General features: G+C 35.9%; 13 protein-coding genes and 1 long non-coding RNA gene across 16 annotated transcripts; 9 read left to right on the top strand and 5 right to left on the bottom strand.

Moving 5' to 3' along the window:
* The first annotated feature begins 5,658 nt into the window (after positions 1-5,658).
* Positions 5,659-8,754, top strand: LOC106715528 (transient receptor potential channel pyrexia). Its single transcript, XM_014508830.2, has one exon. It carries the CDS (start codon positions 5,680-5,682, stop codon positions 8,599-8,601), a length of 2,922 nt encoding a protein of 973 aa, XP_014364316.2. The 5' UTR covers positions 5,659-5,679; the 3' UTR covers positions 8,602-8,754.
* Positions 8,755-9,303: 549 nt separating this feature from the next.
* LOC106715523 (protein unc-79 homolog) lies at positions 9,304-34,970 on the top strand. The gene is made up of 57 exons (XM_045682294.1): positions 9,304-9,382; positions 9,759-9,874; positions 12,025-12,144; positions 12,227-12,388; positions 12,703-12,873; positions 13,001-13,093; positions 13,195-13,380; positions 13,792-13,951; positions 14,151-14,223; positions 18,959-19,041; positions 19,229-19,360; positions 19,581-19,706; positions 19,781-19,902; positions 20,086-20,275; positions 20,396-20,495; positions 20,571-20,726; positions 21,041-21,143; positions 21,231-21,376; positions 21,587-21,692; positions 21,845-21,957; positions 22,217-22,411; positions 24,002-24,082; positions 24,827-24,964; positions 25,182-25,334; positions 25,459-25,595; positions 25,798-25,980; positions 26,090-26,246; positions 26,376-26,577; positions 26,680-26,871; positions 27,124-27,246; positions 28,170-28,302; positions 28,412-28,543; positions 28,623-28,728; positions 28,844-29,014; positions 29,099-29,351; positions 29,441-29,528; positions 29,610-29,715; positions 29,792-29,878; positions 29,964-30,040; positions 30,174-30,277; positions 30,405-30,494; positions 30,648-30,774; positions 30,851-30,945; positions 31,019-31,133; positions 31,239-31,363; positions 31,532-31,675; positions 31,753-31,891; positions 31,971-32,125; positions 32,219-32,346; positions 32,428-32,640; positions 32,707-32,935; positions 33,013-33,176; positions 33,333-33,511; positions 33,656-33,800; positions 33,885-34,178; positions 34,343-34,465; positions 34,580-34,970. The coding sequence occupies exons 2-57, from the start codon at positions 9,820-9,822 to the stop codon at positions 34,796-34,798; spliced, it is 7,899 nt and encodes a 2,632-aa protein (XP_045538250.1). The 5' UTR covers positions 9,304-9,382; positions 9,759-9,819; the 3' UTR covers positions 34,799-34,970.
* Positions 34,971-42,996: 8,026 nt separating this feature from the next.
* LOC106710075 lies at positions 42,997-43,986 on the bottom strand. The gene has a single exon (XM_014502052.2). The coding sequence runs from the start codon at positions 43,984-43,986 to the stop codon at positions 42,997-42,999; it is 990 nt and encodes a 329-aa protein (XP_014357538.2).
* Positions 43,987-46,584: 2,598 nt separating this feature from the next.
* LOC123721939 lies at positions 46,585-68,744 on the top strand. The gene is made up of 3 exons (XR_006756333.1): positions 46,585-46,650; positions 47,222-47,337; positions 68,672-68,744. It is a non-coding gene; the product is annotated as an uncharacterized LOC123721939 (long non-coding RNA).
* A 1,766-nt stretch (positions 68,745-70,510) lies between these two features.
* LOC106715549 (mucin-4) lies at positions 70,511-74,936 on the top strand. The gene is made up of 4 exons (XM_014508860.2): positions 70,511-70,651; positions 70,803-70,971; positions 71,086-71,201; positions 71,321-74,936. The coding sequence occupies exons 1-4, from the start codon at positions 70,511-70,513 to the stop codon at positions 74,834-74,836; spliced, it is 3,942 nt and encodes a 1,313-aa protein (XP_014364346.2). The 3' UTR covers positions 74,837-74,936.
* Positions 74,937-75,735: 799 nt separating this feature from the next.
* Positions 75,736-80,728, bottom strand: LOC106715533 (ribosome biogenesis protein NOP53). Its single transcript, XM_014508835.2, has 8 exons — positions 80,542-80,728; positions 80,106-80,268; positions 79,219-79,432; positions 78,108-78,289; positions 77,647-77,766; positions 77,333-77,565; positions 76,481-76,677; positions 75,736-75,964 (listed from the first exon to the last, which is right to left on the bottom strand). Exons 1-8 carry the CDS (start codon positions 80,661-80,663, stop codon positions 75,768-75,770), a joined length of 1,428 nt encoding a protein of 475 aa, XP_014364321.2. The 5' UTR covers positions 80,664-80,728; the 3' UTR covers positions 75,736-75,767.
* A 355-nt stretch (positions 80,729-81,083) lies between these two features.
* On the bottom strand, positions 81,084-87,744 carry LOC106715550 (uncharacterized protein CG45076). 3 transcript variants are annotated; one of them, XM_014508863.2, is made up of 6 exons: positions 87,649-87,744; positions 87,445-87,494; positions 85,950-86,449; positions 83,925-84,128; positions 83,358-83,457; positions 81,084-81,178 (listed from the first exon to the last, which is right to left on the bottom strand). In XM_014508863.2, the coding sequence occupies exons 2-6, from the start codon at positions 87,476-87,478 to the stop codon at positions 81,102-81,104; spliced, it is 915 nt and encodes a 304-aa protein (XP_014364349.2). In that variant the 5' UTR covers positions 87,479-87,494; positions 87,649-87,744; the 3' UTR covers positions 81,084-81,101. The 3 variants fall into 3 exon arrangements, with proteins under 3 accessions (XP_014364349.2, XP_045538131.1, XP_014364348.2); XM_045682175.1 differs by lacking the exon at positions 81,084-81,178 and adding an exon at positions 81,567-81,931; XM_014508862.2 differs by lacking the exon at positions 81,084-81,178 and having other exon boundaries at positions 83,178-83,457.
* A 4,397-nt stretch (positions 87,745-92,141) lies between these two features.
* Positions 92,142-96,284, bottom strand: LOC106715530 (gamma-taxilin). The gene is made up of 7 exons (XM_045682158.1): positions 96,110-96,284; positions 95,340-95,675; positions 95,053-95,250; positions 94,465-94,749; positions 93,950-94,123; positions 92,989-93,132; positions 92,142-92,890 (listed from the first exon to the last, which is right to left on the bottom strand). The coding sequence occupies exons 1-7, from the start codon at positions 96,173-96,175 to the stop codon at positions 92,321-92,323; spliced, it is 1,773 nt and encodes a 590-aa protein (XP_045538114.1). The 5' UTR covers positions 96,176-96,284; the 3' UTR covers positions 92,142-92,320.
* A 958-nt stretch (positions 96,285-97,242) lies between these two features.
* Positions 97,243-107,176, top strand: LOC123721941 (predicted GPI-anchored protein 58). The gene is made up of 3 exons (XM_045682293.1): positions 97,243-97,336; positions 106,681-106,837; positions 106,926-107,176. Exons 2-3 carry the CDS (start codon positions 106,681-106,683, stop codon positions 107,174-107,176), a joined length of 408 nt encoding a protein of 135 aa, XP_045538249.1. The 5' UTR covers positions 97,243-97,336.
* A 2,388-nt stretch (positions 107,177-109,564) lies between these two features.
* LOC106715536 lies at positions 109,565-111,706 on the top strand. The gene is made up of 7 exons (XM_045682245.1): positions 109,565-109,755; positions 109,923-110,057; positions 110,129-110,248; positions 110,334-110,616; positions 110,728-110,866; positions 111,379-111,518; positions 111,621-111,706. Exons 1-7 carry the CDS (start codon positions 109,655-109,657, stop codon positions 111,696-111,698), a joined length of 996 nt encoding a protein of 331 aa, XP_045538201.1. The 5' UTR covers positions 109,565-109,654; the 3' UTR covers positions 111,699-111,706.
* A 4,497-nt stretch (positions 111,707-116,203) lies between these two features.
* On the top strand, positions 116,204-118,516 carry LOC106715535 (protein jagunal). The gene is made up of 4 exons (XM_014508837.2): positions 116,204-116,458; positions 116,762-116,903; positions 117,434-117,664; positions 118,385-118,516. The coding sequence occupies exons 1-4, from the start codon at positions 116,370-116,372 to the stop codon at positions 118,514-118,516; spliced, it is 594 nt and encodes a 197-aa protein (XP_014364323.2). The 5' UTR covers positions 116,204-116,369.
* A 2,055-nt stretch (positions 118,517-120,571) lies between these two features.
* Positions 120,572-125,534, bottom strand: LOC106715524 (transcription factor LBX2). Its single transcript, XM_045682234.1, has 3 exons — positions 125,077-125,534; positions 121,340-121,515; positions 120,572-121,041 (listed from the first exon to the last, which is right to left on the bottom strand). Exons 1-3 carry the CDS (start codon positions 125,495-125,497, stop codon positions 120,910-120,912), a joined length of 729 nt encoding a protein of 242 aa, XP_045538190.1. The 5' UTR covers positions 125,498-125,534; the 3' UTR covers positions 120,572-120,909.
* Positions 125,535-131,940: 6,406 nt separating this feature from the next.
* LOC123721940 lies at positions 131,941-132,870 on the top strand. The gene has a single exon (XM_045682292.1). The coding sequence runs from the start codon at positions 131,941-131,943 to the stop codon at positions 132,868-132,870; it is 930 nt and encodes a 309-aa protein (XP_045538248.1).
* Positions 132,871-141,661: 8,791 nt separating this feature from the next.
* On the top strand, positions 141,662-201,200 carry LOC106715531. The gene is made up of 4 exons (XM_014508832.2): positions 141,662-142,074; positions 148,552-149,462; positions 156,251-156,492; positions 200,276-201,200. The coding sequence occupies exons 2-4, from the start codon at positions 148,703-148,705 to the stop codon at positions 200,708-200,710; spliced, it is 1,437 nt and encodes a 478-aa protein (XP_014364318.2). The 5' UTR covers positions 141,662-142,074; positions 148,552-148,702; the 3' UTR covers positions 200,711-201,200.
* The last annotated feature ends 20,683 nt before the right edge of the window (positions 201,201-221,883 follow it).

Genomic DNA, 221,883 nt, shown 5'->3' with positions numbered 1-221,883 from the left:
CTATGGAATAAAACTATTTCGTTCGAAGGCGTTCAAATGTTTAACAACTGTCAGACGAGATAAAGAATTGTAATAGTATTAATGTTTTCAAAAATAAACTTAAATCATATATCATCGCTGAACTGTAATAATCTCTCAATATTTTCTACATATATAACTTTGTCAAGTTAGATTCTCTTCTATAATTGTGTTAAGGTTTATTTTGCTTTATATTCATCCTGTATTCTGTATCTATATTACGTATTAACCCGCAAGCCTGTATGATATACATATTTATTTTTCGGGTATATCAATAATTGTTCAGCATAGTTTAATAACATTTAAAAACTTCACAAAACATTTGTTTATAGCAAACACTTTAAACTTACACCTTCCTTATAACGCACAGAAAAACTATAACTATTACTTTAAATAAGTGCAATTACTCATAACTATTTTTTTTAATAAAATTACGAGTACGGATTTACAGAAGTTGTTTACGCACGGCGGTACGGTTCCGAACATATCTACTCCTTTTTTTTTTTTTATGAGAAATAAAGATCTTTAAACCTAAACCTAATGGTAGTCATAAAAATTAATTAAATTAAAAGAAATTTACATCATCTGATTAAATGATGTACTCATCGAACAACGTCATCAGAAGTCATGTCGTCATAACAAGAACAATGTTTACATTTCCGTGCATGTGACTGTACAACCAACTTAATGGATATCTGCAATAATTAACAACTGATATAGGAGAACGGTAGGTCTTGTTTCTAACAAACATTTTACGTATAATTTAGATATATTTTGTAGTACAGAAAATATAAAACAAAACAACAAAAGTGTGAGTCATTGTCACTATCAGTGGCTGCAATGAACTCCCCTCGAAGATATACTATGATCGCCATGAATAGTACGAAGAAAAGTATATAGATTAACCTTAAATTAAGTTGAAATCTAAATTTTTTTCATTATTTTGCATAATAATATGCATTATTATGCATAAATTTCATATAAAACAAACGGCCATGCCAATAAAGTATTTACTACTTAATCACGATAATTATGTGTTAATCAAATGTACACTTAGCTAATCCATTTCCTTTTCTTTTTTTTGAATTGCAGTTGTTTCTTTACTAAGTATCAATGTTATCATAAGTCATAAGATCATTGGTTTAAGTATGTATCAATTCACTAATCACTCAGCGTTCCGGCCGACGCCATGATGTATTATCAAGCCGGCGTATCAACAACACTCAAGCTTAATGTCAAAATTAAGTATTGAATTAAATAATTGAAAAATGTTGTATGTCGAAACTAACCCGAATAATAATAATAATAATATCATGTAGCATCGAATCTTATCCCTATTCTTTCGTTTAAAGAAAAGTTCTGAAGGGGTCTTTCCTGTTACTGAGTGAGGAGTAGAGTTATACATCATAAAATACTAATATAATGTTTCTCTTATTTTCGTGTCTCTTTTCGCTTACACTTATTCTAAGGTACTTTAAGATATCCCTATTTTGAAGCTCGACTTCCCCATTCATTTGCGGCCAATATGGAACAGTACTAAAAGTTTAATGTTGCAATCTTCACAAAAAGTTTTAAACTCTTCATTTACAAACTGCTGTGATTGAATGTGGATAACCCAGTCGACTAAAGAGTTCCTTCAGGATGCTAATAATTTGTGAACCTGTTATGGTCCTGGTCACAGCTGGGCACAGATAAGCAAAAGTTAACTTCGTTAATCTTTAATTCGTTAAATAAAAATGTAACTTCGTTAATCGTTAAAGCCGTTAATTAATAAAAATTTAACGTAAGTTAAAGTTGACAGTTAAAGTTAATTTTTTTTTTATATTATAAGGGACAATCAGGCAAATGGCCATATGAATAATCTCCGAATCGCATGGACCGATTTTGTCGAGACTATCAATAGAACCTAGGCTATATTTTTTGCGCTTACGAAATCACGGGCGAACGCTAAACCTATCTATAGTTTAGTTATATTTTAAATTCAAATAAAACTTAGACGATTGGGCCGATGTACTACTGCCTGTACAATACACATGACAGCGTGCACTAGTTACACACACTTGTATACTACACTGACAATGATGGACAAATTACCTTTTCAGTCATTTTTTTTATCGACATTCCGACGTCACGGAATTAGAGTTAACTAAATTTAGACAACACAAATTTTCTATTAAACTGTGAGACCTGGTGATATTCAAAAGAAAATAATCAAAACTTTTGTGCAGTATTTACATGTATCTGTTACTATTTGCACCCGTATATTCATTTGCTCATGCTCCCACAATTCAACATTTAATTTTACGTATAATTTGGTAATATATATATATATTTTTTTTTTTGCTAAGGACCCACGAACAGACTTTAGTATTAACTACTTTTTTATTTATTAACATAGGTTTATCAATAAAACTTCTTAACATCAGAGGGAACTTATTGTAACATTGATAAATAAACTATATAACCAATCCAGTGATACATCTCAACGCATCAAACTATACAACTGAGATGCCTTCGATAACTTCTAGCATCTAATGATATATCGTCGGATCTAATGTTATATGTTAAATAAAGTTAAATTGCTCTCAGTGTACAGAGTGTACGTCACATGACCACGACATAACGAAAACAACCGATTGCGGGTGATGTCTTCTATCTTTCTTATCACCTATAAAATCGTTATAGTCAATTAGTAAGAATATGTTTTGACTTATTTTCAACGACATTCGATTTATTTTAAAACAATCTTTCAATATACGCAAAAATCATAATTACACTAACACAATTATTCTATCTCTTTCTTCATTTTTTCTCGTTTTAGCGTATACTTTTTTTGTTGTAAACAAACAAATTATCTTCGCTATTGTAATAATGTACCTCTCTTTTTAGCAGTCGTTGCAATATCAGCTGCATCCTACTGAAAATGTTCGATTTAAATCTAAAATCTAAAATACCTTCAATTTAATGAAAGTTCTTTTGTTTTTACTAATACTTCTTATTTAAAAGAAGTCCGAGACACATTAAATTCAATCTAATGAATTTCATTTTGTACAATGTAATAAAATAGTTTAGAATATCTCTAATTTAATAGAAACCCAAATTATAAATGTATACTTTTCAATACTCCGAAGGTACCTTATTAGGTTTACCTATTTACGCATTCATATATCCAATTTAATGGATATCCAAAATAGACGAAGATATATCTCCAATTTAATGGAAATCCAGAGCACTACATATCTGTATTATCTATATGTATAAAAGAAAGTCGCATCAGTTACACCATTCACAACTCAAGAACGGCTGAATCGATTTGACTGAAAATTGGTGGGCAGGCAGCTCAGAACCAGGAAACGGACATAGGATTATTTTTACCCCGTTTTCTATCCCTTCATTCCGCGCGGACAAAGTCGCGGGTAAAAGCTAGTTTTAGTTAAAATGATAGCCGATTTTCAAAATACGGCCTGTACCTGTCATTTTACGTGAAATACTTAGTTGCAGTTAATAGATAATAGACCCATATTTCGTATGACACTGTCTTAGATCCTAGAACGGTTCGTTGAAGAAGATTCACAAATACCTTTGCCAGAAATATAATTATTTCTGAACAAAATAAATATGTCAGTTGATACTTATTGTAGCATTTGATGTGTCTCGTTACAGAGAATATTTGATGACCAAATAGTGAGTAGATTAATATAACAGATTTAAAACATCTTTACAAATAAATCAGGCCACCCGTTGACCCCGCCTTTTATTGACGTTCCTTACACTTATGAAGATTGATATTGTAAGTACTCGAAGGTATAATAATTTACAATAATTTCAATCGCTTTTTTTACAATTAATTTTTTTACAGTTAGCTGTAATAATTTGTAAATATTATTGACAATTAATATTTTTGTGAACTAAACTTTAATAGACAAATATTCCTACTCATCATAATAAATAGATAACGACGGCGGAAGTGATATCGCATGCTTGCAATATATCATCATTACTATTTTACACGTATACAACTTATAAAATCGGATAATACTGTAAACTAATGTTCCCCGTAGTCATCTTTCTTCTATTATGAAATCTATAATAATTGTACTCTACTTTTAGGCATAAAATTAGATATCTTGATTGCAATGTTTTAATTTACACACAAGTATTTTATTACTTAGGGCGCAAAATACGGACATAGTTACCAATTTTCTATTTTGTTTTTTTTTTTTTTTTTTTTTTCACCTCGTCGCCATTTGTAGGACCATAGGGTCCCTAAAGATGATTAAGGACAGACACTGGCTCACCACTACCACACTGGAGCTCAGGCGCACGTCCGCTTCGTACCGCGTTCGTCACTCAACTACTCAGGGACAGCTGTCCCCTCCAGTGTGGTACATGAGACAGTGAATTGTATCTATTCCATAGACACAAACACTACACCCACCATCTTAGGACAAAGGCATGAACATTTTGATATGTTTTTAAACACACCATGAGACACAGAGACCTAACGGCAGGATGTGATGATGCGACAACGCTAATCTTATTTAGCGACGTCGTTACTTTGACTTGCACTCTGTCACTGCTCAACGCCAGAGGTCCCAGGTAGCATCGTAGCATAATCGTACCCCCACTAAGAACCCTTTCGACTAGCTGTAGCAGTTTTAGCTTTACGCATCCTGAGCGAGATTTCTACGGAGTCCTCTTTTTTTACCATGCCTGCGGGGGTTAACAAGGTTATGTAAGACACTAATTCGAAAACATGTGGCGCCATTGTCGGCGGCGCGCCCTTCCCTAACGTCAGTCCTTAAGAAAGGAAGGTCGTGACTATTTCTTTGAGCACTGATGTACCATCACCGCGAGCGCGACTGCCAAAGCAACAGTTGCGCAGATAATCATTTAGTGGAAAGTCTTACCTTGTAAACCATTTTTTTTTTTGGGAAAATCTATTTATTTATTTATGTAGAAAAAAAAAAAGATCTTCAAAAAGTTTAAACCAAAGTTTCTTTGCATATTGCATTTTAACTGCTAATTTGAAAATTGACTTATCAAGATGATTAACTCAGATATTATAAATTCCTTTAATTATTCGGTCAATGTAGAATTGTGTTGTAACACAGTGCGATGTGGTCACATCACCGTGTAAACAAGTATAATCCTGAGAGCTGAGACACGAGATGACCATTGTTAAATGACCGTTTACATTGCTATTGCTAGGATCCAGTCACACGGCACATTGACATAATGTATCAAACATTTTATACATACTCGTATGTAGCATGACACGAATTGTGCATGCAATATAATATGCATTTTCCGCGAAGAAACTTCGGACAAAATGTAATTTTAAAATTCAATAAGTCTGAGAGATAACTGACAATTTCTACACACTAATTAGTTACGGTTACACTTGAGGTTTAACATCAACATACTTTAGTGACTAATGTCTATGTTCTTTCTCTGAGAGCACGATATAAATATCCCGATATCAAAAAATGTCACAGTCCTAACGTATTAAAAATTGTGAATATCGGATCAAAACGTTCGTATTGATCATCCACGTATGAATGCACCTTAACAACGAAAAGGTGCGCGCGATTCATTCTTTCCGTCGCAATTGGCGGACAATAGCAGTAGCGCTCAGTGAAGCGTCGACCGCCCGCCCGCATGCCCACAGCGCGCAGCTTGCTCTCGCGGCGCTGGCTCCGCACCCGCCGCGCCCCGCATGCTTCGGAGCCCGAGCCTGGACCCGGGACCATGGAGCGCCGCCAGCGCGTCGCCCGCGCCCTCTCCTCCCCGGCGCGCGCGCAGCAGCCGCCCGCAGATGAAGAGTCCCTCGAACGCGCCTTCCCCTCCACCGGCCACCTCGAGTACGTTCTGGCCGGCTCCTCACCGCCCGCCGAGAGCGCCCCCAACATGTACGATAGCTTCGAGGAGCCTCCCCTGGACCTAACTGCGCACATATGCGGCGACTCGTTGCGTCAGAGCGCACATGAGCAGATGCGCGCCGTCGGCGGCCGACTGCGACTCCTGGATGAGCTCGAGTCGGGCGTCATCACACCGGAAACCGCCCTTGACACCTTCACCAATGCCACTGAAGCCGAAAGAAACGTTTGTCTGTTCTGGGCGGCGTTCCTCAAGCAGGACCAGCTGCTGCCGGCGCTAATGGAGACGGGAGCGGATCCGCTATACTTCGACGCTCTGGGGCTCTCCTCGCTACACGCGGCGGCGTTCAGCGGGTCTTCAGAGTGCGCCAACTATCTGCTATCGTGCGGGGCTGATCCCAATTACATGCCCCGCTGCTTCGCACCGCTCCATTGTGCCGCGTTCGGGAATTCAGTGCAAGTGGCTAATTTACTAATCAGTCGCGGGGCGTCCGTCCACGCGGCCGTCAAGTACGTCAATTGTGAAGGAGGTTTGCTGCACTGCGCCGTGCGCGCCAACTCCGTCGAGTGCCTCAAGCTCTTTATTTCGCACGGAATAGACGTCAATTTAATAGAACCTGGCGGCACGAACGCGATTCATCTCGCCGCGGACCTGGGCATGATACAATGTCTTGTCATACTCTTGGACACTCCCGGGGCCGACCCTAATGTCCGGACCAGAGTCGGAGATAGAGAATCAACGGCGTTACATTTAGCGGCCGACGGCGGGTTCGCAGATTGTGTCGACTTACTTCTTTCTAAAGGTGCCGATGCGAGTTTAAAAAATCATCGTGGCTTCACGGCTCTGCATTTGGCCGCGCGCTCAGCGAGCTTGGAGTGTGTTGAGTCATTGTTGCGAAAAGGTAACGCTGAGCCTAACGCTATGGACTTCGACAAGAGATCGCCTCTCCATGCCGCAATAGGCAAGTCCGACAGTGCCTGTGATATTATTGAAACTCTAATAAGTTGGGGAGCGAATGTCAACCAGAAAGATGAGTACGGTTTCACACCTCTACATCTGGCCGCTCTAGACGGCCTATCTGCGTGTGTCGAAACTTTAATTTACCACGGTGCCGACGTTACGACCAGATCGAAAAAGGGTAATTCTGCACTCAATGTAATTGCCCGCAAGACCCCAGCCTCGCTAGCTATGGTAACAAGGAAACTAGATTGCGCTATCACGCTGCATCATTCACAGACAAGCAATAGAGAAGTAGAATTGGAACTCGACTTTCGCAGCATACTCCAGCACTGCTACCCCCGAGAAATAAGCTACCTTAACACCTTTGTAGATGAGGGACAGAAGGAGGTGCTGCTCCATCCATTGTGCTCGGCATTCCTTTACATTAAATGGGAGAAGATTCGCAAGTACTACGTGGCGCGTCTGTTCCTGAGTTTTATATTTGTTTTGTGTCTCACTTTATACGTCTTGACTGCGTTGGCTCACAACTGCTATAACGGCAGCAAAGATATGGAAGAGACTATTCAAGAACAAGAGCTTTGTCAAAAACAATCGATTCTTGGGGACTTATTGAGGAAAAACCCGTTCGTAATCGAAATGCAATGGTGGGTGCTAGCGGGAATAACCATTTTCGAGATTTTCAGAAAGGTTTACGGCATAGCTGGCTATTCCACTGTCAAACAATACCTGATGCAGTCTGAGAACATAATAGAATGGTTCGTCATCGTGAGCGTATTTCTCATTTCGTATATTTATACCAACATAACTTACACGTGGCAAAATCACGTCGGTGCGTTTGCGGTGCTCGCCGGGTGGACCAACCTTATGATGATGATCGGCCAACTGCCAGTGTTCGGTACTTACGTGGCCATGTACCAAAAAGTCCAAAAAGAATTTGCCAAACTTTTGATGGCCTACTCTTGTATATTGATCGGATTTACAATCAGTTTTTGCGTCATATTTCCGGATTCCTCGTCATTTGCTAATCCATTTATGGGCTTTATCACCGTTCTAACTATGATGATTGGAGAATTAAACCTAGATTTACTGCTTAACGAACCTGATGGTAATGATCCACCTGTATTATTGGAATTTTCGGCTCAAATTACATACGTGTTGTTTCTTATGTTTGTGACGGTTGTTTTGATGAATCTGCTGGTCGGTATAGCTGTACACGATATACAAGGACTGAGGAAAACCGCCGGATTGTCCAAGCTCGTGCGGCAAACGAAACTAATATCATATATGGAATTGGCATTATTCAACGGATACTTGCCGAAATGTCTTCTAAAAATTTTACATTCATCAGCATTAGTTTCCCCGCAAGCTTACAGAGTAGTACTGAGTGTAAAACCTTTAAATCCGAGCGAGAAAAGATTACCCAGAGATATAATGATGGCCGCTTACGATATAGCAAAAATGAGGAAGCAGTACGGTCATACAATATCTTCGAATGGGTCTACTACAGGGACATATTCTTGCTTTAAAAAGTATGAGAATAATAACGACTCGAGTTACAGGGAGTACGGATACTCCGGCTTAGGCAGCCTTCAAGCGAGGCTGGATGAGACCTCGGAGAATGTGCGGCAGCTGACGCAGGAGGTGAGGGAGCTGAAGAAGTTGATTAGCGCGCAGCAGCTGGTCATCCAGCAGGCGCTGGCGGGCACAGCGCGGGACGGTGCGGGACGGCCGTTGATCACGTAATGCTCAGGACCGTTTAGTTTCAATGCCAGCGGCGCGTGAGTCAATAAACTATAGCGACAAGCGGCGGGCAAGCGGTGTAATAATCTCTCGTTACGTGGTACCGTGGGCGGATGAGAACTTAAAATTTTTTGAAGTGTTGTTTATTTTATTTTTATTATTGTATATAAAAAATAGGACGTCGTGTTAAATTTAGAGTTATTTCATTAAAATTGTAGACATACATTTCGTAAATAATCAGAAAAAAAATACATCGTCCAACGTGTGACTGTGATTGTGTGTACTCGTATTGTAATTGGTAGTTGAGCACATTTGTGATATAGATTATCATGACAATAAAGCATTTTCTAGTAATTTCTTTTTTTTTATTCCTTAGAAAATTTTACATTTTTATTCTTTAGATTCGATTTCTATTACAACATCGATATCATGAAAACGAGATTTGATCCGTCGAATGGACATCCCCATTTGATCTTGATTTCCGATTTGTTTTGTTTTGACAGTTGACAGTTATCCTTTCACACAAGTATAGAAAAGAAAAACAGATTGCGCGCGCAGAAATGAAATTGTACGAGATCAATAGAACGAAGAGACGAGAAAATCTAGATTTAGGTCTCATCTCTTTCTCCCAGACAGTGTCTGTGTAGGATTTTAGTCTACCCGGGGCTATATTTATATTATCGATTGGGGTCCCAGCCGTTTTAGTACGTGAGAGCGACGGACATTCAAATGCAGGGCAGCTTCAGGATACAGTTGATAAATATGGGTACTCGTGCCGCTGCATGTAAGCAAAATTTATTTTAAAATATTGCTTTATTGCCATAATAATCTAATTACATCGCTGCCATAGTATATAGGAAAGCGTTATTTATTTTTTTGAGATCTTTTAAATCGCAATGTCTTTTCTAAATTTAAAAAAATCTCACAAAGTTTTCCTGTATTTTGTTTATTTATAATTGTTTGTATTTTTATATAAATTTCATAGAAAAATATTTCGTAATTTGAACAAAACATTGTCGAGTTTGAATTACTATTTATTTTGAAATTGTGAGACGACATTGTATTTAATTAAAAATATTTAAATTAACCTATTCAATGAAATGCACCTTTCCTATTACTAAGGCGGGCTTGCATGCACATTTACTACATTTCTTTTTCAGAGGATCATAAGGCCCTGTTTCCGACCGGCCTCATTCTTAGTGAAAGCTTTTTTTGTGTGTAATGCAGTCCATGCAGTTCGATATGCAGCTTCTCATGGAGCCGCTGAACCAGAAAGGTGAGCTCGTGGGTACGGGCCATGTTTGTTGTTGCAGTCCGCACACATCTGTCTTCTTCCACGCTTTGACTGTCCATCTGTCTGTTAGTTCCATCCTGTTGCATCTAGTTCTGTAAACCGTTCTCAGTACTGGTGTGTGTGATGTTCCCCCAATCAATGTGTTCACTCTGATGTCTGTGTTATACCTCTTTTGTTATGTTAATTTATTATTTTAACAGATTGTTTTCCATATAGGTCAAATTTACAATAGAATCAATTTATCAACTGAGATATAGAAATACTGAATTGATAAAATATTTCTGCATTGAAGTTTTGGTGTTGTACATCTATAAACTACCCTATGTTAATCTTGTGTTGAATACTTGCACGGAAACCCACTTTTACCATATTTTCTGTCCTTATATGTTCCTCTATATGTGTACTCCAGTATATGTTTAGTGTCTTCATGCCATATGTGGTGGTTTATTTTGATATATACAACATTTTCAAAATTGGGATCCATGTAAATGTAATAAATTTATAATCATATAAACTAAAAAAAAATCAAGTATGAAATATTTATTTTTAAACAAAAGGAAACTGTACATAAACTATGTATTTAAAATTTTTCCTTCATACAGAAGTAAAAAATTAAAATAAAAAATAATTTATTGTCATCCAAAAATACAATAAATTATCCAGGATCCTCGCACTAGGCGCAGCCTGTATCACGAGGAGCCAGCTCAATGACTTAACAAGAAACATCGTTATATGTCAACACATGGGCATTAAACAATATTAAAATAGTTAGGAGTAAAGTAAACTACACAAGAAAATATAATAATATTATTAGTTGTAACAATGGACTTATATTTTATCTTTGAATATATAAAAATATTTTTTTTCCTTCAGATTGACATTGGTTGAGTGTAATCAAAAACTCTTTTATATTAAATTTAAACTATCTCAGACAGAAACAAGACTGTTTTATTAGACAACTGGCGGAATAGGTATATTTTTGATCAATTATCATAAACTCATATTTGAAATATGTTGACATATAATTTAATAAATAAGGATGTAATAAATGATAGTTTGATATATATGTGGTTTATATACATTTGTATATTATATATTATGTTTGTCTTTGGCTCACCTTTCTTTCAGGACTTGAGCAGCTGTTTGCTATCATACAAGCAAAAAATATGCACATCTTATTTCAACTAAGCACATACCTGTTTTTAGTTTTATACTTTTTCATATGGCATGTTTTTTTGTACAATTAAAATAAAGAGATTTTAATAATTATTATTTTGTGTTGTAAATATAGAATGTAATAAGATTATGCATTTTGTTTTTATTTTGCATATAGGTGTCTTTTTGTGCTTATGCATGCTAAGGTTAAATAAAGAAAATTTTTGTTATGTCTTTTGTTTTATTTCAACATCATTTTATTTTAAATATCTTTAAAGTAAACGTTTTTCAAGGTAATTAGTGAATTCTTTTTATTTTATTTCAAACTACATCTAAACTAGCACCCACCAAAATGTAGTGGTTTGAATTGGAACTAGGTGCTCTTTCTTTAAGACACGTGCTCAAAATAAAAGAGCCTTGATATTGTAATTATTAATTCTATAACTGCACCTTCTTTGACGAATAATTATGCACGATATATATATTTTTTTCAACATCTATAAAGAGAAGTTACTTGAACAAAATAATACAAACCACTAAAATGCACCATTACATACATTGCTCTTTAAAAGTGCCAGGCGTTTTTACAACAATTAGTAGAGATTTGATGTATTAAAATGAAAGGTACTAAGGGAGAATTATTTGTTGATATATCTTATTCAGTGTCTGGTAATGTGCACTTATACGAGTGGTAGTTGGAAACATGCTTTGTTCGTCTATAGTCGATGTTACTGGAATTATTGTCTATAATCCGAAGGAAACATAGCATACCTTTCGGTGGCTCTAGTCTAATGAAACAAATGTTAATAGTATAAAGGCGTAGGCGAAGCTTACGAGCATGATTCGTAGATATGTATAAATGTAATAGGCAAAGGTGTGTCAAATTTATGTCACAAATTTGTAATCCTTACTATGACAACTTGTTTCCTTCTACTATATTATGTTGCTTGTTATTGTGAGTGTTGATGTGCCGACAGTCACGGCGAAGATCCGGAGTCTGTACGACTTCCAGCTGCGGCTAATGCACAACATCCCGCCCCTGCCCTCCGGCATCGACATCGCCAATACCGTCAAGTACTTCTCTCAGACGTTACTTAGTAAGTTATCTAAGCAATCTGTCTTTGTTTATTAGTGAAAGAACTGTAATTGGAAGGATAAGTTTACAATTTTTTTGTGTAGGCGTTCTTAAAGATGTCCCACGCTCGCCTCTCGAAATGATCCGCGATGCGGACAGCGATGCCGAGCGCATGGCTCTCTACCCCAACTTGGACTACAAGGGACTGTTCAATGCCATCTCACAACTAGTCGACTCCGCCCCACACATACAGTATGGCATACAGGGTATGTACATACAAATTATAAACACTAGTTTTATCAGACAAGCAGCTGGGCACGTAAAGTTATTCACGCAATATAATCCACATATATTCGCTAGCCTTTAAGGAGTAACGGTCTATTCTTGAATGGTCCTAAGACGTTTTGACTTCAAAATACTACTAAAGCTGGATTCCGCAAGTTGTGGTCCAAGTACCAAATTACACTAAAGCTATATAACCAATAAATAATAACGATCAAGATCTGCGAGAGAGAAGCAAATTGTTCTAAACAAATCTAACCTAACATAACCTAACACTCGTGAAATATCTCGCTCGTAGCGTTTGGGCAAGCGGTACTGCAATGCCTTGGCTGCCTGCTGCCGTTCCTGGAATACGACATGATCGACAACCTACCCTACATGGTGGCGTACTGCGTGGCCGTGTTCCCCGCCTGCCTGCATCAGGAGATACTGCATCTGTTGTGCTATTACATACTGCCATTCACTATCAGTAAGTTAATCGATTCTGAGTACGGTAGTTACTCTCATAATTAAGAAAAGCGGGTTTTAAACAATAAGAAAACACCTGATATTATTTGATATATCAAATATTTATTTGTGGTAAATTTTCAATGTAGCGCGAAGATATTCCGGTATGGAGGAGGAGAGCCAGGCGTCTCAGTCAGTCGGCGCAATCATTATGATGGTGTTCCAGCACTCCAATAATCCAGGTATCATCCGAATTTTCTAAAACTCAATAATTCTAAGGTCCAAAAAGATAGAAATATAAAACGTAAAAGTGTAAATGTGGGCACATTATTGTTGTGTCCAGCGCACCACTGCCAGCTGCTGGAGTGCCTGATGTCGATGAAGCAGCAGACGGTGCGCGACGTGCTATGCGTGGTGGCGCACGGCACGTGGGGCGCTCGTCTATCTGCCGCCAAGCTGCTCTTCTACTACTGGCCGCCCTTCGACGCCAATCTCTTCGACCGCAAGGGCCTGCTCTGCAAGTTTTCTAGTCAGTATGCAGCCAAGTGGACCACAATTACAACCTCCTAGCGACTGCCATCAGTTGACACGTCTCCACTGTCGGGGCTCGAGTCTACCTTATGTTTGGGGTGACTAGGACTAGGCCTTAGTCAACGATGCTGACCAAATGGATTGCTTGATTAAACACATTTGCGACTTATAATTCTTGCTAGAAACTGTATTTAACCTTATAATTCTAGGAGCTCCTAAAATATTCATTGTATGTCAAATACAGTAAGTAAAATAGGCTTTGAAGTTTTTTTAAAAAAATACTTTACTTAGAAACTAGCAGCCTAAGCTACTTAGTTTTGTGGATTGATCAAATTGATCAAATAAAAACATGAACTTAGCTTGCCGTTAGCTTTTTACGCCTTGCAATGGAGTGGTGACTGGTTTGCAGACGATCTGGTGCCGTTCTTGTGTCAACGCGACATGTGCCCCAACGCGGGCAGCGCGGAGGCAGCCAAGGTGTGCTACGACCACTGCATCAGCGTCACCTTCGCCTCTGACACGCCGCCGCCGCTCTACCTCTGCATTGAATGCGCTAACGAAATACACAGGTCATACACATCATACCTGATACCCAAGACATGTCTTACAAGATGTACGTCATTAAGCTAAATTAGTATGACAAATTTACAATAACGCACACCTTTAACGACTTTGTTTTACGTAGAAAAAGGTGCCACGAAAATACAAAGCTTACTGGCTGAGATTTTTGAACACAAAAGTTAATTATAAACTTTAAAATTTTTACAGAGAACACCCTAACCAACGATTCTTTGACATCCTTCATCCTCAGCAACAGGTGTCTATGGTCTGCGAGAATAAGGTATTCACAGAATTTAGTCAGTATTTGTTGTATTTAGCTGGTCATGATGATTCTGTCTTGTATTTAAATAAAATAAAATAAAATAAAATAAGCCTTTATTGCTGATAATAGAAAGTTTTACAAGAGTGTTTTTATCTATAATATTACATTACGATGAATTAAATAAAATTAACAAACTATGAAACTAAAAACTAAAATAAATTTAAAATTACAGTTATGTTAAAATTAAAACTTATAAATACAGATGCAAAATTTGAAACTAATGTTAAAATATAACTAAGATATAATATGTCTGTAATCTACACATCGGCAAGCGGATACTACCGTTTTTATGTATCAGCGTGTCTTTCGACAAAGGCCTCCTCTAACACTTTCCACTTCTCTCTTTCTTTTGCGAGACGGGTCCAATTTGGGCCCGCTACTTTTTTAAACTCATCTTCCCATCGTTTTACTTTCCTACCCCTGCTCCTTTTATTCCCTCTTGGATACCATTCAGTAACAATTTTTGTCCACTTTTCCTTCTTTTCCCGTAGCATATGGCCTGTCCATCTCCATTTTAATTTTCTTGTAGTTTTAACAGTGTTTTTAAATTTCGTTATGTTCTTTATTTGATCCAGTGGTATTTTATCTTTCCTTTTTATTCCTACTACGCTCCGTTCTATTCCATTTTGACAAATTGCTATTTTATTTTGTAGTTGTTCTGTTAGTGCCCATGTTTGGCAGCCATACGTCAGACACGGTAATATACAAACGTTAAATACTCTTCTCTTCGCACTCATTGGCATATCTTTGTTTTTCATGATTTCACTCAGCGACCAAAATTTCTTCCAAGTGTTGGCAACCCTTCTGTCTATTTCTTTTTGCATTGTATTTTCAGTCGAAATCAGTTGTCCTAAATATACATATTCTTTTACTTTTTCTATTTCTACGTTATTTACTTTGATAACATAACTATGTGTGGTGTTACTCATGACTTTAGTTTTAGAGGTATTCATTGTAAGGCCTGCTACTGCACTTTGATCAGATAATTGTTGCAACATTTTTTGTAGGGTGTTAGGACATTCTGAAAATAAAACAAGATCATCTGCAAAGCGGAGATGATTAAGGTTTTCTCCATTGATATTGAGTCCGTATGCAGACCATTCTAGTTTTCTGAATATCATTTCTAATACCGCTGAGAATAGTTTAGGAGATATAGGGTCCCCTTGCCGAACTCCTCTTTGGATCGAAAATTCTTCGCCTAAAGACTCCATTCTAACTCTTGCCGTGCTCCTTGCGTATATGTTTTTGATTATCCTTATGTATTTTGCCTGAACTCCTTGAACTTCTAGTGCATTCCAAATGTATTCATGTTCTAATGTGTCGAATGCTTTATTGAAATCAACAAAACCTAAGTAACACACTTTGTTGTATTCCTTGTATTTTTGAAGAATTTGCCTTAGCACGTGTATATGGTCGACAGTGGAAAAGTGACTGCGAAATCCGGCCTGCTCTTTAGGTTGGTTATCGTCAAGAGCTTTAGCAATTCGTGATAATATGATTTTTGAAAATACCTTATAAATGTTGGTCATTAAACTAATTGGCCTGTAATTCCCGATATCTCCTTTATTGCCCTTTTTGTGTAGTAGTACAATGATTGATTTTGTCCAGTCGTCAGGTACAGTCTCTAGCGTTATAATTTCATTAAAAATATCTGTAAGTCGTCCGGCAATTACTGGTACTGTTACTTTCAGAATTTCGTTAGTAATTTGGTCTAATCCCGGTGCTTTGTCTAGTTTTTGACTTTGAATTGCTTTTATAGTTTCTTCTTTTAATATTTTTGGTATATGTTCTTCTTCTTCCCTTGTGAGGCTGTGTTCCGTTGTTATTGAAATAGGATTTTGAGTCTTATATAAATTCTTGTAGTAATCAGTGGCGACTTTTAATATTTCTAATCTACTAGTAGTGAATGTTCCACTGTTTGTGTTTGCGCTCGGCATCCATTCTTTTTTGTTATCTAATTCCTTAAACGCCTTTCTTACACCTCCTGTTCTTATTATGTGGCTTTTCAAAGTATTTGTTCGTTTTATTTTCCTGTCCTTCCTCAGCTGTTCGTTTATTTTTTTACTTAACTCTGCTATCTCCTTCCGTACTTCTCTGTTCTTTTTACCTTGTATAAGATTTTTTCTCTTCTCTAGTAATTCTTTTGCTTCTGTTGAAATACTCTTTTTTCTAACTGAGGCCGTCTTAATTGGCGTTTTTAGTATATTAATTAAGTTATTATATTTTTCTTGCATTGACATGCTAGGTTTTATATTTTCTGTTAGATCGTTTTGCAGACTTAGAAGAAGAGTGTCATTATTATTTCCATGGAAGACGGCGGGCTGGCACTTGTTATAAAACTTCCTACTCCTCATATTCTTTTCGACAGTTAGTGTGGCCCGAACCATCTTGTGATCCGTATTGAAATTTAGACTATTGATGACTGAGATATCTTTGAATACATTTTTATTGTTTGACAAAATAAAATCAATTTCATTACTGTAAATTCCATTTGGGGATGTCCATGTCCATTTTTTTCTACTCTTCTTTTTATAAAAACTATTTAAGATGCTTAGTTTGTTTTCTAAGGCAAAGCTTACCAATCTTGATCCATTCTTACTTCTCCTTCCTACGCCATGTTTTCCTATTATGTATTCTTCGCCCATCCTCCTTGTTCCAATCTGTCCATTGAAATCTCCCATTACTATAACATTTTTGTAAGAGCTTTCAATTGTTAGTTTTAGTTCTCGATAAAATTGTTCTATGTTTTTAATGTCTTCTTTCTTATCTGATTCTGTAGGCGAATATGCTTGAATTACGGACCATGCTTCGAATTTTTGTTTATTTGTGGGAAGTTTTATATTAAGTATTGCTATTCTTTCCGATATTCCTTTTATCTCTATTATGTGTTTTGAAAGTTTTTTCTTGATAATAAATCCCACTCCATACAATCCTGGAGTTTCGCCCTTGTGATATAAAATATAGTTGCCGTAGTCTATTATTTTTTCTCCCAGTCTTCTCATTTCGCTTATTCCAAGGATGTCGCATTTTATATGTTCGATGGCTTCTTCTAATTCGGTAAGTTTTTCAGGGGTTCTCAGTGATCGTGTATTGAGAGTTGCTATATATATATTTGATGATTGCTTTTCAGCTGCTCTATCTTCTGTGTTAAGAGGGTGTTGGTCATTAGCCCCCACGAGGACCAGTCGGCTTGGGGGAGGTTTTTGTTTTTCTATTAAATTAAATTTTATAATATTGTCGCTTAGTCTCGTTTTCCGTTTGTCGATGTTTAATTGTTATTGATTTTTTGTTACTGATGAATTAGAAAAGGAATGGGATCTAGCTCTCATCATATCAAAAGCGTTTGTTCTGTTTGTTTTGATAGAGGATAACGCCTGTTGCTTATTCGGATGACTAATATGAGGAGATGGCGAAATAGAGGTTTCTCTTTTCCTTTTTTCTTTATTTGTATTGTTGCTGTCTTTTACTATTAACTTATCATATTTTAGATATGCAATTTTTCCTTTGTTTCGCTCTGCTACTAGTTCTTCTTGTAGCGCTTTCCTCCTCTCTAAAACATCCTTTGAATAATCTTCGTTTATGTATATATTTTTCAATTTCTTTTTGTTCTTTACAATTTCGTTCTTTTTCCAGTTGCTTGTAAATGAACAGAGTACTGGCCTCGGTTTCTTAGTTTGTCTCAGTTTGTTCCCGATCCGATGTATTTTATTTATATCCCGTGACTCTACATCAATATTTAAATCACTTTTAAAATTATTAATTATATCTTCCAATAGTTCTTGGTTTGACTTCTCTTTCTCCTCTACTCCATAAACAATAATATTGTTATTTCTTTTGTCTCTATTTAAAGACTCTAATTCTTTTTCTAACTTTTCTACTTTAAGTCGTAAAATCTTGTTTTCTTCTATAATGGGAATTAACTTTTCTTCCATTTGATTCATTACATTTTTTGTTATTGAGTCCTTTAATTCTGCGTTTTGGTTCTGCATTTCAATTTTCATTTTGTCAAATAAAATTTGAAATTGTCCTTCCATTTTATTTTATTTTTATTAATTGGAACAATCGCAATAACCAGGTGGCAAGTATCTGTTATTAGAGATGTACTTATGTTGAGCCACAATCGTTTAAAACTCCGAGTGATCACTCTTCTCTAAGTACGTAAAACGAAACTTGTCAGTGACAGCTTAGTATCTACAATGTTTATATTCTTGAAATCGCCCTTGACTTAAAATGTTCCATTTTTTCACTTTATGAAATTTGCATCTATATTTTCAGCAGGCGCTATAATATTTTTTTTCGAAGTGGGTATTTTTCAGTTCTTATTAATTTTAACTTTTAATTTGTAAACAAACACTTAATAGTCTTCGGAAATAACAGTTTTAAGCACTTATAAGTTCCATTAGTTCTAGTTAAACACTTTTATTTGTGATTTAGATGATAATTGTTAAATTACACAATGTTCCACAGGATAACACTGAAGATGTTTCAAAGTTGTTTATAACTTGTTGCACAGTATTGTTTCTTTAGATAAAACATTGTCACTCGACAAACACAGTCTTATTTGTCTATTAATTACACTTTTTCACTGTAATTATCACTTAGCGATTTTATAATGCTTAATTTTTACACAGGATTTGTTTACACCGCGACTGACAGCTGTCAACTTCTTGTATTTAATTGATATTTATGTTAGAACTGCCGGTCAACGGACAAGTCTGCGTACTCCATCTGCTTCTCCAACGAGTGTGCCAGTTACAATGGGAACCATCCCATCAGGTAAATATCAGAAAACATTTTTTTAACAGTATATATCTATGCTAGCTATCGCTAGTTCAGATAACGTTAAAGTTATTATCGTAGTTCTTAATTGTGCGTTCAAAATACGAAGTTTTTCCATCGGTGAGCTACCAAAAATGTGTAATTTGGAAGGGTTTCTGTTTGTAAATTGAAAGTGTGCATATAGATACTGCCAGCAATGCCACGGCAATCGACACAACAGCCGGCGCGGCGGCGACCACGTGACACACGCGCGTCTGCCGCCCGCCTGGCACATGGACTCCGACATGCAGACCAACCTCGTGGAGGCCATCATCAGGCGAGTACACATTAAAGAAGGAAAAACTATCTGGTTCCAGTTACCATTGATTGACCAGTTATCGACTTATTCGATCCCTAATCTCGCTAAAGTCGTCATCTTTTTCATTTGATTTCCTTTCATTTCTGATCTCAAGATTTTCTTCTCATTTTCCTGCTTAAAGGTTATAACCAAATATAGTTTTTATCTTCTACTGATTTCGAAGTATCATGTCCCATAGCCTGCTTAAGGAAGCGAAGCCGATCAACATGGAGGACCCCGACAGTGGCAGCGAGCAGCTGGGGCCGCCGCTGTGCGTGCAGCTACCGGATCCTATCTCCGTAGAAGACCGACAGCTGCTAGGCAGGTGAGAAATAGCTCCGCAGAAGACCACGCCGTAATACTTGTGTCACTTATGTCATCGACTTCCTCGTGTTGTAGATATGGTGTGTGGCTGATGGTGGGGCTGTGCACGCCCAACCCAGATACGCCGGAGGAGATCCTCGGCAGGCTGCTGTCCGTACTGTTCCACTGGTTCCACGTCACCTCCTTCTCTTATACCGGTACCTACTTACATCTTATGAAATCTTCCTTATGCTAATTTCACACAAGGGCAGCGCAATAAGGGGTAAGCGTGCATTCAAACGAGCAGCACTGTAGTAGTCTGCCTGACTGCTCTGCCCTTGTCTATTATGCAGTCGTGCGCTAGGAATGTAGAAGCCGATACATGTTCGTCCTCATGTCAGGTGAGATAGCGAACACGGTAGAGAAGTTGAAACTGGAGCACGTGTGCGGGTGGGTGCGCTTGGTGGCGGAGAGCCACGCGCGAGTGTTGCTGCACTGCCTGCTTCCGCACCCGCCGCCGCACGCGCGCCACGCCGGGCATTGGGACACGCTCGCCTCCAAGACGCAGCACCTCAAGGAGGGGCTCAACAGGTGCGACAATACAGGAACACACCGCCACGAACATTCACCTACACTACAGATATGCACGCTAACGAAAGTACACGCATACCAGTCAGAGCGTAATCAACATAAAATGACGTTTTTTTACAGATTATATTGCTTGATTCCATATGGCATCATCACCCAGTCCATCTGGGATTCCATAATGCCAGCTTGGATGGAAGCTATCTGTACAGACGTACCGGAAAAAGTAAGACATTACATAAAATGTATGCTAATAAAACTAACATATTAACAACAGCAGTAAAAATGTCGTAACTGTTAGGAGCTGATGGAACTAAAGGTTCCCGTGGGAAAGATCCTGGAGGCGGATGGCGGCATGGGGTGTTTGGAGGAACGCAACCTGTACAGCTTTGCGTCGCAGCGCGTGGGCTCGCAGCCGCGACCAGAGGCCGTGCTGCCGGTCCTCGACTGGTTCCAGGTACCCTAGATAAGTCTTCCAGGTTCTGACCGTAGGTTCAAAGCTGGTTAAGATATCGTTAGACCATAAAGAGATATCCGTGTAACAAGTTTGCTTATTTTTGTAAGTCTTTAAAATTATGCAAAGTAAAATTTGTAACATGAACGGAGTTATTTAGCAGAAACATCATAAAAGTCTACATATTTCACTTTAATTCTCGAGTGATCTATTTTTCTTAAGTTTCCTTTAGCAAGAACTGCCTGAAAATTTGTTTGAAACATCAATATAACTTCAGGTTGTTGGGGATGTTACTGATTGTGTTGTATTAATTGCAGACCATATCACTCCTGGATGTGAAAATACCATTGTCCCAGTTGTTTGATCTGTTCAGCCATTGTGTCATCAACATGCCTGAAAACTTGGTCAAAGCTCCTTCAGGTATAAATATCTAGATATATTGAAATTATTTAACTACACATTACTATTAGTTTACTTATATACATCTATTGAAATCAAATTTTTCAGAGAGCGTGAAGTCAAAAGATACAGAGACGAACGGCTCGTCCGAAGGTACGGACAAGGAGAAGGAGAAAGACAAGGACAAAGAGGAGGAGATCAAGCCTCAGAACTTGACGTGCTGCATCCTAATGCTAGACATATTACTGAAGCAGGTGAACTAAGATCATCTGTACACGGACAGCTTCAAGTAGCCGATGGTGCATGAAGCTTTTACTCCACATTACTGTAGCTGTTTACAGCCCTCATTTTACTCGGTGCTTTTATCGCGTTCATATCTTTACTTTCAGTTCTTTTTCTCTTTAGTTTTTGTGTAATATTTGTGCAAAGTAATGCAATAAAGTAAGGTAAGCGTTGTCTTCCAGCTGGAGCTGCAGCAGAGCCGTATCAACATCCAGAACGTGAGCAGCGAAGCCACGCGCCTTCTGCGTCTCATGCTCAAAGCAAACCAGGCCAACACCATAGAGCATGGTGAGGGAACACCTGACATTACATTTATAGACATTTTAAAATAGATTACACTTGACGGTGATATGCTTCGTTTCATTTGATGATCCTAGATTTTTGCAGACCAATTTATCTTTGAAATTGTTGTGGTGTGAATATTGCGATGTGTGATACAGCCCAGTGCCTGGCGGGCGGCGCGTGCTCCTACTGCTCGGCGGCGGCGCTCTGCCAGCAGCTGGGCGTGCGACTCGTGCGCGCTCTCGTGCCACACACGACCAGGCACAATGAGGTGGGTACACCGCAACACAAGTGTGTCATGTGATTTGCATTGCACTTACAGGTCCCGACACATGGGTAAGCGGGTAGGGAAAAGATTATTGTTGTCCCCTTACGCTGCAAATTGACAAATACATTAAATGACATTGTCAGCCATGTTAGACATGTGCAAATATAAATTCACAATTTCATTAAATTCCATTATAATTCTAGTACATAAGTACAGTGCTACACAAGTGTATAGGATCTTAACATCTTTATGCAATATCCAGCCATCGATAGAGGAGACTTGGTGTGAGACTCAAATGAAGAAGAACCAGTCTGAAGAGGAGAGGAGCAAGTCCGGAGGCACGCCCGCCGCGTCTGTGGATGGGTTGATGTCTATAGCCGGTGCTCACGCGCACGCGCACGCGCACGTGCTCGGCGACAAGAGCTCAGTGGGCGGAGTCCTAGTCCACATGCCGCATGTGAGTACTGCCCCATATCTACTATATTTAAACGTCATCGTTTGATTTGGCGGGAGCCATTATACTTTCTAGAATTTTCCAGTTTTTAAAGCAAGCTTGTAAATAAGCGTTTCAATTTTCTTTATACTTTAATGTCTGCATGTTACCAGCGATTGTTACCATATTTCAAGTGTATTTTTAAATAACTTTCATGGAATTTAGTATGGGAACAATCTACCATCTCTGATTTGTTCCTTTGAACATTATAAAAAATGAAATAAATGATGAAATAGAGATAAATAAAATAATAACGAGGCTTGTAAGCAAATCAAAGAAAAAAATGCAAAAAAATCCACGTACTAAGTGACGTACCCAGTTATTGGCCACTGGAAGCTTACGAGTCTCTACTTAAATATTTAGACTGTGTCTAGAATAGCAAATTGTATACTGGTAATTTACTTATCCGAGCAGAGAAAAGAACTAAGATAGCAAAATAAAAATCCTATGAAATAATTTGCAAACACATGAAATTTAAATTAAAATAAATAAATTTGGGAGCTCTTAATTCCCTCTACAAAAAGTTTAACAGACTTTCATTTTAGTTCTTTACTCAGAAAGCAATTTTCAATATCCTCTCTACAAATTACGTAGTTTATTTTCGGCATCCAATTTCCCGCCAAATCTCACGAGCACGTCAAATTAACTTCCCTTAGTATTTTTTTTCCTAGTTTAAAGCAGGCAAAAGTCTTTGCCTAACCACCGATACAGCTTCAGGATAAAATTAAAAATGTTGCCATTAATTAATTACATTTGATGAAGAGAGTTTAATTTGCAATTAATATTTATGTCAACTAATTAAAAAAAAATTGTTTACACGTCTCTTAATTTTTTTTTGTAACTTTTTAGCTGTTTATATTTTTTCACTTTTTTTAAACGCCGCTTTTAGCTCTTTGACTTATATATTCAATTGCTCTTGGACTATAAAATTGTCTAATATCGTATAAATAACATGGTTTTTATTAAAGCGATTTGTTTTGATTATTATTATTATTTATTATTTACTTACAATACAATAATAACCTAAAATAGAACTATGTCCCACAAAATTATATAAAACTAGCTGTCGCCCACGACTCCGTCCGCGCGCAGTTAATAAGCTTATATGACACGTTCATAGATTTACCATAGCAGCGCCATCTATTGGTTACTTACTCAACCCAGTCGAAAGGTATCGACATCTGTTAGAATCATTTGGAGTTAACAGATAATTGTGACTGTCAAATAATAACAGACAAATAATTAGCAATAAATTAAAATTGCGACTATAATTTGAGATTTAAACTATCCTATTTCTCAAGTTGTATCGAACTGCACATGATGTGCGAATTTTATTATAATCGGTTAAGTGGTTTAGGAGTCCATTGAGGACAAACATTGTGACACGAGATTTATATATATTATGATATAAATATTATGATTTTCCGTTTGTTTTTTCTTCTCCCTTCATTTGATTGTTTGAATGAAAATTATAGTAGGATTTTTTCCATCATTTATGTTATATCCTGATGTGTGTATTTGGGGTAGGCATGAACTTAAATAATAGATGTATAGTTTGTTCATTTCATGCAACTGTCTCTCATAAGCGACGTCGGTTCGGACGGCACTCTCACTAAGTCGTCAGGTGAATCGCAAGTATGTCTGTTTGTCTTACCTTTTCCTCGCTTATTTCATGTGTCTCTTGGTTTTATTTTTTGCGTGTCTGTGTGTTTTTTATATAGTGATCAATGTATTCCTTTTTATAAAATGACGAGGAAACGTGAAATGATTAAAGCTTGGGTATTAAATGGACGGGACTGTTTTTGTTGTGTTCATTTCACGTTTTCTTAATACAAATAAAAAAATGACTAATTCAAGTAAAATGAATGTAAAATAAAATAAGATATAAGAAGGCATGTTGCTTCTTAAAAGGCTCATAAAGTTTTGGCTCAATTGTTTTAAACTTTATTTTTGGAACAAGAACATTTCAAGGCAATTTCTAGGTAAGTAAACCTTTCTTGAGCGAAAATTGCAAACGAAATATTTATTAAATTAATGAATAATATTATTTAACATCTAGTAATTTTTGTGTACCTTGATGGCAAGCTATTGGAGTTGCTAAAGGCTTTGCAAAAACTGAATCGTTTCCCAAATTAGTGATACAGCAGTAAAGCCTTAAATCTCAATTTTACTACCCCCTTCCTACCATGGATATACATAACAAAGTATACTACCAGTTATTTAATTTGGCACATCGGAAATAAGAGCGAGATATAAATATAAAAGATCGGTCAGTGCGATAGAAAAAACGCAACCAAACTTGGCCGAATATCTCGCTCTCTTTTCCGATATGTCAAATGTAATAGCGGGTTACTATGAAATCTGTGTTGGACTGCGCAGATAATGACGGCAACAGTGGAGACGATAACTGAACAATTGGATATGGCGGCCAGTCTCCCGCCCGCCGAGCGCCCGCCGCTCGCCACCGCCCACACCGTTACCCTCACCGACACAGATGTTGCCACCGCCACCGCTGACGTAATCAAATTATATGTTTCTAACTCTCGTCGTCTAAGCGAGACTTAAGTGACCGTTGTATTCTTCTGTAACTCGTGATTTTCTAAGTAAAGATGTAATAACAAAAGAAGGAGACATAGGTCTCGTTCGTTTTTATCTTACATCAAAATGTTATCTTAAAGAACAATAAAAAATGAATAGTAACAATGTATCTCTAGCCCTCCTTCTGCATGTACAGATATCTACTCCCAATTTGCTCGGCGATCACGAGGCGACAGGCGAGTCGGTGGAGGAGGACATGACCAACTTCTGGCCCACTTCCGCCGGCAAGTTCCACTTCTGTATCGACGAGTTGCCACAGGAATTACAGTACATACACCAGCTGCTGCAGGTCTCCACTTTTTTTAAAGAATAAGTCTTAAGAAAAATGTAACACGGTCCTTCGAGCCAAGGTTAATATAATTGAAAGCATTTTGTAATCTACAATTTTTTACGTATTTTGCATTGTTTTAAAGGAACTAAAAAACACATCGCGGCCGGACATCCTTTATCACCTACTGCAGTGCCTGCAGGTGCTGGTCCTCAACACTGACGCGCTGGCCGAGCACCGGGGCTTTCTGATATGGTGCCAGGAGAACCTGCTCATTGACAAGTACGTATAACAATTAAATAGAAACCGATAATATTGCTATATAAAGCTACTGTGACATTCCAGAACAGGATCATAGGTAGGTATTTTAATGCAGACAGTATGCAATCTTCCTTCTACCCTGGGAAATAAGTACTGCTAGACATAGCACTGAAATTGTTGTTGTTCAACTTGTTGAATATGTCGTTGTTGTTGTTACGTACAGCCTGTGGAATGTATGCGACGCGTCTCAGTCACATATCAGCTCGGTGGCGGTGCCCATCTTGCTGCACTGCGTGACGCTGGCGGGCGGCGCCGACGTGCTCTGCGCGCTCGTGCGGGACAGCTTCCACCAGCCGGACCCCAAGAAACGGTTCACTGCTGTCGAGAGGGTCATACTCATCATTAGGTAACGTCCACCATTACTGCGACGTCCTTGAATAGGAGAAATGACAAAGAGAACGAATTGGTTGAAGCTTTGCAGACAAAATTATGTCTCAGTAGCAAGTCGGTGACAGGTTCATGGACGGGTCGCCGGTACGCAGCAGCCTGCCTCTGCAGACTGCGCTGGCGACCGCCTTCTGCTACCTCATCACCAGCATGGACGACATCTGCGTGTACGTCGCCCAGCGCGCCACACTCTACATCGGCACCATACACGACAGCGCCATCGAGGTTAACCGACACTGTTGAAATGATGCATACATTGCTATTCATACACTCGAGGCGTCGCGGCGTCGCTTCTTTTTTGTCGCTTATTTTGTCAAAAGAAAATTCAGTAGTTTTAATTTCGACGGTTATTAGTTGCTGCTGTACTGTCTGGAGACACAGTTCGACCTCGTGATAGTGGACCGGCCGACGGTGCTGCAGGCGGTGTACCAGCTGCACAACACGCTCAGCGACCGTCGCATCCTCACCTGGGACTTCTTCCTTAACCGCTTCGAGACGCTGCTGCTCGAGGCCCAGATCAATTCCAACAAGACTCTTGATTTTGCCAACTTACGAGGTTAGTTTACAGCTGAAGGGCACCCGATTGATGAACATCATCGTCCAAGAGTCTCGGATGTGAGATAGATAGATTAAAGCTATGATTTCCCCGGTGTATCAGAGGTGGTGGGGGGCGACACGTCATCGGAGTGGCTGGTGCACAAGGTGCGGCGCGCGCACGAGGCGCTGAGCGTGTCTGCGCGCGCGGCGCACGTGCACACGCTGAGCGGCTCGCTGTCCGCCAAGTGGCCCTACAAGCGCACCGTGTCCGCGCCCGCCGCCGTGCCGCCGCCGCCGCACGACGTCCGCCTCGGTAACCGCTGCCCGCCAAGTGGCCACACACGTCATACTCTCTGCGAGGCATTGCTCAATATCAACCATTAACAACTCTAATATCCAACATTGAAATCCACATGAATTATAGAATACTTAATAATCGACCAAGTCTTAAAAATTTTGTTTTTATTCTGATTTTATTTAATTTTTTAATTAAATCATTTGTTTTGTTGTTTAAACGGCTCTATCGACTTCAATAGACAGATAAAAAAATAATTTATGTACGCAGAGCGCGAGAAAGTGTACTCGCGCCAGTACTCGGCGCCGCTGCTAAAACGTAAAACCTCGCGGTTCGGCCTCGGGCAGCTGCTGGCGCCGCAGCCGCTCGCCGCCCGCAACAACAATATTCACGGTTTGTCCCTAGATCTATATCTGTAGTGTCCACACCTAACACAATTATCCTCTTCAAACCTAATCTACAGTGTTGAAGACAGTTCTCTAAATGTCCTTGAATCCCAATAATTCTGTGATCTTGAATTCCATTTGTCTACCAGACGTTATCGTATCCACAATAAAATGTCTAGATTGCACCACTGCTACTTGCACCTAACAAATTGGCTGCACTGCACGCTTCCATAACCCACCTTTTGCTGATAATTGCTTAGCCATGTATTTTATGAATACGCTAAAATGTCCTATTCATAGATTCTAGAATATAATGATTCAAGTATTCAAATCTTTGACGGTTCTTTAAATATAATCAATTGTGTTGAAAGCCGTTTGTAAGATTTATCTGTTAATATACCTATTGTTTTATTTTCTTTAGTTCTTATTGTTCAGTTTTTATTAATTTATGATATTCAATTGTAGAAAACAAATCGTCAAATGCAAATTAGTAGTGGTCCAAGCACGGACCCTTGCGGTACTCCAACAAGTCCAAAGTTTATTAAATACAAAATTAGCTATTTGTTCAATAAAATAAGTCAAGATTGATGTAACTAAAACTACCGTTATTTTATTATTACAAGGTTACGTCTTAAATTTTGTCGATATTTGAAAAATGTGTCTGTCACTTTGTCGAATGCCTTTACTAAGAACGTAAATTTTAATATTACTAATAATATCTTGTTTATAATTTGAGATTTGAAGTCTGTAATTCTTGGCGCATAAAGAGGTCATAAAGACGGTTTCAATATTTACTCAACAAAATTATTAATATCTGAGTATTGTAAAAAAAAATCAATCATACACCATCTGAAAAATATAAACTTAATGTCTTTACATTTTGTACGTCGTAAGGTGATATGTTTTTGACTGATATTGACATATTTGCAGAAGGTTTCCACACGTTGTCGGGGCGTTCGCCTGACGAGGCGCTGCCGATCTTTCTGCCGAAAGTGGACATCGATGAGACCGATAAAGAGACAACCAACCTACTTGTCTTTCTTCTAATGCAATTCTTGTCGAGGTAATATTTTATTCTATTCAGTGGATAACATCGTAGACCAGAGCAAGCACTGTAACCTCACAGACGTGAAAACGAAATTATGTAAAGAGTATTGTAATGTTTGTACTAGATCAGACCAGGCGCACCCGAGTGAGGACAAGGCGACGCAGCGCGCGCAAGACCTCGTGCTGAAGCACCTCTTCCAACTGCTGGGATACAACTGCAACGAGAAGTATTTCCACGTGTCGCCGCACGCCATGAGGTATGTCTGCATCTCATTGCATTTGTGCTCTTGTTTCTTCGCAAGCTATCAAGCCATGCATATGATTTTTTTTCGGCAGGAAATCTTCCATGTTCAACGCGTTTATGGCCAACCTGCCGCAGGTGCTGGACCAGAATCATGTGATGGGTGGTAGCATCGCTGAACCAACGTTGCTCGTGCTGCAGGTTTTCATCCCATTTTCTAGCTAATATTTAGAGCAAAAGGGCAGCCATGAAAAATAAATTGTCTTTTCGAAGAAATTTCTAAGCAACGGAGTCATAAAACTTCTGTCACTTCCAGTACTGCTGCAGCCCGGCATCGGGCAGCGCGGGCGGCGCGGGCGGGGGGGCGGGCGCTGTGGGCGGGGCTGCGGGCGCGGTGGGCGGGGCCGCGCACTCGCACACGCTGGCCGCGCTCGAGCCGCACGTGCGCCGCAACTGGCTGCTCGCGCTCATCGTGGTGCTTTACAAGGTGCAGCACTTGCTATTTCATCGATGCAGTCTGTACAGCGACGGACTTCACCAGACTTAACGATACTATCCGGTCCTTGTCCAGTACCACTACAGCGGCGGCGCGCTGTGCGGGCTGGCGGTGGGGCTGGTGCGCGCGGTGCTGAACTCCGTGGAGGCGCAGTACCACCAGTGCAAGCGCATCCCGCCCATGCTGCTGCTGCCGCATCTCCACCACGCGCCCCCCGCCCCGCCCCCGCCTCCGCCACCCCCTGCGCACCACACGCCCCCGCAGCCCGCACACCCCGCACACCCCGCACACCCCCCACATCCCACGCAGACACCGCGGAACACCAGAGGTACAGTCGACGCGAGGAGAGCATACATCTATTACTATTACTCTTTGATTCTGACTTTTATCTCTAAAGTGTACTATCGTGTTCCTCAGAAGCCAGTCAGCCGTCTCTGAAGACGGAGGAGGGCAACGCGAGCCAGAAGTCGCCTTCCCATTGGTCCGATCCGCCCGAACCTGCCAAGTACGTCATCTTCCTCTAGCCGCGTTGCCGGTCTCCGGTCTTCAGGTCCGGCGATCCTCACCTCGGTGGTCTGTGGTGCAGGTACCAGCAGTGGAGCGTGGAGCAGGAGTCGTCTGAGAGCGAGCTGATCGCCATCCCCGAGACCAGCGACAAGTCCGACACCACAGTGCACGGCAGCACCGCGCCGGTAGCCACCGCCTCGACACCAGTCATCCAGTTTAATCTTTTCGTTTTCAGTAATGTTTATTTTGTGCGCATGTCAGGGGTCATTCGACGAGCCGTCGCACTGCGAGGACCCGCCGCGCATCGACGTACATTCCGTATGTGTGCAGCCGCCGCACACTAAGCCGGTCAGTCTAACTTAATGAGGGTCGGAAATCATAGACTGAAAGAACCTCTGTAACTTGATGTACCTATAAAACTAACGTATTACAGCCGGTAAGCGGGACACGATCGGGACACCATCTCTCCACTAGCTCCTCTGTCTCCATCGGCAGTGATTCTTCCAACTTGTAAGTATCGTTCTGCCGAATTAACAAAAAGAGAAATGACTTGTCCTTTACAAAAGTTTTCTAAAACGACTGCAGTAAAATTATACGATTGCAAGAACTTATTATTAAGTATAATTAAAAGTGTTTTGTTAAGAAAATCGACGCCGATGAGCGGCCAATCTGTGGAAGTGTGGCCCGACCAGTACAGCCAGACCTCTCCGCGAGCCAACGTGCTCGGCAAGCAGAAGAGAGTCGTTGGTAAGTCAGATCTATTGTTAAACTGATATATCCCAATTTTCAGAGCTATTTAATAATGGCCTATAATTATAATTTTAATCTGGTAGTTTGAAATTGAGATTATAAACACGTTCAGATATTTTCCCAGCAGGCAGCAGCACATCTCCGGACACTGCGCCCTCGTCTAACGGCGACGCCCTCGGCCCCGCCCCACACCATCATCATCTGCGCAGCCCAGGTAACCTACATTCTGCCCAAATAATTTCAATTTCACCATAACACACTACAGAGAAACGAATGTATTCGAAAAAAATCAGGAAATTGAGGAAATTTCCTTCGACCATCATTAAAAAGTAGTAAAAAATGAGTGAGAAGTACATTATATGCGCAGGTCTGGCGTACGCGTCACCCGAGTCACCGCTCTCAAAGATGGAGGTGGCGTGGCATGCGCCGCCTCACCCCCGCCCCCACCACCCCCACCACACGCAACAACCCTTCCACATCCCGCCGCAGGAGAGGTCTGCGCACTACTTACTGCCACGCAACATATTTATACAAAAGTTGCACATCTCAAATAAATCGTTCTCCCTGCAGGTTGCTGCCGATCGGCCCGAAGCCGAATAAGGAACAGTATCCCGTTTTCAATGCACTTGTAGACAGAGTGCGCGAGGCACTCAGCTTGCCTCATGGTGAGTTTGTTGAAGCACACTATCATTTTGCCATACGAGACTGATTGTCTGACGAGTGTTAGTTTATTTGCAGACGACTCGACGGACAGAACGGACTCGAGCCGGTCCGAGAACGAGCCCACTCCCACGCCCACGCCCACCGGACGCCCGCAGGACTTGGCCAAGAAGCTGTCGTCCGATAGCACCAGGTTATTTTTCGGCTTTAGTTCGCTCGTATGCTGACGAGTGTCATGTTAACTAGAGTCAGGACCGTATTGTACGTGTGACACGTTAAACGGTGATCGTATTTACAGTCGCTCGCCGCGCCGGCTGGCCCGGCAGGTCGCTCAGCTGGGCTCGCCGCCGCACGCGCCCGCGCCCCAACACCAGGCCCAGCCCCAGCACACGCCGCGTTCCTCCGCTCGCCCCCACCCCACCGGTACACACTTTTACAAAGAGTTAAGGAAGCCTCAACAGTGGTTCCGATCGTTCCCACGCTTTTGTTCAAATACATATGCGGATATGTAGTTATTTTGGCGAAATCTGTGGTATGGTAGATTCAAAAGACCGTGTATAAAACTGTGTTCGTTCGTTTGCATCGCCCCAGAGAGTCGTCCAGCGGGCGCGTGGTGGGGTGAGGAGAGCCGCGCGGGGAGGAGAGCCGCACACGCCGCCCCGCGCACCGCCCCGCCCGCCGCCCCGCCCTCCCGCTCGCCCGCGCCGCGCCCCGACGCCGCGCTCCGTCACCGCTGTAAGTGCCGCCGCCGCTACTCTCCGTACGTTGTATGTCGATGTGTAGACTACAGCGGCCCGCTGCGGCTCCCGCAGGCGCGGAGTGCGGCAGCGTCGTGGAGCAGTACAGCGACGAGGAGTTGGGACTGTGCGTCATCGCGCTCGGCACCTTCATCCACCGCGAGCCCGCCTCCGCCGCGCCCATGCTGCCCGCGCTGCTCTACTGCATCAGCAGGTGCCGTCCTCTTTGTATATGTTGTCGTGTGGTCATATCGTTGCATGTTATCCTCGTGTTCGTCTCTCTGTGTGCGCAGCGTGGCGCAGCAGGGCAACTACTCGTGGCAGACAGACAGCAACGTGCGGCTGCCGGGCAGCGCCATGCTGGTCGCGCAGCAGTTCCTGCGCTGCGTGCTGCACCAGCTCGCGCCCAACAACGTCTTCCTGCAGATCTTCCTGCAGCGCACGCCCGGTACTCGCCCTCTTATGCTGACGTACACGTCGTTATCGCGCAAGTATGCTTTAAAAAATGTTTCGTTTTAACCCATCACCTGTGTCGTTTCAGAGAAGCAACGTATAACGTTCTTCAAGAGTATAGCGCAGGCCTTCGTGGACTTCAACGAGCTGTACCCGTGCGGGCCGCTGCAGCTGCTGCTCGAACACCTCAACTCCAAGAAGTCCCTTCCGATTGACGTAACTTAAATTATATACCATAGGCGTTATTACCATTTGACATATTCTATCAGTATATTAAGCCTTATTTCCACTGAGCAGCAAATGCCGACGTTAGCGGGCAACATCGCGATGTACTTGGAGTGCCTGGCGCCCGAGGCGCTGGGCCCGGCGGCGGCGTGCGGCGCGCTGCTGGCCGCGCTGGACCAGCTGCTGCGCGGTGTGGCGCTGCAGCTGGCGCAGCTGGACGACGCGCTGCCGCTGCTGCGAGCCTCCGCCGCCGCACTTCGCGTGCCCCAGGCTCACCAGCACAAGGTATTCCCTATCGGCCACTTCCCCTCACTCGCCCTGTGCCGCGGTGACCGTCGTCCTCCTCCGCAGAGCATCCTGGAGCCGATCTCCAAGATCCTGAGCTACGCGGTGCAGAACTTCGTGGTGCGGCTGCCGCTGGCGTGCGAGGTGGCGGCGGCGTGCGTGCGCGCGTTCGGCCGCGACCGTGACAAGCTGCTGCTGTGTCGTGTGCTCGTCTTCGAGCTGGTGCAAGCGCTGCGCACCAAGACCACCGTGCCCGACGACAACCTTTTTATGCTAATACAGTTCGTGCTGCAAGGTATGTCGCTGCACAATTTCTTGTAAGGATAATATGGATGATTAGTGGCGTCACATTAATCCGGCTCTTGTTGCCAGGTCGCGGATGCACGTTGCTGCTGCCACCGGCGCTGGGCGGGGTGTGGACAGCGGGCGCCGGAGACGCGCGCGAGCTGGCGGCCGGCGCGGTGGACTGCATGCGCCCGCACCTGCCCGACCTGCTCGACTTACTGCACGACCCACACCTTCTCAATAAAATCAAGGTCTCCCATCCCTCTGTATGTTTAGTCAGACGCCAACTTAAATACCCTATATTTATCCGTAAGGATTCCTTTGTTCGATCGTACACATCTTTCACTTGCGATTTCGATTAAGTCGTTGATTTGGCGGTCTCAACACCGCAGGGTTCGGTTTCGAAGTCTATCGTGAACCGCAACCTGATCTGCCTGAACGAAGACACGCTGGGTGCGATCGTGAAGGGCGGCATCGCGCAGTACGTGGCGGCCGAGCTGGCCGCGGAGCAGGGCCGGGCGCGGCAGGAGCGCGGGCAGCCCGCCGCGAGGCACCACCTGCCCTGGCTCAACGCCGCCCTGCCCGGGTCAGTTGAGGAACAGCGAAGCCAATCTTTTATACCTTTTTACTCTACATACTCTTTATAATACGAGCTCGGTGGTATTGGATGCAATGTGCGAACTTATTCCAACTCTGTTTACACAGATTTTATATGGTATTGTATGTGTAGATCTCGCGAGGTGGGGGAGTGTGTGGGGCGCGTGCGGCAGTTGTCGTGGCTGGTGATGGGCGCGCTGTGCAACTCGCGCTCCGGCCAGCCGCTGCAGCAGCCCGTGCCGCAGGACGCAACCTGCCACATCACCGACCACATACAGGTTACATACATAGCTGATCCGACTGACATTTGCTATAGTAGTCAGTGGAGAAATGATTGTGTTATTTGAATGTATTGTTTGCAGACGATAATGTCGTCTTACGTGGAGCAGGGGCGCGGGGGCGGGGGCGGGGGCGGAGGCTCGGGGGCAGGTTCCGGGGCGGGGGCGGGGTCTCAGCGCATGAGCGCGCTGTTCCACGCGTTCGTGCTGTGCCACCTGTGGACGCTGTACCTGGAGGAGCTGGCGGGGGGCAGTACGACTGGCGGGGCGGGGGCGGGGGCGGGGGGCGAGGCGCAGCACACCGCGCACTGCCTGCTGCTCGACTTCTGGTGCAAGCTGCTGCCTAGCGTGTTGCAGCTCTCCGCTCACTGCAACATTGTAACTTCTACTCATTATCTATACATATAAATAATATAGGAATGTCATATTTTGTCCACATATTTGCGTTGCTAATGACAAAAAAACCATACAAAATAACGAAATGTTTGGAACGCATTTAGTAGTCCAAAAGTCATATGTGAATGAAGCGGTCGATGTCACAGCTCGCCGAGACAGTGAACCTGCACTTCCTGAGCCTGCTGGAGTCGCTGCTGGACTGCAACTCCACCGTCCTCAACAGACTGCTGCCAATGTGGACGCCGGTGCTGCACTCGCCCACATTCGAAGTCAGTTATATTTTGATCGTGCATCACTTTTGAAGTTGTCAATAATTGAAATTTAAAAGATTGGTTACAATTATGCCAGTTATATTTTACCGGAAAACTTATGGCATGTTGTAGTTACCGCGGCACCTGGCGGAGCGCGTGGTGGCGTGTCAGGAGGCGCGGCCGGACCCGGTGCGGCAGGACGCGGGGGGCGCGGGGGTCAAGTCGGGGGGCGCGGCAGGGGGTGCGCGGCGCTGCGCGGGGGGCTGCCCGCGGGCACACCGGCGCCTGCACCGCCTCATGGCCAAAATGGCGCAGCTCGAATTACAGCCCAATTCATTCTATTTCATATAAAATGTATTATGATCAGTGTATTCCTCGTTCTTGAGTAACGACCTACCGTACTCAGAGTCGTTTATTGATTACTGAGGGTATCCCGAATGTAGATTTAATATTGGAAATTTATACTAAAGAACTGCTTAAGTAAAAATTAGACGACTTCGAATGCGGCAGTTACTGCCAAGCAGTCCCATACATTCATTTATATTCTATCCATTTATTATTCTTCTACGTTTTTTTTAGTCCTGAAGAGTTTATTTTTTCTACGATTTTTTATCTAGTTTTGGTTTCAAAAAACTTCAAACCTCTAACTCTAATCCTTAAATTAAAACGAATTCATTTGTCACATTCATTTGTTATTCACAATTGTAGAATGCATATTCTAATCTACAAACATAATATTATCTATTTTTCGTTAGTAAATTGGTAATTTTCTTGACCAATCGGTTTATTTCCGAACCTAATGTAATCATATACTATAGGCTACCTTTTACTTACTGTAAAATGAAATTTGCGATCAATAAAGAAGAAATCTATATTACAAAATCTAAAGAACTTTATGAATATTATTGTTTTTAATACCAAATATTATCTCGATGTTGTCAAATAATTGAATTTATGTCGTTGTAATATTATTAAATGTTAGATGTAAGATTATTTAATAAATATTTTGTGTGAATAAAATATTGTGTTTTATTTAATACTAATCTTGAAATATTAAAAACAGTATACTGAAAACTATGTAATTCAAATAACAAAAACTATTTACATATTATTTATAATAATAATTCATCAAAATTCTACTATTTCTACATTACGTTAAAACGTATCACTATTATCACTATTTTTTACGTAACTTATACTTTTAAATTAAATGTGCCATGTTCTTTGCGGCCAGTATTCCAACTCTAGTTTTGCGAACTTTGTCTACCGAAAGAGGTCGAATACATAAAACTTCACTAAACCATTGCAGTGTTTTTTTACTTTTTTATGGAAAGTGTCATATAAATAAGAGACAAGAATTACAAAACATTTTGAACCAGTAATAATAAAAAAACAATGAATTCATAGATAAAGTGTTGCAAGTTCGACAGACATTGAATTGATTGACTCATGGCGAGACATTCGCGCTACAATATATCGCAAATTAATAATGGACCATTCTCATCAGTTATGAAACAATAAACACAAAGAATTACATGCGTCATCTATAGCTTGCATCTAAAGCTATCAATAATTTATTTGCAATTAAATCTAAGAACGAAAGTTAGCTTACGAAACATTATCGGTCACGATTTTCTTAGGTTACGTTGACTGTAACTGATGGTCTGCCTACACCATAACTACTATCTAGATGTCATATATAAGGAGACAAAGCTAAATTTGTTTTTTTTTTCATTTCAATTTAAAGGATATACATTTATCCGTAAAAATATTTTAATCTTTTACTCAGCAATTTAAAACACGTTATCAAATAGATTTCTTACTTACTTTATCGATATATAAAAACATTAAAACATTGCCCATCACTATTATAACATTCCCACATACGTCGCGCGAAATATTAAAAAGCATGTTTTTGTGTAGCGAAATGAGATCAGTTCCCTTGTTAGTTACAAGTTTATTGTTTATATCTAATGCACGCGAATCCGCGTCACTCGAGATTTAGGGGACCTGATAAACGTCGAGTTTCACTTTTCTTGATGTAACCTGCGGAAATACGGAATACGATGTTTGATAATTTATTTATCGATCAAAATATAAATATATTCGATTAGTGAACTAGCAGACAAACAGCTTTAAAAATGCTGTTTATAAAGAATACTTTTTGATATGTTCCAAAGTGTGCACTGTAAGGCTCTATTTAAAGGCAAGCATTTTTGTTGTAATTAGACTTCATTGAATGTTGTAACAAATTAAACTTTATACAGACCCTTACAGTAAATTTAGTATTTAATAAAATTAATATAGCCAAGAAAATGGTAACACTTTTTTTCCATAATTTTGGATAGTGTTCGACTAAAGGCCGGAAAATCTGTAGTTTCTCTAGTATTGTTACGTCGTAGGATAGCTGTCCCCATTGCTCGTTTGACCCTATCTCTTATAAAAAAAAATACTTATAAGGACGAATTGTTACTTAGTTGATTTCATTTAATAGCAACTTATTATATGCATAAAGTAGCAAATGCAACAGACAATTGTTGCAGATGTAACAATATTATGACGAGACAACAATTGGGATGAGCAGATCACGCAATACCTTTTATATTAAAACGGGGTCGACATATACAATAACCACGATCTATACAATTGTTATTCAATCATTTTAGTTACCGATAGTGTTACAAAATGTCTCCGTTTGTCTTCTACTTGTATTGTTAACTGAAAACATCTGCAGGAATTTCAAAATTCATTCCATATATGAAAATAAACTATAATGTCTTTTGTTCCGATTCGTGTCAATAGAGATAGCAATCGGTTTAATTTCAGTGTTGAATGGAATGCCTGAGGGAGCCATTGCTTAGAACTTTTATCGTTGAAAATTTAACATAAAGGAATATAATATAATGTATGTACGAGGTAAATTCTGAATATGTTGTTAAACTAAATCGATGGCTCCTACGAATAAGGGCCAATGTGCAAATTGACAACTTTTCAGGAGAGGCTCTCAAAGTTTTAACCATTTATAAGAAAACAGGCCAAAGAGGCTTTTACTTCAGGAAAAAATAATATTTAAACATGAAAATGTGTAATTTGTTTAGTGCATGTTGTTAACTAAGAGGTAGCTTTTAACACAAAAAAGTACAAAACAACAATTTGTTATTTATAATAATATATTTAATTCAGTCTTAGATCCGCATCCTCATATGGCTTTACCCGCCTAAACACTCGGCTTTCATGTTCCTAACAAAAACTTCCCACATTAAACTTGATGACTGTTCGCTTTCACGACATACCTATCTCACAAACATCTCACAAACACGTACAATGATGGTATTCGAAGACGTGGCTTTTGCAGCTGAAAGTTGAAACGAACTTCCTCATGCGTCTACGTGATACCTCAAGAAAGTGCATCTGAAAACGTAAGCTTGTAAAGTAAAAGTTCGTCATTAGAACAGATCTATATATATATAAAAGAAAGTCGTGTTGGTTACACTATTTATTACTCAAGATCCGTCGAACTGATATAGCTGAAAATTGATGGGGAGGTAGCTTAGAACTAGGAGACGTACATAGGAACATTTTTATCTTGTGTGCATTTTTTTTATTCCGCGCAGACGAAGTCACGGGTAAAAGCTAGTTGAGAATAAAATGAGACAGGAATTCATGTGTGTGTAAAAACACAAGCGAAAGCGGGTGCCAAAAGTGCACGTTAAAATTAAAAAGAAATACAACCCCGCTTCATTTATCCAACCCCTTTTATGGCCTTAATACAGTATCTATTGTTAGTAAAATTATAGAATACCAAAGCACCATACATGTTAGTTACCTATCACCTATCTATTTATCGCTTCCGCAGATCATTTACAACTCATTCTCAGACATCGTGGCAGTCTGAAAACGAGTGCGAAAATATCTCACGTACCATCAAATTATGTAATTATTTTTTTTATTTATAACATCTTACTAATATAACAAATGCTAAAGTTTAGATGAATGGATGTTTGTTTGAAGATATCTCCGGAACGGCTCAACGGGTCTTGATGTAATTTGGCACTTTGTAGAACATAGTATAGAAAAACACCTAGGGTACTTGTTACGTTTTTTTAGCACAGGGTCACGGGCGATAGCTAGTATTTATAAGTCTACAATTATAATTGTATCGTTTGTGACATTTTTGTCCTATCCCTGTACTTATTAAGTCAATAGTCGCTCTCTTTACTTAGCTTTTAAGTTTAAATGTAGGTAATGGACCCGTGAGATCAATATGTAACATAAAAGTAATAGATTGTTAGATTCATGTGAACACTATTTCAATATATCTGCATAACATCTTCCGTTCTTAAATTAATTATGTTCATTAGTACCGCTGCGGGACTTTCTTCGAGCGCCAAAACAAACTGACCTATTGTCCGGCGGCCGCTATAAAACAACTCTATCGCACCATCTCACCCGCAAGTGTGCAAGTACAACATTGTACTGGGGTGACCATGCTACGCGGATAAGAAAAGATCTTTACTGAGAAAGATAGACTGGAGAGACCGCTTTACCTTCAAAATTCCAATCGGTAATTTCTGAAATCCACAATAATAGTGTTCGAAATTGGTTTCTAAATTAAAATTAGGACTTTAACCAGACCATGTAAAGGTTCATTTAGACATAAGCCGGAACTGAAGTTGGGACTGTCAGAGGATGACGTCAGTAGCGGTATAACGCTCTCATGTATTTCCATACGTTTGTCTCGCTCTAAAGCGACTGCCGACTGTTGTTCGTACGATTCCGGCTTATGTCTAAATGAACCTTTACATACTCAATCAAAGGTTTTCCAAATGCAATTCAACGATTTTTATTTCCCATTATCTTACTAATATTATAAATGCTAATGTATCTCCAGAACGGCTGCGCCATAGATATTTTATTTTATTTTATTTTATTTTATTTAATATTCGGACAACTTACAGCTAACTTATAATTTAATTTTGATATAAATATAAACTTAAGGCTAATTAAAAGTTGTCACAGATGGGTGTAAATGCAGGTAATGAAATTCACTTCTTGTTGTCTTTTTTTAAGCTAATCCACAAAGTCCCTTGAACTCTCAGTCATGCACTGAAGAAACGGTCATTAAAAAATTGTTTGATTTTAAATGCTGACATGTTAAATATATCAATATGATCAGAGATTGCATTATAACATTTGCACGCTCGTACTAAATAACTGTTCTCCCTATACCTATTCTTAACTCGCGGTGTATATAATAAGTTGTGTTCACGGGGGCGAAGCCCACACTTGGGAACAATGATGCCTACTTGTTCGAGGAGTTCAGGGCAATCGACCACGCCGTTTACAATACCGCTGAGAAAAGCTAAGTCTGCCACGCGCCTTCTCTCTTCTAGCGGTAACAGATGAAATTTCTTACAACGAGAGTAATAATTGTAAACAAATGTTCCAGCACGGTATTGTATGAACCGAAGAAACCGTCTTTGTACGTTTTCTATGCGGTTTTTGTAGGTGTGATAGCAAGGGTTCCAGACTTGAGAGGCGTACTCCAGGTGGCTACGTACGTATGCACAATATAATATTTTGAAGGTCTTAATAGTTTGAAATTCAGATGACATTCTCAAGACGAAACCTAATGATTTTGAAGCTTTATTAATAATAGTGTTTATATGAGTATCAAATAGAAGTTTTGCGTCAAAAATGACACCAAGGTCTGTTGTATTAGTTAAGGTGCGGAGTGTAGTACTCTCCAGTTGATAATTGCCCACAATAGGATCTGGTTTTCGCGTGAAAGTACAGACGAAACATTTAGAAACATTTAAGTCTAGTTTGTTGAGGAAACAGTATTCTTGGAATCGATTTAAATCATCTTGAAGGTTCAGTGTATCTTGGTTGGTTTTTATGGGGCAGAGAATTTTCATGTCATCCGCGTACAATAGAATTTTTGAGTATTGGAAACAATCCGAAATATCATAAATAAATAATGTAAAAAGAAGAGGTGCGAGTAGTGAACCTTGAGGTACCCCAGACGGTATGCTCATATTGGCGGATGTGAACCCGTTGAGCACTACCGTTTGGCACCTATTCTGCACATATGACGAAAACCATCTGAAGAGATTGCCTCTAATACCTACCTGCTGGAGCTTTTGTAGCAGGATTATATGGTCTATCCTGTCGAAACATTTACTGTAGTCGGTGTAAATAACATCTACCTGCGAGGGTTCAGACATATGTTCGGATAGAAACTCACCACAGAGTATGAGGTTCGATGTTGTGGACCTACCCCTAAGAAAACCGTGCTGTTCTAAGCTAAAAGTGTGTTTCAAAGTGAAGTATAATTGTTTGTGTATTATTTTTTCCAGAACCTTGGCAAAAATACATAATTTCGAGATTGGCCTGTAATTTGTAATGTCATTTTTCGGTCCTTTCTTATGTATTGGTGTTATGTAAGCAGACTTCCATATAGAAGGCATTACTCCTTCATTAAGTGAACGCCTGTATAACATACTAAGTGGAATTGTTAAGCTTTTCGCACAGTTATAGATAAAGATAGGGGGTATGCCGTCTGGGCCTGCTGATTTATTTAGGTCTAAGGTTTTAAACAGTTTTTCGACTTCGGTATCTAGTACTTCTACGGTGCCTATGTCCGCGCTGAAATCCGGTAAATTAGGCTCATATGAGGAAGAGGCTGGGGTTTGCGTAGCGGAAGGCTGCAAGAAGGAAGAGTGAAAGTACTCGGCGAACAAATTACAAATCTCATCTACTTTACTTGCATGTCGGTGCCCGAATTTCAGTTGCGAGGGATAGGAGTTGGCTTGCTTTTTAGATTTAATGTAAGACCAAAAGGCCTTTGGATTTTTTTGTATGTTGTTTTCAATACAACTTATATATTTACGAAACATATCCTCTTCCATTTCAACAGCTCGCTTCTTTAAAATATTATAAGAATTTGAGTCACTGATGTTCTTATATAATTTGTATTTTTTTAGGTGTTTGGTTTTCTCTTTCAGTAGTTTGATTAATGATGGTTTATACCATGGAGGATACTTACGCATAGGAAAGACGTTTTTAGATGGAATATAAGTGTTACGCAATTCATTTAAGGTTCGGTAAAGGAAACTGACTGAGTCGTCTAGGCATTTGTTGTGGATCTCTTTTTGCCAGTTTATTTTATTTAATTCCGCTGATATGGATTGGTAGTCTCCTTTATGGTATAGATATTTAACATAAGGCAATGAAGGGAGTGACTGTGATCGTTCAAACTCTGTAACTATATGTAAGGCTTTGTGATGAGGGTCCTCCGTCACTAATGGACTAGAGCAGTGTGTTACTAATAAATTATCCGTTGAGAATACTAAATCTAAAATTCTATTATTGACTAAATTATTTAAACTTTCGTGAGACATCATAATTAATTAATTAAGAAACGGCTTAACTCACGTTTGATCGTCCGGTGACGGCACCGACTAGTTTCGAACCCATCGGGGGTCCATCTTCAGGGCGAGTGTTTAATCCGAAGACTTCGCGGTCGCGTCGCGTCTCGCACTGGTCTTCTATTATTGACATTTAAAATGGAGTTGTATTGAAACATATTACATAAAGTGAGATTGTCAAATAAATCAAATTGATAGGATCCTTGAATATTTCGAGGTTCATAAGATACACCATCATCCGAGAGTACCCACGTGAGATTTGGCAAGTTAAAGTCGCCTATCACAACAAATCTATCCGACGGCCGAGCTAATATAATATCGGTTAAGGTAGATGCAAATAACGTTGTTTGAAGTGCAAGCGAGTTCCCTAAGTTTTGATGACACATATAAACAACACAGATATGCAAGTTGTAGTGTGACTGTGAAGAAAATTTGCGTAATGAGAGTGATAGCCACAAGTCCTCGGCCTGAGAGCACCAGTCATCGCGGCCTTCGGCAACGAGATCCCGCCGCGCTGCGATTAGGACGCCCCCTCCGAGGGTCTGCTCCCTCGCCTGATAATTTCTATCACGCCTCCACACCAAATATCGGTCGTCGAATAGCTCGCTGTTGTTAATACCATCAATTAACCATGTCTCAGTGAGACATACTATATCATAGTCACATAGACAAATATTTCTATAGAAATCTCCCGTTTTTGTACGTAAGCCGCGTACATTTTGATAGTAGATTTTTATCGAATACATCTTGATCTAAGGAGTTTTAGCGGCTGAGTGGTAACTAGAATACGTTTTGTGGCAGAAAAAATATATGAACTTAAATTATTGTTGTAACGCGCGTGTGAGAGGCGATTTAAAGATGAGCAATCATGTTTAGCGGTGGAAGCAATGTGTAGATTATTGTAAATATGTGATAATAGCGTGTAATAAATAATTTGATACCGAGCGAAATACGAGCGCGCGGGTACTTCATGCGCCCATTGCGCGCGGTACGAGTGAAATAATGTGACAGGGGTTCTCAAACTTTGCGTGCAAGTGTTATAATACTTACAGGAATGAAGAAGGCAAAGTATACATATTTGATAGGATAAATGTACGCATTCGGAGGTGACAATACTAATCAATTGCACAGTTTTTTTAGGTCGGCTTCGGTTTTGATGGCTATAATTGGTGAGGTCGGGTTTCTCCGCATAAAGATTTTTGATCCCTTCACCCAAGTAAAAGCAAAATTTTTTTCCTTTGCTAGCGCCTTTGCCTTATTGAGCAGGATTTTGTTGTCAACAGTGAGGTGATCATTAATGAATATCCTCGTACCGCCTTGAAGGCCCAGGTCGGCTGCTGTGATTGTGAGTTTTCTGGCTGCCGCAACGAAATCGTCTTTTTGGTATCGGTTATGAACCGATACCACAATTGACTTGATCGTGTTATTGCCGCGAGATGGCACTCTTGTGATGTAGTTGATCTGGTCTTTTGTAATAGGGCATTGAATGAGGTTGCCTATTTTAGTAACTAATGAGAATAAATTCTCCGAGTTAGTCATTGGAACCCCTTTTATTTCCATATTGTTCATGCGGGCTCTTTGATCTTGTTCTCGAGCTATAGTTCTAAGATCACTCACTTGCTGCTTCAGGATAGATATGTCGTCTTTGGACTTCTTGAGCTCTTGCACTTCTTTGTCCAAAGCACTAACTTTGCCTGTCAGTGTATCCACCGAATACTGAACAAAATCCATTGACGCCTTTACATCGGCGATGTCAGACTTCAATAACTTCAGGTCAGCAATATCGGCCTTTAAGCTTTTAAGATCTGTTTGTATTAATTTCACTGTTTCAATCATCGACGGGAGTGGGGCCAACTGGATCCTCAGGCACTTCAAATCCTCCATCACCTTCTCAAGATCGACTGGGAAGGGGGCTTTGGACGACCCCGAACGCGGGCTGGAACTTCCGGCAACTTTACAGGTAGCACACCTCCATGTGTTGAGCCTGTCACCGAGTTTTCGGTACCCGTTCTCCGTTATACCCGCGCAAGGGAAATCGAAGTGCCCCTGACAGGAGCTGCATTGCGCACCCTCTCTAAATTCTAATTTGCATCTAGTGCACACGAACATCGTGAAAAAATAAAAATAAAATGAAAGTTTAGGAACCGGTGGTAATTGGCGTTGCGCGGGGTAGGGATAGGCGACTCCGCTAGCACGCGTATGCACTGTTTGACAACACGAGTGTGACTGATATATAACATAACATAGATATATAACATAACTGATATAACATAGATATATAACATAATCTGAAAAAACACATGGACTACTAATTAAGTTTATCATAATCTGGTGCGTTCGGAGTCGCGGGCGACAACTACAACTTATACAAACATTAATATTTATCTTTAAGAAGCTTGTCCACTTTATAATTAAATGTAACATGGTGTTATTAGTTATACGTAACTGGGGGCCTGTGATCGGCGGGTATCAGCGACCCGATCTGCCCGCTATCGGCACGATGACGCCTGTTGCCGTTGATGTAAACGCATTGCCACAACATTCACAAAAACAACAATTTAATATCTTACAACTGAAGTGAGAAGATTGATGTGAAAGGGTTCTAATTGATAACACCAAAAACCGTTATCTGATTCAATGTTTTAGGTTACATACACCTTTGTTTAAGTAAGTTTATTATCGGGAGCAACACAAGTAACAATTACTTCATCGGTACAAATTATCTTCCCCCATTGCCTAAAAATAAATTTCAAGCTTATAAATATAAAAATAACGATACTTTCAACCCCTCACAACATATTTTTCGCGTTAAAAAGTAGCCTTTGTCCTTTCCCCATGTTATCTGTTTTTTTTTAATTTCATTTAAATCGGTTCAGTAGTTTTAGCCTGAAAGCGAGACAGACAGGCAGAGTTCCTGTCATATTTATTAGTAACTAGCTTTTACCCGCGACTTTGTCCGCGCGGAATAAAAAAAATGCACACAAGATAAAAAGTTCCTATGTCCGACTCCTAGTTCTAAGCTACCTCCCCATCAATTTTCAGCTAAATCAGTTCGACCGATCTTGAGTTTTAAATAGTGTAACTAACACGACTTTCTTTTATATATATAGAAGTATAGGCATTTATAAGGATTAAGGGAAAAGATCGGATTTGATCAAAGTTGTATAGAGTTAAAAATGTCAGTGGCAATCATGTGGTTTTAAATAATATTTTTACTACAATTCTATTGAACCTTTAAATTTCTATAGAATTTAGAACGCAACATCGCAAATACGTTAAGCATTTAATAATAGGATCGCGGATGTTACGAGTAAAATACTTGGCTAATAAATTAATTACATAACAATTAACTTTAATAAACTAGTCACAAAAAGCGCCATGTTGACATGACAGTGTGCGACCGCGCTCTATCTGCGCCTGTGTGAGAACTGACGGACAACAAAGCTGACGTACACATATAAAACAATGAAGAAATTATATAAGGGGCTATATTTAATAAATAAATTGACTATAAATGTATTTTTAAACAAATATGACAAAGATATCCTTTTAACCTAGCCATTATTACCGCGGTATTCTAAAAACTACCTACTACTGTTACTGTTACTGTTATCCAAATATTTATTTCAGTAATCGTTACACAACATTCTTTTAAGATCTGATATTAAGAATCAGGGCAGAATAACTTATTTTATATGTTAAACAAGTACAGTCAAACCTGGATAAGCAAGAATCCAAGAGACCGAGATATTTATCTCGCTCATAGAAATTTCTCGCTTATAAAGGTTTCTCGCTTATCCAGGTTTTACTGTACTTAGTCATGCAGTGATGCAGCGCCGTCTCTTCTCTCAATTGTTGTCAAAGTATTAAAAGCCCTTGATTACTCTATTTAAAATGTTTGAAGTCGGAATATTGCACTGCAATGTCGGTATTGTCGGCTTAAATTCAGACAGAGGTATTGAAGTAAATAATCACATGCTTTCTGTATGTTCCCTTTTATTATTGTAATAATAATATAATTACATAAAGTGCTTATTTATGCTACAGAGAATAATTATAAAAGCGAAAGTTCAGATGTATGGATGTTTGTTAGAAGGTATCTCTAGAATGGTTAATGTGATCTTTCTGAAATTCGGAAATGTAGAACATAGTCTGGAAAAACTCATAGGCTAAGTTTTTTTTTTTTTTTTTTTTTAGTTTTTAATTTCGGAGTCTCGGGCGACATCTAGTCAGACCAACATCATTGTTGATTACTGAAAAAAATATATGTCTTTTAATAAAAAAACAAACTATAAGAATATTATATTTCGGCTAAGAAATGTATTGAAAAATAAAATTTTCTTTGATTAAATATCAGAATATCAGAGAAAGGGGTTGAAAGTATCGTTATTTTTATATTTAGAAACTTGAAATTTATTTTTAGGGAATGGGGGACGATAATTTGTAGATATTTCATGCAAGTCGTGGGCAAAGCTAGTCTTCAATATTCATTCGTTATTTCTTAGTGCCATATAGTTTCGAAGACTTAAACATACAGTGTACTATATATAGCATCTTCCGTTCCCATCGTCCATCTATATCGAATGTAAAAAAAGCAACGCATTAACCTTGACATAATCACCCCTTTCGCTAGCTTTCTACGCGGGCACCTCCGTGCCCCCCTCGCGGACTTACCGAGCCCCAGCGAACGTCTGCCGCCGTCGCTCCACCGGCTCAGTGCACGCCGGCTCACCAAACAGACTGCATCTATCCTCTAATCCTAAAACTACACCGGTATATATTGTAATTATTATTCAAAATTGTTATTTTTCAATTTACTGTAACTAGAATTAAATTTACGTTTCATTGAAAAAAACAATTTTGTTTTTTTTTCAAGTGCTTTCAAACTGTAGCGTATTGTTTTTTTTAGTTGTTGTGGTTTTTTATACTATTTAATTTATTTTTTTAAAAGGCTTCAGAGTAATATAAATGTGATAACATCCTTGAGTTTTACATGTAGAGTTCAGATCTATCTGCAATCCGATTTGTTTGTTTTTAATTGTCTAAACATATTTTTTTCACATCAAATGTTTGGGCTAACATTTTAGACAATGCTTTTGTCAAATATTCGAAACAATGTTTCAATGAAAAAATCTTAGCTTAATTGTGCGCAATTTTTGCGTAACTCGGAGACTGGGTACGTGAGAAGGCATTGTGTCTGTAAGAACTTAGGCAGATCCAAAGAAGGCTTTTTACTGATTACAAGTTATGCATCTCTTATACAACTTATAGGAACTTCGTTTTTAATAACATCTCGTATGTTTTCTTCGTAGGCAATTAATCTTTTTTTCATTTTGTATTTCAGTTAATAGCTTTATTTTTAAATGATAACAGTTTGAAAGTACTTTAGAAAAGTGATCTTGTGAAGTGTTTGGGACGGACTTTCGACAAGTGGTTACCAGGACTCGACAAATACTTTTGGTGAGTATATATTTTTAATTGGTTTCATTTCTTATCATTTTACTTCATATTACTACGACGCGACGTTCAAGAACAGCGAAAAAATTAAAGAAGCGAAATAACTTAAGAAGTTATTTCTATAAATATTTTGTTATCTACCAAAACAAAAATATATTTTATCTGCATTTAATGCAGATAAAATAATCTAAAATTACCATCGGTTATTTAACATTAACATTCTTAAAATTTTTATAATTCAAAAAAACTAGTCACAATTACTTTTGAAATAACAGCAATGATGTAGTAATTTACATATAATTTATTCTAAATATGTAGTCAACTTTTTCCTTAGTTATTAACATTTTAAATAGGATAAACAACATTAAATACAACAAAACAATCTAGGAATTATCTTAAATGGAGTGTGGAATGAACTTTTATCGTCTTTTAGCATCAGCGAGGAGCGACCTTGACATGTTTATAAAATCCTCTGCGTGTGCATTCACTCTAAGTATCATCGGTTATAGTAAACAGCTATTCTTATACTTTATAAATTTGCTTAAAAATATTATATGCTACTTATTAATACCTTTAATTATATACATAATTAGTAACAAAAAATAACAATGATATCTTTTAAATAAAATTAATGTTGACTATTTTGGTTTAAATTAACACCAACAACTAATACTTCTTTAGAGATATGTACGCAGAAATATTTAAATCCAAGCATTACTTAAGTTATACAGCATTCAATTAATCTTTTATTAAGAAAAGTAAGTTGCGCGTAATGTTCATACAAAAGAGTTGAACGCGCTGTCGCGTGCGATCATAAGCACGTAACGCTTTTACTCTCGCGTATATTACAAAAAAAAAATACAAATTAATTACATCAAATGAACGTAAAAGTACTGGAATTCTACGCGGATTAACTGTGAGTTACGTTATCTACGATGTGAGTGAACTGTAACATGAATCGAGGTATCGTAAAATGGGCTAAATTGAAGTCACGGGAACAAAAACGAAATTAGATCTAATTTTCACACCATGATATTGAATGTTTTTTTTGTTGGTAAATCAACTATTTAAATATTACACGGTGTAAAGGCTTTTCTTGTTTTGTTTCTATTCACCCCGTTTTAGTTTTACACTGGGAAACTTTTGTCTTTCGTTGTTTATTTTATTTTTTGGGCGGCGCTATGCCGCCCTCTCGTTCCCCTAACATGCTGTGCGTCAGGGACTTTAGGGTTCTAACATTCTTTATTTCTTTATTAAATTTATCAATCAAAATACAATCAAATCTTACATACTATTATCACTGTTTTACTACGCTAATATCACAGTTCATATTACTAATATTATAAATGCGAATGTTTAGACGGATGGATGTTTGTTTGAAGATATCTCCGGAATAACTCAACGGATCTTGATGAAATTTGGCACAGATGTAGAACACATAAGCTACTTATTACGTTTTTTTTAATTCCGCTCGGACGGAATGGCGCTATAGCTAACAACTAGTATTAAATATAATTAAAATAAAACAGATGGGAAATAAAAGACAGTAAACAAATATTGAAAATATTTCTTAAAAAAGATCAATATTTCTTTACGTAATTAATAATTAATATATAGGCAAATTGTACAAGGTTATTGTGGTAGGTTATGTACGTAGGAATCAGTTAACAATACAATGGTTTAGAGTGATGACAAAAAACGAAAGGGACGCGTAGTAAAACTGACAATAGCGGACAATTACACGTAACTAGTAATTACACGCGTCTACGTCCGTAACAAATGACGCATTATGCTTGTGACGTACACACCGATAGTTAGGAGAAAGATAAGTAAGGTATTTAAAGTTATAACGTAAAATATATTTAAAAATGTCACGATGTTAAAAATGCTTTTTTTCCTTTTAGGTTATGTTAATAATACACATTTTTTATTTATTATTTTCCTTCTAAGAAGAGTCTTTTCTTACTGCAACAATTTAAAGTTTACGTAAGCTACACTAAGAGGCTTAGTTATTGTTAACTCTCAGTGCGTTAGTTAGCTAGTAAATGTTAGAATAAATAATAAACCTAATAAACATATCCTCCAAAGCTTGAACTTAATTCATCTTTATACTCGTATAAAGAATTGTGTTCTATATTCCTGTTTATCCAATAAGTACATTCGTAAAGGTGCTAATGATGTGCGTGAGCGCAGATCGCGGGACGCATCAGCGCCATCTATTGAAAACAGTTTGCAGTGTTACACACGTCACTGAGTTCATTTATATGTATGGTACAAGTAATAAACTGTTGATTAAAGTCATGTGGTAGGAAAAAAATGATTAATTTTTAATTTCGAATAAAGGACATCTTAACAGAACGGGAAAAAGATTTATTACAAGAAAATGTACACTGAGAGAAATCACTAACGTACAAAAAAGACGTATACTTGTACCATAATTATTTTTTTTAAATAACAAATGCATTAATTGTAATTTTCGATATGAAATTTTTCATGGTCACATACAAAAGGTTATGAAAGCTTTTATGATGAACGTATTAAGCAATCGCTTTCCGCTCGATGTTTGCTCTGTGTACAGATGTTTTGCAATAATTGTGTTTATTTAGTTCCATTATGCAGTAGCTGTGACCTTTAGGGAAATTGGTCGGATTACCTGCGCTGCGGGCGTTCGCGTAATGATCATTAGATCTTTGTATTGCAACGAATCATTGTAACACTATTGAATGAATTGAGGACTACAGTTGCAAATAATTAGATCCTACGCTATTCAAATTAATATATTGAGAAGTTTAAATATAATTGTTGAAGTTGAATACGGTCATTATCCTATTACTTGTAGAAATTGCAACCATTTTATTTTACTACATTTGCTAACCTTTGCTATTGTGTTTGTTCTGAAATTTTTGTTTGAAATTTACGACTAAAAATTTAACATTTCCAAACTTAATTCCCAATTAGTAACAAGGTCACTTGTATTCGCTTGCCATATTTTTTTTTCTTCCGCAAAAAAATTTATCAATTGCTGATGAAACTGTTACGAGTTTTGCAGTTTGTGTGTCCTTTGAGCACTATTTTAAATTCACGATTCCCATTTAAGGCTAAGGAAATTGTCTTGTTTTGTTTATAAAATCAAGAACTGTGTTACAAAGGACGCGATTATTGATAATTCACAAAAGGTATTATCCTCTTGTTGTTTACGATCCAAATTTGTTAAGTAGAACTTTTTGTTTTTTATTGAAAATATGTCAAAGTTATTGTTTCAAAAATTTAACACATGATTTATTTCATTTGATCTCGAATTAATGTGTATTAGAGTCTACTATAGAAATTATATCCAGCACATACACTTTTACATCAATTTTAAATCTTCATACATCTAATTTCAAGTTAAATACATCAAAAAATAACATAACACAACATATTGATGGGTAACACGCATACACAAACAAGCTACATAACCTAAGACAAATTACAAAATAACATGTTACAAAAATAAACCAAACCATTTGTGCATACGTGTAAACGCAGAGTATAAACCCGGAGCTTGGCTTACACGATGTATTACTTAATTTGACATCTTTGAGGAATGTGAGATTGTTTTATATCGATTACTTATTGATAGGAAAGCTTAGAGAAGCTCTGTTACTGAAAACAAGGTTCTATAATGAAAATTCAATTGAGATCTTATCCTAAAAAAGGTATGAAAGATAACGAAATTGTCAAATAAAATAAATTACTAAAAAGTTAAATTGTATGGATGTAAAACTTTTTTTGTATGTGTAAAAAGCTGATCGAAAAGATTTCTAGAATATTTTGAAAAACTCATCTGTTCTTGCATTAAGTAAATATTTACACAACAAATAAAAAACAAAGCAATTTAATTCGGTCAATAAACGATGAACAGTAATATTATATCTGGTTGTCTTAATTCCCTGACCTTACAATGAAAATCTACATTAACACAGTAAAGAGTAACTTGCCACAGAGATTGCATCGAATTAAAAAATTATGATATTACTCTAGTTATAAATATAACATAAGAACATCGGTATTCTTTTTCAAGATCTAAAATTGATGCTTCATTATCATTTCCAATTTCAACATAAGTGTATTTAATCTATCTATCTATATATAAAAGAAAGTCGTGTTAGTTACACTATTTATAACTCAAGAACGGCTTAATCGATTTGACTGAAAATTGGTGGGCAAGTAGCTTAGAACCAGGAAACGGGCATAATATAATTTTTACCCCGTTTTCTATTTTTTATTCCGCGCGGACGGAGTCACAAGTAAAAGCTAGTTTTACATAACGAAATACTTAATAAATGGTCCAAATGACACTTGTTACATAAAGCCATATTACAAAGTGAGGAAATTACAAATCATTATGAAGTATTATAGAGTAAAATGACACCAATAATTTAGTGATATAAATATTAAACATTATTTTTTTAATCTGTGATTAAAAGCCGGAACTATTTGTCACGTCTCTGACTAATATTACAGTTATGATATATTCGCAGGCATAAGTCGTGAATTAGAACCTTTCGAAGCTCAGAACATGTAGTAGAAAGTACAACGATGAAATTCGCGAAAGGTCAACGAAAATTACTCTAATATTACATTTGTCTACGCTAGAACATAGCTTATGTCAGTACTAATAAAGTTTATTTTCATTCGATTAGCATAATATCATTATAATTTAATTTTAGTGCATAGTAAATAGTATTTTTATTTCTAGAGATTATACTTGAATGTTGAAGAATAATTTTTATTAAATTATTTTTAACACTACTTCGTAAACTCTCTGTGGCAACATTAATCTGTGTAATTAACTAACCACAATATAACCTGATAATGTTTCAAAGGACATCCGCTTAAATTACATTCACCGCGTCGTTGATACGTTTTGGATGCATCTGTCATTTGATGATGGATTTACAATCTTTGTCTAAATAAGTATCCAGATAGAGACTAGTGAGAAATAGTGTTATACTTCTGTAAGGCTTTTTAGTTTAACTATTTAACGCAAGGTTGTACAATTATTTTCTTAATACAGACACAGATGACGTATTGAATAGGAGTTTATAAAAAATATTTATAAGACTGGCAGTAAGGACGACACGACTGTTGTACAAAGGTCCATTACAATATGTCATGTAATGGTCGAGCACCGTAATGCGTCCAGCGAACCTTCAGCCTAATTCGAGCAAATATCACGGCTGGCGCAAGGATGCGTACTTTCAAAAACTTTGATGTTAATCTTACTAATATTACAAAGGCGAATGTTTAGATGGATGGATGTTTATTTGAAGGTATCTCCGGAACGGCTGTAAGATGTAAAACATAGTCTGGAAGAATACATAGGCTACATATAAAATTAACTTTGTTATAAAGTGAATCAAATTTATGTTATAATTTAATAGGACAATTTATATATATTTCGAGTAACTTATAACGAAAATCATTTTTTTAAATATTTGTCTGTCTGTCTGTCTACAAATCCGTGTTTGTTCCGGGTAACCTCAAAATGGCTGGACCTATTTTGACGAAATTTTTACTTGAAGGTAGCTAATATAAGCATGTGTTACTTAGGCTTTTCTTAATTCTACGCTGACGAAGTCTCAGGCATTAATCAATAATAATAATGATTAAAAAAAATATTAAACAATTTAGACATCTGTTTAATTATAACCTTGGCTCCTTTTTATGTTTCCTTGCTTTAAAGGAACTAATGACTTCCCTTATATATTAAAAGTATATACAATTTTTATGAGTTAAACACTTTACAATTGCACAATTGCAATCAATTTTTAAATACCATTTAAACCTGATTATTTTGAAATGAAGATCTTGTTACCTAAAGTTTCTTAACTATCTTGTTATTTTATGTTTTGCAGCACATTTACGGATGCATTACAGTACTTATACGAATTTTAATTTTAACAGGTTTTATAAAGTTACTCAACATTATTTCTTTAGGGCCGAAGGTTATTACTAAGTTTTCAATATAAGGACAATCTTTTGAAACAAACTCATTTCAATTTTGTTCTAACGTTTTATATTAGTAATAAAGATTCCTAAATAAAGTTGGTGATCATGTTTAGTGCACATGTACATACAATATATCATAGCGAATTTGCGTAACTTATAACGAAAAACAATTTTTTGTCTGTCTGTCAGTGTGTTGGCAAGTCCGCCTGTGTTCCAATATTTTTGGAAGGTAGCTTTTGTATGCGAGAATTGTACAACTTTATTTTTATTCCACGCTGACGAGTGGTGCTTGCCACACAGCAAGGCCCATCGTACAACTTTAATCGTTCGAAGGTCCTAGTTGGCAACGCAAGTCAACGTAAAACTTTAGTCGCCAAAACTAGTCGCTTGCTACCTGTTTGTTTAGATCCTCGTGAGAAAAGTCGCTACAATTTACAAAATGGCGAAGCTAATATATACAGTTGACATGTAGAAAATATACCTATATCGGATAGACGTCTCCGACGAATCAACGTTGTGTGTACGGAGCGCACGCAACGCTATACTCGCGACGCAAGTATACTAATTTCGAAAATTTTCGTTACCTTGTGTACGAAGGAGCCGTACCTATACAATAAGACTTATGACACAATGCAAGACAGTTTATTTTTATTACAGATGTAAAAATGTTCATAACCTAAATACAAATCAATTTGAAGACGACAAACGACGACGACTCATAAAATTTGAAGACGTTCAAAATTATTGTATATTACATTTATAAATATATATTTATACATGTATTTCATCAGTCAAAACGTTAACTTATTTGTATAATAGTTATTTTATCTTCAAATCAAACGATTCCCATAAAAAAATAAACGTGTACGATGTTACGTCACGCTTCAGATATTATTTTAAAGCATGCGATAATGATCTGTGATAGTTTCGCAGAGAGACGATACTCCGCTGCGGTTCCCACCAGATATCATCTGTCTTAAGTATGCTGGCTGTAACACATTCTGTACTTACATATTTAGGACACTATCGTTATAATATAAAACAAAATTATAATAACTAGCTGTATGAAATTGGTCCTTGCGTTTATCCATACATATTAGTCCATAAATATTCGCGTATACTTCTTTCAGATAAATGTTGTTGTACAACAGCTGTAACTAAGTATTAAAATGATTAGATTTTATAAATAATGATCCTCTAAGAGCGATGTAAACTCGCATGACTTGTAATCTACAGGTCTTGGGTTCGAATCCTGCCATGTACTATTGTGCTTTTCGATTTTCGAGTACATAAGTAAATTTTCCGACATTTTTACTGTGAAGGAAAACATTGTGATGTAACCTACACATATCTGAGAAGCAATGTGAATAAAGTATGTGTGAAGTCAACCAACCCGCACTGGCCCAGCGTGGTAGACTAAGGTCTAGTCACCCCAAATTTAGGGTAGGCTCTCTGAGCCCGTACATTGAGCTTGATGATGACTCTCTCAGATCATTTTTATGATAAACAAGTACTATTATAATATTGCTTAATATGATGTCCGAGAATTCACAAACGTAATGTCACAATACATCTTTTCGTAGTGCGAGTGTAGAAAGCCGTGCTCTTCAAATGCACGTCGCATGCAAATTGCACACTGATCACACGCGGTCTCTCACAATTAGATTCAGCACATCAACTAAAATATAAGCAAAAAGTTTATAAGGACGCCTTTACTAATATAAAAATAGACCTTTACAAAATGGCACAACAAATCCAATTTCATTTCTTCTCATGATAATAAAATATTCCAGTAAACAGACGCAATCATACTTCAATATATTATTAGGAAGCAAATAAAGATGGCGCTACTGTGTTTAAGTTAAGAATTCACAAAGCTCTACACAAAAGGCAATAACACTAAAAGTTGACAACGCGTTAGGCAACGCCATTGTCGACGTGTTCCAGTTCAGTAAGCGATCGTTTATGTCAGCACTAGATCATACATAAAGGAAATTTATTGGTAAATCCGTTCTCATTCAAACATAGTATTTTATGCCTTTGAATAACTTTGTGTAGCGCTCCTAACGGACTGAAAGTACATCAACAAATCTAATGCAAATGCAATTTTATTAGTAACTAGCTTTTACCCGCGACTCCATCCGCGCGGAATAAAAAATAGAAAACGGGGCAAAAATTATCCTATGTCCGTTTCCTGGTTCTAAGCTACCTGCCCACCAATTTTCAGTCAAATCAATTCGACCGAACTTGAGTTATAAATAGTGTAACTAACACGACTTACTTTTATATATATATAGATTCTTTTTTTGATATTTACAAGTACATTTACCACGTCCAAATATCGAATCTGGACTCACGAGAGTGAGAACTGATTAACCTTGGCTCACAGACATTATGTTTAATCGTCGCCTAACTTTTCCCTTGAGGCTATTATTACTAATTTTGTTTTAATTCCTACTTGCTCTAGACATGTTGACATTTATATTGCAAAGAACTAATTATAAATTTATTATTTTACAAACATTTAAAGTGTACGTATTGCACATAATTTTTAAAATCACGACATTCAAAAAAACATTTAACATTAACTGTTCTATATTTATTAGTATTTGGTATCCCCCTATGTTTTGTAAAGATATCCCGCCATTTAGAAACATTGACAATTTATATAAAAACACATATTATGTACTGCATAAAAACTTAATTGTAAATAAATAAAATATATAAGGAAAACATCATGATGCAACCTGCATATATCTGAGAAGAAATCCAAAGATATGTTTGAAGTCAACCAACTCGCACTGTGCCAGCGTGGTTGAATATGACCTCCTCAATGTGGACGTATAATGAGCTGATGATGATGACTTAATATTTAAATGTTGAAATATTGTGTCAAAAATATGTCCAAAATTTTAATTGTCTAAGAAGGGAATTTCGGTAAACATTGTTACGTTGTCTTTATGTTGCGGTGAATTACACAATAAAGTAGTGTTTCTGCACCACATCGTTGATAGTGGGTATTTATATAACAAGCGAGACAATAGAGGCATGGGAAATGTTCAGTCGTCGGAACGAGAAAAGTAGATTTACTATAAATTTTTATTACCCCGCCTTTACAATGTCACATCGCCTTATTGCGTTCACAACAAAACAAATATTAAATTACAATGCGGGGAAGTAATTAACCCAATTTCATATTATAACAATTACATATTTCAAAATATTATTTCATCTTTTATACGGAAATATTTTTTTAAATATTTGAATTGTATTAAATTTAATTAAATTCATTTTTTTTTTCGTTTTGTGTCACTCGGTTATGTTCGATCTAGAAAATGCTTTCTCACAACATACTTGTGTAACTAATTGTAGAAAAGTTTATATCTAAATATATAACAAATACTTATTTATTTAGTAACATAAGATAGATACACATATTGGAAAAATAATACATTAGTTTTTTTTTAGTTTTTCATTAGTTATATTACTTATATTGCACATTATTCATATTTCCTTACTAACATTATAAATGCGAACGTTTAGATGGTTGGATGTTTGTTTGAAGTTATATATGTTTGAAGTTATATATAGCTTCATCAAGATCCTCCTTCCGTTGAGCCGTTCCGGAGATCTTGATAAAATTTGATACAAATGTAGAACATAGTGTGGAAGAACTAGTAGTCGTGAGCGACAACTAGTTATTTAATAATTGTTACTTACGAATTAAAAAGAATTAAAACAATTGGAACACACTTTATGACCAAAATATTAAATATTGTAAATTTAAATAATACAAGAAATATAGATAATTGCGTATTGTAAATAATTCCAATGCAACCATTTATAGTGGTAGTTATTTAACGAGATCAAAGGTCTATCAATTAATTAGTTGGAAATGACTGCGTTCAACACGTCAGCTGTGAGGACATTTAACATCCGTCTCAGAAACATTGCAAAACTACTTTTACATCCTTAAAATGTCATGTACATACAGCATAACTACAAAATAAGTAATTATATATAACAGACCAGAGAATAACAGACCATCGCTTTTTATATTTTAGACTGTAAAAATGTAACTCAAAAGGAACTGATAATTTTCACGTAATATTATACCATAGATAAAGGTGGCAACATTCGTCTTTGATAAAATTAACACGTGACAACATAACAATAATTTACTTTCATCATCATCGGAACCTTTTCTATGACATTTATCCTATCTTGATGTGTCAACGTTGACAGGCTATGAAGTTATTGTCGCACGTATTAGGTTCAAATCGTGAAACATCTTCAAATTAGGCAACATTTTTTTTTTTAAACAATGACTTGCAAATGCACGACTTATACACTGCAACATAAGTATTAAATAAAGTTCTTACGTCTCACATAGAATACAAGAAAGACTATGTTACAGGATAAATTGATTTTTAATGGTGGTTGATTATATCAACTTAGTTACATCTTTGGGTCCTTCAAGAAAAGAGGGGTTTAAAGTTCGCAATGCATCCTTCCGTCGGCGTTGGATGAACTAATATTCGACGATCCGAACCTCGATTCTCTCCTTCTTCTAAATTATATTTTAAAAAAAAACATTAAATTAAATCTACTATAATGTACTCTGTATGAAACATCAACAAAAATCTTATTTTGGTATATTTGTTGTAATCTTTTATATGTGTCGTTTTAATATCTCAGAATCGAATTACATCCATTAGTTGTAACCCTGATATTTAATGGGTTATTGAAAATATTTTAAAGTGTCAATAACAATTATAATACTTCCAAAAAGAAAGGACGTCCAGCCCTGACATATGCAGTTTGAGAACTTACTCAATGATGGCCTTCTTTAGCTTTTACTTTGTCAATAAAAATCTTCCGTTAGTTGTAAAAAATATTACTTCATGGTTAATATAAATAGAGAAAGTTTGTGGAAAACACACTTCAACAACTGAAATTGTGTCATGTAAATAATTATACATATTTACTTTAATTTTATTTACAGACTTTTCTTAAATAATATAGAATAAAATAAAATAATATAAATATAGTAATTAGCAATTAATATAAAATTAACCTGACAATTAATCTGACTACGAAATTCTAGTGTAACATTCGAGCTATGAGTACTTCCTATTCATTTCACTGTCACAATTAGATGACATAATTGTTGTAATAAAGAACCAAAATGAAAGTACATACGAGTATTAGCTAATAAAAAGAATTGCGAACTGATTTATTGTTGATGAGACATCACGCGATATTTGTCATTAGTACAGTTATGAAGTTGACTTTTGCGTGTTACATTGACGTTATCTACAACCGTCATAGTTTGGTATGCGGGTGTTGCGTTTATTATTTAAGTTCTTTTTTCAAATTAAAATGACCAGATGATCAGAACATTCACCTGTTGAGAAGAAATACGCTTAGTTGATTACTTTTAAGTTAATTAAAAAGTTTCTTACAGACTCGTTAATTGCGCGCTAAGAGAGATCCTTGGTGTAGGTTCGTGAGTTAAAAGTCACTAGACTAGCGACGCTCTTCCATCTGTAAATATATCGTAAGTTCTACACCGGAAGTTACCGTTAATTTTTGAATTTCGAAACTTTTTTAACGGTTACTGTCGTCTTACAATCTTTATTCAAAAATCACTATTTAAAGTTGATTTCTATATCATAGAACAAAGATTAAAAGAACTGAATGCAATAAAGGATACAGTCATTGTATTGTCGGCTCTAATTAGTGTAGAACAGAACAATGTCATATCTGTATTCGATTTCGTACTTGACACAAAATTTGACTGCAATTAAAATAATATAATCAAGAGTCTGGAACATTCCATTGTCACTCCCCACTCCTCGCCCGTGTCAGAGGTCCGCCGCTCGCCGTGGGAGAAATTACCAAATACATCTTTTGTTGCCAAACTCTTGTGTATTTTACGATCAATGTAAAATACAAACAGTTAATTAGAAGGTATTTAATTATTTATTGTTCACTTAAACCAAATTATCATAAAACGTAGAATACAATATTTACTCTGAAAGTAATTATAATGTAAATCTAGATTAAAGACGATTTGAATATTTAATTTTATAATTAATTAACGTTGTTTCAAATATGTAGTTGCCACGATTGGATCAAAATATTGTCTTTTATAAGTAAGTTAAAAATTATAAGTGAAACTGTGATATGTAAATGAGTTTTGATAATATAAATTATCAGATTTTATTTTATTTGTGTACTAATACTTCAGTCTTACTATCCTGAAGCCATTAGGTGCATTATCGCATCCTTGACATCTCATTCTAAGATACAAAAGCTGCTGCGTCTCTACATTTCAATCACACGAATATGACCTTTAAACTAAAGTGATCATCGTTACATTTTAATATCACGACGTATGCAAAAAGGTTAATATATTTTTATTTTTATTGTGTATGATTTTTTAAACTAATGTGACCAAATGTGCAATTACCTCGGGATATTCCCATTCCCAGTTATGTAACTTTGCTGTAAGATTAAGTTCTTAATTACCGAAATACATCTTGTATATAATGTTTAATTTTATTGTAGCAATGAACTTTATATCAGTAACTGAAAGAAATCTTATTCCAATATGTTTATTGTTATTCAGTCGTTTTTATTGACGATATAATACTAAAAGGATGATGATAATCTTACTTTATACTAAATACTTTCTTAATTATATGCGAAAGTTTGGATGTTTGGATGGATGGATATTTGTTAGAAGGTATCTCCAAAACAACTTAGATAACGGATCTCGGTGAAATTTGGCATCGAAGTAGAATATAATCTGGATGAACACATAGGCTACTAACGATTTTTGACACCAGAATTTCTGTATAAAACATATCGTCATTCCTGTCATTACCTTTGTCTAAATAAAGATAACAATAAGTTTTAAGCCGGGATTTTGGTCTTAGAAACCCACAATTAGGGCAGTATCGTGAGAAATATACTTCAAACAGGTTCTAAATAAAAAGAAATCGAGAGTGTAACAAAACAAAAGCTACAAGAGGTAGACAGTGATTTGTCGTACATTATTTTTATAAGTAGAGAGATGATATTAAATGGCTCAGTCCGTCTCGTTACGTAAAAGTGACTCTCTCAATTGGAAAGGATACAATAGTGCACCGGCTCATCTATACTATTGGAAGTGGTCCAAGTGTTAAACAAAAGCGATTTGAATAAATGAAAATTTCTACAACCTGTTTTCTGTCTAAATCTGGAACGTTTTTAACAAGCTATTTAATATATCTTATTATTTAGTCTAAAAGCTTAAAAATTGTTATATGAGTCCACGAAATTTCTGACTTTTATTCTTTTAATAATTAAAACAAAAATATTAATAAAATATTACAAATTTGATGCCAAAACGAAGTACATGGATGCTGCAGCTGCCATGAACAAAAACGCTATTCTTATGTCTTGGACCACAATCCAAACGTAACATCGTGACCCACGGCCGATGTCCCGCGGAACATAATTTATACCATTTGACTTTCCGTACTCATTTGTTCCGTAATAAAGCAACAGCAAATCAATCCGCTTCTCATAAATCACTTCGCTTTTAAATAATGATTATCGTTTATTCTGACATAATGATGGATAGATAAAAATATTTGGCATCATTTCTTAGCAACAACTCTGTTTATCAAATATATTTTTTAACCGATAGACGCCGACATTTTTAACTGACACGAGTATAAGGGTTTTTTAAGTTAAACGACTAAACCTATTTTGACCAATAAATTCATGTGCTTCCCACATGTGTCAAAATAGTCAGTTGGGTTTTTTTAATTATTTATTAAAACATTTTTTTAAATATTACAATGAAACTTTGAACGTACTTATTCTGAATATAGCTTAATGTTTAAAGACATAGAAATTTGTTCGGTTTTAATTCATAAAAAATCAACACAATCATTACATAGTTAGACAGACAGACAGACAGAGCTCCTCCTGTATTGTGTTCGTACTTTCACCTAAAGTGTAGTACTGATCCATCTGATAAGATGCGGACAAATAAACTTATGTCTTCCTAGCTGTCGCCCGCGACTACGTCAGCGTGGAATTAAAAAATAACGTAATAAGTAGTCTATATGTTTTTCCAGACTATGCTCTACCTCTATGCCAAATTTCATTAAGATCCGTTGAGCTGTTCCGGAGATACCTTCAAACAAACATTTATCCATCCATCCAAACATACGCATTTATAATATTAGTAGTAGATAGTAAATAAAGAACATTAAAAGTGTATAAAAATTGAGTCATCAATGACGTAATTCAAATAGAACGTGAGTGATAAAACAAATACGTGATGAGAAACAAATGCACTTTAGATTTGTTTTTGGCTCTATAATTTGGTGGCTTTTGTCTTATTTGATTTTCGTGAAGTGGTCGGAGAGTATTATTTTTACAAAGTACTTAAGAACAAAACAATTACCACTGATTTTAATGTAGGGTAACTACAGCTAACTACATCATGTAACAATTGTAGAGTTTATTTGCGTATGTGTTAAATTTTTGTTGTTTGGAAGATATATTTTCTACCAAACTAGAAATAGCCTAAAGAAAGTCTTAAACCTTTAATGTTTATATTAAACTAACACTATAGGTGATCTGTATTTTGTCATAGACTGAATTAAATTTATGAGGTGTGAAACCTTGAACTACTAACAAACATCTAGACATGTTTGTTCAACTATTGTACATAGCTCCAGCGTATCAAGTTAGTAATCTAAATTTGATATTAACGAGCCAAACATTAAGTGTCGTAACAATGGCTGAAGATGATCGAAAGCAAGGCTACGAGGGCATGGGGGCAGCAACACGGGGGCATTGCTCTGCGGGGGACACGTGACTGCGGTGGCACTGGCTGTCTCACGATCTTCACAAATATGTTGACGGATGTAAGGTCACTACTGATGAAAGTCAAAGAATCTTAAAACTTGACATTAGATGGATCAATTAATCGCTTTTGATTGCTGAATAAAATGTTATTGCACTCGATTCCCGAACTACTCATAGAAAAAGTAGAGCAATATAATTTTAGGTGATAATATGTTCAAATTGCCTATTACTATTACGAAAATATTCCTACTATCCGACTTCATTTTCTCAACCCAACTGTAAGAATAAATAATTATTTAGCTCTCAAGTTGACCTTACCAAGGTTAAAACAAAAGAAGAATTAAAAGAACTTGTTTTTTTTAATTTGAATGTTTTTCTGTATGTAATGCAACCGCCTCGTTAGCAGCTAATCAAAATAAAATGTTCTTAATTGAAAATTAAATGGTCACGCACTATTTAGAGACGGTCAGGCGTCGGAGCAGGATGCTCAGCGATCGCTTATCAAGCACAGAGGAGCGTGAAACGAGATCGATTCCAGCGGCCTTTCATTGTTTATTTACAATCGCGGATTGCGGCAACACTACACAACACAACCGACACCAGACGTCTTGTGAAGGCTGCAAGTTCATTTTGTTAATAGACTAAGGGTACAGTTATAATTTTAATTACTACACTATACGAAATTACCAAACAAACCATCCTAAAGATTTAACAATAATAGAACATATATTTTCAGCCAGCCCAATATATATAAAATAGAATTCTTTCGCAATTTCAAAGCAAACATTAAACCAATGCTTGCTATTTAGAAAAACTCAACCAAAATTTGATGAGTATATCTGAAGATAAACGTATTTTACGAACGCAAATAGTTGACGTATCCGTTGTTTACGTAATATAGAGATAAAGTTAAAACGCACATAACAATGCAAATTGTATAATTACCGCAATGAAAACGGATAATTACCAGTTTAAATATTTAATTCGTGAGATAAACTTTGCTCGGTATTTTACACACGTTATACGATTTTTAATTAATGCTACAATTATTTAAAAACTAAATCAATATCTTTATAGTATTAGACAGCTAGCTTACATATAAGTAAAATAACTCATGTTCAATTATACAGTTGGAAAATTACGTCGAAAATAAGAAATCCATTCTAACCTATAAATATGGCGGGAGAGTTTACTTTGTGATATCATCAGCGGATGCCACAAGCGTACATTCAGAGATACATTGACAATGCCCTTTAAATTTCCACTTCCTAGTTCAAACGTAGTTGGCATCGTACCAATAAGGTCCTTGCATTTCGTATTTCTCAAGAACTTTCCCTTTTACTATATTTGGATCGTGTGTAAAATATATTAACCTGATGCAACAAGATACAAGATTGAAAATGTCTATCTAATCCAATCTAAATTAATTAAATATGAAAAAATATATAATTTGACTTTTTTACAACTAAACCAGAAGAAAAGTAAATGATTTATTACAGCCAGTACTTTTTATATTTAACTATTTTCATCGCATGTTTTATTGATAATGTTTATTTATAATGGTGTATGGTACAAGCGACAAGCGATACGAAATATTATGTGTATTGTTGTTCGATTGCTTAATTGCGTGAATACACAATTGATAGTACGAATACGTTATACTTAATCTAAAACTATTTTATTATATTTTGTTTTTTCGCTGTAAAAAAATTATTCATTTTTCAGTTCATATGGTGAATTAAATACCAATGTAAAGATCACTATAATAATAGAAAAACAAAGCTTTTAAATAGTTTTTGTACTAAAACGAACATTTAAAATAATGAAAACAATTTTCGGATCAATCTAAAGCATTGAATATTGATTTCGTTAAATTTAATTTAATTTATATTTTCCCCGCTTATGTCGTTTCACTTGCACCACATTCTAAACTTTCACTGGCATGCGCGTTGCAATGAGATCGCTTTAGAATTCGTGTAACATTCGTATAATTACCTCACATGAGGTAACAACAGGTAACAGTGACACCTTGTTAATTACAATATGATCAATCGTATGCGTACACAACGAATTAATTTATTAATTTATCACAAAAGCGATACAATACTAGCTTTTGTCCGCGACTTCCGCTTAAAAAACTTAGCCTATGTGAGCCAGGCGAGATCCGTTGAGTCGTTTTGGTGATACGTAGTATTAAACACCCGTCCATCCATCCGATCTTTCGTATTTATAATATTTTATTTAAGTTTTAGGTTAAGTTTTTATTATTTTTGTCACAGCCGCACAAAATAATTTCATGGTTACTGTGCCTTAGTGTAAATTTTTCATATTAAGAGGCTCCCTTAGTTACCATTAGCCGTCACTGAGTACGGCAGAAATACAAAAAAATAGGTTTACATTTTCATTTTTATTCCCAGAACATATCAAACTGACTTTCAAATACAGTAGTGCCTTCGCCATCAATAGGATGAAAAATTAATTCATGCAAAATACATTCGAAACAATCGCCCACGGCTATAAACATAGATCACTTTCTACAGGTCAGCTGACTTAAGTACAGAGAATCGCAGCTCGCGGCTGTCGAAAGCTTGAACTTAGGTCACTGAGGTCACGCGGCAGACTTAAAGCTTTACTTAGAGAGCTTTTCCCTGTCACCGCACGTTGTTCGTAATTTAAACAGATTGTGTCTACTGTATATCCTTGTATATTATGTTACTGGATCATTGCCGTATTATCTGGTGATACTTTTGTTCAACAAAACTCAAACACTCTTTACACTTTCTATGATTACAATTGGTTAACGAGCGTGTTAGTTATAGTAAATTTACTTACGAAATTTGTACTCTGTCTTCTTCGTGAGTTATCCAGCCGTAAGACTGTTGTGTTTTAGCAGGAACTTGTTTTTATCTAGAAAGATTTCTTAATATTATTATAGTTAAACGCTTGAACATCTACCTTAAGTTACTTGTAATACAGTTTAAGAGTTTATCAGTAAGGTTGTAGTAGCAATTTGTTAAAATGATCTATGCCAATCTCGTATTCTTCATTGTGCGATGCCCGCGGCTTCGCGCCCTCCATTGTACGGAGGTTATTACACGCCTTGTAACGGCATCATCATCATCACAAAAGCTAATCTATAATAACACAAAAATATTCAACAATAATATTATTCTTTACAGATAATATGAAATTTAAAAATATAATATTTTTAATAAACATAAATAAAATTAGAAAACTGATCAGTAAAAACATTGAACTAAGTTTCTCAAAACTAAGACAACCAGAATAGCGATCTTTATTTGACCTTGCAAGGCCATTTCTATCTCGCTCACTAGTGGCCAGTGACTAGCGGCCGGACTGGACATTGTTTGGCCACACTGGAGCTAATCCTCCTTGCGCAATTCCACGCAACGCAATACCAACTGTACACCTTGCACATTTTGTTAATTCATACTATCATTTTTGGAGATAATAAGTACGTATACTTACTTGCATAATTTATGGCACAGTGATTAATTGATTCCAGCTTACAATAAAGAATAAATAGTAAATTTATTAGACAAAAAACACATCACAAAAAATGCAGAATACTTAAGAGTATTGCTATTTTAATAGATTTAATGGTAATTAGCGGACAATATTAATGCTCACAACGATACTAACAGTTTCTTTTACAAAATATTAAACCACCTTCGTTACAAAGTCACGTTCAAGCTTTAAATCTCTTTGTCAATTACGTGTGTTAACTAAGAAAATAACAACAAAAATGTCAGATTCCCATAATTAAAATGGCGTAAGGCACATCCCGTGGAAGGGCGAGGGGGGCAAGGTCAAGAGAAGGGCCACAATTGATGGTAATCATCCGTAACGTTGTTTATAGTCTCGTGTCTCTACGACTCACTACATACAGAATACATATAGGTAGAATTGATTAAGAATTCCTTCAGTGATACCACCAAAAAACTGATACTTAGCTACACAAAATACAAATTACAGTTATTTATTTATTAGTTATTTATTTGATATGTATATTTATTATCCAATTATAATACAATCATGTACACTTAATGTCAAAGTTATTAGTCATGTTAACGTATCATAAGTTAAAATTGCACACCCATCAGATGTGTCAACATGTTTTGTTTGAAACTGTAGGTGTCATTGACATCATCTTGTGTACACGAAATGTCAAAACAATTGAGAAGTTTTAACATACTTTATAGTATCTTTAGCAATGAATATGGTGATTACATTTGCACAAAATCTCAGAAATTAAAACTACTATTTAAAGACATAAAAGCTGTCGCCCGCGACTAAGTCCGCGCGGAATTTAAAAAAAAATCGTAAGCCTATGTGTTCTCCCAAACTATTATCTACTATCTATGCCAAATATCGTCGAGATCCATTGAGCCGCCTGGAGGTACGTTCAAACAAACATCCATCCATCTAACCAGCAAGACATTCGCATTTATAATATCAGTAAGATTAATATATACTAGCCTATGTGTTCTTCCCGGCTCTGTTCTACATGTATGCCAAATTTCAGCTAGATCAATGCAGCCGTTCTGGAGATACCTTCTAACAAACATCCATCTATCTATCCATCTATACATTCCCATTTATAATATTAGTAAGATTTGTCATTGACAACTTTTATAGTTTTATTATTTAGTTTTTTTTTTTCTAGATATAATACTTAATCCTGTACGAGATATTTTAAACCTTTTAAAAGTAAAACAAGGAAATAACTGCAAAGGTAAACATAGCCGGAAACTTTGTGCCTGTCGTGATCAACTCGTATATCACAATAATGACTTTCTCAGCTCAGATAATCACAGACGTGCTCTCGTTTACACGACCCAATGCGTGATTTGAAACTCTTGTGTTTAAATAACACAAGACACATGTTTTTCAATATGGAATATTTGTTAAAACATTTTTAAAGAATTAAATTTATCTTATATATATAAAAGAAAGTCGTGTTAGTTACACTATTTATAACTCAAGAACGGCTGAATCGATTTGAGTGAAAATTGGTGGGCAGGTAGCTTAGAACCAGGAAACGGACATAGGATAATTTTTACCACGATTTCTATTTTTTATTCCGCGCGGACGGAGTCGCGGGTAAAAGCTAGTTTATTATAACTACAGAGTTTCATTGAATGAAAAAAATTAGTATGCACAAATTATTAAAAAAAATTATGCAAATATTACAAGCGATACTATCATGTTAAGTTGATAACTAGACAGATAAAATGTTAAAAACATAGTGTCAAAAACATAGTTAAGCACCCGTTTTTATTTTAGTTTATTAGAAAATCAAGTTATGAATACAACGTGTCTATCGCAAGCACTAAGGACATAAGAATCCGTGTCGTAACGGATCAATCGGACGCTATGGGTGGTCGCTGTGTCTCTAATAATAAACGCAAGCGATTTAAAATTCATCAAATGATTCCAAGTTGAACAATTTCTCTTCATTTTTACTCTATGGCAATCCAATGTTGGATTCTTAAAATTATTTCAGAAAATTCAGCTCAAATTAACCAATAATTTTAATTAGTTATCAAAATGTTAAGTACCGAAATTATCACCAGGAGTAAACGTTAACAAAGATATTAATGTTTTGCTACAAAGAATGTGTTTAGAATTTCAAATTAAAAAAAAAAACTGTACGTATCCGCTACTAGCCTATACCTTGGACTACAAGCCTTCTATCAGATTTGCATGTAATTATTCAGTAGCTCACAGAGTTTTATTGCGCTCGAACTTTCCTCTCCGCTCTCTGACATTGTTAATTAAAGACGTGCCGCATTATTCAATCCTCTGCCAACTTCCTTGTTAGATAATGCACGAGCTGCCAATTAAGATTGGAATTGTTTAATGCAATTGGCCACTTTGAATACGTCCCTGTTTGAAATAGAGTCACTTTTTCTGTCAATACTACTTGATTACGAAATATTTGAGCACATCGTACATAAAGCCTATGAAAGCTCTAAGTTAAAATTTATTGCAATGATGTCACATCCGTATTCGCTAACATCCTCCCACGGTTAGCTCTCCTTGCATCTAGATAAGTAAGTCACGCGTAAGCTCGTGACGACTGCAGTCAACGAATTACACTCGTGTGGACACGCCTTTACCACTCATAATTATGATCAATCACGAGTTTTGCGTACAATGTTAAAACTTTTATATCATAAGATTCATTATTATAATGGACGAATGGGACATTGCACGAATGGGACGATGAAGTACCCCGACCACACAGAAGACAAGCGTGAAATGGAAGTAATTCCGCGTTTCGTCTGATGAGTGTGTTACGGAATTCTAATTTTAGTCCTCTTTTAAAGCCTGTAGTAATGACGACAATATGTCCGCGACATTCGTTGTTAAGTTGTTTATCACTTTGTGATCACTGATACTTCGTAAATTATTTGAAATGTATTAATGATTTTGTTTTTTTCAGAGATGCCGTGGTGGTGTGAGAGTGTATGGAAGATGAAGATGGTACCCCGGACTGCGGTACTATTTGCCCTGTTGACTTTAAGTGAGTACATATTCACTTGATTACTTTCTAGTCCAAACATAATTCATCGATATTTACTACAAGTGAAAAAAAGAAGTGATGAACACATATCTTTACTTTGACAGAATTGAACATCCAAAAATATTTAATTTAAGCTTACGCTATGTATAAGCTTTTCCGGAGTAGCCTAATATTTAAAACTATATTACCATAACAACACACTAGCTGTCGACCGCGACACCATCGGCGCCGTATTAAAAAAACTTAATAAGTAGCCTATGTGTTCTTCCAGATTGTGTTTGTGCCAAAGTTCCGGAGATATCTTCAAACAAACATCCATCCATCTAAACATTCGCATTTATAATATTAGTAAGATGTAGAGTGATTACGCAGTAACATATGACAACCAATAACACAAACACATATTGTAACTAGTACAATAAATAAGCATAATCTAATTATGAAATATCTTAAATTACGAACATTCAGTAAATAAAACGAGATTCGCAATTGGTCATTAATGCAGGTCGTAATCATTAGAATTGGAAGCATTTACTGACATTTGTGCTGTAATCGACTTGTTTTACTATAATTATATCTTTACGTACGAATTCTAAGTAACAACCTGATTGAATTTATCATTATTCATAGTTTTTGTTAATAAACATGTTTCAAAGAACGATATATTCAACAGAAATAGAGATTACAGCTGTTTATTTTGCGTAAATTTTAAACGCAGATAGCTTTTTATGTTAAAATTGCTGAAATTTGGCATAGACGTATAACATAATCTGGAAGAACACATAGGCCACTAATTACTTAAGTTTTTTTTAATTCCGCGCGAACGGAGTCGCGGGCGAGAGCTAGTAAGATATAGTTATATAACATATCTGCACATAACTGTTGCATCGAAAGGAAGAGGTTTCACATCTGCGGTTACCTTCTGCACATTACCGGCAAAGCTTTACCGAACATGGCGGTATAAATTGCATTCCATATTTTCTATTGCCACCTACTTTTTATATATACCTATTAAATTATACAACATCTTTCAAATACATATGTGATATCTTTCAAGAAAAAATGAAAGCATTGTTTATATAGTACAGAAACATTCATATCTCAATGTAAGAAATTGTTGAAGGAATATAATAAAATTAATAAATTAAGAGGCAATAAAATGAGCTCTATATTACATATATTTGTTTGTTCTTAGAACCATACAGTAATTACCCTTGTACTAACGATACTTAGTTGTTTTGCCGCAGTTTACAAGGTCAAATAATATTATTGGATCAACGTGAATCTGTTCTATGCTATTAAAATACGATTTCAACAAGATCCATCTTCATATTTCTGTCGAAATTCCCTTCTCGTTTCTTTGGAGTTACTCAAAAAAAACTCATTGTAATGTAATTTGGTATTGCACTAACGTACACAAATCTCGTGGGAATAATTGTTTTAAAATGTTTCTTTGTTTACTAACATCATATATTGACCAATGGTCTAATGAATGGATACTTTTTACTCCTCATGAATTATATTAAATTTGATTCGAAATATTATGAATACTTAAGTAATTAATTAAGAAACGGCTTAACTCACGTGTGATCGTCCGGTGACGGCACAGACTAGTTTCGGACCCATCGGGGGTCCATCTTCAGGGCGAGTGTTTATTCCGAGGACTTCGCGGTCGCGTCGCGTCTCTCACTGATTTCTGACGCGTTTCTTAATTAATTAATTATGATGTCTCACAAAAGTTTAAACAATTTAATTATTATGAATACTTTCAAAGAGAGTTTAAGTTCAATCTACTTCAATAAAATCTTACTAAATAACAATTGTGACCGACGTGTGTTTTCTATTTCAGTAACAATTCAACCTTGCGACAGCGCGCGGCGATCTGCTCAACGGAGAAGAGTGAGTTTTGGTTACTTTCAAACTTATTTAGTTTCTTATAAGAAATTATCAATACAGCATTTATGTAAAGTTACACTGTCTATGGTCTACTTTTTAACGTGAGGTCAAAGTTTAATATTAAGTTATAATTATATATTCTTTCGTACTCTAGGACTCCCGCCTGGAAGTATCTGCGCCGGCTCCGAGCGCGGAAAGCCTGCAGGCGCTAGCGCAGGCGGTGGGCGCGGCGGGCTTTGAAGCCTACACTGAGGGCAAGGCGCTCGTCAAACGCCTCATACCAGCTCAGACGCAGCCCGATCTCGATGTTGTTGAACATCAAGGTTGAAACTATTATAGTTATTATTTGAACACTACTTAACGAACTGCTTTAGTAAACTAAGAAGTGAATTTTTTTTTTTCTTTTTTTAAGCTAAAGTAACAAATGAACTTTCCAGGAATCATAGGCCGCGCCGGTGTAGACTTTCCGGCGTTCCCGAGCATTCCCAACACAGGATTCAACTGTAAGAACGTGCCCACTGGATACTATGCCGACCTGGAAACCGATTGCCAGGTATACATAACGCTACTTACGAACCATTTTTACTAAAATAAACAGACCTCTTGTTGTTTATAAGCCACATGAATTACCCATTAAAAAAACTTCTAAATAATGTAATCCGTACATTCCAGGTATTTCACATCTGCGACACATCACGCAAGATTTCGTTCCTATGTCCTAACGGTACCATCTTCAGCCAGTCGCACCTGATCTGTGACTGGTGGTTCAAGGTGGACTGCGCCTCCGCTCCCGCCCTCTACGAGTCCAGCGCAGAGTACTACTCCAACGAGCAGAAGAAGACGCAGAGGGTGACTCCTACTCCGATCAAAGTCCCTGACCTGCAGCACATCGGCGAGTCCAGCATCAGGCCTGAACCAAAACGCGCACCTATTGTTCCAAATACTACTGAAAAACAGCTGAGAAATCAAAAATATCAAGCTGAAATCCCACCTAGCGGCTTTAAAGCATCCAGAAGATTCCAAACTCTGTTCCCAGAACCTAATCCCACTCAGAAAACTCAAGGCACTACACCATTCAAAAACAAACAAAAGAATTTGGTTCAGCTCATAGCTAATAACTTTGGTAATGTTCCAAAAAGGACGACCGTCCCCATATTTGAGTATTCTACTAGACGCAATTTCATAGGTTTAAATGAAATGCAGGTCGCCGCAGAAACGGCTTCGTTCGCTCGCAATCAGAACCGCCAGTACTTACAGGACTACAACAAGACTTACCGTCCTTACCCGGTTTATACACCAAACCTAACGTCCGCACCGGAAAAAACGAAAGCTAATTCAAGTCTAACTACTTTGTATAATTTAAGAGATAAGTATTTACCAGAAACGACACAAAAACCAACAACAAAACCAGTAACTTCCGCTCCATATAGCAAAAGCTACACCGAAATAAATTATAATCAAGAACCTTATACGAGACCCGGCATTTCTTCCTTGAAAGACTTCCTTGAAAAAGAAAAAAATAAAACATTAGCTAAAACGACAACAACTGAAAAGTTCGTTGAGGTTTCTTCTACCACAAACAAACCGAACATCATATCAGAAGATAAAAAAGTCACTATTGAAACCAAGAGCAGTTTTGAGTCTGTTACCAAAATACCAGACGTGACGCGTGAAGATGATGATTCTATTGAATCATCGTCATCAGATAGAGTAAACTCATATACTACAAATTTCGTTCCAGAAACAACCGAACCGTCATATCAAGAACGTAGAGAAAGGTTGATTAGTAAACTTAACTTCGAAGCGTTTGGGCCAACAGAACCAACATTCAAAGCGACCCTGACAGAGAAATACTACGGCAATTTGCCGAATAGACCAGGACTCATTGTACCACCATCACTGACACCTAAAACTCTTCACTCTCTCGCTATTTACTACGCAACTGGACTGGACAATTTAGCAACAACAGCAACACCCGAAGATGAAGAAAATACTACCACAACATTTGATGAATACGACACTGTAGAAGACGGGCTGCCAGCTTTGTTTAGTCAGCACACTGTTAACAAATATAGTAGCCTATTTGGACATGGAAATAATAATGTCGATCTACGAGAAAATATGAAACTTGACCCTAATAGTACTTATAACGAACTAGTGGATGATCTATCTACACAAATGAGTCAGAACCCACTGGCCGCGTCGCCACAAATTAGAGAACTAGCACAGGTTTTTACACACGCTCTATCTGCATATCTTCAAGACCCAGTACAATTTAGAAAGGTCCTATCAGACATAAGGCCGACGCCGCCTAACTTTAGGGATATGTTGACAACGGATGAACTGTTATATAACACTGAACCTACAACTACTATAAATGAAGATGACCAAGAAATACTTGGATTTTCCGATGAACACAAAGAAAATGCTCCGTCGGTTTCATTAAGGCAAGGAAAGGCTATTAAAACAAGCGCTGAACTTACTACTATAAACTACCCAACAACCACACCGACCCCAACCACTACAGACATTGTAACGACTCCATCTACGACTACCACAATCAGGACTCCCTTCAAATGCTGCGGTAGAATATCAGCGTCATACACAACTGCCGCGCCATCGAAAGAACCTTTTACAACATCGAGTCCATTTACAAATACTGCCGCTGTTCAAATTAATACATTATCAAACAAGCTAGAAGAGAATATTGTTTCTACGACGGAGAGCAACGATAAGATACGGGTATTCGGTGGATTCCAAAACAATCAATATCAGGACAACGGCAAAAATACAGAATCGTTTGACGATTACGCTGAAATAACAAAGTTACCTTCGGCTTGGGGAATCGACGCTACTTTAGCACCCGCTACAAAAGGCAATATTTTTGAAAGCAAAAGAATTAAATATACCAGCATATTTGCTGAAACCACGCCTGTATACTTTACTGAAACCGAAAGTTTTGAATTGGACAACGAGGAAGAACTGCAACGAGCTCACAGTCAATCTTTCATTACACCACAAGGTAACAATGTTAGACAGGGAAAACAAATCAATTACGATGAAACAAAAGGCAATGTGAAAAAACCATCCGAAAACTTGGAGGCACCGACGCCATCTAGCATAGAGACTACTACATTCCTAACAACTACGGATCCTACAACAACTTTGAAAGAACAACCGGAATCCTTACCAACCATATCTTCCATTTCAAACATATTCACTTCTCCAGACAGCGACAAAACTACCTACCAGTTACCTACAACCTATGAAAATTGGCAAAGCACAATTATGCTCGATCCTATAACTCTAAATGATGGTCTAAGCGTAACTGGCGGCGACCGCAACGACTCTGATCATGAACAGCAAACTAGTTCCTGGTCATTGACTACAGTTACAACTCAGGAACCTGAATATACAGAAACAACTGAGCCCTCAACAGTCGCTAGCGGTCTAGCAACGCTCAGCGGGAGAACACAAGAGAGATATGGTAGACTTCTAAAAGATTCTACCACTAACACTCCTCAAGAAATAACAACAGACACCGTTATAGAACAAGCAAAGGAAATCATGGGAGGCATGAATGCGACGACAACGGAGAAACTAATGAACGTTATGATGAAAACAAAATCAAAAACAGTCAAGAGACTTATTTTACTGTTGATCCAAACATGTGACGATGACCACAACTCAACCGCTGAAGCATCTAAGAGGGCTTTACTTGAGGCTTTAATGGCCGTTTCTCAAAAAGATATGGAAGAAGTGGCCAAAGAACAAGCGGCGACAGAGTCTCCCAGTACGACGCCTGAATATGATTACGTGAAAACCACAGTATTCAGAAGACGAATGGACAGTTACCCAGAAAACATCGAAAGTGATAGAAGAGGCAAAAGTCTAAGGTTTGATGCTAGTGATATTAATTCTTTATCGCATTCTACAACTATTGAAAGCTTTAAAACTGGTGAAACTGAAATACCGACTACGCCAATCCCGACTACAGTAGGTGTTCGTAAAAGTATCAAAAAGACTGCTACAAAGACAATATCAGAAAATGTCAATTATCCATCAGTTAACTGGCCATCAGCTCAAGCTAGAGTTGCTTCACAACCTGTAAATTTAAAAGGCACATCGGATACAAGAGCACTAGAATTGTTAAGATCGCTTTACACTATCGCCGCTAGATGGGGTTGAAAACAGAACAAATTTAATGAAGGTTATGACTACTTTTTAATTTAAGGTTTGTTTTTTTCTCTCTAATTTCTTGCCTTAAACTGATGGACAATTAGTGTTAAGATTTGTCTCGTTTATTTAAGTAGATAATGAGCTTGAATTTGCTCATCTTAAAAAATAGCATTTTATCTTTGATAGTTATACTCAAAACACATGTAAAAACTGAAAACACAAAAAGTAGCCAATAATTGAGTTTTAAATATAATTTTGTTTAGAAAGAAAACAGTATTGCAAAATATCGAGAAAGTATTATAGAAATAATTTAACTTTGCCTTTCTGAAATTGTTAATTTTTAAATAGAAATTGCAAAATTCAAATGGAAATATTTTTGGAATCATTTACTAAAAATATGAGCGGGAATATTCGTTTAAAATAATTTTAAGGCGTCTTTGTATTTTTTGTTTTAAAATAAAAATAAAACAAATATGTATATTATAATAAACGTTGTAATTTTAGCAGATATTTTTTAGGTTAAGTCTTGCATAGAGAAAGTATAAAATCAGTTAGAAACAACGTTTAATTTTTTGTTTAAATCCAATTAAGTACATATTAAAGTTAATTTATTATAATTTTGTTGTAATTAAGCGATTCTTATTATAATTTAAATATTTTTACATTTACTTCTCACATTTGAGTTACCTACTATTTAGTCTGTTAAATAAAACTTATTGTTTCACTGCCAATTACTTTATACTGTGTAAATTAATTTAGATATAATTAAGATTTAATTAAGAATAGTTACGTAATTAGGTCAGATTTTATAATAAACTTTTTTTATAAAATATCGTTTTTTTTTTTATTTAAATAATTTCAAATTAGGAAAAATTTATGAATTAGTAAATAAAACAAATAAACAATTATAACTTTATTTATTATTTATATATCTGAGCTGTCATTTAGTGACAACTGCCTTCTTTGTTGTTTTCTTCACCATCTTTTTCTTCAGATAGTTTTCAACATCCTGGTCGGTGACCTTGTGTCCTGGCTTGAAGTAAGCCTTCAATCTCTTCCTCTTAGTCATCATCAGCTTGGATGCTGCGAGAGCACCACGTTGTTGTAACGACTCAAAACGATCACGGAGAAGATTAACTGAAAATATTTTAATAAATTAAAGAATATTAAAAAAATGAAACAAAATAACCTTAAAATTAATGCGAGTCTAATTAAAGTTGTTACAACTTTTACCATAAAAAAAAATTAATACGATTTGTAATAACGTCATCTATCTAAAGTCTATACAAAATATGAAATGACAAGAAAGTCATAAAATTGCAGTATAACAATTATAATTTTTATTAACAACATAATCGTGGATTTCTGAGCCCAAAGTCCCCGTTTAAAACATATCATTATGTTAGTTATACAGAGATTTTTATCTCAGAAATCAACAGTAAGTGAATTAATTATTAACATTATAAATGCAAAAGTTTAAACTAATGGATAGATATTTGTTTGTAGGTATCTCTGGAATGACTTAACGGACCTAGATGAAATTTGGCAGAGATATAGGACTTAGTTTTTTTTTAAAAAAATTCAATTTAGAAACATTAATTATCACATTCAGACTTCTATAACAGTGTGGGTTCATGATGAGTGAAGTGTTACCAGTGGAGGAGATGTTCCTGAGGTCTCCGGAGAGCTGTGCAGGCTCCACCAGGTCAGGTTGTGGTGCGGGAGTCCTGTGAGCGCTGAGTGCTGGCGGGGCGGTGGCGGCGAGCAGGGCGCGGCGAGCTGCGCGCTTCACACGCAGCGCTTCTTCACGCTTCTCTTTACCTGATATCAATGTTTGTAGCTTCCGTAGCCTATGATATAGGAAATTTTAATTAAATTTAAACTAAAATAATTTAAAAGTATGTGGAAAGACAAGTAAATTATATATTTATCTGCCACATTCAAAGTTATCAATTGATCATCGGGAGACTATAAGTTTTAATTTCTTACATTAATACTACACTAAGGAGGATTCAATGACACTTCAATGGAAAGAAAATCAAATACATTTTGACTTAAACATATGTTAAGCTTTTTTTACCAAACCTCATTTTCACCAAACCATGGTTATTGAAACATCATTATGCAAAATGCAATCTTTATCAATAAAAAGTACTTAAACAGAAAGCAGCGATCAAAGGGTTAAAATACTTGTTTAACTAAATAGTGTTTAAGAGTATTTCTTGAGTAGTATAGTATAAAGTTACTAGCTGTCGCCCGCGACTCCGTCCGCGCGGTTAAAAAAAAAAAATAATTTTATGAAAAACAGATGTTGGCCGATTTTCAGACCTACTGAATATGCTCTCAAAATTTCATGAGAATCGGTCAAGCCGTTTCGGAGGAGTTCAAGTTCGAACCCCGTGACACGAGAATTTTATATATAAGATATTTGTCTATCCGTATAGATTTCAACATAAGTTAGACAACATGGAAGATATTTTTTAAGTGTAATATGTGTAAACTTACTTGTAAATATCAGTGATCTTCTTCTTGTCAATCTTCTCCCTCTTCAATCTCTCCCTCTCTGCTATCCTCTCCTTCTGTTTCCTCCTCGCCTTGTGGTCTTTCTTCTTGTTTTTAACGGGAGGATTGATCGCCTTGTACTCATTGTCTGTGTCATTATCCGAGGGTGTAGAGGGTGAGTTTGCAGGGTTGTGTGGCTTCGGCAACCCCTCACTCATTTCCTCACGCCATTGATTCTGTAAACATTATTTATATTATATTATATAAAAATTATCTCCATCCTTTTAAGATATGTGATAGTTAAATATGAGACGGACCTCTTTCTCATGTGGTGTGAGTCTACTGAACAAGCTGGTGGTAACGCGGTGCAGATGCGCCTCCTTCTTCATCAGCTTCTCCTCGTGTTGTACCACCTGCTGCAGCAAATCTTGATGCTCCTAAACAGAAACAATGTTAATACATATTTATATATTTTCAAGTCTACACAACAACACAAATTAATATAAAATGAATAAGCGAGAAACCCTGTACAAGCGAGAGTTGTTATCCAGTCCTGACGGATGACTTCCATAAGCAAGAAAAATATCTCAGTCCGTTGGAATTTCGCTTATCCAGGTTTGACTGCAGTGATATATACAAAACTCTATTAATATGAACCATATGACATTTATTAATAATAAAAACGATAATACTTCTCGTTGAAGCTTGAAAGTTAAAGAGGTTTTTAATTTAATAAGATTTAAATATAATCAATAATAAAACTGTATTTATATATTACCTGATATGAAGGGTTGTAGCTGACACCAGGATGCGGAGTGACAACAGCGGGCCTGGTGACCAGAGTCTTGGGAGGTGCTGGCTTAGGACGTAAACGTTGCTCAGGTAAAACATTGTGTAACTGAGCCTCCGTTGATATGAAGTCATCGCATAAAGTAGACGGAATGCCTTTAACCTCCGGCACTAATAATTGCAAAGATATAAAATTATAATTACGCTACATAGATTGTTTATACCTGAATATGCTGATCAATAAATTAGGAAAGTCATGAATCTAATCATGAGATCATTTCAAACTCATGACACTAATTTTTATCTAAGTATTTTATCTTCTCAGAACTCATTTGCCATATTATATTCATTAAAACTTTAATTTTTAACCAACTTCAAAAGGAGGTTATATTTTTATGTGTGTTACCGCATAAAGCCGCATTCACATTTGCCTGACGTGTCGTGTCGTGATGCTTTCTGTCGTGATGGCTACTGTTCACATCTATGTGACGCGTTATGACGAATTTTTAATCAGTTCCGTTATAGCTCTCGGAGAGTTTACACATTCGCAATGTTTTTTCATGAATCATCCGATTCGGATTCAGATTATGAAGAAGATATGCAGTTATTGGCACTGGCAACACTTCTAATAAAACAAAAAAAGAGAAGAAGATATTGGATACATCCAGTAAATACAAAAAGATAGTTTAGTTTTAATAGATTGATCCTTATATTGTTTACATTTTGTATCATAAATCGCTTTATATTGTCGTACGTACTCGATCAGCTCGTCGTCCATACCTTCTGACGCGTCACAACACGACACGTGCGCGTGCACACTAGTCCGACCCGCTGTGTCGTGTCGCTGCGCCGTCCCCCGCACCTCACCCAACTGACGCGGACCGGGATCGCTACTGACGCGACACGACACAAGTCATCACGACACACTGCGTCAGAGAAGTGTGCACGCAACCATATTAATTGTATGAGACCGATACCTTTCTGACGCTTCACGACACAACACGTCAGGCAAATGTGAACGCGGCTTAACTCCGCCCCTGATGCTCCGATTTTTATAAAAAAAATTACAACGAATGTATTAACAAAGTACAAATACTTACCATCCTCACCCCATATATTTTTATCAAATGTGTTTCTTATTTCTTTTATCCTTCTCTTCTTATCTCTTACAATTCTTCTATTCTTACGAGCTAACTCAACTTTCTTCAAATAAGCTCCCTTTTCAAATTGTTTCTTTAGAGATAGTTTACTCAAAGCTGTTGGTTTTGTGCCCACTGGATTGACATGGTTGCGTTTGGCATTCGGATCTTGGACCTAAGACAAAATCATTTATGATATTATGCTTAAAGTTGTTCTAGTAGTAATGTAAGTGTTTTAGTAAAAAAGTATATTAAGCCTAATTAAGTTAAAATAACAAATGTCACAGACATGACAGTATTTCAGAAGTGGAAGGTCATGGTAATTTTGCATTTTAATAATCTTCTATCTATATACAGTCAAAATCTGTTATAACAACATCGAAGGGACTACTCATATTGAGTCGTAAAAACCAATAGTTGTAACAACCAGTGACAGGTATTAATAGGAAAGATATGTAATAACATTCAGCCAGGACCTTTGATTTTGGTCAATTTAACCGGTATGTTGTTCTAAACGATGTCGCCATAAACGGTTTTGACTGTATATAAAAGAAAGTCGTGTTAGTTACACTATTTATAACTCAAGAACGGCTGAATCGATTTGACTGAAAATTGGTGGGGAGGTAGCATAGAACCAGGAAACGGACATAGGATAATTTTTACCTCGTTTTCTATTTTTTATTCCGCGCGGACGGAGTCGCGGGTAAAAGCTAGTTTTAGTATATAGTAAGTGTAGTATGTAGTATGTACTCTAGATATTTCTTTACATAATGGCAAGTAATAGACTTGTAGATTATATTCCACCAGCCATATAACATTAAAACTGTTTAATTTCAAAGTAAATTAACCTTAGAAGTAGGAAGTAAGACTTCATAACATTTAGGTGTCTGCGGGAGGAGAGCTCTTTTTTTCTGTTTTAGTGTCAGCGGCTTCACATCAACCACCTCAGGCTTCTCCTCACCCACTGTGTCCACCACAAACAGTTCTGAGTCTTTTTTGGTTTCAAATTTACTGAAAATAAAAATTCATATTCTCTATTCTGGTATTAATTCCACAACGAATTAGCTGATCTAGATAAATATAATTTTATTCCTGCTTCCATAATTAATTTCCTGCTTTACCTTCTTGTATTAAAATTGACATTGAAGATTGCAAGATATTTAATATATTCACTTTTTAGCAACATTATTAGCGACTCTATTTTACTAACTTTACTAAGAATTTTAAGTGATCGAAATTACAGCAACTTATTTTGTAACCACAACCAAATAAACATAACCTTACCCAAGCCTTTCTTCTAAGCGCTGATCTTCCAGAAAGTCCTCAACATCCTTGATATCACAGTGCTTACGCCAGGCTTTCTTATTCTTTTTGGAGACATGCTTTTTCTTTTTAATGAGAGACATATTAAAAAATATAAATTCTAATTATACCTAAAGCACGCCCGACGTACACACGTCAACGTAAAAAGACTCGTATGGTCTTTGCTTGTCAACGTCAACATTACGTTTGACATTGGTCAACAGATGTGTTAATGTCAAATAAAAGCAATAGCTTTCGACTTTCTGCCACATTTATTTAGAGTTATTGTGGTTTTAGGAAGCAGTTGGTGTTTACCTAACATTAATTGTTGTAGTTAATCACAAGTTTATTATTGAATTCAGCGAGTATTGAATCCAAAATTAGTGTATGTATGAAGTAAAAGTAACGCAACATTTGAGGGGTTCAAAAGAATGGAATGGTTTTTTATTAATTAACAAAAATAAAATAACAGAATTATTAAAAAATGTACTTAAAAATATGTAACAAAATTAATGGCATTGTACAGGTGGTAAAGTGATTTTTTATTTTTCATCGCAGTCTTCCTCTTCGTCTTCTTCTTCTTCTTCCTCTGCCTCCGCTGGTTCGTCTTTAGCTAACTCTGGAAAGAAAACTTTCTTCACAGGCTATGTTTGTGTTATCGTGTATGAGCAAAGACAACTGGTCTATAGATGATATGTTTATGTCTGTTAACTGTTTTGTTAAAGTTCAAATCTACAAAAATACGTGGTTCGCTATCGTGTTAATTCAATATCTCCTTAATATATCTATCAAAATCGTAGTTAAAATTACTTCCCATACTGTACAAACCTATTACGTAACTCTTTAATAAAACAAAGATGATTATATTTACTAAAAGAAAATTAACGATTGTTTTCAAACGAAAAAAATGTATAACAATCAAAAATTAAATTATTTATTGTTAGTCATATTTGTTACTAATTTCATATACGTAACATTGGACATTTATTTAATTACTTTCGTTGGTTTGATGTTCACCTAGATATAAAACATTTGAGTCATTAAGATGCCTTATATGAACTCAATGTTCCTAATCTATGTATATCTGAATTCGTGTCTAATAATTGAACATAACTTGATATTGGTAATTTCGTTAATACCGGATACGATTTAACGGGTATAAGTTTAGACGGTCGAATGTGAAAGTTTACGGAATTATTAGAATTTATTTGTTTTAATTTAGAGAACGAAGATAAATCAAGAATCAGGGGTTTCTGTGCTTTGTTTAATATTTGTGGCGGTTCATTTTTGTGCCATTTAACTTCATATAAAGGTAGATAAATTGGCTTTTCGCTGGCCGGTTCTGACTGAAGCTCCAGTGATGCTGACGTCTCTGAAATAGAAAGCACTCGCTTAACGAATCGTATTGATTCGTACATTGGCGAGGACACACCTTCAACTCTTGTTTTTATTTCTTTACATGTTTATACAGTAAGGGAAAAATTAAAAAAATCTTAAACATAATGCATGCACAGCTTAATAGATCTGGCGAAATTTCAAGAGCTGGAGACTATCACAATTCTTTATGAACGGTATTTTTTGTGCAATCATTTTGTCTTTTTATCTTTTTTTTCCTATTTTTTGTACCGCTAATCAGAAGATCACTATTTTACGTTAACCTCATTAAAAAACTGAACTCCTAACGAAAATAGTAGATTCAAATTATACTTAGTACTTGTAGTTTTTGCCACCGAAACCAGAACAAAACATGCGTTAGTGCGATTCATTCATGCTAGATGATAGTGTTGTCGTACTAAAGTATCAAATATGTGCGGCATAACTATAATTCCTGGTAGTTATCTACCAATATCTACTGTTTAATTGGTATTTAAAATAAAAATAATATTAATCTTAGCTTTCTCTATGATTATATGGTTAAGGCATTGTAGATAAAAAATTAAGTTGTCTGAGAAATCATAGAGAATAGCAGAAATCTGGCCACAATTATTTGGGTGAGGAAGTTAGTCAAGTCAATAATTTAAGTGGGATGTCAAATGAGTCGGAAGGCCAAAAGTCAACAGTCAACATCAGTCACGTTTAAACAAAACAAAAGTAGTGTAAAAACAATAACAATTTTATTTTCGAAAATATTATTCCTTTTTACTTTTACTGAACACATTCGATTATGTGACATCACACTTAATCTTGCCAGTTACTTTTATATCCTTACTTCGTTCTTTTCCAAACTTTTTTGTTGTATAAAAATGGAAAACGCTAAATAATCATAATAAATATTGTTTTGTATCGTAAATCAAGAACTTGAGAAACATTTTCTATTCTAGCAACACTAAAAACCTTATTTACAATTTGTGAAAAAACTTAAAACTAGAGCCAGTATTACAATTGACGTAAAGTTTATGTAAAAGTATAAAAAGCTAAATTTACTTGTATTAAATAGGTCAATCTTTACTTTTCAATTATAATACTAGCCTTCAAAATATTTGAAATTTAGTAGTATTGTATTTATTTTTTGATTAATTAAATTAAAATATTTGATTCTGGCAACTCTAAAACAAAAACGTCATGTTCAAAATTACACCGAAACATCGGTTATTTTTTATATTGTTTAACAAAATTAATTAAAAATAAATTATGTAATATTTGATATCGGTCTAAAAAATATCTATAAAATGAACACAATACGCTAAATCTCAAATATGTTTACCTAAGACGTGTTTGTTACTGGTGTTGGTAGTCGGACTGGTGGTAATAGTCCTGTCCCTGTTCGGGCGCGGCTCTTTGCTCCTCATGGCTCGTACCTTCGTGCGAGGCGTCCTGCTGCTTGCCGGAGGCCAGGCCAGCCGCTGCGGCCTTCGCCGCCGCCGCTGCTGCGTTAGCTTGCGCTTGTTGTGCCGCAGCCTACGAAATTAAAAAAAGTAAAAAAACCATAGACGTTAATTGTTTTTTAAGGCCTAAACTGGTGAATATTATTAAGGTGTGACCGAAAGATAAATACTAAAAATATAAGTTGCAAGAAAGAAGGAAGAGAAACATGTTTATAAATTTACTTAAACACTTTATTCAGACTTTTGATTTACGATTTACGCAGATCTTGACGAGGACGAAGTTGTTTTTTTTATCTTCTAAAAGACCAAGGATATTCTTATATCTTCTAATACGTAAATCTTGACATCCTTCGTTTCCTGTTTATGAAAACGTTGCCTATTAAATTAAAAGTATGTTACATAATATGAAAACTCGCCAGCGGGTACATTATTAAAAGGCCGGGTTTCCAAGGATAATTTAACACCTAAGAATTCGTTTATTGGGCGCTTGAATTCGTATAGTGACCATTGTGTGGTGTGAACTTGCCACGTGTTTGTTACCTGTGCCTTCCTGGCGGCGGCCTGAGTGGCCTCGAAGTCGATGCGCACTCCATGCAGCTGTTCCTGCAGCGTGTGCAGCCGCTGCCGCGCCGCGCCCACCATGGCGGTCTGCGCGCCGAGCTCGCCCGCCGCCTGCGACGCCGCCTCGTTCGCGTTCTCCGACGTCGCCTGCGCCGCGTTCAGCGCCGCTTGGATCACGTTCACCTATACAAACATTAATATTACTTAATATATGATCAAATACAGCTAAACAGTAGAATGCTCCTGCCACAATAGTAACACCGACATAATCAATAGTTTGGTCCCTTAATTATTTTCGTCGACTTTTTTGCTATCTATCCTATTAAAATGTGAAAACTGAATCCTTGAATAGATATGCTCAATCAAAATAGAAATCAGCTCCCCCCCCATTCTTCCCCCTCATTTGTGTCAAGTTCACAAGTGCTCTATTAACAGTACTTATTTGACAATCAGCTGTGTATCAACTAGACAGGCTAGTGACACAACTGGAGCATGACGAGTGGCGAGGAAAAGTGTTACGTCACGAGACGACAACGCATGCACCGACAATAGATTCTTTACAAATAAACATCGATGTTATCAAGATAATTTCATTTTTATTATTAGAAATATATGTAGTCTTTTTAGATCTATTGGTCTTTATACAACTATGCGCGTAGGTAATTTGTATTATCTTGCATCTTGTCCTTTGACCCGTGCTTCGTGTAATTGTAATAAAACTTTGTCAGCTGTCAAATGATAATTATGACAGTTTTAATTTACATACATTCTTGGACCATATGGTCTAGTTTAACTTTGTATTATATTAAACCATATCTAAGTATTTCATTGTAAACTATTATTGTCGTTATTAAGACAACGATTTGTTTGTCAATACACTATATAAGTATCAATAATTTCATCAGATACGAATCTTTTTCAAGATCTTTCTCAACTCGGTTTCGTAAAACTACGAGGCGAGCAGTTTTTCCGCAGCTTCGGTCAATACCTGTAGCAACAGCCCGGCTGATTGCGAATTGATTATCTATTGTCCAAAATGAGAACGTTCAAAAAAACTAATTATAATTTTTTTGATATCAGTCACGCTTCTATAAATCTTGACCTGCTTTATAGCAAACGAATAAAACCTATGACATATTTTATGAAATTCAAGGATTCAGAGTAATTGTTTTTTTTTATTCGATAACTTAACAAAAGAATTATATTTTTGGACACTATTATATAAACATTATTAATAATTGATACGACATTTAAGAAAACTCTAGTGACGTATTAAATCATATGTTAAACTAGCTGTCGCCTGCGTATCTGTCCGTGCAGCTTTAAATTAAACTTATTAAGTAATCCAAGTGTTCTTCCAGACTATGTTCTACATTTAAGCCAAATTTCATCCAGATCTGTTGAGTCGTTCTGGAGATAGCTTCATCCGTCCGTCGCATTTATAATCTTATAAAGAAGTAAGATGTTATATATAGGATTTAAAATCTTTTAACTATTACAATTTTAAAGTTTTTGATAACAGTTATTCAAATTATTTGTGTATTATGACTTAACTGTATAATTTTAGTTTCAGTACAAGTCAAGTAAATTCCTTGCGAAGTTTACATAAATTATTGACTTTCAAGAAAATTTTATTTTTTACTTTGTTACGGTGCGACGCCACGTTTTACGCAATCCCATCGAACTGTCCTACGCAATATTGATGGTTAGTTTGGCGCGAATTTTTTGACTACACTTTTTCTATTTGAAGTCTATCGTTTTTTAAATTAGGTCTCGCAACCATTTGGCCGAATTTAAGAGGCACTACGATAAAACTAAAAAACAGCAGAAAATTGTAACATACTTTTGTGTCCGCGTTTAAAAAAGTATAAATTCAAAGGCTGTACTTGGGAGAGGAAAAGTAAAGATACCATCGTATTTATGCGTATGAAGAAAACATTCATTAAAACCATAAGATTACTGAAATACTTTAACTTCTAAAATTCTAAAAAAGAAATCAGGTACCTGGTGCATGGCTTGTTGCGCCGCTTGAGCAGCAGCTTGCGCGGCGCGCTTTGCCTGCTGCAGCTGCATCTCCTCGCCCTGCAAACCGACCTTCGCGTCCCGCACTTGCTGCTCCAGGCCGGACAGGATGACCTGCTTGCCGGCGAGCGCTGCCTGTGCCGTCGCACTCGCCTGAGCCGCTGACTGAGCTAAAGTGTTCTTTGCTACATAAGCCGCTTGATAAGCTGCCGCGACCTGGTTTCCGAGCGCTGTTTTCGCTTGATTAGCGGAGCCAACAGCTATAGTTCTGAGACCACTGCCGCTGCTGTAGCCCTTCTTAGCTGTGCCCCCGGCGGCCGCGGCCTGCACATCAGAGATGTACGCATCGTAGTGGCTCGCGGCTTCCGCTGGGTCCTGGCCTTTGGCGGACTGTGCTGAGTTGTCGTAGTCGTAGTTATATTCTGACGCCTGTGCAGACGAATCTCTATTCGCCGGCGCTGATGATGCGATGGAAAGGGTGCCTGTGTGATTAAACAGTTTGTTAGACCAACATTTTTGAAGTTTTCATCAAACTTTTAACATTTGGAATATGATAATCATACATACACGACAGGGGTTAAGTACTCGTACTTAACTTGTAATTTGCAGGTCCAGGGTTCGAAAATCGCCATGTACTAATGTGTTTTTCGAGTTTTCATTTACATATGTAACCCATAACAAATTAATTACCTACCTATTTTGAATTTCTATTTCAAGTTACGTATGCATTAACTGTGGTAAAACGGTTACGTTTAACTTAACATAACTTATCGTTTGATTTAACATTGCCAATCACGCGAATATGTTCGATCAAACAAAAAAATATTACGTTTCATAGAATCCTAACTTCCGTTTGTAGCGTAACGTACGTGTTAGTTCCGAATTACGTATTCGTATGACTTGTCTACCATTGCAAATTACCTCAAATTATTTATAAAAAAATACTTTCATGAGATGAAGGATACTATTTGGAGCTAATGTTACGATTTTCAGAAAATGCTTATAAATTAGCTATTCATTAAACACAAAACTTTATTATATCTTGAAAGCTGCAACGGGTTTGAAAACCACAGTGAGATGAGATTCAATCATTTGTCAGTTAAAAGCTTGTTCTTTTGACGGAAAACGAGCTAAGATCTTTTTTAAGCATCCACTTTTAACAATAATTCAACCCTATTAAATCATTTATGTAATTGACAAGTTAAAAAATGTTTTTTTACTCTTGTTCAATTAATTATCAGTTACATTTTGTGGGAAGAATCTTGTAATAAATTAAATGATTAATTATTCATGAAATTAAAAGCCAAAATTTAATATTAAATATTTCATTTAAATGTAAGACTATCGGAGTAAAAATATTTACCTATGAAAATTATTTTAAAGAAGTATTCTAAGAAAATCGATTTTGATTAAATCGTTTTTAAAACCCATCGTCTTATTTCATAAAAAAAATATTAAAATCCTACTTAGTACTCACCCACGCAAAACAAAACTGCTTGGAAAACCTTCATATTGCCGCCAGTCCAACTGAAATCACGTCAATTAAACATTAAACACTGAAATTTCCCAAAATAATATAAATTTAATCGAATCACAAATCGATAACAAAATCATCGATATTTATATACATGACTAAATGGGCGGGAAAATTAAAAAAGCAAAATCACTCTATGGTCCTAACCTGCCAGTACGTTCACAAATTGTTTAATATTTTTTGTTTTAGGTTCGGGGTGTGGTGGCGCCCCTGTGCCTACTCTGAAGCAATGTACCACTGTAACGATCAGCTCTTGTATTTATAGCTACTGTCCAAATCGCGGTGAACGCTGCCCAGTGATTGTGCACAACTTCACTACGAAAAGGAAAACAATAGATTCTTCTGTTACGTCCAGTCACGAAATAGGATGAATAATGTTACAATTTATTATTTTGATATTTTTCGGATTCTGAAAGATCTTTCATCAGCCTTTTAAAATCACGTTTACTGTATAGCAAATTTCCGGTAGTTTGTAGCAACGTCAATCTAAATACATAAAAGAATTCTATGAGAAACGCTACAGAGTATGCTAAAGGTTTTGAAAGATCTTGGTTAAACGAAGTGTAATTTAAACGTAAGTAAATTAGACTTGGATTCTATAATATGTGTGCCTTATTAAATGAACGAATTACTATTCTTTTATAAAGTTTCTCCTTCAATATTTAGAGGGCAGCTGTAATATATGGAATATACACAGAAGTACCAGAAGTAATTACCAAACTATCTGCTGAGACTCTCAAAACCATCGTTTTGAGCCTGTTTTCATGTCCTCTACTTTCATATTTTATTTTAAAAGTAAAAGGTTAACAAAGCGTTAGATTTAGTGGTCCAAAGTCACCGTAATAAGCAACATGATCGATTACAAAAGTCTGCAACAATTAGCTAACAGCTCCATTCAGTACAATACGTTACCACAACGACCGAAATATTCGAATCAATTGATCTAAAGAGTATCGATCTTGTAATTTAACTTTTTTCTAAAGTTAAGATGATTATCACAAAACATACTCGTAAAAAGGAAATAATAGAAAGAGATAATATTTGCGCATTCAAACTCTTACGTGAGTAAATCAGCTCTACCGGTTCAAAAGTTCAGATCACATAAACGTGAACCGTTGAGCTGCTACTCAATAATTAAATTAAAAGCACACAGCTCATCACGATAGATGTGTGAGCCGATGAGTTGCGAGATGACGATGACTGATGATCCTATGCAGGTACAAAACAAATTGACCTGCGGTGCGAGTCGGTTCACTGATCTGATTCATACATGTGAGCCGTATGTTGATCTGCAGTTCACCAATTTTAGTTGAGTTACCCTTGACTATTGATACTAGGCGTTATGTATATCTTGCATAAGGAAAGTACAGGTACAGCATCTTGCTAAGGGAAATCTTCTCGCACTTATTTGTACTGAAGGGTGAAGGGTGAATACTGAGGTTAGACAGTGTAATTTCCCGCAACATAAAACGGAAACAAACATGCAGCCGTAAAATCATTTAATATTTTATGTTAGTTCATAACATGTATGCGTGTGACACGCAACTATCAATCTGTTTATTTATTAATACCAATTTGTACTTCATTTTATAGCTCATTGATAAATTACATTTTTAACGTAATTGTGAAATAAAATTTTCTTTAATAGAATACACTTCAACTTTATTTGGCATAGTGGTCGTCTGCGACTTTGTCAGCGTGGAATTTAAAAAAATAGTCTATAATATGCCCGCGTGAATCAGCTATATTCCCGTCCAAGTCCCGTGAAAAACCATTCCGTTAACCGTTTCATAAATTACCCGGAGCAAGCGGGGGCTTACGGACAGACATACAGACGGACAGACATTAATTTAAAGAAATTGTTCGATCTTATCATCAACGCAAATACATCATGTGTAGGAAATTGTTTTCTTCTGTTTCTGTTACGTACAAACACTCCAATTTTATTAATATGTTTATATGTTAGTTGTAATAACTGTATCATCAAAATCTTTACATTCGTCTTTAAAATATATTGTAATTGAAGTTTAAATTTAAACAACCAAACAATTGTTACAACAATAAAATTTTATTACGTATTTTCGCGCCTTCCAAGTAACATAGATTTTATATTATTTTTTTACTGATTGGCGACGAAGACACGGGAGGCAATAATGTACAGCCACGATAATGCACGACGATGCATAAAAAAACAACTAAGCCGTGAAATTTTTTATAAATTATTTGTTGAATAAGATTTATTTATTTACTATTGTAATTTGATTCAGTCAATATACACTGTGTCGATATTTAGGTTGGCAGTATTGTGTTTGTTTCTTTTTTTTTCAGCAGGGTCAAGGTCTTTGTGCCGTACAAACACGCCTACAAGCCAAACGAACTAGATTTACTACACTAGGTATGACTTCCTTACTCCACCTAAAATTTGATCATCAGGTATGTTAATATTTAATTTATTTAATTTTTTGTTAAGCGTTTGCTAGAAGACTAGAATATGCAGGAGATACGATTATATAACATGATCTTTAAAGTTATATAACTTCAAACTTTCGCGGTTTTTACTAATATACTGTTCGTAAGAAACGGGATTCTTACCACGATTAGGCTGTTTGAGCTCCCGATATTTCGGCACAGTTGCATGCGCCATGTTCACGGGTTGACTAACAGCCTAATCGTGGTAAGAATCCCGTTTCTTACGAACAGTGATCTTTAAAGTGTCTGTTGTTTCTGTAACTATGTGAATATAGGTGCCTTATGACCTCACTAGATGTACGGAACTTATTTGAGTAAATTAATTTTTAATTTAGTGAAATACATGAATGAAACTGAGCATTTTACAAACCATACTTAAATCCTACTTGTTTTTATTTAAATTAAATGTCAATGAGAATTGTGATCTAAGATCCGCCTTTGTGTTTACACCGTGACGGATTATGAAAAGATGAAAAATCAGCTGCAAACGAAATTATTGGAGCTGTAGAAAGGATTGAAAGGTTTCGTGTCGTAAATCATGCACAAAGAGAGAAAAGAAATCGAACAGATAGTTCACGGAAGTTGCAATAAATTTCATTTTTCTCGATTTAATCTACATAGCTGCCGCATAGAGAAATAAAGACGTCGAACAGACTACTGAAACGTACAGATTTAAATTAAAATTGACAAGATCCCAATAAAAATTTAGGTTATAATGTACCGAAATTGTTAGCAGTAGATTTTGTAATGGGCTAAAATATGGTAAGGTTATATTTTACAATATGTAAATTGTTGAACCGATATAATTTAAATCTTTTGATCTTATAACTTGAAAGATTTAATTGGCCACATTTTACATTCCAAAACATTAAGTAAGCGCCAATAGTAAAAGGACACACGAACGGAATTTGTAACAATTCTAAACTCTTTTAAGAAGAATCTGGGAGTTGCTTGGAAGAGAATATTAGAAGTTTTTTTCATATTTATATCTTCAATAGAAAAATCTGAATGTGAACCAGTTTTTCCAGACTAAAATCGATGGTCACGTTACGAAGAAATCGTGTTAAATCGAAACACGATCAACTTACAATACCATTCAAACATTTAATAAGCGATGTCTGGTTATTATAAGAATTAGTTTAATATTTCATTGTACTTAATGGATTATTTATGGATGAAAGAATAAATTCAATTCCGAAGTTCTGACGTCTTGATATTCAAACTTTAGTCTCTTTAACTAACTTTTAAAAACAAAAAACGCAAACCATTCAAATGTCAGGCCAGGAAAATATTAAATGCTTTTGTATCTAATCCATTTATAGTACATACTGGTATTTTTGGCAATATTATTATTTTTTTTAAATTAAGGGATGCGGATATGTTTTATACAAGTTTTCGCTGTGGGAATCTGCTGTTATCTCAATTCAACATCTTTGATCGCTTAGCAGTTCGTTACTTAAATTGCATAAAGTGCAATAAGACAGACTAAAAAAACTTTTTTCCGCAACATCGTTAGTCACCGGTTCGCAAGCGTCACGTGATAGTGTTAGCCAACTTTCTTTGCAACATAACTACAAAAATATAACACACCACAACTATGACACTATGGAGCCGAACATTAGTCCAAGTGTGTGGACAAGTGCTTTATGGTATGGGTAACAATCGAAAATCGGGTCTATGTCTCGGGAAAACTTTATGGTCGAGAAAAAAATTATTTTTATGCTGTGATTATTGATTGAATTTGAATTTACCTAATAAAAAAGGTAATTTAAATGTCATCGCTTTTTCATCAGTAATTATCTAATCAGGTAATTTAAAGTATTATTAATAAATAAAAAAATAAAACTTAATAAGGAAATGAAAGTCTAGATTCTCAGCCTAACCCTATTTCGGTTTTATGCATCAGTGACAATGTCTAGTTTTGTTACATTTTTCTTTTATTTCAGTAGACATTTTGTAGAATTTTCTTATCCGGTTTTTTTTTGTTTATCTAACATTATAAATGCGAAGATTTAGATGGATGGATGATTACTGAACGGACCTTGGTGAAATATGGCTACTTTTTAAGTTTTTTTATAATTCCGCGCGGACGGAATCGCGGGCTGTAATTTTATAATGTGAAAAAAAAAAAACAAAAAGCACAATTCATTATTTTTTTTAAATCATTTCACAACATAATCTTGTCCACATTCGATTTTAAGTAAAAAAAACACTTCACTGGTATGAATAAGTCACTGTTAGGCCTCGTAGGAACATACTTCATTTAAAACACACCACAATGAATATTAAAAAAGTTAACTTTTCTCATATAAAATGATGTAGAAAATACTATATACAGTTTGACACAGAGTTAGCCTTCATTTGATATACATTTCACCTCTTCTATATGTGCAATCTCATCGTTTGAACTTAACGTAACTTGGTTCACATTTTTTGCTTCTCCGGGAACTTCTTTATCATTACAAACTTCTTCATTTACTTCTGTTACTTCTGCTACATCTGTAGGAATTTTATCTTCCAATTTGTCATTAGAATTTATTAATACTGCACTTTTTTCATTAATTTCTTCCTCATTGTTTATTTCTTTCATTTCTACGTTATTAATAGCTTGTAATAAATTCACTGTTTCATCTATTTTCTCTTCTATATGTTCATTTGCATCTACATTAGTTTTATTCTCATCCGTAGTTTCTTTGGGGGCGCTTGAATCGCTTTCTTCTTTAGTATCAATTTTTTCAGCGGCCATTTTTTGCGCCTGTTTCTCCGCTTTACTCTTTTTCGATTTGGATTTCTTTTGCTTTTCAGATTTTAGTTTCTCTTTGACGGGCTCGTTTTTGGCCGTTGTTAAAACGTCTAATTGAGTTTGTAACTGAGCTAAGCTCTGTCTAAGTTGTTCACAATTCGCCGCCATCGCTTCCATCTGAAAATAACAAACGTATTATACAATTTGAACGGACAAAATTCTTCCTGTACATTTTTTTATACTAAATTCGACTAAATCCGTCTTCACTGAAATACCTTGTTGTTGTTGGGCGTGTTGGTGGGCGTGGGCGCAGGTGTGGGCGCCGGAGAAGGCGTGGGCGGCGAGGCGGTGGGCGCAGGCAGCGGAGGACGCTCTATGTTGTGCTCCTTCAGCGTGTTGAGCAGTGCTGTGCGCTCCGCCTTCAACAAACACAAGATATTACTACTATATCTATACAAATTAATGAAATTGGAGTAAAAAGATATTGAAAAATCATATTTCGTACACATGATATTTGCTTTGGTAATACACAATATTTAAGACTTTTATCTATCTGTATGTTTAGAGTAATTTTTGTAACTTCTGGACCAACATTGACTGGCCTTCGACGGGAAAATAGCTGATGCAAGCGGGCATATTATAGGCCACTTTTTCAGCACTGAAGAAGTCGCGGGAGACCGCTAGTATATAAATAACGAGAAACGACCAACATTTAAGGTCAAGTGCATTACTTGACCAAAATGATCTAATAATTCACAATTAAATTATTCAAACTTGCGTGAGACATTATCATTAACTTATATAGGAACAGCTAAAACACTCACGTATGTATATCCGGTGTCGGCACCGACTAGTGAGCGACGGGCCGTGTCCGCGAAATAATACCAGTCCCACTCACCCTGATGAAGGGCCCCCGATGGGCTCGAAACTAGTCGGTGCCGACTCCGGATATAAATATACGTGAGTGTTTTAGCCGTTCCTTTATAAGTTAACCATTCACAACTACAAAAAGTCAATTTTTTGTAGGGTCAATATGTGGCATTCATAAGACATGACTCTGGTACTGGTTCTTCCTCCATGAACGGTCCGCAGTGTCTGATACACAAGTGCTAGACAAGTGCAGCATGTTCAGTATGCAGATTGTGCAGTATGCAGTGTGCAGTATACAGTATGCAGTGTGTGCAGTGTGCAGTGTGTGCTGTGTGCAGTATGCAGTGTGTGCAGTGTGCAGTATACCTGCAGCGTGCGGCAGAGACCCTGCATGCGATGCAGCTGCCTGGTGCTGGCGGCGGCGCGCTCCTCGCTGGCCTGCCGCTCCCCGCACATGTCCAGCAGCGCTGTCTGAGATGTCTCCCAACGCTTCTTCCACGACAGCGACTCCTTCTCTAACTTCTGAATCTTCTTAGACATCTGGAAGACAATTTTTTTTGTATATACAGACTTGAGGCTGACCTCGGAGTTTATGTTAACAGGTGACAAGGCCTTAATCAACCACATTGACTCACTGCAGATTGATTCTGCACATATATTTGAATTTAATTCACAGATTTTTACATGGTGCCTTATAATATTTTGCTTCACTGAGTTTTTTTAAATATTTCAACTGAAATAAAATTGATACTTAATGCCAAACTTAAGAGCTATAATTGATACTAAAAGCGCCTCTTACTATGCTTTTCCTATTCTTAATCTACACTAAGGAATGTCTTCAGTGATACTTAACATTTTAGAAACAAATAAACTTAGAATACCTTGTCCATTTGTTCCTTGAAGCCACCAAAAAGTTGATTACTCTTCACCAATGCTGTCTGGAACTCATCATACTTGTCCGTGTACACCGCCAGCTGACCTTTGAGCGCAGTCTCATTGGTCTGCATCTCCATAACCTTGGCACGGTACTGTGCCAATGTCATCTTCATCTGCTCAATCTCCGCTAAAAGTCTTTCCTTCTCTGCTTGATGTTCTAAAGATGCCTTCTGTAGTTTTGCCTCCGATAGTTCAGATTCTAATCCCATTTGTTTCGTCATTTTTGTTATCTGAAAACATAGTTAAATAATTTAGGGAAAGAAATGAGGTGAAAATGTTGATTTTGTTCTAGATTTTGGACAGTCGTTCCGGAGATTACCCGGAACAAACACTGTGGACAGACAAAAATTTCAAATGGGTATTTTCGTGTTCACCAACACAAAACATTCTAGAGATATAATTGTTTTTTATTACGTACAGACACATCAATTTAATTAACTGTATAGATAGATGGTTAAAAGAAATGTGAGTATATAAAAAAAATCATCACCACCAACTTGTTCCCTTTATTCTCCATTTGCTTAACATAATACCTGTTGTTCCCGTATCTGGTGCTGCTGCATTAGACTCTTGAACTTCTCTGTCATATTGATATTGTCATCTCGGAGCTTGGCACTCTTCTCATTGTTCTGCTGCAAAAGTGCTGTGATCTCAGACAGCGTGTTCTGAAACTTGGCCTGTGTCTCCTTACGTCTTTCCTCTTCTTCTCTTATTTTTAAAAGAGATTCTTCCTGTAAAAAACAATTGTTAGAATTTTTTTATGTCAAATACTGTATGCTTTTTAATTTACAATTTTTTTTTGTTAAAAATCTATGAATACCTTAATAGCTTTGTTCTGTTTCTGTAATTCTCGGCAAAGATTCTCTAGTTTAGACTTGACAAGTACAGTCTTATTGTACTCATGCTGTAGTTGTTCCTTCTCTTTCAGCAGCAAAGCATATCTTTTATCTGATTGTTTTATATAGAACTGCATCTTCTTATTATCATCAGCCGCCTGTGAGTACTTTTTACAAACTAGAGAGAACTTTTCTTCTAATGTTGGAACTGAATTTAGAGATTTCATGAATTGTTCAACATTTTTGTCATCTTTTTTTGACCTGTCTTCCTTCTTTGACTTTTTTGGCGGTTCCTGAGGAGGTGGGGTTGGTAATTTCTCCTAAAATGTAATAAATACTTCACAAGAATGGATACTCACTTCTTGTTGTTGCTTGCCTCTTACATTTTGTTGTATTATTTCTACAATATCAATGTTTAAATTCTATCCAATAAGAATAAACGACGGAAATAAATAAGTACCCTTTGGTTTACCATAAAAGAAGAAAACGTTTGAATTGTACTATGTAACATAAATACCTTACTCTCTTAAAATTGGCAAACAGCCAAAATTGTTTCCAGTTAACTATTTTACAAAGTTTTCACTTTTTTTCTTATATGACCAACTGTAGGAAATTATGTTATGTATTCATTACTTGAATAGTTATAGGCTTTAGTATTTTACGCATTAATTTATAAAAAGAAATAACTATTTTTTGAACTCAGTCGACATACGATATAGGCTATTTATAAAACTCAGGTGAACTAATAACTTACACAGTCGCCTATATTATTTTCTGATACTGTATTGTCTTTCGGAGATTCCTCAGCTACTACTTCCATTTTAATATATTTGAATTTTCTGCCGATTTAGAAACAAAACGATATATTAACAACCAACAAAAATTAAATCAACAACGAATGGAGAATTGACGGATGAGCGATGGAATGGAATGAATGAACAAATAGGAATGAATGACATGGTTGCCACTTGCTAATAGAATATACTTAATTATCACCACTGGATTTAAAAATCTATTAAAATATAATAAAAGTCGATGTTGATAGAAAAATGTAAAAGTTATTGTAAAACAACTGTCGTTTGGAAATAATTATATTTTACCATTTCAACATCAAGAGAATTAGTTCAGAGCTATCATAAAAGTCAAAAACTTTTCAGCGTTTACAGGTCTAAGACCACATTACTGGTACTAATAATAATTATTAAACTACATCGTATTTTCCACACTTTCAAACTGTAACCAATAATAGCTGTTTTCCGATTTTCGAACGAAAAATCTAGTTCGAACTAGTTTACAGCAGAATTAAAATATTACTTAGATCTGTTATTTTCTACCTAAACGGTAGATTTTTATAGCAAAGAAAAAACACTTTATCAAACAAAGGCCAACTGCATTAAAAATAAGTTATCCTTAACACTTTCTATAATCCCTACATATAAATCACGGCTTAAATCAAATGTGTAGATACCGTCTAATTCCAGATGCGTCGGGGCCTTTCATGGTAATTAGTTTAACGGGTTATATTTGTGGTCGCGGCTGAAACTAATCGGTCCTTCCATCAAGGTACAAGTGAGTTAAGCCGTGCCTTTAACCTAGTGTAATATACGTCTTGCGAATTTTTTAATAACTAAATTACTTTCCAAACAACAATTTATATTTTCTCTCTTCCCCAAGGGTGTGCAGTACAGACCTCACTATTCCTACATTTTACACTTGGATTTAGTTTTTCAGATTACCAACATTTCTTTACTTAGTAACATCTCACTAATATAATTAGTAAAGTAATTTCATACATTATTCATGTATATGATAATTTTCCGTCTCAAAATCCAAATAACTTTAACACATTTCTGGTAGTTTCCTAACTTTTTGTTATTGCAACATTGATGCTGCCAGTCAAATATCTCTTTGTCTCTTTTACACATTCATTCATTTTCATTCTAATCCCATATTGTATCGAAAAGAGGACGACAATTTTGTGGTGAGTTCTTACAGTTTTATTTTTTGTAAATTTTACTAAAAACTTCCTATTTTTCACCAATTTTGCGTTAATAGCAAAACTACTGTAAAATATCACCGTTCGAAACTAATCTGATGAAATAAAATGCAAAAAAAAGATAATTGCCGGCCGGGACCGTACGTTGCGAGCCGTTACTTTTCAAGATTCTCAGGTCATTGCGCTCTGGAATCCTTCAACTTTTAAAATTTATAGGCATATGCAATTATTGCGTATTTGAATATATGTTGTTCCTTTATAAATTTATCGGATTTTTTTCCTAAATTTAACAAAGACAATCGTTACTTTGCCGCATGATTGATCTGTCTGACGTACGATACACCACATTTACAGTTACAATAAACCGCAAATAATTGTTAATTTTCGCAATGTTTGCTCATATTGTTGTACTTCATCGCTAATGATAGGAAAAAGGGAACTAAAAACATGTCTGTTTTATAATTTTCGTAACTCACATTGTGCTTCTATAAATAACATTATTGGGCTGTAGTCACATTTGGCGATATTTTTGAAATAAGAATTCAATCAATTGAAATAAAAAACGAAAATAAATTGTATCAGATTTACTTTTACAGATGACTTTACGTTTTATTTGTCAGTAAATTTGTGTGAAATATAATCTACAAATTGATTTAAGTAAATGTGTGGCTAGTGTTTTTTATTTTATTATAAATTGATTCCTTGTTTATATTCATACACATTATTTATATCTCCATCTCTTGATCATAATTCTGATTAAAATTTTGAATGAGCAACGCAATTTAAAACACTGCATTTTGTTAAGTAAAAGATTTACTGTGTTCTTTGTGTATAGTGTATTGGAATTTATAGATATCTTGTTTGTGGTTTCAAATTATTATATAGTGCTAATAATTCTATTTTAACTTTTCCCTAAGACTTGTATGATTTTAGCGAGAACATTACATATTACATTACATAAAAAACCTAATGGTTTTCTTTTAGCAAAACATATATGTTTTTTCAATATTGAGATGAAGTTAGGTCATTTTTTAACTAAGATAAAACCAAAATAAATCTTGTATTTAATTAACCTTAATTTATTTGCCCATAAAACTTGTTTCAAAATATTCAAAGCTATAAAACCCACACAATGCACCAAATTTGCAAAACGTAATTGCACATTCATTGTTCTGGGGCTAACTGGAATATGTACAGTTACCTTGTTTGAATAATTATATTCAGTTTATAAAAGCAATAAATTACATGTACATGCTACTCTTGTACTTCTATTCCTTACTATCTCATTGATTTTGTATTAGATAAAGTAAAAATAAGCGTTAGAGATTTTCTTTATGAATTACGCACCAAATAATCCATCTCTGGTCCATATGACTATTTAACAAATAATTCTCTAAGGTTGACAATTACAGTTCCTCTTGTGTTGCATATGTTAATGGGTGTTGATGATCACCTCATTGTTTTTGCTGCATTTTTACCTCTTTTCTTATTATTTTAGGACTTGTAAAAGATCAATCATAATTGATGTTTATTTTTATTGCATATTCAAATAAAGCCACTGTTAAATACCACATGTTATATAAATATCTACTACATATTAATTACACCATCCATGGGGTGGCTATTTTAACTAGGGTACTTGAGTTTTGAAGCATTATTGTAGGCCTGTATGCTTGATTTCTAAAATAGGAAACTTGTTGAGATATTTGTTTCCTTTTATGTTTGTGGTTTTGTTATTTGTTTACAATGCAAATTAATGTTTATTTAGATGGCTATGCTCAAATGACTAACTTATTACTACAATAAATTGCTTTCGGGGTCACCTCATATTTAAAATAAATTTTTCAACAATGTATTATTAACAGAGGTTGTGGTACATAAACATTGTTGATTATATAAGGCAAATATATAAACAAATTCATTAGGTAACCTCATTAATTAAATTTGTTTTTTTTTTTTCGGAATCAAGGGACTAAAGTTTTAAAATTTCTTTACCTACAACCAACCTACATACACTAAGGTTGGCAATGCATCTGTGGTTCTTCTGGTGTGGTAAATCATAGAATGTGAGACGATCCTCTACTAAAAAAAAAATCTACTAGTTTGTCTGTATTACTATTTCTTTTATTCATTCAACTAAGCAAAGTCAGGGCAGTTTGTTGGGATAAAAAAAGTATACTGATTCATGTCATTTATCTTGTTATTATGTGACTAGTTCATATTATTGTGTTTTTTTTCTCATTATGTAGAGGTCACTGGCCGTTTATATAAACTAAAGATGACGTTGCCATTTACAGTTAAATGTTTTGCGTTAATTGTAGCTTTATAATGTATGTCTCATTATTCACACATAGCAGTTGACCGTGACTTAGTCCGCGCGGAATTAAAAAAACCAATTTCATCAAAACTATCATCATCATCAGTGTTTGTCTGCTCACTGCTGGAACTCTGGCTCTAACGGTCAGATGGCTATGGATGTTTCTAGAAAATTAAATGCTCAATATTCGATTTTGGCTAAATATTTGTCAAACGCCTTGTATGACTAGCTACATAGGTATGTACGAACGTTTGTAAACTTATACGGCTGGCGAAACGAGAAAGGATCTCGATTTACAACCTACGCACTATACTAACTTACGTAAGTTATCGAGGTAGGTAGCGGTTCTGTTACCTTATAACGCATGTTTGAATTCTGGATCTATATTTAGACATATAAATCCAATTTATAAAAAAAACAAAAAAATTAGTACAGGGATGGCAAACCTTTTACGTAATTGATTTATATCAACTTGCCATTTTTTCTATTGAATCGTGTAATGAGATCGTAGAAGTGCCAACATTCTGTAGCTTAATCCTCACTTATAATACCAACTTACACTTCTTTCCTGATACAACACTGAACACACAAATTTTGTGATCAAGTGAAATGTCCAAAATATTACCATTGGTTCTTCATCCCTGTTCTTCTAGGCACTAACTTATCTTTCTTCGAATTAAAAAAGTTACGAGCAAGTAATGACTCATTTTCATTTTAATTCGTTATTGATACTAAATCGATTTATCTTACCCCTATGTCTTGCAGAAGTGTCTGATTGCATTTTTAATTAAATGGCTTCGTTAACGAAGGTTATGATAATGTCGTTACGAGGAAGTCAATGATCTTTTTTTGGGCAAATGTTTACCTTTTTGGATTACATATACTGAACTTGAAAAAATCACTAGCACTAAATAATATTCTGCTGATATTAATCTTGCTAATATTATAAATGCGAATGTTTAGATGGATGGATGGATATATGGATGTATGGATGGATGTTTGTTTGAAGGTATCTCCAGAACGCCTCAACAGATCTGGGTGAAAGGCATGCATATAGAACATAGACTGGAAGAACACATAGGCTACTTATTAAGTTTTTTTTTTAATTCCGTGCAGACGGAGTCGCGTGTGACAGCTAGTGAATCATAAAACACGTTATATTTACTTTTAAATAATTAACTAAACTTAGGTAGTTTATTTCCGGCCAGCAATATCATCATTTGCCATACAAAGCTATGAGTTGGTCACAAATGGTTACTTGGCTGATAGTGCGTCGTTGTGCCTTGTTTATATCAATCCAGTGACCATATACAGTATTGTAGTGTCTATTTCCGCTCTGAAGTCTAGATTTTATCGTATGCCCTAGACTTAGGTACCCTTTGTTGGATTTCCGGACCTTGATTGATACTGAGGTCGTTATGACATAAATTGCTTATCGAAAGAGTTTTTATACCAGTTGATTTTATTTGACTTGTGTGATCTCTGAATGGTTTTTTTATATTATGATAGCGTTCATTTTTTATGTCATTCTACAGAATATAATTTAACTAATTATTGCAAGTTCAATGGAGTATAATTCAATAGAAATTATTAATGTTATCAAAACTCTTGTTGTGAGATCCCACGCTTTAAACCGGATGCGATTCTTACAATTTCTCTTATCGACCCTTTAACAGAATTGTTAAACCTGTCTATTTTGCTAGATTGTGTGAATGTATTAGTCCATGTTTTCTAATTACACTAAGATATGTCAAAATTAATAGAAAATATAGTTCTTGCAAACATAATATTGTTCGAAGTGATGCCAACGAACTCGTAATACAATATATTAACAGAACGCCTGCAAACTATGTAAAAAAATCAATTAAAAAAAGTATGCAATTTGTAAATTGTCTTCCACTGAGCGATGGCATAACAAAGAACTAATCAACTTAGAAATGTCTAGACTCTAGACTGAATTGTTTTGCGGTTTGGTACCTACCGGAAACTCGTTATCCTTTGAGTCACGGCCCGCGGCCAGCTCACTGCCGTCATTACTTAGTTAAACATGTCTTTATATTTTGCAGATAACGTTATCAATCTTGATATTGTCTTTGATTATTAAATGATTCAATACTCACGTCATAATAGGATTATTCATGTGGTTAATACAAGAGTCGTCTTTGTAGCATATACCTAGCTGTCGCCCCCGACTCCGTCCGTGCGGTATTAATTTAAAATAAACTTAATTAGTAACCTATGTGTTCTTTCATACTATGTTCTACATTTTGCTAAATTTCATCGAGATCCGTTGAGCCGTTCTGGTGATATCTTAGAACATCCATCCATACATTAATAATATTAGTAAAGTTCACATTCTAGAACAGAAATTACTGTAAACTTAGCGTAGTAGTCGCTTAATATAATACTCTCTTATCGAAAAGATTAATTTCATTTGTTTCATAGATACTTTTAATAGTAAAGTATGTTAACGGTGTTCCCTGAAAATGTATTTGGAACAATTCCAGCTGTGAAATTACTCTCACCAATTTCCGAATTGGCAACCCTACTGTTTTGTAATGTTTAGTAAATTTATTTCTTGGAAAATAAAAAGAAAAGTGACGCTCTCAACTTACATACGTTGTCTGGTATACAAGAATTATTCCTCTTACTCGTGTTTTAATATAATAATGAAGAGCAATGTACTAAGTTTTGTCAGCTGCCAGGGCAATACACCTATGTATTGGCGACATCGTATTTGCTAACGCTGTTTCACCCCTTGTTCAATCAACCCTTACAAAATAATTGCGAGGACATATTGTGGTTTTTCCAACAACCCGCAATTTGTATGTCATATGTAGTCAGTCCTTATGTAATGATAGGCCTTTATCCCGAGGGAAATATTAATAACTATGCTAAAAAACTATGGAAAATTGGAAAATTTTGAATTGTTAGTTGCCACACAACAATCCCTACCATGTTTTTAATGTATCTGTTTGACGTAAAAGTAAAGGCTTCATGCGTTTATGTATTACTTTGATATACATAACAATATTTCATATGATACTTGGTCAAGTTACCAAATTAACATAAGTTTAACGAGTTACATTCAATTAACTTTCTTAAGGAATGTTAGTGTTTTATGGCAAATTCTTGTTTTTAATGTCATCTTTACTTCATAAATAATGATATCTTGTAACCTGGAAGTTACGTTCAACGTTGTCAAGTTGGCACAATCCCAATACTAATTACTTATGCTAGAGTCGATCTAGAGCAAAGGTAATTTATTTTTCTGTCGTTACACTTTGTAACTGCCGCAAAATGCCACATTATTTCCGGTCACGGCTATCGTCTTCCACTTAAAACCAATGTTATCATTTTTAATTAACACTGTGAGAACAAGATCACGGGAAAAACCATTAAATGACAGTTATTGAAGCCGTGAATAAAAGCGGTTTGTAATTACATCAAAAGACTTGATACTTGTGTCTTTTAAAATGGTATAAAGTATTAACAGATGGCAACTCAAGGGCAGTTCTCTACTTCTTGTCAGATATATAACTGACTAACAGTCGCCCGCGACTCCGAGTGGAATTATAAAAAAACTTAATAAGTAGCCTATGTGCAAAATGTCATCCAGATCCGTTGAGCCAGCCGTTCTGGAGATCAAACAAATATCCATCCATCCATCGAAATATTCGCATTTAACTTAACTTTTGTCTGTTCTTTTTTTTGTCTGTAGTCTTCCTATAATTGATAGCAAAGTTTTCAATCTTTAATATTTTTTCCTTGTATTATTTCTTATTAAAAGCCTTTTAACATTACTGATCCCATATAAATCTCAACTTAGATACGATATAAATACAATATGATGAAGCATGTCTATTGTTAGTATATTTTGGTGTCATACAATTGATGTGGCGTCAAAGGCAGTGTCGCCAGACATTGGTATTGTTTCAATAGACTTGTGATTCAACTATGTCGACGCATCCTGTTATATGTATCACATAAAATTATACACGTGTTAGTTACTAATGAAATGTTAACGAACATAGTTTCTAATAAATGCAATAGAGTTAAAACGCGATGGCAATTTTCAGGATGGGTTTTTACGTAGAAATACATAAGTTAGATTAAAAGTAAGCCATACAAAAATCGCGTTCCCCCTCCCCATGTGGTCACCCTATGGGAACGGTCAATGCTCTTGTCATGGTGAAATCGATGTTTTTATGCACATTGTCGGCTTAGGCATCGTTTCATATGTGCTCTATCGTTAACAAATATTTAAAAACGGTACATAATTCGCGGTAAAATAGGGGAATGCTCTGTCACAGTTAAATTTAGGTGTTCGACTCAATCTAATTTTTTTGATCGTATTATTTTTGAAGAAGACTTAGAATTACTAATCTCTGACAACTAACTAATCTAACTAGTATTATAAATGTATGTATGGATAGAAGTATGTTATGTTTGTTCAAAGGATCTGGATGAAATTTGCCACATGTAGAAAATTTTCTAAAAGAAAACATAGGATACAAATTAAATTTATTTTTTAATTCCGCGCGGACGGAGTCGCGGGATACAGCTAGTCAAGGTTATAAAAGGAATATACTTTGCTTAGGTATAACAGAGATGTTTGTTTTATACTGTAACATAGATATAATGAGTTGAATGATCTCGTCCCTGATTGTAATGCTATGTAGATAATATGACGTCTGTCACATTTATATTGACGCGACGATGTTTATAAATTAAATATCGATTCATCGCTAATATTACTTGTTTTGTGTTGAAGTCACAATACGTAATATAGTTTACTTGTGCCTCAGCTTATTGCATTAGAGACAAATTATAAAATTATTCACAATACGACTACTATGGAAACGACTCAATTTAGATATCTCGAATTGAATATGATGCGAAAATAATTCTACTAACTTTTCAACTAGCAAGTATCTTAATTTATCGAACCATTTCGACTGTTGTTTTGAAGTAAAACTTTGTAAAATATATATTCAATTTATCTGACTCGTATATACAGTACAGTTTTGTTGTAACAAAGATAATTGACCCAGTTTGCTATCTCAATCGATGTAGCGTACATGAAATTTACGATTAGGACCCCCTTACTCCCTTGTGGGGGTGTTTGAGGGGGAGAATTGCCTCCTAAGAGGTTAGATATGGATTTTGAACCTATATTAATATTCTAGTCATGACCATCCAACTTTTAGTATAGCCTAATGCTTATAGAAGAAAAACGGCCAACGTACTGTAAAAAAAAATCTCTTATTTTTTTTGTTAATAAAAGGAAACGCTGACATTTATTTTTACATATGTACGTACAAATTTTTTTACTGTTTTTGTTACCGTTTTGGGCTGAATACAATGTCTGCCATCAATAAATGTTTCGCAGTTTTTCTCTTAACATTCTAAAGTATGCATGCCATATGTTTTTCACTTATATTTTCTAGGATTTACGTGGTGGAGGGGGTCAGGAGAGTATTGAATGGGGGGTTTTATTTCCTATCAGCAGTAATGCCGATTGCTTTTTTGTTTGCTTAATGATGATGTGGGCGTATCAAAATTACTAAATCGTTTATGCTCACTTATTCATGAATCAGATTGTAATGATGATGGCAAAGTTGTCAGTGATAGCTCAGTGGTTGGATGTCTGGCTTGTGATCTAAAGGTCTGGAGATTGTACTCACAGTAAAAATTGCTTATTCGAATTTATTTCAAGAATTACTTGGTGAGCCGAAGCTTGGTGTAATTTTTATTAATAATTAGTTGTCGCCCGCGACTCCGTCCACACGAAATTTAAAAAAAAAACAATAAATAGCCTATATGTTCTTCCAGACTATGTTCTACATCTGAGTCAAATTCCATCAAGATCCGTTAGTCATTCCGGAGATACTTTCAAACAAATATCCATCCATCTAAACATTCGCATTTATAATATTAGTAAGATGTAGTTAATCTCGTTTTGTTTTTTTAATTGTCTTGATTCTGAAGTTGGTTATAAAAGTTATATTTGTCTTTTGTTAACTTAACTATACGAAGTAATTTTTCAAAATATCGAATACTGTTATTTTGTTTTACAATTTTGTTATGTTAGGAATTAATAATTTTTTTATTAATTAACTATACAATGGCAAGATATTTATATTGTATAGACTCTGCGTGTGTTGGAGAAGAGTCATTGAACTGTTTGCGTGCAAATTTTGATTAATCATTTATTATTAGCGTTAACTTTTAACTAATCACAACTCGGCGAAGACTGTCTAGATCAATTCGTAATGTGTCTAGGTTCCGGGTTCAATAATACTTTGCAAGTCTAATCTATGGCCAGAGTAATTGTAGTTGACTGAAGATATTTATGTGTAATATAAATATTTATTACATACAACGCAACATATACAGTATGACTAGCTGTTGCCCGCGACTGCTTTCGCGCAGAGTTTAAAAAATATATAAGTAGCCTATGTGTCTAGACTATGATCTATGCCAAATTTCAATACCTTCAAACAAACATCCAGACATTCGCATTTATAACATTAGTAAGATTTGTCGGGCAACTAACTGAAACAAACTAAAATATTAGCAAAAGATAAGATAGGCGGCGGTGTAATTGATTTTTCAAATCGTTGATATCAAACGACCCGATTGGCAAATGTCATCATATGCGAATAAGCGTTTCCGTACCCCTTTTCCATTTACTATATTGAAAATGATAAGATTGTTTTTATTTTTGATCGTTAAAAGTTTATTTTGAACCTTCACATGTTTATTTGATTTATGATGTACTAACAGGAATTGTAATGAGTCAGTGAGACGCAAGTAAACACTTTCGATGAGTGTACGTATGTTAGTGATGAAGTGGGAAAATATGTATATTGTTATAACATAACGTTTATAACTTACTGTTTATTCTTAAAAGTTCTTTTAATCTCTTTAAGGAATCTGCGGATTTGTATCAGTACGAGGAGGTTACAGAATCTAAACGTATTCAATGTATTTTTAACAAATGTTCCAGATGAAAATGACTTCCACACCGTTCAGCGTTGGCCTATCTGATGACACTCGAGTGTCGAGCCGCGTCCTGCGCCCTCCCGGCGGCGGACACACCGACATCTTCGGCTCGGAGCCCGAGCCTCTGCGCTTGGGCCGTCGCCCTGGACCTAACGCTACAGGTATGCTACAAGGGACAGTTAGAATTTACCCCCTACAATAAAGCGACCTGGAGGGACCTGGGTGGTTTAAATGCGGATGTTTTATTAGTTCCAGCGCCTCCCAAAGTAGAGGAAGCAGCGGTGCCGGCCGCCGTCGCCAGCGCTCCCAATCAGAACGGCAACTGCGCACCGCCCGAGACTCCCGCCGTCACCCCCACGGAGCCCCCCGCGCCCGCCGCGACCACCGCACCCGCCGCCGAGCCCGCCAAGGCCGACGCCCCCCGACCGGCGGCCGCCAACCCGGAGCCCCCGCGGCGCGTGCGCGTGCCCCCCGGCGGGTTCTCCTCGGGCCTGTGGTAACTCGGACACGCCGAGCCGTCGCGTGTAGATAACAACATCGCTGGGACCAGGTGTGTACATTAGTTAGGGTATTTTCAGTGCGGGGACGCTAACTGTCAAACTCTACGGTAGTTTGTCGACATTAAGTCGGATTATGTTTCGTCTGTTGGAATGAAGTTAAGTTTGATGTTTGTCGGAGAAGGGGCGCGGTTTGGGAGCGATGTTGTCGTAAGAGTTAATGTTCTCATTTTGTGTTAGAGTCGACAGGAAAGCGGACGTTGTAAGGATAAGTTTCGCCGGTCCCGAGCCAGTTTTCTCAGCGTGATTTTGCTTTAACCCAGTATAGAGTTGGTTATTTTATTCCTCGCAAAGGCAATTCGTTTTTAATATTTACTCTCGATGTCTTTAAGTACTTTTTATCGCATACTATATAGGTTTTATTTTTTATTTTAATACCGATTGATGGTCACAGCTTGTGTGGTATGGCGAAGCGAGCCAAAACTCTAGACTTATTAGGTTTATTGTCACATTTCTAATTATTATTAAGGCCAAAAATGTTGGTATTCAATGTGTGATATTTGATGTCGTCTTCACGTAGTGCATTTATCAAATTTCGTACAAATTTGACTAATATTGAATATTGTTAGGATCAAAGATTTTACGTGTGTTTGACGCATCGAGAACACTTGAACTATTTTAGCACTAAATTGTTAAGTGAAGCCTGCACTTTATAAGAGCTTTGTATCGGACTGAGTGCGTCTGAACTTGGATGTACTTAAAAATATAATTGTCGCAAAGTGTTAGCAGTTGTGTTTTATAAATGATTTTTGTATAACTTCGCCGGCAAATTACGCGATGTATAATTATTAATAATATTTTTATATGAACTAAAATAAAATACATTCAATTTTATTCGTGTCGTTTAATTTTACTACCTGTCCTCATCTTAAGTATTAATGTAGAAAAATATTAAATCAGTTTACCTTTAGAAAATTAACTTTCAGTAAATCTTCTATTTTGTGGCGTAGTTTGTGGACCGTGATAAATTCATAAGGTTTTATATGATTACATCTACTTATCAAATAACCCCACACGAGAAATAATATAAAGAATGACGAAATGTACAATTACAAGTGTACTTTCAGTGGATATCACAAAAAGGGGGTAAAGTATAGGAGGTCTAAACCTTGCCTTCACAAGGCTGGTAAGTTTCATGGTGACCAAGCTTCGGTAAGTACCTACTATCGTAATGCGTGTTTCACGATAATGCCGTCTCGCTGTTCTTGAAAAAGACAGGCAGCAATAGTATTAGTATCCAAATAAATATGTCATTTGAAATTCACGGTTAAGCACTGCAGGACTAAATAAGATCTCTGTTGATGGATACATCGTTGCTTGGAAATTAAGACTAGTTCAGTTACTGACAAAGAAATCTATCTATTATTAGTTGAAATCCTCACCACCAGCGTCAGCGCCAAAATCGCGAAAGTCAAATATGCTCATAATACGATGGAGGTCAACGTAGTAGAGTCATTTTTTCTTATCTCTAAGACATTATGGTACAAAGAATGACACAATGAGGTCAAAGACAATATTGACTGGCCAATCACAACAGTGTAAAAAAAGTAATTAGTTCTGTCTTTGGCGGTCAAAAGGTTAATGTCACTGTCGTGATTTTGACACTTCCAAATTGTCATCGACAATGAAAAACATTCCGCTAAAATGAAAATACCAAAAATGCAGTCGACTATAACTTCAGATTACATCAACCGTTTGTTAACTCAACCATTGCTTTAAAAAAAGGTGAGTAAATTTGATTTTTAAATTCTGATACACTGAAAATGTGAAAACTACAGGCGTTTTTAATTGAAATAAGTGTAACTTCATTAAATTCAAATATAAACTAAACCACAACAAAGGTATTTAAGTATACGCGTCACTAACACGTACTGAGCAGATTTAAAAATTAATTGTTAAAAATCAGAGAGATTCAGAGAATCTTGTAACTTATAATGTACAAGCTGTCGCCCGCGACTCCGTCCGCGCGGAATTAAAAAATAACTTAATAAGTAGCCTATGTGTTCTTGCAGACTATATTCTACATCTGTGCCGAATTTCATCAAGATCTATTGAGCTGTTCCGGAGATACCTTCAAACAACCATCCATCTAAACATTCGCATTTATGATATTAGTAAGATTTATTGTCAAAAGCAGAAATTCTTCATTATTTTCCTCGTAGATCCCTTGAGAATTGTACTTGTTTCGATGAACACATTATTCCCTGCTGTTACAGTTCTCATTCTAATTGTTAACTCTTAACTTTATTTTCTACAATCTTAAATTCCATCCTGTGGACCCGTGGACCGTGGATTCGTGGACCTTAACGGGTTTACATCTGGGTGTGGGATTCACTGGTCTAAAGTAAACAACGTAGGAAATGTTACCGTGATGAATAGATACTGTGATCACCAACGGGTCAGAGGCATAGCCGACGCGAGATGGAGGGCGGGCGGCAGTCGCGGCTGCTTGGCCGGCTGCTGGGCCGTCTGCGCGGAGACCACCACCGCCTGGACCACAACTACTCGCTCACCTCCACCGCGTGAGTTATACCATGAGAATAAACAAGAAGAATTCGCCCAGTGATGTAATACTTTACTCATTTCGTTGGTTTGTGTGCTTAAGCATCTTAAGGAATAAAATACCGACGAGTTCATGCCCGGTAATGTCATTTAGAAACTACTGAATTCTTTTAATCTAATAATCTAGATGTAGCACGGACAGCGCGGGCTTCGCGAGCGCCAACGAGGAGGAGGAGGTGGAGGCGTCACCTCTGAGCCCCGTCGCCACCTCCTCCTGCGGTCCAGCGGACGAGGAGCAATTCGCCGCCAACATCGACCTCAGGTTAGTTGCCGCGAGTCAATCCCGATTACGTAAGATGACGTGTACGTGGAGTGACGTGTATCTTCTGCTAGGTATGGTGGACAATATTTGACGCCGGAGCAGCTGCCTGAATTCTGCAACCAGCTCCATCATCTAGTGGAAGTCATCAGAAACATACAGTCATACGCTAAAGTGACGGGGGAATACCCAAGGTATGTTCTGTGATAATTGAATACGGTGGAAGTAGTTTTTAAGGTTTGAAGTATATCGGTTACCTGTATGGTGGTGCGTCTACAGCGAGCTAGAGAAGCGTCTGGAGCAGGAGGCGCGCGAGGTGGCTGCGCTGGCGTGCGAGGCGCGCCAGGCACGCGAGGTGGTGGCGCGCACGCGCACGCAGCGCCGCGCACTGCACGCGCTCAAGAAGCAGCTGACCGCGCACCTCGCCACGCTGCGCCACACCGAGATCCGCGAGCTGGAGGGCGCCGTGCGAGTCTCCGACCGCAAGCTCTACAAGAGCTGGGAGGCGCTCAAGGACTCCACAGACCCTGCCGCTTTCGAGCCACTGCTTGAAGAAATCAAGGTCTCACATAAACTAGAGAATATTTTCCTTGACGAAATTAGACGTTTACATGTTTATCTTTGCTGGTATTAATTTTGTTTTTAAAATGATATCCGTGGTTGTTGTCTGCAGAGTAAGCAGACTGCGTTGGAGTGCCTGGTGCGTCTCATCAACAACCGTAGAGCCGGCATCTCCCGCGCCGCGCTCGCCCCGCACCCCCTGCCGCACCCCCTGCCACACCCCCTGCCCGCGCCCCCGCGCGACGACGATGGTAATATCACCATACCATAGACCTGTCATAGACTTCATAATGCCATAGACAAAAATTTAGTTCACGGCATACGGCATCTAGTACATGGCACCGAAAGTACAAGGCGATGAAATAATCTAATACTCTTTTTACAATGATTTGGTATTTCCAATCTTAAATCAAACATTTTAGATACGTAGTTGCTGATTTCTTTTACATTCTTCGACTCGGGCTCGGTCAGATTTTCACAAATTTGTAACAAAGAAACGTATGCGTAGATGTATGGCTGTAGAAGAAGCGAGAGAGGTGTGCCAGGGCCCTGCCAAATACAAATCCGTTTCCTCCGCCTACCCCACTGGGTTATGGGCGTGAGTACTTGTTTATTTTATTAACATACGTAAATTACGATATACCGAATTGATGTAAAGTTTTAAATCAGTAACGTGGATTAAATTATTTGTAGAATTCATACGATTTCAAAATAATTTCTGCATAAAATTGTTTTATATGATAACAATTATACGACATTGTAGAATCAGCGACGTGCAATGCACGAAAGAGACACGATATCGGACGTCGCGCGACGCACAAGCGGAGGAAGCGAGACAGCACGAGGGAGCCGCGCTCCGTCCCGCTCTCCGGCGAGACCAGCCGCCATGGCGCCACTGTCACGGTACACAGATTAAAAAATAACATTCACAAATACAGTTCTTAAATTATTTTTGTGGCTCTGCTGCTATGGAAATAAATTTTATATTCAATTTAAATATTGTAGGTAACAGTGGGACAACCGACGTCAGAGCTAACGACCCGCGCCAGTGTTCGAGACATATTATTTTTCACCAGCAGCTAAAACCTATCTCACCATATTAGATAAAAAACTGTAAGAATATAAAATATACAGTTAATTATTTGATGCGTTTTATTGAAGTTTTAATATATTTGAAGCCTTTTTACGAGAAATATTCTTTTTAGATACCGGCACAGTCAATAAGGAATACATTTTTTATTTTATAAAAAAAATCGCGAAAATGACATATTAAACCTTTGACAGATGATAGAGATTCCAAGCGCAGGCGCCATCTACTTGGAGCTTTCAAATTTTCTGCCTATATTAATACACACCTTGAGTTTCTATTTCTGATCCTCGTGTATAATTATGTCGTTATCTCTGTTTTATCAAAAAGAACGTGAGAGATGGCAATATGTTTCTGAACAAGTAAAACACTTGCGGAAACTCGAGTTTAGAATAGCATAAAACAAACAAAGATGGTCAAAAGATTTTATTATACAAATATTACATTAAATACGTGAGCCGTGAGACGGGCCGCATGCTGTGCCTAGAGTAGTGAGCACGACGCGTAGGGCTTAGGGCTTCTTCTCCTCCACCGCCACAGTCTCGGGGCTCGGCGAGGGCGCAGGCTCCGACGCCGCTGACTTCACCTATGTAATTTTTAATTACCACTAAAAATGTTAAAACGCTAACGTGTCGAGGTATTTAGGATCACATACCATTTTTAATATTGTCTCACTTATTTTGTAATTATATTTGAATTTTGTGTAAGATCACTTGAGACTGATAATTTAACAAATATATGTGTCTATTATAAGAAAACATGTTTAGTGTATATGGCCATCCAAACTCTATAGAGGCTCACATTTTCGAAAGCGATGTAAGCAAAATAAAATGTTAATTATTGGTGTAACATAACCCAAAGCTACAAACAAGCCTTCATAATGTTTGAATATATCGGTATACCTCGGGTGCTGGGGGCGCGGGCTCCACCGCGGCGGGGGAGGGCGCGGGCGCTGCCACATCCTTCTTTTCCTCATCTGGCGTTGGCGCTGAACTGCTCAGCTGTTACCAACATTATCACATAAATCGTCACATTATAATACACGACGATCATAAAAAAATATACGATTTCTCAAATCAGATCTATTGTATGGAAAAGTATAAATAGCTACTTTAATGTCACTGTAATAAAATACATTTAAAATAAAACGATATTAGGAATTAGAAATGCTGTTTAATAAATTTTACTCGTCAAAAAATAATCGTTAAACGAAATCAAAAGTTTAATAATCCAAAACAAATTGAAATAAAAATCTTACATCTTTAAAAAATAATTGCAATTCAATTAATTATTGAAAAAATTACCTGTACAGCGACGAAGGCGAACAAAGCGATAATTACAAATAACTTCATGTTTCTGCACTGAATGGTTACCGCGAGATGTCAGACAATAAATGTTCGCGCTAGGACCGCGGTCTTTTATGACCGTGCACCGGAAGACGTATCAAAACAATTTCTGAACGACAATCGATAATGACGCCTGTTTATAAAACATAGCCGCCGCTGAAACAATTAAAAACGTTATCGTTCTATGGCTTGTTTCAGATTTGTCGCGCCACGAGTAGGCACAGAATGTTTACTGTGACGTCATGATCTCATAACCTGTGTTCGGGAAGAATACAAATTATGTCATAACTGCTTCATTGTACATTCCTTAAATCTAAGTGTCAACAACCTTTGTCCCTTGCATTGATATCCAGGCAGAAATTTGATTTTGACCGTACATTTTTTATATTAAAATCAAATGAGCAAGCGGCCACCTGAATTCGCCAAAATAACAAAGAGAATACTGCCCATTGACATGCGCAATTGCAGATGCAATGTCTAACTTTAGTCAACGGTGGAGAGGACGCATAGAAAGACGATATTTCTCCTCTCCAGCACTGCTTCCGCTTCACACCTGTCTTCTGTGTGGTCGTGGTATTTCATCAGTCGACCCGGCCCATTCGTGCACCTAACAAATATTGTTGTTGCAGGATCTACCACTGTTAAATCTATATATATAAAAGAAAGTCGTGTTAGTTACACTATTTATAACTCAAGAACGGCTGAATCGATTTGACTGAAAATTGGTGGGCAGGTAGCTTAGAACCAGGAAAAGGACAGGATAGTTTTTACCCCGTTTTCTATTTTTTATTCCGCGCGGACGGAGTCGCGGGTAAAAGCTAGTGTTATATAATTTTCCCGACCATCAATCTATCCCTAGTAATGAAACCCTTGAAACTTATTTTTACAAAATAAAAACATTCAATTACACAAGAAAATGTATTTGTAAATGTTAACATAGGTTTAAAACCTTGTTAAACATAATTCAAAAGTGCGTAGTATAGTAATTATAAGTAATGCATTCGACATAGCCTTTACAAGTACACCGTGAAACGTGAAAACGTACCGACCCACAATGTACTTAAATACATATGTATTTTAATAATTGTTTTATATTATATACAATATTAGATATTTATAAATAAAAAAATAAAAACAATTTTTACGGTATTTTCGTAACTAGCTGTCGCCTACAACTTCGTGTGCTATAAATTAAAAAAAAATCGACTTGTCTATGCGTGATTCCAGCCAGCCTTCGTTTCAGAAGATCCCTGGGATTGACTTAAGACCCGGCTGGGTGTAGTATATTACATAAGAAATAATGTTAAGGAATGACAAGTCGAACAAAATGTAGCTATAGGGGTTCGTCGAAACCAGTTGAATTTTGAAAGGAAACGTTTAGGAATATCTGGTTTAGTTTTTACAAAGTGCATGGCTTCTTTATTTTTGTAATTTAAAAGTTTTATGTTATGTGGAATAGATTCAGAAATCAGATCTCTATGGCCATATAGAGGGTATTTAAAAAAATCATGTTAAATAAAAAAAATTAAGACGTAATGAATTTATGATTATTTAAGATGCATAAAATTACATCGATCGGAAACCATCTAATTGCGAACGAGAAAACAATTAAAAACATTCAACCCGTAAGAAATTCATTATCAAAGTGGAAAAATTACGCATTTCTCATTTCATAACATTGATTTATGTTTCTCTTTGCATTTTTATTACAAGAACGTGTAAAGTTGACGTAAACTAAAAAAATAAATAGTTCACTCAACTACTTGAGGCACTATCATCATTATCATCAGCCCACTATACGCGCACTGAGAGGCTCGGAACTTACCCTAAGTTATAGAGAATGTATGATAGATTAAATTAAATTAAAATTTGTACTTGTTTTTATTTAACACAAATGGGCATTTTTAGAGCCGAACGTTATTGTCTACAAAAATGTTTGGCATGTTGTGCAATGACGCAAATATCCAGCAAATCTTCCCGATGTATTTGTACTCGCGAGTGTTCATCTGAGTGCTTACAGTCTAAACAGATGCAGTATAGCAATTGTTATCTCTACCATTATCCTTAAAAAAAAAAACAGTTTCAATATTTCACATGATCGCGTGCCGGCATTCGAAACTCCAGTAAGCATGCTTATTTTCCAGTCTATGTTCATTTGCAATGGTCGTTTATGTTACTTTTATCTCGTCATGCATTTTATGCTTTTTTACATTAATCAGTATGAATTGATTCTTTTAAAAAATGAATTTTTCAAAGTAAATATAAATCAAGACACTTGTGGTAAGAATTCCGTTTCACGAACTTTATGTTATTAAAAACCATGAGAGTTTAAAATTGTATACCTTCTTAAGATAAATCAGCAATTAAAATTACTTAGATGCAATTTATTTAAATATTATTGGATGCGCAAGGGGGAGGACCGCATAATGTGGTATTGGGCAACCTATGTCAAGCCAGTGGCAGTGGGAAGACGAAGGCTGATAACGAAGATGATATAAACACAGTGCAAGCTTCGGTGGAGCAGTGAATAAGCACTGCACTGATTAACCTACGGTGAAACATTCGATGAAACGTACCTAATTTCTACGACATTATTTCTTAATTGTAAGATATATTATCTACAAAATATATCTCGGTAAAAAGCAATTGGTCGAAATATTTTTGGTGATTTAAGATAATTTTCCGCAATATAAAATTACATTGAAATACATAAAATTAATAAAAGGCTTAAATAGTTTGAGACATTCTTGTCTTCATTTTTAACAGCACTGGGAAATTTCTGAACGAAGCTAAATTTTTGAACGCGTCAATTTCGTGACGTTGGCATTCTGTTATTCCGAAAATAATGTTGCCATGACATGAATATTACCCTGTTTTAAGTACTGAAGAAAGTAAAAATATTAATTACGTTCAAATTTTACCAAAACTTGCAGTTCCAGTTTCAGAGCTAACAGCCGTTTTAAGGTTTTCCTTCGTGTTTAGGTTCTAAAAATGGCATACAGCAATAAATGGTGATAAGATAGATAGATACATTAAGTTAAAGTTAATAAACTATAAATTTCGGTGAACTTTGTGGTTTTCAAAAAATTTAATTAAGAAGACTTTTAATTGTTGAGCATTTGGCAAATTAGTTTTTCGTAATGGCAACATTTGGCTGACATTTTGCCAGCTCGGTTCGATTTCGTTTGGCAGATGTAATTTAATGATGTATTGATTCAAATTTAATGAAATATTGAGGTGTATGAATGAAGTAACCTGTGTTTATCATAACATATTCGAGTTTATTTTTGTATTGAACGTTAAGTGCGTTTACGATAAAATATGGCATCTCGCGGAGGTATAATGGTAACAGGAACGAACGGAGCTGATTTCGAACATCGGGAAAAAATAGCGATACAGTATCAATTAAGGTGAGCATTAGAATTATATATATGTAGTCGGAGCTGTTATAGAAATACTCGTCGCTGTGGTAATGTGACAACGACATCGCATTCAGAGTTCCGTCAAAGTATTTTTAGACTTAAGCAAAAGGTGGGACCTTTCGCGCCACTAGTTTGAATCGATGTATTAGTTATTCATTAGAAAAATGTCATTTAATTTTATTATATACTCTTTTTTATCAATTATAAACAATGAAATTATTCAAAACATAGTTTCAAATTGATTTTGATTGACAATAAGTTTATTTGATTTTTTTCAACTTTCTATTTCAGTGCACTAAATAAATCAAGACTTAAGTACTGCGTGTTCTTCCATCATGTGCTGTTCATTGTGATGGTGGCCAAGCTCTCCGCTGACATACTTGACAAACTTGATATCTTCATACTGGAAATCGAAGAGTTGCAAATACCACCGGTTTGGACTATTTTTATTTAGCTTCCAGCATATTGTTACCTTTCTTATTCACTTCACTTTAAAGAAACTACAAACAATAATATGGTACATACAAATATGTCTTATGACAAAGTAATACTGCACAAATAATAGTATTCAATTAGTTGAATAGAACTGTATTTTTAAACTCCAAAATGGCTGCATGAATCTGGATGAAATTTGGTATTTATGTAGAACACTGTCTAGAACAGGGATTCCCAAAGTGGTTGATATAAAACTTAAAGCATTGCTAATTCTCACGCTGACTTCTATTGACCTAAGTTAGAATGAATAATTATAATTGATCTTAGAAGTAGGTAATTTGGCCATGAGGGGTCTTTGGTAACAGTTCATTTTGGAATAGAGGTCACTTGTACAAAATAGTTTGAGAATTCTTGTTCTAGAACACAAGGTTACATAACAAGTTTTTTTTAAAATTCCGCATGAACAATGTTGCAGGCAAATGCTATTAACTTGTATATTACCTCTTATATCTAAATATTTGTTTGCAGCCCCTCTGGTGGGAATACATCTGGTGCCTGTCTTTACTCCTCTCTTTCCTTGCCCTGGCAGCAATAAAACGAAACAACATAACAAATTTACGAAGATATATGTATGGCATAGTTTTCTTAGGTTTTGGTCCATTGTTATATTGCCTTATTTACTATTGCGGAGATGTTTGGAGATACTTGACTAAAGATGAGGATGAGGACATCTCAGAAATAGATATTGAGTTATGGCAGGTTGGTACAAACTTTATCTTTTATATATTAAATTCTCATATCACAATATTAGTTATCGTACTCCTTCCGAGATGAATTGACTGTTTTCTATGAATTTTTTTATGCATATTTAGTATGTTTGAGGTTCGGTTATTATCTATTTTTCCCACCCCTTAAGAAATTATATGGTAAAAGAAGGTTTGCCAGGTTGTATAGTTATGTCTAAAATTTTGTTACATTTAAAATTTTAATAAAGTAAATTGTTTGACTTTTATGGTGGTTGAAATTAAAAGAATATTTTAAAAAATGTAGTTGAATAAATTTTTTAAAGTTGTTAGTTTTAAATGACAATCTGAGATTTAGTTCAAACTAGATAACAAATAAAAAGTGAGCGCCATCTATCGAAAATAACCACATCTTAATCCATGAACTATGAAGTTTATTTTATTTCCAGAATAATATCATAGATGTCACTGTTTTGCATTTTTTTTTTATTTTTTATTTTTTTAATGTTATCTTATACTAGCTTTTACCCGCGACTCTGTCCGCGCAGAATAAAAAAAATGTACACAAGATAAAAAAGTTCCTATGTCCGTCTCCTAGTTCTAAGCTACTTCCCCATCAATTTTCAGCTAAATCAGTTCGACCGATCTTGAGTTATAAATAGTGTAACTAACAGACTTTCTTTTATATATATATAGATGTTATTACTTGTCTTAATATTTGTTTTGTTATTTTTAGGGTTACCCGTATGGCTTGCTGTGGTATGCATTTATATTTCTAGCGTCTCAAGTTCATTTCTTCCAATTATATTTTTGTACGTCTCTGCTGAAGGCATGGCGGGCGCGGGGCGCGCTCAGGAAAGCTGATTAAATTTAATTAAAGTTTTTTTTAAATCCATGGAGTTGTCACTATTGTTTATTGTTAATATTTGTTGATTTTAGATTATTTTATGGACAAATTGTTACAATGTATAACTAGACAGTTTATTTTATTTAAGAAAAAAGTGACAAATACTAATGGGCTCAGAGTAATTAATTTTGATGTTTATATCCTGTTTGTAACCGATCGTTTGTGACTTCTGTTAGTTTATAATCTGACTAGGAGTCAAATTGTGTTATATGTATGAAATAATTTTACAATATGCCTAGAAAAATAATGGAAGTCCACAGTCAGTTGATATTTTGTACAATATATTTATTTTTAGTATCTCTATCGACTCCAAATTTTTTAAAAGGGGTGCATTGTAAATATCATAATCAACATATTAAAAAAAAAGAGATATTTAACTTGTTTAATTTATAATTTAATTTTGTTTGTGTCAGTTTGTCTATTTGTATGTAACATATTTTGAGATCTTAAGTAAAAATAAATTTTCAAACAACATTTATCGTAAATATGTGAAAATGAATTTGTAAACTTAATTGATTTATGATTTTCTGAAGAACTATATTTTTTTTACTGCCATTTAAATGTACAATTTTCATTTGTATTTATAATAAAAGTTTACATAAATTCGTGTCATCTTTAAATATATATATTTTGATATATTTTATTAATCATTAAAACGATGTTTTAGTAAAGTGGCTGCATGCAACATATACCTTTGCCTTTTAGCACAAAAAAATCCAAATGTCAATTTTATTTTAAAAACTTAATCTCCCGCCATTTCCATTATCGCTTTGAACATAAATTAGTTAACTGGATAATTAGTCTCTATTTTGTCAAAAATAATGAAAGAGATTAAAATATATGTCATATTTTAATTTAAAAAAAACTGGTCTAGCCTACAATATAGAGTCAAACAAAGATATCTGTCACAGTTAGAGACGCTGCTAACAGTTCTGTCAGAAAATATGACAATGGCACAATAAAAAAACATGACATGAAATCTACAGTACGAAAATGACCATGACACTTGACATTGACTGAGGGGCGCTAGTGAGCTATTATGATATAGTTTGACATAAGCCCACCGGCCACTGGGTCAGATATACTTGTCAGTCTATATTAAAAGATAGTTGTAAAATATCCATTAAGTTACGTTGTCTGCGTTGACGGCTCTTATATTTGTTTTTGGAGTTTTCGCCCATGTGGTTGTTTGTTTTATTGAATAAATATATTTTGAATTTATAAATTTTTTATTTAATTAAATTTTATCAAAAATTTTATACGTCTTTTTCGAAGAACGACACGCTTAAATTTTGACCAGCAAAATAGGATGACTATAATTATTTAACTTATCAACAAAATATTCGTATAGATTATAAATATATTTTCCGATACTATCTTTATGAGGATAATATTAAATTATCTTGGTTTACTTATATAGATTTAGTTCAATTTTACAATTAGGTTCATCCCCAAAAATCTTAATAAATAACACAATATCGCGGGTGTTGCGATAACGTCTTTCAGATATACTTAGACGTCATATGACTCAATCAATCATAGCAAGCGAAGCAATTAATCTGAGATAATGATATAAATGGCGACTCTTATCATACAACGTACATTTGAAATCCAGTAAATACATAATTAAAATTCCTTAAGTAATTTTGGCATTTTTGTAATCATAGATATTAATTACTAGCTGTTGCCCGTAACTTCGTCTGCGCCAGAGAAAAAAAAATATGTGTTCTTCTAGACATGATATACATCTATGCCAAAAAACATCCATCCATACATTTAAACATTTGAATTTATAATATTAGTAAGATAAAAGATAATTTTCAGCCGCAGTTCTTTTAACTTTTATTTTATTTCTAGTTATAAAGTAAAAGTTTTTACATCGCGTAATAATTTTATTTTAACAATGAAATCAAATTTTTAGTTTAAAAAACTGTAACAACGTCTAAGAATAAAATAAACAGGTATATTTATAACATTAAAAATTTATTAAGTTTTTTTACTTTTTTATTTTCCGTGATTGTACTGTGTTGAGATGTAAAAACAACATTGTCTTTATATACATATATATTTTCTTTAAAAAAACAAATTCATAGGAGTCTTTGATCTTTATAAATGGAAAGGCGATTGCTTGGAAATGACAGCTTTTGCTTCGTTTCGATTTAAACGTGCTTGTTGATGTTTTGTGACAGTTATTTCTATCTCTATAATTAGTTTGAATCTATTCCACCGTTACAAACCACTACCAATGGCACTGATGCCAATATGGCGAAAACCAAATAGGCACAAAATACTACGTCTTATAGCCAGTCCATTTATAGAGGTCAGTATTAGGAGTGTGTGAGAGCCATCTAGTGTCAGTCTTGTTCATCGGCGATGGTGACTTCGTCGTCGGATGCGTCCTCTGCGGAAGGCGGGCTGCCGCTGTCCGCGGCGTCTGGTGCACAGCGACGCCACTTCGCGCGTCGGTTTTGAAACCAAGTTTTCACCTGAAAATAATAAATCTAATATATAAAATTCTCGTGTCACAGTTTTCGTTGCCATACTCCTCCGAAACGGCTTGACCGATTCTCATGAAATTTTGTGAGCATATTCAGTAGGTCTGAGAATCGGCCAACATCTATTTTTTATTTTATTTTTTTAACTGCGCGCGGACGTAGTCGCGGGCGACAACTAGTAATATATATGTTTCTTTAGGCTTTTATTACTTGTACATAATAAAAACTTTTTAATACATCTATGTGAATACCAGTTACATGGTTTTAGTCTGCGTACAAAGCAACTGACCTGTCTATCACTAAGTCTAAGTGATGCGGCGAGCGCCCGTCTCTCGTCGGGGCTGAGGTATTTGCTGGCACCGAACCTGCGCTCAAGGGCGGCGGTCTGAGCGGCGCTGAACCGCACCTGCCCGCCCTTGCGCCGCCCGCCCACACCCCACCATGGGCTGCAGCAACCGGGCGCCACTAAAGACAAAGACGATGTCAAATCGTTAAGGGTACCGAAGTACCTGACGTGAGTTCGAATCCTATTCTTCGACTAATTAATATAAACATATTAAAAAAACTTTAAATAATAATAAACATATTAAAATTTTAGTAATCTTACTAATATTATAAATGCGAATGTTTAAATGGATGGATGTTTGTTAGAAGGTACGGCAGAACGGCTCAACGAATCTTGATGAAATTTGGTATAGATGTAGAGCACAGCACACACAGACTAATAAGCTTTTTTTAATTCCGCGCAGACGGAGTCAAGGGCGACAGCTAGTAAAATATAAATAATAAAAAAAACCAGTGGGTTAACGAGTGCTTTTACAGTAATGTTTTTTATGGTAAATGAAAAGCATTTTTTATAAATGATTCGACCCACGGATAAGGAATTGATTATAGTACTAGAAGGACGCGAGTATTAGAAATCCGTGTTAGGTTTTAACTTGTATCACCATAAAATCATAAACATTATCAGTATCTAGAATTGGGATGGCCTAATTGACTTGTTCACAACATTATATGTTATCTGGTAATCAATTGATAACATATTACGAGCACTTGTATCACCAAAAATTACTTTAATTTCTTATCAACGGATCTACGATTGCTTGTTAGTGTTATGGTATACAATAATTATGAAATTGATTCATTTATTACTTTTATATTTATTAAATAGCTGTCGCCCACAACTCTTTGCGCGCGGAATTAAAAAAACGTAATAAGTAGTCTATGTGTTATTCCAGACTACGTTCTATGTCTATGCCGTTCCGGAGGTACTTTCAAACAAACATCTATCTATCTGAACATTCGCATTTATAATGTAGTAAAAGTGAGATAATATTATGCACATTCACATATGAAAACTTATTATAGAAAATGAACAGTTATTAAAAGCTCTGTAACCGAAAGCTTTCGTAATCCAATACTTTAGTAAACAATATCGATGATTAGCAAATTAAGACTATTTATAACTTCTTCTATCTTCTATTACTTTAAAGTAAATCTTACTAAGATCCTATACAAAAATTTAGTTCGACCACGTAACCATACAACGGGTGTGCGGATGAATTTAGATGAAGTTAGAAACTGGAACAGAATTTATCCCGAAAACATGTGCAATTCCGTGGGTTTGGAATAACTACAACGCACGAGACTCAGTTTTTCTTTAATTCTACGCAGACGGAGTCGTGTCATGTGATCAATGTAATTGATTTTATTGCCATCTAACTTAACGCCACTTATTAAGACAGCTACGATTAAGTGATAACATACTTAGGTTATAAATTAAGTTAGATAATATTGATTGAGGGAGTTAATCAGGTATCGTATTTATGTAAAGCTTTAACTGCTATTGTTTACTTGTGTTTTTTATTTTGTAATGTTTACTTATGGGACACCAATTCCGTATATGGTACAGAAGTTCGGTATGGTACGAGTACAATTCGGTACGAGAGAATGTTACTGATATTTGACCGCCTCTAGCCAATTTTATATGTCCATTTGATATATCTAATTTTATGTTTTTATAACTTTACATTGAAAACAAAAATATAGAAACGAATTTTATATTTTTGAGAAATATTGTACTCAACGAGTACGAGTAAATTAAATTTAAATGTGTAATTGAAGGTATTTCAATGTGTATTGTATAGGTTTTGAAACTACTAGTCGTCTATTCGATCAGTATAGCCAAATCGCCACAAAAACAGCGACTTTTCTCAAGATCATTTTAATAAACAGTTTACAAGCTACTGTCTTTGGTGATGACAGATAGAAATGTCGGCAACGCGCGCTGTGTACGAACTTTTTAGCGATTAAAATCGCCAGTTTTTGAAGATGTACGTTGCGTTGTGTACATACGTAGGGCATAAATATACTATCAGTTTTATATCGACGATATGTTGTATACAAATATCAATATTAGTTACACTTTGCTAATCTCTTTATCTATTTTTTAAGTAAATAGCGAAAAGAATTTTGTTTTTTTTTTTTTATTCGATAGCACTATCTTGAACGACGAATGGATTACCTAATATTAAACGAAATTAAATTAGGTACTGGGTTTGATATTTCCGGAAACCAATAAAAAAAAAAAATAAGTACTAGTAAATAAATAAATTTATAAAGATTTGTTAATGATCTCCCTTTTTCATCTTTTGGCTGAAAACCAGCTCGACGCTGTATCCTGACCGGTGTTGGTGAGCTGGAGGAAGGAAGGACGTGACGATCTCTTCCGGCGATGGGAGGAGAGGTTGGCGGACACCTCGGTGAGCAGGCGACTCGTCGAGGCTGTCCGCCCCGTCCTGCGCCAGTGGGTGGAGGCGAAGCACCGGGAGCCGACTTACTTCCTGACGCAACTTCTCACAGGGCACGGCTGTTTTGGCCGTTACCTGTGTGAAGTTGTGGGAATTGAGTCGGATCCCGGTTGCCGACATTGCGCGACCGGCGCCGTGGACACGGTCGAGCATACGCTCGCCGTGAGCATGGCCTGGGACGCTCAACGCGCCACAATCACTGGCGCAATAGAACGCGATCTGTCGCTGCCGGCCGTTGTTAGATCGATGGCCGACAGCGAGCAGAGCTGGGCCGCCGTCGCCTCGTTTGCACGCGAGGTGATGGCGGCCAAGAGAGAAGCCCTGCGGGAACGGGAACGCGCCAGCGAAACGCTGCCGCCCCGCAGGGCCCCAGCGAGGGGCCGCCGGCGTACGAGGTACGCCGCGGCCCTTCAACCAATTTGAGGTGGCCACGCGCGGCAGGCCGGGGGGCCTGCTGCGCCGAATGTGGCGGATGCCCTCTCTCCTGTGTTCCGAGGGAGGGCATCATAGGGTGGTGGGAGGGGGTGTTAAAAACAGCCCCTCCCTACACGTGTCGAGCCCCTACCAAGGGGCTCCCCTAGCCGGGTCGTGGATAAACTAACGTAGATGCCACGGCCCGGTCAGGCGAAGGAGAACACCGCGGGGTTTAGTGGGTATTCCGGTCGCCTTCGGCGGCCGGCGAGTCCCACACGAAACCGTCCCTGCTGCCCCCGCAGCACGGACGGCGAAGTGCGTAAATGCATTCCCCGCGTCAACAAAAAAAAAAAACCGGTGTTGGTGAAGCTGAGCCACCCCCTTTTTGCCATCACAGAACATTGAAAATATCTATGTTTTAAATTTTTGTTAATTTCTATGGCAATAAAAAGTTTATAATAAGAATAAAAATAATAATTATTATATGTAAGATTTATTCACAATAGTCTCTAGGAAGTTAAAGTAGGTAGATTAACCTCAGGAAAAAAAAATTACGGTAAGTCTTTATAAAAAGATAATAATATTATCTATATGCAGTGTCATCAATATCAAGCTTTTACATATCACAGAACATGACAAATAATAACTTAAATGATAATATTACAAAAATATAGCAGACAATGATGAATAGAATGTTTGAAGTTCTGTTGACAATTGACGGCTGTACATAAAAAAAAACGTTTAAAGCAATTCTTCACGTATTACTACGCAATGTATTTTGAAAGAATAAGGTTGTTGGTACCTCTATCGAATCCATAGGTGTGTCGTATGCTGTAGGGGTGTGCTATCAGTCTGGTGGCTGCGAGCTGGCTTCGAAATAGGTGTTCCGTTATTGCAGGCTCGCTGTAGTAGCTGGGCGGAGGCCGTGACTCCACCGAGTAGCTGTCTTTGACCCGGTGCGTCCACGGCAGACCCGCCTTCATCGGCAGCGGGTACAGTGGATATGTGCTCCTTCTCACTTCCACATTTAAGCTCACTTTTGACAATTCTATATCTGTCTTAACGACTTCTGAAAGCCGAGTCGTCACTTCGTCTATGGGTTGCGCTTTACTTGTACATGTGAGAGGCTCTTTAGGCTCGTTGCTCAAGTTTCTGTGAGGCTTCTTCGAGTCCTTGAGGATATCCTCGATGAGAAATGATTTCCTATGCTTGCAGGCGCACATGTCGACGGCTTGGCCGGTACTGCCGAAATCATTATCAGTGTTATCGTTACGAACGTAATTGATGTGTACAACACGCCTAATCGTCCGCCGATAGCGAAGCACTTTGCTGCATACTTTTTAAGGGCATATTGACAGGGACGAGATTAGCACTGGTTGGACAGACCGCTGATATCGACGGCAATCTGATCCCCCGGCGATGATGTTATTAATTTCCCAATGTACACTCCAAGTGCATCCAACTTGAATTTTTATCAAATGTAGTGAAATAAGGGGCATAGTTAACTTGTAACACGTATCATTAACTCGCTTACGAGTTTACTTTCGTAAAAAATCTTAGTGGTATTTAATGTTTAGATTATTTATTTCCACTTGACTCTGTAGACAAATTCTTCATTGACTACTAACATAGTTTTCATTGCTCCTGTTATGTTTATCAGATGTTGAATTAAAGAGAAAAGAGTCGGGCGCATTGCTCAGCGGCGCAATAACATCATCATCAAAGCGAAGCTTCGCCCGCACACCCAAACTTGTCACAGGCTACTTATCCTGCAGACAGAGCTATGCGAAAAAAAGTTCGGAAATGCATTTCAAAATAAAACTGCATCGAAAAATTTACTTGTTTATTATTAAAATTATTATAATAACAGAGAATGTAATAAGAAATATACTACAATTTTTTTTAATATGTTTTTAATATTTATTAACACAAATGATGCTATATTTAAGATACAAAAAAATATGTATCCTTACTTATTTAAAAAAAACGTGAAGAAAGAAATAATTATTATAATTTTCCCGTTTAGTATTTTTCTAACTTTATTACTGATTTGCCTATGTCTGTACTTATTTAGTCTGTACCCTGACCAGACCTGTGTCTACTCCAATGGATTCCTCTTCACAAACAAAGGGGTGAATTTGCAAGCGCACCTTCTCTCTCCGCTGTGGTCTCCATTATATCGTATATTTTCCTGGAAAAATAAGATTTAGTAATGCAAGTAATTAATATCTTACAATCTAATGTAGAAAGTGATAGAGATATTTTTTTGGTTCATTATACACATGTCATATATTTTTCTTTAATTAGTTATTTTCTTAATTTTTTTTAATGGAGACCTTTCTATTTTAATACTCATTGATGCTAGCAGTTTCTTTTGTTAAAAGTTTAACAGTTTTAAACGTTTAAAACCCATGAAAGATATAAAAAGATGTGATGTTTATGTAATACTAGCTTTTACCCGCGACTCCGTCCGCGCGGAATAAAAAATAGAAAACGGGGTAAAAATTATCCTTTGTCCGTTTCCTGGTTCTAAGCTACCTGCCCACCAATTTTCAGTCAAATCGATTCAGCCGTTCTTGAGTTATAAATAGTGTAACTAACACAACTTTCTTTTATATATATAGACTGCAGTTTAATACAATTTTGACAGTTCCCGTTTTTGAAAACTACTGGTCACTATAGCGGAGCCCTCTTTGCCTCGTAATTAATGGGTAGAGTTTTTCTACCTTTTGTTACGGAAGGGCGGCTAATTGTCTCAAATTAATTGGACCCGCCGTATTTTTAAACCCTTTATTCCCTTTGTCTCTACGATTGAGTCGAACGCGGTTTCTGCGCAGGCTCGAGTAGCTTTTATTCCTGTGACAACAAGAGGCGATATACCGTGGACTGTCTGACAATAGAGACGGTTCCTGTGTTGTTCGCTGTACGATTTGCGTTTAAAAGAGTTCCCAAATTGTCGAGTCACGAACGATTTGTGAATTCGGCGTTAATTGATAATTTATAGTTCTGTCTGTTTGTTTGTTTTGTGGGGAACAGATTGTTCCGATTTTTACAATTGTTCTCTGATCTCTTAATTAAGAGGAAGACAACTTTAATGAGAATTTTATGTTTGTATTCTATACAAAATGTATATGTTCTAAAATACATTTAATCAACCAATTATGTAACATAGTTCATGTATTATTCATATTTATTTAAATTAAATAAGTTATTCGACAGTGGGCACAAGGTTCTTACGACTATGACAAATCAAGTGAGCTAGAATCCGCCGCCGCCGCCGCCGCGACGGTCGGGCGCACCCTGTGCATTCGCCATCAAGCCTCTATTTGCATATAATAATTTATCATCAAACCGGAACGCCGAGCTTTAGATTATCTACATGTTACAGAATCAATTAATCTATCCATTTATTACACTAACATAACACCGTGTAATCGATCCGTAACTTCCTCGTGCACGACGGTGAATGTAACCTGTTCGCTATCCATTAATCACTGAGAGGACGTGGCTTACAAATTGTCGCATATTAACGCGGCTTTGTACGCTGAAATACAAACAGTATCGTTGTGTGGGAAAGGGATTTCGCAGTCATGAATCAGTGGCGAGCTGAATCGATATAGATAATGGCCGATTACTTAGAGTGAGTTGACAGCCCTACTGTATATAGGGATGATACTATAATAGTTTTAAATGTCGATAACCTAAAAATAACTGTCACAATGATATCAAAAATTTTCATAATATAGGTTGTACATAATAAAATATTTGGGCTTAGATTGTAACCGCAGATTTTCGTCGTACAAAAATCTAATCACAAATATCACGTGCCCTACATATTTTTCTTCGCGGTACTATGCGCAGGCTCTGCTCTAGCCATGGTCGTTGATACGAACACTAGTAGTATCTTAAAAAAGGTATTCAATCGTTTTACAACAAATTGTTCTCACCATAAACAGCATCATAATTCTGGTCAATTAAATTAATTGCTTACCATAATCAGAAGTGGAAAAACTATTTGTTCTCAATCCCTTTATGTTGTTAAACCATTATAACACAAAGATACGTGTAGTAATGTATTATCTTCATACAAAGTATTATCTACATACAGACATAAATATGTGAATTGAGAATTATTGTTAGGTTGTCGGTTGCGATTTTATCTTAATATTAGTAAAAGAATTATCTGTAATTAATAACATAGTGGACGTGTATCATAACCAAAAGTTGCTTTTTCATAATTGTTAAAAACCATTTGGTTTGGTTAGTTAAACTTGGCGTTTTAACACTATTAATTAATACAACAATGATGTGTGGTCTGTGTAATTAATGGCGGTAATATATTCATAAACGGACACAAATAAAATACTAATTAACATTAGAGTCAATAAAAAAATTATTACATCTCTTAAGAGTGTTATTTTTAATTATTTACTTGCACATTTATTATTACAAATATTTTTGTATGATTAAATTATTACAAATAGCTAAAAAAATAACTTTTTATGATAATGATCACGATAACGCAGACATATCAAATGTTCGTCGCGTTATCGATATAATTGATTGTACAATTTGTGTACGTCACTATTGATATCTTACTAAGCGGGGTATTGATTTTAGGTCTATTTTTATTTGACATGGGCCCACCTGGACGAGAACCGGATTATAACAAACAGACATTATTTAACAATGTATTTCCATTCCAATTACAGTCAAAACCGTTTATAGCGACATCGTTTAGAACAACATACCGGTTAAATTGACCAAAATCAAAGGTCCTGGCTGAATGTTATTACATATCTTTCCTATTAATATCTGTCACCGGTTGTTACAACTATCGGTTTTTACGACTCAATATGAGTAGTCCCTTCGATGTCGTTATAACAGATTTTGACTGTATATAAATTAATCATTTATATGAATGTTGTAAAATGTAGCTTTTGTTTCTTTTTATTTCTGACTAGCTTTTACCCGCGACTTTGTCCGCGCGGAATAAAAAAAATGCACACAAGATAAAAAAGTTCCTATGTCCGTCTCCTAGTTCTAAGCTACCACCCCATCAATTTTCAGCTAAATCAGTTCGACCGATCTTGAGTTATAAATAGTGTAACTAACACGACTTTCTTTTATGTATATAGATAGATAGATTCTATTTTAATTCTTTCCATATAGTTGTAGAACTCATTTGAACAGAAATTGAATTATGCTATGTTCTAACCAGAGCTGAGGGTTATGTATTTAAGGGATACGAAGTTCTGTATGCATTCAAACGAGAACCAAACATATTAGTGGTGAGCTATAGAGGATTGTCGATTTTAAAACAAGTGTGATTCCTTTTGATTCTATAATTATCAATGTTTTATCACCACATGTCTTTGTCTATCGTCATAATAATACACATAAATCCTTAGGAAGGAATTTAACCAGTTTTATTAGCATTAACTGGCTTATTATGGAGAGGACGAGGTCTCGGGACGATGGAAGGGAAGGCGAGGGATTCATAAAATCGTTAATGGCTTATTTTTATTCGAGGTTCGAGTTGACGCTTCAATAAAACTAGGCTCATGCCGCGGTCTGCAGCGCCATGGGGCTATAAAACTGTTAGTGCACTAAACACTTGCGTTTGATATCAACTTCCTTATTAACTACGTAACTAATATAATTGTAATTACTTAAGGTTTGTTGATGTACTTCTTAATCAAAAAGGTTCTTAAGTGGATTTATATGTTGAATTGAATCAAACGCATTACACTATGAAGTATTATGTAAGATTATTTTTTCCGAGTTAAAAAAGCAATTAATTGTTGGCTGAAAAAGTACTACGTGTTGTTGACCAAAATAAATCTAAAATTTTGTGTAAAAATATTATAGATAATTTGAGTATTATAAAAGAAAAGAGAAACCATATTTTAGTGAAACAGGTCACAATATTTTGTTACTTTATGAATATGCAAACGGGCGGTGAAACTTCACGCTAATCAATCCGCCGTCATTTAAATAATGACCGCAATCAAATGTCAAAGGAATCAATATGGAGGATGGTTTATAGCTTATTTTATAGTCAATTAAATACGTTTGAAAGGCAATGATTCGTTTTAGCATTAAATCTCAACTCGCTATAAATTGATATCAAAAAGTCATTAAAAGGCAAAGCTTGAGGGACTTACTGTAGTACTCAGAGTCTAATTTACCAGGGAGACTCTTAACTTAGATTTTTAATATAACAATGAATACCAGTTAACAACTTTGAGTGCTGCAAAGAGATCCAATGATAGATATGTCTTGAAAGTAAAACCGCCTTGTCATTTTTATTTTACGTTAATAATATTTCAGTATTTGCTAATCCCGATACGTTTTTAGACAGTCCTTTTGAATACATCAAACAGAATGCTATGCAATCAGTTTGAAATTAGTACCGTAGATTCTAACATCTGTATTTATTTCTTATTTATCAGCTATTTATAAATTAAGACATTATCAACTGCAGTTTTGTGACCAAACATAAATTTGAATAAAACTTAATAAAATCTTGATAATTTATTTAATAAAAAGACGAACGTAACTGTATCAAATAAAATCTTAACATAATTTAATGTCTAATGCATATTTAAACAAACTTATGTTAATCACTCAATCAGAATTCAGATCGGCGCGGGCGCAGGCGCGGTAACAAGTCCTAATGGTTTCCGATCAGCGACAGTTAATGTGCTATCCATCAAGCTATAAACAAAACACTCCTAACTCCGAACCATCGGCTCCGACTGATCTCAAGCACATGAGGCTTTTAAATACCTTAATTTTAAAACAAAAAAATGATCAGAAATCTTAGAACGATTATAATATAACGGGTTCTCTAGCATTTGTTTCTTCTTATTAAAAATATTAGAGTTTTTTTTTTAATTTAAATTTTATAAGCTCTTATTATATACTAAAGGAATGGAAAGGGATCTTTCTTATGTAAATTAACATTTTTTAATCTTTGTTTAATAAACAATTACTGACTGTTGGTTTCTGACATAAAAAATTCAATATAAAACATATCAACTTCCCTGTCATTATTTTAAAAAAACAGAGGTAATAATATATTTTAAACGGAGATTTTCGTCTCAGAAACCCACGATGAAAAACCCATTAATAGAACTTTACATTACTTTTTTATATTGGGGATATTGTCTTTTATCAAAATTTAAACTGATTTTTTAATCTGTAATATTTTTTTAATAAGATAGATATTTTTTAGAGTTGTTAGTCTTTTTCAATCAATACCCTCCGGCGCGTAATCGAAGTTCATGTCGCTCCGCGTATTTAATTATAAAGTATTGTATTATGTCGATATTATAGTTTCAAAGTTTCAACAAATTGTGGTGCATAGTTCGCGTAACACATTGTGCTATAAATAAATAGTGAATATCTTTTTAATAAGTTAAAAACTAATTGTTAAAAATTCACCGATCGACGCGTGGGCATTGCTAAGCGCGCGCGCAAGCAACTCTCGCGGTTCCGTCCACTGCATAACCGTGAAATTCGCATCCACTGGTATTCCGAACTATATGCCGTGACTGTGACTCAGTGTTAATTGGTTGTAGTCCGTTTGCAATAAATACAAAGATTTTTTGCTTACGTTAACTCGTACTTACAAAAGTGCTCGCCTGAAATACTAAACACTATGAAGTGCGCGGGATGTTTGAAAACTACGAAAGAAGCTAACATTACAAAATGTACTTCGATTACTTGTGAAAAATGTTTTTGCACTTTGTGTGTTCCGCTGGCTAATTCAGCTGAGAAGAAAAAAACTTGGAAATGCCCCGATTGCAGCGTGCTACCAAAAACCGGCTCCGAGTTAGCTGAGTTTACAAATGAGCTACGAAATCTGACAAAGGAAATATCCTCTCTTAAATTACAACTAGAAGATGTGACCAAGTCTATTTGTTTCTGCCATTCTCGCCTGGACGAAATTGTCGCCTCACTTAAAACCACTGACAAACGGTTAAAAGTATTAGAACAACGAGATTATGAATTAACCAATCTCAAAGCTACCGTCGCTCGTTTGGAGGATGATTTACATAATCAAAGACAGACTTTCGCGAATAACGAAATAGAAATTATCGGAATACCTGAAGCCCAGAATGTAACCTTACAGCATTCCGTAAAGATCGTTGCTCAAAAACTCGGCGTGGAACTGAAGGATGATGACGTGGACTATATCATGCGTGCAGGGCCTCGTCGCCCTGCTCCCGTCACCGAAAGGCCCGACGAAGCTCAAGGGATGTGTCGCCCGGTGGTCGTACGTCTGCTGCGGCGGTATAAGCGAGATGAACTAGTTCAGGCCTCGAAGTCGCGTCGCAACCTGAGTACCACCGACCTACAGATACCCGGTGTCGCACGTAAGATATATCTTAATGAAAGGCTTACCAAGGAAAATCGGCAATTATTTCGCGAAGCCAGGACGAGATCTAAAAAAGGAGGCTACGCATTTTGTTGGTGTAACAATGGCGCAATTTATGTCAGAGAGAAGGAAAAAAAGCCTGCTGTACGTATACGTAGTTCCAAGGACCTGGATCAAATCTTCCGGCCTGCGGCTTCAACGGCGGAGTAATATAATTATATATGTCGTAATTTACATTCTATTCATTGTTCTTACGGTTATAAGTGTTTATTTGGATTCTCCTAGACCTGGGTTAATACATTGTTATGTAAAGACAACTTATTATGGTAAATTCAAATATCACTTACTATGTAGAAAGGTTTGTTTTCAACCTGTAGCATTTTTAATTGCTAGCTGTAAGAGTCAGTGTCTTATTATGCTTCGTGTCAAAATGTTATGCTGTTCCATATTTTATTATGTTTATCACATCTATACTCCATATTCACGTACAATAGACTATATAATCATGTCGTCTAATAAATTAATAGTATTAAATCATTTAATATTTGTTACAAGTAATTGGCTAGTATATATTACAACTTTAACTATTATATTTCAGGATCTTCATTATCAATCCTATTTATATTTCACTTGTAAGTACTATTTAAAACATTCACTTACAATTAATTTGCGCAGCTTTCTCAAAACACACACGTATGTTTCTTTTAATACACAGTTGTGGATAATTTTAGTATTAAATTCAATCAAATCCTAGAAGAATTGGTAGATAATTTGGACTCATTAAAGGTTGACTGCCGTGTTGTTCATGAAATTGAATCATGTAAAGAATGTTTTACATCAAGCCATAATTTCAAACTACTTGCCCTTAACATTAGAAGCATACAAAAAAACTTTGATACGTTTCTCATTGCACTTACACGTTCGGATTTAAGTTTCGATGTACTCATCCTGACAGAATGCTGGCTAAACGAGACTGTGATTGTCCCACAAATACCAGGATACACTTCTTTCAAAACAGAACGTAATATTAATCAAAACAGTGGAGTTGTAGTCTACGTTAGTGATGTCTGGAACCCGTCAATTATAGAGCCAACCATCAACGATGCTAATTGTCTAGCTGTTAATATACAAAATACAGCCACCATATTCGCCATTTACCGCTCTCCGTCATGTCATAACATTGATAATTTTCTATCTTCCATTGAGAGTTATGTTAAAAATAACAGTGGTATACCTTTGATCCTAGCTGGCGACCTAAACATAGATATATTGGATAAAACTAGTTCTCGAGTCCTAGAATATCAATGCTTCCTAGCTGAGCACGGATTTATTCCAGCCATTACCAGATCTACCAGAGGGTCATCGTGTCTCGACCACATATACTTCACTAACTTTCATCGTAACCTAACCCCAGTAGGTATTGTCTGCCAATCTGATATTACTGATCATTTCCCTGTTATGATTGGGTTGAGCCTTAATAAATATAACCTTAGGCGACCAAACCGGACTGTGCTTAAAAGAGACTTTACTGGCATACGTAATGACCTTTCAGAGAGAGACTGGAGTGATGTCACAACTAATACTAACGTAAATGAAGCTGTTAAAAAGTTCTCGGATGTTTTAGTTGCTACTTTAAAAAGGCATACGTGTGAAGTCCGTTTGAGTAGAACGCAATATAACCTCAAGCCCTGGATTACTTCAGGACTCATGCGTTGCATGAGACATCGAGACCGCCTTCATCATCGTGCAAAGCTAGAACCAGACAATATGATCCTGCAAATCTCTTATAAAAGGTACCACAATTTTCTTGTTAGTCTCTTGCGTAAAATACGATTACAACATGAAAGGAATGAAATTAATGAAAACAAACATAATCCGAAGAAGCTATGGCGGTCAATTAAAACAATGTGCGGCATCACTCACAAAAGGCACGATCCCACTGAATTGTTAGCAGACAACACAAATACCACCCGTATGCGCCTCGACCAACACAATGTTTACTTCTCCACCCTTGGTCATCGTCTAGCAAATCAGATTTTATCAGATATCAATATGACGGAAACGGATCTTGCTAAAAAAGTCCAACCCAAAACAACACCGCCAAATTCATTTTACATGTACCCTACAGATTGCGAAGAAGTGAACTCATTAATCTTGTCTCTTCAAAGTGGAAAAGCTACAGGCATTGATGGCTGGTCAAACCTCTTAATAAAACACGTTAAGGATGCTATCTTAATGCCATTAACTTTTATCCTTAATTTGAGCATGACACGTGGCACTTTCCCCTCTCTCTGGAAACTAGCTGCTGTAATCCCTGTTTATAAAAGTGGTCCCAAGACACAGATTGAGAATTACAGGCCAATCTCCTTGCTAAGTTCTTTTTCGAAATTGCTTGAAAAACTTGTTAACAACCGTTTGGCTAACTATCTGAGATCCCAAAATGTTATTGCTCCGAGACAATTTGGTTTTCAAAAGGGTAGGAGCACTGAAGATGCAGTTTCCCTTCTAATTTCCACCGTTTCTTCAAAACTTGGTGACAAAAAATGTTGTGTTGCTGTCTTTTTAGACTTGGCCAAGGCTTTCGACACAGTGTCTGCTCCTATCCTTTTACAAAAACTATTTAATATTGGTGTAAGAGGCATTGCCCTTGACTGGTTCAGAAGCTACCTTTCAGACCGCATGCAATGTGTTAGGATTGGCCAAGTCATGAGCAGCCCGCAGTCCATCAGTTTTGGGGTCCCGCAGGGCAGTATTATAGGTCCTACGCTGTTCACCATTTACATAAATGATATCCATGATTTATCAATAGGTAATGCAGATATTATATGCTACGCGGATGATACTGCAATCATATTTGATGGTTTGACTTGGCAAGAAGCTCTTCAAAATTCTCAGCTAGGTATGTCTCGAGTTAGTGTCTGGCTCCAAAATAACCTCTTGACCCTTAATGTAAAAAAGACCAACTATATCTGCTTCCACAAAACAGCAGCTTCTGCACCCGATCAAAGTACTGTTATTAAATTACATCATTCTCTTTGTAACACCGTCGTCTGCGACTGCGAATCCTTGAGAAGAACAAGTGTAGTAAAATATCTGGGAGTCCTCATAGACGAAAAATTGACTTTTAAAGACCACATTGAATCGCTTACCTCTCGGGTGCAAAGAGTAATTGGTATCATGAGAAAATTACGAGATGTGACCAGCTTAGATATTTTAAAAAGCATATACTTTGCGTTGTGCCAATCTCTTCTGACTTATTGCATATCTTGCTGGGGCGCTGCGAGTGCCACCACTATGATTCGAATTGAAAGAGCTCAACGTTCCGTCTTAAAAGTCATGATGCAAAAACCTTATCGGTACCCCACGACGGATCTATACAGAGATTCTGGCACTCTTACCGTAAGGCAATTATACATATACAAAACTGTGATGATGGTGCATAAAAGTGTGCTTGGATCCGCTGAACACAAAAGTAGGCTGTCTCGCAGAGTCTACCTTTTACCCGTGCCATCAGTTAAATGCTACTTTGCACAACGCACGGGCTCCTTTATGAAATTTCATATTTATAACTCGGTAGTAAAGCGTTGCGATTTATTAAAGAAATCGTTGCCACAAGCCAAATCCACCTTACTGAAGTGGCTGCTTACCTTAGATTATAAAGATACTGAGTACCTTTTGAAGATACAATCCTAGATCCTTTAATATATTTATATCTTATCTATTTATAAATCCGTACCATACATACATATTTATAGTATCTATATTAATTTTATTTTGTTATTTTTCCATTTACTTAAATTTATTTATTTATTTTTCAATTGTATACTGGAGTAACTTATAATTGTTAAATGCTAAAATGCCGTGAATGAGGGTTTTTGTTACTTTGTGTTCTGAATATTGTATTTCTTTATTGAATATCGGTGCCCACGATACAGGCTATGCCTAGTGTGGGCATCACAAGATTACCCTAAATACCATAAATGTAACTTAATATTCCAGATTAATTATGTGTAATTTTATGTTAGTATAAGGTTATTGTTTTTTGGTTTAATCTTTTTTGTGTTAATAAACTTTCTTCTTTCTTCTTTCTTTCTTCTTTCTTTCTTTCTTTCTTTTTCTTGTTGGCTTTCTTTCCACTCTGAATGATCCCTAATGTTGTTTTGATTCCGACAAATTTTTATTAACTAAATAACATCGGTCTGCTACCTGCGTTCAACAATTATGTCGCTTGTTTTTTTTTTTAAACAAGCCTATCCATGAGAAGAGGTTTTGTCTGATGTCTATGTTTGTCTATACCAATAACAATAATTTTAATCACAAACTTTCGATTGTCATAAAACAGAAATGAAATTAAAATAAATAAAAAATGGTATTCAATTTATGTTAAACTAGCAGCTGACCGTGACTTCGTCTGCTCGGACTAAAATAAATAATTTAAAAAGTAACCTTAAAATATAGCCGCGTATCAGCTACTTTCACATTGAAATCCCGGCAAAATCGGGCCAGTCGTTTCGGATATTACCCGAAACAAACGTGGGCTTGCTGACAGACAGACATACGGATTTTTAAAACTATATTTTCGTTATAAGCAACACAAGTACATACATAAACTCGAATTTTAATGATATATGTATTTAACTTAAACTTGGCTCACGAGGTTACCGCCATGTGGAGTATGAAATCGACTACTATTATTCCGATACTCCTATCTGTGAATAGATTGATAGCGAAGAACTTCGATCAACATCTAAAGAAGCTCTCTCTAAAGTCAGTTGGATTAAGTGCAGTACAAAAGGCAGTTATTTTAGAAACCGCACGCATAGTGAGGAAGTTCCTGTCTCTGTAGCCCTCACCACTGATTGCTTGAGTCATGGGATACCGCAGCCGGTGGTATACTATTTTTAATATATTTTGATATTTTTTTTAATGTACTATATAGATAGGAAGTTAATAAATTAATATTAAACATATTAGTGTATATTTTACAATCAACTAAGCACTTAATGACATATCTATGTTTGTACTAAGATGTTGTTATTAATTTTCAATATCTCTTATCACCTCTAATGTATTGATATACGTTACATGTGTTGTTTGATAAAACTTTATGTTGCAATTTATTTTATATTTTCAACAACATTTAACGTTTAATTTAATCTCGTTTAAGTGAAAACTTTTATAGTTTTTATCTATTAACTAATACCGTCGCTAATTGATATTAATTTAGTTGTAATCAGGTAAAGATCGATTAACTTATGTGGACCGGTAAAAGAGGCGCTGCTGGCGTAGTTAGAATATACATAAGTATAGAAAATAATATAAAAGAAAAACATGACAAGAGCTAAAGTACTACAATGATATTGATGGGGTGGCGCTAGTGTGCCAACACAATTTAGTTTGACTTATGCCCACCGGGTAAGAAAACTTTTTCGGACTATAATAGACATTGTTTAAATGTTAGTTCGTTACAATTATTAATTATTAAATATTGTTTTATATTAATAGAATAACGTAGGTACCTTTAGTATCAAAATTATAAAGCATAACTTGTCCTTTTTTTCAATTTTGTAGTTAAAAAATTTCTTTCTATAGTTGTGAGCTCTGAAATGTTTTTATTTATCTCACTGGATGGCTTAATATAATTATTATTTAAGCTTCACGGTAAAAATAACTCAACAAATCCGATCTTTTAATAGTTTAATAGCCTCCAAAGTCCTCGTCAGCACAAAAAATGCTTACACGTGATGAAGATGTTTGTACTGTTTTTTCATCAACATTTTTTCTCGTCCCACCCGAAGCGATTAACAGAATGGTCTTTTTAATTACTCACTTTTAATAGTCTGTTAAAAAAAGGTTACCTAAATCATTTTTTTTTGTACTACACTGTTGCATCGTTGACCCATTTTTGTGGCCTAATTTGACAGGACTCTTTGATAACTTTTTTTAAATATGGACACCCAATTAAGAATAATTATTTATAATTTGAATGTAATTTGGTATTATTTGAGATTCGAATTAAAAACGTTAATATAATCAATATAACAGTTTGGCACAGTCTTAGCAGTTGCCTTTAAAATTCCTACAAGTCATATTAAAATTAGAAAATAAAATATTCTTATGATAAACTAATGTTTGAAATAATGTTATGCGTGACAGGACTTCTGGGAACTATCCGGAGTTAACAAACGGCTCAATAAAACTGACAATAAACGTTATGATGACTTACTTAATAGCGCCGGTCACCCGCATATCATTATCAGAACAGGGGTACTGCGAAGCATATAAAAATTATATTCAAATCATTTGAAACAACGCGTCACTTTAGAGCCTAAAGTTTATTCAGAACAAAATTTTAAACTTATTTGGAATGCTTAAAAACTTTGGCTTAAATATTTAAACGCTCAGATTTTTAAGAACACCAATATTTAGGTAATAAAGATGTTTTTGAACTTCAAATGTGCGATTTTTCGGTTGTAAAATTTCGTAGGCAATAGACTACTAATTTCATTAGAGACAGCTGTGTTTTCTCTGTTATTATCTCACACATACACATAAGTCATACAAACCTCACAATATGTGCTATGTGTAGACATTTCGTATGCAATTTGTAAGCAAAGTAAGAAGCGCGCGTAGCATATTGCTACGACGTAGATGTTATTGTTACAGCTAATTCGTCGTTAATATTTTCAACATAATTTTAATGAAAATATTACACATTTTTACAAAGAGACCTCTTTGAAATACATATTTTAGTTTAGAGGAATTTAACAGTAAATATAAAAGATTAATCAAATAATAGTTATCACCTTTAATTACTTGATCCATTATTTTAGCATTTTTATTAAATGTTATTTGATAAAGATGTACAGTTAATTAAAAAAGCCTAATTAATGTTGAACAAAAATATTTACATAGTTAAGTTGCTCAAATAGAAGGTTAATTGAGACGCATCGCATCGCATCGCCGCGTCTATGCATGCACAATAATATGCCCATCGTTACGCACACAAACTACCTTTATTGCCCATCCACTACGTTATGGTGCAATCAACTAATTTATAATACGACATAGATTATGTACGAATGATGATACCAGAAAAGAGTTTTAATGCAATATCTTGTTCTCTTTGAAGTGACTTGATTTTTGTATTCTTAATAATATAACCGTCTCAAGAGTTAAATTGGTTCATAGATGTATAATTCTTGCAATTATTTATTTGGAATCTAATTATAATGTTAGTTATTTATCATTACATTTAAAAGTAAATCATTCTATACAATATAAAAGCAGAAAAATACAATTATAAACATAAGATAAAAATTATCTAAAGCTTTTATCGCAAGATTTAATTTAGTAAATGGCTTTTGAATTAATATGCTATATGTGTTAATCCGTTAAATTGATGTTATCATTATTTATTATCTAATAACATTTTTATCGTAGTACATAATTGTGGATAAGTTTATTATAACAGTAATCATGCATTAAAATCGTGTAGTGCCGTACGTAATTGTTACAGATAATACAAATTAATTTAAGTCAGCATGTCATAGAATATTAACTGTAAGTAAATAACAAGAATCCACGAAGGATTTATTTTGAAGGATTTATTTGAGAAATGTAAATTTATAAATTGTCAAGCTTGTACATTTAAAATGTAATAGATAAAACTATACAAAAAACAAAGATATAGTGTTCATTAATCATTATCATTAATCATTACTCATTAGTCTGGTATATGTCTAATATATGTTTATTTGTCATAAAAATGTATACGTAATTACATTTAAGTATTTTAATATTCAGATATCCAATATTAATACTCTAGAAGTCTATCAATTAATAATTAAATTATATCAATTAAAGTCCATTAAATCGTTGCACCATTTCATCCCGTGTGTGTAGTAGGAGCGTGCAACAGGCGAGGCGGGCGAGTGTGCGTGCGGTGCCCGTGTGTGCGTGGCTGAGCGCTGACGTGATTTCCTGCGCTGAGTTATTGCCACTGCCACTGTGCCGGCGCTAAACGCCTCGGACGATTGAACTTTGTCATGTAGTGCTTTTGTATTTCTTGTTTTAATAGCTTTTATTGAATTTTTAGCACAAGTGTACGTAGTTTTTTTACATAAGTTTTTGTCTATCCGTTCATGATATAATTTTGTCGTACAGTAGAAAAAAAAGAAATAAAAAACGACCTTTTGGAACGTAATTTAAATAACTAATTTGAAGCTTTTGAATAATCCTATAGAGTTATAGAGGTTGCAATATTTATTTTTGAATCGTATATCCATGAAGTTTAAGAAGACGATGTTAGTAAAAAAAAATTATATTTTTGCTTGCATAGTATTAGTTGTTGTTAGTCATTCAATTATTTATAATTTTTAATTGATTCTTCTTTATTATATTTCATCAAAAACATATACATCATGATCAAATGTAATTACAGATAAATTTAATTTGTTTTTTATCTGCGCCTCTATAGTGTTTATTTAGATCGTATATTTTATTATCATAAGCCATTTTTGAATGATAATTGAATGAATTTTAATCTTTTTAATCTAAAATATATTAAATGATTGTCACGGGATTATATTTTTCTGCATTATCTATAAAATAGTTATTTGTTAGTAACTCTAAAGTATTGCAAATATTCCGGGCTATAGTTATACTATTCTGATGATCATGTAAACATATATCATATGAAATAATAAATTTGCCTAAAACCAAGATTTATTTGGTCTTATTTATTAGTACACAATTTCAAGCTGCACATCCTTACATTTTCTTTTAAGTAAGTTTTACTCCTAAATATTGTTTTACATAGAACGTTTTTTGTTTATTTTATTAGATACGATGAGTCATTGAATGAGTATGTTGACGTTTGGATTGAATGCGTAGTCCTTTAAATAATCGCTTCTTAATTCAACGTAAATAATTAACTAAACCGCTGTGCAAAGGTCAGTTCGCTAGCTCCCAGCGAGGGGGTGGAGAAGGCAACAACTCATAAAATTAAGCGATTTGGATGTGAGTTAGTCTAACTGCGAGGATCGCCGCGGCAACAGCTCTCTGTCCACACTCACACTTACACACAACTCATACACAACGCAACACAGGCGCACAGCCGTGTCCGTACGCGCCACCGCCGCACACCCACACAGCGCTGGCGTCAGTACGGCCCGCGTTCCGTCGCACGACAATCGCTCCACAAGCGTCTCCCGCCCGCCGCCCGCAGCCATTGTTCCCGCCACAATGCGTTGACACTCGAGCTCGGAAGTGGCCCATTCACGAATCGTTCCGAAACACTGATTGTTTTCGTTTTATTTAATCTTTATTCGAGTTATTTAATCTGTGTGTTAAAGTGTTTTTTTTTAACGTGAACGTGCGAGTGATTTATGTCACGGATATTGGACTTGTTCGGTGAGTATTGCGAAATTTTGATTGAGTTACGATTTGAAGATTGATTAAAGATTAGTGTTGACAGATTGCAATTATCTAGTAAAATGTTTTGATAATTTTAACTTGATTTAAGTCACGTTTTTATTTTAAAAAAATAATACCATGTTTACAAACAAAACTTGGATGAACTTTAAATAAATTTATGGTGTCATTTTATTTTAGGAAGATTAGGATTATAAAAAAATGTATTAATGATGTTCGACTACCTCAATTAACATGTGATATTTTTGTGTCAGAAATTTTGATAATGTGTGTCGAAATGACAGTGACAACGCCATGAATATGCGTGTCATTGCGTTATCGCGGTGTTACATGCATTGTTTAATCACTTTATTATGTACACATCACTCTGTTGCACTGACAAGCCTTTTGTAACAGGCCCTAGCTTGACTAATGCTCGTCTGTTTGTTTGTAATTTCATATTAAAATGTATAAATCATATCTCCACTCCACTAGTACTATTTCTACTAACCCTAGTCATCTAAGTTTTAAGTTTTTTTTGTAATTTACTAACCAAATATGGATCTATGTTGTCCGAAAATAAAGAATTTGATTTGATTTGATATCTGTTACATCATTAACCGGTAATACTATTTTAATAATTATATTTATTATGGTTATGAATATGAATTTCCGATAATTTATTTCGATTCGAAATCCAATTGGATTTTATAAATAAAATTTATTTTTCTGAATCTTACGTAAACAAAAGATTCTTTTACTAGTCAATAATATCAATAGGAATCGCTCGCAAGTTTGTTCGTTTGAAAATTTGAAAGAGCTTATACGCTATTCCAGAATTAAATTTGCTCCGATATGTATCCAGATCCGTTCATCCGTTGTGGAGTTATGTTGCGACAAACATTCAAATTCTTGAATTTATAATTTAAGTAAGACATAAGATACAAGGTTAACCATTGAATAAAATAATAGAATAAGAGCAATGAGTAGCATTTCTTAATTAGTTTAATTGCACAGGTGAAGAACTAGATTTCGTTGGTGATTCTTAAAGAATGACCTAGTTGGCATTGCCTCATCGCCTCGAGGATTTGTCTTGAATTCATTATACATAAGTTAATTGCTGTTTTAATACTATTAATTCATAATAACGCAACGGAACATTTAAAATTATCCACGTTTAAAAAACCTTAAAGTGTCTAAGTTGGTTAAAATGTGAGTTTTTTTTTAGTATAAAAATTTTAATTCTCAAAACAAAGTATATTTTCGTCTCGTTATTCTTATTAGAATAAGGGAGTTGACAACATATTGTTTTTAAAGTTGTTTTAGTAGTAGAAATTCTCGTTAATAAGGTTGTTTTTATGAAATCAGACACGGTAGCCCCGTGATTAGAAATTTGAGACGGGGTCGAGTAAGGGATCATTGACTTGACAGTTATTCAAACTACGAGCCAACAAATTGTTACTTTCAATAAAGCTTTACTAAATAGACCACTTTCTAGAAACTCAGCTGCTTAATGGTTATTTAAACAATCCTTTAATAACCACTTAACATCTCTGAGTACCAATTAAACAATTAACAAATAAGTTTTTAAAGTTTCTTGTCGTTGGAATGGGATTATTTTATCAAAACGGATAAAGTAATCGACCATTAAATTCTCAATCTATTGTATTATTAAGTGTATTTTCTGTTTCTATCTTGTTTTTTTTTTACATTTAAACTTACTAATATTATAAATGCGAAAGTTTAGATGAACGTTCGAACGTTCCTCCGGAACGGTTCAACGGATCTTGATGAAAATTGACACAGATGTAGAACATAGTCTGGAGGAACATATAGGCTTATTAACGTCTTTTTAAATCCTTGCTGACGGAGTCGCAGGCCACAGCTAGTAACTAACGAGTGATTAACTTTCGTGTGAAAAGCTTTCCAACCATTAAACAATAATTCAATACGATTCAATAGTTTAGAGACACAACATTATACAGAAAATATTATTTAGTATAAGGACAGGGAAATAATAATATAGAAATATTATTAAAAAAAGGTTTTACAGATAAACTCTCGCAAAATGTCCCTGTAATATCATATACGTAAGTATGTTTATCATAGTAAATATGTATGTACATGCGGCTTAAGAGATCGATTAGTTACATTATACTGGTTGTAATTGTATTAAGGTATAACCGCGTAGTGAGACTGTACTCGAATTAATTGCCGACCACAGAGCTGTGACGTCAGATAACACTGCAGATGTGGGGTTGACTGGCCACGTCTACTTCTGTAGAAGGTTTGTAGAATAAGTCGAGTAAATCAAAATTTTTGGTAATCGATCGTTTTATGTTCATTACAGTACGATTAACTGATGATACTTTTTAATGATTATGGACTTAATAGCTGTCGACCGCGACTTCGTCCGCGTGGAATTAAAAAAAACTTATAAGTAGCCTATATGTTCTTCTAGACTATGTTCTATATATGCGCCATATTTCATCAAGATCCGTTCAGCCGTTTCGGAAATACCTTCAAAAAACATCCATCCATCTAAACATTAGCATTTATAATAATAGTAAGATAAATTTTAAACTTAATATTTAAATGCACAATTATAATGTTATACGATTTTATAATTACGGTATTACCCCGTTTGTATCAATATGAGAAGTTGTAAATAGATCATTATGTTCGTAGATACAACACGCGCGTTACCTTTTAGGTTATCTGTGACAAATGTCAACCTTAACTGACAGCCAACATTATAATCTTAAATTGAATCTACACAACACAGTTAACAATTATTATAAACAACTAACACGTATTTTACAATGCATCTATTAAGCCTAATTGCAAAACAACATGAGCTTGACCTTTTATACTTATGCTATTACACGAGTATGAACATTGCTGTAATGTAAATAAGATTGGTTATTGAATATCAATCAGTTGATCACATCTCTGAGATCGGTACTGATGACGTCAGTATTTGTCAAACTGATTTCGCTGCAATATTGTGGAATGCAGGCTCTGGGTATGTTTGATAATATTTAGTTTGATTGGAGGTCCAGGAAGTCTTCATTTCTTTGGAATTTTTTAGTTACTGGTTGAAATAATCTTTTTTAATAGAAATAACTGCTTTTTCTAAAAGTAAGAAAGAATTAGCGAATGATTTGTTAGGTTTAAAAATAAAATATCATAAACCATGGTAGTCATTTTTATTTTTAATGTATATGCAACAATTAAATTGCCTCTGGGTCGGTAATATTATGTTTTAATTTCTTTCAATAAAAAGTACATTGCAAGCTAAAGTGGTTTCACGAATTTCTGTTTGTCGAATCGCGTCCAATGTTTTTAACATCCGTATGATGTTTTCTAAGTGGGCAGTATCCGGCATTCGGTCGCTATTCCCAGCTCACTGACAACATTAACCGTTCACAATATTAAACAAAATCAAAGAAGATTAAAAACGTAAATTAATTCAGGAAATGTAACTATTAACGCGGCCATTTGCTTTGAGAGTCGTTCTGTCAGGCGGCCATGTTGGATTCGCGAGTGCCATGTAACTTCCGACGGTCTCTATTAAAATTATAATAAAACCGTGATATTTTTGCTTTTCGATTCTTCATATTAAGGAAATTGATACCTATTGTATATGGTAAAGGGTTCAGTTTATCTCAGGTTTAGTGCAGGGGCGGCAGTAACAAAGTTGTTAGCGGTATCAAAGGGCCCACACACGTCGACGTCAACGGCGGGACTTCCGCAACTCATTTCTGTCGACGTATTATATCGATTAATAACATAATCTTTTGAATCGCCGACATATAATTGTTTTAAATTGATCTGTAGACATCGATCATTTTCATTATGACTTCAATTCTTATGCACATGTAGTATTGTGGCTGTTAATATTATTTGCTTTTTAGCATTTAAATATTTTATGGCTTTGTCATATTTTATTTATTAGATATAAATTACTGTTATATATTTTATCTTAACATAGATTAGATAGCTTTATTATTATAGTAAACTATTATACAGCGACTAATTACGAATTTCCCCAAATACAAATATCAATCTACATCTTATTACAAAGTTACTCGCAAAATGGAAAGTAACAGTTTTTATAACTGTTAGTGTCTCAATAAAAGGTCTGACAAAGAGTTTTATTTAGCCATGATGTGACTGAGTGGTCGGCTCGAGCCCCAACGATGTTGTCGCTTCGCTTCTGCTTGTTTCAATTCTTTATAGGGCTGCCTCTGCATTTTTATTCATAATTTGCTTTATTGGTGAAGATTGATGTCGAAGAAGTCGATATCGTCATTGAGTTATAAAGTATTCAGGTTGTCTAAGTAATCAGATATAAAATATGTTTACCGCGCAAATAGTAACAAATATAATGAAAAAAATCCCTCGAACTTATATCTTTTCATTTCTCCAATTAAAAAAAACTTTAATGTGACACCACATGGTTATGGCGCAAGCTTACTACTGCCCTAATCTTCTTCTTAAAGTGGCCATTTTCGTTCAAAGGTTGGCATTCATTAAGGAAACTTGGAGTCTCGAAACCGTTGGCGTAGGTTCTTAAGACAGAATGTTCTACTTCGGTCTACACCAAAACCAATGAAAGATTACTTTTACCCATGATTTGTCTCTGCTTCTCATTAAAAAAAAAAACAAGTTTATGATTTTTAGAAAGAAATATTTGACAAAGTAAGCATGGCGCAACCTTAAATCGGCTCCCCAATAAAAATCAATCAGCGGTCACTGATGAAAGTATGAGCAAATGTCGAGCCCCGCCGTGCTCTGTGTGCGTGTGTTAGTTTGCGTGTATGTGTGTTTACGTGTGTGTGACTAAGCGCACGGGGGTAGATAGCGCACGGTGGTTTTGCTCAGGTGCGGGGTGCTGTTTTGATTATTTGAAGGGTTACTAGTGGAGACTAATTTCGTTACAAAAAAAGTAACTACTAGTATCTTTAAACTTAGAAAATTTATAACGAGATAAGAGATTTACGAGGAATACTTAATATTTTTATTTTTTAAATAAATATTCCCATAAATTTAGACTGTGGCCTCGTTAAAATTTGTCATTTTTTTGTCCCGAAATTGCAATACAATGTGTGAGTTCCCGTGAATTTCTGACATCAAAAGCTCTGTATAAAATATATGTATCTTCATCCCTGTCTTTCGTCTTTAATAAAACAGAGATAACAATGTGTTTTAAACGGGGATTTTGGTGTCAGAAAGCCACGGTTAGTATGATAGTTGTGTTGTAGCAACGTTTAACAATTGTTTTAGTGTATGCAGCTACTGTTTGTGAACGAACGCAATGTAAATTTAATTACGTTGGATAAATGCATCAGTAAATGTTTGCACAACCACAGTGTGCAGGATTTGAACGTTACATTACACGAACATGTCATATAGTTGCATAATGATTGGTACTGCCCAAGCTTTTTGTATTCAATATTACATATAACAAGTATTGAACAAGTATTATAGAAGAAATCCATGGTTAGAGATTATTTCATTATAAAGTCTGACAATCAGCGTCTAAGTTGCTATGCACTAACGAACACATAGCCTTTTATCAACAAATTTAGAACCACTTATTCGAAATTTCACTTACAAATAAAATTTGAAGGTCTAAGTTAGTCAAGTAAAGTTCTAAGTTAAGTTCTTTTTTTCCTTTCAAATGCACCATGCAATAGAAATAGAACAGTCTGACTGATATACAAACTTGTCTAACATGATCGTCTTAATAAGAAGCCTTTCATGTTTGCTGTTACTCGTTAATATCAAATTAGAATAGAGACATGAGATGAGATGAGAGCCGCACTGCAATATGATGCGGAAACGATGCGAAATTGCGGAATGCACTTTAAATACAGAGAGATCTACTCCATCCAGACTACAAGCGCCATGGGTTTGAATGAATTGCGGACAGTCTGAACATGTTGGCTATACAATAAATAAAACTGGAGTATCTGTATGTAATTTAAAAAAAATATATAATCACATACATGATGTATATGCGTTCCGTATTACAAAAATCTCATTTTTTTTATATGTCTGTCCGCATCAAAGCAGAAACGGTTGGATCTTTTTTGACGGGAATTTGAACGAATTCGGCGTTGTCGAAGTCGCAGGCAACCACTAGTTGTGAATAAAAATATTTAGAGATCTGTAGCATGTAGTATAAATTATATTTATGACCTGCCAGTATTTGTTATATCAAATATACGTAGAATATTGATCGTAAGCTTCATTTATTTCAAAGGCTGGATACGTAAGGTAATAGCATATACTTAGATTGCTAAACAATGTCCAAATTTATAATTTTAAAATTTTAACAGTTTTATTGAGCTTCATAAATTTGAGAACCTCGATTAATGCTGTCCGCACTAGTCATAATCAGCATAGTCACCCATTACTACCGCGTTCACTCACTCAATGAGACTCAAATCGTCGGTCTGTTTGTTACAGGAAGCCGAGAACATCGGCGCGGACTTCAAAGCCGCGCCTACATCAAACAACCTCTCGCCATCGCATCGCCGAGTGCCTATTGAGCGCTAATACAATCATAAAAACAAACATGAATGACTATTTCCGTACGAATCGCGGCTGAGGAGCACACATGAGCGCGGAAAACGAACCGGACTCCACAGAGGAAAAGCAGCACGAGACCGGAGGAGAAGCGATGCAAACTGTGGTCTCTACATACGTCGCACCGAATCTCAACGGCAAGGGGGACAGTCTGATCGATGTTAACTATCACAATGAATACTCTTTAGACTATCAATATGGGGAGAAGATCGACAGTCCCGAGGACCAAGACGAGAAGATAGAGGTCGACGATGATAAAGGAGAATTAGTTATAGCAGATGAAGACGAAACGAAATCAGATCTCGAATCGGAAGATAGAGTAAACGAACAAGCGGCAAGCAAGGAGTGTGAAAGTAGCAACCAAAGAGAGGAAAGTTTGCCGTCATGGCATCCACATGTGTACGGGAAGCCACCGAAGAAGCCGACGCCGCATACTATAGAGTATATATTAGGATTACCAAACAAAAAAAGCATACACGAGGAACAGAAAAAGTCCTCCATCGGTCAGCTGATAAGCGTAAAAAGAAACTTGGAGACGAACAAGCAGTTCGTGTGTCAGGAGCAGAGTGCAGAGAACAGAGTTGTACAGGTGCTGGAGGGTCGGGGACGCGCTTGTACTAGTGCGCACCGGCACCGGTTGCAAGAGCAGCTGTTGCAACGCGCGCGGACGGAGCAGTGCAGTGACAGTGCAGTGCAGTACGCCGGCAAAGCCGAGGAACCTCTTAACTTATCAGTGCCAAAGTCAAAGGATTCGCCAGTATGGAGCGTGGACGAGGATAAAGTCGCCAAAGGTATTGTGCATAATTTATCTGTTCGTTTACTTCTCTTGTGAAAACTAAGTCGATGAAAACAACACAAAGACTCGACTTTTAAGACAAAACGACTCAACTTAACTATTTATTAAATAATATTTCAAATACACATTTGCGTGAAAAACGACGTTTGAGACAAATGATTGGCCATAAAACAGACGGCCGTTTGAAACATAAACAATATATCTTGCGGCTATCGTTCTTCCCAAATTCAAAACATCGATATAACCATCAAAAATCCCACACGCGCGCAAAAATAAACAACCGATTCCTCGAAGTTCGCAACGGGGTGGCTTCCGAAATATGTCCTGAAGGAAATGGTTCCATTCTCTCTTTGACACGTTCCAAATGATATCTTATTTCCTTTCGATGAAATTCAATTTTCAATTTGGCATTTACAAACATAAACTCGTTTAGTTGCGAAAAAGCTAACGGGCTATAAACCGGCAAAGTTGTAAATCAGAGTCAATTAGACGAAAGAGTTGCGGCCGCGTCGTGTTTATATTTAGCGGGGTAATAATATTAATACAAGTCGATGAGGCCGTGTGTTTGGGAATCGTTTACGTCGAGTAATTGGGACTTTACGGGCGACTCCACAGCTGGTGATTTCGTCTTTAAAATTAATGGCCGATTGTGTAAACTATTGATTTTAATACGTTTCAAACGTAACGGTCGTATTAAGTTTTATTAATAGTTTAACTACAATGTAGAAGAAAATAAACACACGCTAAATTGTATCTCGCTGACTTTATGGTGATAGTTTTGCTTTTATTGCACGATTGTGTCAATCAAATGTTCAAACAATTTATTATATTTCAGATTTTTTCTATTGAATATTTCATTTTATTAACTCCGAAAACATGTTTATAATGTTGGGTAGCGGTCACTTTACTATATCGTCGAATTTAGGTAGTTTCTCGCTCGTTTGCCATCTTATGATATAAAAAAATTATAGCTTACAATTTGATTAATTGATTCAATTAATTGCACAGTATGGGAGTCATAGGGGTAAACAACGTCTAATACTACAATACCTACATACGTAATAAACACGTCAGTCTATTTCAAATTCCTGTAGAATTTACATTTACATTACTATACAGTTCTTTGCTACTTCAATCTATATCGACGTCTGACATATTCCTTAATGACCGCATTCACATTCTACCTCCGGGCACATTACACTCTGAGTAATGATCAACATATAGCTATTAGTCAATCGACGTAATTACATTTCTGAGTATCTGTGACCGTCTCGTCTCCATTCCAGCGCAGCGTCCCCATTGCCGATGCTTAGTGCAACTAATAGAGATCGTCCGCACGCGTCTCGGATTTATCATCTGCTAACACACTGATGAGCCAATTTAGATCTTAATCGGTCGTGATATGGTCATGAGCAAGGCAGTCCTCGCGGTAATAAGGTATCCGTGATAACTAGGGTGAATACACAATTTTAGAATGGTGTATCATACTAACAGTATAAATCCGAATGTGTAGATGGATGTTTGTCTGAAGGTATCTCCGAAACGGCTCAACGGATCTTGACGAAATTTGACACAGATGTAGAACATAATCCGGAAAAAGACATAGGCTACTTTTTACTTTTTTTTTAAAATTCCTTGTGGACGGAGTCGCGGGTGACAGCTTGTTAGAAATATTTCACAATACGAATTTTTTGGTAGTTAAAATTAAATTTGAATAATTTCATTTATCTCGGACTGAAACTCAACGAAAATATCGTAAAAATAAAATGTGCAAATTCCACTTTATCAAAGTCCTTTTCTTACAATTTTTTATTACTTAAAGTAAAGAAAATTTCAAAACATAGTAAACTAAATTTATGCTTTGTCTATGGAACAATTAGGACAGTCCTATAAATTGTCGCTGTGTTGTCACCCGCGCGTCGCAGCTGTGCACGTCCGCTAGGGCTGGCGATGTATTTTTAGCTATCGAATTTATTTGTATGAATACGAGTGCAGTGCCTGTGGTAGTACTGCAAGTGGTGGCTTATTGCGTCAATAGATCGCGAGCTGATGCCTTGCTGTAGGGCTGTCGCCATACAATTTTTTATTTAATTTAAACGCTTTGTTAGAAATTTGGATTCTGGGATGTTACAATTTATAATATGAGCAAATATTTTAAAACTCACTGTGCCATAAGCTTTGTTATATATGGATGGAAAAACAAAAGTGTAAAAATTCAATAAAAGCAAAAAAGTTTGACTAGTTTATTGTATACTGTTTACTGGTAAATTTGGGAAATTATAGTAAAGCACTAGCATATTCGGATATTAAATATATGTAGTTTTGATATACTCGTATATAGAGCGCTGGCGACCCTAGCCTTCGACAACGTTTGCTCTCCCTATCATCTGTCCTCAGTCCGTCATCTGCCTTATTGAGATTATACTCTGCGCCAACTTTAGAGACGCATACCTCGCACCATAACGTCTTTGCTGTCTTAAATAGCTTTGACAAAGTTGCATTAAATACTACTTTATTTGCTTCTTAAATCGTCTGTTAATTCATGGAAAATTTGAGGATTTTTTTCGACAATTCCTATAAAGAAATCATTCTGTTTTTTGAGATAATTCTAAGTAAAATTAAGCTTTTTATTTTGAATATGGGAACACTTTACATTATTATTATTAAATAAAATATTAAATTAAATAAATACATTTTTATTATTTTTTATTTTTTTTTTTATTACTTTTAAGCGTTTTTCGCGAATACCAAGTATGGAGCTAACAAATTGTCGAAACTTCATTTGCACTTGTCTCCTCTGTCAGATCTATATATGCTAAATCGTCTGGAATTTAATACAATCAGGTATTAAAGTATGATGGGGGTGTAAAGTGCTTTGTTTATTAATTGTTCTCACCTGGCATCTGGAATAGGGCAAGTGCCAAGCAATTGACAACTGGCAACGATTGGCAAGTGGCAGGCGCGGGCAACTAATGAGGGCGTTTGGCCGAGACACGGCTCGCTAATTCCATACAAATTGCTTTGTCTGCTTTGCTTTATTGATATTGACACTGCGATTACTGATAAATTTGGCAAAGATATTATAAGCTAAGGGCAAAGCGCTATTCAGACCTCATTCAGTCTACACAATATGATCACTCTTGTCTTTTCTTTTGTAATATTGAATCATATACATATCTGTGTTTTTATTTAGAGAGCTTCCATCTGAGCAAATAAACCATATTTTAACTAAAAAAACGGAACCAAACGTGGTCTTAAAAGCATCTTGTCGTCACATTCGATCGTTAATTGAGGGGCAACTCAAAACCGCAATAAAAGTGAGTGGAACAAAGACATTGCAGACGTTCTAATCGTGCGTTAGCGCATTGATTTACAACTCCTGCCGAGCCTGCGACGAGCGAGATTAATGCCCGCGCGCCCGCGCCCCGGGGACCTAAGCCGCAATTAAATCTAAATCGGCACTTATTCAACTAATATTAGACGGCCTGTTGGCTTAATGCTCGGGGCATGAACTTACAAATAAAAAGAAATGGGAATGAATCACCAAACATACTCTGCGTAATAGCTTTAGATTTAAAACAATTTATTTAAATTACGTAGTTTATCTAGTTAAAATACAGAAATGTGTAGAAAATATTGGGTTCTATGTAGTAAAATTTACCTTCATCTAACTGACATTGTCCTGGCAAACTTTTTAGAAATAAATATTTATTCGACATGTGCTATGGTTTCAATGAACCATAAAATAGGAGACAACAAAAAATAAATTATTTAAATAAGTATTTAAAATTGTGTCACTCAGTTTGATGCATTTTTTATACTTTTTTTTTGTTTTTTTTTTAATCTGTTTTTTTTTGGATTTTTTATACTTAAAATATATAACTTTCGCGTTGAGATTTAAACAGTATAGCTTAAAATTTAGCTTACATAAGCTTTCCCATTTTTTGTTGAATATAACAATAATATATCACTTTGATTGATTCATAGAACCTACATGTTGTTTACGTGTTGAAAAAATACTGTTTTAGCTAGCTGATATCGTCACGTACACTTTCCCTTTTTATGAAACATCACAAGCAATATTAATCCGTGACTCAAGATACATGTTTGTCTTGTTGTCATAAACAACAGATAAGTTTAATTACGCTAGCTTTATTTATTATCATACGTTTTAGCATTATTTACTACATTTAATAAAGTTACGTATACTTGTATTATTAAATGAAATTTATTCTAAGTAATAAATAACTATTAGAATAATATTGAAATGATTAGAAGTCTTTGCCAAACTTGCGCGTTAGTGTAGACCACTATATGTAACGAAATTAAATATTTCGTTTTAATTAGTAATCAATAAATACTTCATAAATGGTGTGATAGAAACGACAGAGGATTGTTAAAAGTCCGAAGATTTAAATGGCGCCCTTTTTTAATATACAATCGTAATTTCATCGACTTAAACAATCTTACCAATATGATAAATGTGAATGTTTAGATGTATGGATGTTTGTTTGAACGTATCTCCGGACCGGCTGAACGGATCTTGATGATATTTGGCATAGATGTACAACACAGTCTAGAAGAACACATAGACTACTAATAAAGTTTTTTTAAAATTCCGCGCGGACAGATTCACGGGCGACAGCTAGTAATACAATAAAATAAATCGACCATTGTAATTATAAACGAAACACAACTGGTGTAAACGAAATGTATGTGTTAAATCTTCATTAATTTAAATACATGAGACGTGTAATGGCTGCCATCGGTCAATCGGCTCAGAATTACTCAATATTTTGTTTGGTGCGATGCGTTAACGGCGCGGTAAATCGCCTGTCAGTAAAGTATCGCTTTGATGCCGCGAACATAACTCACGGCCCGCACGGCTGTGGCCACCTTTATGTTTCACGGGATAATGCTACGATGACTACGATTGAGGAAACCAACGTATATCCTATTGCTACTGATATTATTCTTACAAGAGGCTAAATATATCACTATTTTATATTAAGCTAATGCACTGTAATTTCAATATAGATTCATGACTTTAGGATCTTTGAAAATTACTTATTATTAGTGATGCTTTATTAGATTTGTTGACACAAAGTAAAATACAGAATAGGATAAATTGAATGATGAATTAATGAACAGGACTATCCGCATTTGTAACAATATTGTTGCTAGCCTAATAAATAGAGAGCAGTTGTTGTCGCGAACGATGTTTGTAGAGGCGCGATTCATTACGTTCCGCGTCGTGCGAGACGTGAGCTTGTTTGACTTGCTGCCCACATTACAAGCTTCGTAATGGGCCACGCTTTTTAGCGCGTGCTTACGTTTTTATTAAGCTCTATATGAAGAGTTTTATAACAATGATATTGTTAAAGATGACAGAGGACTATCGAGTTATAACTTGTGACAATAAGTAGGCTAAGTTAAAGTGTTCCCTTTTTCTTTCCATACTTACCCAATGAAGCATGTTAAATCAACAGTATATTTCCTGCAAAATGGCAAGATAAACATTCACGCCGTGAAGATTCCGCTCACTAAACCTAAAACATCCGCCGCTAATCTCGCCAGCTGGTGTGCGTTCCGCCGATCCATCCCGCTGCACTGGCGTACCGGCAGCTGTCCCGCCTCCACCGTGGCTGATTACGACATGATCTTGTTAATATCGCTATAACATAGTATCGCACCTATCGTGGTCTATCATTATACTTCTGTATTATAGAATACTTGAGACGTTATTTTTATAACATAAGAGGGCAAACGAGTTGCGAGAACACCGACGTCAACAACGACAACAACGAGAACAACGACGCCCATGGACATCTACAATACCAGAAGAACTTCCTTCTATTGTCCTAAAAAAACTGTCATCGTACCCGTATCTCCGGTGAAACCGAAATTGTTAAGTAGTTGTTGATATAGGTGTTTGGTCACCGAACGGTTTATTTAATGGTGATTGTTGTGTCAATGAAAGCAAAGAAACAATTATTTAAATTGATTACAAAGGAGTTTGATAGCATCATTGTAACTGCCGCTGAGATCTGTGACACGCACGCCATTGTAATTAATACCGGGTGTTACGAGCACGCAGCACATTTACTACTATTGTATGGCAGAACCAGAGGGCACTGTAATAAGCGGAGCGGACGTGGAGTTTGAAATACTGTACTTGAGAAATTTATATTCCAACCTGTGATCAAATATGACGATTATTTCTACAACACACGATATATCAAACGTCTTAGATTTTAAAGCCAATGAAGTTTAAGAAGATAGGTACATATAGTTACATCGAAATGTTACCAACAAGATGTTTTAATTAATTACGCCATACCATCTCCAATGGACAATTCATTTAAATTCATAATGCAATACAGCATATATATTTAATAGTAAAAAGTTTTTATTGCAGCGGGTTGAATGTGTCCTCAACCTTACTCAAAAATAAAAGTGCACGCATCAAAGTGATTGCGCTGTTCTCACGTGTAGGCTGTGATTGTTCTCGCTAGCAATTACCACTTATTATACAATGCAACAGCTCGGTGACAGCTCGAGAACAGCTTGACAATCGTTTAGCAATAGCTCATCATCCTTCATCACCAATCACGTAGAAAATTAAGTAAAGAAAACGATATCTCTCAACCTCTTCCAATTAAAAATACTTGGATATAATTATAGTTAACCTATCTGTTTATTTCATTAATTTATAATATAAAAGAGAAAGTGTAATTAGAAATATGCAAAACTTTGAAAATATAATTACAGTATATTTTTCAGATCCTTCCAAGTTGATCAAGAGAAAGAAATCGACGGAAGACGTTCGGTCCCCCTTGGGCGGGGAGGGGTCTATAACCAGCGAGGAGGGGGAAGAGACGGGCGCGGGGAGGCGGAAGAAGGCCAGGACAACATTCACCGGCCGCCAGATCTTCGAGCTGGAGAAGTTGTTCGAAGTCAAGAAGTACCTCTCCTCCGGCGAGAGAGCGGACATGGCCAAGCTGCTTAATGTAACGGAAACACAGGTATGTATTTATTTCTTACAAATACGTATGGAATATTATATGTTTTAATGCAAGTATTATATGTCATCAGTGTCACGGTAACGTGTTACGCTAAAAGATAAATAATACAGACATCTTTCCAAACACAAATTTATTAATAAATTTGTCATTCAGTATATGAGTCTTGATAGTTTTAAAGCCGGTGTGTACAGCTGCGCGGCAGTTTACAGCCATTCGACATCACTAATTACTTAATGGGTCATCACCTCGCGGTCGCGCCTTCCCCGAAATCTACGACGGAATTAAACGCTTTCGCCGTTCGCCGTAACCCACACGTCGTCTGTTATTCTTCACATGAGCGGCACAAGCGATAAGAGAAAGCGGTGTTGTTTTATTTGCTAATGGTCGCCCGCGACTTCGTCAGCGCAGGATTAAGAAAAAAGTAGTGTGCATATTCATATAACCGTTTTTGAGATTATCCTGAACTAATGCGGCCTTGCGGACAGATTGACAGACGAAATATTTTTTTTATATTACATAGATACACTCCAATTTTATTAATAGGCATGTATAGATTTTCTGATCTAAAGGAACTGAGAAAATTATTATTAGTAACGAAGGTAATGTTTTGACTCAAAAATTATAGTATCATGTTTAGAGTATAATTAATTTTACTTTAAAAATCTCTTTACACAATTAGATTTGGTTCCTGGAATTATTAAAAAAAACGCTCTTTCTCACAACTTAGACGGGAATTATGTCCTAAAGCGAGATAATTATACTATCAGCAAGGTGGCGGAGTGCGGGGTGCGGGGTGAATGGTGTGAGGGGCGGCGAGCGTCCCCCGCGACGTGACGTGACGTGACGGAGCACATATGGTGGCACTAATTAAAACTGAGCCTCTTTACAATACCCGACACGTCCGCTCCTTTACGTTATTAAATTAGACTAGTTAGTTGGTAAAACGTTACAGGTGGTCAGTCGGGTAGAGTGTCATTAAATGAGTTTCATGTATAACATAAACTTGTCTAATCAATTAAATTAAAATATATTATAAAAGACTGCTTTAGTATAAAGGACTGTAGACTGTTTTTCTATTGTTAAATCAACAAGTCGGTTAGTTATTGTGAAATTGCCATAAGTTTTTTTTTATAAACTGTCTTTTCCTCAGATCATATGTTGTGTCGTCCCCGTGTCGTGTGATCTAAATGGAACTTTTGATCTGTTTGTTGAACAGTAGTTTATTCTTAGTACCTATCTAAACATACTAATTGTTTCACGCCTCACGTATTAATCAGTATTATTTATGAATAAACCGAGTGAAATATTACCCTAATACTGTAAAATATAGATTTTAGGGGGTGTAAAAGAATTTCATGTTTGTCTCAGCTAAGTTTATTTACTAATAAATATTATTTCACTTGTGTATTGTTTAACTTAAACTTCATCTTTGAGAACCAATGTTGGCCAATTGAGTTTACAAACGTTTTCAGACTTCAACAGTAAAAACTTATCAAACATTTACCAAAAAAATAATTACAAAATATAATTTCATTAACAAGACCATTATCTCCAAATCGCTTGTATCTTAAAAAGTAAAAAACAGCGTCCACTTAAGCTGATGACGTCAGTAATTTGTCTCGCAGTGACTCAGCGCTACCGAGAAATGATATGGTACTCGATTTGATTTCCAGTGTAGTGTTCCATGAGAAAGTCGTCACAAAGATGAATAAGTAATATTGAGTTAAATTGCGAACTAATACAACTCACGCCCCTAACCTAGAGGACTAGGCAGAGACCACGGACTTACATTTAACGCGCTTCTGGCACACTTCTACTTCTGTTGTAAATATCATGTCTTTCTGAATTGACGAAACTTAATTTGTTCCACTAGATCTTTCGTTCCTTAACATCACATAACGTTGTTCGTTATAAAAAAACGTTTATTGGTTATCTGAGAGTCCTTAACCGTCTGGCGTTACATTGGGTGTTTTAATGAGACAAAAAATAGCCGTCAGCAAAAACTACTGGGACGTGTTGCAAGGGGAGATCCATCTTCACACTTATAACTTACGATATGTTCAACTTTTGCGCTCAATAGGATAGGGAAGTTTAAGAGCTCGGATTCATTATAATATTAGATAATATTTTATAGTCAAGTTAAATGTTTGTAACGTCTAGTAAGTTCTTCGATTAGTTGATACAATTTTGCTATACTAGATTTTATGCAAGTTAAATATAAATATTAAAGAGTTAAACGTATTCGACTCAAAGCTCCGAAGCAACGTACGTATTCCAGTGCGCTTACCACTGAGCTTATGGATATTTATTTATTATTATGCATATTAACGTTCAGTGTGATCGGGCCCCATGGCCGTGTGAAGTGGCGGCTTTCCGCACTAATTGACGGCCCACTTATGACAAACTATACGCATCCAGCCAACTAAATATTCACTGTGTAGCCTAGACAATAGAGTACTTTATTCCGTGAGCAATAACAATACGGGTGTTTTGTTGTGATTGAAAGTCACGTTGAGAATTTTTTTCACTGGTATACAGGAGGTTGTTAATGTTATTATTTTGTTCGTGTAAAATTGTGCGGCCTAACTATTTTGTTCGAACAAATACATTAATATTATTTTTCTTGTACAATTAAAAAAATAACTCCTAAAACTACATGTTCACATTCAATATGACAAAATTTTGAACCAATTCTAACAGTATTATCAGTAAGGCTTCAGTTATCTCACCGTCTATTTTGTAAAAAATAAATAAAATAAAAAATATTTCATTTCCAAAATTTTATTTATTTAAAAAAGTAATGTTTTTTATTACATTAATTTGATAAGAATAATTATCAAAACTAAAATTTTAGAACATACTGTATATGTGTGTTCGCACCATATGTCATCCGTCGGTTTTTGCTGTCCCCTGCCGCGCCTGCGCATCCCGAAAGCGAATTAAAAACAGAATCCCCCGGGCCCGCAGCCTTTCGGCCCTCCGTACTTTTAGTCGAGAGAAACTTCTGATGCTGTTTTGTGAACGGTAGCCATTAGCAGTAAACATTAGCTTATATTTTTTTTAACTTTCGTGAGATATTACTATAAACAACTTAAAGTTCTGAAAGTCTGAGACTCATTGTTTGTCACACTTGAGACCCAATAAATAGGGCTCTGCTTCGATATATGCCGACGGAATTTGACAAACATTTGCAGCATGATATATTGTCAAACAAGGATATCTGGCCCGGTAAAAGCGCCGCTAACGTTTAGTTCTGACAGAAAATATGTAAAACTTACACTTGCGTAGACAATGACATAAAAGGAAAAATATAACATGACAGCTACATTATAAGAAAGAACCTTATAACCACAGGTGGGCACAGTTAATCAAAAAGTTAACTTCGTTAATCGTTAATTCGTTAATTAAAAAATTAACTTCGTTAATCGTTAAAGCGTTAAATTCTCAAAAATTTAACGCAAGTTAAAGTTAATCGTTAACAGTTAACCATACCAAAATTATACATACTAATTTCGCTCTTATTGTGACGACACTTGTTTTAAATAGTTATTTGACTATACATTCTATAACACATTAGTATTAGAGACAAGTATGAATGCATTATAGTATATTACATTACGAATGCAGAAAGCCTGTCATTGCAAAGAGTTCCGACAAATGTCTACCCGAGCCGAGGCGCAGCCGAAGGTGAGGGTTGACATTTGGAACAAGTTCTAATGACGGTTCGCACGTGTACTATACTAACTATTTTTAATGCAGTTGCGAAAAAATGAAGCAATTTAATAGAATAATAAAAACACAATAAACTCATCCAACTAAAATGTTTGAAAAATGGCGCCAATCGTAAAAGAATACAAACAGAGTTTTTTTTTTGTTTTCTTTACACATTCTGGGTAGGCAAAGGGAACTATGCCCAAACGGCCAAGTCTTCAGTGGATTATTTTTATTGATATGACATGAAAATGAAATTTAATAAGATGAAATTAAATGAAACCTTACCTAATTCATTGAATAAAATCATTAAATCTGATATTGTAACAAATTAGGAGCTTCTTTTTAGAAATATTTGCATGAATCATAAAAACTTCAATGATTTTTTTTTTCAAAAATTCGTGGTTGGTTTTTTTCTTTTTAAAAGACATATTTTGACAGTTGGGAAAGAGAACGCACGAGTTTGGAAAAGCTAAAGAAAAAGCTCGATTAAAAAAGTGTTTTAATACAGTTGCTCAAAAAGGGATTGGAGGGTATTGCAGGGACGAAGAGCGTTCGGAATGTGGGCTATTACATACTCTTGCTTTTATATACTCGTAATGAAATATACTATTTCGAACCTTCTTTTGATTTTGTCCCGTTGGTCACGTCTTTCCCGGACTTCAATTATCAACTCGTTCGTTCACCATTCGCCCAACATAGCTGAACTTACGAGCGTGGCGTGGCGCGTAATTTAAACAAAATGACAGCACGTCTCCAAGTTTCAAATTTCTCCAAATTTAACAATTAACGGACTTTTATTAACGGAAGTTGAGTTTAACGGAAGTTAACAAAAGCGTTAACACTTTTTGAAGTTAACTTAAAAGTTAATCCGTTAAGCAAAATGTTAACTTCGTTAATTAACGATTAACGGATTAACGAGTTAATGCCCAGCTCTGCTTATAACATTTTGAAATTGTCAGGAGGGCGCTAGTGTGCTATCATAATTTAGTTTGACTTGCACACTGGGTCAGATAATATTTTCTGTCTATAGTTATTGTTTTAATATTGTTCTATTGTCAAATGAATTTTAACATATTTAACCAATAGATGTGCAATAGAATTATTAACGTTTTTAGAATAAAAATTAGTACAAAGCGACGAAAAACACTCATGAATAATATAACATTTTCTAACTCTATTCTCTTGGTTACACGTTATCATAATTAACGGTGCAAATTAACTCACCCCAGCTTTGCTTTCAACCGATTTAACAAGCGTATTTCATAGATAAATTATAACGTACACTCAGCGACACAGATTTTGCATCATTTCACAAAACTGCAAACTAAAATGGAGCTTACCTGTATCAGATAAGGTTTATAATTAAATGTTGCAATAAGGAACAATCGTGTATACAAGTATGTCTATAATCCAACTAACATAAATAGACGCGCTTCGAGCATCGCGCTTTTCGAAATTACACTTATTTTGATGTAATTGATTTTCTATTGTGTGCCTTTTGCGGTACACATAAGGTTCACACTTGAATGGCTGTACGGTTGTGAATATTGAATTTGTAATGGAACGAGTGAACACAGCTTTGTTCAGGGTTACCAAGTAGCTGAATTGGCTTCAAGCCTGTAATGTGAGGAAAGCAAACTGTTCTGTTAAGTTGATAGACGACTTGAACACAATCTCATAAACTTTAAGTTTGATTTAAAAATATGGTTTGAATGGATGGGCTACCGATTAATTAGTTCAACGGGAAACAACCATTTAAAATAAACATTTTTAAATTTCTTTTTGTATTATAATCAGAGATAGCATTTGATAGGAGTCTTTCTGAATGATATGAAAATGTTTACTTTGGAAGAAATCTCATCAAAGCTCCATACATATTAATCATTATAATCTTGGGATAAAAAAAAAGAAAATGAGTTTCATTTTGTCAAAGCTATCGACTATCGAGTGTATCAGATTGATACGACGATGTTAATAGCGTCCCAGCCTCCCAGCCGGCCGGCGGCGGCCATTAATGTTTGACGGATGACGGACATCAAACGCGCCGCCTCATTAGACGCAGAATACCGCGATCTCGCTTCGCACACTCAGTTTGAGAGATTTTGGTATTTTTATTACTATACATTGCAAAATATTAAGACAGATTGAGTATCATTCGGTACATTTGTATACAATTTGAATTAATTTTTTTTTTACAATACAAAGAGACAAGTTTAAAGTTAAATGTTGTATTAATTTAAATCCAGAATTTAGATAGATTTGCTTTTAGCAAGATTGAAGCTTTTTTTAACTATTACAAATTAATTAATATAAATATGTACTAGATATAAAGCAGTGAAGTAATAACATGAAGTACAAAAAACAAACTATAAAACGTTGTATCCAAACGAAGTAGCGTTGAACGGGAAACAAGAACAAGTCGCATCTCAGGCAGCTATTAACCAAACATAATTAATTTAAATTATCATCTCCCCGGAGCATCGAAAAAACCTCCCGCGGGGAAGACGAAAAAAGACGTTTTAATTTTAGGAAGCCATCCGGGTACCTTAATAAATCCCCTTTTGATTTACTCCCTATTATTTTAGCCGTATTCTACCACTAGATGGCATCACTAACCACGGGATGTGGTTTTTTACAAGGGCCCCATTTTATTGTATAGAGGATTAAGAGAGACGTCTCTAATGACTTTGTCCAACAACCGGTTCTTTGAATAAATAATGTTAATCGTTTTAATGAATCTTAATGATTTGTTTAACTAATACGAAAATAAATCAAACGTAAAGTTTCCGACTTTTTTAATAACGTCTTGATATATTATTGTGGTTTACTTTCTGACAGATTGTTACAGGATGTTTGATATTATAGTTATTGTTTTCAAACATAACATTGTGACGAAAATCTTGATCTATTAGTGACTGAATCAACATAACTTTCCCTTTTTAGATGTAAAAGGGATTTCATACGGATTAGACATTTCTGATATTTTTGTTTGTCAGTTCTAACCATTAGCGAAAACTAAGTGTTTGTGGTATATCTCAATACAACGCTATTGAAGCATTACTCCGTATTCAGAAAAAACATAAATATTTACGTTAAATCATCGGATCTATACGACATTTATCTTTAATTCTACCATCCATGGAATGCGACTGAATAGTCATAATAAATTAAAAAAAAACTGGCCGCTTAAATGGTTATTAATTAAAAAGCTAAAAGAGAAACGCAGAGAGGCTGGCAGCGACCCAGGTCGGCGGGACCAGTGCATCTCCCGTTGCCCCTCTCCCCTATCCCCGGGGAAGATTTATTAAAGTCAAAACTCGGCCCACCGTCTAATTGCTTCTATTTGCTAACGAATTGAAAAGCGTTTTCATTTTTATCGAAAAATAGAACAACTATCAAAATTATACAGAAATCTTCACTGATTTAAAAATTCCTAGACCTACCAGGTACATAGTTCTAACTTAATTAATTGTACTATATTAAACGTTTAAAGTCAAACCTGGATAAGCGAGAAGCCTCTACAACCGAAGAGTTATTGTCCGGTCCCGATGGGCGACCTCCATAAGCGAGAAACTCTGGTTATAGAAACCTCTATAAGCGAGAATTATATCACGGTCTCTTGGACTCTTGCTTATCCAGGTTCGATTATAATATACATTTCTGGTTAAAGTTAAACCAAGTCACAACTATACGATATAACTTTAACATATTTTCCAGACGTTTAACTTTCCTAATATCCTTTTTATTTTCCGCTTGATAAAGTCGAATAAGCTTTAATTTCCTTCTCAAACTCCCGACGGATGATGAAAGAGGGGGGACGTGAGGTAAAGAGTGGGGGGAGGAGCACGAATCACACAAATAAACAATCAAATAAAATCACGAAGAACACTCATCGACTACTTATGCTAATGCAAACTTAACAATGCACATTGTCAAATTAATGTATACCCTTATTTCTTTTGCCGTAAAGCTTAATTTCCCTTGAATTAGAGTTAGTGAATGGTATAGTATTGTTGTTAGTTTAAGCGCTTAGTGGCGTGTTAGTGTTGGGCGAGCGTTTGTCGATGTTTACGTTAGTAATTACTGCGTAATGGTGCGGCGCGAACGCTTTGAAATGTTCCTCGAAAACGTTTGATGCTTTAATTGGTCCGTGAAGATGGACTAATAGCTTGTCTTGTTTATTATCTGTACTGATGTGCGAGGGAAGAGGAAATCAACTGATCGTGCTTTAATTGATATGTAAATGAGAACAGTTTAGTCTGTTGAATTAAGACATTGCTTTTTTTACAATCAAAGAAGTGTACTACATCGATATAATTTAATTTTCTTTCACTTAAACGTTGAATTAAAGATTTTTACGCAGAAGGTGTAAGAAATAAACATTTTATCGATATTGGCACAGCTCTAGCAATTTCAAAAACATACCACCTTTCATTTCGGAATCTCGTAAACCATATTCAGAACATTGCCTCGTTGCCAAACGAGACAAAACATCGCTACAGTCGGCGACAAAAAGAGACAAAACACAACAAGATGATGTACGCTTTTATGAACAGTATAATGGCTTAAATTGGTCCTTTAATAAGGAACGGCCGATGTCATAAAATGTCTCGAGTGGAGCTGTCACTTGGAGACGCATTTCTTAACGACTCTTTTATTTGGATTCAACAGGCCAAATAACATTGACCCCCGATACCTTCGACTTTCCACTTTCCTTGTTAATATTCTGTTTACAGTGGCAATCGGTAAATGCCTAATTATGTTTGTCGTGTCGGGACTATAAAACAATAATGCCTTTGACTGGAATTTGAAATTCAATGAGGCGGCGCACGTTCGGGTACAGTCCTGCTCGGAAGCGTTAGGTTTTTTTAAATTTATATTTACTTTAAATGAACTTTGTATAAACCATCGTCGTATTTCTAATTAACTTTACTCTCTTTTTTACCCTCTGAAAATATTATTGTCGATCATTATTTATGCTCCAAATGAAACGTTTAACAAATCATTTTCATTATTTTTTATTTAATCCGTTATTTATTTAGTATCTAGTATTACATAACGATATCCAACCATATAATAAGATTTTGAACTATTGAAAGAACCAAAGTACTTGGTTGTGTTTTAAAGGAAAAAGGAGAACACTCTTTCTGTGGTTAGTAAATGGCTAGAAATCCTTACTAATATTATAAATGCCTCTGTCTGACTGTTGCGCTTTCACGCCAAAACTACTGAACACATTTAAATCAAATTTGGTAGACAGATAGTCTAGAGCCTGAAATAGGACATAGACTACTTTTTAACGCGAAAAAAGCGTTATAAGAGATTGAAAGGTTTGATGAAAAGTTGAATGGAAATATCGTCATTTTTATACCTAGAATACTGAAACTTGTATTTAAGTTGTTAATTTGTTATATATAAACATGACATTCAAAGTTTGTAAAAGTTTTATACTCAAGGGTGTGAAATAACAATAGGGAATAGGGGATGAAAGTTTATATTTGAATATGTGATTGTTTTGTTAGTTTAATGTTTTGTTGTAATGTTTTATAAGTTTAAGTACATGAAGTCGCGGGCACAGCTAGTAAAAAAGAATCGCATACGATGTAAATAAATTTATTAAAACGAATAGTGAATGCACACTGTTAATATACCTAACCACTACATATTAGTGAATTCCCTAGATGCAAAGTCCCTTATGTAAAGTTCAAAATTGCTAAAAGATATTTTTGCCAAAATAGATCAAATATAATTTATTTCGGTGGCAATAAATCTGAGCTTCAAACAACACGACGATCTCCGATATAAATAGGAATGGCTATAACTGTGCGCAGAAATTTGCATCCTTTGACAACTGTGTAGCAATTTTCCAGCAGACTGTACCTAAATAGAGACCTAGCCCATTTCGCGCCAATTATATCTTGTGTCAGATACACCCGGCAAACACGATCAACTAACCCCCGATATAAATTTAAACTCTCTACGCTTGCGATACGGTTGATTTTCCTTTGAGATTAATCCTCTCTACGGAATTGATACAAACCGAGCGTTTGTTGTTGTTGCCATAGAGAATAAGCTCTGAATTGTAGCTGTTAGGGTTGTAAATTGATTAAGGGCAGATCAAAGAGCAAGGTTCATGTCGTTATATGACGTACTCCACAATAATACGCCGATGTTCGGAAATGAGCGTTAAGGGGAAGCTGGGCAGCTATTGTTTTTATTGATAAACTTAGGCCAAATAAGTTTATAACTTTATCTGTTACTTTTAATATTAAAAAGCCATCAAGAGTGTCGATTTTTTATGAGCACTAAGTAGCTATGCGTTCAATGTTGTTAGGTCATGTTCTTGAACTTTAACATAAAGAAAAATAAACGCATTTAGACACTTACCACTAAACAACACAAGGCACACAAGATAATAAATATTTGAAAACTTTTGTGCCAGATTTATTTTATTTCCTTTTGACTTATCTTATTTACAGTACTTTAACAGATTACGTGTTTCTTTTTAATAATTTACTAAATAACGATGCCTTAACACCAATATCACGATGACAAATACGAATCTACATCAAGCGTTTAACGCGTTGTGCAGCTATTGGTCGCGCAGGACAGCGCGGGACAACGCGCGTCTACGTAGGGCTGCACACTGCTCTAATTAGCTTTTTAGTCGTTAGTTCTTAATATAAAGTTAATTGCGAATGAAGGAATAGATAATGATTACAGTTTTAAAATTTGATCAGTCCGGACCAGTACTAGACAGTACCTGCCGCCCCTTTAGGTGGGTACTTATGGTATCTAGATATCACTGGATTGTCGATGTTTAGGCGGCAGCCCTGCAGTGAGAGCCGGAGGGCTGCGTCCGGGCATCTTGTCCATGATTAACCCGCGCGTCTATTTCAACCGGCTAATTTACATCGTTGCCGGATAATTCCCCCGGTATCAAAGAATCGCTGCGGCCCGCGATTTATGCCTTGCTTTCATACTAAATGCCTTTCTTTGCAACATTAACGGCCACCGATGCTCATTATAGACATGTTTGGGTTATTCATTTGTAAAACAATATATTACATCTACTTTGATATGGTGGGTTCATTTATCTTTGCTTTAAAATACAACTTAGTAGCACGTAGAAATCGTTGGATAGTGTTTCGTTTGTAGGTATATCATACCCAGTTAAATATGTTTTTATAAAAAAAATTAAGATAAAGATTGGTAATTTTAAGAAACAAACGGTAGCGGTTATTGACAAGGGATACAAATCTCATTATCGTCTGTTCATCGTTGGTACAGTCGCCAACACAAATGTTACATTTTATTTATTAAAGGAATACACACATAGAAGACTAATATATTTTTTTACTAAACTAGCGAAAATATCTTTCTATTGGCACGTACTATAGTGCTCGTACATACTTTTGCAATTTGCCTATTTACGTGCGTATCTATGAATGTACAGTACAGTACAATTTATTTGTAACAAGTCGCTTCTCTCATCGATTGTACTAAATATCTCTCGCTGCGTATAATTTTCGATGATCCGGCTGACGTAGCATCAGTAGCGTTAGGTTAGGGTAACAATACCGCTGAAGGTTAATTAGACGGAGTCCCCGGCGCTACCCCTGCCCTTACCCCTCACCTCCCTATCGCCCTATCGCTCTGCCGTCGTCTCCGCTGCAATTTCGAAATTTAGTCAGCCCCGTAACAATAATGAACACTTTGTTACACTTTAAATACCTTTATTACAGTAACTTTTACGTAGGAGAATGTGGTATATGATTCACAGACCGTCGGTGGCTCAGAGGTTAAACACCTAACTTGCAATCTGCAGGTCCTGTGTTCGAAACCCGCTATGTACCAATGTGTTATTCGATTTTAGATTTAAATTTGTACATTTATCCGACATTTTTACGGTAAAAGAAAACATGGTTATGCAATTTGCAGATATCTGAGAAGAATACAAAATATATGTGTGAAGTGAATTCGCACTTGGCCAGTGTGATTGACTACGGCATTTGTTTTTGGTGTCGGAGGGGGTGGGGAGGAAATCTTCTAGGCTGGTTTTACAGTCACGCCGCTAGACGCGCCGTTGGACAGCGCGCTGTTGGACAGCGCGCGTTTGAACAGCGGTGCACCAAAAACGACATCAGTACGGCGCGTTTCGCTGCTGTGAGACAGTCGTGTACAAACAGATACAAAATGAACGGCAATGCGGTTAGAGTACTGGCTATTTACTTTTTATGGAAAAAAAGGCAACAAAAACGTCGAAGAACAGTAGGTGTTGATCCTTATAACGCTACAAGGTTACTGAGAGGCGAACACGTAACATCTTTCTCTGATTTACGAGAAAATAGTTATAAATTTTATAAATATTTTGTACACAACAGTACCTAACGGCACGTCTCAACGGCGTGAGACTAAAACGCACAATGGCCGTAGAAGCGCACGAGCGGCGCGCGCTTCGACCGCGCCGCGCGAATAGGACGCGTTCAACGAACGGCGCTGCTCAAGCGCGCGAATTTGAAACGCTACTAATACCCCAATACATATCCGAGCGCGCGCGCTCCGACGGCGCTGCCGAAACGCGTGACTGTAAAACCAGCCCTAAAGATACCCTGCCTTTACCCCTAAATAGACAGGGTTATGTGCGATTTGACCCAGTGACTTTGACTTTGACTCGGTGACCAAACTTAAGTGCAATAAAAGAAGGTCCGGGATCTTCAAACAACGCACTGGAGATTGACTACAACCTAGTCACCCCTAACTTAGGGTAGGCTCCGAGTTCCTCAGTGGAGACGTATAGTGAGCTGATGATGATGATGTAATTACATAATGTATTTAAATAGTGAAATTGTTTGTCAAAGTACTTTAAAATTACAAATTAAGAAGGATCAATTTACTCCATTAGATGCCATATTACGATAGTAAGTCAGTAGAGTACCTACTTATTTAATAACTACAAAGACTAGCTTCCCTCATGTCTAAACTGGGCAGTTAATGTAGCATTATTAAAACTATTTTATTATTGCGGCACAATAAAACAGAGTAATTTGTTATTTTGTCTTAATTAACTTAACAAGAAAGTGTAATTATAGTTATTTTGTCAACACGTAAAACGATTAAATTTACAGATAACCGGAAGATTACAAAATCGAATACATTTTAAACCGTTTCACATTTTATATCGCTTTAGTTAAAAGGTATAAAAGTCATCCGGTATATAACCGCAGAGACAGAGCGGGTCCGCGCCGGTGTGTAGTAACTTGTGCACCGGAAGTGCACAATTACCGTCCGCGCACCGACTTTCGAGACATAACTTATGTCCACACAAGTTTTGAACATCCATACAGGAAACATCTAGCGTGTCTGTAACAAAACATTATACCCGCTAGGTTAAAAATAACATGTACAACATAAAGAGTGTGGCATTTATTATTGTACATAAGATTTTAAGTCCTTTGTAATAGGTCGTGCGCTGACCGCGGACTCGAATGAGATACGCTTCAGCGAAATAGTCTGCGTATTTACAGTAAACCATAGCGTTAACAATGTGCAATTTAATGTTGCTAATTGGCCTGTTTGCGTTGTTAAGTATATTATTTTACTTATCATTGTTTTCAGTTAATTTTACTAATATTATAAATGCGAAAGTAAAGATTGATGTTTGTTTGAAGGTATCTCCGTAACGGTTCAATGGATCATGATGAAATTTAACTCAGATCTAGAACATAGTGTGGAAGAACATTTAGGCTTTTTATGTTTTTTTTCAATTCAGCGCGGATCGAGTCGCGGGCGATAGCTAGTAAATAAAACTAGATTTTTGTGTTTTATAAAAATACCTTTAAATTTCCGTGCGAAACCTGAAAATGTTTCTTTAATGCATCCTGGCAAGGGAATGCTATAAATATGAAGTAGTCGGGCACGGTAACGGCAGTATCCACAACCGTCCCCAATTGGGTCAATATACTGAATAACTTAAGACCTGTCAGCATTCGGCACACGGAATTGTACACCAATTGAAGTTCCAAAATTAGCAATGACGTTTCAAGAAGCTTATAAATATTTTCAACGGTATTCATTTATATAAAAAAAGAAAAAAACTTTAATACGTTAAATTTATTTAAGTACCTACTTCTAAGCTGTGTACTTGTGTAACGCTTACTACACAATTAGAGTTAGATGCGACAGACGACAGTGCCCCCTGGCGGCAGACAGGAAGCGCTGAGTCAGCAACAAAGCAGGAGACAGCGAGGCGTCAGACGTGCCCTATCGTCGCGTCATCGGCGGTGGGCAGGACTAATTGCGTTACGATTGGGACCCTCCAATTAATGGGCCTTTAAAAATTCAAAAGATCCCAGCTTAACAATATTCTAAGAGGTGTACCTACAGGGGGGGGGGGGAAGCTTAAAGCAGGGAGCGCTTTGTGTGGAGACGGGCTCAGAGATTACAGATAATGCCTTCTCTACAGTTACCCTACAGTATTTTATTGGATAGTTTAAAAATTTACATTATAGTGTTCAATCGTCTAAGCATTCTTTTTATCTCATTTGTTTGTGGTAGGGTTGTGCTGTTGTATCACAGTCAAAGGATTTTAATTTTCCCTCGAATTCTGTCGAATTAATTAAAAACAAACAACAAATCCAAATATAAAATGGGTAAATCCAAACGCAGTAATTCCACAACACCGCGTCGCCTAATCGCTTTCGTCGAAAGCTCGTATCAATAAAGCTTCCATGAACACGACACCTAATGAAGGGGTGTCGAAAGCGCGGGCTTGAGCTTTCATTAGAAAAGTAAAGCCGTCGCTATTACGAGGAAAATAACTATTAGCGGTGGACACTTTCTGTCACAGAAAATCGAGCTTGAAAATGCCGTGGTGGCATGTCCGTGGCACACCGAGAGCGAGGCAATAAAGATGCTATAAGTTATTTCAACGACCTATTCATAGGTTATTCATTTTATACGCTAATGTTGTATATACTTCAGTTTAGAAAACTTCTCCAGTCATTTTCTCTTTCGGACATAATTTTTAGAATAAATAAAAGAATATTTTTTTGTTTAATTAAGAATTCATATAATGTCCATATCATTTCAACTATAGAAATAATATAATTTATGTAAATTACAACATTATCTTACTCTTAGTAATACACGTATTTTAAATGTTAATGTTTAGATGGATGTTTGTTTGAAGGTATCTTTGGAACGGTTGAACGGATTTTCATGAAATTTCTCATAGATGTGGAACATGGTGTGGAAGAACACATAGGCTATTAAGTTTTTTCTATAAATCTAGGAACAACAATTACAATCATTTTTTAAAACGTAAGAAACAATTCTAGTTCAAAAGCTCCTTAGGTATATACAATATATATTTTATCGCCGTCAATGTGTCACCAGCTTACTTAATGTGTGCGAGTGAAATAAAGCTCGGGAATAACTCTCATGAAATTCTTGTAAAGTAATTTTTCAGCGGCGAGATTGTGTCGTCACGTCGCGGGGATCTAAAATACCTTTCGCCGAAATAGTCCGAGCTCTGCTGCCATGTCTTTGATACAGGGATTATTAGCGCCATGCTCACATTTGATTTGTGTCACCACTGTTTTTATGTCACAACAACGGTTCTGTTATTTCAAACTCTTTCATGTCACGTTATATGAAACGCTTTGTAGATGTTTTGTTGATCTTAATTACGTTGTTTAGACAAGTTGTATAGATATATTACTATCGCAGGTTTTTCAAATTATAACTGTGACGAGTGAATATCTAAATATAGTTTATTTCTTTATTTGTGAGATTACGGTGGTTAAAACTTTAACAGAGTCAGCTAAATAGTGGATCTTATGGTGACCATTTTCTGTACCGTATTAAATCCTATTTGGGAAGTTAATTTTGCTGTACATAATAAGGAAATGTTATGTGAAACATCAGAGTTAATTACATAAGATATTGCTGCTGTTTGTAGTATGTGAGCTCCGCGGCTGGCTGCGTGGCTGCTCTGATTGACATGCGGTCGCTGCTTCCGATCGGATGTCTGTTAGTGAACGTTCATGTCCACTAAACAATTACCCTAATATATTAGGTCCTTACATATGAAATTGGCGTTTTGTATGGGAGGAACAAAAAGTCGAATATTTTTTAATATAATATATTTAATTAATCAAAGTATGAACCATTATTTTCTATGCACTTTTGCCATCTCATAGGTAGTTCATTGATCCCTTTACTAAAAAAACCAGTCGGACGGGAATCAATAAAATCTTTGAAGGCGATTTGGACTGCCCCATCGGAGTTGAATTTTTTCCCTTGCAAGAAGTTATCCAAATTTCGAAAAAAATGGTAATCTGTTGGAGCAAGGTCCGGGGAGTACGGAGGATGTCTTAGACTTTCCAATTGAAGCTCTTCTAATTTAGTAGCCGTCTGTTGCGCAGTGTGTGGTCTAGCGTTGTCGTGAAGCAGCAGTGGCGTGGAGCGATTGACCAGCCTAGGTTGTTTAGCCGCTAGCTTTTCCATCATAGTTTGCAATTGCTGACAATAGACATCAGTCGTAATAGTCTGGCCAGATTTGAGAAAACTGTAATGAACAATACCGGCACTAGTCCACCAAACGCTTACAAGTAACTTTTTTGGGGTTAATTTTCGCTTGGGGCAGGATTTGGCTGGCTGGCCAGGATCCAACCATTGTGCTGAGCGCTTCTGATTATCGTAAAGAACCCATTTTTCATCACAGGTAATGATTCGGTTTAAAATACCTTCATTATTGTGCCGGTTTAGTAATGTAACGCAACAGTCGACGCGCGTTTGCCGGTTTGCTTCAGTCAATTCGTGAGGTACCCACCTTTCAAGCTTTTTAATCTTCCCAATTTGCTTCAAGTGAATTAAAACAGTTTTATCACTAACATCGCAGCCTGCAGCTAACTCGGACGTGGTTTGCGATGGATCCGCTTCCACAATAGCCTTCAACTCTTCATTATCAACTTGAGTCTCAGGCCGTCCACGGGGCTTGTTCTGCAGATCGAAATTTCCAGAACGAAAACGTTGGAACCAAAAACGAACTGTGTTTTCTTTTGCAACACGACCGCCATACACATCATTCACCCTTCGAGTCGTTTCCGCAGCACTAGTGCCACGGCGGAACTCGTACTCGTAAATAATGCGATATTTTAAGTTTTCCATTTTGTAAAATGAGTGACGCAAAAAGAAAAAAAACAGAAGAAAAAAAACAAATGAATGACGGTCATCGAACCACAGATACATGAGTCTATAGCTGTACAAATTTGAATTTGGAATTCCTTACCAAAGAGGAGAAATTCGTGATTAAAGTGGCCAGTACGAAAAACGCCAATTTCATATGTAAGGACCTAATATATCTATGTATGATTATATATAACGTACATATAAAACATATATAACCATAGGTGTCATAGTAAGCTTTGCCAGTCTATGTTAGTCTTTAAAAATTAATTTATAACAGTAATGTACTTAATTAGTTAATATTCACTTTGTTTTGTACTCTTCCAGAGATCTACGCACTGCACTGACTCATATTACGCAATAAAAAATCTTTAAATTAAGTAAAACACAAGCTTTTGTTTGTGATATTCTATAGGTATAGATCTGATGGTACAGTTGTTAACTAATTCCCTGCATAAGAAGTTTTATTAGAATAGGAAGTAGGTTTAAGATTCTACTGTGACGTCAGATTTCAAGTCAAATCGTATCGTTAAGCTTGAGTACATATAAATCGATTAACATAATAGGGATTATCTTAGTATATTATATAGGTATATGTTTATCTTATGTAGGTATTTGGTTGCGGTGAGCGTTAGTTACGGAGTCAATATGTCGGTGATTGAGTGGTCAGGTCGCAGCCGCGGCGATGGCTGCGGTTAGCCGGCACATACAAGCATACATATATGAATACTATGTCACTACATGTGTACAGCTGCTACTACGTCTAGCGTGTAGATACGACTAAAAACTATATCTTATGGACTCCTATGCTAAACTTTTTATTTTATAAGTTCGTCCTTTCATTTTAAACTATCTTTTGGAGGCTTTTAATATTACTCATTCGTTCTTTCTAGCTTTAACTTTAATAAATTATTGGTTAAAAAAAACAATGTATAGTGGTTTTAAATGGCTAAATTCAGTTTGTAAGTTTTACAAGAGGTTTCCATTAAATCGTTTCGAGGGCGACGTGGGCTCGCCAAGGCGCGGACAATTAAAAGGCGATGCAAAGTGGTGCCTAATTGCTGGCCTCGTACTGTGGCTGCCGGTGCGACGCGACCGTACACTCGTTAGCAACAAAACTATCTCCAACTTGGCACAATCACTTCTCACTGTTTTATTTTTTATTTTTAGCTTTTAAGTAGATAATTTAAATAGAGAAATGAATACAGAATGGAGAGCAAACTTTTTGAGAAAATATTATTTATTATGCGTAAAAAAGAGAAAAATCCCAGAAGGTACAAAGAATTTTTTATCGATTTTTAGTAGGTACCAAAACCTTCTACTTCTTTTTAATTGATCACACCTTAATTGCTAGATACTATAAACGAATAAAAGTTTGATTGAATACGTTAAAAGTGTTTTATATCGTTGCTCATAATGATTAAAAATCATTCCGGTGGCGCCCTCTCTGTCCATTTTATTGCGTTTTATCTTAATAGCTACATATCGCTTGATTGTTGGAACTTATTACCAAAATTGACAAATTGACAAAACAAATTGTAAGTTCACGGCCGAAATCAACATTCGATCGCGAACCATATTTGGTTCCGCGGTGTTTTTAATTAATTTGGTTCAAATTAAACCCATAGTAACGCTATAGCAATTGAAAAACATGATCTATTGTTTAGAGGGCAATATATTTTTTTTATAAACTGTAATATATAGGTACCTTAATTAAAAAATATTCGGAGAGCTCTCAAGGATTGAACATTCATTGATAAGTGAAACAGTTCCGATGGCAGTTGTTAAAAATTATAATTAACAAGTTTAAATAATTCATTAACCGTAGGTTTCTGAGACCATAAACACTGTTTAAAACATTTTGGTCTCAGAAGCCAATGTTTTTATCTTTACGATAAAAGTGGCTGTAAAAGTTTTTAAATACTAAGTACCTATATTGTAAAAACTTTTCAGAACTAATCGATCGCAAATTTAAATAAAACATTTTTAATGGATAATTTATTTTATTTTATTCAGTTAATCGTTTTATTTTTATGAAATGTTCCGCTCGGTATTGCTTTTAGATGTTGTAAACGCGGTAATGCAAAGGTTCTTATAGTTGGTCGTTGCACGGTGGGACGAGTACAAAACTGCGGGAATACAATAATTGAGGCAGTTCTGCTAAAGGAAGGAAGCACAGTACCTTGTCTCTTTTCACCGGTCTTCTCCTGCTCCTGGACACCTCCAGCACGAACCCGCACTCACTTTAAAGACTTTTCGAATAAAAAGTTGCGGAGCGGCACACGCACAACGACGACGATTTCAGCCATTATGTATTTTCAAAAACGTGCGATTGCGGGGCGCGTCCTTCTCGCTCACCTGTACTGTGCGGGAAAAGGACGGGAAAGGATGCAACGACCAAACGCAAAAACGGCGTAACCATTCCCCCGGGCTTGAAGGAACGCCTTCAAAAAATTTAGATGAAAATAACGCGATATCTAACTTCTAACTAAGTACCTACATTACTAATACGACTAATAACTAAGATTAATGAAAAAACGAATGTAATTTAAGCGCGCTACTGTTTAGGTAACGGACAAAGACGAACAACGGGACGCAAGTACGATCCAGTCGTAGTCCTAACCCGGGCGACGCGAGTGACTCTTGTGGAGTCGGGAAAAACTTCCTCTATGACACCTAATGGCCAATGTAGCGGTGGGGTATTATCAGTTATGATAATTACGACTGAACCCACAACGACTGGATCCACCGGCGTACTCCACTTACGACGCGATTGCAACGTATGGAGGTAATCCCTTCTCCAGCGCTTCCAGAACGATTGAATTAATTTATCTAATAAGTTGTGCCTAGCCACAATAGTAAGGCTTTCATCTATTTCTTCCGCTGGCAAATACCGTAAAGGTGAGAGATTTAAAAAATGCGCCGGAGTCAAAGCAAGGGGTTCCGAAGGATCACTAGAGAGCGTTGAACATAAAGGACGAGTATTTATTACCGATTCAATTTGAGCAAGCACAGTGCTTAACTCTTCAAACGAAAGAGTGGTGTCACGCGACAGACAGTCGGCGGGATTGTCTGTACCCGAAATATGATATAAATTATGCGGCGCTAAATTATTTTGTATTTTCGTAACTCTGTTGGCTACAAAGGTATTCCATCGGTGAGGCGAGGAATGTACCCAGCAGAGAGCGACAGTTGAGTCCGAAAATGCGAATATGTTACGAAAAATCACGCGACTTTGACATGCGTCTACCACCTTTTTAATCAGTTGAGTTAATAAAAGAATAGCACAGAGTTCAAGACGAGCGAGTGAGACAACCTTTTTTGGAGAAACCTTCGATTTAGCTGTTATCAAATTGATTGTATTAGAGTCCCTATTTTGAACGTGAAAATAAATTACTCCCCCGTACGCTTTCTCGCTGGCGTCTGCGAATGCTAAAATAGTAATTACACTATCAGCGACGATACCAAGGTGACGGGGAATTTTTATATCACCTAACAAAGGAAGTTCTCTTAAACGTGTCCATATTTTAACTATATCTTCAGGCGGAGTGTCATCCCAATCACAGTTACACAGCCAAAGCTGCTTGATAATTAATTTTACGTACAAAACGACAGGTGCGACAAATCCCATGACGTCCCATATTTTAGCGACACACGACAATATCGAACGTTTAGTACAAGTTTTTATGGGAGTATTAATTTTTATGCTGAAATAATCGGACGTGGGAGACCAACACAAACCGAGTATCTTATGTTGATCTGACTCGTCAAATTCTTTTACTTCCGGTAGACGGTGCGATGGCGGAATCGAATCTAAAACCACTTGTGAATTACTGGACCATTTGACCAATTCAAATTGTCCCGCTTTCATGAGACTTATCAACTCCGAAGCGGTAGAAATGCCCAACTCTTCAGATGGGACCGAGTAAACGAAGTCATCCATATATAGGCTTGTATCGATGACTTCCCTAGCCTGAGGGAACGAAGCGCCTTCGTCGGCCGCCAGCTGCTTAATAGTGCGCAGCGCATGAAATGGGCTAGATTTGAGACCGAATACTACACGATTAAATTCATAAACTTGTAAAGGTTCTTGCGGCGAAAAACGATACAAAATGCGTTGAAAACGCCTGTCAGATTCTCTAATACCGATGCTTAGAAACATCTGACGAATATCAGCGGAAAGAGCGATCGAAAATAAACGAAAATTATTAATTATGTTAAACAAACTACCTTGAAGATTTTCACCTCTATATAATAGGTCATTAAGAGAAAAACCAGTGCTGGTTTTACAACTACCATCGAGAACTACACGTAACTTCGTTGTGACCTTATCTTCACGGATCACACCGTGGTGCGGAATAAAATACGAACCTTGTGAAGAATTACAATTTTTAGGCGAAATATAATCCTTTTCTAAGTATTCGCGTATTACATTGTCATATGCGATCTTTAATTGTGGAGAAGCCTGCATCTTTCTCTCTAGGCAATAAAACCGTCGCTCACTTGCCTGACGCGAGTTACCGAGACAGCTGACGTCAACCTTGAAAGGCAAAGCCACCACGTAACGACCGTCACTAGCTCGCGAGGTAGTACTCGAGTAAAACTCCTCACACAATTTATCATCGGGACTAAGTACTGGAGGGACGTCGACTTCCTCCAGTTCCCAGAATTTCCGTATAACGGAGTCTAATGGATCTGCGGTGCAGCAATACGAAACGGACTCGTGACTATCTACGCGGACCGGAGCGTCACCAACAATGACGTACCCGAGGACCGTTTTTAACGCGAGCGGTGAGACATGCGGAGGTTGTCCTTGAACCTTATTCGATAAAAGAAGATGCGGAAAAATAGAGGCACCGATCAACATTTGAATCGGGCCCGAGCAATAGTAGGTATCGTCTGCTAGCGGAAGATCTTTAAAATTCGACAATAACGAAGGATCGACTGTTGCGGTCGGTAGCCGTTCTGTTATTTTATCAACAACCAACGAATCAATATTATAAAAAATGTTGTGATCGAAACGAGAATGGAATTTAAGTTTTACGGAACCTTGAATGGCTTTACTCGAACCTCCTATCCCCTTAACCACTGAACAAGCGGGTCTTATGGTTGTGTTTAAACCTAAAATTTGACAACAAGAACGAGTAATAAAATTGCTTTGAGAAGCGCTGTCTAACAATGCGCGAACGCAATGTTCTTTACCACGAGAATCTACAATGATAATACGCGCGGTTGCTAGTAATACCGTGGTAGGGCCACGAATATCGCTGCGAGTAATACTGCGACTATTCGACAGCGCACAAAGCGTGACGTCATCGGTGCCTGCGGAGCGAGCGGGGAGCGTATTCGACTCGCTTGCAAGAGCGGGACGTGCGGCCGCGGCGGCCGTGAGTCGTGTGTTCTGTTGTGCGGCCGTCTGAGCGTTTCTCGCGGCAGCGGGTTCGATTCCGAAGCACAATAAAGTATGATGTTTAGCGTTACATTTTTTACATGAAGATGTCGAGGCACAAGCGGAAACACGATGACCAGAACTTAAACAATTTATGCATAAATTTTTCGACTTGACGAATTTAAAGCGTTCATTCGGTTTGTAGTTATTAAATACCTTACATTTATAAATGTAGTCGTGATTACAATTGCACAAAGTACATGCGGACGACTCGGAACTAGTATAAGCGTGCATAGTCAATGGTTTACGATCAAATAGTTTTCTGTTGTTGTTAGCAACCTTTGCCACGGGTGAGGTGCGTTCCAAAACCTTAATATGTTCGCGAATAAAAGAAACCAAGCTTGAAAATTTTGGAATTTCACAACTCTGACTATGACAATGGTTGGATTCAAATGCACGCGCCGTATCAGTATCTAGTTTTTTAAGTGCGATATGCAAGAAAATTAAATCGGAGAGGTCATCGACCTTTATGTTTTTTAAAGCGGCTACTGACGAAGCGAATTTGTCTAAGAATGATTCTAAACTATTAGGGGTTGCAGAAGTAATGGATTTAAAATCAAATAATTGATCCAGGTATGAAGTGGCCGAGAGACGCTTATCTTCATACTTACGAGTTAACAAATCGAAGATTAATAAATAGTTATCAGCTGAAGGCGTGATCCCCGAGCATATGGAGCGTGCCCTGCCAGTTAATTTGCCTAATAAGTAATAAAGCTTCTCTGAATCCGATAACGACACATTATTGTGTACGACGTTTTGAAAACTTGCAATGAACAAAGGCCAATTTTTTATGTCGCCATCGAACTCAGGAATCTCCATTGGAGGCAATTTCGGAGGTCTAGGTTGACATGTGGGTCCGACATGAACACTAGTGTGAGTGTATTGCGATTGCAATTTTTTGGCAGCTCGTTTCACACTTCCTAATAGAATTTCGAACGAGGAAAGCGGTTGATAATCAACAACGTAATTAGGATTTGCCTTCAACTCTAAGGTAGCTATTTTATCCAGCACATTTTCAAAATCATCACGCAGTGAATCAACAGTTTCAAACTCGCACAAAAACGAATCTGCATCAAATGATTTTGAATCAATATCTTTAACGCGATCAAAAATATTTTGCATGCGGGAGAATATCCTATCTCTTTTAGCATATTGCAATTGCAAACTGGTATCGGCCGGTGCCATTTTTATAGAAAAATAGATGTAAGCAAATGTTTAAAAATGAAACAATTTAAGCGAAAACAATAAGAAGCGACGGAGAAACGAAATACCAAGTACCGGTACGAGCAAGCAATGTCAACGACAAATATTTAATTTTAATTATTCTATTCAATTTAATTATTCTATAATCGCGGTACGAAATATACGAATACCGCCAACTAACGCGGCGAGCGGGCGGCGCGGGGCTTGTAATAACTTACCCGGCCGGTGTGCGAATAATAATTTAAACGAAACGAAAACAATATATACGAAACATACGCGGGATGAACTACTTATTGTACACTTAATACGATTTAATGAACACAATTTTAATTACAACGACTTGACATTAGATATATACTTATAAGCAAGTATAATATTATTACGTAATTTCAAACGACAAAATGGCGGGTTAGTGTAATTTAATTTACACGACTTTAAGAGACAAATATTAAGTACTTGAATGAGTTTAAAATGCGGGTTATGCGAACTTAATCAATATGTAAGCGAACTAAATCGATATGTTAGCGAATTAACTAAGATATAGCGGGATGAACGAAAATTTATACAAGTAGGTAGGTAACCGCGCGAACCGATGCCACGGGTGTACGAACTACTTTGTACGCGGTTTTAATACGAAACGAAACGAAACGAAAACGAATTTAGATAATGGCTAGCGCAAATTTTAACAAATAATCCGGCTCGAAGGACCAAAATGTAAACGCGGTAATGCAAAGGTTCTTATAGTTGGTCGTTGCACGGTGGGACGAGTACAAAACTGCGGGAATACAATAATTGAGGCAGTTCTGCTAAAGGAAGGAAGCACAGTACCTTGTCTCTTTTCACCGGTCTTCTCCTGCTCCTGGACACCTCCAGCACGAACCCGCACTCACTTTAAAGACTTTTCGAATAAAAAGTTGCGGAGCGGCACACGCACAACGACGACGATTTCAGCCATTATGTATTTTCAAAAACGTGCGATTGCGGGGCGCGTCCTTCTCGCTCACCTGTACTGTGCGGGAAAAGGACGGGAAAGGATGCAACGACCAAACGCAAAAACGGCGTAACCAGATGTTAAATAAATAAATTTATTTTTCCTTTTTGTTTATGTCGATCGTTTTACTGTGTTAGTGAATTATTTATTATTTTATTGATTGTCCATTAAACATATATTTAAATGTTTTAATGGCGGTGTTTACAGTCCAATTAAGAAACGAAAGAAAACGAAATTGATTTCGTATGCGGAGATATACACTTTTAGTGCAGGAAACACTCGCACGAGGTTTAACAGCTTAGTAATAAGACAAGTCTTATTCAGTAGCCCACACTATCATTGGATATTTTATTACATATTTTTTATTCAATAACTTATAACAAAATTAGTAATTCAACTATTCATGTACAGTCAAACCTGGATAAGTAACAAACCTCTTTAGAGCGAGAGACGTACAGGCGAGAAAAATATCGTGGTCCCTTGAATCACGCGTATTAAGGTTCGACTGTAATATTTATTGATAAAAGTAAATAGTGCGACACTTGTGTAGTGCAGTGTACGTGTAAGGACAATCAATTAGTGTGCACGAGGGGATTTTTATGCAAATGTGTTCGCCGGTGGTCCGGACGCTCCCCGCGACCCCCGCGCTAAGCGATACCTTGCAAGCCTTATCTCGACATCGCAACCTTATCTCGAATACAGACTATTTTTTTCTCATATTATCACGACACATTTTTAGTACATAGTAAGCACTTAAAGCAATTAAAATAATTCGCACATAGAATTATCATTGCGACTGAATAGGGGTTTTTACTATAGCACAATGTTTACAGTTTTGTAATACATTTTACTAAGGATTTATTACTCTATCGGATTTGGGCTTTGACACAGTAATTTTAATTTATTTCATCAGAATATTATTGTATTTCTAACGCCACCGCGTTAGTTACAAGATTACAAATCCAATAAGATTTGTTACATTAATAGTCTATACATTATATTTAAATAACATATTACGATAAAGTAGAAACACTATAAATGGACAGGCTATATGATGTTATATTTTGTTCCTATTTGATTTTCACCATTTTGGCGCTGACCGTTGCGGTTTATAGAGGTGGTGATATTCGGAACTATTTATAGAAAACGAATATAGAAAATCTGCCATTTCCAAGCAATGACTTATCTATTAATAGAGATCAGTGAGGTAGAATGTTTCGCGAGCCGTACTAAAGTACCGCTTTTTGCTGATCTGTAGACTCTATTCATAGTATTTTTAATTCTCTGTTTGTTATCGGGAAAAAAATTATCGAATAAATATCTATAATGGGAAAGAGGAATGACAAATTCATCCTACCACAATCTTAACTGGAACTTAAGTACTTTAATTTTTAAAGATAACTTAGTGTTTCTTTTCTCTAGACAGTTACTTTGTTTGCAGTTAAAATAAATTTCTTATTGTGCTGAAATCACATACCGCAGGTTTATTTAAACACGGCTTCCATTTGGCAATGTTGTAGAATGTACCTACTATGTTCATGTTCCCGACGAGTTCGCATTGCCCAGACAAATGCTATCGGCATCCCAAGCATTGCGGTTAATTAACGTCTACTGCTACAGTTACAACCTCAAAATGTTACCACTTAAGTAACTTTTTTTAGGTTTCTATTATTGCGCGGTATCATATAGGTACCAATAATAATTGTGAAACTATTTTTGAACTTGGTACCGTCGAAATTTTTTTTTATTTGAATTTTACGTTTATGATCGTACTAGCTGACGTCAGCGACTCTGTTCGCGCGGAATTAAAAAAAACTTAATTAGTAGCCTATGTGGTGTTCCAGCCAATGTTCTACAGATATGCCAAATTATAACGAGATCACTCTAGCAGTTCTGGAGATACCTTGTAATTAACATCCATCCATCTAAACATTCGCATTTCGCAACATTAGTAAGAACTAAGATTTTAAGTAGAAAGAACATTTTTTATCTTTGAATGATGACTAACTTTTCCTACACAATATTTATTTAAATCTCATTATCAAAGCGATATACCACAATGCGCGTGCGCTGCGCCGGCGCACTTGATACCACGTCCCTCCCACTTGGTCCTCTGCCAAATTATTGCGTAGGGCCGGACGGTGGGAGGGCGCTGTGGTCGCGCGGCCAATGGCGTCCGTCTGCCCACACGCACGCGCACGCGCAAGTGTTTAGCTTGGCGCCACCTCACCACCGCTCGCTGGTCACCGCTCACTTTAGGACATATGGACATACGAGTGTTTCCGGGCTCATTTCCAACGATTCAAAAACGAAAGTTATCAACCAAAAATTGCTTTTGTTTTAGTTAATTAATCTCGATTTTATGAAAACTACTCGAAACAGCTTGGAACGGTTACAGCGCACGGTTAAATGAGCCGTAACATGATGTCCAAATATAATAAGTAAAAAACAATCTCAAACAAAATGCACTGAAAAGTAACCTAAAAAAACCAATTTCAAACAAAATGCATTCAAAAGTAACATAAAAAAACAATTTCAAACAAAATTCACTAAAAAGAAACAAAATAATGTCATGAAAACTCTCTAAACTCTAGTAGTTGCTCTCGTTGCGCTCTCTAATAGTAGGGGCTCAGTTTTACGCAACTCCACGACAAGCGCGTATTTTGCGTGTCTCTAAACTCTAAAGAAAGTTCTCTTCTTTCTTGTAACATGTCTATATTGTATAATTATTGTTATTTCGCAGTCGGTGTCGGCCGAAGTAAATAGGTGACATTTTATATTTGAGATGTATTAGACATACTTACGTTTATGTCCCTACTTAGGCCGAAACCGACTCCAAAATAACAATAATTATACAATATAGACATGTTACAAGAAAGAAGAGAACTTTCTTTAGAGTTTAGAGACACGCAAAATACGCGCTTGTCGTGGAGTTGCGTAAAACTGAGCCCCTACTATTAGAGAGCGCAACGAGAGCAACTACTAGAGTTTAGAGAGTTTTCATGACATTATTTTGTTTCTTTTTAGTGAATTTTGTTTGAAATTGTTTTTTTATGTTACTTTTGAATGCATTTTGTTTGAAATTGGTTTTTTTAGGTTACTTTTCAGTGCATTTTGTTTGAGATTGTTTTTTTTTGAAGTCGGCTATTTTTTTTTCTTAAAATTTTTGTTTTATTTCACAATTTTTAGTGAATTTGAAGTTCAATTACAAATTTCGTTAATACGTATAAAGACATAAATAAGACAAATAAAGAAAAGGACTTTCCTATTTGATATGTGTGTATTTCAATTCAAAAACTAATTTAGAATGCAGCAGATAACCACTTATCCTTTAAACAATGAAATAATTATCAAAATCGGTATACAAATTGAAAATTACCGAACTAATACATCGTAGCGTACCTTTAATTTGGTCCAGCCGCGCGCCGCACTAGCATTTTTCGAATGCGCGTAGTTTTTAATAATTTAATATCTTCCAAACTATTGATCAGAATTACATAGTTTAAAGGCTAATGTAATCTGCATTTAATACTCTTGCCATAAAACATATTTATTTGGATAAGGATTCATATCGAATATAATATAATAGTGCCGTAAGCTTACGGCGCTGTTTTTCGTGTCCATTTTAATCGAAGTTTGTTCACAATAACATGGTTTTTGTGAGACATCCATAGATGATAGATATATGCCACCGAAGACTTTTATTTAGCAAATTTAAGGATCTATAATTACTCCAGACATCATTTTTATGTAAGTCATATAGTTTGACCTACGTAAGTCCAGAAAGCAAAATTGTGCTTTTCATGTAGCATTTTTCGTTTCCGCGTAATTTTATTCTTACGATATCTCCTAAACTATTAGACAGAATGATATAGTTTCAATTGCAAATATAATCTACATTAAATTCTCTTGATAATGAACATGTTTATTTACATAAGGGTTAATACTGAACTCGAATAATAGCGTCGGAAATAGGGCATGAATTTAATTGATGTTTCTGAAGAAAAAAATGGTTATTGTGAGAAAACTATAAAAGATAGATATATGCTATCGCTGACTTTTATTTAGCACATTTAAAGAGCTACAATTCGCCATACATCATTTTTATGTAGGTCCTATAGTTTAGCCTACGTAAGCGCTGAAAGCAAAAATGTCCCTAATCTTCGCAACAAATTTTGAAGCTATATTCAAAATCTACTAGTCTTCTAGTTATTTAAAAAAAAAAAAAAAAAAATGGGACCCACCTGCAAGCACTTCCTTTCGATTAAAATATTTTTCATCAAAATCGGACCACCAGGGGCGGAGTATCGCGGTAACACACATAAAAAAAAAAAAAAATACAGACGAATTGATAACCTCCTTCTTTTTGAAGTCGGCTAAAAATGAAAAAAATGGTTATTGTGAGAAAACTATAAAAGATAGATATATGCTATCGCGGACTTTTATTTAGCACATTTAAAGAGCTACAATTCGCCATACATCATTTTGATGTAGGTCTTATAGTTTAGCCTACGTAAGCGCTGAAAGCAAAAATGTCCCTAATTTCCGCAACAAATTTTGAAGCTATATTCAAATTCTACTATTCTTCTAGTTATTTAAAAAAAAAAACAAAAAAATGGGACCCACCTGCAAGCACTTCCTTTCGTTTAAAATAATTTTTATCAAAATCGGACCACCAGGGGCGGAGATTCGCGGTAACACACATAAAAAAAAAAAAAAAAAAAAATTCAGTCGAATTGATAACCTCCTTCTTTTTGAAGTCGGCTAAAAAGGGACTCAAAACTTGTTTACTTTATAACTATTTGCGATGTGTTCTCTACCTATAATAGTATTATTCTTGTAGCTTCTTACATAATTAAAGAATGAAATTATATGTATATCAGTTTGTACTCTGATAGATTGGAGTGCATTTCTAATAACAATTACTAAAAGCAAATAGCAACACTCAATAACAAGAGGTTACATCAATAAAACTTGAGAGCACTTACGTTAAATTGCTAGGTAAATGATAACAGGCGAGGTGCGGGTCAAGACGACGGTATTTCGTTTAATACAGTAGGTACCTACTTTATACTCGTATAAATGATTTGGTGACGTGCCAAGTGGCCGTGGTGCGGTGAGGTGGGGTTGGGGGGGGGGCAAATGCTGCGTTGCAGCTGCTGCTGCAGATATTGCTACGTCTGCCTCACCTGGACCTACTGGTGCTGAAGTGACATGTTTGATTTTGTTTTACATTTAATACAGCTCTTAAACTATTTATCTTTTAAATAATTGGAATATATTTTATAATTAAGTTTTATTAAACTAGACAGACATATGTAGTGTATTATACATCGGCGATGTATTTTCTGCGTTGCTCTCGAGACTAACTCGCTATCGCCATTTCAATCGTAATTCTTTGATGTTATCGTCATGAATAACGTCTCTGCCAAACTTACAGCTATCCACTCTAGCAATTTTGTGCAACCCTTTACTTCTAGACCTAGTCGTATAAGATCTGACATACGACTGATTCGAATTACATTGTAATACCGCACTTGACACCTTTATTTATTATGTTCCTAACAGAGTACATAAATGTGCATTGATTTTTAGTTTAACTTTTTTTTTTTGTCTTCAGACTTTATATTAAATACTTAACTAATATAATATACCATGTTAAATGTTACATATATATATGTACATAACAGCTTTATATTTGACAATTAATTATATGTTTGCAGTAAACATTGAAATTGTTGAGAATAAATTGATGATAAATAAATATTTAGATTTTGCTGTATCGTTATATTTCTCCTATATAAATAGGTTTGATAAATCCGCACACAGCTTGCGTCAATGTATACTGCAATCAATTCAAAGCGAATGCACAATAAATGCTAACTGTGGATTTCCACTGCTGAAATAACTGTATAAAACATATTATCGTCTCTCTCTTTTTTCATATACAATGAAAGGGATGACAAGTTTTAGTATGAACGTATCGGCCATGGAAACCTAAGCTAACAAAAACCTATCAGCAAATTGTTTTGTATTTGGAACACGGCAGCAGCTGCGTCGGATGCCGCGCTAGATTAACTCGTCATCTAATCTCACGTAACAATTGGACGCGTCATCTGGTCTCGCTGTTAGTTAAATCTGATATTTATAATATACTAGCTGTCGAACGCGACACCGTCCGTGGGGAATTAAAAAAACCTCAATAAATAGCCAATGTATTCTTCCAGGCTATGTTCTACATATGTGCCAAAATTCATCAAGACCCGTTGAGCCGTTCCGGAGATACCTTCTAACAAACATCCATTCATCCATCCATCTAAACTTTCGCATTTGATTATAAAATTAGACAAATCATTTGTGTAAGATTTGATTCTAATTAGATACAAAAGTAGTTGGAAAAATAAAGAAATGATGTACTCAATTATTTTGTGAAAATCTTTTGACTAAAAGAAAATTTCTCGCCGTACCCCGTTTATACTCAGAAGTAACAGAGCAACTTTGTAGATTGCAGTAATTCCTCGGTGAGTTCGCGCAATATGCAACAAAGCCGGCAGTCAATAACAGAATCATTGAGGGTAATTGCAATTATCGTTCGCTCGTAATAAACGCGGCCGACGCCCGCCCGCCCGTCGTACCCCGCGCCTCGCGCCCCGCGCCTCGCGCCCCGCGGCCTAATGAGCTGTAATAATGCGGCTCAGCTGAAATATAATGCCCCCTCACACCTCACCTCATCTCGACCGACTCGACCTCGACAATACGTACAATTAGAAAAAACATCGTATTAGATTATAAATCAGGGATTGAATACACTATCATCTCTGGCCACCCCTTGTGGTTAAAGCGCGAGTCGTGCAGAATTAGTTGAACAAACGTTTGCAAAGATTTTCTTTTTCAATCCGAAGTCACACAAAAATACGTTTCCTGTTTGAGTAATCAAAATCTGAGCTTATTTTGTAATGCATTTGACGAACGATGTAATACACTTTATAATTACTGTGTCGTTAACAGATAGACTGTGTCGGATACTATCGGCCAGTGAACACACCCCGTGTCGGACACCGCGCAATGAGCCCGCGCCAGGTCCGGCCGCCCGGAAGATATTATCCGAACACGTGGAAACTAATTTATTTGATATCAAATTAAACATATAATTTCAATCGTCTAATTTCACTTTATAAATGCTCTTTTAAATGTATCGTCGAATTAATTCAGATTGTACCCATTTTCGCTTTACTAAACCTACATAGCGACATACAACAAAGGTTTAAAAATTGATCATCCCGTCATACTCCTTGTCTGTCATAGGAACATCCCATGGGAACCTCACGTACATTGAAGATTGAAAAGGGCCCTAATGTCAACTAAAGTGAACACGAGGCGTGGGGGAATATTGTACCTTTGAATAATTCCTATTACTGACAATTTTATAATATACAATTAATTAAATAAGTGACCGTGGAAATATCTAATACTAGTACTTTTTAAACTCTTCTACACTATTTATATTGGGTTGAAAAAAAATCATAGCTGCTCTACGACAAATTAAAAATGATTTCCGTCATGAACATTTTATTCGACTCAATGATAATAACATTTAGTTCCAACAATCTTGAGGATTAGTGATGTACCGTTGCGTACAATCGTTTGTTACAAAAAGCGGTATCTCGTCTCGTCTGATGGTAGCGGGGGGAGGGTTCGCTATGATCTGTCCCGACTCTCGGCTCTCGGCTCTCGGCTCTGAGCGACGATGAATAATTGTTAGATTAACGAGGCTCAGTCGGCGCGCGGAGATAACGCTAGTGATGTGCGATGTCTATCGATACAATAAATCGCACATTTATTCATTATGTTCTATCATGGAATTTTAAACATTATTAATATCAAAGTAAGGTTGATGTTAGTTCTATATTTAATTAATTAATGAGTACCTTTATATATTATTAAGTAGGTGCACCGATTCCAAATTTTCGATATAAGCCTAAAGCTTATAGCTATGTATTACAATAAATAAAGGCAAAGCTTTTTTAAGTAACTCAATTGTAATAATATACCTAATTAAAATGCCATATAATAGATAACCATCGAAATATGAGGTTATTCGGATGAAATAATGTTCCTAAATCTGCTCTTAAAATTAAATTCTATTATAATAGTGTAAATTATGAATGTTATCGATAGAGACTAACTCGACCATTCCCATCTCTAGCCATCAAAGCGTGCACTAATAGGGTCGTGTAGGCTGATCCGTGAACAGCGCGAGCTAATATTGATTGTCGTAGAGCCTGTGTTTTACCTGACTACTGCCGACTACGAGATACAAACATACTGAAATGTTCTTCTTTTATATACAGTGATAGTTTTACAATGTGATGCTAATATCAACCGTAAAATTTCACTGCCGCTACGTTAAGTTTTATTGTTTCAAAAAGGAATGGAAAATACTTACATATAATTTTGTACAACTGCAAAACAATGGAAGCCTACAATAATATTGTTTCATGAACTTTTTTATGCATTTAGTGTTAACATATACAGAATAAAAAAATGTCTTTCGTCAGTCATTTTACTTTAATAAGGGGGTTTTATTACCAATTATTATACTTTTTTTGTTTCATTTAATACGAAATTCAGTAACATAATATTGACAAGAATGACTTTAATATTTTTCTGTTCATATTTAATTCATTCACGAAACAAGACTCCGAATCTTTATCTAGTTATTCAAATATGAAATCTACTACTTTTCAATAAAGTCCACATTTGCTGTATCGCATGGTCATTTTAGCCCGGAGGCTATACTCGCCTTTGTTATAGGAGCAGAAACATCTAAAGGGAATTACGAGTCTGTTTGCGGACAACGGCCCTTGTTTTGCTTTTTGTGGATATTTTCTCTTATTGGAACAATATTTTTGGATCACTCAACATAATAAATGTTTAATAACAATAACTACAAAAGTTTAATAAAACATACTTTATTATCACACATAGATCAGCCTTAATTAAAAAAACTTCTTTATTGTCATCAAAAGGAACGGAATTACAATATTTGATTCATTAATAACACAAAAAAATGATAGCAATGGGCTGCAGGCTCAACGTGTACCGCAAGGCATAGCCATGTGGAGCTGGTTTTCAGCCTGTCCCGGTGTTGCGCCCGTTTAGAGGTTCCCATCTGCTGGCCATCAATTACTTAAACAGTCTCTTACTGTAGATTATTCTTTCAAAATGAACATCAAGAGACACTCTTAGGGGATTAAGTAATTAATAAAGTTTAAAATGTCAACTTAAACTGTGTTGGATGTAGAGAAAAAACGGTTTTCATCGTTGTTATAAATTACTTAGTGTAATAACATAAATTTTTAGAAAGTTACTTCCTCGTACTTAGAAAACAGGAAACCGGAAACTTTTTAATAAAAGCCTGATCAACACATCCGTATTACCAATCGTAATGAGTTTTTTTAATAGCATTTATTGCTGCCAAATAAAGTAGCAATTACTCCAATTACTTATTACAAGCTTCGATTAATTTAAAAGTGATTTTTCTTAAACACGTTGACACATTGTTTAAAACTTGAATATTATCAATTTAAATAAACCTTAAAAATAGTGCTGTAACAATTTATAATAAGAATTAAAATGGCTTCATATGAATGTAATATTTGCTTAATTAATTTAATAGTTATGTAACAATACAGTAGTGTTTGATTTATTGTGTCCAACTAAGTGCAATTAATTCCTGTAGGTCAAAGCAGAGAATGGAGATATGTTTGCTTTGTCATATAGACTGTAAATGAATTAGACATTGCGTAATCAAGTAGATTATTACAATTGGATAGGCTTAAGCTGAATTATATCAGTTAATTGATATTGCCTAATATTTTTGGTGTTATTAAAGAATGATGAATGAAGATATATGCATGCAAACAAATTTCTACAGGAAGTTAAAATCTGCGTGCAAAATAAATTTTTGGAACAAATACTTAATATGTCTCGCTAAACCGTGATATGCAGTATATTTTGAATTCCTCAGTCTTGGCATGGAACAATATCATAGTGATTTTTGCCCTATGACATCGACATCGATAATTAACAGGTACATCCCTAGATAGCGGACACAATTAGCGCGGCTTTGACATGTCACACATAGCGCGGCATTGTGTCACCCGCCCCGCGCCCTTTGCCCCAGCTCACACCCGCACCCCCCGCGGTCCTCTAATGCGCAATCAATAATAATTATCATCGTGTTTGCGAGCAAGTGGATTGCATTGTGATGTTAAGGTGTGTCGCGGTGACCATGCTTACACATGGATAAAATCTTAAAAGTGTAATGTATTAAGATCGAACTGCTTTACTGTGGATATATGAAGGTAAATTAAGATAATTATCTATTGTAACAATTATTTGACAGCAGATAGCGCAACTATAAATGGAAACTGGAAACTATTTTTTGTTCTGGGACATAATTACGAAATTGACCATAATTTTTAATTGAATATCATATATGCTATAACGTGGTGTAGTTTCGCCATAAAATATTTAATATGCCGCGGGTTGGTATCCCAGCAGAGTTAAATAAAAATTTATCAATGTGTAAATTAAGGAAATTAAGTTGGGACTATCCGGCGTCAGACTACAGTATGGTGACAAAAAATGTTGTCACAGGGCCGGAGTCAAATGTCGCATGTTAGTTGGATTAATTTGCGCTGCAATTAGGCGGAAGTGGCGCTCTGTGCTGTGTTTGTTCGTCTGTCTGTCGGTCTGTGTCGTGTCAGCTGTACAGCCGGATCGTATACAGCGTATGTTTGCTTACTAATTAGCCTTTTGTTCACCGTCTTACGTCTATCGTATTATTTATTCCTTCCCGTAAGTAATTTTAGACTTTTTGTAAAATAATGACAATTTAAAGTCGTAATAAATATGTTTTGATATAATTAATATATAACTTTTGTTTTTTATGTAAAAATTACTCATAAATACAACGCAGTGGACTTTACTTTATTTACTTTAAAGGTAATAAAATAAAAGCGCAAAAGTTAGGGATTTTAGCGAGTGAAAGTTTGCGTAAAAATAAGTCAATAAATTAATATTTAAGTTAGTAAACTGTTGATAAATTGCATTATCAGTTACTAGCTGTCGCCGACGACTTCGTCCGCGCGGAATTGAAAAAAAAAAGTTAATAGAATGTGCGTTTTTCTAGACTATGTTCTAAACCTGTGTCACATTTTAACCAGATCCCTTTAGGCGTTTTGGTGATACCTTCTAACAATCATCCATCCATTAAAACATTCGCATTCATAATATTAGTAAGATAACAAAATTATATCTACTGACGAATACGTTTTAATCGAAAAACATAATAATACGTCCTTAATAAACACTATGACACCATGACACCCCACTGTGTCATTTACTGTAGTCACTTAACACTCGAAAATAGTAATAAGTGTGGCAATAAAACTTGAGTAAACAGCGGCTACTAAGCGACCGATAAAACCAACTCGTAAATGTTACCTACGACTTGGGAAGCTTAATTAAGGATTCCGGGACTCCCTGGAGGTCCGGCTAAAGACTGGATTACCCAACATAATGAAACTGTTGTTGTGTGTAACAACAATTATGTAGAAAAATAAATTCGCATTGTATAAATTGAATAACTACTGATATGACGTGTGGAAGTTCGTAAGTTTTCATCATCTCCCAGTCTTTATCCGACTCACGTGGGGTCGGCGCATAAGGTTTTATAAACCTGTTTGGATTTGAAATGAAACTTCTTCAGATAGCTTATCTTCGTGTAATTAAAATTTTACAAATTTTTGTAATGACCAAACAACGTTAAGTGTTAAGAATGGTAGTCGTTAAGTATTAGAAGTAGTGGCGCCCCGTAGTGGTCTTAATGCATCAACATCGTTGCGCGCCGACGAATAGGATGTCCGTATATGATCTCTGAAGTTAGTCACGAGTGATGCGTAGACATGCCCCCCGCCTTGGAGCAAATGCCTCCAACGATGATGAAAGAAGAAGAATGAGAAGTTATGATTCATACTCCTCCTTAAAAAGTGGACATATCCTGGGGTACGATCTTTGTATCACTCCGTTAGCTGTTCGAATGTCAGCTATGCGTGCCAGTCCATCCTTTCCAGGGAAAGTGCGTATGACTCGTCCAAGGCGCCATTTGAGTGGTGGCGCATTTTCATCTTTGATGAGTACCAAAGTGTTGGGTACTATGGTGTCGGTGTTGTTCTGCCATTTAGTCCTAGTCTGGAGCTCAGCAATGTACTCCTGCGACCAGCGTTTCCAGAAGTTCTGACGTAGTTGCTCGATGCGCTCGTATCGGACCAGGCGTGAAGTGTTTGCAGCTGTGAGATCTTCGCTTGCAGGTGCAACGAGCGGTCGGCCAATCAGGAAATGGGCTGGTGTGAGAGGAAGTAGGTCGTTTGGGTCAGAAGACATGGGATACATGGGTCTGGAGTTTAGGATGGCTTCAATTTGTGTTAATAATGTAGAAAATTCCTCATAAATAAGGTTTACATTCCCTACACGTCGAAGATGGTATTTGACCGACTTGACCCCTGCCTCCCATAAACCACCAAAGTGTGGTGAATAGGGAGGAATAAAACTAAACTTAATGTTTTCATTTGAAGCGAAATTTAAAATATCTTTTTCACATAAAGTTAAAAAATTTGAAAATTCCTTTGATGCGCCTACAAATGTTTTTCCGTTATCTGAGAAGATCTGCGCAGGTTTACCACGACGAGATAAGAACCTTTTTAAAGCCATTAAGTACGCCTCAGAGCTAAGACTCGTAACTAACTCTAAGTGCACTGCCCGAGTTGTGAAACATATAAATAGACAAATATAGCATTTTTCGAGTTTCGAACCTCTTCCCTTACGATTCAATATGACCATAGGTCCTGCGTAATCCACACCGCAACGTATAAATGGATACCCCGGCTCTAATCTTTCGATTGGTAAGTTACCCATTTTTATTGATAAGGCCTTTCCTCTCTGACGAGTACATGTAACGCACTTATGCACTGTCTGCTTGGCTAAGTCACGACCCTTGAGTGGCCACCAATTATCCCTTACAGTAGCCAAAAGCAACTGAGGACCAGCATGGAGTAGACGTTTATGTTCAAATTCAAATAACAGGCGAGTAAATGTGTGTTTAGAACATAACAATATCGGATGTTTTTTATTATAAGAAAATGTTTCCGAGTTCACTAATCTACCTCCTACTCTAATAATGCGATCGGAATCTAGAAATGGATTAAGACTAGATATGTTTCTCATAGACTTAATTTCTAAGTTATTATCTAACGCACTGATAATATCCGGAAACGACATCTGTTGTGTTATGCGAACCAAAACTAAAGTTGCTTTATTTAATTCATCAGACGTGAGCGGGCCGAAGTTACGTTGTGACTCATCACTAAGGCGCGAATTATGAATGAATCGTAACAAATAAGCTGCGGCACGTCTCATTCGACTAAAATTAGAAAAACGTTCAAAATTAAAAATACTAGTCTCACTTGATTGTGTAAATAATGAATTAATGTTTGATTTTATTTCTGGTAAATTTTGTAAATCAATAATTTCGTTGTTATTGCGAGTAAAATTTGATTTATTATCAGTTAAAAATGCTGGCCCGTGCCACCAAATATCCGAATGTTGGAGTATATCAAGCGTGACTCCACGTGATAAAAGGTCAGCCGGGTTGTCTTTACCAGCAACATGTAACCACGGCAATTCACCAGTCAACTCATTAATCTGTACTACTCTGTTTTGAACGAACGGTTTTAATAAATTAGGTGAAATTTTAATCCAATTTATGACAATAGTTGAGTCAGACCAAAAGTATACATTGTCAAATGTTAATCTTAATGACTTACTTATTTTTTGGTATAACTTTGCACCAACTAAAGCGCCGCATAACTCAAGTCGCGGGATAGTAACTGGTTTAATTGGTGCTACCTTACTCTTCGCACAAAGCAGTCTTACTGTCACCGGTATATTGTCGCTATACGTGCTAATGTATGCGCATGCACCGTATGCATCTTGTGACGCATCCGTGAATATATGTAAATCTGTGTATGTTACATCTAATCCTCTTACATGGCGAGGAATTTTTATATTTTGTAAATATTGAAGCGTATGAATAAAACGTTGCCATATTAACAGAATATTGTTAGGTACAGGCTCATCCCAACTTAATTTACAAAGCCACAATTTTTGTAAAAGTATTTTTGCTATTATAATTGAAGGTGCTAGCAATCCTAAAGGGTCGTAAACCTGAGAAATAACAGATAAAATAACGCGCTTAGTGACATGAGTCACGTTATGCTCGATCTTTGTAGTGAAATATAATAAATCTAAATTATTTTGCCAACCAATACCTAAAGTTTTAGTTAAACAATTCTCACCTAACAATAGTTCTTTTGTTTGCGCTGTGTCTGAATTTTCTGAATTAAACATCCATTTTCTCAAATGAAAGCAACCTGATTTTAAAACATCACTAACTTTGGTACAAATGTCTAATAAAACTTGTTTGTTATCATGTCCTGTGATCAAATCGTCTACAAAAAAATCTTCATCTATTATCTGCTTTATTACGTCATCGTTGCACTCGGACGCCATCTGTTTTATGCATCGAATGCTTAGATAAGGAGCGGACGCGGTACCGTACGTCACGGTATTAAGTTGGTATACACCGAGATCGTCCGATTTATTTTCACGCCACAGAATTAATTGTAGATTTCTTTGATCGGGTTGAATATTAATTTGTCGATACATTTTTTCGACATCAGCGCATGCAACAAATCTAAATTGACGAAAACGTAATAATATTGAGAAAACGTCATTGTGTAAACTAGGACCGATAAACTGGATGTCATTAAGCGATTTTCCAGATGTGGATTTTGCGCTTCCATCGAAAACCACCCTAAGTTTAGTGGTACTACTGTGCTCTCGTAAAACACCGTGATGTGGTAGGAAATAATATGGCGACGAATACTGAGAGACTCGACTCATGTGTCCTAAACTTAAATATTCATTCATAAAATCGCAATATAATGTTTTGTATTCAGGCGAGCACCTATCTAATTTTCGTTCTAATGCGAGAAATCTATTTAATGCGAGTGCATAAGTATCACCCAGTGTGTCACTAGGCTCCGCTAATGGAATGCGCACAAAAAACCGTCCCGTACTGTCGCGATATGTACTTTGCACAAACAGTGTTTCGCATAAGGATTCGTCTTTTGTGTATTTATGTTGTGGAACTATTTCTTCCAATTCCCAGAATTGCCTAAGTTGTTTTTCTAGTCCTTGCGAATAATTACATTGAACTCGATTAATGCGTGAAGTTTTTACATGTAACAAAGAACCAGAAATTAGCCAACCCAACTTAGTGTTCTGCAGATATGGACCACTACTTAGTCTAATTAAGCCGTCGTTTAATAATTCCCAGAATTTATCCGCTCCGATTAGTATTTCAATTTCTGACGGCGAATAAAAATCGGGATCCGCTAACTGTATATTGTCAGGGATATTTATGAGCGATTTTGAACCTAAAGATGGCAATTGAGCTGTGATCTGAGACAAAACTAGACAATTAAGGCGCGTATTATATTGGGAAGTCTTAGATCTCAAGTTGATTTCACATGACTGTGTGGAATTAGTGACAGAGTTACCTACTCCGGACACTTGAACAGAGGACTGTATTAAATTAAGATTAAGTTTTTTACATAAAGGCTCTGCAATAAAGCAATGTTGACTACCATTATCTAATAAAGCGCGTGTAGTGTGGTAACGATTATTCTTATCTGCAACCTCCACTAAAGCTGTGGATAGCAGTACGGTCTCTAATAATGAATGAGTTGTACTTTGATGCGTTGTGTGTGAAGCAGAATGTAATGTTGTTGTGTTTGTGGATTTATTACTAGTTGCGTCCTGTGGCGTTGCTCGCGAATCATACACAACAGTTGCCGATGTTTGCGCACCGTCATTAGAGTCGTGAATTAAACTGTTATGTTTCTTATTGCATAACCTACAAGGACCGAACCAACATTCATTAATTGAATGGTTCGCGCGTAAACAATTACGACACAATTTATTTTCATCAATGAATTTTATTCTATCCTTTATAGATAAATTCAAAAATGAATCACACGAATATAACGGGTGATTAGCGTGACACATAATGCAATTACGAGAACGTTTAGACTTAACACTATTATTATAATTATGTTGTTTATTTTGTGTCGATACTAAGCTGTGTGATTTTTTCGCACTACCCTCAGATGTATTTATCGATTTACTGTGTGCTAAATTAATAGTTTCCAATACGTCAGCCCTATATTTAAGAAAAGTAATCAAATCATCGAGCGATAATCGATTGGTAGGTGGGGTTTGGCTATGAATAATTGTACTTTTATGTGTCTCCCATTCTCTCTCGGTTGATGGATCAAGTTTAGATGTCATTAAATAAATTATTAAAGTGTCCCAATACTCGGTTGGTTCACCGAGGTTTTTAAGGGAACGCATATTTTTAAGTACGTTATCTATTAATTTTCTAATGTGAGCAGATGATTCTTTATTGAGTGACGTAATAGAAAACAAAGCCTTTACGTGGTTTTGCACGAGTAAACGATTGTTATTATATCTATTTTCTAATAACTCCCATGCTACGTTGTAGTTCTCAGACGAGAGTGCCAATGATTTAATTACCAATAATGCACTACCAGAGAGAGATGACCGTAGATAGTGGAATTTTTGCACGTTGTCTATTTCTGTAGAATTGTGGATAAGAGAAAGATAAGTATCGCGGTACTCCAACCACTGATCATATGACCCGTCAAAGGAAGGTAATGAGATAATGGGTAATTTTACATTAGTAGAAACTTTGGGCACATTTTGAACACTATTTGAATTTATAAGGCATTTAGATTTAGCAACGTAAGCGTAATACTGGCTTTCAAAAGATTCCCTCTCAAGTGACTCTTTTTCCATCAGACTTTCTGGAGTTTTTAAGTCGATTTCATCCTGAATGTCTGAATATTGCTGCAACAAGGATTCGGCCTTTTGCAAACGAGTTTCTAATTCCATCGCAACTAATTCACTGAACGACCTTTCTACAGAATCTACATATTTTATGAATAGTGTTAATTTACCCCGAACAATTCCCCTTTTTTTGTTTAATTCCCTAACGATATCATCGCTATTCTTAGCCATTTTGAGTTTATGGAAGACAGAGGCAAATACTTACAACGAACTTTAACTTTATACATATATTGAGGGTAACCGATGATAATGCGACTTGTTATTAACTAAATTGCTTTACTATTTCATGATCACACAAATAATATTAACACAAATGAAGCACTGAATACAAGGAAATATGAAGGATTAGAAAGAATGACTGACCTGACCGTTTGATGCAAGGCCTGGTGATGATGATGATGATGCTGGTATCGAGCGTCCGATTTATGCTGGTCGCGACGATTCCTTTTGATGCCTCCGGCGATGAAGGTCCAAATTTATGTTTGGATTTGAAATGAAACTTCTTCAGATAGCTTATCTTCGTGTAATTAAAATTTTACAAATTTTTGTAATGACCAAACAACGTTAAGTGTTAAGAATGGTAGTCGTTAAGTATTAGAAGTAGTGGCGCCCCGTAGTGGTCTTAATGCATCAACATCGTTGCGCGCCGACGAATAGGATGTCCGTATATGATCTCTGAAGTTAGTCACGAGTGATGCGTAGACAAAACCTTAAAGATTTGGCTTATTTTTTTACGGTCTACCTCCTCTTTCCAACTTACTTGGGGGGAATGAATTCAAAATAATTATTAATTGTAGTTGAATATTTCATAATTACTTCTAAAAATACACCAACAATAAAAAAGCAAAACTTTAAGCTCTTGTCGTTAGTTAGTTAGTGATTATCTACTTCAGTGGTACTGTCATTCTTTACCACCTCTATAATTATAATAGTGACTTACTTGATTTTAATTTATTAATACTGATTTTTAATGTAACGTTTTTCATGTCACATCCTGCCCTATAACTAAGCTTTTTGTACTAAACAGTTAACGTTAACCAAGGTTTATTTCTTGTTTGAATGTATTTGAGTTTGATCACTTCAGTCTCTTACTGCCACACTTAAGTAATGTTCTCCTTTATCTCTTTATTATGAGTAACCTACACTAAGGGACTTCCTTAGGGCTTAATTAATGACTATCGAATTCGGAGGTTACTGTTATTTTCTAAGTTATGTAGGAAACGTGCGAGAATGATGTATGTGTGCTGAACATTTATTTTGGTAGAGGCGCGGGGTGTGGGGTGCGCTGAGTGCGTGGGGTTGGGGCGCGGGGTGCGGGGTCCCGGTGCGTTTCGCTAACGCAACATCAATCCCGAGGGAATCAAGCCGTGTCGTCTATTAATTCATCCGCCGATGTATCGATTGTACGTAGGGCTGTACAAAACTAAATTGATTTATTGTTTAACACTTCAATTGCACTCTTTAAATAATTAAAAGAAGCTTTGTTCATTTTATTATTCCTCTTTTAAAACAAGAAGGTAACAATAATTATTTATTTGCACATTTTAACTGCTTAGTATTTTATTTTAATGCATTTATGTTATTCTACAGTTCAAGTTTTGCATGCGGAAAGATCCTTGATAATATTGAAAGGGTTTTCAGTTTTCCTGGTTCGAATAATTAAATGATATCTATTTCCAACATTAATACAGATATTTAAGTGTGTATAGATAAGGCTTCGCAGCCCTGCCTCCGGCCGGGTCCGGGTCCCGGGGGCGAGCATCGATCAGCTCGTAATTAACCGTTTGTTACTCGATACATTTGTGTTATCCCACACGCACACATACACACAAACACATAGACAAGCAACGTGTGTACACATGGATTATACTCGTATTATTGAGCACATTTGATGCGGGGCGCGGGGTGTGCTACTGGGAGCGGGGTGTTGGTGGTGGGGGGGGGACCACAGATGTAACCACAACAATTGTCTAACCGATTATACAATTTACGATATGGTTATTTTTGAATACAAATTATACTAAGAAAACTTTTCATTGAACTGTCCATTACTCAATTCAATAGAGTTTACCTAATTAACTTGAGAACTTTGTCATTTAATTGCGGTCTCATTTTTTGTCTTAGATTAAGTTACGAAAACGTTAAATCTTTTATTCTAAAGAGATTTTAATATTTTCCAGGTAAAAATATGGTTTCAAAATCGAAGAACGAAATGGAAGAAGAAAGACAACGTTACGAATGCGGAGGTGGCAGAAATAAAGCAGCAGAACAAGCCCAGCGGAGAAGAGAAGAAGCCAGAGGATGTTAAAGAAGATCCGCTAGCTCTAGACATGTCTAAGAAGAATTGTAATAAAATATTAAGCGAGAAATTAAGAAGTACAAAGCAATTAGTGCAGACTGTTGTCCCTAAACCTAGGAGAGTGGAGAAAGGGGTAGTTTTAGAAAGCATATGCGACGCAAATGATATAGAAAGTAGAATTTCCATAACTAAGATAACTAACAAATTATCCAGCACCGAGCTGGTGGGAGAGAACAAGGTCTCAGTGAAGAGCTTTAGCCCTGAAGAAGTGAAAGACTTGAAGTTTGACACTCTGAGTAGGGACGTCGAAATGTGACGGGCTTTAGGGTCTTAGGTCGTAGTCCCGTTGCGAAATCTCACAGCTTTTGGTTTGACTTTCTTTATAATTATTGAAGGCCTTATCATCTCTAAGTAAGGTCATATCTTAGAAAAATTACGCATTTCCCACTGTCCTAAAAATATGCTATTATAAAAACTAATGAATAAAAAAGCTTTTAATTTAGATTTATAACAATAAAACAATTCAATATTCTTATCAATTTTAGTATATTTTAAGATATTAGGAGATTTCGCGAGGGGGACCACGATATTAGTAAATTAAGTCGGACAAAACCAGTATACGATAAGAGACAAGAGACGCCATCCGTCCGACGCGAGGCCGCGCGCCAACCGCTGCAGCTACACAGCGTAGTCACCATCACTTTACGTATCTCGTATCATTCAAAACAAATATTTGTTTGCTATTTCGTGTGTTATGTAAACTAACAATTTTGTTTGTATGTTTGTTATAAATGTAAAACGTATTTATGTGTACGATTGGTATAGAATTAAAAAGTTATTCTTCTATAGAGATAAAATCAGTACAAAAAAAATTTCTGTTAACAGAATATTTGTATTTTAAATTAATTGGCGTAGTGATACTAAATTAATTGATTGATTAATCATTTTGCAAGATCATTTATCGTGGATTTCTGAGATGAAAATCCCCGAAACCTGAATGAAGATCCCTGAAACTTTATGCACATCGACCAGTCTGACGAAAAGAGTTACATATTACAAAAAGATCCTATTAGCAAATGCAACTCTTTTCGCCGAAGCTGTTGTAAAATCATTTTCTATGCTATTCCTTAATCCTTAACATAAACTTAAAAGAAATAACTTGAATTTAAGTTAGACATGTTTATTTTTTTATAATTCAGTTCTTATGTAATTTGGTTTGTTTTAATACACTCCTTATAGATGTTACCATTTCAATTTTCTGTTCCTACTAAAAGCTACTAATATTAATTAAATATTGAATGATCCTTACACTGAAATGTCTGAAATTAGAGTCATTACAATACGTTAATTTGGCTTTTGCTTTCAATATTATACGAGAAGAAACAATTATATTTTCAAAGTTAGTTCTGAACATGAGCTCTAAGACTTAAGAGAATCTTACATGAAAAAGGTTTGTACTTTCAAAGTTACGTAAAATAAAATAAAAACTTATGATTTTTTTTTCAAACTGATTTGTCTTCAATGCATTGGTCGACACAATAAGTACAAAAAAGTACAATAAATAAAATTACGAAACAATTTGAATGTTAAAATATAAATTGTACATACAGTCTGTTTTAATATTTAATAGAAGCTTTCTTACAATGATGACATCTAAGTTATTTTGTGCAATAATCGCTCTAATGTATTAGTTATATAAGTACTTATTTTGCAATTACAAAATATCGTTTGCTCTCTGTTTATGTAAACAGTTATATACATATGTAGAATAATTTAAACGCCAACAAGTATACGAATTAGTTAAGTTTGCCACTACTCTCTCACAACTTTCACGTGTACAAATTAAATTTATCGGTCACCACTAGATGGCGATATAATAAACAATACTTTATAAACAGTATTTCTCACATCTTTAAAAACTATAATACGATTTTAATTTCAATTTATTGTTAATTAAAAAAAATCTCGGAGGAAAAGTAGCACGTCATTTTTCCCACGTATATTTCGATCTCACTTCATCAATTTCAGCGCTGAAATCTAACAATTTATAACTACTTTGAAATCCAATAACAACATTATTATAGCTAACAGTTATTTTGAAAACAAAACTCAAGTATTTGAAGATTATCATTTTTATAGCTTAAATTAATCTCAACAACAATATCCTTATCGGTTCATATCAATCAGATAAATGTATACGACAAAATAAATACTAATAACTTATTTAAGTAAATAATTTGAAAAAAATTAATAAATAATTTCGTACAAAATAATTGTGAACTGTATTAGTTAATTTTGTACACAATAAGAGCTCAATCACACGAGACACAAAGTTTGAACTCGTGTGAATGAGATCTTATCAAAGCTTTGAAGTTGTTTTAGTGTTATAAGTGAAGTCACCTCAACTAGCTCAATATATTTGGTCAAACGTGATTGTTGAGTTCGTTTGTGCACATGTCTGTCTGTTTGCTTCCTATAGATGTAAGTCCAAATTGTACATTATTCTATTAGCTCGAAACAAATCTAGTTTTAGACATTATCGAGAGCGTATTGATACTGAAGTAGTCTTAGTGTTATAGATTAACGGAATGAAAAAATAAATAGTTTTCCAGAAGAAATTTGTTTTATTAAACCTCGAACAAAATCACAACGATTTTAATTAAAAAATTAAATATAAAATAAAATGTAAAATCATTGCCGGCCGCAATTTATTATTGAAGGAATGTGCTACATAAATAAACTGATAAAATAGAACTGCAGTATTCAGTTTCTGACCAAATATTACCTCCATGGACCTAAACGCAACCATCCACCATCCTCGCACCCGCCCGCGAGCATCTTAATAGTTTAACCTTATTCCTGTAGATGGGGTAATCCTAAGAAGGCAGCAGTTCTGCCATCTGTCGGCTGTCGGCGATAAAGAGCCATGCTATTTTTATAACATTATTGTAGGTTTTTATTGTGCATTTATTTTGGTATTTCCTCGAAAAATAACAATAATAATAAAAATAGAATAGAACAATACAAGATTTTACCGAAAACAATAAGTAAAAAAAAATACCGCCATCTATCTTTTCAGTTAAAAACTATTTGTACTAATGCATGAAGGCGAAGATGCAGAACTCATACATAGATTTGGATAGAAGATTCGATACTTATGAACATAGATGGCGCTGCTTTATAAACTGTGCACGAAACATTGAAAACATTGAAACATTGAAACTGTAAATGAAACAAGATTGTATCCAGATGAAAGCGACATTTGAAATCCACTTACATATCCTTTAATAAGTGGTGTGTTTTATTATGTTTACGAATTGTAGATGTGTTTTAAATAATATATTAAAAAAAAGTAAAAGACATCCGAATCGTGACGGAAAGGGGTAGCACTTTTTTATTTATTTTTAAATGTTACAGAGCGTACTACCATTGTTTAATGCTTGAAAACTTTGATAACAAACAGTTGAATTATTGTAAAACGTCCTTGATTCTTGACAAAACATTTCTGTTACTTTTTCGCAGCATTATTTCACTTTGTCGACAAACATGATAAAGTGCAAGAGAAACGATGAGGAATCTGCATGCGATGAACAAGACATTGCAGTGATAAGTTATCTACATTAATAAAAGAAAATGGTGGTGATGTTATAATTCTCGGATCGATCAAATGTAAAGATTTATAACAATAAATGTATCAAATGTTTAAGGCAAATGCATCAATTAGCACAATGATTTCGTTTGAGGATCGCTTCGCTGGCAGGTTGGCATTACCGGGGATTATCTCCGTCACGCCTGTTGCCCGGCCGGGTGTGGGGTGAAAGGGGGGCATTTGTTCCGGGATAACGAACCTCTTACATACTTGTAAATTTGTCTTCTCAAATCACTTTTCAACATAATTATGTTATATCTTTTTCTATTCTATGTATGTAATTAGTACTCGTAACTCGTTCAGTAGGACGATCTGGTTTGAGCAGCTCTTTGGTTCGCTCGGCGAAATACCAAGATCACACAGGAGACTGGCGTGAAGTGGAAGCAATTCTGTGTTTCGTCTGATGAGTGTGAGTGACGGAGGCCTATTTCAGTCTTATTTACCTTCCCACCCTTTTCTTATTTCCTTCATTTGATGGAGGAAAGGAGGCATATGAAGGAGATACATCCATTTTCTATGCGTCGCCTTCTGCTTCGATTAAAGATAGGCAACACATCTGCAATTGTGGATGTCCTTTGGCTGCGGTGGCTTTGCTATTTCGGCGTATTAAGGTGGCCGCTTGCTCGTATATGAAAAACCTTTGCGATTATTCGCCCATTATTCTAAATTCCATACGTCTTTTTCACGTTTATCAGTTCGTGAAATATCCTTAAAAGGGTAACAAAATGTCTCACCTCACGTCTTAATATATAGATTAACTGTTTTAAATAAAAGTCTTACGTCAAAGGTCCGTGCCTTTTTCCGCTCTACTTTATGTTGGTGTCAAATCCTTGTTAACAGGGGGCGCTGTAAACGGATGGCTCATTTTATGTTATCAAAATTTCCACCTCGTGTGAATCCCTCCCACTAGTGACAAGTAGGGTGACAATGATTATACTTTGTTTTATGTGCTTACGTTTTTTACTAAATATTATATTATGGTAGGATTTACAGTATTTAGGAAAACATAAGAATTTATTTTTACTAGGTATTCTTTTATTTCTACAGTTCTCGTAAAATATCTTTCCACTATCATCTTTCTTCTACATCTTAAATAATTAATTGTTTTTCTATTTTTTTACAACATTGTTAGGTCATGAAGTAAATCTGTCATCATTATAGCAAGCTTATGATAAAATAGAATAGTCATATATTTAAAGTCCTAGTTGTAGTAGTACCGACGTGTGGTCACCGCGCGCGGTGCGACTTGATGACTGATCGCCGCGATTACGCCGAGCGTCGGATTAGCCCCAATTTTAAATTGTTGATTACTTTCCTACCTCCCCTCTCCTCCCTCCCCTACACACCTAGCACCTGTCCTTTCTCCTCCTCCGCGCGACTCTCCGCGAATCCTCGCTCCAATGACAGCTTGTTAAAAAATTTAAATTGTACGTCATGAAATTTGTAAGAATTCATTTAAAAATTTATTTATCTTACTTATATAGTTAGTTACGACATCAGCTGATTTTGCAAGACTTTACAAATAAAATATCAAAAAAAAGAATAGGTTTACGTTTCCTGCACACGTCCTGTGCTGTAATTTTTAAATGAAGACACAAGTTGTTGTAATTAAGTGGCACTCAGGGGAGGGAAAACAAAACCATCCCCTTGTAGGGTCCGGTCTGAGCAGCGATTATACGTGCCTCGGGGTCGGGGGTTAATTGCAGACGCGACGGTAAATCTTGTGACCGACGCCGGCGAGGACCTTACACTTTGTCACATGTGTAACTGATATATTTGTACAAGTTAACTGGCTATCAATTAAAAATACAATAATGAACATTTCTCAAATATTAAAAAAAAATTAAATACTTAGATATTTTTTATCATCCTAAAATGTTTAAGGAACGTAATCAATAACCGATCTCTTTATCCGCGCTATTTTAAATTAACTTTATTAATCTGTTTGTTTCAAAGTTACCGATTTAAATATTTATCTAGATCGATCTCAATTGTATCTCAGTTGTTATAATCTCTATACAAAGACACGTATAATGCATGTTTATAATTTGTCAATAAACCGTTTAACATGAATGACTTCCAGTTCAGTGAGCGAACACCTTTAGCACAGAGTGCCGAGAATAGAGCAGACTGTACAGAGCACAGATGTGCCAACACAATCACACGTACCATTTAGCTTTGTAATTGTCGTCAGCAGATGCAAACTCCGCGCAAAAAATACATTTAATGACTTTGATATAAGATTATTGTTGACTTTATAATTTGTGTTAGTCTCGCTGTCCGCTCTATTACAGTTGAACTATAGGTACTTAAATAAATTTAAGTTGTTTCTGAGATACCAAAAAAAAAATTAATCTTCAATTATTGTATACTTTGAATATTTTTAAGGGAAAAATTGTAAGCAACTGTACTAGGCAGTGCAAAAGTTAGTAAAAGCATCGTAATATTCGGTTTTATATATTACTAACTATTTATATGTTCTAAATAAAAACAGCTGTACCAATTTAATTCACGTTGTTACTCCTCAGTCTGAATCATCACATTTTTCAATACAAATATAAAATACGATGTATCTAAAGCGTCAATACAAATGATCTGGCTAATAGTTTCAATGCGTTTCCAGTTTCGCGCGCATTTGCGATTTGGCGGGAACTATGACGTTAATCCCATTCAAGCCGCACGCACGTAATCCGATTATTTGTAATAGATCCCGACCACTTTTCACACCATTTGTCCCTAAACATTCAATATCCGAGGGACCACTAAAGTATCACTTCAGTTTATCCAGTCCCTATTTCAAAGACGTCAAAGTCTACTTTCCTTTGACTCTGATGCATGTGAACGCTAGTTTCTGTATAATGTAAAATCCACACAATCGATATTGATAGGCGTAATATGATTTCTGACAAATTCCATGACATTGACGTCATCGTGATGCGCTGAGCGACAGTTTCGGGAATGAATCTCGACTCACAAACATTTGTCCTGTTTATTTGACGTCTGCTAATACATTATTATTAATTACATTGATACTAACATTTGGTATGGTTGTTAATACTCTTAACTTTTGTACTAGTAATATTATAAGTGAGAAAGTATAGGTGTATGGATGTATGGATGGTTGGATGGATGTTTCTCTAGAACGGTGGAATTGATCGCGCTGAAATTTGACATAGATGTAGAGCATAGCCTGGAAAAACACATAGGCTACTAATTAAGTTTTTTTATTCCACGCGGACGGAGTCGCAGGCGACACCAGTTTATCTAGTAATCTATTGTGTAGCTGTTTGCTAACTTGGCTGTTTTGTTATCACCGTTTTAAAATATTTAAGAAAATTTAAATCTGATTGTACAAAAACGTTTATATTTTGCCGCTAGATAATACATAACTATACTCGTATCCTTGACTTTTAAATCAAAGAAGCACCTTTTTATTTACGTGTAAATGTAAGGTTTTGTGAGACTCAACATATATCTGAACTCGTGCGATGGTGAAGCTTTCAAACGACAATTCATCGCTCGCTGATCTGCTTATCAACGTAAATTATGTATGTCCAGATTATGGCAATAAAAACTTATAAAATAAATATATTTGTTTACGCTGCGGCTCGCGACTGCTGAGATGATATAAAGCTTGGCTTTTATGCAGTATATTAAGTTGAACTTACTAATGGTTAATAGTAAAAGAGTCAAGATTTAAGACACCTCTTTTAGACTTTTCCTTTTAATATCTGGAGCTGTTTTGTAATTTTTATACAAAATTGTTTTCTTTTTATACTGAGTTAAAATATTTCCAATGAAGTATGAGTGAACATTGAACAAATACCGACAAAGCGAAGCTTTTAACTTAACAACAACGTTGTCATAGTTGTGAATGAAATAAATGCAAATAGCTACAACACAGTTTGCTACGAGTGTTCATTAATAACTTGATTAGAAATGTAAAAGGCATTGTGTAAAAATTTAAAACTGATTTCTTCGCGTAATTATAGAAGGAATAATAGACTTAGCCATGACAGGTTTTCTATTTTACAGGTCAGGCTATAATTTCATTCACCGCTGTAATTATCTTGTGTCTTTGATTTTTGTGGTAATATTTTTATATTAATACACCATGTAAACCTAACCTAAAGATTAAGTACGTAGCGTAGATTATAACTGGGCACGAGGTGTCGCCTTATGAACTTATTGTGGTCTCATCGCACGCTAAGTAACCGATTATTTCAATGCAATAAAAATATTTGTTACCATCTTTGTGCTGCAGGTAACCATGTTTGTTTAGTATTTACGTATCAATGAGGGATTTATGATCTTTATTTGTAATAATAGTTGTCTTTATGTGATGTAATTGTCAGTTGTCAGAGGCTTAGAAGAATTATACAAAAGTCCTCACTCATACATAACTAAACAGAGGTATTATGTTAAATCTTTGTATTGTTAATCTTCCTTAACTAGCTAAAGTCTAAAGTTGTACTTAAATTTATATATAACATAGAAGTAGTCATGATTTAAGATTAAGTAATTCTTTTATAACATTTTGACTTCTCTGTGACAAACTATATTAGAATTACGAAGCTTATTTTATACTAAAAGCGTGTTAGAAAAAACTGAACAACAAATATTACTAACAGGATGTGGTGAAGTGCGAGGTTGTATGTCTACGATAATCAAAGCAATGCAAAACTTTCTAATAAACCTAGGTTTTTAAACTATCTATCTATATATCTATTTAAGAAATTGTTACAACTTTCAACTCAAGTAACAATGTGCAAAGTACGAATTTCTTTAATTTAAACAGATAGTACACAGAATATTAAATTAAAAGAAATATACTTAAGGGTCATTAATTGAGAGGGTTTGTCAGAGCTAAGGAGCGGGCGGCGGGCGCAGGTAGCGAAGTGTCGGTGCAAAGAGAGCAAGCGGACTGAGCCGCTCCGTGAGAGCCGAGCCTGATAAATGAGCAGCCATTGTCAGCTACCGGTCTTCACTCGACTGACTCTCGCGGGGGCACAAGATCGGTTCTGTACAATAAAAAAGCTAATCATACTTTCAATAGTGTACTTTCAAACACAAACATAATCCAGCAGATTTTTAAGGTACGAACTATTGATTGTACGGTCGTGAGTTCTAAACCAGCCATTGAACCATGTCCTATCACAAACTTCAAATTTTATCGCACTTAAAAAGGTATTAAGTCCACAATGTTAAGTAAAAATTCTTGTAACCCTTACACTGCTGTTAGAGTCGGTTACTGTACATGTCTACGGAACCCTACAAGTATAAAAATAAAAGTATCCCGTTCTTTTGTCAGGCGGTGTATTAAATGTTAAAAGTAATGCCACAGAGTTTATTGACGTGTCTATATAAAGCTTTTTTATATCAATGTATATCTTTTTTATAATTTTTTCACTAACTCATTAGTTACGTCTTAATGATAAGAAGAATCTTGTTCTGATGATAACAAAATCAAACTATCGAAAACAGATACCTTGAGTAATCTTTCGGAATAGTTACTTATTTAGGAGCGAAACCTGCAGTTGTAACTAATTAAAAATACCAACTAAATTTCTTTGCTTTCATCAATATCGCAAGCAAAAAAGAAAGAATACAAATAGATCCATTAAGTGGTACATTAGTTTGTCCAAACAAGACGACCTGTCTGTCTGTCTGTCCGTGCGTGTTGTGTTAGGACGAGCACGACAACGCGGGCCGCGGGATGCGACATCCCTTCCTGTTCCCCCCACTTGTAACCTCCAGCCCACATGTAAGCGTATCGGTTCATAAAATATCATTGAACACATTCTCACGTATTCATATTCCAGAAACAGAGAAGAAACTTTTTTTTTAGGTATCCTAACTTTGTCTTTAAGGAAAATGTTAATGAATGTGAATAATTTGTCAATCATTGGACTTAGACACAAAAACTTGGTGTTTACAATTACATTTTGGCTTTATATCAACTCTTGTCGCAAGTTTATTTTGGATCATTACCAGAACTCCAGCGCCGCGCCGGGCGCGAGATTTTGCCCAATTATGAGAAACATAATTATGCGTAGACATTCGAAATGCAATCTTGACAATTACGTCCATTATGTCAATTACCGGCGGTCAAAGGGTTAAACCGCGTATTTAACTAATTAGTGTCTAACTGTATTTTTGGAGTAACACAGTATGTTTTATAAGATTTCATCGTATCTAGAATTCAAGTGTTCTTTTATATTTCCAAAAATATGAACAGCTAATAAATGTAGTACATAAAAAAACATACTATTATTAGAAATATTAGTAAATTTAATGTTACTTCAACATCCGAGTTGTCTATTGTTAGACATTACAAATAAGTGCCACAAATTTAACTTTATGAAAGAAGGAATTAATTTCCGACGCACAATATCAAACAGGCATTGTCCGCTGCTCACGTAATTGCAAACTATCGTAGTCAATACATATCCGTGTCACTTTACTCACTTTTTTTTACCTGAACCGACTATTTCCTAAATTCAATGAACGTCCGTACTATTGACACAAAGCACCGAACCGGAAATGTGCCGTAATATATAGGATAAAGAATTTTTTTTTTCTAAATATCGGCCCACCTTTTCTGATGAATGAATGCAGTCCATTGACTGACTTCTTCAAAAGTCTCGTTTAGGGTTTTTTTTGTACGTTATTGGTCACTCGAAAACTTAAATGTGTGAATTTAATAAGGTAAGTCGAGGGTTATATGACTTGTGATACATTTTATTACTTTAAAGTTATTTCACTAGGGTAAGCTCACTAAAAAGATTAATGATTCCAATTAAGATTAGGATCTGATAAAGTGTCTCTTTTTTTCTTAACAGTCATTGGTTTTTTTGAATTTCGATACCTTGCTATGCTTTTTCATTAGTACATCTTGACCTGGTACTGTTTACTTTCATAGTTAATATACAGTTATAGTGACTTGCAATCTGCAGGTCCTAAGTTCGAATTCCCGCCATGTACCAATGTGTATTTCGAGTTTCGATTTACATATGTACATTTATCCGACGTTCTACGGTGAAGGAAAACATCGTGATGTAACCTACACATATCTGAGAAGAACTTCAAATATACGTGTGAAGTCAACCAACCCGCACTTGGCAAAGGGTTTATGTAAAAACTACTTAGCACTTGAACTTTGGAGTTAATTAAGGTTTAGCGTTGTTATCTATAACTCAAAATCTATCAAATTTCAAACAAATTTAACTAGCTTAAATAAAATAGCACTTAAAGTAATAAAAAATAAAGCTAAATAGTATATTACAGATCAAGTTTATAATCAGATCAATTACACAATAAAGCAATAAAAGGTACACAAATCGTAACCCACAAAGGATGTCTATAGAACGGGGGTCGTATTGTATACGTCCGTGCGTTTGTACCTGCGACTTCCTTCCTACAGGCCGGCTATCCATTACCTTTGAATAACATTCCTCCTACTGACAGATTGGGACACTTTCACACCTAATTTACCACCTCTTTATACCCTTAAAATAGGGTCGTAAATACCTTGGCACTAGTTAACTACAAATGTCGTATGACTAATTTAATTTTGCGTATCTCATAACTCCTATTATGTGTGGCGTTAGGTTTATTTTAGTGAAATTAATGGCTTTTGAAATATTTAAAGTTATTTCTGTAGAATTTTGTTATACGAGTGGTGCCACGCTGTCTGGCGACGAGTTTTTGTCGCTTTTTTTTACTCTGCCGACTCCCAAAATGTTAACTTTCTTAATGATACATGTTGATGAAAGGAGACGATTAGGGTTTTAAAAATGTTTATTTTTGGAGAAAGTAATTAATCATAAGAAAAAAATAATTCGGGAACCTGATAATTACTTACACGATGTGTAGAATTTAATTTAATAAAAGACAGATTACAAGAAGTCCGAAAAGTTTACTAATGATAAAAAAACTACCAAACATTTAGTTACGCTTAACAACAAGTTGCGTGGTTATTTAATATCGTTGTTTCAATTTTTCTGAAATAGCGTTAGCAATTATCGCAAACGTATCACGTCAGAACTACTCTTGTAGGCTTGATAGTAATCAGCTGTCTAGAACTTCTTTAAATGATAATAGTAACTGTTGAGTTTTGTTTTATCTGTGCTCTAACATAAGTTTATTAACTTATTAACCGCTTCCTAGCATAAAGAAAAATTCAGTCGAATTGATAACCTCCTTCTTTTTGAAGTCGGCTAAAAATACTACAAAATACGAAAGCTTTCTAATTAAAGTTTACTCTTTGCCAATCTTATCTTTAAATGTACAAGTAACTTTCTTTAAGAAGTAACATTATAAGTATAGATATGATGTTTCTGTATACTCCATTTTATTGTTACATCAAAAGACTCGGAGCTTTCTCATCCGACATAGACTAGAGCTTAATATTTTATGTGAGTGAGACGGAATGTTATTAAAGTGAGAAGTTGTACATCTCTCTCTCGCACCTCGGGCGCGCTAATGATGCCTGTGTTATTAATAATTAATGTTATAATGTGTCAGATTGTGTAGAGTTGTCACATTACGTATTGTGGAAGTATCGATATTGAGTTTAGAAACATCGTACTACGATCTTTTAAACCTAATTTTACTGTATTTCTGAAGTAAGTAAAAATAATTGAATACGGGATTAAGGAATTTTGATGTCATGTTTCTGAGGTATTAATATGTGCACAGTATGTTAAATTTGTATTAACAATGAGATGCGTTGTATTAAATTGAATTTAAAAAAGAATACGTATAAAGTTACGTCATTAATACATGTGACAATATGTTAAAATAACAATAGGTAAACTTTCGCCTTCTCTATTGTCTATTTTTATATACTATCTACATATGTGATTATAAAGTATAAGGTTACTATTTCGATGTCGGTAAAAATAACGTACCTTGTTATCGATATAGAGATATTGAGCAGCCCTAGTTCGCTGCGGCCAGCGCTATTTCACACAAAAACTTATCGATAATCCTTTTTGGCTACCGGTTTTCTCACTTTTTTATTATAAGGTATTACCGAGCCGTTTTGAACACTTGATTAATTCCCCGACAAAGTGCTTATGTTCTGTGCAATAAAGGTCATAATTACACTACGTCGAAATGTTTAAAAATAGATTTAGACGAATGTAATTATTAATGCAAGATTTATTGATTTATTGAGGTTGCGGGGGCTGTGTTGCTGGCGTGCTGGGAGCGAGGCTTTATGGCCAGGATGGGTGACCGGATGTGGCCTAATGAGCAGGTGAAATACACGCGTGTTCTAGAATATTATTCACTACAGGAATAATATTTTTAACTAGATAACATTTAAGGTAATCCTATTACTTTGTACTAACGAAAAAGACGCACTCTTATTTGGAAGCCTTTGACCTTCGATATCAGATGATAACCACACTTTGAATATATGTCAATCACTTGTACAGTTCAAGGAAGGATCATACGAAGGACAGCTGCTTTTTTTTAATTTGGCTTATATTATAACAATACAGTAATTTACTTAAGGTTAGTTCCGTTTCCAAACAGTTGTGTCATGTATCCAGTGTCGCATAGGAAGTGGATATTCTAACTTAAAACAACAGCAAGTTGTCGAGCTGTCACTAAATGTTTGTGTCAGCTGAGGCACGTTGCCTCGTGTATCCATTTGTAGTGTTTTTTGTCACCGCTTAAACTATCAACGAAGGAAATAATAAAATTATCCTCGTTTATAGAATTCACTAAAAAACGGGATGTTTTGATTATCTTTTACAATATTTATTTGAAGGATCTTTATTTTGAAACTTTTTAGTGAGAGTAACTTAAAGTGAGTAACATATTTAGAGTGAAGATTTTTTAATAGAGTGCCCCACACTATTAAAAAATTTTGTGCAACACCAAAGTAACAATTGCCAAAAAAATATTACCAAAGTTGACACTTTTTAAACTTTTTTTTTTTACCAAATAAACCACACAAGTAAACTAATCCAACCACAAATATCTAAACTTAAGCACACACCTTTAGAAAGTAATTAATTTCTAATTTTTAGCTTAGGTTAGGCATTGGCTAGGAGACTAAAGACCAAAGGAAGTAATTATATCATTGCCAGTCATTATTCTCTAACAACACACATGAACTACATCACTAAGATGCATTCATCTAGATGTGGGAAGGCCCCGTTTGTACAATTACTTTTAACAGATTTTATCTTTTTTCAAAGCAAAATAATCCACGGAATTGTTTATGTTATCTATGAGAAGTATGCGTGTGTTGCGTGTGCTGGCCAGTGGGCCCAGACCCGGACTTTATTACCAATCTGAGTGACAATAATCCGTCGCTGGCCGTCTGTCTGTCGCAACGTGTCATTAAATCGCCATCGCTTGTCACTCGAGACATAAATAACGAACACTTCATGACTGTGTGTGTTTTTTTATCTTTTTAATAGTTTATGACCGGTATCATGGATAGAGTTTCTGAACCGAGAACCGAGAAGTTGGTCTTTGATGAGTAGAATTGAGCATATCATATATTTGTTAGATCGTTGTTACAAAAATCTGCAACCCCATTTGTCAGTGTACCAAGTGTGCTTATGGTTGCCAATTTTTAAGCGAACTCACTCGGAGCTTACATCAATCTTCTGAAATTCTTCAGTCACCATTTCTTGTTATATCATGAACTAATTTGAGCCAGTTTTTCACTCAGCACTCACTGAATTCTGGAAAAGAGTGCGTTAAGAATGAATATAGTTTAATTTTACTTTAGTTTACCATGGTACATACATGTGATACTTACGTAAGTGTATAACATCAGACGCAGTACATAGCTGAGGTACATTTGTACAATAATTATTACAACTTTCAATGCATTTACATGACACGATCTTATTCTACTGATGTAAGGTGCCGAGTTTCATAAAGACTTATAAAACGAACAAAACAAATGCAATTACATTGCTTTCATTGAAAATGTCTTACTAATATTATAAGTAAAAACAATTCTAACAGACATCCATACATCCATAAGATGATGTAGGAAGACTTATACTTTATTTTGTTGATCTTAATGTTATAAAATTAATAATTCATAGGTCATAATGAACTTTAATTTGATATTTTTATAACACTTCTTACAAAATTGGTGTTACAACTACTGTAGTGCAACGCGAATATTCCCGTATCGTTCCCGTATCGTGAGTTGTAAGGAGCATCCTCCACTCCGCGTAGTGATGCTGCGAGCCTCACTCATTTACATGTAATAAAACTTGGCATTAAATCCAAGTTTTGATTAATAGCGGCTCACGTCGGGGCAGTTAACCCACCTTATTTATTACATTTTAAAATGTTTTAATGCGTACGCAGCTTTATCGACTGCTCCGACCCTCACGGCCTCGTCTGATGGAATGTCCACCTCTATTCTCTTTGCTTTTATAGCAGACAACTTGATACGTCTTAGTGATGAACTTTAAAGTCTAATTTAAGAGTCATAATTAACTTAAAGAAAATTAATGTTTCCGTACCAAATAAGACCCTTAACTAAGTTTAAAAATGCCTAATTGTAAACATGAGATGTACAATTATCAATTAATTTTTTGGCGTTACCTCGACCAACCTTGGATTTTGTGGTGTCTCTGTACTGGGGAAATTTATTATTAAAATTCACGTAATATGAGCGAAAAGCGTCGGTGGCTCAGGGGTTAAGCACTTCACTTGCAATCTGTAGGTCCTGGGTTTGAATCCCGCCATGTACCAATGTGTTTTTCGAATTTCGATTTACATATGTACATTTATCCGACGTTCTTACGATGAAGGGAAACATCGTGATGCAACCTGCACATATCTTATACGAAATTCAAAGATATGTGTGAAGTTAACCCGCACTAGCCCAGCGTGGTTGACTATGGCCTAGTCACCCATAAATTAGAGGAGGCTCCTAGCCCCTTGGTGGGGACGTATAGCGAGCTGATGATGATGATGACGTAATATGTAACGACATTTTCGTCAGTACCCCGCCATCAGATGTCGCCCGAGGAACGCAATGGTTTACGACTGTATTATCAATTCATTATATTAGTGTTTAATTATGTATTTACTAACGAAGACTTTATTATTCTTAGTATCTTATCTCGATGTTTTTTAATTTGGATGAATGAAGATAAAGTTTGTTTAGTTATATTTTATTGATGATAAAATAATCGAGCAAGTTCAGAAATTCTCGATTAATGAAATTACAAGACAATTGAAATAATTTTGTGATGTAACTTATTTGTATTGTAAAATATTTATATTATAAATCAGGTTAAAAATACCATCAATTTGAACGTATATGCAAAGGAATTGATTAGTTATTAAAAGTGATTTAAGAGCAGTAAATGGGATTACATTCACTTGAACGTTCCTTCTACGAGTACCTATAGCCGTCACAAGAGTTTATGCAACGTCTTAAGGTGGGAACACACTACCTCATTTTTAGCAAAATTAAAATATAATTACATGAGTCATATTCGATTTTAATACATAGTTATTGTTTAAAACGTCTTAATATTTTTCATGCGGTAAAACTTACTTATTTTTTATATATTTTTACTTTTTATTAAGTAGAATCTAAGAATTTACTATCAAATATTTACATGTTTATTTTGTTAATACTAACTACAAAATATTGTCTTAATTTTGTTAACTAATTGTAATTTATTTGTTGTATTTTATTTCCTAAATTTTATCTTAAAGTGTTTGTTCAATGAAACATTGATTCACTTTTGATAAAAGAGACTGTTTATTTTTGATACACAACAACAAATATATAACAATACACTACGAAACGTAAAATAAAACTTTATACAAAACAAACTCGTTACAACGTGAAGAAAAAAACACACACAAGTAAGAAAAATGAAAATAAACAAAAGACAACACTATTCGATACATTTTTTCATAAATAAGTCGCGGCGCCAATATGTGCCAGTTCTATGCATTATCATTAGTGGCGCCATCTATTGAAACTGAATTGCTCTTAAACATAAAGTATAACAATTAAATTAAGGCGTCAATTATCTTTATATATTAAGTAAGTCAATTCCGAGTCAGCAGTTTCCTAAACAGGTCTATACTTACGACCGATATAGTTAGTACTCACCTTTGTTTCCGACGCGTCGACCGGACTTTGTTCTCTCCACCGCGCTTTTAATTGTCATTTATTGCGTTTTACTGCGCGAGTTATTGATTGTTATTAATAAAAGCTTATTGGCGATAATGTTAACGAGCTGCAGGGATCAGTTGTTAGCTGGGAACTGATCGGTGATTGAGCCCTTCAAGGTCAAATATGATTCAAATGAGAAATACGAAGCAAAATAAGAAATAACTTCAATGTAATTCGACCATAATATATAATGAAAGTTTTTTTATTTAAAGATTCTTCTTCGACGCTTCTCCACAGCAATATCAATAAATGTGTTTAACAAGCTAATTTTAAAAGCAAAGCAGTTTTCGCGCAACTTTCTGTTCGCACAGCTTCGGCATGGTATCTGTCCTCAGCATTATTTCCAATCTGTAACTTAGGGTTCAAGACGTGAGAGTGCCTCTTCCTTGAAGGGTCGTTTGCATCTACTGTTCCTCTGCTATAACGGATATGAGCATCTATGACTTACGTTTCAATCGCTCTTTCCGGTGACAGTAGACAGTCAAAGTTTAAGCCATTATCATCCTGAATAAAATAAAATACGGTCATACTTTTTGAAATACTTAAAATTGCTTATTACATCATGATAAATATTTTATTTTAACATTTTCCTTGATTATGGGTATTGCTCTCATGTTTTACACAACTCAATATAAAATCGATTCATGTTCGTACGTGGGACGGAGCATTTACGATATATTTTATGACATAATTTAGTCATTACATATAAAAAAATATATATTAAACAGCTTATTGTATACCCCTGCAGCGACGTCGTAACAAATATAACAAGTACGCAAGTAATATCAAATTCATTTATTGACAGGATGAAATTGTTACAAGTTTGTTATTACAAGCAATTTATTAAGTATATATGTTTTATAGATTTAAGACATTTATAAGGGGTATACTAAGTAATCTTTATTTTGTAATCTTGTAGTATTAAAGACATATTTCAGTCTAGTGATCGACTAAACATCTCAGGTGTGTTATCATTTTTACAATCAAGAATGGGATCTTCAATTACATTGGAATGTAGTTATATTGAAATAAGTCTGTTTGTCCAGTTTGTGTTTTTATCGGATCATCTAACCTAAACATGATTTGTTTTACGACGTCATTGTTTTAAGACGCGCCATCTGTCGGCCGCGCGTCTTAATTTATAGTACATCTCTGGCAATAAAGCTGTTTATTATTGACGTGTTTTACTGGCCTTGTTTAGTGTCCTACAATAAAGTTAAATGTTAGCATTGATTTCCTATCGCTCACAACTCACAATCCGCCTCACTTCGAGTCTTGCTGTCAATTTAATTGATTCAAAGCTAGAGCGTTTTAAAGCCGGCTATACACGTTTGCCTAGGCTTGCCGAGTGAAGGCCACCGTGAGTGTAGGTAAATGAACATAGGTCAATTGCCTATATTGGCTAGTCTATGCAAGTGACCAGTTTATATAAATGATTAATTTGCTACTGGCGCATGGACATTCGTGTAGACACTATTGGCCAAGCGTGCGCAAGCCCCGTTGATTTGTGCAGAAAAACCGACACCGTTCCGAAGTAAAGCAAGCGAGCGCGAGAGCTTGAGAGTCTTAACAAGCTACGCCAAATGAGCTTTATACACGTCTTTATGCATGTGTTTGAACTCGCAGGCGTTGGCGCAAGTAACGCCGAGCGATAGCAAGCAAATGTACTGTCCATACGTTGGTATTCGCCTTCATTCGGCAAGCATCGACCAACGTGTAGAGCCGGCACAAAAGTTTCATTTCATGTCTTATGAAACACGGTGTTCGTCTCACGCATCAATAAATTAAGCGTTAATATCATTGTTTCTAAACATGTTGTTTGCAGTAAGCAATAATCTCTCAAAAGTGGTATGAAATAATGACGACTCTTGTAATTTTCTGGGTTGTACCATTGTCCACATTTTTCTTTAAGATTGGATTTATAATCCTTGTGTCCGCGGAGGACCCCCGCATCGTGATTGCATAAATCAATGGATGGATAGACAGAGAGACGGATCGATTTCGGTGCGCCGTAATAAATCTACTTAAACGTAAATCAGACCCTGTGATCGGGACCTAATTAAAATTATCTTATCACGATACAGTATTTATTTCTACGTCAATTGTGGTCTAAACAGCTTATTTAAAATTAAAAAATATACTAGAACTTTATCACAATATATTCAGTAGATCTACGTGTGTGCATTCCTCAGTATTAGCCTCCATAGTGAAGGTTGTAGCGTCGTGTGCTCGCTGGGACATTTTACCGCGCTTTTATTTACATTTTATAGCTTCTATCCATCCGTTTTATTAAGACATTCGTATCTCTAGTCATTCCAATTAATTTATCTTAATTGACCACTTAATCATATTGATCGCATCGCTTAATGTAGTCCTCATTAATGTGTGTGTGTGTGATATATGTACATCAAGAGCCGGCGGGAATTTATAAGACCTACATCAAATAAAACGATAATTTAATTCTTCAGGAAACAGGAGAATGTTATTACTTTGGATTTGTCCATACTGTTCAATGCAATAAAAAAGATATGTTTTTTTAATCTATGCGTAATGTCTTGCTACGCTTAATAATAGTGAGACATTTTATTCTATTGTTTAAAGAATCCACCATTTTGTTTCTTCATGAACTAGGCACTGTTGAATTGACCTGAACCGAAAGTATTATTTTAAAAAAAATGTAACAAGACAAGATAGAAGATAGATAGAAGAAAACAAAACCAATAGATGTCAAAATCGCTAGTTACTAACATGAAAAAAGTGCGCTACATATCAGCGTGCACATATTTAACCATCTCCGCTAAAGCCTAGTCGTCCCCCCACGACCCCCGACATTCCCCGGCGTCGGAAAATCACACCCGAACAAATTGCGTAACACTCTTCGCCCCCAGTTTAAAATGGAGTCATAAATAAAAGGTACCTAGACGCCGCACCTTATCGCTTGCGGCCCGCGCCCCGAGCCACAACAAATGAAAGAATACCCTCCTCCCCTCACCCGCACCTCTCCAGAACCTCCCTCACTGCCCCCCTCCCTCGACCCGGCAACCCTCGATGAGAACGGTAAAACCTTGTTTTACATTTATAACTACAAGGAAAACTCGCTAAGACAATTCAATCGTTTCAAATTGAACTCTATCCGTTTGAATTGTAGTTGGTTTTGTGTTGTGGAGTTGAAGCCGGTTGCCATGACAACGAGGCTGTGCGTCTCGATTTTTGTCGGGACACGATCGCCTCCGCAGGTTTTCCAATCACATAGACATATAAAGTGGCGTACACACTACGTTATAGATGTAAGTTACGATATAACGATTGAAACACGTTTGATTTGGATAATAAATGGAGAAATTATTTCGATGACTATTCAGATTGTTACTCATACAATATCACATTGCAATTGATATTATCGTTGTATCCGTATTTAAGAGAGATCTTTTTTTATATTTTAAGGTTTTATTTTTTGTTTGATTTACAATTAATACGCTCCATGTTTAATTATAATAATTAGAACATATGTATTTCTAACACTGCTCGATGTAAAATCACCTTTATAATAGCAGACGAGTTGTTGAGGCGGAGCGGGTCGGGTATTGGATAAATGTCTTGTGAAGTACCACTAGGTACTAAAGTCGGCAGAACGTACTTACACAGATAATGTAATAGTTACTTCCTTTTGTTGCAACTGCGGACATAATTGTTAGGATTATGTTTCACATATTTTTTGTAATATTCATATATGTTTAATAGAACTATTTCTCAAGAGATAAAAGTTAGTTCTGGACATTCTCTCTTATGTAAGTAAATAAGGGGTAATAACAAAAAACATATATTTTTACTAACCATTTATTTGAACCACATTTCGTAGATCTCCAACGCACGAGTTTCAGAGATGTCAAAGTTTAAAAAATCAATAATCAATATTTAAATTTGATATTAATTCTACATACATCACGTTTATTTCATATCTAAAGTAAATATTTGACAAAAATATAATTAGTATATTTAAATGGTTTGAATTAAAAATACATTTAGTTGAACTCAATCAAAATAAACATAAATTGTTTTTTTCCTGGATGATTTTAATATTATGTTTGTATTATAAATGAAACATATAGTGAAATGGAAACAAGAAATATATATTTAAAGTAGGAAATTTCTCATATTAAAGATATATGTAAGATATCGTTTGCGTGTTGGCTCGCTACGTGCTGTTACGATATAAGTATTTATTAAATTCGTTTAAATATCTATTTACAGTTATATTCCTTAACAACTACAATATACATCAGATTGCGGTACGCTTTAACAAATTGATTTTTTGTTCATTAACTCAATATTTACAAATATAATTACTAATTTAATAAACATTATTACCTACATTTGCGTCATTTTAGCTGGAAAGTAAGTTCTACAAATGAGATAATGTGTACAGGATCTTTATAATTAGTTTAGTACTCGTAGGAAATTGGCACCGGGAATCTTTTTAATTCAAATGTGAATATTATATTACAATATTACAATACAATATTACTGTGAATTTCCATTGCAGTGACCACTACATTGACACATCTTGTCTCTGTTTTATTCAAAGAGACTGTAAGGGTTGACTGTATGTGCCAATACTAATGTTACTCCAGTCGAAACCCATAGATAAACT

The sequence above is a fragment of the Papilio machaon genome, chromosome 18 (genome assembly GCF_912999745.1).
Source record: "Papilio machaon chromosome 18, ilPapMach1.1, whole genome shotgun sequence".
In the NCBI taxonomy this organism is placed as follows: domain Eukaryota; kingdom Metazoa; phylum Arthropoda; class Insecta; order Lepidoptera; family Papilionidae; genus Papilio; species Papilio machaon.
The sequence above is the reverse complement of the archived record's forward strand: the minus strand, read 5'-3'. Positions and strand labels throughout refer to the sequence as shown.

Excerpts from the sequence above, each read along its gene's own strand:
- LOC106715530 (XM_045682158.1), bottom strand. The coding sequence starts at position 96,175 with ATGGAAGTAGTAGCTGAGGAATCTCCGAAAGACAATACAGTATCAGAA. Across the intron at positions 95,676-96,109 it reads AAAATAATATAGGCGACTGT|GAGAAATTACCAACCCCACC; the intron begins GTAAGTTATTAG and ends ATTACATTTTAG. Across the intron at positions 94,750-95,052 it reads ACCAGATACGGGAACAACAG|ATAACAAAAATGACGAAACA; the intron begins GTATTATGTTAA and ends CTATGTTTTCAG.
- LOC106715535 (XM_014508837.2), top strand. The coding sequence starts at position 116,370 with ATGGCATCTCGCGGAGGTATAATGGTAACAGGAACGAACGGAGCTGAT. Across the intron at positions 116,459-116,761 it reads GCGATACAGTATCAATTAAG|TGCACTAAATAAATCAAGAC; the intron begins GTGAGCATTAGA and ends TTTCTATTTCAG. Across the intron at positions 117,665-118,384 it reads TAGATATTGAGTTATGGCAG|GGTTACCCGTATGGCTTGCT; the intron begins GTTGGTACAAAC and ends TGTTATTTTTAG.
- LOC106715531 (XM_014508832.2), top strand. The coding sequence starts at position 148,703 with ATGAGCGCGGAAAACGAACCGGACTCCACAGAGGAAAAGCAGCACGAG. Across the intron at positions 149,463-156,250 it reads CGAGGATAAAGTCGCCAAAG|ATCCTTCCAAGTTGATCAAG; the intron begins GTATTGTGCATA and ends TATATTTTTCAG. Across the intron at positions 156,493-200,275 it reads TTAATGTAACGGAAACACAG|GTAAAAATATGGTTTCAAAA; the intron begins GTATGTATTTAT and ends AATATTTTCCAG.
- LOC106715549 (XM_014508860.2), top strand. The coding sequence starts at position 70,511 with ATGAATACTTTCAAAGAGAGTTTAAGTTCAATCTACTTCAATAAAATC. Across the intron at positions 70,972-71,085 it reads CGATGTTGTTGAACATCAAG|GAATCATAGGCCGCGCCGGT; the intron begins GTTGAAACTATT and ends TGAACTTTCCAG. Across the intron at positions 71,202-71,320 it reads ACCTGGAAACCGATTGCCAG|GTATTTCACATCTGCGACAC; the intron begins GTATACATAACG and ends CGTACATTCCAG.
- LOC106715550 (XM_045682175.1), bottom strand. The coding sequence starts at position 87,478 with ATGAAGGTTTTCCAAGCAGTTTTGTTTTGCGTGG. Across the intron at positions 84,129-85,949 it reads CGCAACAAGCCATGCACCAG|GTGAACGTGATCCAAGCGGC; the intron begins GTACCTGATTTC and ends ATGTTTGTATAG. Across the intron at positions 83,458-83,924 it reads CCGCCGCCAGGAAGGCACAG|GCTGCGGCACAACAAGCGCA; the intron begins GTAACAAACACG and ends TTAATTTCGTAG.
- LOC106715528 (XM_014508830.2), top strand. The coding sequence starts at position 5,680 with ATGCCCACAGCGCGCAGCTTGCTCTCGCGGCGCTGGCTCCGCACCCGC.
- LOC106710075 (XM_014502052.2), bottom strand. The coding sequence starts at position 43,986 with ATGTTCGTGTGCACTAGATGCAAATTAGAATTTAGAGAGGGTGCGCAA.
- LOC106715536 (XM_045682245.1), top strand. The coding sequence starts at position 109,655 with ATGGAGGGCGGGCGGCAGTCGCGGCTGCTTGGCCGGCTGCTGGGCCGT. Across the intron at positions 110,058-110,128 it reads GCCGCCAACATCGACCTCAG|GTATGGTGGACAATATTTGA; the intron begins GTTAGTTGCCGC and ends ATCTTCTGCTAG. Across the intron at positions 111,519-111,620 it reads GCCATGGCGCCACTGTCACG|GTAACAGTGGGACAACCGAC; the intron begins GTACACAGATTA and ends TAAATATTGTAG.
- LOC106715524 (XM_045682234.1), bottom strand. The coding sequence starts at position 125,497 with ATGTGCGCCTGCAAGCATAGGAAATCATTTCTCATCGAGGATATCCTC. Across the intron at positions 121,516-125,076 it reads CACCTATGGATTCGATAGAG|TGGCGCCCGGTTGCTGCAGC; the intron begins GTACCAACAACC and ends CTTTGTCTTTAG. Across the intron at positions 121,042-121,339 it reads TTAGACTTAGTGATAGACAG|GTGAAAACTTGGTTTCAAAA; the intron begins GTCAGTTGCTTT and ends TATTATTTTCAG.
- LOC106715523 (XM_045682294.1), top strand. The coding sequence starts at position 9,820 with ATGCAGTCCATGCAGTTCGATATGCAGCTTCTCATGGAGCCGCTGAAC. Across the intron at positions 29,879-29,963 it reads AGCCGCCGCACACTAAGCCG|CCGGTAAGCGGGACACGATC; the intron begins GTCAGTCTAACT and ends AACGTATTACAG. Across the intron at positions 30,041-30,173 it reads GGCAGTGATTCTTCCAACTT|AAAATCGACGCCGATGAGCG; the intron begins GTAAGTATCGTT and ends TGTTTTGTTAAG.
- LOC106715533 (XM_014508835.2), bottom strand. The coding sequence starts at position 80,663 with ATGTCTCTCATTAAAAAGAAAAAGCATGTCTCCAAAAAGAATAAGAAA. Across the intron at positions 79,433-80,105 it reads TCTTACTTCCTACTTCTAAG|GTCCAAGATCCGAATGCCAA; the intron begins GTTAATTTACTT and ends ATTTTGTCTTAG. Across the intron at positions 76,678-77,332 it reads AAGATCACTGATATTTACAA|GCTACGGAAGCTACAAACAT; the intron begins GTAAGTTTACAC and ends CCTATATCATAG.
- LOC123721940 (XM_045682292.1), top strand. The coding sequence starts at position 131,941 with ATGAAGTGCGCGGGATGTTTGAAAACTACGAAAGAAGCTAACATTACA.
- LOC123721941 (XM_045682293.1), top strand. The coding sequence starts at position 106,681 with ATGAAAATGACTTCCACACCGTTCAGCGTTGGCCTATCTGATGACACT. Across the intron at positions 106,838-106,925 it reads CCCTGGACCTAACGCTACAG|TTCCAGCGCCTCCCAAAGTA; the intron begins GTATGCTACAAG and ends ATGTTTTATTAG.